This window comes from Phocoena phocoena, chromosome 7, assembly GCF_963924675.1.
Source record: "Phocoena phocoena chromosome 7, mPhoPho1.1, whole genome shotgun sequence".
NCBI lineage: Eukaryota > Metazoa > Chordata > Mammalia > Artiodactyla > Phocoenidae > Phocoena > Phocoena phocoena.
This window is the reverse complement of record NC_089225.1, coordinates 112,095,037-112,352,606: the sequence shown is the minus strand read 5'-3', so window position 1 is coordinate 112,352,606 and position 257,570 is coordinate 112,095,037. Positions and strand designations below refer to the sequence as shown.

At 47.3% G+C, this 257,570-nt stretch overlaps 4 protein-coding genes across 9 annotated transcripts; 1 reads left to right on the top strand and 3 right to left on the bottom strand.

Moving 5' to 3' along the window:
- Positions 1-13,257: 13,257 nt before the first annotated feature.
- RBM44 (RNA binding motif protein 44) lies at positions 13,258-32,724 on the bottom strand. The gene is made up of 14 exons (XM_065880193.1): positions 32,655-32,724; positions 28,007-29,592; positions 27,660-27,718; positions 26,036-26,212; positions 25,215-25,398; positions 25,097-25,119; positions 24,881-24,965; positions 22,217-22,331; positions 21,508-21,636; positions 20,756-20,835; positions 20,579-20,652; positions 18,350-18,641; positions 13,517-13,662; positions 13,258-13,381 (listed from the first exon to the last, which is right to left on the bottom strand). The coding sequence occupies exons 1-14, from the start codon at positions 32,722-32,724 to the stop codon at positions 13,258-13,260; spliced, it is 3,144 nt and encodes a 1,047-aa protein (XP_065736265.1).
- A 20,607-nt stretch (positions 32,725-53,331) lies between these two features.
- Positions 53,332-196,731, bottom strand: LRRFIP1 (LRR binding FLII interacting protein 1). 6 transcript variants are annotated; one of them, XM_065881084.1, is made up of 18 exons: positions 196,548-196,731; positions 120,230-120,316; positions 114,080-114,097; positions 110,466-110,513; positions 108,857-108,901; positions 108,194-108,244; positions 79,877-79,912; positions 79,304-79,429; positions 75,788-75,958; positions 72,896-72,988; positions 71,851-71,943; positions 70,601-70,693; positions 69,152-69,293; positions 59,333-59,382; positions 57,730-57,847; positions 57,024-57,103; positions 55,822-55,926; positions 53,332-54,192 (listed from the first exon to the last, which is right to left on the bottom strand). In XM_065881084.1, the coding sequence occupies exons 1-18, from the start codon at positions 196,635-196,637 to the stop codon at positions 54,082-54,084; spliced, it is 1,557 nt and encodes a 518-aa protein (XP_065737156.1). In that variant the 5' UTR covers positions 196,638-196,731; the 3' UTR covers positions 53,332-54,081. The 6 variants fall into 6 exon arrangements, with proteins under 6 accessions (XP_065737156.1, XP_065737157.1, XP_065737158.1 ...); XM_065881085.1 differs by lacking the exons at positions 70,601-70,693; positions 71,851-71,943; positions 79,877-79,912; ... (1 more) ...; positions 110,466-110,513; positions 114,080-114,097 and having other exon boundaries at positions 54,082-54,192; positions 79,304-79,398; positions 108,853-108,901; positions 120,209-120,316; positions 196,548-196,637; XM_065881086.1 differs by lacking the exons at positions 70,601-70,693; positions 71,851-71,943; positions 108,194-108,244; ... (2 more) ...; positions 114,080-114,097; positions 196,548-196,731 and adding an exon at positions 138,855-138,920 and having other exon boundaries at positions 54,082-54,192.
- Positions 196,732-223,500: 26,769 nt separating this feature from the next.
- On the top strand, positions 223,501-243,756 carry RAB17 (RAB17, member RAS oncogene family). Its single transcript, XM_065880821.1, has 6 exons — positions 223,501-223,671; positions 229,881-230,040; positions 238,966-239,117; positions 240,382-240,507; positions 243,281-243,374; positions 243,644-243,756. Exons 2-6 carry the CDS (start codon positions 229,884-229,886, stop codon positions 243,754-243,756), a joined length of 642 nt encoding a protein of 213 aa, XP_065736893.1. The 5' UTR covers positions 223,501-223,671; positions 229,881-229,883.
- Positions 243,757-249,963: 6,207 nt separating this feature from the next.
- PRLH (prolactin releasing hormone) lies at positions 249,964-250,701 on the bottom strand. Its single transcript, XM_065881163.1, has 2 exons — positions 250,626-250,701; positions 249,964-250,127 (listed from the first exon to the last, which is right to left on the bottom strand). The coding sequence occupies exons 1-2, from the start codon at positions 250,699-250,701 to the stop codon at positions 249,964-249,966; spliced, it is 240 nt and encodes a 79-aa protein (XP_065737235.1).
- Between the last annotated feature and the right edge of the window lie 6,869 nt (positions 250,702-257,570).

Here is a 257,570-nt window from a genome sequence, read left to right as displayed (position 1 = left end):
CTGCCAAGAACTCTGAGCAACTGAGTAAACTTATGCTCACGCTAAGGAATCAGCCACTGCCCTAGGGAGGAGGAAGAATCACTACCCCGAGAGCAACTCACACCTTTGCGGCTGAAGCTTCATACACGTAGCGGAGTGCCTCGTGAAGGATTCGGTGGTCAGGCCATGTGGGCTGACTCCACACTTCCCTCTGCTGAATGAAAGGGAACAGGGCCACCTGCTGTCGGCTCAGAGGACAGGCAGCAGCTGACAGCCAGGTGGTTGGGAGGGCACTCAGGGCCAGCATGCCTACAACCTGGGGGTCCCAAGTGTCCTGATAGGGGTCTGTGTCAGATGGTGGCGGAGGCCACATGCGCTCTTGAGTAGCCCCTCTTCCCAGACCTTAGGAAGATACACCCCAGCGGGTGGCCTGGCCTCTCACTTTATCCATTTAAGAAACAGCTGAGTCCCAACAGTGTGCAAGCCTGTGCTGCATAAACAAGGCAGGTCCCGCGCTTCAGATGGTGGATCTAGTGAGGAACGTCCAGATCTAAGTAACGTGAATGCTGTGACACAAGAGCCACACGCATGGGGCCTGGTGGGCCTGGCTCAGCTGCAGTGTAAGAAGCCTTGAGGGCTGGGTGGAGGAGTGTGTGAGGGGCTGCAGGCCAGAGTAAAGAGCCAGTGACCGGGGACCAGGCCAGGTGGGAAAGGCGTGGTTACAGGAGATGAGCGGGGCCCAGCCCAAGCCTGTGAACCCTATACTGGGGACAGCCAGCCACTGGTTAGGGAGAAGAGCGGGCATCTCTGCTGCTCTCAGACTCGCCCTCCGCTCACCCTTTTGAGTCACCCTTTCCACCCTTGGCCTGCGGGCCTCCCTGCATCATCTTCTGGTCAGCTCCTTCTTCATTACCCCAGGTACCTTCATTAACCTGGGACCCCACTGGGGTCAGCAGGAACCATTCTTTGCAACATGTTCTTTGAGGCTCAACTGCAACAGGAGGCGTGGGCTGAGCAGGGGAAGCCCTCTGCCTTTTCTCCTCCATTTTCTCACACTCACCACCCTAACAGACACATGTACCTAGCAAGACAAAGTGTTATTTCTCAAGTTCATGTACTTAGGAAGTTCACAGTCCTCTTGGGAATGCCAAAGTCAAGAGGTATACACACCATGGCGCTTTCTCCCCTAATGGTTTTCTTTTCTGCACCTTGGGTCTGGGTAAAAGATGTCCCAGTAATTACGATGGGTTTTCCCTTCTGCAGAGGTAGGAAAGTGGGACAAACTCTTTAACACTTGTTCCTGTAGCTGTGACACGTATCTAAGAGTTGACAATTTTGCCCTGGCTAGATTTTATCTGATGTATCTGTATTTCTAGCTGGTAGCATGGAAAATCATTCCTCTCCCTGAGCACCTCCATCTATATGGATGTTAGGTTAAACAATGGAAGAGTTGAGAAAATGGCCAAGTGCTTTACTGTGCGCACAGTAGGGTTAAAGACACAATCTAGATAGTTCAAAAAGACCTGGTCAACTTCACTAAAAATCCAAAATTAAAGAAGGCTTCTGTTTCCAGCCATGATGAAATAAGAGGGACTGGATTTACCCTCCCCACTTCAACTAAACAACTGGGCAAAACAGATCGTCACACTGGACCACAGGAGAGGGATCCCTAAGAGATGGGAAACAGCTCTATTACAAATACATAACACAACCACACTGAAGGCGATCAGGAATAAAAGACAGAACCTAAGTAAGTTTAGAGAATGATATCCTGACTGCACACTCTAAGGATAAAGACAAAAAGAACTTTACACAAATTCTGTACTCCAGGTAGTAAATGTTTCTCCCAGGGTCTGATTTAGCAATGCTGTCATGATTCGGTGTGTATGCTAGGTCTGAATAAACAACTACAGGTGTGGCTGGGTGCACAGATTGACAGAAATGCAGACATTTCCTAGTTCTCTCTGCTGAGAGGGCCTACAACCAACTCCAACAGCAGTGAGCACATCTACTGACCAGATCTTGGTTTCTATACATCATTCTCAAAGAAAAGGAAACACAGCTTGTTGCAGAAGTGGCTGATTCCAGGGCTGGGGCAGGGAACATTTAAGATGAGCCTAAAATATTCTGTGGTGCCAGAAAATAAGCAAGTACTTGGAAAAGGATGGTGCTTTTCAAAGACAAAGAACCCAACCCAAAGAAGCTCCTAATGCCTACAGCTGGAATCATTTGAGCGACAAAATAAGCAATGATAGTGTTGTAACTCACAGAACAAAATGAACATCACTGAGTCCATATTGAAATAAATAACTGAATAAATACATGGGGGAGAAAGGATAGGTTTTCCTTACGGAACAATTCTAAGTAATAAATGTAGAAGGAAAGAAAGACATACAAAATCATCATTAGACAAACACCACAAGAATAACTGTTTCAGGCAAGATTGGCTGATGGATGCTAAACCAGTGAGCAAAAGTTTTAGGAGAAACAGATACTTACATACTATCAAAGATCTCTCTCAATTACGAAGGAAAAATAGTAATACAAATAAAATACAGTGGAGGAACCCAACAGAGGCCGCCATAACCAAGTGATGAAGGATAATATCACCTGCAGGAGATGGATCATGTACCCCAGATATGAAGTACTGAAGACCTCGTCTGTGGTATTCTTTATCAAAAAATGCATAACCTCAATCTCATCAGGAGAAAACAGCTGATAAATCAAAATTGAGAGGCATTTTATAAAAATAGCTAATCAAATACTCATCAGAAGTGTCAAGGTCATGGAAGGCAGGAAAATAACTTAGGAACTGTCCCAGACTGGAGGGGATGGAGAAAACACAGTAACTAAATACAATGTGGGACACTGGAATGGGTCCTGAAGCAGAAAAAGAACATTAGGGGTTAAAATTGGTGAAATCTTAAGATCTGTGGTGAGTAGTATTGCACCAATGTTAATTTCCCAGTTTTGATAATTTTACTGTGGTTATGTAAACTGTTAACATTACAGGAAGCCCAGCCAAGGGCATACATGAACTCTCTGTACTATTTTTGCAACTTTTCTGTAAATCTAAAATTGTTGCTAAGTAAAACGTTAAGAGCGTATAACAAACACTTAATGTGAACACTGCTTGTGTGCCTATTTCCCCGAAGTTCTCAGTGAACACTGTAACCATCCCTACTTAGGAGAGAGAGTGTGTGTGTGTGTGTGTGTATTTGGCGGGGGAGGGAATCAGGGAGGGAGAGGTAGGAAGAGAGAAAAAAAAGAGAGAAAGAGAAAAAGAAGAAAGCAGCAGGCTCTTGATCCAGCTATATCTGAATTAATTTCTGGAAGTGTCACTTATGTGAGTTAAGTTTACTTTTTTTGTGCTTTGGCTAGTCTGATTTGTGTTTCTATCATTTGTAATCAAGTGCCCCCTAACACAGCAACTTACGGCCTGCTTCATTCTAAGAAAATTTCAGGCAGGTTATAGACGTTCATAGAAGAGAAAAAAAAGATAATCAAGAAAGGAGAATGAAAGCAAAACAGCAAGATACTACAACAAAGTCAGGGTAAGTTACAACACAGAAAGATGCATCACTGCACACTGCTTGATGACTGCACTACCGGAAGGAGCAACCCTTGATGCGCTCTTATATTGTAACAAGTACTGTGGCAAACGCTTTACTTTACTCCATGCCTAGGAGGGCAGATACTTCCTGTATCTCCATTTTACACACCAGACAACTGAGGCACAGGGAAATTATATAACTTGTCCAAGGCTAAACACAGCAGACAAACTTGGGGCAGGAATCTGAATCAAGAAAATCTGGCTTCAGAACCTGCCTTCTTAAACAGTAAACTGTTAGAAATGATGCGCAAGTCTGGCCCTCAGCTTCCTCGCAGGAACACCGAAGTTGTTTATAACGATGTCCATAATATACATAATAATGACATTCTCTGGTCTGTCAGGGGACTATCGCTATCAACCCTAAGTATCACGATGTTATTAAGATAAAAGTTCTATATAAATACGAAGAGGTGGTGGTTTATTTAATACTCATAGCTCACACCTACTTTATCCCCAAGAAACAAAATTCAGGCAAAGATACACTGAACCTATAAGCAATCTTATATTGTTCCTAGCAGTTCCCTAGAGGTAACAATTATAGCTTTATTAGTTTTCTATTGCTGATGTAACAGATCACCACAAGCTTGGTGGCTTAAACAATACAGATTTATTATCTCATACTTCTGTAAGTCAGAAGTCAGAGACAGGTTTCACCAGGCTAAAATCAACATGTCGGCAGGGCTGCACTGCTGCTGGTAGCTCTAGGGGACAATGTTCCCTTGCCTTTTCCAGCTGCTAGAGTCCACTTGCAATCCTTGGCTCCTAGCCACCTTCCTCCATCTTCAAAGCCAGTAACAGTGGGTGAAGCCCTTCTCGAAATGCCATTTCTCCGGTTCTCTCTTCTGCCCACCCAGATAATCCAGGATCATCTTCCCAACTCAAGGTCAGCTGATTAGCAACCTTACTTGCTTCTGTACCCTTAACTCCCTTTTGCCATGTGACGCATTCACAGGTTTGGGCATGCAGACTGGTCAGCTTGGAGGGCCATTGCTTTGCTGACCACAGGAGCTAACACTTATTAAACATTTTACTATATGCCACATAGATACTTTGCAATAAGTAACAGTGATCAATAATGAAAAAAAGTTAAGTCAATATATGCAGAACTCTGGCTGAAGAACTATTTTTTCAAAAAGAAACTACCTGTAATATTGAGCTTCTCAGTTACACATATTATCTCTTTGGACTAGAATTAACATTGGCATTAGGCAGAGCCAACTGGGAATTTTTAGTCCCACTTTTTTGGTGATAGTCTCAGGGTATTCTACAACATTCCAGGTCTCTGGTTATCTAAAAACACAATTACCTGTATATTCTATTTGGTACAGCTAAAGTGCTCTTTGGTGTCCCAGTAATACAGTATGAAAGAAAAATGCTTCTGAGCAATAATTAAGTCTGCTAAAATTATCTGAAACTTTGCTGGTTGAAGGTATTTGGAAACCTGGATAATTTGACCAGTCTTTTAAATTCTATAACGATTTAATATAATCAACCAATGTCAAATTAGAGATCTTAGAGAATAAGGTAAATATTGCTTTTTCACTTGCAGTTCCAAAGATTCATGAATTTCTCCAGTTTCTACATTTTACTCGGGGAGCTTAATAACAGTGATCAGTTTACATGGTCATGGCTAAAATCCTTTTGATCTAAAAGTTGCCTGATCTTTACATACCTTTAGGTTTTGAAGAGGACATCTTTATTTCAAAAAACCTCAAAGTTATAATTTCAAATGATCCTTTCTATATTTTCAATTACTAAATTGAATTCAGTAATTTGGTCTCCATGTATTCTAAAAGAGAATTCCATTGAATTAAATCCTTTTAGAAACAAACGACTAGAGGTATACTTCTCATGGCTGCTAGTATGTTAAAAATAATGTCTAATCCATGTTTCAACTTTATTAAAAAAGGTTACTCTGAATGTAGCCTTTTAATATAAATAACCGTATGATTTAACAGATAGGAAGCAATCTCCATAATTCTAGGATTCTACTAACTTGATGTATGGCCAAAACTAGAGAATCATCTACTAATTTGATGATTTTCAAGTTTCATTTAACCGAGTCCTTTAAAAAAAATTTTTTTTAATTAATTAATTTATTTTTGGCTGCCCTGAGTCTTTGTTGCTGCACACGGGCTTTCCCTAGTTGTGGCGAGCGGGGGCTACTCTTCGTTGTGGTGCCCGGGCTTCTCATTGCGGTGGCTTCTCTTGTTGCGGAGCACAGGCTCTAGGCGCGCGTGCTCAGTAGTTGTGGTGCATGGGCTTAGCTGCTCCGCGGCATGTGGGATCTTCCAGGACCAGGGCTTGAACCCATGTTCCCTGCATTGGCAGGTGGATTCTTAACCACTGTGCCACCAGGGAAGTCCTCCCTCAATTTTTTTTTAACATCCTGGAACCCAATTTCTGCTAGACGTTTGGACTGGGTCTGGTAATAACTGGAGACAAATTAATATATGAAATAAGCCTAAAAAGTCCATGAAAGAGGAAAAATTTGAAATGCAATAGTTTGATCTATAGCCTTACTGTCCTTTCGTATTCCATATAAACACTGGTAGGTAATTTACACTTGGAAAATGCCACCAAACCTGCAGAAAGTATTAAATTTTACTATAGATTCTACCTTTATTAAATATAAGTACACCAAATATAAATGTTAAATGGGTAACTTTTAATCAAGCAATGCCAACTAAATATTGAATGCTCTAAACATTGTAAACATCTGAAGAAGAAAATGCACATTTGTTCATCTTACTACTAGTAAAACTCCAACTTTAAACAGTATGTTACTTTTAAAAGTAAAGCAGTTAAAGAAATTTATGTCATCAGATAAAGCATAAAATTAGGTCTTGAAAAGTGTTCCAATTTACGCTCTAACCTAATATAACAGAACCTATTACAAAATGAACATAACATGGTGACCATTTAAATTTAAGTACTTTACCAAAGTTCACTCTTCCTAGTGAAAGCAGGGAAAATACATCTAAATGTTTAATACTAAAGTCATAAAAATGCATTAAATGTATCACAACAGTAATTTAATCATTTTGGAAACTTAAAAATATACATATTCCAAAATGTATATCTATAGACTCAGTTTATTTGCTATCCTATGGTCCAATATGAGAGTCTTAAGACAACTGAAAAGTGGAACTAAGAACTTCAGGTAAATTATATTTTTCATGTATGAAATAATAATAAACCTTTTCTTGGTCAATATTTAGAAAACTGATTTAACACAGCGTTTTAAAAATGACACCATTTCTGTTTCTGATCCAAAACATACTGCTTTAAGTCTCTAAGTAACAAGTTTGAAATATAAAGTTTATGAACATTAAAAATTATCTTTTAATTATATATAGAGAGATCTTTATATTGTAGAAACAACAGTTGCTAGATTTTAAGAGAGGGCTATATAAAGTAGACTATTATAAACAGCTAAACCCATTTACCAAGCCTATTTAATTGCATCATTTTGCTGTTACCACAATTTTTTCCTAAGTGCTGTAGAACATTCTCTGCAGGAGGGAACTCATGCTTTCCAAAGAAATTCTATAGGTGAAGAAAAGAAGGAAGAAATCAACAATTAAATGTGCTATGCTAAATCTAAAATTCCAGAAAAGTATATAGTTATCAGTACATTCTACTACTAAACCAACCATTGTAATTAAACCGATTTATCATATAAACAAACATCATATATACTTATTTACCATTAAGTTCTACCCCTTGACTAAGCATATCACTAAACTCAGTAAATACTCAGAAGTGCAACTGTTGGATCATGTGATAATTCTAGTTTAATATTTTGAGGAAGTGTCATACCACTTTCCACAGTGGCTGCACTATTTTACATTCCCATCAGCAATGCACAAAGTTCCCAATTTCTCCACATCCTCACCAACATTTGTTATTTTCTGGTTTTTTTGTGGGGATACCAGCCATCCTAATGGGTATGAAGTGGGTATCCCATTGGGGTTTTTTTGTTTTTTTTTTAATAAATTTATTTTTGGCTGTGTTGGGTCTTCGTTGTCGTGTGTGGGCTTTCTCTAGTTGCGGTGAGCAGGGGCTACTCTTTGGTGCGGTGCGTGGGCTTCTCATTGCGGTGGCTTCTCTTGTTGCGGGGCACGCAGGCTTTAGTAGTTGTGGCACGTGGGCTCAGTAGTTGTGGCTTGCGGGCTCTAGAGTGCAGACTGAGTAGTTGTGGTGCATAGGCTTAGTTCCTCCACAGCATGTGGGATCTTCCCGGACCTGGGCTCGAACCCGTGTCCCCTGCATTGGCAGGCAGATTTTCAACCACTGCGCCACCAGGAAGTTACCCCCCCCCCACCATTGTGATTGTGATTGCATTTCCTTAGTGACTAGTGATAATGAGCCTATTTTCATGTGTTTATTGTCCATTTGCATTTCTTTGGAGAAATGTCTATTCAAATCCTTTGTCTATTTTTAAATTGGGTTTTTGTTTTTGAATTGCATTTATTTATGTATTTATGGCTGTGTTGGGTCTTTGTTGTTGCGCGTGGGCTGTCTCTAGTTGTGGCGAGCAGGGGCTACTCTTTGTTGCAGTGCATGTGCTTCTCATTGCGGTGGCTTCTCCGGTTGTGAAGCACGGGCTCTAGGCACGTGGGCTTCAGTAGTTGTGGCATGTGGGCTCAGTAGTTGTGGCTTGTAGGCTCTAGAGCACAGGCTCAGTAGTTGTGGTACACAGGCTTAGTTGCTCCGTGGCATGTGGGATCTTCCTGGACCAGGGCTCGAACCCGTGTCCCCTGAATTGGCAGGTGGATTCTTAACCACTGCGCCACCAGGGAAGTCCCCCCCTCCAATGTGGTTCTGATTGCATTTCCTTAATGACTAGTGATAATGAGCCTATTTTCCTGTGCTTATTGGCCATTTGCATATCTTCTTTGGAGAAATGTCTATTCAAATCCTTTGTCCATTTTTAAATTGGGTTTTCGTTGTTGAGTTGTAGGTATTCTTTATATATCTGTATAGATAAGATATATAGATAGGTAGATATAGATATATGATAGATATATAGCTATATTCTTAATATCCTTATCAGATAATATGGTTTACAAATATTTCCTCTTATTCTGTGGGCTGCCTTTTCACTGCTGATAATGTCCTTTAATGCACAAAAGTTTTAAATTTTGATGAAGTTTAATTTATCTATCTTTTCTTTTGTTGTCTGTTTTTGGTGTCATATCCAAGAAATCAATGCCAAATCCAATGTTGTGAAGCTTTTCCTCTGTGTTTTCTTCTAAGAGTTTTACAGTTTTAGGTCTTACGTTTAGGTAATTTGATCCATTTTGAGTTAGTTTTTGTATACAGTGTTAAGGTGGGAGTCCCCAACCTTTCTGGCACCAGGGATCGGTTTCATGGAAGACAGTTTTCCCATGGGGGTGGGGTGGGGGAGGGAGTGGGATGGTTTAGGCGGTAATGTGAGTGATGGTTTAGGGAGTAATGCAAGCAATGGGGAGCAGCAGATGAAGCTCTGCTAAGCTAGCAAGAGGCTCACCTCCTGCTGTGCGGCATGGCTCCTAACAGGCCATGGACCAATACTGGTCCCCAGGGGTTGGGGAACCCTGGTGTAAGATAAGGGTCCAACTCTACCCCAGAGATTACAACTATACTCTATTTATCATAGTCTGATATCAACTGGTATGTGTAGAAAAGAATTAACATAGCAGGCCTGAGATGACAGTCATCTGTAGAAAGCCCTGCTTGCAAGGCTGGCCCCGGTGTCTAGGAACTTAGTTCCCACCAATCCTAGTAGTGACAAGAGTGGCTCACTGTGCCGAAACTGTAGGAACAATGTAGTTTGTGCTGAACAGCTGCTTTCCTTCTGAGAGTCTGGAACCTTTGGTACATGCTAGATGTTGGGTACCTATGTGCCCAGCCTCCAACAAAAATATTAGGCACTCAATCTCTAATGAGGGTAGACAACATTTCTTATGAGTTGTCATAACTCATTACTTGAGGAAACAAGCAGGTCTTATGTGACTCTACTCGGGGGAGGACTCTTCGAAGCTTGTGCCTGATTTCCTCCAGACATCACCCTATGTGCCTCTTCCCTTTGCTGGTTTTGCTCTGTATCCTTTCATTGCCATAAGTCATAATAGCCATGAGTAAAACTATATACTGAGTCATGTGAGTTCTCCTAATGAATCACTAAGCCTAGGGGGTGGTCAATTTATATGCTACTATTGTCATACATGTTAATTATATTAGACCCTATAAAATACCATTATTCTTGTTTTATACAGTATTAGTTGATATAAACATTTTGATCTTCAGTACATCTGCATCTCTGACCTTTCATCTAAAATCACTTTCCTTCTTCCTAGAAAACACTGTTTAGTATTTTCTTTAATACAATGGGTCTTCTAAGTAACAAATTATCTTAGTTTTTAATTGGGTAAAAATATATTTATTTCATTTATTCTTGAAGGCTCTTTTCCTGAGTATAGAATCCTAGTTGGTAGAATTATTTGGTGGCTTCTGTTGAGAATCAGATGTCAGTTTAATTGTTGCACTCTTAACGTAATTTTTTTTCCCTCTAGCTGCTTTATAGATTTTCTTTTTGCTTTGAGTTTTCAAGTTTTTTTTTTTGTGTGTGTGTGTGTGCATGTATTGCCTTTTATTTCTCTTGTGTATCCCTTATTCATAAAGCTTTGGGGCTCAATACATGGTTTTGATTGACTTTCAGCAGCTTTGCATGGTGGTCATAAGGACCATATTCAGGCAGTTTTTCTAATGCACTGAAGCCTTACTTTCTCTGCTTGGGATTTGAAAGGGCTTTAGTACATTTCTGGCTTAATTTTTTTCATCATTAAAAATTTTTTTTCAAATATTGTATCTGACCAATTTTCTCCCTCTTCTTTTTTTGGTTAAAACTCCAGTTGCACAAATAATTAGGCTTTCTTGGTATTTCTTTATGTTTCTTGCATTCTCTTTTGTGTTTTCCATCCTTTTACCTGTGTGTGTCATTCCATAATTTTTCTGACCTTTCTAATTCTCTAATTTGTCTAATATGCTGTAGAACCTATTAACTGAGTTATTCATTTAAGTAATTCTATTTTTTATTAATGGAATTTCCATTTTAAAAATATTTCCAGTTCTATACTAGAATTCTCAATCCTGTCTTTTGTCTCCTTGAGCATAATACATCTGCATTAATTAGCTTTTGCTGTGTAACAAATCACCTTCAAAACTTCGTGGCTTGAAACAATGACCACCTACTATTTAGCCTCTAATTCTGCCAGTTAGCAATGGGCTGGACTCATTTTGGTGATCTGTCTTATCTTGGTTTGGCTCACTCACGCATCTGTGGGCAGCTGCCAGGCTGGGTAGGCTATCTGCTCATCTACGCTAGACTCTGTCACACATTAAGGGCAGCTGGCTGTAGGCTGGAATGTCTTCGCTATCCTCCAGGTACAGTTGGTCCTCCATATCCGTGAGTTCTGCATCTGCAGATTCAACCAACCTTGGATTGAAAATATTTGAAAAAAAAATTCCAAAAGGCAAAACTTGAATTTGCTGTGTTCTGGCAACGGTTTACAGCATTTATATTGCATTTACAACTATTCACATAGTATCTACAATTGCATTAGGTATTACAAATAACCTAGAGATGATGTGAAGTATACAGGAGGATGTGTGTGGGTTATATGCAAATATTAAGCCATACTACGTAAGATATTTGGGCAACCTCAAATTTTGGTACCCGCGGTGGGTGGGTGTGGGGGGAGGTCCTGAAACCAATCCCCCACGGATGCTGAGGGGTGACTGTAGCCTCTTATCCTCTAGCAGGCACCCTGGGTGTCTCTATGAGGCTGTAGCAAATTTCCGAGAGAGCAGAATGATCAAGGGCTCTTGAGGACCAGGCTTGGGAATGGCATAACTTGTCAAAGCAAGTGAAAAGATCAGCCCAGATTCAGGGGGTGGGAAAACAGACTCCACTTCTTGATCAGAGGAGCTTCCAAGTCACACTGCAAAGGGGCATGGTTATAGGGAAAGGAATAATTGTGGCTGTTTTTGCAAACAATCTATCACATACAAGTATGGTTTTTAAAAGTGTGTCTGGGGGATTCCCTGGTGGCACAGTTTAAGAATCCGCCTGCCAATGCAGGGGACACGGGTTCGAGCCCTGGTCCGGGAAGATCCCACGTGCTATGGAGCAACTAAGCCCGTGCACCACAAGAGAAGCCACCGCAATGAGAAGCCCGCACACCGCGACAAAAGAAAGCCCACACGCAGCAACGAAGACCCAACATGGCCAAAACTAAGTAAATAAAATAAATAAACTTATTTAAAAAAAAAAGTTTGATAACTCAATTAGCTGGAGTCCCTGTGGGTAATTTCTATCACCTGGTGTTCATGCTAGTTTTCATTCACGTGGTCTTATTTCATTTGTGATTAGTTATTTTTGATTGTATACTCTTATTTACAAAATTATTAGTATATGCAAAAATTCTGGTAGAAACAATTTGAGGCCTAAAATGATACTACCTTCTTCCAGAGGATTCTTACCTTCATTTCTTCTAGGTGCATGGCAGAACTAGTAACCCCAGATCATCTCAATCTAACTTAGGTTCTGAAGCTGAGTTACAGTCCCTCAGAGGAACTATCTACTTCTGGTTCAAAGTTACTCTTGGAGTGGAGTAACCCATTGGTGTCCCAACTCTACTGCTGAGGCCCCACCCCCCTGGCTTCAGTGCTATCAGAAGGGTCCCTTTAAACTCCTAGCTGCCCCACCTGCAAACAGTATTGGGGGAAAGTGGTCCCAAACAATGGGCATTTTCCCTGAGACTAATCTTCTCTTACACTGGCCAGATAATTTATGGTATCTTGACAGTTCTCCAGTGCCTTCAAGCAGATGTCTTTATATTTATTCAGCTTTTCTAACTGTTCTCCATGGAAAGTTGGCTTTACTCACCTGGACAGCTATAACTGGAAACAAATCCCCGACCATTATTTTATAAACAGGGATTCTATGTTTGTGTGTGGTAATTTAAAAATACATACACACATTCTTTGATACACCCTTCTTCAAAAGCGTGGGCTGCACGTAGTGACTTGCATCTGATAGAATGTGGCAGAAACGACAGGGTGTGACTCCTGAAGTTAGGTCACAGAAAATACTGCAGCTTCCATCTTGCTCTCTCTCTCTCTCTGATGGCTCTTGCTCTGAAGAAGCCAGGTGTCATGTTGTAAAGATACTCAAGCAGCACTATGGCAAGGCCCATGTGGTGAGAAACAGAGGCCTCCTGCCAACAGCCATGGGAATGAGCCGTCTTACAAACAGGTCTTCCAGTCCCGATCAAGCCTCCTGATGACCACAGCCCAGGCCAACATCTTGACTGCAACATCACGAGAATTGCTAAACTAAAACCACCCAGCTACGCCATTCCTGAATCCTGACCTGTGAACTCTGAGATGATAAATGTTGCTTAAGCCAAATAATTTTGGGGTTATTTAACATTACCCCAGATAGTTTTGCATTAATAGTTTACAAATACAGTATGCTTGTTTTTAGCTTTTATGTTACTTTATTATTTTCAATATAATATTTTTATTTGATAAGAAAATGGAATCCATAGCTTAAAATGTTTACTATTTAAATATGAAAGGTATGACTGACTTACCTCTTATTGCTTCTTTTACACCTAACCGGAAGCAGAGTTTTCCAAAACAGAGGAAGTCATTCTCACAATAGCATTAACAGACAGGCCACTGAGAGAGCCTTTATGATGCATTCTAACCTCCTGAAGAGCGTTTCTAATGTGATCCCTGTGCCAAAGGAAGACACGCATGAGCATCTGCCCTCTCCAGAGCAGCACATTCTAGATACGGCTAAGGTACTGAAAGGAACGGGAGTTTACTTACAACTTATAAAACCACTTAAAATGCAATTGTAGTCACTACCTGCCAGCTTTCGGATGTAGTTCAGCCAGTCTCTCCATGATCTTGGTAAAGCTACGCAGGTTCGATGTATTTGGAGGTACAAATTGAAAAGGTGCATCAGGTAGTAATTTAGTGGATCCAATCTGTTTACAATTTTTCTTGACACCCTAAATAAACATTTTTAAAGTTTTATTTAAGTCAGTAACGATTACATAGAAATAATCCAGCTTATTCTAAATTAAAAAATTACAAATAGTAAAATCAAAATTCCTAAGATATTTATGTTGATTTGGGATTAGTTTTTCTACCAAGTAATTTTACTTGAGATGTATTCAGGGCCATTTATTTAAAAAATGCCAAATACATGATGAAGTATAATATATGGGCTACGTCAAAATTAGCTTTTCTCAAACAGGATTCTCATCTGATCCACAGAACACAAAAAATGATGTTAACTATTTTCTCAATTTTCCCTAAGATAGGACATAACTATTCCATTCTAGATGCATAGGAGAGAGAGTCATTTGCTATATACAATGGATATCTTAGGCTTAGGACATGAAGGCTGAATTCTCTTACCCAACCTGACAGAGAAAGGCTGGTCTACATAGTAATTATATGTACATATTTATATCATATATTCTATATCTTATTTACTAAATGTTCAATGTACACAAACTATATGCCCAGAACATGCTGGAGTGGGGGTGGGGAAACTAGTGCTATAAAAAAGAACCTCCATCACTTATGTATCTTATAATTCAACTGAAGAGACAAAATTAAAATGATCAATTAATTACTATTAGCCATGCAAGTAGGATATAAATTATATGAAACCACTGTACATCCCATAAAAGTTCAACAAAGGAGGAGCGGATACTTTCAAACCTAGATGAAACGTCAGGGTAAGATATACAAAATATTAGATCTACATCAGAATAGTACATATTTTACTTATTTGCTTATTGCCTTATCTCCTTCACTAGATTTAAGCTCTGTAACAGCACAGATTTTTGTCTGTTTTGTTCATTGCCACTTTCCCAGTGCCTACAATAGTGTACACAGTTGGTATACTGTTTATTGAATAAATAATTTTGGGATACAGTAAGTTTAAATAGCAGTTGGAACCACAGAGAGGATGGGTTTCCCAAGAAAGAGCCAAACTGCTAGTAAATAACAGTAGCTACTATTTACGGAGTACATTCTCCATGACAGGCACTGTTCCAAAGAATTTTCTGAATTAAACTCATTTAAAGCTCACAACATTTGTGAGGCAGGAACACTTACCCCCATTTTATTTTTTATTCTTTTAAAATGACTTTATTTATTTTATTTATTTATGGCTGCATTGGGTCTTCGTTGCTGCATGTGGGCTTTCTCTAGTTGCGGTGAGTGGGGGCTACTCTTCGTTGCGGAGCATAGGCTTCTCAATGTGGTGGCTTCCCTTGTTGCAGAGCACGGGCTCTAGGAGCACAGGCTTCAGTAGTTGTGGCACTCGGGCTCAGTAGTTGTGGCTCACAGGCTCTAGAGTGCAGGCTCAGTAGTTGTGGTGCACGGGCTTAGTTGCTCCGTGGCACGTGGGATCCTCCTGGATCAAGGCTCGAACCTGTGTCCCCTGCATTGGTAGGTGGGTTCTTAGCCACTGTGCCACCAGGGAAATGCCTATCCCCATTTTAAAATAAGGAAGCTCAGACACAGAGGGCAGTAACTCGCCCAGCCCATGAGTAGGTAGCAAAGCCAGGTTATGAATCTGTTGTTCTTAATCATCACTACCTCTTATTATAGACGATAAATATTTTCTAAATGAATGAACATAATGAAAAAATGTTGAGAATCTGAGAAGAAAGGTGACAATAAACTGCTAGAAAAGTAAGAGTATAGTTTAACAAAGACAGCAGTTAAGAGCTGCCCTGTCCACACACTCTAAGACAACATACTCCTACCCTAGCCCACGGTGCCCTATTTATTTATGACACATAACCTTCCCTCTACCAACTCCATGACCTGCTTCCTCAGCTAACAAGACCAAGAGTGGTGTTACCTGAACTCATGAACACCAAAATCATGGGCTGGATCAGATTTCCTGTCTAAAGAATGTGGAATTGGAACAGAGCAAATGAGTTAGTCAAAATGATGACAGGAGCTTGAGCTGAAAAGTACTGTAGAGTTAGAGTTAAGCAAAATAAAGCCTAATGGAGGAAGAGAGAAGTCACAAGCAGACAGAGAAAGCCAGTGTGCAGAGAGAAACAGGAGGATGGAGCTTACAGGCATGCAGAGGCAAGAAACCAGGGGCACTACCTGAGAGAGGCAGGGAGGAGCCATAGCTCCCAAATTCCCAGCTCAAGCGCCCGTAGCCTGACTGCAGTTTGTTTCCTTCCTTCCTATTGTGGATTGAGGTTATGCACCAAAAAACCCATCCTAAACACAAAGTGTCACTGAGATGAAAGGAAAAGAGATGAAAGGAAAAGAGTTGAAAGAAAGGAATGACCGGCACCAAATAGGCTAAGTGGTCAAAAAGAAGGCAGACAGGCGACAGAGCGATAAAAACGCCATTAGTGACTACAGGAAGAGCACTGTAAATAAAATTCTAGCGACGGGGTCAGGTTATCAGGATGAAGAAGAGAGACCATCACAGAAGCCCAGACATTGGGTATAAACTACTTGGTTGGGAAGTTTGGCAGGAAAAACACAGAACAAATAAGGACGGTAACTTCAAAAGAATGAGAAGTCAAGTGAAAATGTGGTTCGGATTAAGAAGAGTTGTGCATAACTGTGAGTGGAGAAAGGTCTGTGGGTACAGAAATGGCACTAATGGTACAGAAAAATAATGGGATAACTCCAGGAATTAGGAAAGGATGGGGTAAAGGACATAGGGAAAAGAGATCCCTTTATCTTATTCTTATGGAAAAAACCAAAATTCATTTATTCAACAAATATTTATTCTTTCATCCATTTATTAAAAAGGAATTTTCTCGGATCTGTAGAGTCAAACTAATTCCAGTAAAAATCCAAGGACTTTTCTAATAGATAGTGACAAGCAGAATTATGAAATTTATACAGAAAGGCAAAGAGACTAGAATAGCCAAAATAAATTTTGAAAAAGAACGAAGTTGGACTTCCTGTTTCAAGACTTACTATAAAGCTATTATGATCAAGATAGTGTAGTACTGGTGGAAAGTTTAAGAGATAGAAGAGAACAGAGAGTCTAGAAATAGATCCACACAAATATGGTCAACTGATTTTTGACAAAGGCACACAGATAATTCAGTGGAGACAGGATAGGCTTTTCAACAATGATGCTGGAACAATTCCATACACAACACAAAAACACAACCAAAAAACCAAAACCACCTCAATTCATATCCCACACATTATAAAATTAACTCAAAAGCTTTGTGACAATGGGTTATGCAAAGATTTCTTAGATACAACATTAAAAACACAAGTTAAGGGACTTCCCTGCTGGTGTGGTGGTTAAGAATCTGCCTGCCAATGCAGGGGACATGGGTTCGATCCCTGGTCCAGGAAGATCCCACATGCTGCAGAACAACTAAGCCCGTGCGCCACAACTACTGAACATGTGCTCTAGAGCCCGCGAGCCACGACTACTGAGCCCGTGAGCCACAACTACTGAAGCCTGTGCACTGCAATTACCAAGCCCATGTGCTGCAGCTACTGAAGCCCATGTGCTCTAGGGTCCTCATGCTGCAACTACTGAGCCAGCATGCTGCAACTACTGCAGCCCGCGCACCTAGAGCCCGTGCTCCATAACGAGAAGCCACCGCAACGAGAAGCCCACGCACTGCAACAAAGAGTAGCCCCCACTCGCCACAACTAGAGAAAGCCTGTGCGCAGCAACGAAGACCCAACACAGCCAAAAAACCCACAAAAAACAAACAAAAAACCCCCCACAAGTTAAAAAACAAAAGAGCGACAAACTGCAATTGGTTAAAAATTAAAACTCCTGCTCTGAGAATGACACTATTAAAAGAATGAAAAGACAAAGTACAGGCTGGGAAAACGTATTTGCAAAGTACATACCTATCTGATAAATGACTTATATTCAGAATATTAAAAAACTCACAGAACTCAGTAAGAAAATGCATAAAGCTAAGTGAAAGAAGCCAGACTAATAAGGCTATATAATATTCTACTCACAGGAGATTCTGGAAAAAGTAAAATTATAAGAACAGAAAACAGAGCAGAGCACAAGAGAATGTTTTGGGAAGATGGAACTGTTCTATACCTTGATAGTGATGATGGTTACATGCCTGTGGCATATGTCTAAACTCACAGACAGCAAAAAGAGCGAATTTTACTATATGTAAATTTTTAAAAATCTATGGAATGCCTATAGGATGCCAGGCATTTTGCTGTGCAGTGGAGAGACAAGAGTGAATAAGTCAACTTTATCACCTTCCATGTGACGTTTAAAATCTCAATGTGGTAAAGATGAGAGCATGCATAATAAAATGACTATATTTTATGGTTTAAATAATTATGAGATGAGGTTAGCTGTGAAAAAAAGGATGATGAAAGTGTTAAGTAGCTACTTATAGAGTAACACTATCCAAGAATAAAGAGATACAAAGACTGAAAAGCACTGGCAGAGAGCCTAGTTACAGAGAAACGTTGTCTCTGCGGCTAGGCCTATAAAGATCTGTGCTTCCTCCAGGGACAACTGGGGTTGTACAAGAGCAGGTTAGGGCGGATTCAATGTTAGGCACAATTCAGACTAATGTCCTTATTCCCACTTCAAGACTGCTGTCCTGGAGTTATCTGTCCTACAAAGCTACTTATCGCAGTATAGTGTATATATGAAGACCATTTAAGGGCTTGATCAAGAAAACTAACCTTTTGGTCAAAAGCGAAAAACTCACTGTCTTGCTCAGATCCCAGCTGCTGCCTCGGCCTAGTTCTAGGCAATCTAGAAACAGAGGAGGTTGAGTTGACTTCTTTGCTGATGTTTTTCTCCAAATTACTGAAACTAACTTTATTTCCATTTTTGGACGAAAGTGGTGATGTATATTCTCCAGGAGTTTTAACAAGCCGCACATTTACTGATTTCCCATTTATTTCTGTACCATTCATTTCCTTCACAGCCAGCTTTGCATTATGGTTTTTTTTTAAAGCAAGAGATGCATATCTAAAATATAAAAGCAGAAAACCAAAAGGTTCTTTGTTAATGACTTTAAATGACCTCAAACTTCATTGTGTAACTACTGGCTAGCATATACCTTTTATAAGAATAACTGCTCTTAAAAATAAGTTACTATACTTACCTTGGGATCAGGAAGAATATTAAAATAACTAAATACAAAAAATTAAAGATGGGAAATAAAAGGTAGTTAGTATTTCTTCTGAATTATCACCTGTTAATTTTATATTAAAATGTTATGTAGGGCTTCCCTGGTGGCGCAATGGTTGGGAGTCCGCCTGCCAATGCAGGGGACGCGGGTTCGTGGCCCGGTCCGGGCAGATCCCATGTGCCGCGGAGCAGCTGGGCCCGTGAGCCATGGCCGCTGGGCCTGTGCATCCGGAGCCTGTGCTCTGCAACTGGAGAGGCCACAACAGTGAGAGGCCCGCGTACCCAAAAAAAAAAAAAAAAAAAAGTAACATTTGCAAAGCTTATATATGACACAGTTGCACAGATTAGTGTTCTCGGGACAACTGGTTATCCATACCAAAAAATTAAAATTAATCCCTATACACAAACATAACCTCCAGATACAGAGAAGGCATAAAGGTGAAAGGCAAAATTTAAAAACATTTAGCAGAACACAGGAGAGAATGTCCTTATGGCCTTGTAGTGAAAAAATATGCAGTCCAAACAGAGTTGGAAAATCTAACCAGAATTTTAGCCATAAAATTGAGAAAGCTGGGCAAGAGCCATCCTTCTGAAAGTGCCAGCTCCAGATAGTGCCAATGGAAGGCTATACACCAAATCTGAAGAGCAGCTGCCTCCATAGGATGGGACTATGGATCAATTTTTATAACCTCCTTACACTTCTGTATTTAACTGTACTTCCTAAATTTCCACACAGAATGTATAATACTTCAAAGTAATAAAGAACCATAAAGTTTCTTTTTTTCCAAAGGATTCAACAAGACACTAAAAGAATCTTTCACATCAAGTAATACTCCTAGGAGTACAACACTACTTTAATATAACGAAATATATTAACAACATATTAATTAATAGGTCCAAGAAAAGCATATGATCTTAAGTGAATCCATTTAAGACAAAATTAAACACTTATTTTTAATAAATTTCAACCCAACTACAAATAGGATCCTTTTTTAATTTATAAAGATTTTCATATCTGAAATAAAGAGCTATCATTTTTTGTGATAAAATAGTAAAGGCATTTCCATTAAGCTATCACCATTCTTATTTGATACTTTTGAATGTTCTGATGTCACAAAACAGGTTAACAACACACATACTGGAAATGACTATATGTAGATGATATAGCCATCTACCTAAAAAATAAAAAAGCATCAACTAAAAAGTAATTAAAATAAAAAATAATAAAATTAAATATAATTTTCTGAGTACCTACTATATGCCAGCCTTTATTTCTACTGGTTTACTTATTTATCTCATAATAGTTCCACAGTAATGCTATGTAGGTACTATTATTATCCTCACTTTATAGATGAAGAGCCTCAGATACAGAAAGGTTATTAAGTAACTTGCCCAAATGTATTCATCACATTACTGACGAAGCTGAGACATGAACCCAAGACACTTGCTGTAGAGCCCATTCTCTTAACTAATGCACTCGACTGCCCCCATGAAATGGTATGAAACAAGATAACTGCAGAAAAATCAATAACTCTCCTATATCTCATTAGTAACAAGTTAAAAAGTATAATGAAAGAAAGCTCTGATTGAGAACAGCACCAATTAATGACTGTAGCTATTTGTCAACGTGTATCCCTCTACTAGGCTGGGAAACCCCTGCGGGAATGGCACCTGGCTTAATCACCACTGTGGTTCATGTTCAGTACAGAACAGACCTCTGTTAGAACCTAGGGCATACCCAGTAAATGTACATTCACTGAATCTGGGAAACATACCTGTAATTAGGAGAAGAATCATAAATTGAAATGTCAGAAATTTCATATTTCTGGAAATGAGACCTTAAATCAGCCTGAAAGAAGATAAATAAAAGTTTGTGAAAGGTAGAAAAACAATCAAAATATGAACAATTAATAGATTTGAAAGTGAAGCTCAAAAAATAAATCCTGGCATACCTCAGACACTGAAGGGCAGAGCCCACCAACATGTATCAAGTAACCTTTATCTCTTCGTAAGGGTTCAACATTCTTCATTTCTGCTTGAAGATAAACATACAACAGAAGATAATCATTATTTTATCAATATTTTTAAGAGAAAATGTGAAAATTGTTAAGTATTTCATTTTTTATTATCAAAAAGATGATTATAAAGTTATTAGCAAGTACCAGCACTAGGCTGAAGATTAAGAGCTTGGAGTACAGTGCCAAGGTTTCTGGGCTTTAATCATACGTTAAAAACAAAGAGGTTGGACTGAATGATATTTAGTCTCTTGTGACTCAAAGATGGATCAATAAATAGGTAGTCCTGGCTGTCTGATGGAAACTGAGAAGCTTCTTCTGTTCACTATGTACCCCACACCTGCGAAGTGCCTGATGAGGGTTTAGAGGAAAAGAACGCCTGAAGGAATACTGATGTTGGACTAGAGTAGGGAGAGAGAATGGTGGGCCTCTATCTACTAACTAAATCTTGGATTTAAGCTTTTAGCAGACAGTTTTCTGAAAGAGAAATGAACATTTTAAACTGATTTACTCTTAAAAAAAAATGACATCCAAATGGCCGATTTCCTCATTTTTCATATTTATAAAGAAATACAAACAGGAATAAAATATTAAAACAGTGCAATCCCCCAAAATAATACAGAAGAAGATAAGCACTATTTTATAAATGAGCTAGGTTAGGATTTCTTGGTAAATTGTTAAGAACCAACCTAGTGTAAACTTCGGATCCTCTTTGTCTTGTACTATTTGATTTTCTTGTATTCCTGAGAAGTCAGCTCCAGTCACGTTCTCTTTAGCATCAAACCAGTCTTCACTTATTTCTCGGTAATTTGTGGAGTCTGAGAAATTGAACACACTTAGCAAGGAACTATGTACAATGTTTAACCGTGAGAAGTTATCTGAGTGACCTGCTTCCCAGTTTTACTTTAATTAACACTGATTCCTAGCTTATTAAAAGCCTTACTTTTCTAATTTTTAATTATCCTTTACTGAAGAAGAGATTTATCTTTATAGACAGAATAACAATGAACATCTTTAAAAATGGGTTAAGCCGTGCCACAAGTCTTTATTTCACTAAAAAAGGATCCTTCTCTTCTCATTGAGGACAAAACTAAAAAACAAAACAAAAAACCCATACAATTTACAGAGATACAAACTGGACAGAAAAAAGAATTTTCAAAATGGAAAACATGAACCAGAAGAACAAAAGTCTGTATTATTATTTGGAATTATCAGATATATTAAGTAACCTTAAAGATATCAAGTAGATGTAATAAGAACATACTTAACATTCATAATCTGAATGATGCCATTCAATTAAAAATATTTACTTTAACTTAATAGATGGGCACGAGGGGTATTTTAAATCTTATTATCTGCTTTCTGGCAATGACACAAGACAAACATTTTTATACTGACCTTTATCATCAAGTTTTAGTTGACTAAAGTCTATATCTACGTCACCATTTTTTAAACCATCCTCTTTGGGTGATGTATCTTGTTTAGGATGACTATTGTCAGGTAATAGAGACATCTGAGAATTAAAATAATAAAAACAACAATAATAAATAAGGAGTAACAGTTATTGCACTCTATGTGACAAGCATGCTTCACTGGCATTATTTACCCTCACAACAACAAAGGCTATGAGACAAAATCATTATCGACCCAGTTTATGGGTAAGCAAACTGAATCTAAGTAACCTGCTGCTTTATGTCTGTCACACAATGAGAATTATGATTTGAAACTAGTCTATGTATAGTGACTGTATGCGCTACCACCACCATTATTTAGCAAAGTGTGGCATCCACACACTAGAAGTACCTGAGATGATTTCTGGAGCTGCACATGTAAGTATTTTTCACATTAACATCAACAGCTATATATTTAATGTGTGCTTATATGTACCTTTCATTTATGGGGAGTGATATTTCTTTCTCATACATAGTAAGTTACTCTTCACAGATAAATTTTTTAAAAGAGGAGAATCATTTAAAAAGTACAAATCAAATAACATTACAGATAATACCTGGCTATGAAAAATTGTGAAGATGGTACATAAGTAGCTGAAATTTAGAAACACTACACTATACAATGCTGGCTTTCACGCATAACTTAATTTAGTAAGGTGGGTATTAAAATGTAATCCTAACAAAGTAGATATTGTTTTAGAGCCAAAATTAAGATTATAAAAATGTTATATCTGCATCTTTTACTTTTAAAAAGATTTATTATTCTGCCCAAATAGTCAGGTTACACCATTGCTACCTTTACAATGATGAAAAAAATAAAAAAGTAAAAAAACAAAACCCCTCCAGAACATTATATATCATTAAATGGACAAGTTGTTTAAGCAAACTATGTAAGAAATTTGAAGATATAAAAATCTGGTTTTAGACCTGTTAATTCTTTGTGGATAAATGAGATTTTGTTTTTTTAAAGAGCAGAACAATGGAATAAATAATTTGCTAAAATAATTTACTTTTAATCATTTATCTTAATAGAAAGGAATATAAATCAATCAAGTATTTATTTCACTTTTGGCTTTGGGATGCATCTTATTCTTTAAGACTACCCAAATAATAATATAACCTCAGGGTTAAGACTAAAGTCAGAAAGTAGAAACAAACTTCAGGGGACCTCCCTGGTGGTGGCCCAGTGGTTAAGAGTCCGCCTGCCGATGCAGGGGACACGAGTTCGTGCCCCGGTCTGGGAAGATCCCACATGCCATGGAGCGGCTGGGCCCATGAGCCATGGCCACTGAGCCTGCGCGTCCGGAGCCTGTGCTCCGCGGCGGTAGAGGCCACAACAGTGAGAGGCCCGTGTACCGCAAAAAAAAAAAAAGAATCCGCCTACCAATGCAGGGGACATGGGTTCGAGCCTGGTCCGGGAAGATCCCACATGCCGCGGAGCAACTAAGCCTGTGCACCACAACTACCGAGCCTGCATTCTAGAGCCCATGAGCCACAACTACTGAAGCCCGTGCCTAGAGCCCGTGCTCCGCAACAAGAGAAGCCACTGCAATGAGAAGCCCATGCACCGCAACGAAGAGTAGCCCCCACTCGCCACAACCAGAGAAAGCCTGCACACAGCAATGAAAACCCAACGCAGCCATAGATAAAAATTAAAAAAAAAGAAACAACCTTCAGTTTTCCTACCCCATTGATAATGGAATATAACTCGTGTTTCTCTATCACTTCACAGTTTGCAGAGTGCTATTACACAGATTGTCATCTGACAAACATTTCCTTGGGGGAACAAGAGAGATTAAGAAAACCTACGAAAGGCACTTAAAAATTATTTTCATCATTTCAGCAAAGGAGGAATGAAAACTTTGCCCTGTCTAAAATAAATGGGATATTATTATTTTAATTATTTATTTATTTTTGGCTGCATTGGGTCTTCGTTGCTGCGCGTGGGCTTTCTCTAGTTGTGGTGAGCGGGGGCTACTCTTTGTTGCGGCGTGTAGGCTTCTCATTGCGGTGGCTTCTCTTGTTGTGGAGCACGGGCTCTAGGCGTGCGAGCTTCAGTAGTTGTGGCTTGTGGGCTCTAGAGCGTGGGCTTGGTACTTGTGGCACATGGGCTTAGTTGCTCCCCGGCATGTGGGATCTCCCTGGACCAGGGCTAGAACCCGTGTCCCCTGCATTGGCAGGTGGATTCTTAACCACTGTGCCCCCAGGATATTATTTTATACTATCTCATGCGATGAAGGCATAACCACATTAGTTTTTACTACATTGCATTAACACGATGGGGGCCAAAAATTATGATTTGCCAGAGACACTCAAGGTTTATACCAATCGTCATGTTGAACTATTAACATCACTACCTTTTTTCATCCTCAGAAGTCTCCTGATTTGATGATAAATTATGTGGTCATCTTACCCAACATATACTATTGACATCTGTTTGATCAGGACATTACGCTCCTTCTAATCAGTTATATCCCTCAAATGGTAGTACACAAAATAAGCCAGCTGAGTGAAAAGAAGGATGCGAGAGCTTCTAAAAATTATAGTTTACTTTGTGCAAGGCATAAGATTAAAGATTTACACTTGATGAACTACTCTAAAAAAATCTCACATGAGAGAGTGTCTTTTTCAGGCTTGAAGAACCATCAACATCACGTGTACTTTGATTATCTAGTTCAGAATCTGCTCCTGAAAAGCTAAACAGATAAACATTTCATTAAAGCATTTATCAATGTTCTGAATAAGGACCAAAATAGAAAACAAAGTTAACTGAATTAGCAATGTTTAAGATCTAATGAATTCTAAATTAGATGAAAACATAACTTACATATGTGATTCTTCTTTCATTAGCTGGAAAGAAAGAGAAGGGAAGAAAAATCTTTTAGCGTAAAATGTTTTCTGTCTAAATGAAGTAAAAATTTTATTCCTAAAACATAAATACATACCCTGGAAGCAAAAGCAGAGAAGGTAGATAATAATTTTGATTCTACCGATAGTGGAGGCAGCTCTTCCAGTGGTATACCCTTGTTTATCTTTTCTTTCAAATTCACGTATCTAACTTTCAAGTCTTCTAAAACTGTCAGTAGAGCTGATCCTAATTCTTTCTTAGTAGAATTACTTGATAAATTCCTGTTCAAAAGTTACATTCACAAAACTAAATTACTTAGGCCAAGCCACCCATTTAAAACTAATGTCAAATTATACACTTAATTCTAACTCTACTAGATCCCTAAAATGTTTTCTTTTAAACATTTAGTAAAAGAAAATGAATCACAGAAGATGTGTTTTTCCAGGGGCAAGATAAGCAATCCTTGGTATACATATTAGCCGGACAGAATGTGGTCGAATGTCACGAAAAACCCTCCAACTGACTTCATCCGAACTTGGACTTTATAAAGAAAACCTGAATCTGTCTTTTTACTGGATTCATCATTCCAACATGCACTGTTGCCTCTCCAGGAAATTACAATGTACTACTTTTTAAAGTCTATTACCCCTAGGCCAGTTAACAAACCCAGTTATAATCCACCCCTCTCCTGCCCTTTAAAAATGAAAACTAAAGAAATTTTCTAGAATAAACTTAAAGTTAGTGATAAATTTCTAGGAAGATACAGATTTAAAATTAACCATCACCTATAACTATAGATAGAGAATAACCTTTAAAAATTGTGAATCACTATGATGTACACCTGAAACATATAATACTGTAAATCAACTGTAACTCAATAAAAAAGCAGATAATAAACAAACAAACCCTAACAATCACCTATTTAGTCCTTCTCTATTTTCCATTACAAGTTTGTAAATATCACTGCAATGCTGATGACACATTTGATAGTGAACATTTAAAAGGTGCAACTCTGCTTTGATGGCTCTCTGCATTATTTGCTGACAGCACTTTGATGGCAAATTCTTCTCCATCTCTTTAGAAAGTTGAGGTTCCCTTTGAAATAAAAAAATTGGATTAGGTAAGATTCCAAATATTTTTCTGTGTTGATGACATACCTCCAGAAACAGATTTAAGATTTCTTACATTTCTCTGTAAAGTTTAAATCAATTTCTACTAAAGATGGAAAGGCTGAAGAAAACAAGGATGTCAAGAGTCAATGCTAAATATCTTCTTTTTAGGATTTCCCTGGTGGAACAGTGGTTAAGAATCCGCCTGCCAATGCAGGGCACACGGGTTCGAGCCCTGGTCTGGGAAGATCCCGCATGCCATGGAGCAACTAAGCCCGTGCACCACAGCTACTGAGCCTGCGCTCTAGAGCCCACGAGCCACAACTACTGAGCCCGCGTGTTGCAACTACTGAAGCCCGCGTGCCTAGAACCCGTGTTCTGAAACGAGAAGCCACCACAATGAGAAGCCCATGCACCACAACGAAGAGTAGCCCCTGCTCACCGCGACTAGAGAAAGCCCGTGGGCAGCAACGAAGACCCAACGCAGCCAAAAATAAATAAATAAATAAATTTATTAAAAAAATAAATATACTCTTTTTAGAATTCAAGAGAGTAAATAAATCTCAAATTCATACTTCATTTTACCAAGAAAAGAATTCTAAAGTAAAGTACTAATTTATCCAGAATCAACAGATTTTTCAACCTAAATCAAGCACTGGCCAGCATTTTTAAAAGTTATAAACATTCTGGAGGGAAACTTTTTAAATGTTATCTTTTAAACAGAAAATATAATTTACATTTTTCTTAATAATAATAATGCTTATGCTATTAGAAGCAAATATTTTGCTGTTATAACAAAAAGCTCCAAAATCACTACCTCTTTGAATGTTAATAGTTCTTCCCTTGCTAATACCAGCCACTTCTAACTATTCTCGATACATCTGCCTCTGGAAACCAACTCTTCTATTTAATTTTATAGGACTGGATACCAGATCAAACTCATTAGAAGAATAAAGGATGAATGAAGGAAAAAGCAAATGATCTCAGAGCATGAAAACCAATTTGACTTCTCAGAGACTTCTCCTTTTCCTCTCCCCCACCACCTGGTTCTCGATGGATGCAAAGTAAATTACACAACAAATTAAAATATCCCAGTAAAAGTATCTGTTTACTTCTTCAAATATATGATGTTCTCCAAATGTGCTATTTTGTTTTGGACTACAGGGGATCAAATGAAAGAAAACGAAAGTAATAAATCAGTGTGGGTTTGGGTTGGATAAATAAAGATGCCATGAGTTTTTCTGAAGGAATTATTCAGACTGAAATCTCAGTAAGTGGAAAGCTTTAACATTCTACATTGTTCTAATATTTATTTCTTTCAAGACAAATGGCTGAAGCAGACGATCTCTTCAAGTCACTCCTGGCTATTATTCTATATGGTTAAGTACCTACACAAAAAGCAAATTACTATTTTGATCATATGTCTGACTTACCTTTCAGAATGTTTCTTTAAGTCTGTGAAATCAAATGTTTTCCTTAATTCCAGGGAATCCTGAAAACATGATTTAAGATCAAATTAGACATATGCAACAAACAATAATACATGTTGTATCTGGTAAGATGTAAAATCCAACTTCGAATTGACTTTGTGGCAATAGCTGCCAACTGAGAAGAACAGAAGTTGGTAGCAATCTATTCACCTTTTTCCTTCATCCAGCATTTTCTCACAAAAGCCTCAGAAACCCCTGATATAATTCAGTGAAACAAAATATTTACATTAGCCTACAGTGCCTCTTTATAAAGTCAAATAAATTTTTATTATTAATCATATTGGTTTTACCTTATTCAGGAAGTTTCCCTTAGGTTTTAAACTGTCAATGGAGACAGATTTCCCCGAACATCCTTTTGTCACAGCCATCTGTGGATCTTCATTATCTTGACTGTATGCCCAATCTGTGTTACATGCCACACTTCGTTTCTCACTTTGCCACTCATCAGGCCATTTTTTATTTATCATTGTTATCTCTGTGTTGCTTGATGTAGATACTACAGAAGATCTTGTGCTCGTCGCCCTGCTTGTTGTGAAACAAGCCCTAAAATCAGTGCTAACATCCACTGTTTGATTAACTGTGACTGTACAACTTGCTACATCTGTAACTGATTCAGGACATGGTCCTTCCATATGGTGAAAGCAAGTTTTATTTGTGGTACTGCCATTAGCAGCTCTTAGGGAGCTACCTTCTTCTATTGCCTGGTTATCTCTGATGGCAGACCTTGGTAGAGTAACAGAAAAATCTAAGGCTGGGTTAGGGGTGTTTTCTAGGCTTTTATAACATGCAGAAATTACTGAATCATCAAAAATAGAGGTCCAGGAACTTTGACAATCTTTATAGGGCTGGAGTAATGTCTCTAAAACTTTGTCTTGTGGTAATGTGCTTGGATTTTCAAGGTGCTGTAACATTTTTTCCTCAACAACTGAATTTCCACAAAAATCTTTACTTTTAGTTACTTGAGACTTCACTTTGCCAGTATAAATTTTAGTTTTTAATGCTTTTTGAGGGTTCAAGAAACCACTCTTAGATTGAGATTCCTGGTGTTCAAGAGGACTTCCCTTTAGTACAACTGCATCAAACACTGTGTGGTACATTGAACTAGTGTCTTGTTCCGCACACTTGCCATGTTTTGGTTCATGATATTCTCTTACCATAACAGAATTCTGAAATTTGGAGACATGAGGGGAACCTTCTTGTCCATAAACGTCAGCTGAATCTGAAGAGGTGCTAGAATTACTTTCTAATTTAACATGATCATCTTCTAGATTGCTAGCACAATTAACTCCATAACCTGAACTTCTTAGTCCCCAAACTTCCAGATTAGATATGTTTAATGTTTTCGTTTGGTCAAAAGATAAATGGTTATTTATATATTCTTGTTCTTCTGCACTGTGATATTCCTGCTGTGAGTCATCATCTAGATCATGCTTTTGCACGTCTTCAGAATCATCATCTGAAATCTTGTAGATTCTTTCCAAGCCAACAGTCGTATTACCTCGATGATTCAAAATATCAAAAAACACCTCCTTTCTTTTCTGCATTTCATAATTGAATTCTGAATCTAAATGAGTAAGACTTTCATTCTTCAGTTTTGACTCTGAATGATGTATAGAGTAGGTTTCATTCAGGAAAGTGTTGTCAATACCACCTTCAAACTCACTTGACTGAGAGTGAGTACTCTCCATCTTAGCATTTGGACTCACAGTAAAAGATGGCTCCAATAACTCTATTTTGTCGATATTGCTGATTTCTTTGTCATTAGCTCTTTTTTCTAATGCCAAGGAATCCCAGTCATAATCAACAAAAGTCAATTTGGCTTCTTCACAACCATTAGGAGATAACAAATTTTCTTTTTTACGATTAGAAGGCTCATCTGATTAAAAAAAAAAAAGGATAAAATGTTAGCAGAAACATTACAGAATTTAAACACAAGACCTTAGATGTAATCTGGCCTAAGCTCTTCCCAATGTAGGAATATACTTTTTACATTATCCGTAACAAACATCCCTAAATAGTTGCTGCTATGGACTGAACTGTGTCCCCCTCAAAATTCATATGTGTTGAAGCCCTAACTCCCCATGTGGAGACAGGGCCTCTGGGAGGTAATTAAGGCTAGATGAGGTCATGAGGGTGGCACCCTCAAAATGGGATCAGTGCACTTATGAGAGAAGAGACACCACAGAGCTTGCTCTCTGTTTCTCTCCACCATGTGAGGACACTGCAAGAAGGCGGCCATCTACAAGCCAGGAAGAGAGCCCTTACAAGACCTGACCATGCTGGCAGCCCCATTTGGACTTGCAGCTTCCAGAACTGTGGAAAAAACCAAATATCTGTTCTTTAAGCCACCTCCATGGTATTGTGCTATAGTAGCCCCAGCTGACCAAGATAGGAGCTAAGATTCTTCCTGAACTCTTTCAGTGGCAAAGCATTTACTATTTAGAAGGCAGTCACTCCCTTTGTAATCTTTGGGTGCCTCCTAGTGTTCTAATATCAACCTTAGGCACTGCAGAAATAAGACGAAGAAGACATGGGTGCTGTACCATGCTGCTGATTAGCAGGTAAATGCTTAAGAAAGGAGAAGTAGATGTCAGAGAAAACTGTACATTTAAAAAGTGTTTTGAAACAAAATAGTTATTTTAGGCAAATTAAACAGCACTACAAGGTTAGCTGGGTGAAAAAACATGGCATTTTCAGGAAATTATAAGCCAGCTTGTCTGGAATGAAATAGCTCTAAGGGAGTGAAAGGAGCTGTGAACAGAAAGAGGCCTTTTATGAGGTGTTAAGGAGTCTGGTTCTTATCCTAACACGGAGGACCACTGAAAGCTTCTTAAAAGGGTAGTCATGTGAATGCAATTGAGTTTAGACACCTCTGGCAACAGTAGGAATGAAGGCTTGAAGGGGGAGACTGAAGGGAGACAGATCAAGAGTACAGAAATGGGACTGGAAAAGAAGAGACTAGTATAAAAGTTCCACAACTGACAAGACTTGGTGATCAATTAGAAATGGTAGATAAGGGAGAGAGAGATTAGTGGCTTTCAAATACATATTTTTTTTCTTTAAGAACACAATCAGAAACACGTTTTATATCAAGATCTAGCATATATGTGTCTGTATAAGTGAAACAAAAATTTTACAAAACAGTAATTACTCCAATTATGTCCAAAGTATTCTGCTATTTTCTAGTCTATTTCATTTTATTAAAAAAAAAGCTGATCACAATCAGCTAAGCTGACTTCATGACTCATCAATTAGCTACCACCTGCTTAAATATCTTTCTAGGATAATGCTAAGGGTTACAGCTTGGTATTACAGATGAGTGGGAATATCTGGTGCTAAAGAGATAGGGACTTCACGGAAGAGGAGATTTAGAAGATGAAGAGGAAAAGCAAGGGGCTGGGGAGGGAGGTGGAGGGAGAAGATAATGAATTCAGTTCCAGGCAAGTGGAGTTTAAGGTTAGAGATAAAACACCCAGATGTGAATGTCTAATAAGCTGTTATAAATATGGGGTTGGAGCTAAGGACAGTAGGGTCAGATACAATTATAAATTCATGTGCTGATTGTGTTTTTCTTAGAGATTTGTACAGGAGTTCATGATATATTCTGGATACTAGGTGTTTGTTTTTTATATTTATAATATAAGTGACTTTCCCCCAGTTTACTGGCTATCTTTTTTTTTTTTTTTTTTTTTTGCGGTACGTGGGCCTCTCACTATTGTGGCCTCTCCCGTTGCAGAGCACAGGCTCCAGACGTGCAGGCTCAGTGGCCATGGCTCACGGGCCCAGCCGCTCCGCGGCATGTGGGATCCTCCCAGACCGGGGCACGAACCTGCGTCCCCTGCATCGGCAGGCAGACTCTCAACCACTGCGCCACCAGGGAAGCCCTATTGGCTATCTTTTAACTTTTTTTCTTTTTTTTTTTTTTGCGGTACGCAGGCCTCTCACTGTTGTGGCCTCTCCCGTTGCGGAGCACAGGCTCCGGACGCACAGGCTCAGCGGCCATGGCTCACGGGCCTAGCCGCTCCGCGGCATGTGGGATCTTCCCGAACCGGGGCACGAACCCGTGTTCCCTGCATCGGCAGGCGGACGCTCAACCACTGCGCCACCAGGGAAGCCCCTCTTTTAACTTTTTATAATATTTTGTCATGCCACGGGCTTTAAGATTATTTAGTTAAATGAATCAGTCTTTTCTTCTCTGACTTCTGGGTTTGTCTCCCTGGCCTTCCCTACCACATGATTATAAAAGTATTCTTCTATAACTTTCCAATTCTTTGTGTGGGTGTATGTGTGTAACATTTAGCCCTTTCACATTATGTAGAATTAATGCTTCTCTCTAGCATGAGGTAGGACTCTAACTTAATTTTTTTCCAAAAAGGATGGTCAGTTGTCCTAATACCATTTGCTGAAAAATCCAGTTTCCCGTCTGACTTGAAATAGCATTTTTATCACATTCTAAAGTCCTCTTAATAGTTACAACTACATGTATTCATAAGCATATAAAGGTTAGTCAGCTTGCTTTTTATACCCTTGTTGATTATTCTCTCTTCTACCATTATGACAGAAAGAGAAATTTTAGATCCATGTGAAGAAAAAACATACACAACTTCAGTAGCAGAGGTCAACCTGCCCACTTTCTACTTACTACCCTGAAGGCAACTGTACCTGTCAGTAGTTCCTGAAAGCCTGCCTGGACAGAAACCCTCTCTTCTGGCTCACCTTCTCTCTCCTAAATCTTCCATTTACCTGAGAGATCCTATGTAGGCTGCCCATATTTACCAAAAATCACCTGAGTCATCTGTCAAGATAAAAACATGCTGAATCCTACCTTACTGGTAGGAAGGCTTAAGATGTAGTAACACTGGAGAGGGAACTATCAAGTCTAATTACATTTAATACCTCTTTCCACCCAGAATAAAGCCAACTGGACTAGCTTCTCACCTTTCTGGATGTTTCCATTACTGTGGTAGCCTTTACCAGAAGCTGTCTCAACCACTTCAGTGGCCTGCATCACTCAAGGACGTATATCCTAGAAGAAGTATAAATATTGAACTGTTATTATACTCAATATTATATTTTAAAAACTATTAGAAAAACAAGAATCTGACAAAGTAGTAATTATAGTCAAAGATTCTAATATCAAAGGCCTAATAAACAAAACTTGTAAGACATTTGAATAACTTTTTTAAAAATTAATTTTATTTATTTATCTTTGGCTGTGTTGGGTCTTCATTGCAGTGCGCGGGCTTTCTCTAGTTGGGGCAAGCGGGGGCTACTCTTCGTTGTGGTGCACGGGCATCTCATTGCGGTGGCTTCTCTTGTTGCGGAGCATGGGCTCCAGGTGCGCGGGCTTCAGTAGTTGTGGCACATGCGCTCAGTAGTTGTGGCTTGCGGGCTCCAGAGCACAGGCTCAGTAGTTGTGGCGCACGGGCTTAGTTGCTCCGCGGCATGTGGGATCTTCCCAGACCAGGGCTCAAACCGTGTCCCTTGCAGTGGCAGGCAGATTCTTAACCACTGTGCCACCAGGGAAGCCGTGAGTAACTTTTTTAAAGGCGTGGACAGCTACATAAAAGACTGTATTATTTAAACAGACAAGACATATTCTTCTAAAATTTCCAAGGAACATTTAAAAACCGTGTTAGACTACCCAAAAAGTCTTAACCCAAAAAACAGAGTACTAAAGGCTACAATGTGACCCTATTTATGTCAAACCCAGAACAAAAATGTTTCCAAAACGAATTGTAGACTTATTAAAAACTAATGACATGATAAGTCCCTACAATGAAATATCTTTCAGCAACAGAAAGGAACAAACTACTGATATATGTAAACTGGTGGATTAATCTCAAAAACATTATGCTGAATGAAAGAAGGCAGACAAGAGATCACATCTTGTATGATTCCATTTAAGTGAAATGTACAGAAAAAGTAAATTTATAGAGACAGAAAGTAGATTAGTGGCTTTGTGGGACAGGGGATGGGAAGAGGGGTTAATGGTATCATTTCAATTTTAGCATATGTGCTGCTGAAGCGAGCACAGGAAGGGTTAACTGTAAATGGGCATAAGGGATTTTATCAGAGGGATTAAAACATTCTGAAACTGACTTATGGTGTGATGGCTGCACCACTTGATAAAGTGACTAAAATCACTGAACTGTACATCTGAAATCAGTGAGATATATTTCAATAAATCTGTTTTTAAAAAGTTAATGACAATGGTTCTTTGAACCCAGCTGCTACATGAGGAAGCCCAAGCTGGTCACCTGTCAGAAAACCAAGGCACCCTAATGGACACATGAGTGACCCCAGAGAAGACCAGCAGAAGAAATGTCCAGCCAACCCACAAAATCATTTTGAGCCTTCTGGCCTCTAGTTATCATCACTGTCTACACCCCTAAAAAGCTGAAGTACTTGTCAAGGTATTCTGGTGACCAGGTATTACAAAGGTTCCTGATGAGTTTGGGGAAAAAAAAAAAGAACTGATTTTGTTCTAATTCTCAATGAACTATTTCAATCGATGATCCTGAACAAATCCCCAAGTTTACTCTCTCTGTTCTACAATGAGAAGACATTATAAAGCAGAAGAACTCACTCCTTGGAGACAGTCTGTCTAGCTTTGAAACCTGATTTAGACACTTAATATTAACAGTGTGAAAAAAATTAATGACAATGATAACACGGGACTTCCAAAATATATGGGACCTGCCCAAAGTTATAGCCAAAAGAAGTCATAGCTTTAGATTCTTATTATTCAATAAAACTAAAATAAATGATTTAATAAGCAGTCAAGAATCTAGAAAAGAACTAAAGTCTTTATTTCAAAAAGTTGAGAATAGAATTATTTAAGACAAAAGAAAAAGTGACCAATTTAAAAACAGTAAAAATGATAACTAAAACCAAGAGCTATTCTTTGAAAAATGAATTAAATAGATAATATTAGACAAATCTCACTGACAGTACTGAAACAAAAACCAGCAATGAGAAAAGAAGCATTTTAACAAGACATAAAAATGTACTTTTAAAAACTGAAATTGCTATATACACCTTTGATGGCTAGTTTGCAAATTTAACCAAAATAGCCAATTTTGTAAGAAAATAGTTTAAAAAAAAACTTACAGAGGGCTTCCCTGGTGGTGCAGTGGTTAAGAACCAGCCTGCCAATGCAGGGGACACAGGTCTGAGCCCTGGTCTGGAAAGATCCCACATGCTGCAGAACAACTAATCCCATGTGCCACAACTACCGAGACTGCACTCTAGAGCCCGTGCGCCTACAGCCTGTGCTCTGCAACAAGACAAGCCACCGCAATGAGAAGCCTGCGCACCGCAATGAAAGAGTAGCCCCCGCTCACCACAGCGAGAGAAAGCCCGCACACAGCAACAAAGACCCAATGCAGCCAAAAATAAATAAATAAATTTATTAAAAAAAAAAAACTTACAGAAAAAGCTAAACAGAATCAACAATAGAAAAAATTGAACAGGCCATCAAAGATTTATCCTATAACAATTCCTATCAAGCCTACTAAATTCTTAATTCATCTGTATAAGCAAAAAAGTTCTAGGTCAAGTGAACAAAACTCTAACCTGAGTAATAAAAACAGAGTGACGGCCCCTCAATCAATTCCCAGACTTGTGTCAGTGTACAGACTTAGAAGCCCTTGGATGAAGGCGAGGCTGGGTCTCTTCTTCAGGAAGAACCCCAAATACACTACTAAAAATACTCTTCCCTAAATGGTCCCTAAAGCCTTTTACCAGGGTAATTGTACATTGGGGAAAAGAAAATAATCAGGGGACTCCAGGAAGGCTCACGCCAGAGAGTGCTTCCCACAGCTTCTGCTGCCAGTGTCTTATCCCCGTGGTGAGCCACAGCCACCCCCCACCTCTGCGGGAGACCCTCCAACACTAGTAGCTTAACATTTTAGGCAGAAGAGAGATGTGAAAATGCCTCAAGATAGATAAAGTCTTGGCCTGCTGGAGAAATTCAAGAGTACTGTGTGATGGAAAATGGATATGGACATGATGGCTGGACCTGGAGCAGCTATCTTGGGCCAGCAGGTAACCTTGGTAATGGAGCTACATATGAGTGAGCAATCCCACAGAAGGTGCTGGGTCTCTGAGGACTCTGTGGAGCAGACTTACCATATCAGCATTAAACTACTTATCTCTAAAACCTTTCCCTATCCAAGAAATAAATTTTCGTTTTACTTAAAAAAAAAAGAAAATGACCACAACCTTTCAGGAACACTGGCTCTGAACTGACACTGATTTTAGGAGACCCAAAACATCACTGTGGCCTTCCAGTCAGAGTAGGGGCTTATGGAGGTCAGGTGATCAACGGAATTTTAGCTCAGGTTCATCTCACAGTGCGTCCAGTGGGTCCCTAAATGCATATTGTGGCTATTTTCTCAGTTCCAGAACGCGTAATTGGGAAAGACATACTGAGCAGCTGGCAGAATCCCTGCAGTGGTTTTCTGACCTGTTGAGTGAGGGCTATTATGGTAGGAAAGGGCAAGTGGAACCATTAGAATTGCCTCTACCTAGGAAAATAGTAAATAAAAGCAATGCCACATCCCTGGAGGGACTGCAGAGATCATCCAAAGATAACTCTTCTCCTTTTGAGAAACAGCTCTTGGCCTGCTACTGGGCCTTGGTGGAGACTGAACACATGACCCAGGGCCACTGAGTTGTCATGCAACCTGAGCTGCCTGTTACGAACTGTGTGTTATCTGACTCACCCAGTGTGCACAGCAACTTTCCATCATCAAGTGCATCTGGTACATATACATATGTGATCAGGCCCTAGCAGCCCTAAAGGCACAAGTAAGTTACATGAAGAAGTGACCCAAATGCCCATGGCCCCCACTCCTGCTACAGAGCCTTTTCTCTCCCAGGCTGCACCTATGGACTCATGGGGAGTTCCCTATGATCAGCTGACAGAGGAGACGACTTGGGCTTGGTTTACAGATGGTTCTGTGTGATATGCAGGCCCTACCTAAAAGTAAGCAGTTGCAGCATTACCAGCCCCCACCCCTCAAGGGCATCCCTGAAGGACACTGGCGAAGAGAAATTCTCCAGTGGGCAGAACTTTGGGCAGTGCACCTGGCTGTTCACTTTGCTTGGAAGAAGAAATGGCCAGACATGAAATTATATACCAAACCACTGTGGCCAGTTGGTTTGGCTGGATGGTCGGGAGCTTGGAAAGAACATAACTGGAAAACTGGTGACGAAGAAATTTGGGTATGTAGATAGACCTCTCTGAATGGGCAAAAGACGTGAAAATATTTGTGTCCCATGTGAATGTTCACCAGAGAGTGTCCTCAACAGAAGAGGATTTTAATAATCCAATGGATAGGATAATCGATTTTGTCGATGCCAGTCCGTCTCTTTCCCCAGCTACCATGTCAACACCCCGCAGGCTCACGAGCAACAGCACTGTGGTGGCCAGGATGGAGACTCTGCACGCACTCAGCAGCACGGACTTCCACTTGCCAAGGCCAGTCTGGCAAACTGCCAGCAGCAGAGACCAGTACTGAGTCCCCAGTATGGCACCGTTCCCCAGGGTGATCAGCCAGCTACCTGTTGGCAGATTAATTACACTGGACTATTTTCACCATGGAAGAGAACAGTGTTTTGTCCTTACTGGAATTGATGTTTACTCTGGATACAGATGTGCCTTCCCTGCATACAATGCTTCTGCCAAAACCACTATCCATCGACTTTGAGAATGCTTTATCCACTGCCATGGTATTCCACACAGTAACGCTTCTGATGAAGGAACTCACTTCACAGCAAGAAGAAGTGGGGCAGTGAGCCCGTGCTCAAGGAATTCATTGGTCTTACCATGTCCCCCACTATCCTGAAGCAACTGGCTTGACAGCACAGTGGATGGCCCTTTGAAGGCTCAGTTTCAGTGCCAGCTAGGTGACAAAACCTTGTAGTGCTGGGGCAAGGTTCTCCAGAAGGTGGCATATACTCTAAATCAGCATCCAATATACAGTGCTGTTCCTCTGATAGCCCCAGGATTCATAGAACCAGGAATAAAGGGGTTGGAAATGGGAGTGGCACCATTCAATATCACCCCCAGTAATCTACTAGCAAAATTTTTGTTTCCTGTTTCCACAACATTATGCTCTGCTGGCCTCAAGAGGAATGCTTCCACCAGGAGACACGACTCCACTGAATGAGAAGTTCAGACTGCCACCTCACGCCTCTGAATCAACAGGCAAAGAAGGGAGTAACAGTGTTGGCCAGGGTGACTAATCCTGACTACCAAGGGGAAACTGGATGACTACCTCACAATGGAGGTAAGGAAGAACATCTGCGGAATACAGGAGATGGAATACAGTAGGACGGAAATAATAAAAGAGAGGTAAATAAAAAAATAATTATAAAAAACACATCCGAAGAGAGTCTCTTAGTATTACCATGCCCTGTGATTATGGTCAATGGAAAACTAAAACAACCCAATCTAGTCGGGACCACTAAGGCCCGGACCCTTCAGGAATGAAGGTTTGGGTCATCCCCCAGGTAAAAAGAATACACAACAGGTAGTAGAAGAACGCAGTTATAAATACCTGCTACAACTACGTGACAGGCTGCACAAATGAGGACTGTTAATTGTAATGAGTATCTCTTCCTTATTCTGTTATGTATATGTATATATGCATCTATTAAGTAAATACCTTTGTTTCCTTTCCTCTCTTATTCCCTTATTATGTAACATAAAATGTATTGACCTTATCAGTATTTAAGCACTGCCAACTTTACATAACAGCATTTATGGAGAAGAGTAAAATCACTCAAAATTTTACCTCCTCTTCTGAGGCCAAGGGATTAGCACATTTTCAGTTGTATGCATGATAGCTGTATCATATTAGGTGAAATTATGATCTTGTAATTGTCTTTATTTGGAGATTAAGCATGGTTTAAGGAGATGTGTATGGGTGCCAAGTTAACAAGGGGTGAACTTGTGATTGTTAATTTAATGTGTCAACTTGAATGGGCTAAGGGATGCCCAGATAGCTGGTAAAAAAAATTATTTCTGGGTATGCCTGTGAGAGTGTTATTGGAAGAGATTAGCATTTGAATTGGTAAACTGAGTAGAGAAGATCACCCTCACCAGTGCAAGTGGGCATCACCCAATAGGTTGAGGGCCTGAATGGAGCAAAGAGGTGAAATAAAGGTGAATTTGCTTGAACTGGGACATCCACCTTCTCCGGCCCTTGAAAAGGTGACCACTGCTTTGCTTGGAATCTCAAGCTCCTTGTTCCATGGTCTGCAGTGTTCTTCTGGGCAGGAAGTCAGGCTACCCCAGGGCTCATGTTGCAGGTCCTTTCTTTCAGAAATCACAGTCCTGTACTGTCCATTATCCGTCTGAAAACAGTTGTTTCACACACGTGGCCTAGTTTTCAAGTTGTTTTATGGCAACATGGTAAAACCAGTCTATTACTTCATCATGGCCAGAAACCTCATTATGCTTGAGAGTATGTTTTCTGACTACAGTACAATTAAGAATAACAAAAAGGACAATAACTTCCCAAATATTTGAAAATTAAACAACACACTTGTAAATAATTCATGGAGAAATGAATATATCAACAATGGAAGTTAGAAAATAATTTGAACTAAATGATTACGAAAATACATCAAAATTTCTGAGATGCAGCTAAAGTAGTGCTTACAGAGTAATGTACAGCGTTAAGTGCTTATATTAGAAAAAAAGTTTAAAATTAATGATCTACCTTAAGAAACTAGAAAAATTAGACAAAATTAAACCCTAAAAAAGTAGGATGGAAATAATAAAAGAGAGGTAAATAAAAAAATAATTATAAAAAACACATCCGAAGTTTTTTAAAGAGATTAATAAAATGTATAAACCCTTCACAAAACTTATCTAAGAAAATGAGAAAACACAAATTACCAATATCATGCATGATAAAGGGGACATCACTACAGAACCTACAAATTTTAAAATGATAATAGGGGATAAAATGAACAACATGATCTGATAAACTCTACAACCTGAACATACTTCCATGAAAATACAACCTGGATGCAAGAAAAAATAAACAATCTGAATAGTTCCATATCTCTTAAGAAATTAAAACTGTAATTAAAATTTTTTCCTCACAGAAAACTCCAGATGTAGATGGTTTCACTGATGAAGTCTACCAATCAACTGAGGCAGAAATAGAGTCAGAATTCAATCCTAACCAAAGTCCATTAGAGAAATATGGATGAGGGACAACTTCCCAACGTTTTATAGGTCCAGTAATATCTTGATACCAAAATCTGAGGACACTGCAAGTAAAAAATAAAGAGACCAATACTTCTTATGTAGAAAGACTCATATATCCTAAAGTAATTTTTTGCAAAACAAATCCAGCAACACATAAAAAGAATAATGCATTCTAATCAAATGAAGTTTATCCCAGGAATACAAGGTTGGTTTAACATTTGAAAATCAACTTATGTTATTCACCACAGTAAGAGAATAAAGGAGAAAAATCACATGATCATCTCAATAGATACAGAAAAAGAATTTGATAACATTTATTAAAACTTAGAACCAGGGACTTCCCCGGTGGTCCAGTGGTAAAGAATCCGCCTTCCAAAGCAAGGGACACGGGTTTGATCCCTGGTCGGGGAACTAAGAGCCCACATGCTGCAGGGCAAGTAAATCCGCAGGCCACAACTACTGAGCCTGCAGGCCTCAATTAGAGAGCCTGCATGCTGCAAACTACCGAGCCCACACGCTCTGGAGCCCATGTGCCACAACTAGAGAGAAGCCCGCACACCACAACGAAGAGCATGCACACCGTAATGAAAGATCCCTCATGCCGCAACAAAGATCCTGCAACTAAGCCCCAACACAGGCAAAACAAACTAACTAAATAACTAACTAAATAAATATTAAAAAAAAACAAAAAACAAAAAACCAAAACCCTTAGAACTAATTCATGGTAAAAAGCTCTCAGCAAACCAGAAACAGTAAAGATCTTTCTCAATCTAATAACAGGTATCTACATACAAAAAAGCCCCGGGCTTCCCTGGTGGTGCAGTGGTTGAGAGTCCACCTGCCGATGCAGGAGATACGGGTTCGCGCCCTGATCCAGGAAGATCCCACATGCTGCGGAGCGGCTGGGCCCGTGAGCCATGGCTGCTGAGCCTGCACGTCCAGAGCCTGTGCTCCGCAACGGGAGAGGCCACAACAGTGAGAGGCCCGCGTACCGCCCAAAAAAAAAAAAAAAAGCCCCAATTAACCCTAAAGCTAACATCATACCTGATGGTGACAAATTCGGTAACTTCTGTCAAAAACACAGTTATTCTCTCACCACTTATATCTGACGTACTAGAGGTCCTAGCCAGTGCAATAAAGAAATAAGCAGCATACATATTGGAAAAAAAGAGGTAAAACTGTCTTTATTCACAGACCATATGATAACATACAGGGAAAAACCAAAGGGATAGTCAAAGAAACTACTAGAACTAATAGGTAAATTCAGCAAGATTGAAGAATACAAAGTCAATGTACAAAACACAAATGCACTTCTATATTCCAGCAAGAAACAATTGGAAAATGAAAATTTAAAAACAGTACCACTTACAAAAGCCTAAAAAAACATGAAACAGTTGGTGGTTAAATGTAATGAAAGATATACAAGACTTTTATATTGAAAACTACAAAACAATGATGAGAGAAATTAACGAGGAACTAAATAAATGGAGAGATATACCATATTGTCAGATCGAGACTCAGTATTGTTAAGAGCTGTTCTCCACAAATTGAACTATAGATTCAACACAATTTCACTCAAAATCGCAAGATTTTTTGGTAGCAGTTGACAAGTTGATTGCAAACTTACACGGAAATGCAATGAACCTAGAATAGCCAAAACAATCCAGAAGAAGCAATTTGGATGACACATATGTCAAGATTTACAAAGCTACAGTATTGGCAATGTAGTATGTTAAACTAATAGATTAAAGAACATATTATGAGAGGTAAGAAAGAGAGCCACTTGACTTTTAAGAAAGGGATAAATTCAATTCAATGTGGAAAGGATGTTCTAAGGCATATCCTATAAATGGTACTGGCACAATTAGATTTCTGCAAGGGGAAAAAAATACTGGGATCCCTACCTCACATTATACCCAATAACAAAAGTGAGATGGCTCATACTTCTGAAGGTGAAAACCAAACCTATAAAGTTTGTCAAAGAAAACATAAGAGAACATATTCACGACGTTAGGGTAGGCAAAGATTTCTTAGAACACAAAAGGTGTTAATAAAAAAGTTGTTAATTTGAACTTCAGCAAAAATTTTTTTTTTGAATTTTGTTTTATTTATATTTTTATACAGCAGGTTCTTATTAGTTATCTATTTTATATGCACGTATATATGTCAATCCCAATCTCCCAATTCATCCCACCACCACCCCCCCCCCACCACCACCTTCCCCCCTTGGTGTCCATATGCTTGTTCTCTACATCTGTGTCTCTATTTCTGCCAGGCAAACCAGTTCATCTGTACCATTTTTCTAGGTTCCACATATATGCGTTAATATATGATATTTGTTTTTCTCTTTCTGACTTACTTCACTCTGACAGTCTCTAGATCCATCCACGTCTCTACAAATGACCCAGTTTCGTACCTTTTTATGGCTGGAACTTCAGCAAAATTTAAAAACTTCTGCTCACTACTGAAAAGTGAAAAGACAAGCCAAAGACTGGAAGAAACTATTCACAATTTATATATCCAACAGAGAACTCTTACATAGATTAGGTAAAGAACTTGCATAGATAGAACCTTTAAAAAAAAAGACAACCTAATAAAAAAAGTGGACAAAGTAGTTGGACACTTACTTCACATGTGCATAACACAAAGCATATGAATTGCTCTTAAGTGTATAAGCAAGTGCTCAACATCATTAATCAACAGAGAAATGCAAATTCAAACCACCAAGATACCACTTCACACTCACTAGAATGGGGAAAAAAAAACAAAACCTGGTAATACTTAATATTGTGAGGATGTGAACAAACTGACACTCACACATTGCTAAAGTGAATACAAGTTGTTAAGACCACCTATCTTGGAAAACTGGCAGTTTCTAAGGATTGTTAACCACATAACTACCCTATTACCAAGAAATTACATTCTAGTTTCAGGAATAAACACCCTTCTCTACAGAATCATTCTTTAATACACTATTCAATAATGACTGAACCCTTATTTGTTAAGTCATATGCTAAGTGTTGAAGACATGAGTTCTTGCCCTAACAGTTAATGATAAGCACACAATAAATAAGCAATTCCCAAAAGTCATGTGGGAGGATGGGAACGGAGCACATAAATCTTATTGTAGAGTACCTTTTCTCAAAGTTGCCTGACATATGAATCACTTGGGGCACTCTTTAAAAATACAGATTCCACAGCCTAATTTGGAGGCCAGAAATAATAGGAAATTTCTATAACCTGAAGATTTAGGGAAACATAAAAAGACCTAACCTAATCTAAGGCCTTCATGAGAAAGTGTCCTTTAACCTTTAACCTGAGATCAGAAAGAAGAGCAAGGAGGCGTTAGCTGTAATACGGATTATCATATCAATCTAGTATTAGATTTTTATATAAAGGATATAGTGTCACACACAAAATGCATTTGGAGTTTTTAAAACTGAGAGTTGTATTTAAAAAGCAATTAAAAACTAAAATTTTGGATTTCACAGATAATTAAGTAGGAAATAATATAGCATGCTTGCATTGACAAAGGTAAGGGAAAGCCTATAAAGAAAGTGACATCTATCTAAGCTAAATCATGGAGATCACATAGCAGCTGGCTAGACTAAGGAGCAGGGAAGTGAACAGAGCACCTCAACCTAAGGGGACAAATATGGGATGGCCCCAAGGTAAGAGAAGGGTAAGAAGAAGACAGGATAACTAGACTTATGTATAAAAGTGAACTCATTATTGTTGATGGTACACTCATTGAGCTAGGAAACTAGGAGGAAGAATACTTTTCTGTTCTTTATATTATTTTGATTTTGGGTAGGGAACAGTGGTGATGATGAGTTCATTTTTATACATAGTAAGTTCAAGGGCCTATAACAATTTGAAATAGATATACAGATGTAAAGCTTAGGAATTATCTGGACTGGAAATATTCAACTTTCAACTAATGTTTCAGAAATTCTTTTCAGCTGGTAGCTGAAAAGATGTGGCCCAATATCAAGAGCTTAACAGCCTTCTATTTATTTTTTTTACTGTGATAAAACTGGCTAGCAGTTGTTAACGTTTGGGGTTATGGACTTTCTGAAGATTTGATAGAAGTCTGAGAAAATGCACATACATATACACATATAATTTAAAGGATTTATGGACTTCTATACTACATTTAAAAACTGCAAGTTTGGACTTCCCTGATGGCACAGTGGTTAAGAATCTGCCTGCCAATGCAGAGGACACAGGTTCGATCCCTGGTCCAGTAAGATCCCACATGCTGTGGAGCAACTAAGCCCATGTGCTACAACTACTGAGCTTGCGCTCTAGAGCCCACAAGCCACAGCTACTGAGCCCTCGTGCTGTAACTACTGAAGCCCACGCGCCTAGAGCTCGTGCTCTGCAACGAGAGGCCACTGCAATGAGAAGCCCGCGCACCACAATGAAGAGTAGCCCCCACTTGCTGCAACTAGAGAAAGCCCGCGCACAGCAACAAAGACTCAAAAATAAAAATAAATTAATTAATTAAATAAAAATAAATTTAAAAAAAACTGCAAGTTTGTAACTCCTGGCTTAAGAAATTTTATTTAAGTCAGTAAAGATCCTACTATAGGATTGCCAGGTAAATGTTTAAAATAAAGACTGGGTATAAAGAAAGCTAGTTTATCAAAATAACTAACATTAAAATAGATAAGGGGTTTTCTTACTTTTTGGACTCTGGTACTCTTCACATTCTTAAAAAGTACTGAAAACCCCAAGGAGTATCTGTTTACGTTGGTAATATCTATTAATACTTATATTAGAAAGTAAAACAAAAATTTTTAATTTATTCATAAACACATTACTTAATATAAGTAACACTTTCAATTTTAAAAACATGTATTTTCCAAAAAATTAGCAAGAAAAACATACATTTTGCAAATCTCTTTACTATATGCCTTTACAAGCTGCAGCCTCATTCACATCTGATTCTGCATTCAAATCTACCTTCAATGTTTTGCAAGCTTCATTCTTAAATATGAAGACACTCAAGTTCAAGAACTTTGACAAAAGGAAAAATTTTAGTGTAAGAAAAATACTTGCAAATCATATATCTGATAAGGCTCTATCACCCAGCATATCCAAAGAAGTCTTACAAGTCCAACAAAAAGACAAACAACACAATTTTTAAAATGATCAAAGGATCTGAATAAACACTTTTCCAAAGAGAATATACAAATGGCCAATAAACATATGAAAAGATGCTCATCGTATTAGGTAAATGCAAATCAAAACCACAGTGAGATACCACTTTACACCCACTAGGATGACTATTAAAATAGAGAGTAAGTACTGTCAAGGAAATGGAGAAATTGGAACCCTCTTACAGTGCTGGTGGGAATGTAAAACGGCACAGCCATTCTGGAAAACAATCTGGCAGTTCCTCAAAAAAAAAAAAAAAAAATACAGAACGACCATGTGATCCAGCAATTCCGCTCCCAGGCATATACCCCTTTTTATTCTGCTCTCCCAGCTCTCACTCATCAAACTATTCTCTCCTGTGTTTTCAATCCCGGAACCAAACCAGAAGCTGCTCTCCTCCCTCTGACACCTCCCTCATCCCTATCCCGGAACCAAACCAGAAGCTGCTCTCCTCCCTCTGACACCTCCCTCATCCCTACCGGGTCTTGTCAGTTTCAACCCCTGACGCATCTTGGTCAAGAGACCACTTACTGTTAACATGGATCCAGGCAATAACCCCCTACCCGGCCAGAATAATCTTTCCAGAATGCAGATCTGGTCAGTTCATCCCACTGCTTAAAACTAAGCAACAGACTATCACTGTTCTTTGGATAACGATTAAAGCTTTAGTACCGTCTGCAAGACACCCCCCCCACCACCAACCAAGGGCCTGGGCTCTGCAGGAACCTTGGCACTTCGTGGGTTCCAGATGCACCGGCCACTGTGCTTCCTCACACAGGTTGGGCCACGTGCCGCACCTCCGCCTGCCGCACCCCGGCCCCCCAACCACCTACAATTCCTGCTCAACCTTCAGACCTACCCCCAATATCCGTTTTTTAGGGAAACCTTCCTGGCCCTCCACACAACATCAGGAACGTCTGCCAGTTTGGAAAACATCCCACCCTTCTGCCGTCCGTCCCACATAGCAGGGTAATTAACTAATGTCCAGCGTCCGTTTCTCGCTCTGGACCGTGGCTGGTTGCTGCTGTACCCCGCGCCCGCTGCACAGGCCCCATTCGTATTTGTCGCAACGATACACGCGTGAGTGAATTCCCACCTTTCCCTGGAGAGAGAAACGTCAGGTCCCGCAACGCAGCTCGAAAAGAATTAGGCGCGCAAGTCCGCCTCGGCGCCCGCGAAGCGAGGCTGGGGGACCCGCTTGGAACCGAATGCAAAGGTACCACATTGGGGGATTCTGAAACTCCAAGGACCCCCGACGAACGCGCAAACCCTGCGGACCACGGCGGCGCCCCCGGACCCTGCCCGCTTCCCCTTCCAAGACCCGCTGGAGGAGGCCTCGTTGGCCTCCTTAACGCCGCGCGGCCCTCGGCGCCGACGGGCCCTTGGCGGGGACTCGCCGCCACTGGGCTTCGCTGCCCCGTCCCCCACACTCCCGGCCTCCGCCCTAGCCTGACCACAGCCGCCGGCCCCGCCAGCCCGACTCCCCGCTCGTTGTACCTCGGAACCTCGCTGTCGCCGCAGCCGTGCGTGTGGCGTCCCGTTTCGGCCGCAGCCTCAGAGGGAGTGGCGCTCCTCGTGCAGCCGCGGGTCCCGCCGGGTAACGGTCGTCCGCGGCCCGCCCACTAGCCGGCGGGGCGCTTCCATTGGCCGGCGCGCACAGGGTCGGCTCTGTGATTGGCCCGGCATGCGGGCGCGAAGGCGGGAACGGAGTCGCCCGCTGGGATTTTGCATTTCCCGTGGGCGGGGGGCGGGGGAGCGGGGAGAGGTCTGGCCCGCGGGCTCATCTAGCAGCGACGCCCAGAGAGGCCTTAACTGCTCTGCAGCCCGCGACCTGTGACCTTCGACCCGTCTGGACGGCGCGGCTGTGCAAAGACACTGGAGGAAAAAAGTTGGGCGGCGCTCCCCGCCACCGCCGGCAGGGGCCCAACTGGCCCCTGGTTTGGGCCCGGCGCCCGCCAGGTCCCGCGCCCACAGTGTCCGGACAGCCGGCCCTAGGCTACCCTCCTTGGACAGCTGTCCCCACCGACACGTGTCCCTGCTTCGTGTCTAACACAGCGTGTCCTCCCTCGGGCAGTCTTTTACAATATCATTAGCAGGGCCGGGGCTAGGGTGAGAGAATGAGGCATTTACTTGCCTTAGGCGCAGAATTTAAGGGGGCGTCAAAAATCTCGATAATCAAGATAAGTGATATTTTAATGCAGTCGTTGAAGGCAATCAAAAGTAATGAAAAATCCAAGATGGACAAAATAGCCCCCAAAACACTCCTAATTTTTCCTTCTGCCTCAGGCTCTAATATGGTTCCTCATGGGACTGTTATCCTGTCTTTAAAAATGTTCATCATGAATTTTTTGCATGGATTTTGACTTTTGCTTAAATCATGTTTAAAATCGTTTCAGGTTGCATTAAAATCTTAGTTTTTTGATGCCATCTCCAGATACTCCCCACTAGCCCTGGGGCAGTGGGGTCCTTGCTTCTGGTAGTTTCTGGTGTCTGTGTGTGTAGCCTGAAGCACTGCGTTTGCTGCCAGGCAGCTCTTACATAATTGATTTGGGCCTTACATAGTTTGGATGTGAAGTGTGACGTTTTTATGAAATCTGTCCATCTCTTTGTGATTTAATGCAGTGATTTTAACCCCATTTCAGGTTCAGAATAATGGTATTTACACAGTAGTTTTTACTTGTTTTTTTTTTTTAAGTCAGGACAGTGGTTACTTTTATTATTTTTTTGAAGTAGAGTTGATTTACAATATTGTGTTAGTTTCTGCTGTACAGCAAAGTGACTCAACTATGCATATAATATTCTTTTCTTATGGTTTATCATAGGATATTGAATATAGTTCTCTGTGCAATACAATAGGACCTTGTTGTTTATACACTGTATATACAAGAGCTTACATCTGCTAACCCCTTTACGTGCCTTTTATGATTTGATTATTTTAACGTTTCCTTTTTTTATATCTTTTAAATATTTTAACATTATTAAGGTCACATGTATTTAATGTAGAAAATTCAGGAAAATGTAAAGAAGAAAATAGAAATTCCCTATAACCCTACTTCTCACAGAAGCTCACTTTGGAGGCTACAAACTTGACATTATTGTGCTGAATTAGTCTTTTACTGTGTTGTAGAACCTGACTTTTAAATTTTATTTATCATTTTTCATCTGTATTAAGATTGAGCTGTAGCAGGTAGTAGACCATGAAAATTGTCTGTATTCTCTGTTCTGCCCCCATTCTCATAAACGTTCTCAAACTCTCATAATGAGTTTGGTCAAAAACATTATGAAGGCTGTGATCAAAGTTAGTAACATAACAAGAAGCATATTTTCATTAATGAAAGGTTTAGAATCAGTCTTGTTAGTTCCCCAACCAGTGATTTAACCCAGGCCCCCTGCAGTGGAAGTGTGTAGTCTTAACCACTGGACCGCCAGGCAATTCCCAATGTTACTCTCCTTTCGAAAGTTGGGAAAATCATCTGTTTTCGTAAATTTGGATAACTGGCCTCTAGGCCTCTGAAAGAAACAGGAATGGTGGAACAAGGAAATTTTGATGAAGAAAAAAGTGAGGAGTGAGTGGTTCAGTGAATTAAGCTATGGTTTTGCTGATGGGCTTGTAACATGGTGAACACGTTACACCTGAAGAACACATGAAGACCCTCGAGGTCGGTCCTCTCAAGCAGAGATGAGACTTAAACACCCAAATTTGCAACTTCCAGGGCCTTCTGTAGAGGAAGAACGGAATCTTTCTCTCTGGACTGTTAAGTGTCGAGATATTGAAGAGCATCGTGGGATGCTGGGCTGCATCTGGAGGCCGACTTGGGAGCAGGGGACTCAGGCTAGGGACACACACACTTGTGCCTGACCCTGTGGCTACAACAGTGATTCCTAGATTGTGCTCTGCAGAGTCCTGGTCCCAGAAGGCTCTGAAAAAAAACAGGTTCCATGATCAAACAGTTTGGGAAATTGTACCTAGTCCATCTCCCTCTTGAGGAATCCCAGTGACATTCACAAGTAAATGCTCCTCAAGGAGCAAAGCCATTGAATGTTATAACTGTTACCGAAGAATATTTATCTATAGGATTCTCTTTACTAACGTTCCTAGGAATTAGTGGTTAGAGTTGGGAAACGCTGGACTTACAGCAATAGCAGTAGTCAGAATAATGAGGAAGCGACATGTGCTACCATTTCTTGCTTGCTCTGCAGTAGACACTGCTCTAAGCATTGAACCTCTGGTGCTGAACAAGACCTTGGCCTCCCAGCAGAGCAGAATGGTCACAGGGGCGGGCTGGAATCCTATTGCTAGTTCTATCTAGGGCCCTTCGTTTCATAGTTGTGTCCCTTTAAGCAAGTTGCCTGATTTTTCTGTGCCTGTTACCTTATTTATAAAATGAGGTGGGTAAGAGTGCCCACCTCAATGGATTATCGCAAAGATTAAATATGATTGTAGATGTAGGGGAGGTAGTGATTTTTAAAATTTTTAAAAATTTTACTCTAATAGATGGGAGGTGTGAAGAGCACTGGAACAGAGAAGGCCAGGCAAGGGTAGTTTGCCAATGATAATGGCCTGGTCCAGAGGAATAGCTATGGTGATGGGGAAACGGATGGATCTGTGAGGTCTTTAGTAAGTAGAATTGATAGATCTGTGTGCTTGAGATCAGAGTGGAGGTGGGTGAGGGAGAGGAAGGGGTCAAAAATAACACGTGGGCTTCAGACTAGGCTGGTGGCACGACTGATGCTGCCTCTGCAGTGGTAAGAATCTGGGGAAGAGAATCGTGCAGCTGGGGCTGGGGAGTGCGAGAGGGGCGAGGAATTCAGTTTCTATCAGGAGACCTGGCTCTGTAAGCTGAACGGGATTTTGTATTTCTATACTCTGTTTATTGTCTTTTGTAACCTCTCATTAAGTAACCCTTTCCTGATGCTCCTCAACGCCCTTTGCTGGGCCCTCCTCCTTCACCCACCCCCTGTCAGGTTGTTCTTGGCTCTTCCTGTGCCCTCTAATTATTTACACTTTCTCCCTAGGCAAGTCTAGTCCCAAGACTAGAAAATCCCCTCTTTGCCGATGACTCCCAAATCTACATCTCCAACCTGGGTCTCTTCCGCAAGTTCCACACTCAGTTCTCTGCCATCCTGGAGGGATGCGGGATGCCTTCCGGTGGAGGATGAGAGATGGTAAATAAAACAAAATCCCTTGTGTGATAGACCGTGATAATTTGAGAGAAATGAATCAGAAAAGGGAACGGGAACTGTTGAGGGCTGGCAATTTTAAATAGGGTGGTCGGGGAAGCACCTCACCACGCTACGGCACAACTGGTCTTACGTTTCGTTAGCTTCGCAAGCTTGATGTGGCCTAAGTGGAACTCCTAAGCCCTCCTCTTCGACGTACTGTTTCTGTAGGACATTTCACTTTCACTGTTGCATCAGGTAAGATCTTACTGTTACACTGTAGTGTGCATCTCAGGCATGGGGGTCGTTTCTATTATCACCCATGAGCCCATCTGCTTGGCGTCAAGAGACGGATTCTGCGCGAATGATTTTTTCTAGGTGCTCCTATAATATTTCAGTGTGTTTATTTGCCTATTTCATGCAGAAGTTACATTCATACATATTAAGTCATATTTGGTATGTAAATTGAAACGCTTAGGTTTTTAAAATTATTTTTTAATTTTTCGGCCACACCATGTAGCACGTGGGATCTCAGTTCCCTGAAGAGGGATCGAGCCCGCGTGCCCGGCAGTGGAAGGGCAGAGTCTTAACCACTGGACCACCAGGGAAGTCCCTGTTTGTTTTAATTATACTTAAATTATTTTTCTAATTCTAAAATAAGCATGGACAAACTTAGATTTAAAACAAAGACATGCTACTGGTGCAGAATCGAGTGGACATGTAGAAGCTAGTACTATGACTGAAAAAGTAAAGAAAAAAAGAGACTGGGAGGAGGTGTGGTGTGAATTTCATGATGAATATTGATTTCAGTTTTCTGGGAAGAGCAAAATGAAAGCGTGCTTTGTTACATAAAAAATGTTTAAAGGGCTTCCCTGGTGGCGCGGTGGTTGAGAGTCCGTCTGCCGATGCAGGGGACACGGGTTCGTGCCCCTGTCTGGGAGGATCCCACATGCTGGGGAGTGGCTGGGCCCGTAAGCCATGGCCGCTGAGCCTGTGTGTCCGGAGCCTATGCTCCGCAACGGGAGAGGCCACAGCAGTGAGAGGCCCGCGTACCCCACCCCCCCAAAAAAAGAAAAAAGTTTAAAGATAAAGCTGACAATATTAAGAGAAATTTTCAGCAAATACATAGTATGATGGTTTAAAAAATATGTCCACAGATTCTTTGATACTCTTTCCTTTAATATCTAGGGATGCTGCTCTACATCCTACGATGCTCAGGACAGACACCCAGCACCCAGGAGTGATGTGGCCCGGGACGTCAGTGGTGTGAGGCTGAGAAACGCTGGGTTACAGGGACGAAAAAAGCCAGCAACAAATTCCCAATAGCCACAGGAAAAGTTTTATTCTATGAAATGAATTTAAAAATTGTGTTCTAGCTTCCTCTGGATGAGGAAGTTTGTGCAACGTGGATTTGCTGTGTCTGTAAGGATTGGCACAAGAGGTACCAAACTAAAGGTTTGACTTCCTTCAGGGCCACTGATTTGAGAAACACCATCTTCCCGGGGCTGGTGAGACAAGCAAGAGTCGCTTCTTCACCAACTGTGAGATTCCCCAGGCTCTGGTTTCCTTATCGGTGATATGGATTTAATAACAGCATCTACCTCTCTAGGGTTTTCATGAAAATCAAATGAGTGAAAATATGCATCTACCTACCTGCCGGGCATGTCTAAATGATATATAAGTGTTTGCTGTCATTAGTGTTATTTGTGAGCCAGACGGATATTTCACTGGTTAAGCATGTTTGTATTAAGGTGTTGTGGAAGGAACATTAGAGGTAAGACAATGAAGTAAACGTTTCTCTTCTGCTGGCTGGAAGGACACTGAAGGAAGTGTCACTGCAGGAGCTCCTCTTTCTGGTTCCTTCTGTCGTGCTTTCTTCCTCCTTGTTCACGGGGCACCGGTGGTGAGCAATTCAGGTCACCCGGTGGTGCGACCCTCAACCAAAATTTCTCCTAGTCTCGGCCCAAGTTTTCCTGTCTCCTGATGTCAGCCCTCTGTCACCCTGTAACTTGTCTGCCCCTAGTGGGTAGTGGCCCCAACCCCTCCAACGAGGTCTCAGTCCCAGTTCGTCGCATTCTCGGGTTCTTTAGATCCTCTTTCATCCGTAGTAGTTAATCCCCTATTATGAGTTAATCATTCTTTATATTACACTTTCCCTGTTCCAATTACTGGGTGGTTTCTGTTTTGGGAGCGGACCGACACACTGCATTCTTGAAACAACTTGGAACGTTTAATGCTCATTAAGTAGAATTTCAAACGAAGTCTTTTGAAACCAATCATCCTAAAATTTGTTCTAACAAATCTTAGGTAAATATAGAAACCTGTGGGGAGTTGGAGCTGTCCTGGGATTAACGCAGAGCAGGTTTCCACATAAAAACATTGTTTTTTGAATATGCAGCAGCTATAGCACGTCTGTGGCACTGACGTGTGGATTAAAGACTGGATAGTTTTATCTATGGAACACTCAAGAAGAAGATCTGAATATCCTCGGCACAAGGAGACCGAATTTCTCTTACCCAGTGAAATGTAGCTTTGCGTATCCCAGATCCAGACAGTGCTGGGGGACGGAACTTCGTGACCTCTAGCACTCTGCTGGGAATGTTTTCTTAATTATATATAATTAAGAAAGATGGAATAATTATATATTCCAATTCATGTCTAGCAGTCCACAATGGGTATAGTTATGGACGATGTCATCTTGGTTTGCACTTGCTAATATCCTGAAAAGCTGGCCGGCTGAACCAGACTTAAGTGAAACCCAACGTATACAAAAGAGTAACTGAAAATCAGCAGGTAGCCCAACGCCCTTTACTTTTGTCCTTGGAGTTACTGCCTCTACTCTGGTCTGTCGCTTCTTCAGTTTACTTTTTATTCTAAGACTGCTGATTCTTATAAGTGTTCTATTCTTATTCACTGTGAATACACCTTCTTTTTTAAATAGAGAAAGAAAAGTGCATTGATTTGACATGCTAAGAAAAGAAAAAGATGATCCAAAATATAGAGAATTAGTATGACATAAAGAGTTTCTTTCTCAGTGGGAAAAAATAAAAACCGTATTGCTGAAGTCTTTCAACATTTCATTTTTTAATTTTTCCAACAGTACACTCTTTAAAAGAAGTTAACAACTTCGATTCCAAACATAAGGATTCAATAATGCGAATGAAAAGCTGTCATTTTCAGTGAAGCTGTTGCCTAATTACCCTGGAAAAAAGTATTCTTTTGATTGAACTGATGCAAAAATCCCTTAGAAAAGCTTCATGGTTGCCTGTAAAGAGTCTTCTTAAGGTCACTTTTACTTCTAGACCATCCCCCTTGTTTCTAGTGAAAGAGTTTTGCTTGGTAATGGCTTGTGGTTCCACAGTGTTTTGTGTATGAAAAGCGTAGACTAAGAGATACTACTGAAGTCGCTCAAATTGTAGATTCTGCCACAAAAGGAAGTCCCAACACTGAAACATTTCCCCTTAATGTTCAGCAAGACACATGAAAAGAAAACTCAAGTCCCACTTTCATCTTTACTTTGATCACCATTTTAAACGGCGTGAAGAGGCTGCCGCACGGTGGGAAGCAGAGCTCCACGGCCCAGTGTGCTTATTAAATGGCCTGCAGGTTCGGAGCGGCCGCCCCAGCCCCGGTTGCGGTCTGCAGACAGAGGCATCTGGTTGCTGCTGGGGGTCCCGGGGCTGAGCCGGGTGCTCCCCAGGGGTGTTCTCTCGGAAGCAGGGGAAGAAGCAGTGCTCCCAGACAGCAACAGAACAGCGTGCGAAACAATGCTCTCCATCCGCCCGATCATTTCCTGTTCAGAGCTGCCCTTTACTGCTGGGACAAGAGGACACTCCTGTTGGCTTTCATTTTTTCCAGGCGCTTCACTAAGTGGCCGTTGCTCACCTCGAGCTCTTCTGTTTTGTCCAATGCAGAGCGAAGCTGGAAATAAAGGCAAAAGGCAGTGAGCTTGGATTCCAAGCCTACTGAAAAACAAGTTACGACCCAGACCCACCGAGATTCTAAAAATACACATATACCTACCTACACGTGTGTATTCGTGTATTTCTTAATTTAAAAAGGAACACAAGGCACAAGATTCTGGCCTCATGAGTAACTAGGGAACCTTCCTGTTCTGAAATAGCTAGACCCCAGACAGGGCGCAGTCTTGGGGATCGTGACGGTCTCACGGAAGGTGAGGCAAACGAACAAACAAGCGCTGAGCCAGACCAGCTGGAGGAGGTGATCCCCACAGCCCCGGGCAGCTGGCTGCTAGGGCTCTGCAGCCAGAAACCGAAGTGGGAATGCCTGAGGCTAGGATGACCGTGCCCAGGAACCAGGGCCACAGAGCCCGGGGGGGCCACAGAGCCCGGGGGGCACAGCAGGAGCCACATCAGCAGGGAGCTGCACGGACCGGCAGGCAGTTGGGCAGAGTGGAGGTGCCCGAAGGCGGGGGTTCACAGCCCTGTGCCTGTGGAGACATGCATCATTAGAACAGAGTCTGCAGTTTTGCTTCTGATCCAAAACCCTCCAGGAGGGTGGGCGGGGTCCTGAGACAGGTTAAATGGCCCTGCCCTGCCTTTCACCAGCAGAGGCAGAAGCAGAAGCAGAAGCAGAAGCAGAAGCAGAAGCAGAAGCCCTTTTTGTAGAAATTTCCCCAAGTCAGGCCTGGAGTATAAATTCAAGTATATAAATTCAAATCAAGCATAATCTCATAAAACACCAAACACATGGTGGGACAAACCATTTGAGTCAACAGAAGCAATAAACAACAGAAATACACCCCAAAGACGGAACATGTTTCAGTCCTCAGTGTGGAAAGCAGAACACCGTGTATGAAATCGTTAAAGAAATAAGGATACAATCAACAGAGGAACCATAAACAAGAAACAATCAGGAATGAGAATACGAAACAAAAGGAGGTGAAATGGAAGATCTACAAAAACTGTACATTATGCAACGGGAGGTAAGGAGATGGGGAACGGAAAAGACAGATGGTAGAGAAATGCAGAGGGTCCGTGAGAAGATCTGGTATCCTCTGATCAGAGTCCCAGGGGGAAGGTGGAGTCTAGGGAAGAGGAGTTACTGAAGGAGATCGTGGTTGAAAATTTTCCAAAATTTATTTAGTAAAAAGACCTCACAGATCAAAGAAACGCAACATATCCCCAGCAGAACAAATAGCAGTAAACCCACATATTAACACATTAGAGTGAAGTGTAGAAAGTCAAAGGCAAAGAGAATGGCAGAGCAGCTAGAGAGGGGTAAAAAAAAAAAAGATCACCTGAAAAGAGTCAGAATGACAGATTTCTTAGCAGAAGCCGGAAGATGGTGGCATGACAGTTGCAATCACCATAGACAGAAAAACCACTGACAGGCGATTCTGGCCCTGAGCTCCTAATTGGCTGAACTACAATTTCCTTTACGGTGTGAGCACAGCCCTTCAGAGAGGTTTGGGCAGATGTGACAATGAATGATTCGGCCGCAGATTTCCCGGTGGTAAATCCTCCCTCTGGTCTCCCAACTAGAATAGCATTACCCATTCTCTTCCTAGAAATAGCCTAGAAAATTTACCTCTCTTTGAAGTTTCCGTTTTTCAGCCTTAAGTTCATCTTCTATCTTTTCAGCATTTTCGGCAGCCAGTTTATAACGTGATACTTGGCTTTCTAACCTTATGACCTGAGAGGAGAGGAGAAATCATGTGTATAAGTTGATGGGCCTGTTTCCTTTCCCCGATTGCTTTACTACATTTGAGATCAAACGGTCTAACTTGATAAAACGAGAGAAGACACCATGACAATAGTTATGATCTAGCATTTGGGACTATTACATAGGTTCTAGCCACGCAAGCTATTTGTTCATATTTATGAGCAAGCCAGTACTGACACCTATCAGGGACTCATTTCCTCCCTGACCCTTGTCCCAAGTGTGGTTCCTGCCGTGCAGACCCCATGACACCATCTCTCCCCCATGTGGGTCGATCCTGCAGAACCAGGCTGGCGAGGCAACGGCTCCACCAGGACCTCGGCTCCAGTCTAATCTCTCCCGGGGTTGGGGGGTGGGGAATCAGGAAAGGGAGGAGAGAGGCAAGGAACTCAGAGAGCAGGGGTGACGGAAGGCGGCTCTGGGGTGGCATCTGCGGCCAGAGACTCAGCCTGCCCTCAAAGGCGTGCTTCCGAACACGCATTGCTTTCTAGGTGCGCTTCTCATCTTCGTCTCTACAAAAATTCCAAAAAGTTCCAGCCACATATATCCACGATGGAGGGGGCAGGAGTACCTGCTTGTATCTCTCCCTTCGGTTAGGACACAGTCTGTCCCAGGGCCCAGCACGCTGGAGGTATGAGCGCCCCAAATCTAGGGACCAGAGCGAGCCGCTGGGCTGGGGTGGAAAGAGGGAAAATCCAGGCAAAAGGTACATTCCTCCATGAAGCGTTTTGTAATTAACCGATTTTTTTTTTTTTTTTTTTTAAAGAACAAACTGTCAAAAAAAAAAACCCTAACCACATTAGGTACTTTCTGCAACTAACTTTGTCTATAAAGGATGAGTATCGATTATAACAGCCCAGATCCTAGTTATGACCTCTCCCTCCCCACGTCCTCTCCTTGTAGGAAATACACAGAGAGACTTGCTGCCTTGTTTACCCCCCTTAGGACCTTTTTTTGGTTCTAAAATTCTCTGCTTCTTTTTGTCCTCAGCCTTCAAGCCTTTCTAGCAAATAAAACTTCAGTTAATCCTCAGTCGGGCGGCCAGTGATTGCGTACAAGTGTGCACGTACATTTTGTTCTAATGCAGTTATCTCTTGCTCAGATTTTGCAAGTTTAAATTTGAGGTCGCTGATCTGTCTGTTGGCATCCCCTAAAGGTTGAAAGAGAAGGAAAATCTGTTAAGCTCTTGGGCTTTGAAAATGTTAAAACAATGGTTACTGGGAACCAAGCCCTTTACTTTATAATCGTCTTGCCAATCTGTAAGTCCTGGCCTGTGGCCTCACAACTCAGGAGGAGCTCTTTCTCCGCAGCAGGGAGAGCGCCCTTGAGCAAAGAAGGCAAAGAAATGGTAGGGGGAAGGGGGAAGGGGGAAGGGGAGAGAGATTGGGCCTGCTTTTGTCCCCGTAAGCCTCCTTCTAGTCTACTGGCACAGAAAAATACCTTCCGATCTCCCCATACAATCAGCAGATCCAAAGACTGTATTCAGCGTAGTAAACGTGGTTTCTAGCAGCGCGTCAGCGGGTGGTACCTTGGTGTATGTTTTGGGTCACCTGTTCTGTTTCTTAGGCTCAGACGGAAACATCCTTGCTCTGCCCACCTGCCCGTCCTTGTTCTAGCCCACAAGGAAACATCTTTGTGCTTCTGTACTCAGGGCTTTTGGGGGGGCTTTGGGAACACCGGCCGTTCCTTGCCACGACAGTTTATCTCCTCCCGCATTAGTACAATAAAAATCGCGCATGGCAAAGGGATTTCTTCTACACGAGGATTGACATTTACTTTGTAGATCCATCACGTGCACGTCCGTCCCGTTTTGTAAGACCCCATCTTCCGGGTGCAGACTGTCTAATCTGATATTCCTCTGTCTCTCTTCCAGCTGCCCTTTGAGTTTCTTAATCTGCAAACATCCACCAATAAAGCACGTTAATTTCTCGATTCTAAATGAGATGAGAGCCTATGAGAAAGGAAGTTGCATGTCACGTAAAAGCCCACACCCACTAAGCACAATCCGATGTTGCCTTGCAGTTACTCCGTGTGTCTCGAAGGGGCCAGAGAGACAGGGGTTCCGTAATGAAGCGGGAGAGACGTAGTAAGACATTACAATCCACCAGGAAGATGGGGGAGTCTCTCCCGTTTCATAAAGGAACAAACCCAAATAAATAAATGAAAAACCTTGGGCCAGTTAGTACTCTTCTTAGAAAGTAATAGTAGTATACAGGATGAAGATGGAATTCTATTTACTGTAACAGGCATGCATTATTTTGTAACTCTGGGTGAGAAGTTATTTCTAAGGTTGAAGCTCCTCGAATTCAGGAGGAGATTTTCCATAAAACAGTTTTGAAAGGGCCACCTGGAGCCTTCCAGGTACAGCAGTGCTGTCCCCAACAGAACCCAAACGGGTTGTAGGTTTGCCACCTGCAGAGAGCTGGCCTCTACATAGCTTTCTTCCCTCTGAGAGAGACACACGCACACAGAGTAGCTGGAATTGCAGTTAACAGCCGTGACTGTAGAATCTTCTGCCATGTAATGGGGTGTCTCCCAGCCCTTGTTCTGTTAACCTCTGATCTCTGCGGACTTGTTGAAAGTCCCCCCCCACACACACCGACAGGAACAGAGCAGACCCCCGTGACGTACAAACCATCGGTGCGTGCTGCTTTAAGAAAACAAGTACAGAATTACCACGGGCATATGTTTTTAAAAGATCACAGGCACTTCAGGAGAATCCTCCCACCACATTTAGTGCCTTACCCAATTTTGAAAGAAATCTTCCAATCTTGTAAAAAGCGAGGCAAATACCTTTGATGAGGCTTACGCGGGAAAATGAGAAAAATCGAGCTTCCTTAGAAAGTGACTGTGGAATAACTTACTACTACCCTGCGTATGAAAAAGACCAAATAGGACGACTGTGTAGTGTTTCTTGAGGTAGAAGAGGTCAAGGAAGGTAAACTATAGGGAAAACAACTTGGATCAGCTGTAACAAAGAAATACCTGCCGGACAGGTGTGCTGACCACTGAGGGATTACAAAACTGACTTTTACAGGCCAGTGGAAGAGGAAGGGTGTTGGAATGTCTGGGGAACACCCTTGCCTCTCAATGCTTAATCTAGGCCTTCTACATAAGTCTTTATCGTAAGCAGCAATCCATGTAGCATGTACCAAATTCAGACCGTGGCCTTGAATCTTTGGGACAACCTCTCGAAATCTGATATGATTTCTAACGCTTTACTTGGATAAGAACGTTAAGAACACTGGTTGGCTCGGTAATTATCTTCAGCCACGATGCATCAGGGGTTTCCTGATGAAGCAAGAAGCTAGAGTGGGAAGGTTCCCGGTTTCAGGTGCCCCGTTTTCCAGAACTCGGAAAGTAATAAAAAGATCGTTACCTGTTCCAATAAGCATTCCCGTTCATCAACGAGCTTTTTCAACCTAATATCTAAAGAAATCAGAAAGATACAGGTTTAGGTGACTCCATGGACTGCCCCTTTCAGCAGACTGCTAAACTGAAGAAGGAGCACTGGGGTTAGTGGAACTGATGATGAAGGTATTATACACGTACCACGGCGAATGAGGCCACAGACAGGACGGGGGAGGAATTCAGCCAAGGGGGGTGAACTGCGTCCACCTCCCACACATGCTTGTCTCGTCAGGGCAGCATCCGGCTGCATGCAAACAGGCTAATCTTCTACTCTGGGTTAGCATGCAAGAGCTCTAGGGCCAAACCACACTGCAACACAAGATCTCACAAGGCTTCACGGTTTAGCATCATTAGCAAGGTACAAACACACTGAGAGTCGGGGTCAAGTATCACCAGCATTTTCATTAGCCTTGACTTTCCAGGTTTCCATCCCACGAGCGTTGGTCTTCCTCATTTCTCTCCAAGACTCACCAGTGTCAGAGTTCTGACTGTGCTTATGGACCCTAAGTGTCCTGACAGCACATCCGGGAACCCACTTTGTTGCTATTCTTTTGAGGAAGAACGCAGTAATAACTTAGGTTTCTGTCATTCTTCCCACCGCAGATACAGAAGTTTGCATGTACGTAAGCACCTAGAAATCCCCCAAACAAGTCTCTGAAGGGGCACTGAGTAATACATTCTCCAGAGTGCAGAGAGGAAACCAAGACCCAGGGAGGATTTTAGGGGCAAAATCCTGCACCAGTTTCAGGGCAAAATCAGGATGACGTGATGGTGGTGGGTGCTCATGTGTGCTGTGTCCTCACTGTGTGCCAGGCACTGTCCCAGCCACTAACACCATCTCCCGCGAAGCCCTCCAGGTGGGCAGTGCTGCCACGTCCCTCTTCCACAGATGAGGACCCAGGCCCGGCAGCTTTCCTAAGGCCCCAGGGCTGCACCCCTAACCCCTGCACCCACTGTTTTCCTAAACACAGCCCTCTGAGTCGCACCGGACTCCTGGCCTGAGCCTCTTCTTCCCGAGGCGGCAGTGCTCTCACACTGCCCAGGTTTTGATTAGCCGTGTGAAATGGAAATAATTCATACAAAACGCACCTTTATTTTCATTAAAAAAAAAATCATCTATCCACATTCTAATCCGAGTTACGTGTTTCCGCTAATTGTTTTTCCAAACATCCTAAACTGCTATTTTGAAAGGCACAAGGACAACATAAATGAAAACAGAAAATGATACGTGTAAGATACATTTATAATCCTTTTGAGTTCCATTTTAATTTACATACAAACTGCTTCTGACAGATGTTTTATTCTGTCCCTTCCATAAATGCACCCAACACTGAAACAAAAATTAAAATGAAAACCTGCCTCTCTTATTCAATATCACTTTTCATTTTATCTTGTATATTTTATATTCCTACATACAAAAACCACAGGCCTCATAAGAAACACTGAATATATCAGAAAGTGATTTGAGGCTCACATATCTATTTACAATTTCATTATTATTTTTCTATTAGAAGACTTCAAATTTCTTAGACAGCAAGTAAAAAAAAAAGTTAAAATGTAGTAATAGTGCTAACAATAAAAAACAAGAGCAATCTGACCTTTAGTCTTATAGTGAAAATATGAAAAATGGAGAGAGACAAATGGAACTTTTAAGGAAGAGAAATTTTAAAGCAGAAGTGGAGAAGATTAAATAGTTTCAGGAAACTGGAAAAAAGAAAGAAGCAAAATTGTCTGACATAAAGAAAATAAGCACTGAAATAAGAGAAAGACAGACAGTATATATTATCAGTTATATGCAGAATTTGAAAAATAAAACAAACGAATGAATATAACAAAACAGAAACAGACTCACAGATGGTAACTAGTGGTTACCAGTGGGGAGAGGGAAGGAGGGAGGGGCACGATGGAGCAGAGGGTTAAGAGGTACAAACTACTATGTATAAAATAAATAAGCTCCAGGGGTATATTATACAGCACAGGAAATATAGCCACTATATTATAATAACTTTAAATAGAGTGTAATATATAAAAATATTGAAACACTATGTTATACACCTGAAACGAACATAATATTGTAAATCAACTATACTTCAATAAAAAAAATTCAAAAAAGAAATGAAAATGAGTACTGCTTTTCTTACAGTCTTAAAAGTCAACAAGTCTAACCTGTGAAGTGAACAGCGATGCATGACTGGTAATTACTGTGATACCGAGCAAGAGAGCTGCAAACCTATACTCACTAAGCAGCCCTGCTCACCGTTGGTCTCTAACACCCAAACGATAAGCGTTAAAGAAAATTAAGTCACACTGTCTCGAACTCAGAGTTTTCTTTTACACTGGGAAGTTAAAATCAATTGGCAATCAAAGTTATTTTAGTAACATTGTTAAAGGATTACATTTTTAAAAATCTGTTTTTTATATATTAAATCCCACCACACTTTCTGGTGTGAACTTTAGAGACCCGTGAAACAAGAAACAGGCGAAGTGGCGAGGCCATACAGACAGTCACGGGGGCAGCAAGCAAGCACCAGGACCCCCAGCCCCGCTCCAGAGGGGCTTGCGTGTTGTGACCGCGTCTGTCCAGGCTGCGAAGGTCAACCACCAGCAACAACCGTGGTCACTCAGCACTTACTCTCCAGTGCTCTACTGGGTCTGATCCACACCACCACTCTCAAAGGCAGGTTCTAACCCCAATTTCAGAGAGTAAAGTGAGACACGGGAGGGGTAAGTAGCTTACTCATAATAATATATTACCAGGAGGATCATTTTCATTCTGTGGGTTAATTTCACCCAACCCTGGGCCTCAGGCCTCCTCTCCCCATGGCAGAGAAAGTCACCTCCCTCCATATTCGCAAAGATAACGATCAGAAGACTGATGTCTCAAGAAATCCACTGAGTGTGGTCCTTTCTCTGCTCTCTCCTTGCACTGACTTAATTTGATTATAGTCCGTGTGGTCAGTTTTCATCTTCCCCAGGGCTAGCCTCCCACGCCAGGATCGCCCCTGCTTCTGGTAAAAGGCAGAACAGGGACAGGCTGCTCAAGAGGTCTGTACAGATGGCAACTCCCTACGGCAGCTGCTGCTTCAGGTCAGCCAAACAGCTGAAGCCTTTCACGTCTCAAAAAATTCGTTCGTCTTTGATGTAAGAGGGGCAGAGAGGGTGAAAGGGAGAGCGAAAGGGTTTTTCTCCTGAAAGACTGTCCTCCCTGTATGAGGTCAGCACACTGGATAAGCACATATTCTGAATGGAGCACGCTCACACGCCCCTGCCTTTCCTTCTGGAGCCCGGACACTTGGAATGAATCTTACTGTTGTGTTCCCTTGTTTCGATGGCCATGGTGGCATGTCATACAAGACGGTCTCCTAGAAAAGGAATCTTATCAATGGAAAACAGGAACCCTAAACTGTCTAAACAGCCAGAAGCAGCATTCCAGGGTCCTAGTGACAGTGGAAATCCAAATGTTCAGGTCATTAGGTTTTCCATTAATTGGAAATACTCAATGTTATACAAAGTAGTCAGCGCAAGATACCCCATTCTTAAACACTCTTTTCAAAAGTTTTACTGCTTCCCAACCTTTGTATGTTATAAAATAGCCTATAATTCAAAATTCTCAGTTACCTTTCCCTACTTTTTACAGAAACTCATAGTTATACTTACATACTTTGGAAGGAAGATTAACATTTTACATACAGTAGCCACGTTCTGGTTTGGGGTTGAAAAATATGCCAGCTTTTTGATTTCAAGTATCAGTGATCGATGCTTTTCTCTGTTCTGCATTATAGTGAAACCTCAGTGGTCCAGGTTCCTCTGGGGCTGGGGCTGACAGGTCACCTTTTGATTCTTTTCTGAGTCTGAACTGTTTGACACTGCGATCTTTCCAAATGGCCTTATATACTTCCACGCCTTCCTACACTGAATACACCAAAGGTAACCATTTCTTGATAATTCAGGGGCCTTCACGTGCACATTAATTACCGTGTGGGGCCGTAATATCATCTCGCCCTCGGAGCAGGGTAATTGATGTGCATAATGAAGGCTCTTAGATGATCAGGGATGGTTTGGTTCTTCAGAATCCTTATCTTCTTTTTTGCTGACTTTCCAATTCTCTGCTGCTTCCACTAGAGGTTGGGTCCTATGTGCTTGTTCATGGGCAGAGCACCTTCCATATAGGAAGTGATCTTACATGTTTATTGATTAAATGAGGGATGAACACTGGAGACTGCTGGCTGGCTGGCTGGCTGGAGGGATGGGAAGCCTATAATAATGCCCTTAAATGTGCTGTTGAATAACATGGGAAAGAAAGGAAAGAACTTAAAATGGTTTGATGATCTCACCACTGAGTGAGTTTGGCTGTTGAATCACTTCCCCAGAGGCCTTTAAAAGTAGGAAGGAGAGCTGTTCCCAATGTACATTCCAGTATGAACGCAGCTTTGCTAAAGTTATAGATACCAACTTTAAAGTCCTTTGCAGCCCTTGGACTTGATTCTCTAGCAAGCCCCGTAGTTTTCTGTTTATATGGCACAAGTGGAGAGAGCTGAGCAGTCCCATTATCCTCTGCTTCAGGACACTTATGCAGAAATAGTCGATGTTTATTTGAATTTCTCATCGAAACATTCTAATAAGCACTGGCGCCTGTAAGCAACGCAACCTTTCTCAAGTGGGCTCTTCACCACAGCCACAGACCACAGGAGGTTCTATGCGGAAAGATCTTACTCAAGGATGGTCCAACACTAGTCCCAGTCTGGACGCCGGGAGAGAAGCTCTTCACTACTGACAATGGATATCACGCATGAGTCCTCCATAGAACCCCAACTGGGAACTAGCAACCCAGAAGTAGATAAAAGTAGATTAAAGATGATATTATGTAGCCACAGTCAGAATTCAAGTAGCACAAGAGTGATCACAGGCTTGTAAAATTATAAAATGATTTTATTTCAGATTTTGTTGAGGTATCGGTCATTTTTGCACTCAATTATATCTTGTAACAATAATACGAAGTCATATGATCTCATAAAGTGTCAACAGCATTCAAACTGTACATTCCCCTGTCATTTTAATATTCTAGAACGGTTTTTTATTTAACTTTACAATTATTTTTAAAATGTTTCTTTATATAGAAAATATATATCTTGTTCAGGGAGATCAAAACAAGAAATTTCTGTTAAGAATACACCGAAAAACAACAAATGAAAATATTTATACCAGATACCAAGCGATTCAACTATTTAAAATATCCCGTTAGAGTCTAATCAGAAGTTTGCACAAGTATAGCATCCTTTTGTCTTGCTCTACTGAATAATGATGAGACAGATACAAAGAGAAGTAATTTTAAGGTTAAAAAAATAAATTTTAGAAATGACTCTCCCTAGCCAAATACTGCAGTAGGAAATGCAATTACAACATGCATCTCTTCCAGAAAAGAATTAAAAAAAAAAAAAAAAGAAGTCTTTGCATAAAATGACTTTGGTACATAATTGTCATGAAGTCAAAATCTCCTACAAGATAAATTCAGGTATCCTCAAGAATGAGATCTAAAAGTATCGGTCTGGGGTAAAATACTTATATGAGGTAAAAGCAAGTAAGCTATCCCTAGTGCTGTAAGATGTTTATTTGCTATCCCTAACATGATTAATTATTGTCCGAACATGCAAATCTCATCACTCAGTGACCTATGTGCTGTCTGGTCGTTTATGTACTTTTAAAATAAAATACCATACAGGTTACATTATATATATCAAGATCAAATATGAAAGCACACACATTTAAATGAGACACCTTCATTTAAATCATACTCATAATGTGGAAATCTCAGGATACTATTTGGTCGCTTCAATTAGATGTTGATACATTTGGTCAAGAATATGCACATTCATATCAGCTTAAGGCCAAAGCTAAATATTTTGAGGCTGATTTTTAAGCAGAAATACAACAGTGTACATTATCGTTTGATGCTCTCGGAATGCTCTCCATTAGAACTAACTCCGATAACAGAAGTGTCCTTCTCATCTGGGTGATAACCTTAGTGATGAAATAGAAATCTACAGGTAACAGTCTATAGCTTCAAGGATTAGATAACTTGGTGGATTGTCATTCGGTGCGCCTATACCAATCTAGAACATTTTCTGTGTCTCACCGGTGGAGTCTCTCACAGTTGGACTTGCTGTGCGGTCCTGGTCCCCCCCTAAGACCCCGCCTCAACCTACGACAAGGTACAGTCCTCTTTGTTTCTGCCCTTCCCGTGTCCACCTGTCATCTCTTCCTTGCTTTCTGAATTAAAGTCCCCCACCTCGCCTGCTGGTGCCACGTCATCATTTTCTAGACTAACGCTGTCTGAAACCTTCCTGACTGTGTGACCTCGATTTTCTGATGTCACATGCTCTCCTGTGCCTTTTGTTTGACAGGCATCGTTAACGTTCTTCGAGGGACCTTCATCTTGGAGCAGGGCGCTGCCTGGCACTTCCTCACTGTCTGGACCTGGAGGACGGCTGGGAGCGGTGCCGTCTTCCTCAGCATCATCTTTTCTAGCACCTTCCTCTGATCCTTTATTACTGGCACTGGTGCCTGATGACTGAACTGTATTATCTTCAAAATCCAACGTGTCTCCATCAGCTACTGCTTTCCTTGTCTTAGCGTTTACACCAAAATCGTCTTGGTGAAGTCCTCCGTCCAACTCAGTTTTAGGATTTTCTGGACCATCGGCGTTTTTACTGCTTCCTACCGCAGCGTCCTGTTTTGGGTTTTTAGTGACCTCATTTTGCGCTTCTACAACTGGCTTTTTGTCAGTAAGTTCTACCTGCTCTTCTTTCACTTCACTTAAATCTGGGTTTTGAAATGTTAACTCTTTCTGAACATCTTTGGTTTCTACAGGCGCTGGTGATTTTTTCTTCTTGTTTTTCTTTTTCTTGTTCTTCGTTTTCTTGGGCGACGAATCCGGCCCCTCTCCCTGTTGGTCATTCTTTTCCTCATCGGGCTCTTTCATATCTAGGGATTCACTTTCAGCATCTACCTTACTTGGACCTGTCACCTCCTGAGGGCTGCTTCTGGCTTCTGGAGAACAAGGAATGGCTTGGACTTCCAGCTTGATTGGTTTCTCATCCCTTACTTTTCTTCCTTTACCCTCCCCTTCATTGTTCTCCCCACCTACCTCTGTGCTCTGAATCGGGACCTCCTTGGGCTCAGCTACTTCCTGGTTGGTGAGTTCTTTCTCTAAATCATGCCCTGAGCTTGGGTCCAAGCCTTCCGGAGCATCTACCTCACACTTTTCACGGTGACTCACCGTGTCATCGATACCCCTTGGAGGACTTGAGGCTACTGTGCCCACCTGCTCCCCCAACCCAGTGAGCCCTGCCTCCGGCACAGCCTCTGTGGGGTTCCCACTCTGCTCCCCAGTGTCTGCACTGCTCTCCCTTCCAACTTCAGATACTTGCAAAGGAGCACATTCCTGACGTGGTTCTACGCTAATCTCGTCCACGTTGGTTTCAAAATCTTCCTGTTTTTCTTTTTCCCACTCTTCTGCAGATTCTTTACTTTGGCTTTTGGTATCCAAGGCATTACTGCTGCCCTGCCCAATCCCAGGACCTGGGATTCCACCATCTAGTTCACTGTTTATGACCTCACTTGACTCAACCTGCTGTGTGCTTTCAAAGAAGGAAGTGTTCTCCAGAATTTGGCTTTGAACCCGTTCCTCGTTCTCAGAATTTACTAACGTTCCTGGGGAGGGGGCACTGTCTTCAGAGGTTTTCTGGTCCTCGGCATTGTCACCAGGATGTAACACCTCTGTGTCCACACAGTCCTTTCCTGGGTCCTCTTTGTGCCGTCTTTGCTCAGTGTTCCACAAGATTTCTCTTTTCCCCTCATTCTCCACCATTTCATCTTTCACCTCCACTTCATTGGCTCTTCCTAAAAGACCATTGAGAAAATTGAAGGGACCCCATGATGTGGTTGACCACACAACATATATTACAATGTAAACACATGTTCTCTTTCCCAGCCAACCCCGCTCCTAAAGAGAGAGAGCCATCAGAGAAGCACACGGACAGAAGCCTTTGCCAGTTCTGTGCGGCAAAGCAGCCATCGCGTTAGCAAACGTTGGATCAGCGGAGGCCACTGCCACCACGTCAAAGGCAAGAGTGGCTGCTGGTGCCACCTGGGGTGAACTGACTTTCAAAGGTGAAGTTAAGTTTTAACAGATAAGAAAGAGCTCTGGATCAGGCAGCCAAACTCTCCAAGATGAGGGGATTCAGAAGGATGGAAGGTTCGTGGTCCCCATTCTCATTTCTGGATGCACACGGGGACCACTCCTACTTTTCCAGCTGTCAAACTGCACTGAATATCACGCAGCTCTGAGAGCAGCTTTCACATAATTTTTAAAAGAAACACCCAGGGCTTCCCCGGTGGCGCAGTGGTTGAGAGCCCGCCTGCCGATGCAGGGGACGCGGGTTCGTGCCCCGGTCCGGGAAGATCCCACGTGCCGCGGAGCGGCTGGGCCCGTGAGCCATGGCCGCTGAGCCTGCGCGTCCGGAGCCTGTGCTCCGCAACGGGAGAGGCCACAGCGGTGAGAGACCCGCGTACCGCAAAAAGCGAAAACAAAAACAAAACACATGGAGACCACTTCCAAAACTGACGTTTCTCGTTCTTTAAGTGTTCATTACACAACAGTTATCAAGGATTTATAAGATGTATATCTGAACAAGAGCAGCATGGTAAATTCTAGCTGCTCAGGTAGGGAACATAAAGGTAGGATGGACATCCATCAGTTTGTCTTCCCTCAGCAACTCTGACACAATGAAAAGAGCTGTGTTTCTAGAATAGTCATCAGGGTAATGAGGCACCTTCCCGGAAAGCCAGTCCTGGGAAGCTGGGGCCTACAGGTTTCTTCATGTCCATGAAGAACCTTCCAAGTGGAAACTACAGCCATGGTCCCTGACCTTATCCCAGCCTCACTGTGAAAAGCTGGAAATGGTTGCGAGCGAGGCCTTATTTGCTGGCTACAACTTCAGGCGGCCCACCACATGTAGAAGGTTTATCCCAAAGCCAAGTATATTACGACAAATATTAATTGGTGAATCTTTTCAGATATTTGAAAACTGTGTAAAATATTCCTACAATATATTGGGTTTCCCAATTTACATTCTTTCAGAAGCAAAAATGTGACATACAAAGGAACATCACCTCTGACAAAGGGGCAGACGTTTTCAGACTCTTGCTGGTAAGGAAAGCCCTCCGCAATGACCACACTCACCACCCAGGGCTCCCCGTCCATCTCACCTACACCCAGGGCTACTTGTCCTTCTGCTGTCCACAGGCACTTCAGACTCTCAAAACGCTTAATGGTGCACGGGATTTGCAGCACTGGCTTGCAAACACAGTCAACTAACTTACTTTACGGCTCTGCTATTCTGATCTTTTGACAATTCTGTAACAGAATAAGTCACAACGCCGTGTTTGGCACATAACTGAAGAAAAACAAATACAACAGAACCGTCAACACGGTCACTTAATTTTGAGATTATTTTCCTTGTATTCACAGTCTCGCTGGCAGCTTTGAGAAGCAAAAGAAACGTAGTCTTAAGCCATCGGTGGTGAGCACTGAACAGAGGTACATGCCAGACAACACACGTGGGTGATGGCATCGTTTGACAAGGAAGTTCCCATGAAGTGACAGAACGAAGGGCATGCTGGGTGATTGTTAATCGATCAGTGATGATTACGTCAACTCTGCCAATGCATGGAAGGTGAACCAGTGCTGACTGGAAGACACGAGGATCAGAGGAAAACAAGTACTTACCTAGCGTCCCATCCCCTGTTGCCTGGAGGGCATTTAACTCTTCCTTTGTCATCTTTGTAGAACCTTGGTAGCCAACATTATTTAGAGGGTCTGAAGTCTCTCCATTGGTAGCTACTTCTGAATTTAGGATTATTCCATGTTTCTGGGAATAAAAACAGGCTCATCGTAATACTCACTAAGTGATATTAGGTTAAACTTTATTTTATAAACGAGAATTTTAAAAAAGCCTGATTTTTTTCCTAAGCAGAGGAAAACTCTACAGAGACAGAGGAGCGCTAGGCTGCCCCCCTGTAAATATTCTATCAACACACACTGATCTGGGATGTCTTCCTCCAAGGGTCCTTCCTTACATGTTCCCGTCCCCGTCTTAGTGTGCTGGTGACAAAACACCTTCCTCGGGCGCATCCTCTTGCACTGCAGGCTGCCAGAAAGCAGAGCATCAAGCCAGCCACCGCACAGTGGTCTTTACCTCTAAAACCCCGGCTGTGTTCTTTAAAAGGACAGAGGTAAAGAAATATGTACGTGTTCTGAGAGGAATGATCAAACTCGGATGGAAGGTTTGTTAGAGTCGAAAGAAATACAGTTCGTGCTCACTACACAGCAAAACACTTTAAACCCGGCAACGCTCCACAACGCCAGGATGCCCCCCTCACCCGGGATCGCCCCCTCCCTTACCCGCTCCTGCCGCCCATAGCTCTTTCTCTTCTGCTTGGAGGAATTCCCAGCCCTGTACTCACACCCTGGCTAGAAGCAGCACTGCGAATCTGAGCTCTAAGCCTGTTCCCTGCTGGCTTACTGCTCTGGCCTTGACCCTTCATTATAAGTAGCTGACGTGGATGTTTCCATTGGCGATGCACGTGCCAGCCCGTGGCCATACCCCCTAGACTCAACACCACCTTCTATGGTGCCGAGAGTCCACCCAGAGCTCTGACCCCCGCTGCTGCCCGTTGGTTTATTTTACTCAGTTTCCAGCCAGCAGCTGAAGACCCCTTGACATGGCCCAGACAGAACTTTCCTACCATCCACGGGGTCTCCAAGTCTAACTAGCGTCAGCCACGCCACTGTCCAGCTACAGAGGTTCTTATGTTCGAGACTTTAATATAAGAAAGAAATACACTCTCTAACTTGGAGTAATGTCCTGGAGAATTTACTGGTGAGTTTGAGAAAAAATTTAGACAGCCTATCAAAAAAATTCTTGGAAATCAGAGTTGCTTCCAAGATCAGATATGCCTATAAACATCTAAAGACCATCGGCACACCCCACGGAATCTACACTGACTTCACATGTCTCTTTGGGGGTCAGTTAACCCACGATTTGATTTTATTAACAGAACTAAAATCAACGACATAAAATCAATGACCACCACTATCCACACACATTCATCCTTGAGAATCCTGGAATTTGCTGTTGTCGCCTGGATTTTTAAAAACTGTACTTTGGCTTCATACCTTTAATTCCTCTTTCAGCACGACTACTTCTTCTCTAAGATCGTCTCGTTCACTCCTTATGGAATCAAAGAACTCTTTCTGCCTCTCTAATGCCTGAGTGTGTAGCGGAGCAAAGAGAGAGAAGATTCACACAGGTGAGCAGACGACTTCAGAAGCAGGACTAGGAAGGAGGCTTCTACTATGTAAAACGCTAACACCGGCAGGGCATTCGATAGACTATGCTTAAAGATATAAACACAATGCACTTAGCTTACGCCAGCCAAGAAACGTCACTGTGCATGCTGCCTGAAAGACATTAACGTTCTGAAGGATGCTCTCTTTTTTACACCCTCTCCTGGCTTAGTCTGCGGTTTCACGGCATAGTTGGAGAAGCAACAGAAGCCATGCACCCATTTAAATGAGGGATAAATAAAGGAAAAGAAGAAACGTTTACAAACCCCCAGTGACAACTATTTTAGTAATTTAGACTATTTTTGTACGTTGATTCTCGGTGTTTGTTGTCACAGGTGAACGTAAAGTGGTCCTGAGGCAAGCACAACGCACACACAGACATGCACACGAGATCTTAAATGAGCGTTGGTGAGCGTATCAGAGTGAAGGCAAGGTGCAGCTTCACGCTGTAAAGGCGCTGACGTTCGCTTCAACATCTAGAGATTGCTATCAGAGCCGTGGGGAGTGAGTCGCCGTGTTTGGGAAGCCATCTGGCATCGCGGAGCACAGCTGTCACTTTAGTAAGCGTGTTCTTTGCTCCCTACTCGTCACTCCTAAATGCAGACGGGCTGCCTCTTCTTTCCCTGTGGAGCGAGAGGGGCTGACATCTCCCTGGGGAGGCTCAAGGTGGGCATGCGTGAGGCACAGCACCTGCCACCTTGCAGCTTCCTCAAAGCCCTTGGAGAAAAAGCCCAGGCAACACGGGACAGGGAACTCCAGGAGGTCTGAGCCTCCACGCGTGGACCCGCCCGGCGGGTTCCTCACTCCTCTGATCTCTGTGCCGCTGGCTGCTCACAGGCAGGCAGGGAGCCCGGGAATGCTGACCAGAGGAGAATCTCCACACTGGAAGTCCACTTCCAATTTGGAGTTAATGTCAATTTGGGTAAGTTCATGTAGTCTCTCTTTTATTCGCTTTGTGTCCCACGGGGGTCACATGCAAACTCATACAAGCCTTTTTTGCAAGCCAAAGATTCTGAAAGCATTCAATTTCCTAAGCAGACTGCCCACTTGAACCGATTTCAAAGACTTGAGAATCCTACCCCTATCTTTTTGTCTTTCCATTCTATTGTTTCCTGAAGATCAGAAATCTCCCTGATATAACTCGCCTGTTTCTGCTGTAGCTGTCGGATTTCCTGAAGAATAGGAACAGATAGAAAGAAAGCAGATACAGGGTTAAACGGGAAGCAACTCTGCAGTGTAGACAACCCCTGAGCCAGCAAGCGCCCTTGGAGGTCCCGGCACCATTTTTTCTCACTGATCCCGAGTTCGTTCTCAGGATGCAGGGACTTTACCCTTGTCCTTTCCCCCAGCTCCAAGAGTAGGAAGAAAACCAGCTGGAGTGAACTTCTCACTTACAGGCACTAGGGTTCTAACCAAATTAAAAAAGTAAAAAGTCAAGTCTGCATTCGTTTCCTTTTGTCGCTGTAACAAATTACCACAAATTCAGTGGCTTAGAACAACACAAACTTATTTTCTTACAGTTCTGGCGCTCAGAAGTTCAAAATGAGTCTTATGGTGTCCCCAAGGCATGGGCAGGCCTGGGCTCTTTTCTGGAGGCTCGGGGCAGGGGAGAATCTATTTCCGCCACTCTTTAGCTCCTAGATGTGCCCACAGTCCTTGGTCTGTGGCCCCTTCCTCACGTGGCTCTGACCTCTGCCCCCATGGTCACATCTCCTATGCTGCCTTTGACTTTCCTGCCTCCTTCTTGCAAGGACCCTTTGGATCACTCTGGGTCCATGCAGATGATACAGGATAATCTCCCATCACAAGGTCCTTAACTTAATCACATCTGCAAAGTCCCTTTGTCTGAGTAAGGCGACACAGTCACAGTTCCAGGGATTAGGACGTGGGCATCTTGGGGGGCATTATTCGGTCTGCCACACCTCCTCACACAAACACAAAACCACCAAAGAATGAGAATCTTCACTAATAAAAGGAACCGTCTCCTCAAACGAGGCATAGAGAATTCGCCTGAACTCAATTTTCAAGAAAACTGGTAGCTTTAGTAATGACCCAGCAAGATGTTCCTAGGTCACACACAAAGGAAAAAAAGAACAGAAAAGAAAAACAGGAAAAACTACTCACCTCAAGCATTTCTTCTCTTTGCTTCAGGGCCTCTTTCACCTCAGCAAACTGAAACTGGAGGATACTGTGGGCATGCTTTTCCCTTTCAAATTCCTACGAAGGAGGAGAAGAGCGTTCAAGTTCCAGTGGAATCACATTTTTCTGTCGCTCTAGTTCACGTTCTTATGATTTACCTTTACCTGGAACAAATTACCTGTTACCATGTCATCACAATTTTCAAGGCCTTTTTTAAAAATAAATTTATTTATTTTTTTTGTTGTTATTTTTGGCTGCGTTGGGTCTTCGTTGCTGCGCACGGGCTTTCTCTAGTTGTGGCGAGCAGGGGCTACTCTTCGTTGCGGTGCGCGGGCTTCTCATTGCGGTGGCTTCCCTTGTTTCAGAGCACGGGCTCTAGGTGCGCAGGCTCAGTAGTTGTGGCACGGGGGCTCAGTAGTTGTGGCTCGCGGGCTGTAGAGCGCAGGCTCAGTAGTTGTGGCGCACGGGCTTAGTTGCTCTGCTACGTGTGGGATCTTCCCGGCCCAGGGCTCGAACCCGTGTCCCCTGCATTGGCAGGCGGATTCCTAACCACTGTGCCACCAGGGAAGCCCTCAAGGCCTTTTTAACAACATGAACCAGTTTCTCTGGATTTTCTAGAAGACACCCCTACGATCTACTGTAAAATTAACCTGAGGACAAACATATGGACAACAAGGGGGGAAACGGGCGGGGGGGGGGGCGTGTGTGTGGTGTGGGATGAACTGGGAGATTGTGATTGACATATACACTAATATGTATAAAATGGATGACTAATAAGAACCTGCTGTATAAAAAAATAAATAAAATAAAATTCAAAAAGAAAAATTAACCTGAGGAGTTGACACAGCTGACAGTATGACCCGATTTCTTTACAGGTAAGCCGTTTCCTGGGAAGGCCCCCCAGGCTGTCCGCTGAGGGCCTGGAGGAGGCAGCTTTGCAAAGAGTGGTAATAAAATCATCCCTGAGTTTGAAATATGCCGATGAATACTCTTTGGGGCAAAAAGGGATGGTCTACCTTGGCAAGTTTATCTCACTAACAGTAGGCGGCCAGCTCTGTACCTCAGAGACAAAACAGAAACAGGCGGGGGAAGCAAAGCCCTTGTCAGCACAAAGCCGCTCCCCCAGTCCAACCCTTCCCTGCATGAGACTCATCCCCGCAACCGGGCAACACGCTCCTCTGGTCTCCCACTCAGCTCAGCACAGCAGTGCAGTCCCTAACGATGGTGTGATACCCACCTAGCTGCCAACAGTTTAGGGAACAGCAGGGAACACCTCCCCTCGATTCGTTACCGGTTATTTTAGAAGGGATTTGACCTTAGCTCACCCTGGCATCACGTGCTCACCCACTTTCTGAAGTCTGGGGGTGACTGGACCCTCCTAGCTGTGACAAAGACGTGTCTGTCGGGCTTTGCTTCGCCCACTGTCCCCACCTTGGGTCAACATTCCAGGATCACCCCATTTCTCTGGAATTAGATTTGGGGCTTCTTGGTCTACTCCCTGATGCCTAAATGAGGGCATTCTAGGAGTATTTAGAAGGCATTACAGTACTGTTTCACCCAAGTGGGTTCAGAATACGCTCTCTGCTCCTAAATTATGAATTAGTTTCAAAGAAAGCTTTCATGACATCAGGTCTCATGAAAAGTTTCTCCTTTGTTTCAGAGTTCAGTTACCAGCAACTTCATGGACACAATTCTTCTTTGGCTTCTAACTCAACTACAGTAGTGAAAGAAGGAGGCCCTCGAGTCGTTATGGTATTTGGCTTTAACCCTTGGGATTTAGAGGATATAGCTAGTTAGAAAAAAAAAGATAAGGACACTCACAAATTAAATTTTCTATTTATCTCAGCAACTCTGAAAAATTGGGTAATATTCTAGGATCGGACAAACCAGCTAATTCCTTAAAATATGAAAAACAAGTATTCCTCGCTGACTCACAAAGAACAGCTAAGCCCAGCCTTCACCAAATCAGCCTACTGTCATTAATTTCAACATATGCTCATGCTTTTTGTTGATACCATAAGTTAACATATTAATTCCAGTGGTTCTTCATGAAAGCCCAAATAAGATTCTACCCTTTTCTGAGGTTAATGACGGTTTTTAATTCTCAAGTGGAGGAACCATGTCTTTTCCCAATCAGCAGAAAACAAATGAATATAATTTTCTTAAAATCCTTGATACTTGCAACTATTTCTCTCTGGTGTTGAGATAAAATAAGAATGAAGAAATGTATATTAACAGGAAAATCTTGAAGCATCTAACTGTGCTTTGTCCAAGCATGCTGGGTCTTTCGTAGGCAGGTTTTTTCATGGTTATGATTTTACCTTATATGCAAAACACACAAATGTCCTCCTAGTAAAATTGTCTCTAGTTTACATATTGAAATTGTGCATACCAATATTGCAAGTCCCTCAGCAAAGAGCACGGTATTCTTATTCTTATATGTTTGGGCTTCCAGGGCAAGTGGAGAACTATTGTTTTTAAAAAACACACACACACGCAAATATATACATACACATGTACAACACGTAGATACCATATACCAAATACATATACATACACACACACACATATTCTACCATTCTTACCTATACCGTATGTATATGCTCCCATCCTTATACATACCATTTATATATGTAGTCTACTATAATTACATATACCATTCATATACGTATGCCTGTGTATATATATATTCTGTATATTCTCCCATTCTTATATATACCATTTACATGTATATTCTCCCATTCTTACATATATCATTTATATATATATCCTACCATCCTTACATACACCGTTTATATATCTATATATTCTCCCGTCCTTACATACAGCGTTTACATATACATACACTCCACCCTTCTTTCTCGCACTAGCACATACTTTGGTTTTCTCCTCGCACTGCCGCCTGGACTCAGCCAGCTGCTCTTCAAGCTCCAGCATCACGTCCTTTAGCGTATCGACCTGGTACATAAAGTTTGTCTTCTCATTGTCTAGCTGAGCGTTGGAAACCATGGCCTTCTTATATTTTTCTTCCACTTCTGCTAGTGAGTCCTGCAGAAAATAGGTCATGTTTTCGAAATTGTAGTAAGGAAACAAAAACACAGATTAGTTCAGTATTTTTAACAAAACCTCCAAAAACGCAGCCCTAGATTTAGACTTTATTTCTTAGAGCAAATGAATCAGAAGAAGAAACACATGGCAATTTGAAATGCCCCAAAAGTCTCCCTTTTCAATTTGTTCCGATTCTCATGACTCAGGAAATTAGTTATTAACTGTGTGTAGGGGTGAAGATAACTTACAGTCATCAGGACAAGGGGGACGCTGGGTGGAAGGGGCTCTGGTCACAGAGGCAGCAGAGCCCTGGCTGTGGGAATCTGATTCTGTAGCCCCGCTGTACAGGTGTCTGAAGTAACCACTCAAGACACGTGACCAGAACCTGGGACAGAGCCAGTGCCGGGGAGGGGGAGTAGAACACCTGCCGCCAGCAGCCCACTGTCCCCATTGGGGCTTATGACCCAGGAAAGGCTTAAGTGGAAGTTCACATGTTCAACCCATAGGAAAACTCAACGAGGTACACAGGCCTCACTGGGTAGGTCCCGGAGAGACAAAGCTCATTCCTTTGAAAAGACAACCAGGGAAAGAGGCCTGCAAAGTAAACATGCCCCCCTCAACCCCGGGGCTCACACACCGGCAGGGCAGGCCACAGAGGACAGCAGCGTGTGGATCCCGAAGCACAGACCAGCGGGAGACGACTCTGGGAGAACACAGAGCAGAATCCCAGGTGCAAAGGACCCTGAGCTACAGAAAAGCGGGCACTGGCGGGTCGGGCGTGTGTCAGGTGCTACCAGGAGGCTCTGCGGAGACCAGCGCTGCTCTCGCCTGCACTTGCAAACCAGGGCAAGGATTTCAGGTGGGACCAGTGATTCCTGCGCTGCTTCCATGGCTCTCTTTCCAACTCCAGTAGGAGTTGAAAGCCAGAATCTTAATTTCCCCCCTGGTGACAAATAGGAAACGGATTAATTAGTCATGTGATGTGGCGCCCCTGGGATACGGAACTCAGACTGGTTTGGGGGTACTTTCTCAGGAGCTGAAAAGGAAGGAACAGAGTTACCATCTCTTGCTAGACTCATGAGCTGCCCGAGCTGCCCTGTGAAGCCAGAGAATAAAGTCCCTGACGCCCCACCTCACTTCAGGGAGACTGGCAGCTCAGTTTCCTGGTCGGCACAATGCAGTAATTCCACTTGCTACGGGTACCGTGTATTTACTCAAATAAATCCAAGAAGATACACATTCAGACATTGCTTCGGTTAGTAAAATGGCGCAGTATGCAAATAATTTGTGTTTCAAAAGCACAGCAACAGAACTTCCTTATCGGGAGACATCAGGTGTTTTGAGAAGCAAATTAAGTTGAAGCCCTCCTTGTATGTAAGGACCGCGGAAAGTGAAGAAGACCAAAAACCCTTCTTCAAGTGTAGGATATGCTTCTGTGGGAAATGAGAAACTGGTTTTAAGCCAGGTGTGGTGGGGAGGTGAGTCCAAGACATGCACCAGGAAACATGTTAGTAACGTTTGCTAATGAGGAGTTACAATTTTCGAGCCCTGGTTTCAAAGCTGCCTTTGGGAAAACCCGGAGCACACACACCCGTGCTACTAGCATTCCTGCCACTTTGAGGTCTACAGTCTGGGGCCTCTTTAGAGCGAGCATGCAGTCTGCATGTCTTCTGTAGGATTTTTTAAAGTTAAGCTGGGTTAATATCGTGAGTCCACACTTCCGTAAGCCGGTACCTTCATCTCTTTCAATCCCTGCATGTATTTGCCTTCTACATCCTGAATCTGGTCCTTCAACTCATTGAGCTCCTGGGGGAAATGGCAAAAAAAGGCAAATGACGTCAAAGGGAAAAATGGACAGAGACCACAAGGAAGGAGAGGCGATTCTCTGATTCTTTTCTAGTTCTGGGCGGTTTCCTTATTTGAGTAATCTTGGAGCAGCAATCTTCGTTTAACTTTTTTAAGTGTTAAAAGGAAAATAAGATGAATTTCAACACTACAAAGATGAAAATGTAGGTGTATCGCATATGGTATTTTCACACAATTTTATCAAAGGTATGTGGCTTCATACATTTTTATGCAGTTTTATAAAATGAGCTTCTGAAAACGGAACAGGTTAACTTACTCATACTTAACAGTTCATTCAAGCTCTCTGAGCTCTGCTCTGTGCTACATACAGTAAGATGCTGAAGACAGAAATCAGCAAAGCCTTGTCCCTGCCCTTACGGAGCCCAAGGACTCTACTCTCCCGTCTCGTTCACCACCACATTCCCAGGGGCTGGTGTCTGGCGTGAGCTGGAGTTGCAATAAATCCTTACTGAACGACTGATTCATGCTCACAACCCCAAGACCAGACGCAGATTATGACTGCAGCCAACTCCACTTCAAGGCGGCAAAGGATGACCAGAGGGCTGCAGGAGGCCGAGGGACCACACAGGGAGGGACATTTCAGGAACAGAAGTCAAAACATTGTTCTTATAAAGCACAAGAGTTGGAAGGCATCTGCAGGGGGACCTAGTCCCACCGGCCCTGATGCTTAAGCTCTTCTCTGGCCTCCCTGGCAAATGCCATCCATCTGTTCAGGTAGCACCCGTGGAAGCTGGTTCCCTTTCACCAGCCTTCATTACTAGAAAGCTCTTCCGTAAATGAAGCCAAATCTGACCCGGAAGAGCCTCCCTGCCCTTCGTGCTCTCTCCAGAGGACACGAGGTCTGGTGACTCAGCCTTCCCTCTGCACAGTGTCCTTTTCAGATGCAACGTCCCTAGTTACTTTAACAAGCAGAGGCCCATTTCTCTGTCACACACTCAGTGTTGAGGGTGTAACAGAGAACAGTGTCCACAGACCAGTGGGAGAAGGAAAAATCGCTAAAATACCACGAAGGGGTCTACTGAAGGCATATTACGCATATGACAAAGAGAAAGGAAGGGCACGCTGCAGGCAGAGGGCGGGGATGCGCGAAGGGCAGGGTGGTACTGTCGGGGGCAGCGAGTAATGTGTCCAGCACCTTCCAGTGCTGTGGGCGGAATGTCCACTCCTGCCCTGTGTACAGAGGTGGCTGAGCACCTCAGGGCAGCGTGGTGAGGGGTCTCGCCCAGGTGTGCCCGGGGAGCTGAGGGATCCCAGCGCAGGTGTGCTGGCCCTACCGGGGCGGGGAAGTCAGGGGCGGCTCCCTGCGGGAACCAGAACCGGGCCGGTCCCTACTGTTACTTGAACACCAAGCTTAATGGGATGGAGGGGAGACCAGACAGAGAAGAAAGAGCTGAAACTTCACAAATTAAACCCTACTTTACTTTAAGACTGATTTTCACAGAAGGTTTCTCTAGGTCACGCGTAAGTAGAGGGCCTTACCTTGATTTCCCTAATGGAGGCCTCAGTGTCAACGGAGATGGAGGTGTCCCCGCTGCCCCTTCGAGAGGAAGTCCCACCCAGGGAGGCCAGTGTGGCTGCAGACAGGCCAGGCAGCCCACGAGACCCCTGCAAAGCGGCGAGAGCAAATGGGATTTCAGCCCAAACCAAGATTACTTCTCAGTCTACTAGGATGGTACCTTTCCTTGAATTCAGGTTCCAAATTGCAATATCTTTGGTGGGTGTACGGTGAGCAAGAAAACGAGGTTCATCTCGAGGGGCCTCATGGATGCTCAGGGTTTGTCTGGAGTAACCGTAAGCTCCATGGCTGGGCCCATCGTGAACTCCTTCACCGTTCTGTAGGTTTAACAGGCACACTGGAAGTGACCACCCCCGCCCCGGGGACCCCAAAGGTTGTGTGTTGCCTGGTGAGCCACCCACTAGTCCTGTTCACTCCATGGTGGAATTCTTTATCAAAGATCAAGCAATACATTTTCTTGTTAGTTTCATCCATAAATTTCGGGACCCTCGTGGTTTATAGATGACACGACATAAAGCTCTACAGGAATTCCTTACCTTCTCCGTGAAGTCTTTTTCTGGTCTCTCTTCAACCTGGAGAGGAAAATGGATAAATATTAAATACTTAAAAGCATTAAATGGAGAATCTGGATTTAGGGGGTAAGATAATAATAAAATAAAGCATCAGCTTCCTTGGTGATTTTATTTTTTTATTTTTTGCATCACGTGGGCCTCTCACTGCTGTGGCCTCTCCCGTTGCGGAGCACAGGCTCCGGACGCTCAGGCTCAGTGGCCATGGCTCACGGGCCCGCTCCGCGGCACGTGGGATCTTCCCCCCTTTGTGATTTTAAACACTCCTTTACCGTGAGACTCTCGGATACGCCGGTGTCACAGCGGTGGCCCACGGGCAGCTCGGTGAGCCTGGTTGAATTTCACCGTGTGGTTTTTCAACTTTCACAACTTCCACAGGAAGATGATTTGTGAATGCACTGAACAGGAAGACTTGACCAGTTTCTACATGTGTGCAGGACACAGTGTGGGACAGGACAGGCACCAGCCCCGTTCACCCACCACAATTACTATGATCGGAATGTGAGAATATGACCAGCGTTCTGGGGGCCGGAAGATGCAACCACACAGTTTTAATTTTGACTATCACTAAACTTGGCCTCCAAAGCAAGAGAAAGCAGTGGAGCCACAACTGCAGCTTTCCCACTGCTTCTGAGTAACTGAGTCAACGTGAAAATTCTAGTGTAAACATTTTGAGACAGACACCCAGATGTGGGGAGCTGGCTGGGGGTGGGGGACGGTACAGGAGAATGTGCTGGGTGAAAAGGGGGACCCCAAGAATTTGGCTTTTCAAAATCTTTCCTGTTTGGACTGTCTCTGAATCCTCTCTTTTCCCTCCTGCAAACAGGGGTCTCTGCGGGACCCCCAGCAGCCTGTGGAGCCCCAAGACAGCACATCTGCTTCAACCCTATGGGAGACCCCTGCCCTGTGAGCGTCTGTTGGGGTCAACAGTCTGAGGCTGCACTGGTGCTGTTTCTTTCTTTGCTTAGCATCCAACGAAAGGCCAACTTTCTCTTCTTTTTTTTTTTCTTCTTCTTTTTTTTTTTGGCACATTGAGGGCTCCTTTCCGAAAGTCCATGGGAAAGGTCCCAGAGGGCGAGAGAACCCTGCACCAAGTTGCCTCCAGACTCTCCGGATTCTCCCATCATGCCTCCAACCCCACCTCCTGTAGCTCAGAGGTTCTTAAATTTGATGGCCAGGGAGTCAACTGCAGATGCCCGTGACGGGTGGGATCACACCTTTGATCCAGGAGACCTCGTGAGTGAGCTGGGACCCTGCAGTCACCCTTGACTGTTTACGCCACAGACCACCCGGACTGCAGGTGGACAAATCCTAACGGGTCTGGGTCCAAGGCCACCGCAGAGTGGCTCGTGAACAGGTCAACTGCCCACATCGCCGTCACGCACGGGGCATGTGGGTGCAGGCATTAAGCACAGGTCAGGATGCCGTAATGGCGGTGATTTCCTGTAAAGACGAGCACTTCCTGTCCTCTGCCCACCCTGGGCCCGTGCTGGGCTGGATGCCCACATCCTCACCATCCTGTCCCCCACCAAGAAGGCTCACTGACTGCCACCTTCTCTCCTTCACGCTCCTCAAACCTGCTTTCCAAGGGCAGGAAGCCTGAAGTAACCGCTAGAATAACACAGCAAAGCGTGAGAGCTAATCAGCCGACCAAGGGGATCAGATGGAATCGTACAAAATACTTGATTAATTCAAAAGAAGGCAACTTCGGAAACCAGCTCTGAGCTCAGGAGAGTCAAGCTCAAGGGTCTTCTGCTTGACAGATCCAATTTTGCCCCCGGGTCTGGCTCCCAAATCCACTGCATCTGTTCTCACGCACCCAGCTCACATGTGGGTCTTCAGCAAGAGCTTTCTACTCTCAGCTAACCAGTCTCCTTCTTGTCCTGAGGAGAGGGCGTGAAGGAGCTGCAGCCCCCAGGCCAGCGGGATGACCCGCGCTGGCCTCACTCCCAGCTTTTGCTAAATAAGCCCCTGGGCGGGTGGGGCTTTGGATTCTGGCGTTGCCTCCGCCCAGAGGACTCTCCTCTCCACTGGGCCACAGCCGGCTGGCCTCCAAGGACAGGAGATTTCCAGACACTCTTGGCCACGTGCATCCTCTTTCACACTCGATGTGGCAGTCATAGCCTGTTAGATAAAGACAGCTCACTCACTACCATGTCGCACACCGCCTGCCATTTGTTGGCACGTGCGTTTAGCGTGTGTAAACTTATATATTTATATTTTTTCAGATGTGCATGTCACACCCGCCTAACTAGATATTCTGGAACATCTGTAGATGGCCTACAACTGAGATGGTTCTATCTCATCCTCCCTGGCAGAGCTCCAGGGAGCCCCCCCCCCCGACCGATGTGCTGAGTCATGAGGATGATTTTAGCATTTCAAGTCTCCTCTCCACTTGGGAATACAAATATTCCTGAAAATTTCAAACAACGAAGGAAAAGTTACTGTCCAGCACCTGCCCTGCTGCAGAATCCATTCATTAGATCTCCTGGACACAAGGCCTTCATTCCCTAGAATAAGTTAGTTTGCAGAACAAATATTAATGAGATGAAAATAAAGAGGGTATTTTAACTGTTGGTGGAAAGGGGAGATTCAGTTGAACAGACCATCAAGCTACCGTGAGAAGCCTGCTGCTGTTCTGCTCTGCAGTTTAAATAGTGTCTTTCCTGACTGTTCCTCAGCAACAGGTAAATATCGCCTAGAGAAATGAAGCTCCAGAAATCCTATGTTCGCCCGTAAAGTGAGGACCCCACTTTCTTTTTTGTAGTATTTCTTGTGAGAAAGACGAGAACTATACACCAGACCCCAAAGCACTGGTTTCCTGGGGGCCTTTGGCATAGCTTCGTTCTGCATTGTTTCACCATAAACACACACACTGCTTTTGTAATTTGCAAAACACCAAACAAGGGAGAAAAAACCCTAAAACCATAGCTTTCTCTTTAGTTTAAAAGTAGTTTGCAAAAAGCCTTTGTTCTGAAATAGATAACAAACTCAGAATGTGAAAAGTCAGGACGTGTTTTTAAGTAGAGACCACGGAGGGAAAAATTAAGCTCTCAGTGAGAGTTATAGCCAATCTATGCTTGACTGCTGTTTCCAATCTGTATTTTAGTATCAGGGTGACTGACGTTTGTCTGTTTTCTGAATGACAAGGGACACGTGTATCTGCCGGCCTTCCTGCAACCTAAGAAGTGCGCGGAGCCCCATGGAAAGTGGTGCAGTTTTGGTTGGGGGAGGGACGGATTGGGAGTTTGGGATTAGCAGATGCAAACTATTATATATCGAATGGATAAACAACAAGGTCCTACTGTATAGCGCAGGGAACTGAACTATATTTAATATCCTGTGATAAACCATAATGGAAAAGAATATGAAAAAGAATATATGTATGTACAACAATCACTTTTCTGTAGAGCAGAAATTAACACCACATTGTAAATCAACTATATTTCAATAAAACAGAAGGAAGGAAGGAAAGGAAAGAAGGAAGGCAAGGCAAGAGGAAGGGAGGGATGGAGGGAGAAAAGCCGTGCAGCAGCATGGAGCCATTGCAGCCCCACCAGATGCCACTAGATGGCAGCCTGCGTCGAACGGAGTGGGACCGGCCCAGAGAGCCTCGGTCAGGCAGGGCACCCCTCACTGCCCCTAACAAAGGAACAGGTAAGTAACCCTGACGGTGAGTTTAATTTGACATAAAGCATAGTACTTTACCTCTGAAAATAATATACAAAGAAACAGAAGAGATGGAAGGCTTTTCAACACTGTCGTTTCTGCTGCATGATGTGACCCAGGGCATGCCGTGGACCACGCGTGTCCCAACACGCTGCAGCCCACGGCAGCACGGGACCCGGGACGAGCCACAGGACCTCGCGGACATCGCCTTCTTATCCGAGGAAGGGCGGCAGCACCACGGACCTTGCAGCCTGTTAGCCTTCTTACTCTCATTTACCGAGCAATACTAAACGCTTTAGGTCAGTGTGAAAACTTCATAGTAACAGCCTTATGAAACATGCAAACCAGTATTTTATAATGACAATGGAGTGTATAAAAAGGTACCTTTTAAAATCTACGGGAGGTAGTCACTTCCAAAGAAATTCTGTGAACTTTTAAATTATGGCAACTCTTCCTTTCAGAAACAAACGCTTAACGTAGCACGTGAAATATTTTGTTAATTCCAATCTTCTAAAATCGTGTCTAAATGAGCATACTATTTAGGCTCACTTAAACATAATGTCTGCTGAGGTTTCAACCACCTGGCTTGCCCACCTTCCTCGAGACAGAGTATGGAAGGTGGGCGTGGGAAGACCCTAGCAAGGGGGCCAGGGACAAAGGGACTCTTCCTCGTGGTGCCCCAAGCCCCAGATGGGAAATGGGATCATGGAAGCAGTGTCATCACGGGGTCCCTCAAGAAACCAACTGACAGTACTGAACGCTGCTCAGAAAACACCCATTTTAAGGGTAATTTTCCTTCAGATATAAACAGCAGTGGAGGCTACCATTAGAATGGAAATTTCTGGTTTAAATCCGATAATATTGACCTCATCCTGAATGACTGGTCCTTGAACTCTTGTATTTATAATTCAAGACCTGTTTTTCCACCTGGTTCCTGCTTCCACCTCTTCACACGACACAAAACATGAGTCATTACAGTCTTTTGTTTTTCTAACTCAGATGGGGCTGAGATTCCTGTTCACCACCAATGCTTCTCTGAAAACACACTGGCGCGTGAACCTGGGCGCCACGCAGGACACCCCTGACCGGTGCTTCCGTGACCCGGCAGGTTCGCTGGGTTCTGAGGCCTGGGTGACACAGCTGCGTCGGGCCCTCCAGGCGAGGCCCTCTGCCGGGCTGTTCTCCGGGCCTGGATTACCCAGACTCCCGAGTCCAGTTCCCTGGAAGCATCCTGCCTCTTTCCTTCGAGCCTGTGCTCTGAGTTCTACACCGTATTGCGCCCATTTGCTGAGGTCTGTGAGGGGAGCAGGTGTGTTCCTTCACCACTGCAGCCCTGTGTCTAGAACATTCGATAAACACTGGCTGAATGAATGGACCCCAACTTCCTCAACAGGAAGATTCTGGAGAAGAAAATAGGGCTCAGCTACAGAACGTGAAAAATGAGATGAGGTCCCATAGTGTATGCCCTTCTGAGATGGGGCGGGCACCCTCTCTGCTCCCCACGAGGCTGGAGGACCCAGGGGGTGGGGCACACTTCGTGTCTTTGGATGCTGAGGTACCTTTATTTTCTCAAAGTGGGGCAAGCTATCATTTTCCCTCATTCTGGTTACTTTTGTTCTTGGGCAATGCTCCACTTGCCCGTCCCCTGGGGCACCAGCCTACATCCCACACCCAGAGCCTCCCAGGGCTGCCCCTGCCCCAGCTCCTACTTCCTCCCGGAGACGCCCCTGCCCCCTGCCCTCACCCGTACCACCCCCTGGAACCATATTCCTGATGGATCACCAGGCGGGATCATTCTCCCCGAGCCATAGTGGACAACACTCACAGCCCTGGAAAACTTGCCCAGGAGAAGCAGGTTATCAACCCAAATCTTTTCTTGTTTTTGTTTTTCAAGCGTATCATTACTCGTCTTTCCAGGTGGAGTTCAGGAAGTCTACGTGCCTGGCCAGGTGGCCCCAGCCAGGAATGAGAGCTGTGACATCTTAACCTGGGTCTTGGAACTCCCCCTTCCTGCTCTGCGTCCTTCTGAGAAGCCAGGCGGGGAGGATCACTCACCCCACGGGCCTCTCCCTGGGCACCGCCTGTCCCTGCAGGCCTCCCTCCCAGGCAGGAGGACCAGGGGAGTCTGAGCACAAGTTTCCTGGCCTCTTTCCAATCAACAAGGCCAAATGCATCCACTTACACTGTTCGTCTCGCAAGCCCAAAATGCAAACTCCCAGCCCTTTCCAGTGGTGTGACTGTACAGGCTCAGAAAAGAGAAATGCGGCAGATTCCGTGGAAGAGGACTGCGGTTTGGAAGCACAGAGCAGAGGGCTCACTCAGCTCTGTCCTCCAGACTCTCTGCAGAGGCCAGGAATGCTGCCTGTGCTCTATCCTTCAGATGACCAGGAGTCACCATAACTGCGCGGAAGTGCCCTGCGTGGCACACAGGTGTCTCTGCCTCCTGAGGGCCACACCCAGAGGCGTCCTCAGCTCTGACGCCCCACACCCGCGTGAGGTGCCCGGATGCTGACCTCTGCTCACTAACCGTGCCAGCCTGAGCCAGCCGACCTTTGTCAATGAGCAGCTGAGTCAGGGGAGAAAGGAGACGGAACTGATGACCTGTGTGTAATGAACTGAAAAATCAGCCCAGTCAAGCCTCTGGGAGTCTTGCAAACCCAGGGCTCTCCAGGGACTAAGGGACGGTGGCGGAGGTCTTGCCAGGCTCCCCAGTTACCAAGAGACCCCCGTCTCTCGTCCTCAGGCCCCAGGGACACGGGCACGATGAACGCTCACCTCTCTTGTGTCCACTAAGCCCATTTTGTGGGAGTAAACTGTTGTCAGATTTAGGAAGCAGATGACAGGGGAATTCATATCTGGTTTCAGTCTCTTCCGTCCGGGGAACTAGACGTGTTGCTAGGCTGAGACTTCATTCTGACGCCCGAATAAACCCAAAGACGTCAGACCATCACGAGCGCACAGTTCCCTGCTTCGCCTGAGCTGCGCCAGGCAGGGAGCCCAGGAGGGGTCAGGCCTCAGCTTCTTCTGACGACCGTGAACTTTCGTGTTCCCCAAAGTGAGCGCCAGAGAGCGAGCATCATGCCTGAGAACGGGCGGCTCTCCGCGTCGGGTCTATCATGGGAAAACACCGATGACTTCCGTCGGAAACACGCAAGCAAGGGCTTGAAGGCGGAGGCAGGCAGGCAGGCCCGCGCAGACGGGGGCTGCTCACCTCGGCGCAGGGATCCCTCAGCTCACAAACGCTGCGCTTCAGTCCCGTCTGCCACGTGCAGGAGAAGCGACGCGCCAGGTTTTGAACACTGAACGTACGTGATATGGAACAGCTGGATATCTTACCGTCCCCGCTTGACCGGTCCTGGCTGGAGCAGTAAGCAGCGGACTTTGTGGGGTGTCCGCCATCCCACGTTTCCTGCGCCACCCCAGTGCGGTCAGGAAGCGGCTTCTCCTATTACCCTCATTGCTGGGGGGCGAGGGGGGCAGCTTTCAATTCCACAGGGAAACAGGCTCTCCTGCTCTAATACTCGCTTGCCTCATCTATCTTTTGTTTTCTCACCCTCGATGTGTAAACGGCGGAGAGAACATTTCTCTACTAGCAGGAGAGCATCCGGGCAAGCCCAGTGACGAATGGCTCTGGCCTTGGCCTTGGAGTCGGGGAAAGCAGGGCAGGCGTGGGGGGACTGAGGCCCCCGATTCAGCAATACGGGCTCAGTCTGCAAAAGGGATCCATTCCTTTGTTTGCGTCGCCAGGAGAAGCAGACGTCTGCATTTGGTGTGAAGCCTCCTGGCTTTAAAAGGCTGCATCTAATTTTAAAAACAAATCAGCAGCACCCCATGTGTGCACGTGTGCAAGTGGGTGACTCAGCCCCATGGCCTCTTCTCTGATGACCAGGAACACTTCCTGAATTTTAGACATCGATGCGTCTAACTGTGGTGTTGTGTAAGTGAGTTACAAACCACAGTCAAGCTCCAAGTTCAACCTCGCCCATCTTTGCCTTCTTCTGCCCAGGGTCTATGAGGAGGGGTCCTGGCCCTCGGTGTGGCAGCCCCCGTGGTGCAGGGCTGGCATGCACACCGCTCGGCACACGGCCCAGCCCCTGTCCACTGGACGTCCTTCCCTGGTCATTGTGTCAGCCCCCCATCCCAAATGTCCCCCAGGCAGATGTGCCCTGCCAATCCCTTATGGTCAAGAGAACAATACAGTTGCCTCATACAAAGCATCAGATGCGGTGAAACTGTCTAAAATTCCAAGGACCATGGGAAAAACACACAATAATGAGACTTAAATGATGGAGACTAGGTAGCAGGACCCCTTGCTTTCTGAAGCAGAACTTGGGTCATCTCAGGCCGGGTGACAAACAGGAGAGCAGCTCTGTCGTTTGTTTCACAGGCACTGAACAGAGGACCAACGGGACAGTGGGGGATGGAACAGAGCTAGGGATGCCGTGGCACTCGCAGGCCGATACTTTACCCTAGAAAACTGTTGGGCTCCAATAACAGATAATGTCCAAACGAAATGTTTAAAAGTGAACCCTTCAGGGGTTTCCCTGTGGTTGAGAGTCTGCCTGCCGATGCAGGGGACACGGGTTCGTGCCCCGGTCCGGGAAGACCCCACATGCCGCGGAGCGGCTGGGCCCGTGAGCCATGGCCGCTGAGCCTGCGCGTCTGGAGCCTGTGCTCCGCAATGGGAGAGGCCACAACAGTGAGAGGCCTGCGTACCGCAAAAAAACAAACAAACAAAAAAACTATAAAAGATTTCTTAGCGATATTAAAGAAAACCTAAGGGCTTCCCTGGTGGCGCAGTGGTTGAGAGTCCGCCTGCCGATGCAGGGGACATGGGTTCGTGCCCCGGTCCGGGAAGATCCCACATGCCGCGGAGCGGCTGGGCCCGTGAGCCATGGCCGCTGGGCCTGCGCGTCCGGAGCCTGTGCTCCGCAACGGGAGAGGCCACAACAGTGAGAGGCCCGCGTACCGAAAAAAAAAAAAAAAAAAAAAAAAAGTGAACCCTTCAATCTAAAAGAATGGTACAAATGAACTTACAAAACAGAAATTGAGTCACAGATGTAGAAAACAAACTTATGGTTACCAGGGAGGAAGTAGGGGGAGGGGTAGGAGGGGTAAATTGGGAGATTGGGACTGACATACACACACTATTATACATAAAATAGCTAACTAATAAGGACCTACTGTGTAGCACAGGGAACTCTTCTCAATACTCTGTAATGGCCTATATGGAAAAAGAATCTAAAAAAGAGTGGATACATGTATAACTGATTCACCTTGCTGTACATCTAAAACTAACACAACACTGTAAATCAACTATACCCCAATTAAAAAAAAATAAATCAACTGGGACAAATACAAAAAGAGCCTTCAAATTTTTAAATCACAAAAACAACACATCCAGGCACATGGCTCCATTTCTCCCGCACTGCGCAAAGTTCCCGTCTCCCAGTGAGACCCCCATCTCTTCAGCGCTGTCAGCAGCTTCCTAGATGGTCCTTTGCAAACTGAGCAGTGCAATTCTGAGCTCACTGAATAGTCATTTTCTAAATTTGGAAGCATCCTCCCCAATCCTGCTTTTGCTTAGACCTGAAATAAATCATGGAAAGCCTTCCTACTTTCTCCCGGTTCAGGCGTTTGGAGGTGGAGGGGTCTTCTTAACGGGACAGAGGAGTGAAGGGTCCAAGGTGGGGGGGAAGGGAGGAAGTGGACAGCAGCAAGGGCGAGAGGCCCACTCACCACTGGGCTGGCCCGCGCCGAGCTGCCTCTCGAGGAGCTGCGGGAGCTGGACTTGAAGTGGCCGCTGTGCTCCGAGGGCTGCCCACCCAGCTGGCCGCGGGACACGCAGATGGAAACAAAGGAACAGGTCAGCGAAGATGCAAAGAGGACGGAGGCCACGAGACAAAGGCTCCGGTTAGCTGTGAGGCCAGCCAGGCACAGCCCAGAAGGGAAGGAGAGGTTAGTGTGGCCGCTGGCCGGCCCTGGGAAAGGAGGTTGTGTCTTCCCAGCATTCGACACGTGGCCACTCAGAACACAAAACTTAATCACACTATCAAAAAACACAGAATTCTTGGTTAGTAGGAAGAAAGTAACACAGAGCATCTGTTCAGCTGGGGTGTGGAGGACACCTAGTTTCTGCGCAGAAAAGCCTCCACGATGTGGAAGAGACAGGTGTTGAGAACGTGAGCTGCCTGCCGGCGCAGAAACTGAAGACCGGGACAAGCGGGGTCGGCTTTGGCGCAACGCAAAACTTTGCCTCTCTACTATCTTTACAAGTGAATACAAAGTAAGATTTAGGGTTAATACAAAATCAGGCAAGGCTTTTTAAAGTGCCGCAGGACCTCCTATCTGGTGGCCTGTGTGTGCCTACCCATCTACCTAAACTTCCTCTCTTCTAGTGAAGGAGAACACCAGCAACTCGTGTATCTGGGGGCTATGCCCTTAACTTTGATTTGTATTCACATCTGTGATAGGCCTAAATGCATTTTCAGTTTAACAACAATAACAACAGCAAAATCTTACCTTCCTGTATGTGTACATATACCCCATATCCCCTCCCTCTCGCGTCTCCCTCCCACCCTCCCTATCCCACCCCTCTAGGCGGTCACAAAGCACCGAGCTGATCTCCCTGTGCTACGCGGCTGCTTCCCACTAGCTATCTATTTTTCGTTTGGTAGTGTCTATATGTCCATGCCACTCTCTCACTTCGTCCCAGCTTCCCCTTAAGCCTGCCCCGTGTCCTCAAGTCCGTTCTCTACATCTGCGTCTTTATTCCTGTCCTGCCTCTAGGTTCTTCAGAAGCACTTTTTTTACATTCCATACATATGCGTTAGCCTATGGTATTTGTTTTTCTCTTTTGACTTACTTCACTCTGCATGATAGACTCTAAGTCCATCCACCTCACTACAAGTCACTTTGCTATACAGCAGAATCTAACACAACATTGTAAAGCAATTATACTCCAATAAAGATGTTAAGAAAAAAAGTATGTACATATCTGAAAAATATCATAAAAGCGGTTCATGAGACCTTGAAAAGAAAATCTTACCTTCCTCTTGAACGAGGCAGGGTGGGGGGAGGGTGGGAGGGGAGGCGGAACTCGAACACCATTTAGGACCACAGGCACCGGCAGACTGAGAAGCTGGCCTGCGAGGCCCTTGCTGACTGCCCGCTCCCTGCCCCCAGGCCCCCTGGAGGCCCGCAGGCATCATTCCTACTGCAAATTATGGGGCCACAAAACTTCAGGGGCGCTCACGATCCTTATTGTAAATACCATCGTTTAGTTTGCCTGTTTTTCCACCAGAGAGGAATTCCCTAGGGCAGAGTCTGTGTCTATTTTGTTTCCTGCTGAATCCCCAGCAACCAGATGAGGCCTGGCACACAGTAGGTACTTGAGAAATACTTGTTGAATGAACCATTTCAAGTTTAGGCTGTTTAACAGCCTTGGTCAAGATGAGCAAATTCCCCGGACCCATCTTGCCTGGACTCATTCCTATGTTGGATAAATATTTATTGTGTATTTACACTTAGGTACAAGATGCTATTTCTGATGCACAGATAATACAGCTGTACATACACTGTGTGTAAGAATCACTGCCATGTATGGCACATACAAGAAATCTACCAGCATTACTAGCCTCACCTTTTAGCTTTATTGTTCAAAATAAAGGAAAACACCTAACGTCAGCACTTTAAAGCAGAAGTATTTCGCCTTTGGGTTTGCTGATACAAGAGAGAGGAAAACTTCCTCCTGTAGACAAATCCTACTGTATCCTATGTCATTCGAGTCCTGCTTTATGGTGCTGAGATATGACAGATTGTTGTCAATAAGGTTTATCTCTGACCCAAGTTTCCCCAACTCCTGAGTCTCAAATCATCCGATCCAACTTGATCACGTGGAAAAGAATAAGTGTAAAGTCTGTGTCACTGTGGTCCATGTGGCACCTTTGGAGTCGCCCATACTTTGGAGTCGGCGTGGCTAATGTGGGCTGAAGTAAGTTATTCAATAGCAAGATCTGAGTCCAAGGTCCATCTCTTATCGGCCACGAGAGCTTGAGAAAGTTACATATCTTGTCATCTATGTCATGAAGCGGAGACACTGACCACACAGGTTCTGAGGATTATGCAAGAGAATACAAGCTGGGCTTTCCTCAAGCTGTCCCTTTCTGCTAGAAACAACTCTCACGGCTCCTGGACCAGCTGGCATCGGTGGTGATGACCGCTTCCCAGAGGGTCAGAACTAAGAAGGTCACTTCACACGTGGCCAAGAGTCCTTCCTACAACATGCACACAGCTTACTAATGGTAAGGAAGGTACAGAATAGAAAGGTTTTGAAGCAAAACCGTTCTACTTTCAAGAACTAGTCATTTAATCATTTAACCGTAATTGTAATTAGTCCTTTAATTGTAAACACATACCGTGTCTGAGGCTAATTTCTTGGGAGAATGGAGATGGGGACAAGTCTTTGAAAGAGGGCTCAGGACTGTCTTGGGCAGGCCTGGGGTCAGCCTGGACTCAGCTCACAGTACTACAGGTCAGGACAGGAGGGACTCCCAAGGCGCAGTGTCCTCACATTTTTGTATGTGTATTTGTCAGCGGCCACAGCTCCTAGCTGCATAGAGAGCCTGGGGAGACAGCATTCCTGGGCGTGGGGAACTCCACATCCCCTTGCGGGGCTATCCTGAGGGCTGGGGGTGGGGCGGAGATGGGAAAGGATGAGAGGTCAGTGAACCTTCCCTCCCACCAGGCCTGCTGATCTGTGGCTGGCACACAGCTGATGGCCCAGAGAGCTCTTCTGAGGGATTTTATCCCCGGGGTTCAATTTGTCCCATTTAATCCAGCAAACGCATGCTGTGCTCCTTCTGCAAGAGAGTGTGGTGTTTGGTGCAGAAAAAAAATATCTTTTGATTCTCTTTTATTTCTTCAGCCTGGTGTGAGACCGGGGACGTGAGCCCTATTTGAGGCATTCTGCTGTCGGGACAAGAAGACCTTTTACTTCCTAACTCCCTAAAGCCATACCGCCCAGGCAGTTCCTACAGGAGGGTTTAAAGCACCAAATAACTGCTACACAAAAGAGCAATCAGCGATGCCTGTCACAGGGCCTCCGAAGGTCAGGAATCAGCTACTTGAAAAAGTCCATCTACAGAGGCAACATTTAAAGAGAATCTAGGAGACGTACATCCCGCCAGACATCAGAAGTTCTGCTTTGGTGCTTGGGAAGATCCATTCTCTTAAAGAGGTAGGCTGCTGCCTCTTACTGATAAAAGAAAATCATTTAGTTGCACTTTATCCGTCCTATGCGCCTGAGCTATTTCATCCATTAGGTATGGTTTATGAGCTTTTTAAGGGCCTACAAAAATATTTAAGAACTTGGAAAAAGACAAGATAGCGGGTTCCACTGCATTAAAATTTTATGCAATATAAAATTGTTCAATGCAAGTGTTCAATTAGATGTCGACAGAAACTCATGCTACGTGGGACTGACACATACACACCACTACGTATAAAACAGATCACTAACACGGACCTACTGTAGAGCACAGAGAACTCTGCTCAGTACTCTGTAATGGCCTGTATGGGAAAAGAATCTAAAAAAGAGTGGATACACGTATACGTGTAACTGATTCACTTTGCTGTACACCTAAAACTAACCCAACGCTGTAAATCAACTACACCCCAATTAAAATTTTAAAAAGCTCATGTTACATCAATTATTATAATTAATATTTATAAAAACTACATTCTGAAGAAACCTGTAGGCTACCCTGGCTTACTGCCTAAGAATTCCTGAATATTCATGGCTGGAGAAATATAATAAATCATAAAGCTGGATCATTTAACCAATTGATTAAGTAGTCAATGACTTCCGAAAGCAAAATTATAAAAGCACTTCCAAGTATTTCCTCAACCATCGTCGTTCATATGGGGCGTGGATGCATCTTCCTAGGATTTGTGCAGGAGCCTCAGGACGCAGAAGAATCCGCCCCTGGGGAGGGCTGACTGGGTCCAAAGCCCAGTTTCAGCTGATCCTCAGGACAGGTCAACCAGTTTCCGCACTTGATGGGCCCAGCCCATTGTGTTTTCCTTTATCCTTCACTCATCTTTTTCATTCAACAAGTATTTCTTGTACAACTACTACACCCTTATTGAGAAACCCTATCACTTCAAATCCTTCAAAGAGGTGAAAGGACAACAAAATAGGAAAAGGAAATTCCTTATGTGTAATATTCTAGTCCTTAAATTTGTTCATCTTCCTCGATCATCCAGAGGTGAGAATAATTTGTGGCCTGTTGAATTCCCTTTTGACTCTTTGACTCCTTTTATTATTATAAGATCACTTCATCCCTTGTTGCAGGGAAAGAGCAGATGAAACTCAATTAAGATGAATCTTTCTCCCTTTGACCTCAACATAAACTGACGAGTGAGGACATTAAACTAACCACCAAAGGCTATATGACTTACGTTATCCATGACCCTTATTACCATGGAAAACTGGGATGAGACAGTGTTTCCTTCCTATCACTCTGGTTAGTTATCTCCCAGGGCTGAAGCTGTGCTGACAGTCACCCCAGGGTCATGCAGCAGAAAGCTCGGGAAACACAGAAAGTGCCTTACAGCGTGGGAACCGCAGGCACTGCTCCGCCGAGCCCCACCGAGACTGCCCTCATCCGACACAGACGCCTGTGACGAAAACAGACTGTCAGGACAGAGCACCTTTCCTCTCTCCATCGGCACCCAGGAAACACTGAAATGTAAGCTAAGGAAGAGTGACACATGCCGGGAACACGTCCTGAAAAACATCACGATGGAAGACATGCAGGAAAGGCTCAAAACCACCTCCACAGGCAAAGGCTGTGCGGCAAAAAAGCAGGGTCGTGCAGAAGTCCAAGTGAGAGAAGTTTCAGTTGCTATCAACCAACTGGCATGCAGTGGAACCTCCTTTAAATCTATGACTCTGAAAAATATTCCTTGCTAAGTAAAAACTTGTAAATCTAGATTTAAAACGAGCAGAGAGTTCAAATATCCTGGATTTTCTCATGGCATCCTCATAGTTGATGCTTAGAAAGTTACTCCAATATGAAGTGACTTTGTAATAAAAACAGCATGTTGATTATAGCTCAATTATCTTATAATTCTTTAAGAATTGCTAACTAGAGAACAGAACATTTCATTAACTTGAAAATCCTATGTAATTAATCACTGAGGGTAAATGAGGGTAAATAGGAGCTTACAATACCATGAATGGAACTTTAATTTCCCCTATTTCTCCTTGAGGACACAGCGGGTTTGCTGGACCAGTTCTACATCTAATTCTTAAGTGTGCGACCTGATGGAAGTTCGGAAGGTTATTAACAATCAGAGCGTGGCTACTTTGAATACTTAAGTTTCCTGCAGGGCGTAAGTACCTGGTATTTAAAACTGGAAATTTCCAAGATAATATAACATAATGGATTAGTATCTGTTAAGGTTACCAAAGCAATAAAAACCTATCTTTCTTTTTGCCAATAGATTAAGTAAATGTTGCCAATACTTTATTTCTCCCTAACAATCCTATACAAACACGTGTCTTCCCCAGCTACTGTCAACTGTCGGGAGAAATAAACCCCAGATCTGGCCAAAGGGGGCTGCAAGTGTAAGCTCCACATAAAGGGGTAATTCACCCCCAGAAGGGCTGCAAACAGGTTAAGTCCACCGCACTCAGAACAGGTGTTCGGTGGGGGAGAGGCACGCGTGCGTGCTGAGGGGCCGTGGCAGGGGCGGGGGCGGTTAGGCAGAGCGGGGGGGGGGGGGGGGGGGGGGCGGGTGGGAATGGGCGGAATGGGCAGAAGCGGGCAAGGGGTTGTGGGAAGCACACGCACCCGGTAACTCCCAGCCGGCCGGGCAGCGCCGTACATATAGGAGGGCTGGAGGATGAAAGCAAATGGCAGGTTTTTAAACCCTTGAAAAAACAGCAACAAATAATAGTGACAAGGTAATCATAATGCTTTTGGTGATCATGACAAGTTACTGTACAACTGTTATAAGGAAAAGAAGTCCACAAAGGCACCGTGCCTTCAATAACGCTGATAGATGGAAATCCACATTTACAAGGAAAATAAACATGAGATGATTTCTAACTTTAAAAACAGTGAACTTCCCCAGAACCTCTGAAATATGGCTATTTTCTGGGCCTCTCTTTTCAGGCATTCCTAGAAGAAAGGGTCGGGGAGCGAGATAGAATGGTGACAACGTCAACGACACCAGCAAGAGCCCAAACCCATGACTCAAAATCCCAGGTGAAGAAAGCACTGGGGGTGTTAATACACAGGAACAGTGCGGCAGGAAGAGCCTGTTTGCTTCTATCAGAGGATCCCAGCGACAGTCTCCAAGATACAAAGGCGCTGTAGAGGGGCTGCAGCTGCCCAGGGCTGGCACGTCTCTGGCACAGGGGAACCCACACCTGAACGGAGACAGAGCCTGTGCGGGGTGTGCTGGAACACAAGGGCAGCTCGCTCGTGTGACCTGAGCCTCACCTCCGAAGAGCATCGTAACCTGTTTACCGGCAGAGGCCACGGAGAGCCCAGGGCAGGGGGCCCACGAGCTGGTCGGGGAACATGCAGGAACGAGGATGAATCACTCAGCAACGCCAAGGGACACGACAATGCAGGGAGATGGCAGTTCAACCTCCATAACGTGATGTGTTCTTGGAGCTCGGCCTCCGGCCTCCTCCTACAAGAGCAGGACTCCTATACCTGGAGCTAAAAAGGCCAAGCACCTCGGGGACGGCCTTGTATAAACAGGAAACACAGCGGAGAACGCCGTTCTCCCCACTTTCCAAGACGGGGGAGTTAGATTATGCACAAAAGCCTTCCAAATTGCTTCCTGGATACATTTACAGGAGAAAAAATGTGTTTTTAAAAAACAAAGGAAACCCCAAATGGGGAACAATTGCTGGAAAAGGAGGAGAGACCCAAGAGACCAGTTTTTTGGACTTGAGCTTTTGAAAGTATACATTTAATAGAGCCTCCTTTTTCCTAAACTCCTTTTTAAAAAAAATTATAAGGTCTTAAATTATTTTTGATTTGCTTTAAAAGGATGAGGAAAGTCTTAGCCAGTTAGTCAAGCCAATTGAAACATCTACTAAGCTTTGCTCTTTGGACTTCACATGGAAGAGGTTGAAGTATCCACGTCCATTTAATCAGCAATTCAAGTGACAACAGAAGGAAAGAAGAGGGAAGAATGATGTGAAAAGGAGGAGGACAGACCCGGTTTCCATTCTGGGCAGACACGGGTCTGGGAGCAAGGCCACGACTGAGAAGCCCGAAGTCGGAGCAGGAAAGTCCCTGTAATCAGAGAAAACGGGCCGGAGGGGAAAAAGGCTCACAGCTTTATTTCATCTCAAAGGCATCAACAATTCACACGAAATTGACTTCTGCAACAAGATGGGTAAAGGACATGCACTTGCAGGGAAGAGAGAATGAGGGGAAGGAATAAGGCAGTCCAGTTAACTGACAGAACTATTACCTGGGACTAAATTAGGACTTGGGAGTCTACACACAGGCAAAAACAGGTTTCATTAATTTGAATTGATAGCAAGGTCAGTGGGATTTTGACGGTCTTTCTAAAGCAAATTGTAATTTTTACAGTTTGGTGGGAAAAACTCAAAATCAGGAATTTGCAGAGATAGTAACCTCTATTCTACGTAATAAAATATTTCACTGGAGATGATCTTGGGCTTGGTTAGGTATTTACACAATGCGCATGTGTTCAGGATTCATAGAAGACATGATAGATTCAGTGGTACATTTCTGAGACCAACAGTCTATACGAGATTTCTGGGGAATACTACCATATAAATCAGCGGTTTCCCCAAATAAAATGTCCTATCCACATTAAAGGACCCTTGAAGAGGAGGCTAGCTGTTTCAGATTTCCATGTCAGCAGTATTCTACTGATTACACAAACCCAGGGCAGCCCTTGAAGGGGATGATGTAGTTCTGTTCAGGTAACTTGGTGGCACCCTAAGACATTTCCCCATCCTTTCGAGATCCCGTAACTTGTGCCTATCGTTCCTATGCCTCGGATCAGGTGCACCAGAATGACCTGAGGGGCAGGCAAGTGGCATCCTGGGGTGCGCAGGGAGAAAGTTTCTAATATTTTAACACAAACTCTGAAACTTGTTCCAGTGGTTGGGAGAATGCCCTGGGTAGAAGCCATTTTGTCAATTAATTTTGGTGAATAATTCACATCCAAGTATTAGATAACTAACACCATGTTCTATTTTACAGAAAGTATCTAAGCTTGGAAGGAAAGTTTTCTGAATGACGAAGTGCTCTTTTCAACGGCAAAATCTCCCGCTGAATTAAGAAAATGCACACAATACACAAAAAACTCAAGGTGTCAAAACCCAGCAATCCTTTGGTGCTCACAGTTGATCTTATATTGTCAGAGTTCACATACTAGGGGAAGGAAGGGTTGGAGTATTTGTTATTATGGGGGGCAGCGGTGGGGGTTTGGGGCGTGGGCAAGCTGATGGAGAGAGGGAGAAGCTGCGGCAGTGTCTGGAACGCCCCCTTCCGCCCTCCCCACGCAGCAGGAGTAGAAAGTTGGGGGCGGGGCTGAGGCACGACAGGGGTGAGGACGACGGAAGGACTAGGGTTAGACTACTGTGGCTTTACCTGGCTAGTTTCTATTTATTCTTTCTTTTCCCCTACGTATTCTTTAAGATTCAGTTGACATTCTTTGTTATGACACTTCCTGACAAAATCAGTTTCTGCACTAGTGCGAGGGGCAGGGGGCGGGGGCGGGGGGGGGGGGTCTGTCTTCTGTTTTACAAGTAAATGCTTCCGGAGGACCTAACTCACCTGCTTGTCTCTGTGACTTCCCTACCTAAACTAGTTCCCTTATGTTTGCTGAGTGAATACAAATCTCACCTAGGTAGGATAAACAAGCCTTACCTATTAGGGCTCTTAAATAATTGAGAAATATTTGCCTATCAAGATTGGTGTATGTTCTTAAAGTACGGGAAGGAATGTTATTGTGTGGACGTTTGGATTTGATTTGATTTTCATTCCAAGTCTATTCCATCCTTGTGAAATTGCCCCAAGTATGCATGTACCCTGCAAAGTAATTGTTTTCAAGAATTCTCAAGGAAAGAATTTCAGGGCTTTCTTCTTTCCCTTTTGATTAATCCCAACTACTGAACAGCCACGTACTTTCTTTCTTTCACCGTACCTAACTCAACACCACAATTTGTATTCAAACATTTGAATCTGAATTCAAATGCAAGAGAGTGGGCTAAATCCAAATTAAATGTCATGTTAATTACCACCCCAAAATGGACTTTAACAGTTATCCAAATGAAACTTCATAAAATAGACATTCAAAGAGAAAAGAGTGGAATTTACACATATGGGATTGCATGCTACAAAACCTGTAGTTTCTGCAGAGAGGATGAGAAAGATTTAAATGGAAACCAACCAAGGTGTCCTCTCTGGATGATGACAAAGTAGAGAATCTGCTGTCACCGCTGTAGCTGGAATTCTGAGCAGCAAAGAAGACAAGGTAAGTGATGAGCACTTCCTTCCTCTCCCCAAAGCACCACCCGGTCAAAAGGCAAATATGGAATGACACAACCAAACCAGTATTAGTACTCCAGGAATGCAGAGGCAGCTAGAGAACTGATACCCGCTACTACAGCAGAAACTCTTAACCACTAGGGGTTCTAAGCTGTGTTTTACTTTTCAGCGTTTATATCTCAGTGAGGTCGTTGTGATTTAACTATTATCATTATTTAACTATTTATATTGAAATTTAGCTATCATTTTCTGTAATTCCTTACTAAATCTCATGGTGGACCATCTATAACCTTAGTCTAGACTTTCCATATGACATCTCTTCTTAGGTAACTAAAATTCCATGTACTGCACGATTTTCACTCTTTCCTCAGCCCAGCACGTCTGAGGGCTGTAGCTCAGCCCCGAGGCTCCAGGGAGGAAACAAACACCATCAGTCTGGCCATCCTGTTCCTGCCCACAGACTGGTACTTCTGACGTCTATGAAATTTCTCATTCCCATCCCATTTTTCTCCAAGCCCATCCTTACACTGTTCCTGGAGTTTTCCGCTCCTATATACGATGCTACATTAGAAGTACGTTACTTGGTCCTTCAATCATTATATGGGGTTAGCCAAAAAGTTTGTTTGGGTTTTTGTGACCCGAACGAACTTTTTGGCCAAGCCAGTATTTCTCGATTATTTATTAAATCAATTTTATATCCAATTTCACTCTGTGGTGAACAGTTTTATAATCAAGTTCTTTTGTATCTGATTTCTAGAGGCAGTACTTACTCTTAACTAAATCATAAGGCACACTTCTACCGTTTCAACGTAAAAATCAAAGATTAAAATATATGGAGATACGTACGACGTAAAGCTTGATGCCACCTTGTATGGTCACAAACATGCTGGCAACTACATGTTTGGGATGCTCTAGAGAAGGACGTAATATTGGGTAGAAGTTGGACTAAAGAACTTCTAAAGTAACTTCCAACTCTGAACTATGATTCTTTGTGATCAATATAGTGACACTATGCATTTAGGGTGAAAAGTTACTAACTAGTCAATTTAATAACCCCAACAAGCAGTGGGAAGCCATCAGAGCTCCTTCCTATAAAGCCAGCACTAAACAGCCCTCAGGGCTGCGGAGCACAGGAAGCAAAACTGTCAACATCCTGTAAGAACTGAATGGATGTCGCTTGCTTCTGTCCCCAGAGTGCTGTATTACCTTAAAGAGAAACATGACAGAGCTTGAGAAAGTCCAAAAGCTGTCAGTGCAAAAGGCAACATAAATAGGAAGACACAGCCTTTAAACTGGGAGGATTTTTTAGTTTGGAATGAGAAAAGCTTAGCTGAAACAGAAGCGTATACAATCCTTCATAGGAACGAGAAGGTAAAACCTGACTAGCCAGTTTCAGAACGCTAAGAGGGTGTCCCGTTACCTCTCTGCAACCTGAAAATATAATTTAAACGTATATATATTGCTTAATATAATTAAGGCAAATGAAGAGAAATACTGTTTTATACAGCTAGTAAAATGTATTACTACAAGAAAATAAATGAAGCAAATGCAGGAACAGGAAGATTTTAGATAATTGAATGTATAAGAAATCTGCGGCAGGTCAAGAAACTGAATTAAAATGTATCTGGTTTAACCACCTGAAATCCCCAATGACTTCCTTGGTAAACCCTGAGACCGCCCCCACTTCTTCCTGGCTGCCCTGCTATTGGTTCATTTCTTCTTCTCTCCCCCGCCCCCACCCCCCACAGCATCCCTCAGCTCATCTTCTGCTTCCTACCCTGGAGCTATGAGTACTGCGAGCATATCAGTGGTCAGCAAAACACAGGCTCTAGGGTATGTGTCGTTGAAATCACACATGAGAGAGGTGGGCGACAGTGGAAATGTTGAATTTAAGTATGTTTGCGAGTGGAATACACTTCATACGCACATTACACACATACACCCAGGGCAATAAGATAATGAAGGAGCTAGTACTTAATTCGACCTTTTAATACCTAAGAGAGTCCTTTCAATGTCGATCTCTTGCCTTAACACTTAGAATGTTAGAAGACGAACAGTCTAACATTGCTAACCAACTGAAAAACATTAGCTTTCATTCTATCGTGCCCACACACACACACACACACAGAACTACTATAACACAGAAAATAACCAAAGAAGCTAAATTTAGTGATATTTTAAAAAAGCTTCGCAGCAACCTGTTTGAATTTTGTGTCATGCAAATTTACTAACCCTGCCAGATCTTCTGTTCAGGGACTGTGATCCATATAATTCTCCATCGTAACCATTTGTCTGTTGCAGTGAAGAAAAGGAGAAAAACGGACATCAGTATACAAATGCAGACACAGGTACAGATGAGAAGGGAAGAATTAGCCGGGTACAAAGTGAGTTTCTGGAGTGGAGCGGATGGACACGGCCAGGGTAGCACACATCCCGGCAGGCCCCCCGCTGCCTCCACGCTCCTGATCTGCTCGACTACACCTCAGGAGAAACCAGCCCGGTCAGCGGATCACATCACCCTCTTGGTGTCACTGGTGACTACGGGGCACTCGCTCGGGGGCGGGAGGAAATGCCAAGTCGCCATGGAGGGAGGCGCATGGGCCTGGGTGCACTTGATTTCCTCGGCAGCTTTTGGTTCCAGTTTTGTGCTGAGGATACGGGAATCCCAGCCTGTGAGGAGCCTGGATGTCAGGCAACGTGGGCTGATGACTTCCACCTGAGTCAATTCGTCTTGCGTTCTTGGTTCAGCATGAAGTCCTTAAAAACCGCGGCTCGTTATGAAGCTGTATTCAGAAGATTCAGAGAGAGCTTCTACTCAATTTATAATTAAATGCAAACGTTCATCATGGAAAAAATGTCTATCGTGGCAGTATATCCTCTCTATCGGTTTTTCATTCATCCAGTCCTCCTACTTTATTTTTCAAAGTGAAATCTGAGCACATAGTTTATGAGTTCATAATTTGTTCTCCAGAAAAAAAGAGAATGATTAAGTTAAGCATACGCTTGTCTTCCTTCTCTTCCCAATTCCCAGCCAAAGCTCGGGCTCTAGAACTGCTCTCATTCATCTCTAAGGAAATTTCCGCTGATTCAAGATAAGAGCTGCCAAGTGTCAGGGACATAGCCAGCTCCTGAGACAGAAAAAGGAGGAGCAGTCCCCACAACTGCTAAAAATGGAAGGAGATGCCAGGGGATCATGGACCTGAGTCCAGATTCCGAGTAGAAGCTTTGTCATGACTTTAGGCAAGTTAATTTAATCCACTGGAACCTCTCTACCTCCTTGGCTGTGAAAACGTGCACGGTAATAAATACTTTACAAGGCCATTGTGAGGATTAAAGCTGATTAGAATGAGTGCCCAGATCAGTGCTGACTGTATGGGTAAGTGCTTGGTACCGAGGAAGGACAGGATACGTCTCCTTGTTAAAAGTTCGGGGGAGGGGAGACGGTTCAGCACATATTATGCAGCTGTGACGTTGATGAAGAAGAAATATATGGATTTCCGGGCAGATTATAAATCCAGATTCATGAAACCCTGACTATAAAACTGTGTACTTACTTGTGTTACAATTCAAAAGCAAGTCTATTCGAAGTTTCTAAATGAAAAAGAGTATGTGGAAATCCTTCAAAATTAAAATTTAAAACTATGAGTATATTAAAACATTTCTGAAATAAATTTGCTAGTAAAAAAACCTTTGGAGATTGGCAGGAATTTTTATTCAGTCTAATTTCCTTTTTTTCTCTCTCGAGAGAAATAATCTTGCATGTCAAGGACTCGTATATCTCAGACCTCAGTCTTATTCCTTTGATATCTGTTTAGAAGCTAGTTTCTGGAAAAAATTAATATTGAAGGCTAACGTCAATCAATTTTAGATGATTCTTCCCTTGCTAATAAATAAGGAAGAAAAATGTATTACATATATAGAGCCTCTGGCTTTCCACTGTTGCTTATAAAATACATACTGCTGTAGATGGATTTCTGCTTTTTGATCTTCTCATTCTCTCATTTAGCCTGCAGCGTAAAGCAGAGGGTGGGTGAAGGTTGGGAGAGCAAAGGCCCTCCTTCAGTTGTCCCTTTCTCTTCTGGCCTTCCATGAAAATGCAGGAAAAACCCTTCTTTTGAAGGCTTTGTGGAACCACGCTTTTCTGTTGTAATGAAACTCTGTCATAGAGAATGCATCCCTACAACGTACTCCCAAATGTGTAGACCTCACCAACAACATCTCTGCAGTGAGAAGTACTGTGACCTTCTTAAATAACACACCAACTTTCTCCTCTTGGGTAGTTTTTCTGTGTTGAATTCAGACGGGTGGAGCTGTTTTTAGTGGCACAAGAGGGTAATAAGGAGGGTTGAAAATTAACTGTTAACAACATCAGAATGAAAAGTCCACAGAAGGCATATGTCGCCTTCATCTTAAGTCAGGTCTCGGACGTTCCCCCAGCTTTGTTTTACAGAATTGTTTTTCAACACTCCTCAGACCACCTGCATCCTGGTCACGGGGTGTGCTGCCCATCCCAGGACATCGGAATACCCGGAGGCCCGGGAATATGCATTTTCACAAGTTCCCCAGGTGAATCTTACATATAGTAACACTGAGAAGCACTGCTCCAAGACAGAACAAAATAAAGACATTCACCAGTCAGCATTTTCTAAAAGAGGCTAGGTCAGATATAAGAATAAATGTCCCATCAAAACCAATTATTCTAATGGTAACGTGATTAGTCAGAATGCTCACGGCTCCATGCAGTGCTGTCAAAGCATAACCAACTTCACGCGTGACCATGCAAAACGCAACTGTTATTATTTTCATGAACGGTTTTAGGTATTCTTCTACGGAGTCAAAAGACAGAGCACCTTCAAGGGCATTAGAGATGGGAAACAAAATAAGAAAGGCAAAATCACAGCTCTGAAGGGCAATCCTTGACGCACTCAATTTAGTTTGAAAGGGGAGAACAGCAGCCTCACCGGGAGACTCCGGACACAAGTGTGCTGTGCCGATGTACGGTCCTGTTAATTGTCATCTTCAGGGTAAAAATATTTTTTAAAATCCGGAGTTTGCTAGATATTTTTTCAATGCAATGGGATGAATGAAGCACAAAATCCTTCTGGAAAAAGTCCTTCAAGTGAAGAAGTGTATAATCTGCTATAATAATTTCAGGGCTGAGTCACTTTAATACTGAGTGTGATTAATGCTGGTGAGATTACATTTTTCTTCCTTTTAGTGTAATTTAAGTTTATAGGTTTTCAGAAAGCATAAGGCGTACAAACTCTTCTAGATGGATGTAAGGAGGAAAATTCTGAATTTAAATCTAAAGGCTTCGTTTGAGTTACTGGATTTGGGGTCTTTCTCAAAGAGCACTTTCTGGCCAAAGAGCCATCTGGGACAGTTAATTTGAAAGGATACAGATTAGAAAATAATCAATTTTTCATTAGATAAAATGACTTTAAATTCAATCTTTTAAAGGAAATGTAGAGGCTTGGGAATTCTTGATCTGATTTGAGTTCCCTGAAGAAGACACCATCTTTCCCATCTGGTGTCTGCAGCTGCTACCCCAAAGCCTGGCAGACAGCGGTGCTCACAGGCCGCCGGGTGCGGGAGATGGTCAAGCACCCACACCTGGGTTCCAGACGCACCCAAGAGGGTCAGAGCTGTACCCAGGAGGCTCTGGGAAGAAGAGAGCTCACTGTGGTGTGTGCACTGTGGTGTGTGCACTCCGGCTCGCAGGCCCCAGGTAAGAACAGGTGCGTGGCATGTGTGTCTTTTAAAACAAATGCTCATGAGATTAGTGGAAACGCCACAGATTATTATCTCCCACGCAACACTATCAGGATCAGGCCACGTGTTCATCTCACCCAAGCGTAGGGACCCCCGTACTCCAAGTCAGGCTGCGACTGTCAGAGGTGGGATGGAAGAGAAAAACAACACAAAAGAGTTGCCCAAAATCAATTAAAAAGCTACCGAAGGCATAACAGAAACATAAAACAGAAAACACGCAATCTCGGAAATCTTAATGAAATTCAACTATTTTCAGGACTTCTAGGGTCTCGTATGTATTTACAAATGCAATTACATTAGCATTACCATAAAATCCATTAGCATGAAATGACACTTCCATGGCAGCTGTTGCCCCAATTCATGGAATCTGAAGCAATCTGAGCAATCCTTTCTCCTCCTCTACCTGAAGCATTCTATTTATATTAGGCAAAAGGTCAACAGATGTGTCACTCTCAATCTTTAAGTAGAGAAAATTACGTACTTGTGATATCTAAATCTAGGTTTTCTGAGAATGTCCATACAAACGCTAGAAAAAAAAATTTCTTCCATTTTTAAGGGTTTATCATCACTGTCAGTGGAGTGAAGAAGGCCTGTATTTTGAGAAAGTCAAGAGATAAAAGATAGGGTCTTTGGGCTTCCCTGGTGGCGCAGTGGTTGAGAGTCCGCCTGCCGGCGCAGGGGACGCGGGTTCTTCCCCCGGTCCGGGAGGATCCCACATGCCGCGGAGCGGCTGGGGCCGTGAGCCATGGCCGCTGAGCCTGTGCGTCCGGAGCCTGTGGTCCGCAACGGGAGAGGCCACAACGGTGAGAGGCCCGCGTACCGCAAAAAAAAAAAAAAAAAAAGATAGGGTCTTTGAACTTTGCAAACGAAAGAGTTCCAAATATTAAAATACGAAAAACAGCAGAAACTGGCCCTACGCATTGATGGCCTGAGATGAGCCCCCCTGGCGGGGGAGGCGCAGTGGGGAACCCTGCCCGCCCACCAACCAGGAGAGGCCACTTCCGGGCCCCCGAGGGGCTTTGGGATTGATGCTGTCACAGCACCCTGGCCCTGAGCAGGCCCCCTCGCTGCTCTGGGCTTGTTCTGTGTCTGTAAAAATTAGAAGGTTTGACTCTTATCCCCAGGATCCAAGTTCTCAAGGTCTGTGATTTTTAACGAGAGTTGTTTCTTTAGATCAAGTGAGTCAGGGGAAAGAGCAGGGGAGCACGCCACCCGGCTAGCGACGAAAACCCATCCACTGCTGACTTTCCACCTTCCCCCGTCTCTTAGTTAGCACCCTAATTGTGGAGCTCCTCCATAAACTTTTATATCCTAAAACAAATAGGCTTGTATCTTGGCAAAGAATGGTGTCCAGCACAGAAATTTAGCTCATTTCTGGTTAAAATCGTTGAAAATGAAATAAATGCTATAAACACCCAAACAACCACTAAGGATACAATAGTTTTAAGCTCTTTGGGATCAGCTCTGAGAATCTTAAGAAAGTGACAGATTATTTTCCCAGAAAAATGCGAGTACAAACAAAATCTTGAATACAATTTCAAGGAGGATCGCAGATGGAAAATGCTGTTTTGAAAGAGAGTTTGGGGTCTTTCTCCAGTCTCTCTCCTATTCTCTCTTGAGCCCCAAACAGTCAGGTTTTGCCCTCACTATTTCCATCAAAAGTGCCCTTGTCAAGCCCACCAACGTCTTGGCCAATGGTCATGTGAGTCCTGTGCTCACATGATCACGCCCCTTCTCCTTGAAAAGGTATCTTCTTCACTTGGTTTCAAGGACCCGACCTTCTCCTGCGCCTGCTGGACTGCTGTAATTTCTGACCCTTGTCTACAGATTCTGCAAACTGAGTTTTGCATTGATAATGTTTAGGTTACATACATCTTACTTCCTCTTGCGTGAATCATGTCAGAGGGTATGTGAGGAAGTTACAACTACATGGCTAAGGAGAAAGTTTCAAATAGCAAGGAAGCTCTTTAACTGACTTCACCTTTGAACCGTAACTTTCCAGCAAAACCATGATGGATATGCCTTTGGCAGCTTCAGGCCAATGACAGTTGTTAACAGCAAAGCAACAGTGTACAGCCATCCTTCGGTATCTGCGGGGGGGTTGGTTCCAGGACCCCCCCAGATACCAGAATCTGCAGATGCTCAAGTCCCTTATATAAAATGGCGTAGTATTTGCATATAACCTACGCACACCCTCCTGTACACATTCAGTCATCTCTAGATTACCTGTAATACCTAATACAATGTAAATGCTACACGAATAGTTGTAAACACAATGTAAAATGCTATGTAAATAGTTGCCAGTTCAAGTTTTGCTTTATGGAACTTTCTGGAATTTTTCCCTCCGAATATTTTTAATCCGTGATTGGTTGAATCATGCAGAACCTTGGGTATATGGAAGGCTGACTGTATCACCTTTATAGTTTATTGTTATAAACAGCTAAATTAAATGTACATTTGGTGTGCCTATAAGAAGGCTAGGAGTTACATCATGATTTAATCGCCATGGTGATTGAAAACAAGGCTTCTGCCCCATACAGTCCTTCCGTAAAATGGAGTGGCTGCGTTGAGACCGAATTATTACCAGCAGAGAGATGCAGCTTTAATCCAGGGGTAAATTACACTGACAAGCTCAGATTAATTCACTGACTTAAAGGACTAAGCAAAACACGTTTTTCTCTACTTCACTTCCCAAAGCATGCCTTGTTTTCAAGTATAACTATGAAGATTTTTGGAATGTTTAAGGAAAAATGTGTATTTGTGTTTATCGACCGTCAGGCTGTCAGTGATGAAGAGATTTCATTATAGTTGATGAAAGGAAAGGCTCCTGAAGCCCCAGGCTGGACGGATTCAATGTGCCCTGGTGTTCCACCGGCAGCCTACAGCAGCTTTCAAAGAGCTATGGGAAACATCACTGAATAATAGCTCCTTTAACTTGTAGTTACTTTAACTGAGATTCCAATTTGCTGGGGAGCTTGTGCACTTCCTTTAGGACAGAATGAGCCTTCGTGCTCCCCTTCACCATGCTAGCAATGAGGCAACTTACTCTAAATGGGGCAGTTTTGTGATGTGGACCAACATGAAGAAAGGAGGACTTCCACTCTGGGGAGAAAGACACAACAAAACTGCTTACGCTTATCACTAATCTCTCTACATCACAAGGAGACATCCCACCATTGAACAGAGGCTACAGGGATAATGAACAAGAACTTTGAACGCAGGGATGGAAGGGCCAGGAGCGTGGACACAGACTGTACCATGCAAACTCAACCATCTGGTTACTGACCCTCAGACTTCCGCGGCTACCCGCTGACACGCGATCATCTTCATCAGACGCCTAGTAAAAAGAAAGGATGAAAACAACCATGAGGCGATGATGTAACGGACACAGAGAAACCAGTGACCAGCTCTGAGGGAAGCGGCTCACCCGACACATGGCAGGGGGGCAGATCAGGCCCCTCTGAAAATCTCAGTGCACATGAGCCTGGGTTTTCGCCAAAAGGGCTTTGTTTGTGCACCTCTGCTTAACAGAAGACTGTGTCTGGATAACACGACTTTAATTTCACTACAGCGATGCTGTTCACTTCGCTGGTAACCTACAAACATGTAGCTTAATGCCTATGACTCTGCAAATTACTCATGGGTATTCAATAGCGAAAAAAGCACTGAAACTGTCATGAAACTCAGAAAATTTTCAAACCCTCACTCTTGCCTCACCAAAGTCAGGTCACAATGCTAAAGGCTGAGTTCACACTCTTTGTTTAGGTAACAGTATCAGTGTAAGTTAATTTCTTTCATAAGTATCATTAAGATATAGATACAGATCTATAGATAGGTGTATATACATATAGATAGATGGATAGAGAGACAATTTATGTATTTCAGCCATTAAAACTGCAAATCAGACTTGAGTCAAAACGCCGAGGTAATGAACAAACACAGTACTAACCGACGTGTTTCTTCTGGATCTGCGGGAGTAGCGCTCACTGTCTTCCTACCAAAGCAACGGAGGAAACAGCAGAGAGAGGTTAGGGCAGACACAGGCGAAGGCTTAGATACTCCGTAATACAGTATTTCTGATATGTCAAACAAACATTTTCTTTGCTTTTGCTTAAAGGCTTCAATTAAACCACTGGGGGAAAATGTTTTCTTCTAAAAGTGGGTGGGGGGGCTTAAGCACACAAAGAATCGGCATATTTCATTTTGGCTTTTAAAGCAAGTGTGTGTTGGGTGAAAAGCAGGGTCTTAATTTTTTCCGAATCGAATGTGGTCCATTTAAATCAGCCTACTTTTCTTCTCACATTCAAAACCTTACTCACTTCTCTTCAGGAGTCGGAAGAGAAATCATTTTCGTAAGAGATCCAGTACGGATGCCGCCCTATCTACTATATTTTGTGCATTCTAAGGTGCTCCATTTTGCACTTGGACGTCTCTGAAGTTGGCGCATATCTTATCATCAAAGTTGCTCACGATTATAATTAGCAACTTTTTTTTTCTTTCTCAGTGGTATATAAAACACTGACACATCTTTTAACTGTGTCTTACGATTTGATAAACATACAACTGCCTGTGCCATATAAACTTAGAATGATGGTTTACACATAACAGAGGCTGAAGTTAATAATTTTTTAAATAGAGGAATTGTGTGCTCTTTGTTTTTCATCAACTGTTTTCTTTTATATTATACACAGATCTCTAAATGTTAGGTAATTTTATACTCCCTTAGATTATTTTATGTGTAAGGGACATCTAATAGGACAGTTCCATACTGGTCAGGTTCTCAAATGCTATAGGTATGGGATGATGTCCATGAGGCCAGTCAGCAAGGTGACAAGGACAGGAAGAGGTGGGGAGCACTCAGGTGGATGAATTCATGACAGGAGGCATGAAGCTGTGCTCCCTCAGGACCAGTGGACAGCTCTTGGAATCCCCCCTCTTCTAGAACCTCCCGCCAGGGGGCAAGATCTCCCCCGGGAGGGTCGTAAGGACAGGGGTATCGTGAGGGGCGGGCCAGCTTTTAACCGACTAAGGAGGACAGCTAAGTCGTGCCAGGAAACAGGGTGAGAAGGTAAAGGAATTTTCTCACCAGAGGACAGTGGTTTCTCAGGCACAGCAGATGAGGTTGCGGGGGGGGGGGGCGGTACCCAGCAGCGAAGTATAGAGGTCAGAATGGGGTGACCGGCAACTAGAGCTGGCTGGACGGGATGCTCGTGGGAAGGTTCTCGCACCAGGGCCAATGCCCAGCCCGAGTGTCCCCAGTGGGGAGTCCACTGCAGAGGAGATCGGGATCATGGTCGGGGTGGAGACCCTCACAAATGCTGGCCTGGAAGCTCCAGGAGTCAGCTGCTACTGAACAGACCTGACACCAGCCCTGGCCAGGGCACCTTCTAAGCAGGCTTCACGTGGGATGTAAACAACCAGGCCAGATGCAAGCATGCCCAGCAGGAAATCACTCAGTATCAAATTAGGGTGCAACAGGGATCTAGCCATGTCATTAAACTGTGGAAGAATCCAATTACAAACCATTTACGCTTTTAAAAATCAGATTCACGGCCTACCATCCATTGCTCGATGTCGCCCCACTTTGTATCCAGCCCATAATATTTCTACAGACAGAAGGGAAAGAAAATTAGGCGAGAAGTGCAACGGTAATCGCATAGGACACTGTTCTGACATGCATTTCCAAACTGTTGCCAAGCCTCAGGGTCAAGGTAGCATGCCAAGGCAGAGCAGGGAAGCACATGGTCAGGCTCTGACCCCCACGCAGCCTGTGAGCCTGTGAAGACAGAGCCTCCCGACCCGCTCCCTCGGGGAAGACAAGAGAGCCCAGGACGAAGCAGTCCTGGGGCGAGGGGGTGGCCTCCGTATAGACCAGCAATTCAAACTGAGCCCAGCAGCTTTCAAGCCCCTCTGTAAAGCTGTCCATGCCTTCGGAGCAGGTGTACCACAGGAATAAAGCACGATTTAAGAGAAGCCAAAGCCATTCCCGTGTTGCTACAACAGGAATGAGAACACCAGAGGAAAGGGGGAGAAATGGTGTGCTGCCCCTAGATTTCTGGTACACTTGCTCCAGCTATCTGACAGCCAGGCTAAATTTAGGCCCTCGAGAATTTCTGGGCTTTGGACGTCTTTATAACACGCCACTGATGGCAAGATGACCAAGCAGGCTGTTGCAGAAGAGGTCTTGGCCCAGGGAAGAAAAGTCCTGCTTGGTGTTTTCTTTAGCCAACACCTCCATGGTTTCAGCTTGCCTGTCTAGACCGCAATGGCCCAAGTTAGAAACAGAAAAGCAGACTCAGGGTGGCTATTACTGTTACTAAATACAGCAATTCCAAATTCAGGTGGGAACACAGGTAGACTCTCAAGTAATGGGGCTTTCCTGTCCTCCTCACTTTTCCCTCAATTTCTAATAAGAAAAGCAAGAAACAACCATCCAAACCTCCCTATCGTATGACACTGATGGGATTTTCCTCTTACACGTGAAAAGCTTATCATCAGAAGAAAAAAACTGGATGTTAGAGTACACGACAATTTTTGAAATTGTTTTACAATGACCGAAACAGGCTGCTGCTATGTTTGGTTCAGTTTCCATTTATTTTGATGGGCGGCCAGATTTAAAATATATATATGGCTCTTCGATGGCCTTGCCCCTTTCTCCTAGAGGTGGCAGCAAGCAGAAAACTGGAAGAAGAAAATCAGGAGGGAGAAGTTAACAGTGCTTTAAAAAGTCAAACAATACAGAACCTTAATACCCGGAGCACATAAGCCAGATCTTTTTCTGTAAGTTCCTTTCCTTAGACTATAAATCGAGAAAGGAAATAAACGTAAACACTTCCTAAAGTCACGTCTTAACATCAGTTTAAGTGAAATGCAACGGCTTAAAGCTATTCTGCGTTCAATTCATGTTAGCCCCACTCTCACTGTCAAATTCCAGATGTGAAAATTTGATGCCATCAACCCTCCTTTATCTCACGGCTTAACTGCAAAGACAGAAAGAAAATGTGGTTTTTATAAAGGAGGGGGCCTACAGAAATTGACAAAAAGTAAATTCCAATAGAAGTCTGTGTTATCCGATTTTCTATTTCCATATTTCCCTTTTTGGCCAATTCTATACCCATATCAAATACTGCATTCCACCTATTGCTCTTTTTAGGACAAAAATAAGAATCGGTATTTAAAGTCTTTCATCGAGTCCACAGGTGGCCTAATAAACAGCTGCTGTAACTCTACAGCTGCATCTCCACGCCATTCCATGGAGGGAGGACACCCCTGCCAACAGTTAAGTGCGGTTAACGAGTAGTCCTGGTGTTAGCTGGCAGTGACAGCACAGCAAACTCTAGAAAGTGTACGATATTGCACATGTAAACTGCTATGATTAGCCAGCGAGTCATGCAGAAGGAAGCAAAAGCCAGACGAATGCAGAAGTGCTCGACTTTCAGAAACAGCTTTGATTCCGCAGAAGAGAAACCGTGATGGATGCAGCTGATGGGCTGGAACAGAGCCTTACTGCTTCCTTTTCCGTTTCCTGAGTCTCAGTGACAAGGAAAGCCTTCCCTTCCCTCGGACACATCTTTATGATAAAAATGTGTATCTGTTTTCCCATGGAGGGCTTCCTGTGCTCCCTGTAGCTGTACTTTGTGTACCAATGACCATTCTGACGAAGTTCTAAGGGTGTATCCCTGGTGAGTTGGTAAAAGGAAAATAATCTCGATGCAGCACCAGATGGGAATGAATCAAAGTGGAAATGACCACATAGGAGTCCCTTGTCTAGGTTTTAGGCAGTTATGTCCTGCTCTATCAGATAATGTGATGGTTCCCAGCCTTGTCTTTTTGTTTGTTTTTGTTTTTTTTCGCGGTACGCGGGCCTCTCACTGCTGTGGCCTCTCCCGTTGCGGAGCACAGGCTCCGGACGCGCAGGCCCAGCGGCCATCATGGCTCACGGGCCCAGCCGCTCCACGGCATGTGCGATCCTTCCGGACCGGGGCACGAACCCGCGTCCCCTGCACCGGCAGGCGGACTCTCAACCACTGCGCCATCAGGGAAGCCCCCAGCCTTGTCTTTTACCTATGAAATTCTTACCTAGATTCTCTGTGTATGGGTTGGAACTCTAGCTTCAATACACATTTCCAAGCGGACCCTGCAAAAACTAACGAAGTCCAACTAGATTCTGGCACCTACTTAACTGGTTTCTCAACACTCTGGGGGACAGCAGTTATGCAGAGTGACGGGGGGGCAGGAAGGAAAGGCAATTTGGAACTGTAGCTGGTAAAGGAATCCAAAAACAGAATTTTACATTTACTGATATAGGGTGTTTAAAGGGTCGGCATGTTCTACCCTATGAAATTAAGTCACCGTGTTTTGATTTTCTTAGCTGCTCTCAAAGACAAACATAGTCCTTCTTTATCTATGAACTAAATACATTTGTAAACACGAAGCTATTACAGGTGTCGTAAGTAACAACAATTCATTGTGGGGAAAGGCTCACTGTAGACACTTTCTGTAAGTTCTCAGGGAACCACTTATTCCTTCCTTCGTTATTGCCGGACCAGCAGTCACTGACTTGGTTGCCTTCCTCTTTATTTTCTGTGTCTGGCCTGCTCAGTGCATTTATTTCTAAACCTCAGCTGCTTTTACAAAATACTAGGAAACACAGAATATTGGAGACAGAAGGCAGGTGTGTTTTAAGCTGTTGGATTTTACTGTTATATCACCATTTTCTTTTTTTACTCAGATTTTAAATCAGTATGTAATAATCTCCTCATGTATGGTAATATGCCTGGATAGCTTAAACCCTTTCTAATAAAATTATATGAGAGGATAATCTTTCTTTTTAAATACCTGATTTCAAAAGGTTTTCCAAACTCTGAGGTGTGATTTTTATTTTGTCTTAGAGTTAATTTTTCTTCTTCAACGATTTTCTAATTTCTTGAGAAAAGGGAGATGGGAAAAGCTTTCAGTACACAGAAATGTGTGCTGACGGCTGCTTTGCGTGTGGGCTGAAGTGGGGACCTAAGCATTCTTGTTCAAACCGATTCATAAATAAAGCAGTAAAAGAAGCAGTAAGAACTTCGATGAGTTTTCAATCAAAGGTGTTATTTCTGAAAGGTGACCAGGTCCTTGGCAAGGGAAAAAGAGTACATGCAAATTAGAAAATAAAGAAGGAAGAGCCTACCTTTTGAACCTGATAGATCTATAGAGGAGGGCAAAAGAAATTGGGAAAGAAATATAAAATCCAGTTACAGAAGTATAAACATCAGAAAGAAAGGTTCTGTAAGTACCTAGGAATATGAATAAAAGCCATATTGGAAAAAAGGTGAAAACTGGTGAAATATGAATGAAAAAAAACCTCTTGAAGTCTCACTGAAATAATCAGTAATTTCATAACAGATTTTACATTCTATTTCAGATATACTGGTGAAACACAGGCATGTCCACACAAGTCTACAGGAATCCTGCTACTATTCTAATGCAGAAGTTTGTATAACCTGTTACCGTTAATGGGAAAAAGAACTTCATCTTCAATTTAAAATTTCTTTTCACGGTGATCAAAGTTTAACAAAAAAGTACAGAAATTTAATTGGAAAGTCAACTGGTCAAATTCACAAAGAGTGAAGAAAGAGGCTTTCACATTCGGATTCATGCAGAATACGTGGAAAATTCAACAGATACAAACAGAATACCAGGAAAATTCCAGCCAAGTGGAGTGATCACTGGAATATAAGTGAAAAAAATTTGAAAAGCTTATTATCATACCTTGACATATTAGTCTGCTCTAGAGCTTCCTCCTAATTTTGTAGTAATCTCTAGGTAAGACTGAGATGTCTGCTCCACCCATCCGTTCATTCATTCATTCAACAAAACTTTGACTGAGTCAGGCATTGTCCAAGGCACTGCCGCAACTACAAGGCTTGAGACTCGGTGCTTCTAGGCCTACGTGGGTGAGCACAGAGCAATATACTCAACGCTAGGACTACTGAACGTTGTTCCTCCCACAGGAATGCTTACCAGGTCAGTAGCAACAAGAGATGCACTCTGACCATCATGACCACCTGGGCATCATACCACCATTCTTTTTTCCATTAGTGTAGGCTCTCGAACAAAGTAAGAGGTTCACTCAGATTTCCCAAAGAATATCTACATATTCTCCCTAATAAATCCATTAAAAAGGAGCTCATGATCCTTTGAAACAGCCCCCAAGCACAGCTAATGTAGTCGGTTCTCACCATCCGCACGGGTGAAAAGAACCATTCTGGGGGGTGCGGTGGGCGGCTAGGAGGGCTGGGGTGCCTGGGCCATCTGGATAGATCTGCAGCCGGCTCGAGGCCCCCATGTCCTCAGGGTCTGCTGGGGCTTGTTGACAGGTCTACACTCCTCCAGCACTGATGACACTTCCCACCTCTCCTCTGTGCGCACACTCATGCTGGCCTTGGAGGGTCCCAGGCACTAGGGTGGCTTCAACCACGACCCATCTCTGACACCCCCCAGTGGTGCTGCCAGCTTCCTGCTCTCCTGAGCCCCCAGCGACGGTCACTGCTCTCCAGGCATTCACAGCCTACGTCTGCCTGCAGCCGAGCTGACCTCCTTGTTAAGGAAAGCCTTGGTCCTGCTCAGAAGCACCTGTGCAGAGGTAGGGTGGCTCGCCGGCCGGTGCAAACAGGGATTGTGTTTCTCAATTTTTACATCAAAATATCAACCCTACTAGTTAAACGCGGGTCTTCCAAAGCATATTCATTTCCACTTAATCAACAACTTAAAACGCCAGCGCCTGGGCTATCAGATCGTATAACCTCAGATTGTGGTGCTATTTCTAATAATAGGCCCGGAGATGTGATATGCAGAGGGGAGACCGAGGGATGTTGTCTGTACACCATCCTCAGTCATAAAAGCGCGTCCCCAAACCTGCAAGCTTGTCTGTCTCCTCTCTCTAGATGTGCACGCGAACGCCCATGCGCACCCAAGGGCCCACCCGTGCCCACTCCCCCAGCCCGGGACACGGGTCACGTCAAGAATCAGCTAGACGAACAGCTGCTGCTCCCGTGTTCTCAGTAACACTCAGTGGACACAAAGGTCCTTTCTGTGTTTATACGACGAGCCCTGAATCAGCACCAAGGAAAAAACCTGTTTTTCAAGGTGCACGTCTGCTTGCAAAACGCTAGGGACTACGTGGATCTTCCCCCGCCTTGGTGGCGAGTGGCAGCGTGCCCTCTGCCAAGGTTAATCCCAAGGGTAACACACTGACGCCGCCCTTTGTTTTCGCTGTTGGTTATACACTTGATCTGGAGGCAGAGGATGTAATGGGAAGACTCCCAGCTTTGCAGCTTTTCCAGGTCCAGATCTGAATCCTGGCCAGCCACTCGCTCAGCTTCTGGGAAAACCGTCTCATTAAGGTCCGTCTTCCTCGCCCGTCAATAAAACCCGGACAGACCCCTCTCCAGACTGTGGCAGCACCCAGTCCCGGCACCGCCACACGCCAGGGGCTCCAGGAGGTCCCTGCCAGGCCCCCCCCCCGCCCCACCCCAGATGGCTCTCTGACTACGAATAAAACATATGCGTATTTTATTTTAAACCTTTCAAATCCCTTTTTTGAGGAAGCAGACATACGCTTTAAATGGCAATGCGCTCCTGTCCCAAGCACACTGCATTTATGATAGCAAAACTGTCCTTTGTGTGAGTCAGTGCTCCTGGGCTCACACATCGATACAAACCACCGGGCAGAGCCGGGGCCCTCTCTCCATCCTCCAGGCCTCCGCCATCTGACTCTCATCACCCACGAGGCCTTCTTGCCTGTCCTGGCTTTCCCCACCTGCAGCTTCTTCATTCAGCATCTGGACTCACCCACCGTGCTGCCCGGAGTTACCTTCTCTGCTTCCTGCCTGACTGATACGGGCCCCCCACCCAGGGTATCATTCTGCACCCAGATAATTCACAGCGTGGGGCTGAGCCATCAGGCACACGGCCTGATCCTGAGAAAGGTCCCTGGAAACGTGTTCCCACATCTGAAAGCATCTCCGCGGTGGCTGAATGCTGAGGGCACCCAATCAGCTAACTGTTTTTGTGCGAGACCTTCCACGGAACTTGAATCACGACAAAACATTTTCTTCCCTGTGAACCACCCAAGTGTCTTTACCGCAAGAATAAAGAATTTCAATGCAAACTATTATACAGAGAATGGATAAACAACAAGGAACTACATTCAATATCCTGGGATAAACCATAAGGGAAAAGAATATGAAAAAATGTTTGTATATGTGTAACCAAATCACTTTGCTGTACAGCAAAAACTAACACAACACTGTAAGTCAACTATACTTCAATAAAAGAAATTAAAAAAAAAAGAATGTCAAGATTCTAATGCCATCTACTAACCAACGACACTGTGTGTCTGACCGAGTGAGGCAAACTGTGGCCTTTTTAATCGGATTTCCCAGGTTTTAATCAAATTTTCTCCGCAAAGCCCGAGGTCCTTAGCAGGCACCAGACACACCAGGGCACAGGAGCTGGGCTTGAATCTCAGCTCCTGCCAGGCCAGGATACTTCAGTCCCTGTCCTGAGAGCACAGTGGGGCTCCCAGGGCCTGTGGTGAGGCTGCTGTGAGGGGCAGGGCTGTGCCTGGCGTGGCGGGCGGCGGGGGGACCCTCCACACGACCACACCCTCCCCCCACCGACGTCCAATGCCCATTTAATGATACCAAGATTAAATGGCCCTGACTTAGTTTCCCATCTTTGGGTGGCAACTGCAGTTTTGCGACTTGAAATACTGCAACCGAAGTGCAGGAGTTAGCAGATCACTCTGCAGGATTAAATGCAATGGGGGGCACTTTCTTTGACTCCAAGCGGGAAAAGGGTGCTTTGCTTTGCAAGGAGGCCCTTCAAATAAATGGTTTCTTACTTAGCCGAATTCCTCTTAACTTTCATTTTCTAAATCAAGAACTCCTGCCAAAGAACTCTGTAACAGGCTGCTTTTGTTATCAACTATATATTTAATTCAATTCTGCCCACAATTAAGGCTAGAATATATTATAATTTGGAAGATAGATATGTATGTATATACAATGCAATTCATTTTGGACTTGAGTTTGTAGAAATTTTACCTTTGTGAGAGTAACTTTCTCTCACTTGTGAGACAAATGATAAAATGATTATCATTGATAACACCACCAAGAAAACCAAAGGCAGGCCCCCTGACAGGTTCAAGGTCATCTTTCCCGAGTCCAGTGGTCCAGCTCCAACAACAGAGCGGAGGGGACAGCCACAGGCCACCAGAAACACTACCAGGCGGCCACTCAGTCAAATGTGGCAAAACCTGGAGGGGCAACAATGTATTTTGAAAAATTCTTCTTACAGCTCTTTTAAGGCCTTAATATGAAAAAGACTGGGGGGTGGAGGGGAAGCAGGGGAAGCAGATGAACGAATGAGCCTCTGCTGGCGCTGGAGAACACAGCCTCACCTCGCAAACTGTGATGAAGCCACTGCATTAACCCCTGAGCTTCCCTGCCAGTTGGTTTCCAAAGCAGAGGGGAGGGGCTGGCAGTGTCCTACACACGGGGGCTTTGCAAGTAGCTACTGAATGGACAGGAATATTCTAAACACACACTGATGCCAGGCAGTTTGAAAAATCAATTTGCTATTTAAAATCTCTAACTTAGGGAGTTCCCTGGCGGTCCACTGCTGGGGCCCGGGTTTGATCCCTGGTCAGGGAACCGACATCTCGCAAGCCACACGGCTCGGCTCAATCAACCAACCAATCAATCAATCAAATCTCTAACTTAAAAACCAGTCCAGGCTAAGAGAACTATTCCATTAGGTGGCCTCCAACGAGGACTCTTTATGTCAGAGTCTGGTGCCCGGCTGTTGGCTGCTGTCAGGGTGATTCCTAAAGCCCAGGTGACACTGTCTCAGACAGGTTACGTGACAAAGGTCTACAGAACAACAACACCTGTCCGTTTTCTCCACCTTCCAGTCCAAATACTTCTCCCCATAGAAGTATTTCTTCTTCACACCCCCAAGTGATGCCTAAAATACGGTCGAGGTGTGGCTGCCCCTCTGCTCGGGCCACTTCCCAACATCACCGCCGGCGTGTTGTGTGGCCTTTCTCTCAGGGACATGTCCCCTCCATCCCCATCACTCCGGGGCCCCCGCCCTCCTGTCATCAGGACCCAGGTATGACTCTCCTAACTAACCCCCTGGGCTTGAGTTTCTAGTAACCTTCAACAGATTCTGGGAGCCACGTGGGAGAGGTTTCCTCCTCAAGTTCAAGCCTGGCCACGCCCCTCGCCCCGAGTACACACGTCCACGCGGAGTGGCAAACCCCGCAGGGAACAACAGTGAGCACCTCGCCTCTATGGGGACCGTGACCTTGGGGACCTGGCAGAAGCTGCAGTGGTTTTAGGAGAAACTGGAAATCCAGACTTTTATCTGAAACCTCACAAGTTTTAAGACACCGGTTCGACTTTGAAAATTTGGCTACCTGAACCAAACCAGACTCTGAGTACGAAAATCATCCCCGGGGAAAGCAGCTGGCCGCCTCTCCAACACAATACATTCAAATCTTCAAACAAGCAGAGCCGCCGGTGGGCCTGGCACGGCTGCTCCCCAGACCCCGCGAGGCCGAGGCCCACGGGAGAAGGCGGAGACCGTGGAGAGGGACTCGCTCGTGCGCTGCGTGGGCTTCAAGGTCACAGGGAAGCCCACCCCTTGAACTGCGAGTGAAAGAGCCCTCACGCTGCCCACGTGGCTTCTGGCTGCGGCTCAAGGTGGTGAACGAAAGTAGCAAACAGCATTAACAGGTGTGTAAACACATCACTGTCCACCTTCCCAGGAGGGCAGTTTCTATCCTGGTTATTTCATCCAGTGTGTATTCTGTTCTCTGTATCACACGTGGGCTTCAGGCCTCATGAAACCTATGAAAAAGTGTAAAAAACCACAGGGGGAGCATTTTAAACGAGACTGCTTAGCCTAAATAAATAATAACCTGTTCTGCTTTCACATGTTAATTCAGAGGACGGGCATCCTAGCTCAACAGCTAGAACCTCAAGTCCGCAGCCAGCACCGCGTGGCTCCTGGCCAGAAGGCTGGGCCGGGGAGATCCACGTGGGCACGTGCTCTGTGCGCAGGCTCGTCCCAGGATGCGACAGGTTGAGTGTCCAGGATGGGCCATCTGGCATCTGTATGCTATGCCATGCCCTGGCCTGACCTTGAACCAAAGTCACAGGCACAGGTGCCTTCAAACCAAGAGCAACAGCAGAGGGGCAGGTGCCCCCGTGCGGCCGGCTCTGCCTGGAAGGAACCCTCCCGCGAGAACCGATGAGGAGCCCCGCCTTACCTCTTTCTGCTGTCGCTCCAGCTCCTTCATCCGGATCTCCCGGGCCTCTGCCCGTGCCGCGCGCTTTGCCGCCAGCCTGGCCTCCGCCTGCAACAGACCGGAGACGGCATTAGGAGACAGACCAGCGGCTCCTGGCCAGGACACGGTTAACCATGATGCACTTGTTCAGAGGTTAATAAATAGTAACACAGACTTGTAGGCGTTAAAAGGGTCCAGGAATCACAGTCACCATAGTTACAGTAGTCACGACTGCTCCCTTTTATTGACCCCTTACTAAATGCCAATGGGTGCTCTTCTGAGGGCTTCGTGTATATTATGCCATGGACTCCTCGTAACAGCCCTACTGGGGAGATGGTGTTACCACACCCAGTTAATAGATAAGGGAACTAGGGCACAGAGAGGGTAGGGCGCCCACGGTCACACAGCCCATAAGTGGCAGGGCTGGGCGGTCTGCCTTCCTCTGGAGCGATGACAGATGAGTGCACGGAGCAAAGCCCTAGAGCTGGACAAGACCCCAGGTCACTGGTTGAACCCCTCCCTTTACAGACCAGGAAGCAGAGGCCCGGAGACGCCACCAGACCTGTCCAAGGTCACAGGGCTGAGACTCTGCCCCTGCTTCCCAGAACTCCTGTCCAGTCGCCCCTCACTACTCCCCGCTGCCCCCCAGCTGCCCCTTCAGCACCTGAGCCCTGGGAAGCCCATCTTTTCTCAAGCAAGACATCTTCCACCAGAGCAGAGTGGTTCCAGCTGTTACATTAAAACAAAATCTGGCTCCATTTAACTACCTGTCAACTTGCAGCTGATTTGCCCTATTCTACTGAAGAGCATCTAAGACGCCTGACCAGGACCAACCAACGTCGTCGGACCTGGCACCTGAGCCCCGTTTCTCATTCTACAAATCTCGAGCTTATTCATTATCGCAGGTGATACGACGGCCCAGTGAGGTGAACGGTGCAAGGGGACCAGGATCCAGGCTTTCTGGTGTCAAACAGATCCATCCTTTTTCCACTTAATTTTTTATGGGAATACACTTGTGATTCTCCCAACAGTTCTGACAGCTTTCGCTGTTCCCCAGGTCATCTCAAAACGGGGCCTTTGGAGACGGCCACGTGCTTCTGATGTGGTCACTGGGGCCAGCAAGCAGTGAGGTGGTCCAAATGTCCTGTTGTCCAGTTTCTTCCCAAAGGCCAGGCACCCTGTACCGCAGGCTCCCACCAGGACCGTGGCTCCTCATGTCAAGGACGTCCCTCGCCCTCACCCCACAATTATATTACACAGAACTACAAATTCGTCTTCTAAGTTCTAATCTAAGTTGAAAATTGACCACAGCTGATCTGTCAAAGATTCGCTAGCTAACGTCCTCATAAGGAATTTATCCTATAACCCTCTTCGTTCACGCGGTTTCTTTTTTTGTTTTCTTTTTTGCGGTACGCGGGCCTCTCACCACCGCGGCCTCTCCCGCCGTGGAGCACAGGCTCCGGACGCGCAGGCCCAGCGGCCATGGCTCACGGGCCCAGCCGCTCCGCGGCATGCGGGATCCTCCTGGACCGGGGCACGAACCCGCGTTCCCCGCATCGGCAGGCAGACTCCCAACCACTGCGCCACCAGGGAAGCCCCATGTGGTTTCCTTATCAACCCAAGCCCAGGTCCTTCAAATCAAGGATGTCAAAAATCACAACTGCATCAGAACTTCGATACCTCACTGCCATTTTCAATTTTCTAAACCATGTTACACTGTGTGATGAGCCACTCGCTCAGGGTCTATAAAAAGATCCAGCCAAAACGGAGGGGAGAGGAGGGGAGGGGAGGGGAAGGTTTGATAGACTGACATCTGGGTACACTGACTACCTATAGCCTCATCAACGGGCCAGCAAGAGGTCTGCGTCCACGCTGAGCGCAGCTGCCTCTCCAGCCCTTCCTGGGCTCCCTGGCTGTTGGCCCAGGTTCTAAGCCGGTGTGGACCAGGCAGCCACAGCCCATCAGCTTGGGGAGGGGGCGGTGAGGAACAGCGAGGGGATTTAGGAAAAGAGAAGGGAGGGCATGGAGGAAGAAGAGGCGGGTGGAGGAGTGAGAACGTGAGAAAGAGGCTGGAAGCAGGAGGGGCTGCCAGAGGGGGACAGGGGAGAGAGGCATGTGGCAGGCAGGATTCTAGGATGGTCTCCGAGATTCCCGTCACTGCTGTACATGCTCTACATTCGCCTCTCCCCTTGAGTGTGGCCAGAACGGTGAGTATGACAGATGTCACTCCTGTGACTGCGTTACATTATACTGCAAAGAGAAATGCACTAGTAATGAAGGTCCCTCGTCAGCTGACTTTGAGTTCATCAAAACAGAGCTCCAGGGTGGGCCTGACCTCATCAGGTGAGCCCTGGAAAACTGGGCCTGGAGGTCAGACAGACTCCTGCCGGCCTCGCAAAAGCAAGCTGCCACGTGCGAGAGGGCCTGTGAGGGGTCGCACGACAAAGAATGAGAGCGGCCCAGCTGACAGCCAGCAGGAAAATGGGACCTCAGTCCCGCAACAGCAGGACGTGAATGCCACCAACAACCACGTGAGCTGGGAACAGGACTCTGAGCTCCAGAACGGATGCAGCCTGGCCGAGACCTTGACTGCAGCCTCGGGAGACCCTGAGCAGAGGGACCCAGTAGGCTGTGCCCAAACTCCTGACCCACGGGAACTGTGAGATAATCAGCGTGTGTTGCTCTAAGCTGCCACATTTGTGGGTATCTGTCCTGCATCAGCAGACGACTGACATGAGGTGGTGAGGTCTGGGATGATTCCTGCTCACACAGCGTCGGTGCCTCTGTGACTAAGGAGCCCGAGCCCCTGCAAGCCCACCTCCTCCCCAGCCTGTCCGGCCAGCCCCCTCCTCTGCTCGAACTCCTCTTGGGACCGGAGCAAAGATCCTCGAAGAGACCACCTCTCTGAGCAGGTGGTCCCTGCCACCTGAGACGGCCTCCCCACCAGACTGGCAGGCCTCCAAAATCATGTCCTATCAGACCCCAGCTACTCTGGTGGGCCTCTACCCACCAGCAAAGGGCTCCCGTCATGGCCCACCTCCTCTCTGGTCCTCACGTCCACCCAGCATGTCTGTCCTGTCCATGAGAACAACCCCCGACCTGAGGGACCTGGGCTTGGGTTGACAAAGGGACCACATGAATGAATCAAGCTACAGGACAAGCTCCCTGTGAGGACACGAGCTAGCCAACCCTGAAGACAGATCGGTATGGTCAAGCTTCACCTTAGATTAGAATGTGGAAAGGAGATAAATAATTCAGTACAGTTTCAAATGCTTGCAGTCACCGCCATGTGAAGCACCTCCATCTCACAGGATTCTTATATGACTCATATGTGGAGAACAAGGCTCTCATAACACAGGAAGTGGTAACAACCATGCTTGCTTCTGGGACTCTGGCTAAAAGCTAACAGATACACAAGCCAACGTCTGAAGGGGCACAAAACCTATGCACAGCCAACTTCGTTAGCACAAAACCAGTATCAGCAGAATAACTCCAACACAACCTGAGATGCCTAAAAGAAAAACCGCACGGAGCTTTGACAACACAATTCACTCTAAAATGCCGACACTGCCAAGAACACAAAACAGCCAGACACAGAGCATCACCCATGATGCTCATTTAAGACAGCATCAGGGGAAATGTTTGATAAGATCAGTCGTTCAATGAACAGGAAGTACAAAATGGCGATGGTCCACCCTGGTGACCTGCAGGCACGAGTTCATTCCCCCCAAAATTTCCAGGGAGGCCCAGCCCTGCCCTCCAGTTGCCAACCATCAACCGAGCAGTTCCAGGGGTCGATGTGCCCCCGGCCACGGCTTCGGTGATGCAGGACAAATCCGTTGTGGACTGACGCTTTTGTAAAATATAAACTCACACGCTTGAGGTCACAGCCAGGTCACACTGTTTGAGTCTCCAAATGCACACTTTCACTTTCTGTCCCTCGCCTGTAGGGGACTGCAGCTTCCTGGCCACCAGCACTCCAGCCCAGGCCTCGCAGCACTGCCGAGACTGCAGGGGAAGGACTTTCAACGTGCAGTCTGGGGCCCCAGTCTCAGGGGGTGCACACAAAGCTCTCGGGGACCATGTACAAGTGACAAGTGCTACGGTGGGTGAGAAACCGTGCTGGGGCTGCTCTGGAGGAGAACGTAACCCGTCCGGGTGTCGGGAAGGCGTCCTGGAGGACGGGGGCCCGAAGCCAACGCCGAGGGGCAAAGAGGAGAAGGCCAGGCGAGGGGGCGGGCGGCAAGGGGCCAGGACGGGGCGGCGGAGTCCCGAGGGCCCGGCTGCCTGCGCTAGCCTCAGCCCTGCTACCTGGAACCTCGTGTTGAAGGAACGCGGAACCACTGACGGGTCTGAAGAAGGCAGAGCACAGCGGGGTCTGACTTTCACTTTAGAAACGTGGCTCTGGCTGAATGTGGGGACCAGGGTGGGGTGGGGAGGGCGGCATGAGACCCGGGAAGTACGGAGAGGCTGCTTCTGAGCGGGGCGGGGGCGGGGGGGCGGACGAAGCCGGGCGGAGAGGCGAGAGGGCCCTGGAGGGAACGTCAGGTGCCCAGGGTCCCAAGGAGGCCCACGCGGCCCCAGGAGCCAGCCCGCGCCACGTTGGATGCCACTCACCCAAACCCGAAGCCGGGCACACGGTCTGCTGACGCCTCCGGCCTCGGAGGTGGGGCATTTCTCCACCCTGACCCCCTCCCCGCCGCGCTCCCAACCTCAAGGGAGACGACAGTGGCCGAAGGATGGGGCCAAGGAGACGGACCTATGGCATTTAGGGCACAAACGATAAACTGCATAGGCCTGTAAAGCAAGGTTTGGGAAATGAGACTTCCCAGGCTCCCCCTCCCCACGCCCGCGATGGCTGTCAGCCGTCGTCCTTCAGCTCCCACTGGAGGTCAAGGTCAGTGGGTCTTCCGCTGGCTACTAGCCCCCGGCCTGCTCGCTGTGACCGCACGACGCTGGCAGGGCCGCGCTCCCACCCAGAGCTTGGTGGCCGGTCCGGTCCAGCTGCTCGTCCCTCAGCCCACCGTCCTCGAAAGGGGCTCTGGAACAGGTGTAGCTCCGGACACCAAATCCTCCTTTTCTGGCCCAAGAGCATCTTTGCTGAGATACACGCTGAGACATTCAAGGATGACGTGATACGACCTCGTTCAGGTGGGGAAAGTGGCCGTAGGCTGGCAGCTGTGGGGCTGGTGGCAGGAAGGGGGGGCCCTTGTGCCCCAGCGGCAGCCTCTGGGGCTTGTGAAAGATGCAGAGTCTCCAGCCCCACCCAAGACCCGCTGAGTCAGGGCCTCGGGTGCGGCCAGTCTGGGCTTCAACCCGCCCCCAGGGAGCTGGCTGCTCCCCCCAGTGCGACGACCTCTGCTTTCTGTTATCCCATCTCCGCTTCGGTTATGTTTGACGTTTTTCATAATAAATAGCAAACATTTTTTGAAGGAAGGAAGGGGGGGTGGGGGAAGGGAGCAGAGGCTGAAAGGGAGAGAAAGAGAGGGAAGGAAAGAAATGAAGAAGCACCAAGGCCAAGCTCACTGCTGCGAGAAGGTCGCCTGGCGCCATCGCTCAGAACCCTTGCAGTGTTGCCCCCCAGCCCTCACCATCGGGCCCCGCCCCCGTTCCCGCGCACCTCCAGGATTAGGGAGGAGCTGACCCAGCCGGGCCTCCTCTGACGAGATGCAGGCTCCCTGGCTTTCTCAGGACCGCCCAGTGTTGGTGGGGAACGAACGCCGGAGTCCCAGCCCCCTCACAGGGGACACAGTCCCCCAGGATCCTACCGTCCTGACCTGGCACCTCATAAACAGAGCTTTACAGACACGGGGCTTTCAAGCAAGGCACCCTTTGATGGTGGAGATGGTTGGGAAGAGAAGATTCCTTTTATCACCAAAGTTGGCTCCTAATAATCCTAAAAGGCTGAACCCTTGATTCCAAAGTTCCACTTTTACGTTTAATTTTACCAGAGATAAACCAGACAAAGCTCTGACACTAAGGTGATATGTATGGTCTGAGAGATGCTAAAAACACACAAAGAAACACAAGTCCGAGCCCCAGGGCCTCCTAAACAAACGGCTAAAAACAGCCAGGCGCGCCCAGCCAGGGTCTGGGACACCAGCCCTACGGCACCCTGCAGGTCCAGGGGCGGAAGCTTGGAGGCCACCGGCCAAGGGCCCGGCCACAGGGGCGCACAGGCTGGTTGAGGAGGTAGACAACCAAAGTGATGCTTCTCTCTGAAATGCCCCCTCTCGGCGGCCCAGACCCGGGCTGGGCTGGGGAAAGGCTGGAGGGTTATGTGAAAACGTCACTGGCAAAAAACAGGAGTTACTTTGGTGATGGGTCTCTGCACTGGGCCGAGGGCTTGATCAGCTCTAGTTCTAGATCGGACCACAGAGCAGAAGTGGCTTCTGCCAGAGCGGGACACAAAAGTCAGCGGATAAACAGACGCACGCCTCTTCTACCAGTGACCCTGACGGGACTCCTGCTTGGAGCACCAGAAACTCCCAGCTGCAATAAAACTGTCATCCAGAGACAACGGCTGCTCGTTTCTTCAGGGTCAGGGAACCCAGGGGCAGCCCCCTGCTTGGCCTGGGGACTGAACAAAACTAAAAGAGAAGTTATGCACCAGGATGGGAGGAGAAAGCCCTGGGTGAGGCGTGTCCTTCCCTCCGAGCCCGGCCCCTGCACAGCTTCCTTCCTCCCTGACCTCCTGTCTGTGCTGGAGGTTTTGTAAGCAGTCGTGGACACTGCCCGAGGGTGCAGCAACCACACACCGCCCCCAGTACCCTGCACCCCAATTCCAGTGACGTCGGGGGCTCTAAGAGCTCTGATAGTATCTGTATCCCTTTGTGGCTCCTACCCGTTCAACCCCACATCATGGTCTTCGAAAAGCAGAAACGCGATAAACATTGGTGGAACCAAAGTCCTGCCTGTTTGGAGAGGACAGAGGTGCCCAGGACGTAGTCTCAGCAGCTTTCTAAAAAGCCCCACACGACTTCTGGAGTCCCGACTCTGTCTGCATACTTCCTGAGCTTCGAAGCTTTCCTGGGATTCAAGCATGGTGTGGAATTCTATATGCCAAGACCTCTCACCCCGCAGTCCCAGAAAAAGTTCTTATTCTGTTCTTAAATTCTCCTGGGGTTCCAGAATTCTACATGGAAGCTGGACGGGGTTTATGAGCTGTTAACTCTAGGACGACTCTTGAGAAATGGGCCTGAGCTGCTTCGTCATTTCCTCCACCTAGGAGAAAGCCCTGGAGCCTGGAAAGGCACCGAGATGATGCTCTGGGAGCCGCTCCCCGTCGGCCCCGCAGAGCCTGGGGAGACTTACTGCTCATTACTGACGTGCGGATCAGTGACCCTAACGCTCTGTGATGGCAGAATTTTCTTCAGGCCACGTGATATGTTACCACTGTAGTTTATGACCTCTTGGGAAAAGTTAAAGGATGTAGTTAAGGTTCACTCATGTGAATATAATAGGAATATCACGCAGTTGAAGCCTGCAGTGTGACAAAGAACCGGTTCTGTTCAGAAACAAGCAGGGGCCCTCTGTCTCCACGTGTGACTGTTCCTGGGAATGAGGAAGGACTACAGCTCCTGTTGGGCAAGGCTGAAATCTCAGAGTCGCTGGTGAACACACACAGCCCCGTGTTAAAGTGATTTACAACACGCTGCAGACTGCAAAGGAACCATGAGGCTGTGATACAGAATCCCTTTCCTGACTTGCCTTTTTTTTCCCCTTTTTTTCTTGAAGTAGAACTGAGTTACAATGTTGTGTTAGTTTCAGGTATACAGCAAAGTGATTCAGTTATTTTTTTCATATCATATTCTATTATAGGTTATTACAAGATATTAAATATAATGCCCTGTGCTGTAAGATATATCCTTGTTGCTTATCTATCTTATATACAGTAGTTAGTATCTGTTAATCCCAAACTCCTCATTTGTTCTCCCTCCCTCCCTCCCTCCCTCCCTTTCCCTTTTGGTAACCATAAGTTTGCATTTTAAGTCTGTGAGTCTGTTTCTGTTTTGTACATGGATTCATTTGTATTATTATTAGATTCCACATATAAGTGACATCATATGGTATTTGTCTTTCTCTGTCTGACTTCACTAAGTATGACAATATCTAGGTCCCTCCATGTTGCTGCAAATGGCATTATTTCATTCTTTTTTATGGCTGAGTAATATTCCATTGTGTATATACACCACCTCTTCTATCCATTCCTCTGTCCACGGACATTTAGGTTGCTTCATATCTTGGCTACTGTAAATAGCGATGCTATGAACAGTGGGGTGCATGTATCTTTCTGAATTAGAGTTTTTGTCTTTTCTGGATATATGCCCAGGAGTGGGATTGCTGGATCATATGACAACTCTATTTTTGGTTTTTTTTGTTTATTTTCAGTACGCGGGCCTCTCACTGTTGTGGCCTTTCCCTATTTTTGGTTTTTAAAGGAACCTTCATAGTGGCTGCACCAACTTACATCCCCACCGGCAGTGCAGGAGGGCTCCCCTTTCTCCACACCCCCCCCAGCATTTACTATTTGTAGACTTCTTAATGATGGCAGTTCTGGCTGGTGTGAGGTGATACCCCATAGTGCTTTTAATTTGCATTTCTCTAATAATTAGTGATGTTGAGCACCTTTTCACATGCCTGTTGGCCATCTGTATGTCTTCTTTGAAGAAATGTCTATTTAGGTCTTCTGTCCATAGTTTGGTTGGGTTGTTTGTTTTATTGAGTTGTATGAGCTGTGTGTATATTTTGGATATTAAGCCCTTGTCAGTCGCATCCTTTGCATGTATTTTCTCCCAGTCCGTAGGTTGTCTTTTGTTTATGGTTTCCTTTGCTGTGCAAAAGCTTTTAAGTTTAATTAGTTCCCATTTGTTTATTTTTGCTTTTATTTCTTTTGCCTTGGGAGACTGCTTTTGGGAGATCTAAGAAAATTTCGCTATAATTTGTCAGAGAATATTTTGCCTATGTTCTCTTCTAGGAGTTTTATGGTGTCGTGTCTTATATTTAAGTCTTTAAACCATTTTGAGTTTATTTTTGTATATGGTGTGAGGGAGTGTTCTAATTTCACTGATTTACATGCAGCTGTCCAGTTTTCCCAGCACCACTTGTTGAAGAGACTGTCTTTTCTCCACTGTATATTCTTGCCTCCTCTGTTGTAGATTAATTGACCGTAAGTGTGTGGGCTTATTTATGGGCTCTCTATTCTGTTCCATTGGTCTATGTTTGTTTTTGTGCCAGTATCACGCTGTTCTGATTACTGTCGTTTTGTAGTACTGTCTGAAGTCTGGTTAAGGTTATGCCTCCAGCTTTGTTCGTTTTCCTCAGAAGTGCTCTGGCAATTCTGGGCCTTCTTTGATTCCATATAAATTTTAGGATTATTTGTTCTAGTTCTATGGGTGTTGTGTCATGGGTATTTTGATAGGGATTGCATTAAATCTGTAGATTGCTTTGGGTAGTATGACCATTTTAACAATATTAATTCTTCCAGTCCAAGAGCATGGGATATCTTTCCATTTCTTTGAATCATCTTCAGTTTCCTTAATCAACATTTTATAATTTTCAGCAGATAATTTTTTTTTTTTTTTTTGCCGTACGCGGGCCTCTCACTGTTGTAGCCTCTCCCGTCGCGGAGCACAGGCTCCGGACGCGCAGGCTCAGCGGCCATGGCCCACGGGCCCAACCGCTCCGTGGCACGTGGGATCCTCCCAGACCGGGGCACGAACCCGCGTCCCTTGCATCGGCAGGCGGACTCTCAACCACTGCGCCACCAGGGAAGCCCCGGCAGATAACTTTTATTATCACCTTGGTTAAGTTTACTCCTAGGTATTTTTTTTGACGTGATTTTAAACAAGATTTTTTTTTACTTTATCTTCCTGATACTTCCTTATTAGTGTAAAGAAATGCAGCAGATTTCTGTATATTAATCTTGTATCCTGCTGCCTTGCTGAATTCATTTATTAGTTCTAACAGTTTCTGTGTGGAGACTTTAGGGTTCTCTATACAGAGTATCATCTAATCTACAAATAGTGACAATTTTACCTCTTCCCTTCCAATTCGGATACCTTGTATTTCTTTTTCTTGTCTGGTTGCTATGACTAGGACTTCCAATACTATGTTGAATAGAAGTGGTGAGAGTGGGCATCCTTATCTTTTTCCTGAATTTAGCTGGAAGGCTTTCAGCTTTTCACTACTGAGTATTATGTTGGCTGTGGGTCTGTCGTAAATGGCTTTTATTATGTTGAGATATGTCCCCTCTATAAGCACTTTGGTGAGAGCTTCTGTCATGAATGGAATGTTGAGTTTTGTCATATGCTTCTTCTGCATCTACTGAGATGATCACGTGGCTTCCGTCTTTCCTTTAGTCGATGTGGTGCATCACACTGATGGATATGCGAATGTTGAACCATCCTTGCCACCCTGGAATGAATCCGACTTGATGATGTGTATGATCTTTTTTATGTATTGTTGTATTTAGTTTGCTAATATTTTGTTGAGGATTTTTGCATCTATATTCATCAAAGATATTGGCCTGCAATTTTGGTTTTTTTGTAGTGTCTTTGTCTGGTTTTGGTGTCAGGGTGGTGGTGGCTTCATAGAATGAATTTGGGAGTGTTCCCTCTTCCTTTCAATTTTTTTGGAATAGTTTGAGAAGGATACCTATAATAAGTTCCTCCTTGTATATTTGGTAGAATTCCCAAGTGAAGCCATCTAGTCCTGGACTTTTGTTTGCAGGGAGGTTGTTTTTTGTTTTTGTTTTTTTTTTAATTACAGATCCTATTTCACTTCTAGTAATCAGTCTGTTCAAATTAGCTGTTTCTTCCTGACTCAGTTTTGGCAGGCTGTATGTTTCTAGAAACTTGTCCATGTCTTCTAGGTTGTCCAGTTCGTTGGCACATAACTGTTCATAGTATTCTCTTACAATTCTTTGTATTTCAGTGGTCTCAGTTGTTATTTCTTCTCTTTCATTTCTTATTTTGTTTATTTGGGTCCTCCCTCTTTTCTTCTTGGTGAGCCTGCCTAGAGGTTTGTTCATCTTGTTTATCTTTTTAAAAAACCAGCTCTTGGTTTTATTGATCTTTTCTATTTTTTAATCTCTATTTTATTTATTTCCTCTCTGATCTTTATTATTTTCCAGAGCTGACTTTGCTACAGGAAGTGGCAACCGCTACCAACTTTTGTTTTCTATGTAAACCCCCAATTCCTCATATGCAGTAGATTCTAAAAATAGTTTGCTGTTCAAAGCAACCAAGCAGACTGGGCAATGTGTTCTCCTGCACAGGCAGGAACAGGAGAGGGAGCGTATACCAGCTGGCAGCTCAGAAACAGTGGCGATCCTGGCCTCTGTACCACATGTGTCCACGGCCCCCGTGTCCCTCAGCTGCCACATGCATTTTACTCCACTCTCAACATCTCACCTTTCCAAACCCCTCGCTCAGGCAATCACGGTAAGTTCCCCCACGAGGGGGCCTGCTCTTTACAGCCATGACTGCAATTATGATGGCCACGGAGAAGAAGGCACTTTGGGATGACAGTTGTCAATGGGGGAAGTGCCAACGCTTTAGAGGGCATTCTGGAACTGCTGGGGGGGGTGGTGTTGGGAAGTCACAGTGACTGGAGGAGGGGACTAATGGCATTTAGGGGCAGGGCGTGGTATGCCAACCATCCTGTACTCAGACAGGCCCACACAATGAGGAACTTCCCCATTGGCTACTCAGGCAGATAGAAAAACCACATTATAACTTTCAGACCTACAAATTCATTCCAACTCACTTATAAATTCAAAATACATTCTGAGTAGTTTTAACATACACTGAATATTCCAGGAATGCAATCTGCGTGGAAATCAAGGGAAGATCATACATGGCTTTGTTCAGAACCTTCCCAAGAGTTACTCTCAATATTCACATTCTGTCACTGCAATTTACTTTCGTTTTATTTCTTTTTAATGTTACAGCTAAAACATTATATTGACCTGAAATTATGTGTGAAGGAAGATTTTACCACCTAGGAACTTCATTTCAGGTTAGTAATAAGGATGCTAAAAACTTGTTATAAAAAAGGGGCACTGGGTCTGACAGAGCTGCAAACCACAGTTTTAAAACTTCGGGCTGGGATGAGGGGGATGAACCCCTCTACTGCACAGCCATGCTTGTTGAAACAGCCCAGGCACAGGTTCAGGACACAGGTCTGGGGGCCAGTGCTTAAGCCACAAAATAAACAAGACACGTTATCAATTTTACTTGACGATCTGGAGGACATAAAGTTAAGGACTAAAGTTTAACTGGTTATTTAAAACACTATGTTTCCATCAAAATCAAATCAGATGAGTTATGGACTGTAAAATGATCACGGAATTTTATGATAGAACAGCAACCTTCAAAGAAGCCTTTACCTCGCAAGGCCACTTTACATCACTGCTTGTGAGGGGCTGGCTCGTGGGGGACCAGGTGGAAAAGCTACCTCTCGCGGCTGTGACTGTGGTGTTCTCAGCGGGGCCCTGAGTTTCCGAAGACAGAGACTGTCCAGAGAGGGGTCTCGAGACCAAGCTACCAGCGCTGGCTCTGTTGCTGACCCATTATGTGAACTTGGACAAACTGCATCACTTTTGAACACTAGCCCTCAATACCGGGGGCAAGGGGACCAAGTGACGTGATCTCTGGGTGCTCCCTTTGCCTCTGAAATGCTATGTCTCTACACTGGGGTGAATTCTTTGCACCCTGAGACTGTCCATAGAGTTGTCTTTCCCCATTTTGCTACTGGAAATCTCCTGACTTTGCTTCTCAGAGAAACGTACCAGAATAACAAACATTTTAATCAGGAACAAAATTATTCACGTTCCTTTATCGACAGCAGACTGGTAACATTTACCTATTCAAACTTCACAGCACAATCTCTGGCTTAACAACGACCAAGCTGATGACTAAAAACCGTGCACAGTACCTTCCATGCGAATAAATTCTCCTGTTGTTAATACATTTAAAATGTTTTTCTGAGATGAGTGATGTTCACACTTCCTTCAACATATTGGAGTAAAAAGCAAGGGCGTGATGGCCACAAATAACCTTGTGTGTGACCGACAGGACCGACGGGTGACAGGTAAGAGCAGCCTGGCCTCACCTGTGCAGCTCTCCAGGTGACAGGTTCCCTCCAGCCAATGCCTCTGGGCTCCATACCCTTCACTTCACCTGCTCCGCTCAGGGTCTTCCTTGCAAACTCCACACCTTTAAGGTGACACAAGACACTAACGCTGTTCCTTCTGAGAATAAGGCTGGACCCTCCAGCAGCTCCACACTTTCCCGCGTAGGCAGCACACAACAACTGACGGCCTTTCCTATGCTCGAGTGATTCTCCTGGCACCAGCTAGGAAAGAGCCAGAAGGCGTCATTTCCATCCTCAACAAGCTTGTCTGTCTGTATGGTGGTAGGAGCCGTACAGCACGCAGGAATGAGGCTGGCTCCCAGCAGCTCCCGGCGTGGCTTGACACAAGTGACAGCTAGAAAGCTGGTACAGTATGAAAAACAGAAGGATGAAAATTTCTGCAGCTCTGTCATTTCTACTATTCCTCTCCTTACTTAGAAGAAATACAGTTCATTGAGTGTGCTTTTGTCTGAAAAACTACCAGAAATAGAAGGGAAACGTTAATCAAATGAAGACTTCTCAGTATGAACTCCGGAGCAAGGTCTTGTGTCCTAACAGGCTGCCTCGGTAAAAAGAAACCCTTCAGCCTTGATACGGAGGTTGTGAGGCCCCAGGGCTGCAAAGGAGAGCCTGACAAGAGCAATGATGCTCGCTGACTGCCTGCCGGACCCTGCCCGAGCATCGTGTATGGTGGTGACATCACCAGCACCAGCTCTGAACCAGCAGGGCTGGGTCTGAACTGGCCCCCACTGCCTGCTGGCTGTGTGGCCTTGGGAAAGTCCCCTGAACTTTCTGAGCCCGTTTTCTCTTTATGTGTAAGTGGAAATAACCAAACCACCGCTGAGGTTATGCAAGGGGGGAGGGAAGACTTCTACAGAAAACACTTAACAGGGCTGACATGGCAGGGGTTTGGGAGATGCTACCTACTGTTACTACCTACACAGTGTCTTCTATGACGACAGTGTGAATTCAGCTCACAGGAGGTTGAAAGCAGCAGGAGAAGACAAGCATGCTGAAGCACTCACCAGGAGAAAGAGTACTGGGGAAATGCCAGAGGAGGCAGGGGGAGACTCCCCACCCGCAACAAAAGCCCACTCCTATTTCTCTTCCCACAGGAAGATTACACACCCACTGGCCAGAGATAATAAAAACAGATGGCAGGATCAGAAATGATGTTGCTTTAGGGGCTTCCCTGGTGGCGCAGTGGTTGAGTCCGCCTGCCGACGCAGGGGACGCGGGTTCGTGCCCCGGTCTGGGAAGATCCCACATGCCGCGGAGTGGCTGGGCCCGGGAGCCATGGCCGCTGAGCCTGCGCGTCTGGAGCCTGTGCTACGCGACGGGAGAGGCCACAGCAGTGAGAGGCCCGTGTACCACAAAAAAAAAAAAAAAAGAAATGATGTTGCTTTGATAAGCTCTATTACACAAACATATAAATCAAACATTTAGTTAAAACGAAAAGTAAATCTTCCTTATAGTCATTTAAACTACAGCTAGAGTAGTTGTACTTTAGCGTCCAAACAAAACTATTTATATGGCTTTAAAGTTGTCAAGTTACAGTATTAAGGAGAAAACCACTTGAAACTCTGGCCCTCCCCCAAATGAATACATGAGGCACAGAAAGGGGATTTTAGTGGTGGTATGCGATCAAGCACATGGCAATTCTGAACCACTTAATCTTGGATGTAGTCAAAATAGTGCTTTGTTTAACTCAGAAGAAGTTCATTTACTTAATTTTATCTAGACTGTCTGAATAATGAAAGTTCTGGTAAATCCATTCCATGAAAATATGGAAATAAGCTGCTTTAAAACACACATACACACAGAGTAAAATTTGGGTGGCCCAGAGTAAAAGCAGTAAAGTAAATAAAAGTTCCTCTTCTCCCTGACCCACGTCTAACATATAGTGAGATGTCACAGGCTTACTGCCTTAACAGGTTAGCATTTCGAACCTTACGGCCAACGGGGCTCCAAGATTAGAACTTTTAAATATGATAAGATATTTCGGAAACACTGGCATATGAGTAACTAGTCATAAACATTTCCTTTCAATAAAGATGTTTAATAAATAAATAAATAAATAAGTCTGTGGGTTCCGGGAAAAACAACACCACATTTCCCTTGCTAAGTCACACAGCCTGACTTTTCAGGGATAAGAATTTCCTCTTGAACGCTGCCTTTTGAGGGGCAAACACATCGCACCAACTCGTGGCCTCATAATTCTGTAGAAACCAGATAAGAACCTCACTCTAATCAGGTAATACACCAATCAACTTTGCCTGAAAACACTTCAGCTGCTATAAATAACTCGATTTCCTGTGCTCACTGTAGGTGGCAGTTTAGACGGCAGGGTTTACAAAAAGTTTGCTAAGGAGGCTTCCAGTACTTCGATACCAGCTCAGGCTGAACAGAAACTAACCCTTAAAGAAAAAGGGAAGTTGAGTCTCCATCTTTGCCCCAGTGGGACACTCTTACTACTATGAGGAAAGAACTAACTTACTGTTTTTATATCTTAACTGTTTGGGAAAATGATTCGTCTAAAGCAAACCATGATTCCAATGCTCAAAGGTCTCCTGTTCAGCCCAGCAGGGTCGGCCCCCCAGCACTGTGTTCGCCCACCCCCATTCATCCACATGTCCCCTCGCCACCAGGACCTGGGGACCTGCGCACTGGTACCTACAGTAAGATGACACTTGGGGGTTCACGTTCTACCCTGATAGCCTCTCTCAGAATGGGGCTGGTCGTCTGTGAGGACTTAGTGCTAATCAGTATGTGGAAAACTACCAGAGGTGACACAACCCGGCAGGAACATGGGGAAGTTACAAAAGTTAAAGAAACATGGTTTCTACACTGTCCTCTCCTGCAAGGAGCCTGGACTTCCTGCTCGGATCCTGCTTTTTTCTTTGCCCCGTGAGATGGAGCTGGACAAGTCCATCTCCTCCTGCCAACCCCAGCTCTGGCCTCACACCCAGGTGGCCCCGGCCCTCCTCCTCCCCTGGTGACCCCTGTTCCCGGGACACAGGGTCTCTGGGCACAGAACACAAGCCAATCTGAAATGCCCACCGTTCTCCCGCTGGAACACTACCGCCCAGGGTGGCTGCTGGGCGACTCCTTCTGACACATCCCACCCCACCCCACTGGTCCTTCAGCAACGGTTTCCTTTCCTTTTTTTTTTTTGGCGGTACGCGGGCCTCTCACTGCTGTGGCCTCTCCCGTTGCGGAGCCCAGGCTCCGGACGCGCAGGCTCAGCGGCCATGGCTCACGGGCCCAGCCGCTCCGCGGCATGTGGGATCCTCCCGGACCGGGGCACCAACCCGTGTCCCCTGCATCGGCAGGCGGACTCTCAACCACTGCGCCACTAGGGAAGCCCAACGGTTTCCTTCTCAACCAGTAACCTCAAAAAACAGTCCTACTCTAAAAAAGTTTTTGCTGCTATTTACTTGAGCAAGTTCACAAGTGATTACTGAAAACCCCTAGGACCAAATGTGTTTCAGAATTCAACATTTTTGGACTTTAGAAAGGTAACAAGATGCATACACCATATATTCTGTAACAACCCAGAGTAACAGCCCTTAGTCAAGAACCTTAACAGGGCTGCAGAGAAATGTACGAATATTCACACTGAGAAGAATAAAGACTGAAAATAGCCTCCCATCAGCCAGCCAAATGGGACCTGGGGACCTTGGCACAGATACCTACAATAAGACGAGACTTGGGGGCCGCGAACAGCCTCCCATCACTGCCAAATGAATCCTGCTGACAACTTACAAAAAAGAGAAACAACTTCTGATTTTCAGAGCTTACTGGATCCTGGAACTCGGGGTAGGAGGAGGTGGGCTGTGCCCACCGAGCACCTCCTCACTCGGCAGCTGTTCCCGTCTCTCCTGTCACCAACTTCCAGCAGCATCTCTGTGAAGCATGCATCTCAACCAGATCCAGTCCAGGGTTAAGTTAAGGGTTAATGAGAGCGTGCAGCCAGCACCTTCGGGTGACAGGTGTTATTTCTACTCCTGCCTCTGACGGCCTGGCGCTCCCTTCCTCACATCCTGTTCTCCATGGTCACTCTTTTCTTCTCCTTGCCCAGCAGTTCATTCCTCTGAGCTCGAATCTTGCCCAGGATTAACATCAGCCTGTTCTTGCCATCTATGGTTTGCCTAGGCGGCTCCTCGGGAGCTTGGGCATCTCTCAGCGGCATTCCCATCCTTCTTTCCTCCAAGGGCCCTTCCCTGATGGTGATTCAAGGATCTCTCTGTAGGTTCCCAAGTAGGTTAAGGGACAGGAACCAGCTCCAAAGGTCTGGTCCAGGGGTGGAACGTTATGTCAGGTCAGAGGAGCACACTAACGAGGACCTTAAAAATATCCACCCGCCTGTCCTCAGCAAGGAGTGTAACTTTCAAGTGTGTATTCATCAGAATCTATTTCTACACCCCTCTCTGGTGCTGACCGGGAAGCTCAGGGCAGGGCAGTCTTATTCATCTTGAATCCTCCACAAACACTCAGTAGGTGATTAATTCCTACCTGCTGAAGGAGTGATTATTTGGGGTTCACCCTTTTATCAAGGTTCCACACAGGCCGGATAAAGTGGAAATCTAGGGTCTCTCTCTCCCTGTCTGCGGTACTAACTTAATGATGTGCTTCTTTTCCAAACTACGCCCTTTCACCTTTAAATATTCCCATTCATCATCAACCACAAGCCACATGAAAAGGGGTAGTTACTAACCTTCCCCACCTCACCCCCTGCCCGATTTTAACGCCAAACTACTCCCACATCCATGGTTCCAACGCTGGGTGCTGAGCCGGATAACTGCAAAATCCCCCAGAGGGAGGATCCCCTCCGGACCCGGCGACCCCAGGAGACCAGTCAAAGTGGATCTGGGAACTGGGGTCCTTGGGGGAACTAGAGAAACCGGGTGCAACGCATTGGTTCTAAGGTCCAGCGCAGGGTAAGTGCTCCAAGCCACCCAGCCACTGGGGGCGCCAGCCTCAGAGCGAGGGCACCGCCTCTGGGCACCAGTTCCTAGGTACTTTATTTTGTAAAACATCAAACTAGCAGTTCTGAGCGAAACTCTAGACCACGCGCAGGTCTCACACCTCGGCTGGATCTGCGGCCGAGTCACGCAGCTGGGCAGAGCCCGTCAAAAGGCCGTAACTGCGGGCAGAGGGGACCAGACGAAGTTCCTTTCCGTCCTGCTGAGGGGCGTTGCCCAGGGAAATGTACTTTCCAGGGCGCAAGGCGGGGGGGCAGTGCACACCGAGCCGCGAACTGAACCGAGAGCAGGCCCCCCCCCCCGCCCATGCTCGCGTGGGGACGTTCGTTTAAGGGGGTCCCCGGCCAGGCGAGGCAGCCCCACACCTCCCCGGGCACAGATGATTGCGGCGGAAGGTGCCGCCTGCCCCTGGCTCCTAGAACATCAATAAGGACCAAACACTGGCAATCAGAACCAAAAGTTGCGAAAACGTGTTTTCTTCTTACCAGTCTCTGAGCTTCTGGGCTCAGACAGTCAATTTCCTGGTTCTGCGCGGCCGCAGGGTTGGTCATCCTGCCGGCTGCAGGTCCACCTTCTCACACAGCAGGGAAAGGGAGCCAACGCCCGGCTCCCCGGATCCGCGAGCGGGCCGGCTCTCAGCGCAGCCACATGCCGAGAACGGCGGGGCTACTGCCCGGAGACAAATCCGCGCGTCGGGACAGGAACCTCGCCCTTCCCAAGGCGGGGTCGCGCCTCCGCGGTTCCGGGGCCGGAGTGCGGCCGCAGGGGCGGGGCACAGGTGGCGGAGCCCGGGAGCCCGCGGGCCTGGGGTGGCGGCACCCGGGAGAAGAGCAGTTGGGGCCGCCCCCAGCCCTCCACCCACAAGCGTCCCGCCCGCGCTCCACCACGCACCCCGCCCGGCCCGTTCTCAGCGAGCGCTCCTCCCCGCGCCCCAGCGGCGCGGTTATTAATCATCACCCAGCCCTCCTCCGCCCCCCACCCGAAAGGCGGTGGGGAAAAAAGACCGTAGCCGGCCCCGCCCACAGCCCCCGTCGGCCGCCCACCCACCCGCCGAGAGAGGGCGAGCTGAGAGGCCTCGGAAGACCGGGGAGGAGTGGGGAGCCGCCCGCGCGTGGCCTGGGTCGCCCCGGGGAGGAGCCTGCGCGGGGGAAGGTTCTGCGCGAGGGGCGGGGTCCTCTGGTGGAGGAGCCAGAGCGGGGCGGGGCCCCCGGGGCGGGGCCCGCGCGGGGGTGGGGCGGATTGCCCCTCAGACCCCGCCCCCGGCCCCCTCGCCGTCGGTGCTGCGCTCCCGCCCCAAGGTGTTCTCCAAATTCAGGCCGAAGTGAGCTTCTGCGGACGCGATTACCTCGCCCGAGTCCCGCAGCACCTGCTGGTCGGGGTACCCAGCTAACGCGTCACCCGGAGAAAGGGCCGGCTTCCAGGGCGACCACACCGCGCGGCCCGCGGGGGTAAGAGCAAGCATCCGACGGCCGGGTGCGGCCCCGCCTGCCTCCCCCTCCGCAATAGGCGGCAGAAGAACGCGGTTTGGCGCGGATGCGGCGTCTCAGAGCCGGGGGGCTGCACCGGCCAGGGATCCGGCGGGAGGTCGTGCGGGGCAGGGGCCGATCCGAGGTCCCCGCCGGGCGCCGCGCGGGGAAGGCGTGGAGAGGAGCGTCCAGCGGCGGGACGGGGCCCCGGCCGCCCAGCACGTGCCTCCTCCAGCCGCAGAACTCGCGTCGCTCGTTCTTTAGCGGTTCTACATGCAAAGCAACGAAACGTCTCCTGACCTCGCCAGGCCGAAGCAGAAGCGACGGGCAGGAAGCGACGCAGATTTTCATCGGAATGCCAACCTGCCCCGGCCCAGCCCGCTGCCTGTGGCGCCTGGAAGCTTTCCGCGTCCTGCCCGGCCTCCTACCCTGCGTCCAGGCGGCCCCGGGCCCTTCCTGCCCATACCCTGGGGGCACGTTTTCGGAGGCCGTTCTCAGAAAGACCACCTCCCCGCCCCTAATTCTCTGCAAAGGCGGCTCCAGCGAAATCCTCGACAGACCGCAAATATACATTTAAATGTTACAGTCCCCCAGTTCCCCACTCTGCCCCACTCACCTCCTCCTCGGTAACACGTTAGCGCAAGGCCCGTGTGCACTCGCCTTCCCGCTCTGGCTTCAGGGCAGGGGGCTCTGGAAGGAAGGGTGTATGTGTCGGGGGGGCGTAGCGGGGTGGGGAACAGAGAAGGTTCTGAGGGACCGAGGTCCTAACCTAGGAGAGAGTAGGGACAGCAGAAAAGCAAGGCCGAGTGAAGACCCAAAGTGGCCTCTGCGGGAGAAACAGCAGGTTTCCACTTTGGTGAGCGGGAACACAGCGCCAGGCCTTGATGAATAGCAGCGTTAGGTTGGCAAGAATAATTTTCAAAGATTGAAGTGCGTACCTTTAATACCTTGTTTTCTCGCTATAACACTTTTAAAATACGTCAGTGCATTACAGTTCTTGATTCTATAAACTAGTTGGCAAAAATAATTTTAAGCTGTTCGACATAAACAAGTATGGGACTTAGGGAATCTATGGTGGAAAGCAAAGATGATTTTAGTTAAGAGCTCCACAGATGAGAATGATAGCCAGTTAATAAAACCGCCTTCTGGGAGTCTTCAGTTTGAATATTCTGGTCTAGATAAGCAAATTGTAGAGCTTCTTGCCACCTGGAACCTTATGACCACATCTCCCTGAGCAGGGCACAGGGAACAGGCTTCTTTTGTCCTGACTGTCACAGGGCAATGCCTGTAGACACCTGCACCCTCCCCAGCTCCCAGGTGGCCGTCCAATGGCTACTTACCGGTTTTGTGAAAACCACATAGGGAAGGGGTTAGGTGGCTCTGGAATTAAACCGTCTGGCTCAGTTCTTGCCTCGGCCACTTACTGTGGGATCATGACTAAGTTATGGAGCCCCTGTGTCTCGAGTCTCATCTGAAACATGACAGTGATTATGAAAGCGCCCAGGGCGGAGGGGAGGACCCCCACTGAGCACAGTCAGGGGAGCTGCCTTGCTGCCCCTCAGCCTGCTCTCTTCTCCTGGCCTCCAGGCGCCCAGGCCTTCCTGCCCTTCTCTGCAGCAGGAAGGAAGCTGGGCAACAACAGGTTTAAATGGCTGAGAACCGGGAGAGATTGTGGGTAGCCCCGGAGAAGACAACAAACCCACAGCCTCCACGAAAGCTGTGAGAGGGCCTGGCTGGAGGGCACTATCGTGGAGGGGCAAGCAACTGGTTGGCCAGTTTTATTCCCAGGAACAAACTAACAATACCAACAATAAAATAATGATAGTAAAGGCACAAGAGATTTCTGATTCTACTAAGCAGTAGCAAATTAGAGAAAACTGCTTTGCTAACATCCTTCTAGATGAGAGGCCTCTATGTTCTGACATGTGTTCCAGCCCAGCCATACCGTGAAGATGGCTCAGACCCGTCCCAGCTGTAGGGAAATGTCAGTCTGTATTTTAAGTGGTGCTGAATTCACACTTCTTGGTGTTACTTAGACCCCGGGGCCCCAGAACAAAGTGTAGAGGGTCTAGTTGCCTTCTGTTCATTTTGACATAAGTAGCTCTCTAGTGAAAAGGGCCCCTTAGGAAGCCCCTTCCCAGGCAGTCTCCATCACCCTCCCCCCTTTCTTTTTTTTTTTTTTTTATGCAGTACGCGGGCCTCTCACTGTTGTGGCCTCTCCCGTTGCGGAGCACAGGCTCCGGACGCGCAGGCTCAGCGGCCATGGCTCACGGGCCCAGCCGCTCCGCGGCGTGTGGGATCTTCCCGGACCGGGGCACGAACCCGTGTCCCCTGCATCGGCAGGCGGACTCTCAACCACTGTGCCACCAGGGAGGCCCCTTTTATATGCTCTGGGATGCCGTAAAGCTCGTGCGACTCCCTTTATTGTGATAAGCTCTTTACTGCAGTGGACTGGAGCCGAGCCCACAGTGCCCCCGAGGTGTGCCTGTGTAAAATGCTTTGTAAACGGAAAGGTGCCGTGCAAATCTGGGTAATCACTTCATGAACCAGCTTTATAATATGAAGTGGTTTTTATATTAGTCAGAAGGACCCATATAAGGTTATAACATACATGTAAGCTCACCGTTTGTAGAAGCAACATAGAGATGTTTATTCCGCTGTAATCAGTATGGCTGGGGATTCACGTTCATGCAAAACAGCTGTTATGGCTGGGATTTGGAAACTGGTTGTGTGTGGGTTATTAACTAGGGGTGCAGCCAGGAACCACTGTGCCCTCCCCTGCCCGCCCTCTACCTTGTGCTACATCCTGGAAGGGTTTGTCTCCGTCAGCACCGACCACAGCAGGAGGCAAAGCTGGTGAACCCAGAAGCAGCCCAGCACCACGAAGACCAGTAAACCACGTTTGGGTGCGAGCCCAAAGTGGTTAAGTGTTGTGGCATTTGCTGGTTAGCTATGAGTCTGAGGTTCCCAGAGCACAGTTAGATCCTTTTACTTACCTTCTGTTCTCTTCTAGGGGCTCCCTTAAGAAATTAAGTTCCTGCATGTAATCTTATTGCACGTCAGAGAACTGCTTTTGAGATTTTCGACACTACACTTCTGTTGAGAGGGCTCAGAGCACCACAACCATGGTGGCTTTTAGGGATGCCCGAGACAGAAGCTGCCACAAAACCTAAGGTGCCTCTCAGGACAGAGGCCCTGGGTTTAAACGGTGACTAGGTGCTTACAGGTCAGTGGCTGCCCAGCAGCTTGGAAGGGGCTGGAAATAGAGTCCACCTGCTAGAAGTGGGATCTTGACCTAAAGAAGGGAAAACTGAACCTGTCATTGACCTCACAGCTCTTTATATAAAGACCCTGGGCCCACACTGGTGCAGTCTGAGCCTTCAGCAAGCCATAATCTTTTTGCTGGAGGAGGGTCCCGCCTCTGTGCTGGTGGCTGCTGACGGATTGATCAGGGTGGTGGGTGCTGAAAGCTGGGGCGGCTGGGGCGATTTCCCAAAATAAGATAATGAAGTTCGCTGCGTCGAGTGACTCTCGCTCTCACGAACGATTTCTCTGTAGCACGCAATGCTGTTTGATAGCACTTTACCCCCAGTAGCACTTCTTTCAAAATTTGGAGTCCTTCCTCTCAAACCCTGCCACTGCTTTATCGACTCAGTTTATGAAATATTCTAAATCCTTTGTTGACATTTCAACAATCTTCACAGCATCTTCACAGGAGCAGATTCCACCTCAGGAAGCCACTTTCATAGCAAATCCACAAGAAGCAAAATCCCTCAGTCATTAGCTTTATCATGAGATGGTAGCAATTCGGTCCCATCTTCAGGCCCCACTTCTGATTCTAGCTCTCCTGCTGCTCCCACCACATCTGCAGCCCTTCCTGCACTGAAGACTTGAGCCCCTCAAAGTCACCCATGAGGGCTGGGATCAACTTCTCCCCAACTTCTGTTAATGCTGATATCGTGACCTCTTCTGGTGAATCACAAATGTGCTTCATGGTGTGTAGAAGGGTGACTCCTTTCTAGAAGGCTTTTAATTGACTTTGCCCAGACCCACCGGAGGAATCACCGTCTATGGCACCTAGAGCCTTATGAGACATATTTCTTAAATACAAGGTTGCTACAAACATTCTATTTGTAAAAAAACACAGTATCTTTGAAACACAGTAAAGTGAAGTATAATAAAACGAGGTCTAGGCAGGTGTACACACACGGAGGCCCACAGAGGTTGTGTAACTCGTCCACGATGCACACTGGCAGAGTGAAGTCAGGTTTTTAACCCAAGTCCCTGCTAAAAGTCCAAGCCCTTAGCATCCGGCGCACTGCCTGACACAGAGGTGCTCCCTCCCCCCAGCCACCCAGGGATCCTCACTGGGAACAGACAGTCACCAGACAGGCTGTCTCCCTGGGCTGAACCTCGACCAATAACCCCATCTCCTGCTCCAAGGGTGTTGGCAAAGCAGTGCGCGTACCCAGGTCCAGGCCGTAGCTCGCTCTCCTGGTATGACCCAGGGCACTGGTAGGAACATCGAATGAGGGAACCAGTCCCTGCCTGCCATTCACAGAGAAAACTGTACCCCACAGTCAGCTGGCCCAGATCAGGCCCACGGTGAACTTGACACTCGGGCCTGGGTCCTGCCTGCCTCCAGTGGACAGAAATATTGGGGGCAAGAGTGGCTAGAAAGCAAGAGAGCTGGTTTCTAGCATACAGACAGCTCCTGCTTGCTGAGCACCCACCCTGTGCTGGGTGTCCTACAGCCACATACCTCGTACTCACCGCTGCCTGTGACTGAGTCCTCACTCTCCCCAGAGACTCTGAGTGGGCTCTTCCAAAATGGGAGCGGGGGCTTCCCTGGTGGCGCAGTGGTTGAGAGGCCGCCTGCCGACGCAGGGGACGCGGGTTCGTGCCCCGGTCCGGGAAGATCCCACGTGCCGCGGAGCGGCTGGACCCGTGAGCCATGGCCGCTGAGCCTGCGCGTCCGGAGCCTGTGCTCCGCAACGGGAGAGGCCACAACAGTGAGAGGCCCGCGTACCGCAAAAAAAAAAAAAAAAAAAAAAAAAAAGGGAGCAGATGCTCACATCACAGATGGATGGATGATTCTCCCAGGAAAATGGAGGACTTTGATAGTTTATCATTAACTCTCATTGATCTTAAGTATGTTATATTTTTGGTAGCAACTGAGAATAGAAACTCTCTTTTTAAAACGGCATGACTTTTGGATTTTTTTTTTGCATAACTACCTGGCACGCAGCAATTCACCACTTTTTTTTCATGTAGTATATATTTAGTCTATATTTTGAAAATCCCTTTGGATTTTCTAAGGAAGGTGATGAGCTTGAGTTTTGGTTGCACTTGAACTTGAAGTGGGGCAGAAAGCCTTGAGGAAGGTGTCCAGCAGGCACTTTGGCACCAGAAGTATGAACCGGTTTAAGGTGGTGATAAAAATGGTAGCATGCATGTAACAGAAAAGAGGCTGAAGGAAGGAATCTGGGGACTCCTACATTTAACGAATAAGAGAGTGTCGAGAACAAGCCAAGACAGACGACGGGTCGTTAGGGAAACAGAAAATCAGAGGCGCCTTCTGGAAGCCACTATTCAGAAGGCTGGCGTGAATACTGGTGTTAAGGTAGATGGAGTGAAGAGGCCAGGGTCGAGAAAGCCTTTAATTTGCAACTAGAAAAATATCGGCTATTGTATCCTCTTATTGAAAATCTACATTTAAGCATTTTCAATGGTTCACGCACACAAAATAAATGGCACGTTACAGCCTTGGAGGAAGGCAGAATCAAGAAGGCTTTGGGTGGGGAGAGATTTGTTCATGTGTCCGTCTGTTTTTAAGGATGGAAGAGACCTGAGGCAGTTTGGAGGCTGGAAAGTGGGAGTTAACAGAGATTGAGCTAAAACAGGGTGGGCGTGTGGGAGACTGTTGACTAAGGGACAGTGGTGAGGGCACTTCTGGACTTTCAGGATTTGGCCTGATTCTGAGCTAAATGGGGATGAGAAAACCAAAGTGGCCAGGAGAGGACATATAACAAGAAGCACAGTCCTGGTGCAGAGACTGTGGACACAGAACTGAGGGACGACGAAGGTTGGGAGGAGCAGAGACTGAGGGACCCACCAGACAGCCGCCTCTGGTACAGCCAGGGTGATGCTATTTTCAGTACCTGAGCCCAGAGCCCTTCCACGGGGCTCCAGAAGGCCCAATAATGCTGCCGCAGCGTAAAATCTGTCCACATTTAAAATAATTTCTGACTTAATTTACTCTGGAATTAAGTTCATCTCCAAAAGTGTCCAGCAATAAGTCCACAGCAATCTTGGAGGGGGGAGGGATGTAGCCATTTTTTCAATCCATTCCTCAGAACTGTTGACCCTTAAGACCAGACCAGATGATCACAGAAACCTCCCCCCACCACCATATATTGTGTCCAAGGAAATGGCCACAAACACCTCCAATAAAGCACCTCTTAGGAAAACCAGTCCTGTTTTTCATGAACACAACACACTGCAAATACCACCCAATTATTTTCTAAAAATATTGAGAACAAAACAACTCAAATCCATTACATATTTCTCAATCACATGGGAAAAGACTTGGAAAAGTCCCTGTTAAGTCAACACTAATGCAAAGAAAAAATACCTATATATGTACTCAGAATAGTCCATTTAAGAAACTTTTGATCAGAATTGATAGTAAAATAAGGAAAATAGGCTTTACTTTCAACGACTGTATTCACTAGCTAACAGAACACCCCACTGATAAGAAATACACGAAATGCTTCAAAATATATTTAGGAACATAAAACGATGGTTAAAAAAACAGAAGCAAAATTTCTTCTAGATTCTCACCGGTTTCTTTGGCTCCGGTCTCCGTAATCTTGCCCATGAGTTTAACATTCTAGGAGAGATAGAATGTGCCTAAAAATCGGAGCCATGAAACAAAGCTCTACCCTGCTGGCTGAAAACTCCAGAAATCCATCAGGCGACAAAGGTGATGGACAAATGTCAGTCACAGAAAGGAAGTGTGGGGAACACAAGAGTTTATAATCTAAATGTAAACAGTACCCATAGCAAACAGGGGAATTTGAGGGCACACAGGGTGAATTCAAAGGTTTAAAATCCAGGCACTCCCACTAAACAGCTTGACTTGAAGACAACCTGACTTCAGGACAGACAGAAATATCAGAAGTAAGCAACCTTCCAACCTAAGGTACAGAAATTTCTAAAAGAGCATCCCTAAAATAATCCTTCTAAGAAAATGAAGTTTCCTAAAGGAAAATAAAGACTGGAACACACTTTAAGACAGCACTAAAAACACATGCCCACACCCTAAAATAAGGGTTTTCCCCTCTGCATTTTAGCCCCTGAAACAGAGGGCAAAGAAAAGTCATCAACTGTTAGCCTCCAGGAAAGTACCAGATTATGGGCACCTTTTTTATCATCAATCCGTATGAACCAGATATCTCTCCAGCGGACTTAACATAGAACATGAAAGCCTCACCTTTGAAAAATGAAGATTTTAGATGAAGTTTAAGGAAGAGTGAAGAACAGCCACCTGGAGAGGCATGTTTAGTGTGACAGTGGAAATTCTGGAAAAGCAGGAGATCAAATAGCCACTCCTGACCACATCACCTCTGAGTGCCAGCAGAGAGGTCAATTAAAGGCACCTTTATACCTGCCACCTCACTGGGCAGCTTCGACCCGCCTACCTTAATGGAAGGGCGTGGTTCCCTAAGCCCATTGTAGATTTTCCAAACGCCTCTTCTGACCCGTGGGTTTGACTTTAGTTACTCAGATTACACTGAAGCCCCTTTCTCTTATCCCCACTTCTGTTGAGGCGTTTGTATCAAATATGGGGTGAGACTTTATGATGAAACTCTAATATAACTATAGAGCAGGGTTTCTTAATAGCGGCACTATCGACATTTTGGGTGAAATAATTCTTTGCTGGGGTGCTGTCCTGGGCATCAGAGGGTGACTGGCAGCATCCCTGGCCTCCACCCACTAGATGCCAGTAACGCTCTGCACCCTACCTGGATGACCAAAGGTGTCTCCAGACGTGGCCACATGTCCTCTGGGAGGGAAAGAGAACCCTGTTGAGAACCCCTGATCTAGAGGGTTTGAGCCTCCATCCAAGGCGCTCACACTGTAGAAGGACACTGACTTATCAACTTACACAGACAAGTCACCTCAACAAATACACAGCTAAACATGCACAGAAATAATGATCAACACAGATATATTTCAACACGGGCTTCCCTGGTGGCGCAGTGGTTGAGAGTCCGCCTGCCGATGCAGGGGACACGGGTTCGTGCCCCGGTCTGTGAAGATCCCACATGCCGCGGAGCGGCTGGACCCGTGAGCCATGGCCGCTGAGCCTGCGTGTCCGGAGCCTGTGCTCCGCAACGGGGGAGGCCACAACAGTGAGAGGCCCGCGTACCGCAAAAAAAAAAAAAAAAAATTTCAACACGTTCTCTAATGTCCATAGCCCTCTTTTTTTTTCAAGTAAGAACTCAGAAGCAGGGCTGGTGCTGTAGTCAGGAAGGAAGTCAGCATCAGACACTGAAAGGTAGGAAGTGGGAGCCACAGGGTGGGAAGTTTGAGGTTGAGATTTCAGATGTACAGTCATGCCAAGACCAAGGGTGTAATGGTGGAGGTGGGCTGGAAGGAAGAACGTTGTAAGTGAGAAGGTCGAAGAACTGAGTTTTGCCTCCCGACCCTTTGGGAAGAGGCCCAATCAAAAAGGGGCAAATGATGGAGCGCAAAGCCAGAACCGGGGCGTGAGCAGCCAGCACAGTCAGCACAGCACAAGAGTCCTCAAACCTGCAAAGCAGAGGTTTGGGAGAAAAGCTCATTGGAATCCCTGCTCTGTCGCTTACTAGGTTGTAGTTTCCGGCAACTCCTGTGACCTCTTCAGCTTCCCACGTGACACAGGAGAGACGCAGCCACCAGGCAGGTGGCAGATAAACGGTGGGACCCCAGGCTGGCACCTGCCACACACTCTGCCTGTTATTCTAAAGAACACAGATTAGTTTTCCTGCAGATAAGAGGCTCTGGAATTACAATTTACATACAGGTTTAGAAAAGCCATAGGTAGAGTCCCGAGTCACTTAATTGGCTCGGATTAGGTTTAAGGCTTTAGTGTCAGCATTTTTGAGCACGTGGAGCTTTGCCCTCTTTCTGGAACCTCCCCTCCTCCGAGCCCCGAATTTTGGGCTTATTGATCTCCCCAGAGCCAAGCTTTTGGCATCGTTGGTCCTTAGACAAGTGTATTGTGAATACAACTCTGTACAAATGTACGAATGTAGACAAAGACTGGAAGGAAACGCGGTAAACAAAAGAGCTGCTCTATTTAAGTGGCGGATCTGTGGGAATTTTATTGCTTTTCAGAATACCCTTAGATATTGTTTGAATGCTCTTTTTTTATATAATAGTTTAAGGAACTTGAACTTTATTCAGGAGGCAGTAAAGGACCCACTGAAAGTGTTTGAACAGGGAAGTAGGATTTTGTTTGAACAAAGAACCTGTAGGCTACAAAAAAGTTAAAAATCACCCTCATTATTCTTTTGCAAGAATTTCTTGGCTCGTCTCACTATTTATTCTTCCAAGTTAGCTTTTAACTTTAAGCCAACCTTGTCCCCTAAACTGGGATTTTATTTGAATTACGTTATACTTATAAATTATTTGGGATGGATTAACATCTTTTTAATACCGAGTCTTCTAATTCAGAAACAAGGTATCTCTCTCTCCACTTTTTAATCTATGTCCTTCAGTATATTGTTATACTTTCCTTCATATAGGTCCTACATATTTCTTTATTCCTAAATGCTCTTTTGAATGGGATCTTATCTTCTTGCCGTTATTTTAAAAAATTATCGTGGCGTATGGGAATGCTATGGATTTTTTTTTTTTTTTTGGAAGTAGGGAAACTTGTTCCCTGAACATATTCTTTTAATTAATTAATTGTACCTTTTTATTTTATATTGGAGTATAGTTGATTAACAATGTTGTGTTAGTTTCAGGTGTACAGCAAAGTGATTCAGTTATACATATACCTGTATCTATTCGTTTTCAAATTCTTTTCCCATTTAGGTTGCTACATAATATTGAGCAGAGTTCCCTGTGCTATACAGTAGGTCCTTGTTGGTTATCCATTTTAAATATAGCCATGCGTACATGTCAATTCCAAACTCCCTAACTATCCCTTTCCCTCACCCTTCCCCCCTGCTATGGATTTTTGTTTATATCATCACCAATTATTTCACTGAACTCTCAGTTGTAGACTGACTTTTTTGGATTAGCTATGTACAGACCTGCAAGTAGTTACAAAAAGTATAACGACTTTTCAGTAGTTCTATTGCCGATTTCTTTATCCTGTCTGAACATCGGAACTCCCGTCATGATAATGTTACACTGGCCCTGGTCTGCCGTCTCTTCTTGAATCGGATACTCTGCAATGAGGGAAGTAGTAAGGACTCAGCAGCTCTGTGGGTTTGTGCTTTTGCATGATAACAATACAGGACAGGACACCAGCCTCCTTGGCATTTAAACAGCATTAAAGCTGCCTATACAGTAAACAGAGAAGTTGTTGTCAGTCACCTGATAAAGCCCCGAAAGGAGAGAAATTATAAGTCTCAGAACAAGACCCTCTTGCCTAAAGGCCACAATCTAATTTTGACCAATAAAAGATAAACAGGCAAAGCGACGTGAAGAAAGATTAGTGCTGAAGTCAGTGAAAAGTTCATTATTGTGAGTGTTACCATACAATTGTCTTCTGCAGGGAGAGGCCCTGTGGAGGGATGACACTCAGATTCTGGGGCCAACACTGCATGGACGGGAAGCCGCGCCCCTGCCTAGAACTTGCTGTTGGTCTTGGGCCAGTTAACCTCTCTCTATGCCTCGGTTTCCTCATCTGTCAAATAGGAGTAACAATGGCACCTAGTTCATACCATTTATAAGGATTAAATGAGTGATTATAAATAATCAGTATTTAAATAAAATGCTGGCTGTGAGCATAGCGCTTGGTTTACAAAATGCACAATGTTACAAAGTACTCAAGGCGCATTTCACCTAAATCTAATGTAACTGGTCACCATTTACAAAGGGGTGTGGGAATTAACTTTTGTCCCAGACCAAGGGCCCCTCCCTCTTGCCTTCCGGCCCCACCCCACTGTGGCTTCTATCTCAGCCTGCATCTCTGCCGCCCGGAACCCACAGCCTGCAGGGCACACCCTGGTGCAGGGGAAATACATGAGCTTGTTAAGCCCATGGAACTGGAAGACTAACTGGAATTCTAAGTCGTGAGGCTCTAATTACTTTTCTAGAACAAGTGGCCTGAACTTTGGGACAGTTATTGTCTTTCAGGCACCCAGTCACTTCCTAGTTGAACGTTCTGCTCCAGATGGCTGGACTTGACTGTGTCTGCAAAGAATGGTATTAGGCAATAAAAGCCCAAGAACTTCTCTTTTTGGGCAAAGAGACTCTCTTATGGTACAATTTTTGAAAAAGAAGAAATTGTTCCACAGTGAAGCAACTAAGAGTTTTGAATAAAAATATTCAAAGTTTTCACTTCTAATATTCTACGGTTATTTAAAATACATTTAAAATAAAATGTAATAGAACTGTCTCTATCTTTCAGCGTCTTTACCTCTGGAAGGAGGCAAAGGGGAGTAGGCAGTGAAGAACGGGAGAAAGCAGGGAGACACAGACACACCTGGGAGAGGGTCGGACGCCAGCGGCTGCCTCTTGATGGTCACCGGCAAGCATTCCCGAGGGGCCTGCGCTAAAGGTTTCATGTTGGCTTAATAATGTCAGATAACCCGAGGGTCCACTGAATGGATAAATACATGTGGTGTATCCATACAATGGAATATTACTGGGCCTTAAAAAAAGGAAATTCCGATACATGCTTCAACGTGGATGAAGCCTTGAAAACATTATGCAAAGTGAAATACGCCAGATGCAGAAGGACAAATACTGTATGATTTCACTCACAGGAGATACCTAGAATGGTCAAATTTATACAGAAAGTAGAAGGTGGTTGCCAGGGGCTGGAGCGGACATAGGAATGAGACTTAGTGTTCAATGGATACGGCTCCATTTGGGAAGATGAGAAGAGCTCTGGAGATGGATGGCGGTGATGGCGGTGATGGTTGCCCAACAGTGTGAGTGTACTTAATCCTACTGAATTGTACCTTAAAAATAGTTAAGAAGCTGAATTTTATGTTACGTGTATTTTACCACAATAAAAAATAATTTATATTAAAAGTTTTACACTGTAAGAAAGTGGCCAAATCGACCTTGGGATACCTACTTTATGGCATCCCTCTGGCTATAAAAATGGTGTCTATGATGAGTATGTAATAGAATGCAAAATCCTTATGACAATGTTGAGTGCACACACACTCCACACACACACACACACACACACACACACACACCAATAACATCTATGAAAAAATAAACAACAAAGACCTTAAGGAAATAAATCAAAATAGAGCCATGGTTGTCTTTATGTTACAATGCTTTTTGTTTCCTTCTATTTTCCAATGATTATTTTGTTATGCATGTACTACTTTTAAAGGGGGAAAATAACACAGAATTTCATTTTTCTCTGTAACTTTATTTGAAAAGAAAGGAAGAATGAAAAAAAACCTTTTGTTCCTAGAGGCTTTTAAACCTAAAAGGAAACTGAAATTAATTAGGCTGCCCACCACTTTCACTTCTTTCCTATTTTTGTACCATGGATGCCCCTGGCAGGCTGGTGAAGCCTGTGGCCATTCTCAGAATGGTATTTTTCTTAATTAATTAATTTTTGGCTGCGTTGGGTCTTCGTTGCTGCACGTGGGCGTTCTCTAGTTGTGGCAAGTGGGGGCTACTCGTCTTTGTGGTGCGCGGGCTTCTCACTGCGGTGGCTTCTCTTGTTGCGGAGCCTGGGCTCTAAGCAGGCGGGCTCAGTAGTTGTGGCACGCGGGCTCTGTAGTTGTGGTACACAGGCTTAGTTGCTCCGCGGCACTTGGGATCTTCCCGGACCAGGGCTCAAACCCACATCCCCTGCATTGGCAGGCAGATTCCCAAACACTGAGCCACCAGGGAAGTCCCAGAATGGTATTTTTAAGTGCTTAAAACAAAGTGTATAGGGTTACAAAGGAAAGTGATTATTCTGAAATATATTATCAAAATATATTTTTAAATTGTGATATATCGTATCAATCACAGTCCAGAGAGGAAAACAGGAAATTACACCAGTTCTATTAATAGGGGCAATTTAATACAGATGTTGGATGACTGAGACGGCAAAGGGGACTCGGGTAACACAGAGGTGATACTTTGTGGAACAGCTAGGGCTGGGGGAACAAAGGGCTCGGTTAGCGTGCCCCAAAGGCTCGGAAGGCACTGTGCTCCAGAATCTCCTACAGGGCTCCATGACGGTAGTTTCTGAGAGCATGAAAAATACTAGAAATGGAACCGACGGCGGCTGCCTGGGTGGAGGCCGTTGCTGGGGTGATGCTCACAGAAACAGGAGGCAGACAGGGAGGAGTGGGTCCTGTCTCCTTCCTTGGCCTCACAGTTGCCCTCTAGGGCCTGGGCAGAGCCCGGGGAGATGAGGTGTGTAGGGCTCCAGCCCCAGCATCACAGGGCTGGGAAGAAGCTGGGTTTGGAGCAGAGAGGCAACAGCTTAATAACCAGCCCAAATACGAGCTTCTTTCTTCGTGTACTGAGTGACAAGAGCTCATATCCACCATAATATCGACACAGCTGTCTGCAACCACCGAAAACTGACATAAGCATAGTTGGTCTGGGCTTCCCTGGTGGCGCAGTGGTTGAGAGTCCGCCTGCCGATGCAGGGGACACGGGTTCGTGCCCCGGTCCGGGAAGATCCCACGTGCCGTGGAGCGGCTGGGCCCGTGAGCCATGGCCGCTGAGCCTGCGCATCCAGAGCCTGTGCTCCGCAACGGGAGAGGCCACAACAGTGAGGCCCGTGTAACGCAAAAAAAAAGAAAAAAAGTTGGTCCTTGGTGATGAAATCACACACACTTCTAAAGTTTTGGGGCTACATTCATAATTGGAGGTAACGCTGCTGTTTTTTTCTGATCCAATTTCAGGGATCCTTTGAAATCTCAACAAAGACCCTTGGAGGATGATTGGACCCAAAGTCAAGAATCCTTCTGGGTGTTTCAAGATGCCGAATACAGTTCTTTTTCTTCCTTAATTTTTGCTTAAAAGAGTCACATGACTGATCACATGATTGATCACCGATACCAGGTTTCTTTTTATGTTTTGAAAGGGAAAATAATACTACCCCAAATTCATGCCTTGGTGCATCTAACTGATATTATCAACCATCCTGCAAATAGTAAACAGTAATTTTTGCGTTTTATTGATCATATTGCCTATTTCTGAATGCCACAGAAAATAAAGTAGACACACAACCGTGCTTACCTCCTCAACCACTCTCCTGGGGGACATGGATTCCTGGGTGGTCTTCAGAGTTCTTTCCTGTAAGGGCCCCTCTCAGCCCCACCGCTCTGACTGTGACCCAGATGTCCCCCAACACCAGGTCTCTATTTCTTTTCTCTTGACTTATCCAAGTTTCAGCCCACCTGCCAGGTGGACATCTCTACCCGGAGGTCCCAAAGTCACCTCAAGCTCGAGACGTATTCAAAACGGAACTTGTGTCGCCTCCAAGGGTCTTTCCTCCGCATTTCCTCCTCCGAGGGGGCACTACCAGCCAGTGCCTCCCAAGAAGGCTTTCTCTAATGTGTCTGGGCTTCAGTTCCCTCATCAGTGAAGGAGAGGCAGTAACAGTCACAACCTCCTGGGCTGTCGTAAGGACTAAATGTGCTGCCAGGTCTTGACATCGGTAAACGCCCGCCCCTGCGAGGTTGGTGCTCTCCCCCCTCCGCCGGCAGTGCATCACCGAGTCGGCTTCCTCTCCTAATGTCACTTCAACGTGCCCCCAGGGCCACTGCCTTAACCTGGCCTCAGCGTCACTCCTCAGAATGATCAGAATTGTCCCCAGTGCCCACCCCACCCCCCACACTGCTGCAGAGCCTTCTCATCCACTCATTCAGTCAGTCATCACGTGTGGGTGAGGGCTGCCACGGGTCAGGACCACGGACGTAACAGTGAGCAAGGAGCAGCCACACCTCCGGGGGAAAGACTGATGTTAAATAATTGCCAAATAAGTAAGTAATTGTCATGGTGAGTGTCATGACATTCAACGAAAATATCCCCAGACGCAGACAGAAAATACAGCTTTGTGTTACTAAGGAAACAAGAAGTGATTCCCAGCGGGGAGGGGTGGGGAAGGAGAGCCCTCCGGTGAGACCTGTGAGGCTTCCCTCTGAGAGCCGGGCAAAGGGCAAACTCCCAGACATCACCAAGCCTTCTAGATGCCGGCCTGGCGTCCTGCCACCAGCCACTCAACCATCGCCCTTACATCCCACAGACCAGCGACAGAAGACTGCCTCTTGGTGCTGACTTCAAACCTTTGAGACTGAATCTCCATGTTTCTTTTTTTCCACGAAGACAATTTATAAAAACGTAGCGGTAATTGTAATCAAAGAGGACCCAACCCTCATCTGAGGAACTTTGGTAACAAGCTCATTTATGTCAGAGTTTTAGTTAGTATAGAAACAAGATCACTCTTCTGTCCCCCCGATGGAACATACACGCATTGATACGTCTCCTCTTACTCTATAAAGCTTGAACAATCCACCGACTGCAAAAGCATTTCATCATGCTCTGTGAACAAATGAAAGACTGTAACTATTTACTAGAGTCACTGAAAGTCAGTGTATTCTGGCTTAGCTATAGCAGTCCTTGAAAATACAAGGTAAATCACATTGCAAGGTTTCGTTTAGAGTTTCAAGCTAAGGGAAATACTTTAAAATACATATCATCAATTCTAAGATATTTGTAAGGTCTTATTTCAATATGTGATAAAGTAGGTACTCTCTTAGAGTAAGCAGAATAATAAACCAAATATGAAACGAACTTAAATTTGGGTCAATTTTTTTTTTAAGGGCAAGATAAAATCTGTGCTGTGCAGGTGCAGAAAATTTTCTGCTTTCCAGTCTGAACAAGTAATATGATCATAATGGATACCTAAGAATCTTTAAACCTTTGATTTCTATTCAATGTTTTATTTTCCAAATCTTAAGTTTCTCATTGAACACAAAAGTCTAACTCTCTTGCCTAAGAGCCACATTTTCCATTTCTATTTTAAGAAGTTTTATGTTGTCTACCACATATAAAAAGTCACTAACAAGACAAGAAATGGAGGGCACTGACCCTTCCTCTGTAAAGGGTCCATCAGTGACTATATGTCCTGAGACTGAGCTGCTTGTTGTGGGCTTCCGTAGACTTCTAGAAACTGTGAGGACCCAATACAGTACCGTTCATACTGCTGCAGAGATTAGAATGAGGAGAAGAAACTCTCAACCCGGCGCACAGTGAAAAAGCCTTAAGAAAAATGTTGCCACACCGGCCATTCTTGTTACTCTAGCTGTAATTTACTTAGAGAGGTGGTCTAAGATATTTCACAAGTGAAACATGCACACGCATGCCCAGACACATGTAAGACCTGTACTGAGCAGGGGCCCTAGCCCCTGGCCAGCTTCTCCGAGGGGACCATGGAAGTGCGGGGAAGGAGCAAGGAGCTGGCGGGCGGCCCACTGCAGCCCCTGAGCCTTGGCAGGGCCCCCTGAACCGGCCCCTTCCCCTGCCCCCAGCTCTTCCTGCCGCATTTCTCTGTGGTTGTCGTGAGAATACGAAAGACTCAACACAAATGTCATTGCGGTGGTTCACCTCTGATTGGAAAGTGTCTGACTTAAGTATCCAACAGCGAGAGAGAATCTATTCTGTGCCATCCTGGGTTTCTGACGTGTGACAAAAAAATAGCTTTCGTGGGACCATGGGCGGTGCCTGGTTTGTTTTCATAGGTTGAGGCTAAGTGCTTCGGAGCCCGAACTGATGTGGAAAGTCTCCGGCTCTTGGATTTGCACCTCCATGGCAGCTGAGAACCACCCACTACCACCTGCAGGGTATGTGAGCAGTGCATGTGTTACACGGTCCTCGGCTGACACCACGAGCCGACACAAGTTCACTGCTCATCACTTGCAAAGGGGGATACCGGCGTTACAACAATAATTGCCACGCGAACCAGAAGGGGTTCCCTTAGTTCAGGATCCCGGGACCCTTTTTGGATGCAATGGACTGGTTCTCCATATACGACCTGAAGATATTGTGAGTCTCTTCAGATAAAACAAGGGGGTGGACGGGAACCTTGGAAGGGGAAGGTTCGCTGTAAGCACCCCCCTGGCCCCCTTGTGCTATGCTCAGCACCTCCGCTGGACTCTCAAAGGAAACATTTCTCCATGAGGCTGATGATAAAAACAAGTGATAACACTGTGTACCAGATGCTACTGAAATGCCTGACGTGCTTTATTCTGCTATTTCTCACAACAGCCCCATCAAGAGAAAGGATCCCACTCTCCGATCTGGGACCAAGGCAGAGACGGGGTGAGCGGCTCGTCAACGTCCTGTAACCAGGGGGCAGTGCAGCCGGATGTAGCCCAGGACGCAGAACCGGCAGGAACGTGGTCCCCAAACCTTCACCAGATGGTCACTGAACACTGTGTCAGATGCTGCGTTGGCATTTTATGGGTTTATCTCATTTAAGCCTCAACAGCCCTGAAAGGTGGGTATTATTATTCCTGGGCATCTGTGCGGAAACCGTGGCTGGGAGTTGAGTGATGGACTCCAGCTGACAGAGGCTCGAGGCCGCAGGGCCGCACCAAGAGCTCAGCTGTGCTGCCCTCCCCACAGTCCTGGCTCTTTCCTACCCCATCCCTGCCTCCATCGGACAAATGTTTTCTCTCTTTCTTCAAACCACAGCTGGAAGGGGCCTCCAGACATGATCTGGCCTGGTTGCTGCTTCCAGCAGATGTCACCATTCCAGTCTTGACAAGTAACCTGTCCAAGGTCACACGGCCAAGCAGCCACACCTAGAACACAGCAATCTCCGTTTCAACAACACCGCTTTCTGCCCTGCCAGTTGCGTTATAACAACGGCGAATAGCTTTGCTGGGGACATTTCAGACTTTTTCCTCTCGGTGAAAAAACCCAGTTGACAAATCATCCTTAGATGATGCGTTATTTTTTCCCTTTTGGAATTACAACCATCTACCACCATTTGTCAAATGTCCAAGAACACAGGAAACGTACTCCTCCCAGCTGGTTTTTGTTAATGGCTCAGTGTCTAATATTCAGATCTGTCCAGACTCTCGTGATCTCGTGCCAGAAGCTGACTCAAGCCCACTCTCCAGGCAGTGGTGAGCGAGGCTTTGTGTCCAGCAGACACATCTCACACAGGGGTGGAAGCTGAGGAGAACCTGGAGGCTTCTGCTCGTCAGCAACTGTTTCCTAGGGAACAATGTGATGGAACAGCCAGTCGGTGTTTAAAGGGATTGTGTTCCTTTTAAAGAGAGGAGTGTGAGTATGCATTTACCAGAGGTGGAGTCATCTTTGTGGTCCCACTTAAGTCCAACCTTCTGCTCTCATTCACGTGATCAAAGTACTGTGACGGCTTCAACATCTCATAAGATAAGGCCAGTGGAGGACCTATTTTAGGGCTATCAAGCACCTGGGTAGGCATGTTTCTTTCAGGCAATGAGGAAGATGTTCAACTCCTAATCTCAACTGAGAAAACATATATGCAATAGCTGTGAAATGGGTTAATAAGCAACCTACAAATCATCAAAAAACAAAAAAATTAAATAAATACTAACACTCCAAGACGTGTTTTGGCAATTTGAAAAGGAGCTTCCAAGAACGAAGAATCAAAAAGCCACCAGCTTTTAGCTCTCAAATTTACAAAGGCTAAGAATAAGCACAGCACTTAATCTTGTGGTGAGGAAGACACTTTCTTTCAGACAACACAGATGCCAACGTAAACGGGTATAGCCTTTCAAGAAAGCAGCTTGAAACAAATATCAGGGTTCTCACACATGTTTTCACTTTTAAAATCTATATTTGCACTTCTAATATTCTAATTTAAGGAAATCACTTGAAGTACAAAACAATATTTACTCTTAAAGACATTCACTGCAATGTTACTCACAACTGAGAGAAAAAAAAAACCTGTAAAAAAACCTTTCCAAGTCCAACAACAGGAAAACGAAGACATGATGGAACATCCTCAGTGCCATATTCCGTGGCCATTAAAACGTTTTTCAGAGCATTCGATACCAAGGTTGCACTAATTTCTTTCCTTAAGAAAGACAATAAAGAATGCAGAGGGGAGGGGAGGGGGAGGGGAGGGGAGGGGAGGGGAGGGGGAGGGGAGGGGAGGGGAGGGGAGGGGGAGGGGAAGGGAGGGGAGGGGGAGGGGAGGGGAGGGGAGGGGGAGGGGAGGGAGGGGAGGGGAGGGGGAGGGGAGGAGGGGAGGGGAGGGAGGGGGAAGGGAGGGGTAGGGGAGGGAGGGGGAGGGGAGGGGAGAGGTGGAGGGGGAGGTGAGGGGAGAGGGGGAGAGGAGGCTGAGAGGCCCTTGGTGTTATCCTAAGACTTGTAACTTTACCCTGGAAGCTACAGGGAATCATTAAGGGTGGTAAAGAGGGAGACTGTGGCGTGAGGTCTGTGTTTGCTGGGGATCCCTGGGACACCAAGATGAAGACCGGTTTGAGGCGGGGGTCAGTCTGGGAAGCCCACAGGCTAGGAAGCTACCAAGGCAACCACGTGAGGTGAGCAGGCCTCAGCCAGGCCGTGTTCACACCTCCACAGTGGGAGGAACATGGGGGGGCGGTCCTGGCTCAGGTGGCCGTGAGCAGGTAAGGACGCGAGACACCGGAGGGGCAGCGGCTGGTTGGAGATGAAGAGCCTCAGACTTGGGGGTCGGGGATGTCGGGTAGTCAGGCCGAGTTCAAAGCGGGGTCAGGGCGGGACGTGGAGAAATCGTGAGGGGTGTTAACGCCGTAAGTGTGGCCGGAGAGGCACAGAGAACAGCCTGGGACGGGGCAGAGGAGAAGGACCGGGGCGGGGGGGCGGCGGGGGGGGGGGGTGGTGAAACACATGGTCGGAGGGTCAAAGGGCAGGAGGGGAGGCTGGGAGGCCAGTCCGGTGTCACAAACACGGCTCCCCGGCTCCTGGTTAGGTGATTTCTGGTCCGTGTCAATCCCAGGTGGAAACCGTGGGTACCACACATTGGACGGCGACGGGCGCGTGAATGAATCGTGCTCCCATGTATGACGTCAGGAAGACAGCTTCTCCGCCCTCTCTGTGGCCTCCGCAGAGCAGCCGGGCTTGCCTCCAGCCCCCAGGCCTCCTGCCCGTCCTTCCCGCAGCCCGCCCCATCTCCATAAGAGAGCAAATTCCCAGCGCCCGAGGGGCCGGAGGAATAAAGGGCCAGTCAGCAGGGACTGCCCTGTACCTGTACAGCAGTAACGACGGCTGTGCCCTGCTTGCCCTGCTTCCCAGGCGGTGGCGATGTCCTTACACAGCCAGCGAGTGCGCGACGTGGGGGACAGGAGTCCGACTCCAGAGCTTGTCGCGGGCCTGGGTGCTCTTATTTAATTTTTACCACAGCCCCTGAATTACAGCCATTTTCCAAGTAAGGTCGTGGAGGCAAAAACAGGCAAGATAACTTGCCCCAAGTCATGTGCCTGGTCAGTGGTGTGGCCGGACCCTGGGGGCTCCTCCAGCAGGAAGGCCCTGGCGCCTGGGTGTTTTGAACCTTGAACCAGAGACACACGGGGTCAGGGGCCACGGAGCAGCAGGTGAGTTGCCATGGAAACCCTGCGTCAGAGGCAGCCCTGTAAATCAAGCCCCAGGGAGGGGAAGAACGGGCCCCAAGACCCCGAGAGTTGACCGCTGTCCCAGCTCTTCTGGACAGTAAGGATTGCCTGCCCCCCTTGCCGCAGGGAGACGGTGTCACCTACCCAGGCTTGGTGGCAGAATTCTCCCTGCTGCACCAGCCAACTCAGACTGCTGCAGGATGTCGAACAACCCCCCTCTGCAAACACACAAGATCGCTTCTACAGAGTTTTAATACTAAGTTTATAAAGAGCATATATTTGTTGCTGTACACCTGAAACTAAGACAACATTGTGAATCAAGTACAGTCCAATACAAAAGAAAAGTTTTTAAAAAAGAGAATATGTTTGCTTTGCTTTTGTAGTACCTTTTGGCAGTCTCATGGCAGGAAATAAGTTACTCAGAATAAAAACCCTCCTTTAAATGTTGTGCTGACAATCAGTAAGGCAACAGACTAAGATATTTTGAGTTGCAGCTATCTCTGGGAACCAACTCGTTCTTATGAGAAGAGTGGATTCCTATGCTGACTCTGAAATCTGGGAGAAATGTCAGGATCCCTATGTTTTGTAGATTACACATTATTTATATGTTTTATTCAAAATCACAGGCTCTTAAATTAAAATTATCCCAAAATATAAAAACATCAGAACAATTCACTCCAGTAAATAAGAAAATTAGCATTTCTTTCTTTTTAAACTAAATTACTATTGTGTTTTACCTTAATGTTTATTTGAAACACTTAGACTTTAGTTTCGTTAACTTAAAAAAGCATCAGTAAATAGTTTATTCCACAATAAGAAATGCTGCATTAACAGTAAGAAGCTTATTTAAATGTTTCATAAATAATTAAAATTGTATGCGTTCTTTACGATACGTGAGAAACTTAAAAATCTTTCAGCGTCAGCACAGTGCAGTGGGCTGATAATAACCCTCAAGTCGTTTATTAGTTTCCAGAAAAAACCCTACACGCAATTTTTTTTTTTTTTTTTTTTTTTTTTTTTTTTTTTTGCGGTACGCGGGCCTCTCACTGTTGTGGCCTCTCCCGTTGTGGAGCACAGGCTCCGGACGCGCAGGCTCAGCGGCCATGGCTCACGGGCCCAGCCGCTCTGCGGCATGTGGGATCTTCCCGAACTGGGGCACGAACCCGTGTCCACTGCATCGTCAGGCGGACTCTCAACCACTGCGCCACCAGGGAAGCCCCTACACGCAATTTTATGAATGGAAATTCTTGGCTGTCATGAAACTCTGCAAGGTAATGGAAAACTAGATCAAGGGGGCATGAAAATCAGTACGCTCCAAAAAAGGCTCACATCCTTCGAACCCAGTGATTTCACTTCCAGCCACGACCAGAGATGCCGGCAAAGATAATTAAATGTGAATGTTTGTCTCCATATTATTTATAGCAGAGGGATATAGGGGCGGAAGGAAATAAACGGTGGTAAATATAGATAGAACACCATGAAGCCACTGGGTAGAATAAGTGCATTTAGAATGGATTATTTTATAAAATGATATTTTATCAAATTCTAAAATTTATCAATTTAAAAATTCTATAAAATGCTCAAAATTCTAGAATTCAAACAAAAAAGTTCAAAGAAGGCAGCAAAACACACTCCCAGAGACCAGACCTTCATACCTTCAAGGAAGTCCATTCAGTTTTTGAGCAGCATTACTTGCTGGAAAGTTCCTTTTTAAATAGAATGAAGCCCCGCTTCCTCGGAGCTTCTGAACCTTGTACAGAATGCAGCTTGTTTCTCCCAAAGGTGGCACTGATGCCCTTGAACATGCTGTCTCATCACCAGACCCCGGCCCCTGGACATCCGCTCCTACAGGGCTGTCTGTTAGTGGAAGAGGGGTGCCCACCCTCTGGCCGGTGACCTGTCAGTCTCTGTTTTCTTTTCCCCTGACCACACCTATTCACAGCACTGTCAGGAAGGTGAAAGTAAAAGGCCTGGTTTGTAACAAGCACTCGGTAAAGTCCAGTCATGATTTTTACCAAGATTTTCAGCTCCTAGAACAGCTTTTTGCCTTGAAGTGATCCTTGTGGGGACAGTAGGTCTGAGTATCCAACAGGAGATGCAGGGGATGCTGCCCGAAGCAGCAAACTGGTCTGAAAACCAAGGTGCTTTCAGAGCTCGGGGCAGAACCATTGTAGCTGGACCAGGGGATCGGCAGTGGAGTCAGGGACTGAAGGGCAGCCATCGGCAAAGCCTTGGGCGGGTGAACCACGTGGGGACAGAACCACGCAGGATAGGAATCCAGGGTCCCCGCCACAAGCCCGACCCTGATCTCTGCCCCTCCATCTCCACTCCTGGCCCCCTGAGGTTCAGTCCACCGTGGTCCTTCACTGAACCCTCAGGCTCAGATCACCAGGGAACTCCCTACCGCAAGGTCCCAGTGACATCCTTCTACTTGTGCCCCTTTGGGTCTTTCTGCAGCGTGAGACACTGCCAGCTCCCCTCCCGAGTTTGGATGACTCTCCTCTACCCCTGGCTCCTGGTGTGTGCCAGGTCAAACTTCTGCTCCCCTTTGTCCGTCCAAGGCCCCCAGCGCTTCATCCTCAGCACCCCACTCTCCTGATCTCCTTTGGAGACCTCATGGGCACACGTGGCTCTGACCATCCCCGAATGAGATGACTCCCAACTGTAGGCCAATGTGTCTGAACGTTTGCTAGATCTTTCCATTTGGGCAGCCCTCAGCTACCTCAAACACAACACTTTCAGCAGGCAACTGAACTCCTCGCTGTTCCCTAACCTGCCCCACCAACCCACTGGCTCCCCAGTCTGAATAAATGGTACCATGGCAGTGCACCACCCTCCCCCAAGCCCGGAAGTCAAGCTGTTCACCTCTTTTCTCCTTGTCTTACAGAATGGCCACAACCTTTATCAATCATGTTTTAAAGCCAAAAATTCTAGTCATTTTAGTTAAACCAGGTCCAGGTGTTAATGGTAACCAGCGCATTTTAATTCAGAGAAAATAGGTTTCGCTATAAATAGCCAGGTGGAGAAAGGGGGCATAAAACTGTCCTAGTTGTAAGGTATTATTAATGGATTTCACTGCAGAACAAGCAAGTATTTCAGGTCAGCTTATGACCTATGGTTATACATCTTCAAGTCCCAGGAGAAAGGAAAAAAAATACTTTCCGTAGTTGGGCCTGAAAAAAAAATATCTTTCCTTATCTTGTTGAAGGCCTTAAGAGCACAGGACACACACCACACACTTCAACCCCGAAGAACAAAATCATACATGTGACACTTAAGGACACTGTCCCAGGTTGCATACTCTCCTCCAAAAATTCACGTCCACCCAGAACCTGTGACCGTGACCTTATTCGGAAACGGGCTGAGAGGCAATCAAGCTAAGACGAGGTCATCGTGGATGCAGACGGGCCCTCATCCGATGACTGGGGTCCTTATACGAAGAGAGAAGCCTGAACACAGAGACACAGACAGACAGGGAGAAAGCTCTGTGAAGACGGAGGCAGAGGTTGGAGGGATGTGTGTACAAGCCAAGGCACCCCAAGGTTCCGGTGACCCCCAGAAGCTGGAGAGAAGCAATGAACAGACTCTCCCCTCAGAGCTTCCGGAAGAAACTAACCTTACTGACACCTTGATTTCAGGCTTCTGGCCTCCAGAACTGTGAGAGAATAAATTTACGCTGTCTTAAGCCACCCAGTTTGTGGCAGCCTCAGGACACTAATACAAACACACTGTCTTATGTTGCCCTGGGCACACCAGTCTTCAGATAGATTTTATATTTTGCCCAGAGGAATCTTGGTGACTCCTATTCTGGGGACTCACAGGTACCTGGGTCGGGAGAGCCTTTGCCAGGCAGCCTGGCCATATAACTGCAGATGGTGGGCTCAGAAAACAGAGAAACACTGCCATCTTTCTTTCTGCACCTGTCCCTGGGCAGGGCACGCTGGATGTACTCCCCGTGACTGGTATGTCTCTGTCACAGACCTCAGCTTCATTTTAAAATCCCACTGACGGCGACAAGGCCGTCGGTATCCTCATCACTCTTCTGCTTCTGCCCGAGAGGATTAGCAGTAAGGACAGAGACGGCACCATGGGTGAGGACAGAGGCACCCACACAGCAACGTCCCCTGGGCAGGGACTGCAGGTGGACCAGGGGCCCAGAGCAAGACAGAGGGGTAAGGAAGAGTGAGCGGCCAAGTCCCAGACTCAACTAGGATCCAGAAGGAGAGAGGGGGTGCTGGGGAGGGCAGCCCGACAGCTGAAGAGCAACCCTCCTTTATAGCAGGGCGCCAGGGCCATGCCTGGGCTGGGGATGCAACAGAAAGGGTCCAACCCCACATCACGAGCTGGGTGTCTGACTTCCAGAAAGACGGAGACAGGGGTTCTCTCTCTCGGGAGTGGCCCCGATTTCTTGCGCTTATTCTTCTCTTGTATTGTTGGTCTTTACAACTTCTCGGAGTTCTTTTTGTATCAGGAAAACCAGCCTTAGTGATACAAGTTGCAAATATTTTTTTCTATTGTTTGACTTTCTTTTGACCTATTTTTTTTTTTTTTTTTTTTTTTTTGTGGTGTGCGGGCCTCTCACTGCTGTGGCCTCTCCCGTTGCGGAGCACAGGCTCTGGATGCACAGGCCCAGCAGCCATGGCTCACGGGCCCAGCCGCTCTGCGGCATGTGGGATCTTCCCGAACTGGGGCACGAACCCGCGCCCCTGCATCGGCAGGCGGCCTCTCAACCACTGCACCACCAGGGAAGCCCTCTTTTGACCTATTTTTAATGTTGGCTTTCACCATAATGAATACACGTAAACATTCACGTTTACATAAGACAAATGTAAACATCTTTTCTTTTGTAACTCCTATGTTTTGTATCTTACTTTGAAAGGCTTTCCAATATTATTTCAAAATTCTCTCATTATTTCTTCTTGTAATTTTATGGTTTCATTTTTTTATATTTAAATCTTTGATTTTCTTATTTTAAGTTGTGAAGCATCAGCTGACTTAATCTTATTCCACATAATTTGCCATTTGAGCCCAAGCAATTATTTAATAATCTATCTTTCCCCAAAGGTTTGAAATGCTCCTTTTGCCATATATTTCTTTATTTACTTCTGCATTTCCTATTTTGTACCTCACCTACCTGCCTGTTCTGAGATGTATGCCCAGGACCATACAGTTTTATTTATTATAGATTTATAACGTGTTTAATATCTTAAGGCTAATCCCCCTAGGAATTTTACTTTTTTGGAATTTCCTGGTTATTATTGCTTGCTAATTTTTCTGTACATATCTTAGAATCAGGTTGTCTAGTTTCAAAAGAAATCCTATTGCTACTTTGATTGGAACTGGCATTATATAGATTAATGTGGGAGGCTTGATCTTTTTCTGAAGTTAAGTCATCCCATTGAAGAACACAGTATGCCTGTCCTGCTACTGAAATCTCTGGCATCTCTAGGTAATGTTTTAAAGATGACTTCACATAAACCGTGCTGATGTTAGCCTTATTCCTTGGTATTTTAGGTATTTTGCAGCTATTAAATGAGGCTTTTCCTTCCATTATAGCTTCTAACTGGTCATTGCATGATTATATGGAGGCTACTGATTTCAGTGCAGTACTTTACAGCCAACCAACCTACTGGATTCTTGCATGGTTTGTAATCGCTTTTCAGGTGGTCCTGTTGGTCACAGCATTTCCACACTGGTTTTAACCTTAGTCCTATAGCTCAGTGGGTACAATGTTCACTGCCAGTTCTTTTGTGTAGTGTTTTACTTACTTCTTGGTTGCACTGATTCTCAAACTTGGGGTTTCAAAAAATACCAGTAAGTCGGTGACAACAGCAGAGCACCTGAGTTAATTAGTATGGGGTGTGACCTGGGCACAGGGATTTGTAAAGGATCTCCAGCTGATTCCATTGAGCAACATTACATGGAAGACACTGTCTTTAATAGTTTATTCAAGAAGGGCTTATGGGAGTGATATTCCTGAATTCTTGCATTTTCAAAATTGGGATTTTATTTCCGTACACATCCTTTCAGAGAAACTCTATGCATATATAAACAAATACAACATTTTTCCTCCTCAAATTTGAATGACAGTTTGGGGTATACCATTCTTGGTCATCCTTCCTTTTCTTAGCTTTGTGGCCATTACTCCAACTGTCTTTCACTTTGTTTTTTTTTTTTTTTTTTTAAATTCTTTTTGGCTGCATTGGGTCTTTGTTGCTGCGTGCGGGCTTTCTCTAGTTGCAGCGAGTGGGGGCTACTCTTCGTTGTGGTGCGTGGGCTTCTCATTGCGGTGGCTTCTCCTGTTGCAGAGCACGGGCTCTAGGCGTGTGGGCTTCAGTAGTTGTGGCACGTGGGGTCAGTAGTTGTGGCTCGCGGGCTCTAGAGCGCAGGCTCAGTAGTAGTAGCTCACGGGCTTAGTTGTCCCGCGGCATGTAGGATCCTCCCAGACTAGGGGTCGAACGTGTGTCCCCTGCACTGGCAGGTGGATTCTTAACCACTGAGCCACCAGGGAAGTCCCTTGTCTTTTACTTTGATTGTTACCATGGAGAAGTCTGAGGCCAGAGTGACTGTGTTTCCCCTCATGTGTGAGTTGATCTCTTTGCTTAGTTTCCCATGGAAATCTTTATTGTGGCTGTCTAGAAACTTTAGACTATGTCTTGGTATTGATTGTGCTATGACTCTATTTCCTGGGTCACAGTGTAAATTTAAATCTTCTTTTCTTTCTGAGATGTTTTATTAATTTATATTTCGAAATATTTATGCTGTCCTGTTTATTTTCGCTCCTTCCGAGATTCTAATTTTGCATATGTTAAATTTCCTCTGCCTGTCTTACTGATCACAGCAGTGTCTACAAACGCTTAAAAAGTAAAAGTCTGTGCAGGTATAAGGCATGTTTATTTTTGCCCTATAGGCCTACTTCTCCAAAGTGAAATGTATACTCTTCTCATTATATTTTTTCTCATCCTTTTTTAGTTTCTATTTTTATTTGTACTGTACAATGAATTAACTTTCATTGTGGTAGTGCATGTATAATTTATGAATAAGTAACCATACGTGTGTTGGATGGATATTCCATCAGAAATCTGCTGCTGTCCTCCACAATGCTTGGTGTCGATACAGAAGTACTGGGCACTGTGGCTTTGAGGTGTCTGAGAACCACTGCTTTCAAAATCTAGCCAAAGTCTTGTACATATAGTTGCTTAATAAATATCAGTCGTTTTACTGATCTTGGAAGGTAATATTTCAATAATATAATAAACCATGTATCTCAACTTGGTCCCCCAAAAAGGGCATAAATGTTATTTGAGTAAATCTATTCAAAGATTTCAAAATCCATGCCCCCCCCAAAAAAATCCATGCCTCACTCCTGCCCAGTATAATAGCTAGTACCTTTTCTTTAATTATTCTTACTTTAACACTTAACTGCATAAAAAAGAAGGCTGCGATCTCAAACAACCAAAAGGGAAAATTATGTAGGTAGCACTGATTTGCTTAGGCAATTTTTGCTTTATTTGGTTTTTAATATATAATACAATTGCCACCAAAAATTGGTCTTTTTTTTTTTTTAAGGCTACATAGGTAATTCGTACCAGGGATATCTTCCTCCCCATCCTTCCAATCCCTACACACAAATTACAGGTGCAGGGGGTCAAGGTCAAAACCCAAAGGAAATGAGAGAAACAACCTTAATAACAAAACTGACAGAGTCTCCTGCATGAATAAATCTCAGGCTGGGAACCAAGAGCTTACATTTCAGAAAATAAGAAGAGACCAGAAAGAGATGCCTGCCCTGTTGGAATTATGGGGTTTTTTTCAATAATAATCTGAGGAGAAAAAAAGTAGTCTCTCTTGTTTTGTCTTTTATTATTTCAATGTGAGGGTTTGGATATTTTTGGATATAAAAAGATATAAGGGCTTCCCTGGTGGCGCAGTGGTTGATAGTCTGCCTGCCGATGCAGGGGACAAGGGTTCGTGCCCCGGTCCGGGAAGATCCCACATGGCGTGGAACGGCTGGGCCCGTGAGACATGGCCGCTGGGCCTGCGCGTCCGGAGCCCGTGCTCTGCAAGGGGAGAGGCCACGACAGTGAGAGGCCCGCGTACCGCAAAAAAAAAAAAAAAGATATAAAAATATCTTTGGATACTTTTCCTTTTGTTCATATGATTGGGTTTCAATCAACACTGAGCTGCTATGTCTTCTACAGGGAATACACGGAACTGTCTTTGGTTAAATCATATGATGAGGTTAAAAAGATGAACTATATACATCCAATCACAACACAAGCAAGAAGATCAGCTTCCGTGGATTTAGGAGGTTTAGACGACCTGCCCCACGGGCTCTGGTGGCCTGGAGCATCTTCTGAAATCACTGTAACCTTGCTAGGCAATTGTGATTTCAAAAAGTATTTTTGATTGTTGTGCCCTAGAATAGTAGTTCCTAAGTCAGTCTGGGCACAGACATAGTTTTGTCAGTCGTCCGAGATGTCCACGCCCCAGCCTGGGCTCGCCCCCAGCTCTGAGCACCCCTGGCTGGGTGACCCTCCCAGAGGGGCCACGTCTCAAGCCACCATGTGCTGGTTTCTAAGCTACTGACTCACATGGTAAAAGAATAACTAAGAGTTTAAAATGCCTTTCATGTGCCAGACACCCTTAACGTTGAAAAAAAGTCGCTTGTAAACTGAAACCAACTAAATATTATAAATACCGGAATAAACTGAAAACATTAAGATCATGTGGATAACAACTCGATCCACTGTTGGGGCCGATCTAAAGTCTGATCTGAAGTAATTTCATTCCAGATTAAGATTTTACTGCCGCTGCAAGTCACGGCCATTTCTCCATTTCCTAAAATCGTCACGTTGCTCTAATGATGAACGTGTGAGTGATCTCCTCCCTGAACAGACAGGCCTTGTTGGGGCTAAAGGACTGTAAGCACCTCCTCACTGAAGCATTTAAATATAGTAAGAAGGGGACATCAGGCCTGATGGAGTGAGGTCAGCCCTGCCCGGGAGAGCTTCCAGGAAACATGGCAGCACGTCTGGGTCCTGACAGCGAATCGATGTGTATCCTTGGGCGAGTCCTAAGCCCTCTGAGTCTTGTTTTTCAAATGGAGGAGATGGGCTGGAAATAAATAATCCCTAAGACCCCTTCCAGCTCTAAGTTATTATGATGGCTTGATTTAATGCCATGCATGTAGGAGAGCACTCGTCACCTGGCCCTGTTTGATCTGAGTGGAGAGCTCGGTGATGCTTTATGCACCATTTATAGAGCCAGAACTTTGGCGGGAACAGCTGCTCTCCACCAAGTCACCGAGCCCAAGTGCCTCCCCGCTAAGAAGCACCTCCGGGTCGGCCCGCCCTCATGGCATCCGCAGGCCGGGTGACAGAATGGAAAGGAATGAGGTGATGAATGGCTCTCAAACAAAAAGCTGGGCTCAGAGCTATTTGCAGACAGACAGAGACTCAGGAAAGCCTGAGGTCGCCGGCCCGGCTTTCCTATCTGCTGACCCAGCTGCTGCTTCCGGGGCAGACGACAGCAGTGCGCCAGGCCGAGTGACAGGCCAGAGGCGTGGAGGAGCCGGGCGCACCCTCAAGCCTCCCCAGGGGCTGCCCACCCCACGGCCCATGAGCGTGGCTGACACCCGAGAGCTGTCACCTGCTGGCATCGTTCTGATGGTCCCCGACTGCGGGGAAGCCTTGACCGTGGGCGCCCAGAAGTGGAGCAGACTTGCCAGGTCCCCAGGGAGTCGCCTCTGATGAGGTCACACATCTAGATTAGAACGCTTTCCAGTCCTAAGACTGTGAAGGGACCCGGACAGAAGGGGAGGCTCACTGCCCACGACCACCTTCCCTTCCTGGTGAAATGGGGGCGACGGACAGGGTGCCTGTGGATAAGGCACAAGGGCGGGTTACAGGGAAGCATGATCATTTGTGTGTGTGTGTGTGTGTGTGTGTGTGTGTGTGTGTTTTAACAGCTTTACCGGGGTATATTTCACACACCAGTCATCTCCTTTGGGTGTACAATTCAAGGATTTTCGGTACATTTACAGAGCAGTGCAACCATCGCCTCACTAATTTTAGAACATTTCCATCACCCTAGAGATATCTGTTTTATATAATCCGTTTGGCATGATCTGTTTGCAGACACACTCCCTGGAAGCATATTTAGCCTGGCCTGAAAATTATACCAAATCAAGAGTTTACTGGATTTTTTGCTGCCTCCAAGGTCACCATGGAGAAGTGGCCCAAAGTGATCGCTTTCTCTCCTTAACTTTGTACATTTTTAATGTATTGCCCTCGATCTTCTATACAGCTAAACTCCTTCACAGAATGACCCCCATTTTCTTTTTTAATTCCTTTCTCATCCCCACCTCCCATCTGGCACTCCCCACCTCGCCCCTGCAGTCCGACCCTGCCTCAACTTCCCTCTCTCCCTACACCCTTTTCTTTTATGGTAAAATACACATAACATAAAATTTACCATCTTAACCATTTTTAGGTGTACACTTCAGTGGCATTAAGTACATTCACGTTGTTGTACAACCATCACCACCACCCATTTCCAGAACTATTTTCATTTTCCTCAACTGAAAGTCTCTTCCCATTAAAGACCAACTCCCCTTCGTGCTCCCCCAGCCCCTGGCCCCCACCATCTTCTTCCTATCTTTAGATTCCACCTCATACAAGTGGAATCATGCAGTCTTTGTCTTTTTGTGACTGTCTTACATCACTTAGCAGAATGTCTTCAGGGCTCATCCACGATGTAGCATGTGACAGAACTTCCTTCCCTTTTTCCAAACTTAAGACTATATTCCCCACGCTGTACATTTCATCCCCATGACTCATTTACTTTCTGAGAGTTGGTACCTCTTAATTTCCCTCCCCTATTTCACTTGTCCCCCATCCCCCTCCCCTCTGGTGACCACCTGTTTGTTCTCTGTATCTATGACTCTGTTTCTATTTTGTTATGTTTGTTCAGTTGTTTTGGTTTTTAGATTCCACATTTAACTGAAATCACATAGGATTTGTCTTCCTCTGACTTATTTAGCATAATACCCTCTAGATCCATCCATGTCATCACAAATGGCAAGATTTCATTCTTTTTTATGGCTGAGTAGTATTCCATTGTGTGTATATGTATGTGTGTGTGTGTGTATATATATATACACATATACACACACACACACACACACCGTCTCTTCTTTATTCATTTGTCTATCCATGGAAACTTAGGTTTCTTACGTATCTTAGCCATTGTAAATGATGCTGCAAAGAGCACTGGTGTGCATATGTCTTTTTTTTTTTTTTTTTGGCTGTGCCACATGGCATGCGGGATCCCGACCAGGGATCCAACTCCTGTCCCCTGCGTTGGGAGAGCAGAGTCTTAACCACTGGACCTCCAGGGAAGTCCCACATATGTCTTTTTGAATTAGTGTTTTGGTTTTCTTTGGAAAAATACCCAGAAGTTGAATTGCTGGATTGTACGGTAGTTTTATTTTTAATTTTTTGAGGAAATTCCAGATTTCTTTCCATAGTAGCTGCACCAATTTACATTCCCACCAACAGTGCACAAAGCTTCCTTTTTCTCCACATCCTCGCCAACCCTTGTTATTTCTTGTCTTTTTTAATGATGGCCATTCTGACAGGTGTGAGGTGGTATCTCATTGTGGTTTTGACTCTCATTTCCCTGATTAGTGATGTTCCTCATGTGTCTGGAGCTATCGGTATGTATTCTTCGGGAAAATGTCTATTCAGGTCCTCTGTCCATTGTTTAATTGGGTTGTTTGTTTTTTGGATATCAGTTTTATGAGTTCTTTATATATTTTGGATATTAACCACTTACTTATTGGACATACCAGTTGCAAATATTTTCTCCCATTCAGTAGGTGGCTTTTGTTTTGTTGATAGTTTCCTTAGCTATGCAAGAGCTTTTCAGTTTCACTTGGTCCCATTTGTTTATTTTTGGTTTTGGCTTTTGTTTCCCTTGCCTGAGGAGACAGATCCATAAAACTATTGCTAAGTCTGATGTCAAAGAGAGTACTGTCTATGTTTTCGTCTATGAGTTTTATGGTTTCAGGTCTTATATTTAAGCCTTTAGTCCATTTTGAGTTTATTTTTGCATATGGTGTGAGAAAGTAGTCCACTTTAATATTTTTGCATGTCGCTGCTGGTGTTCCTGACACCATTTATTGAAGAAGTTGTTTTTTCCCAACTGTATATTTTTGTCTGCTTTGTTGTAGATGAATTGACCATATAAGTGTGGGTTAATTTCTGGACTCTCTATTCTGTTCCATTGATCTATGTACCTGTTCTTGTGCTAATACCATACTGTTTTGATTACTGTAGCTTTGTGGTATAGTTAGAAACCACAAAGCCTGGTTCAGGGAGCAAGGTTAGGTTGTTTATTTGAGATTTTTCTTGTTTCCTGAAAAAGGTTTGTACTGTTTTAAACTTTCATCTTAGAACTGCTTTGGCTGTGTCCCATAGACTTTGGGTTGTTGTGTTTCCATTTTCATTTGTCTCCAGGTATTTTTAAATTTCCTCTTTGATTTCTTCCAGTGACCCACTGGCTGTTCAGTAGCATATTTTTTAGCCTCCATGTGTTTGTGTTTTTTACAGGTTTCCTTCTTATAGTTGATTTCTAGTCTCATGGCATTATAGTTGGAAAAGATACTTGGTATGATTTCAATCTTCTTAAATTTATTGAGACTTCTTTTGTGGCCTAGCATGTGATCTATCCTGGAGAATGTTCCATGAGCACTTGAAAGGAATGTGTATTCTGCTGCTTTTGGATGGAATATTCTATATAGATCTATTAAGTCCATCGGGTCTAATGTATTGCTTAAGGCCAGTGTTTCTTTATTGATTTTTCTGTCTGGATGATCTGAGAAGAATTTCCTTCTTTTTAAAGGATGGATAATATTCCCTTGTAAATATATATCACACTTTGTTTATCCATTCATACTTTGATGAAAACTTGTGTTGCTTCCCCCTCTTAGCTATTGTGAATAATGCTCCTATGAACAAGGGTGTACAGATATCTGTTCCAGATCCTGATTTCAATGCTTTTGGATATGTACCCAGAAGTGGAATTGCTGGATCATATAGTAATTCTATGTTAAATTTTTTAAGGAACGCTTTTCTCTTGAAACTACTCCAGTCGGGTGTCCACCCCTACTACTCCACCGAACCAGCTCTCATCAAGGTCACTTCCAAATCCAATGGTCACTTCTCAGCCCTAGCCTTCCCCAACCCATGGGTGTTACCTGACACAGGTGATCCCTTCTTTCTATAGATAGTTTCCTCACTTGGCATCTGGGATAGCATTCAGCCTGCCTTGCTGGTTCCTTACCTTAGTGACCTCTCAACACTGGCCCTTGTTCCCTTGGTGCTGTCATCTATACTCACACCATCAATACATTGGTGACTCCCAAGTTTATATCCCCAGCCGAGATCTTGCTCTTGAGTTCCAAGCTCACATCCAACTGCGTCGTTTACTTTCCCATTGTATGTCAAATAGGATTTTCAGATGTTACATGTGCAAAAATCAACTCCTGACTCCCTGATTTCTCAGTTTTCCCCATCTCAGAAAGTGAAAGCCCCATAGCTTTTCGGATGGGCAAGTTTGCAGTGGAAGGACCTGCACCCACAGATCACTAAAAGCGGGACCACCACTGAGGAACTCCCGATGCGACACAACAGGAAGCACACAGCACCACCTATGAGGGAAAGGTTCGCCAGAATCTGGAAGAGCCCCTTGGGTTATGCTGCCCAATGCACCTCGCCACAGGTGGCTCCTGGGCAGGTGAGCTACCAAGCAAGTGTGCCGCCAGTGCAAAATGCACTGGATTTCAAGGCTCAGTGCCTTAGAAAGAATGTAAATCTAGGAATGTAAATGTAGGACAGGCTAATGGTCGAGTGACTTGGCTTCTGAAAGAACATGGTGGGGAGAAGGGAGCTTCCATGGATTAAAAGCTGCTTAGGGGCAGCCCTTGATGTTGGACTACGTGTAGATCCTGATTTGAAGAAACTAATTGTAAAATGATATTTTTGAGATAATAAAAATCATAAGTTTTTACTATGTTTGGGTATTAGACGATACAATGAATTAATGGCAGTTTTGCCATGCGTGAAAGCATTGTGGTCACATAAGAAAATGTTCCTGCTGTTAAGTTATGCATACTGACATGTGTGTAAGAGTGAGGCAACACAGTATCTGGAATTTGCTTATTATGAGCAAATGAAAAAAGAAAAAGAGAGCTGGTTGAAGCAAATATGGTGAAATCTTATTGAATCTAGATGATGGATGGGTGCTCATTGTACTAGTCTCCCTAATTTGGGGTACGTTTGAAATTTTTTACATTAAAATTCATTTTTATAAACCTCCAACTTAAAGAGTGTGATACAACTTGTAGAAATGAACGTCAACGTACCCCTTAGGGACCATGAGTTAACCTCTGGGTTCCCTGCATCAAAAATCCACACCCCAGAGGGACCCGGGGAGCATTTCAGAGGAGCATGTCGGGGAGAGCAGAGTTGTCAAGAGAGGTAACTAGGTCTTTCCCCCTAAAACTGACATGTGCTCAACTCCCAGACTGGCCTCTGTCAGACCTCAGCATCCCTCTTCCGGTCGCTCAGGGCAAAACCCCTGGGGTCTTCTTCTGGTGTCTCTTTTCCTCTCCAATCCCATGGCCAATCTGGGTTGCACAGGCATGTGGAATCTGACCACCTCTCACCACCCCCACTGCTCCTCTCTGGTTCAGCGACCATCACCTCTCACCCTGGGTCACTGCATCCAGCCTGGTCCCTGCTTCTGCCCTCACATCCTCCTTTCTGCTCCTCATGCAGGGCTAGCCCTGCTCAGGCAGGTGATGGCCATGCATACAAGAGTCGGTCTGCAGGGTGTGCTCCGGGGTTCTGCGGTGCACAAACTGCACGGCCATCCACGGTGGTCCTGCACGTGGCGCCATGAAGAATCCTCTTAAGACACAGGCCAGAGCGGGCCGTCTTCCACTGGGGCTGTCCAACAGCCACCCATCTCACGAGGAGAGAAAACTCAAGCCTCACAACGTCCTGGAAGGCCCCACAGGAGGCAGCCCCCAGCTGTCTCTCTCCCTGGGTGCACTGCGCTCAGCGCCACAGCCTCCCCGCTCAGGCCTGCTCTCAACCTGTGGCCTTCGCACCTGCTGTTCCCTCTACCTGGGATAGCGCCTTGTCAGGGAGCCCCCCCACCGATAAGCCATCACAAGGGCAATCCCATTTCCCTCCTTACGCCTCTCCTCCTGCTTTTCTGCAAAGCCCTTTCAACCCCTGACATTGTTGCAGAGCTGCCCGTTCAGAAGTTTATCTTTAGGGTTACAGGGGGTGGGGACTTTGCCTGAGCACTGCTGTGTCTCCAGCACAGTGGACGTGATCGGTAAAATCGGCCCAGTGGCCGGAGGGCCATTTGTAAGTGAGGTTGTTGAGATAAGCACCACATCTTCTCCTTCTGTGGCCCCAGCACACTGTACCTGTAGGGGCTAGTCAAGACTTGTTTGTCAGGTCAGAGAAGGAGTGAATACCTGAGGCAACAGGGACATGAACAAAAAGACAACCCAGGGGTTCATACCAGCCCCGTGGCTGTTCCACGGCGGGAGAAAGGAGACAGTGAACAGAGGAATAAATAAAATGAAAAGTAAAAAAATGTCAAGCTCCTTTGCAGTCCGGTATCAACAGTGGCCTGAAAAATACCATCTTCCTTTTGAAAATAAAATCTAAAAATACATGGAGAATGCCCTCAGGTTGACCTATAATTGCATCTACCATCACCGCGCTCTCAGCTGAGTACAGATAATTAAATAGCGCTCATTCCGTGGGTGGGGAGAGAGGGACCTGGTCCGGGGCCGGGCTGTCTACCACCAGCTCTGAGCTAAGTGGGGGTCCCCAGTGGGGGCCATGGATGCTCCCAGACTGTGGCCCTGCCTCTCCCCTCCAGCTCCTGCAGAAGCCACGGGCCCGGCAGCCACGCCACTGACCACAGAAGTAAGGCAACGGATGACAGCCTCCTCTCTGTTTTCAGCCCTGGCTGTTCTGAGGATCCCTTTGGGGCAGCCAGAGAGGCGGAACGGATGTATCTCACGGCAGTGTGGTACCCAGAAGGGAGAAAGAGAAAAAAATCCTGAAAAGATGTGAGTCTTTCAGGAATTTGAGAAAATGAGGGGAGAGGTAATAAACTGTTTGATTTCAGTGCTTTTCCCTTCCTTTCCATGGCAGCCTGCCATCACTTCCTGCTTGGAGGGGACCATCTCCAGATAATTCCTCCCTGGGTCTACACAGCTGGGGTGGTGATGGGGGCACAGGTGGTCTCTAGGAAAAATGGTTTCAGTTGCTCATCACCAGAAAGCATGAGAGGCGAAGAAAAATTGGAGTCATGTGACTTGTCCAAGTTCACAAAGCAAATATCCTGAGAGGCGAGATTAAACTTCAGGTCTTCTGAACTGAAAGTGTCTTTTTTTTTTTTCGGCTGAGCCTGGTGGCATTGGGATCCTAGCTCCCCGACCAGGGATAGAACCCAGGTCCCCTGCATTGGAAGCACAGAGTCATAACCACTGGACCGCCAGGGAAGTACCTGAAAGGTGTCTTTTATACCAGCCTGTGGTGGGCACTCTGGACACCGTTGGTGAGCTGCCACATGCTTTCAGAAAAGAAAATCCCTAAAGTAGGGAAAGAGGAGAATTATGGCATCAGGAAAGAGCTGGCAGGTGCCAGGAAGATGTGCCGGACAGTCGTGGCCGCTCCCAGGCTCCTGCAATCTTAAAACACAAGTGCCACGTGGGACACGCAGGAAAAGGTCAGGCTCAGGGCTTGCCTCCACCCACATTAAGTCGTTCAAATGTAACTTTAACACGGGAACAAAATGAAGGCGATGTTACAATCTAAACAAAGAAAGCAAAACAAAGCAAAAGGACCAGTGTCCTCAGATACTGCCTCAATTTGAGGTCGGGGTGCTGCTGTAGCCAGGGGCAGCCCTCAGGACTTCAGAATATCAAGGAAAAGAGTAAGTTCTTCCCCCAGGTTCTGGAACATTCAAGAAGCAGAGGTGGCTTCTACATCAAGAAGAGTCTGAAAGGCAGTCTCGGCAGCAGCCCCGACTGCTCCTAACAATTCCTGTGAAGGCTGAGAAGAGGCAAAGGCCCATCCCATCTCAGCTGAGACGCAGTCCAGGGCCGGGCCTGGGGGGCCCGCCCGCTAACTAAACCCTGGCTGAGGTGACTGGAAGCAGCTCCCCGCGTGGTGCTCCCAGGCACCGTCTTAAGGGACAGAACATGCTCAGAACCAGAGCCCCACGCAGCCCCTGCCCCCAACCCAGCCACACACCCTGCCGGCTGCCCCACCTAAGGGGAGGGGCCCTCTCCTGTCCCAGCAGCGCACCTGTGGGGCGGGTCTTCCTTCCTTTTCTGCTTTGCACAGAGGCCGTCCCATCAGCCAGGGGAGCCATTCAGCACGCTCCCTGCCGCCTGTGCCTGAAACGTGTGCCATTTCAGGACAGAGGTGTTAAGAGCCAGTGAACAAGTCGTTGCGCCCCCCGCCCACTGCTGTGATGACAGCAGAAGCCCTTGGGAAGGAAGCCACTATCAGGCAGTGTCCCTGCGAGGCCACAGTGAGCCCCTCAGACCTGTGATGGGCGTCTACTGTGGGCAGGAGGGAAACTTCTGTCGTGTCAGACCTCTCAGGCTTGGGGTGTTTGTTACCACATCGAAACCTAGCCTATCCTAGGTTTCAAATATTAACACTAAAGAGAAGAGAATTCAATGTGAAAAAAGTCAAACATGGAAAATACTAGTATACTGTAAGTGGGTAGGTTTACAGTTAAGCTAATAACTGTTGAGAACCTTTATAAACTGAAGATTTCACCAAATGCATAAAGCAAAATGATGAGAAGTAAAGGAAAATCCACCAGATGGCTAAGGCAAGTCATTTCTCCTTTGTATGACTGTCTCTTCACTTTTGATATGGGAATGATATTACCAACCTTAGTCTACTCAGGCTGCTATAACAAAAAGCCACATAAACGACTTAAACAACAGTTTACACAACAGTTCTGGAGGCTAGAAGTCCAAGATCAAGGTGCCAGCAAGCGTGGCTAATGGTGAGGGCTCTCCTCCTGGCTTGTGGACGGCCGCCCTCTCCTGTGTGCTCACGTGGCCTCTTCTTTGTGTACACGTAGAGAGCGAGCTCTTCATACGAGGACACCAGCCCTACAGGATCAGGGGCTCACCTTTATGGCCTCATTTAATCTTAATTACTTCCTTTGAGGCCTCATCTCCAAATACAGCTATACTGGGGATTAGGGCTTCAACATATGAATTTGGGGCAGGGGTTGGGGTGGGGACAGACATTCAGTCTATACACGGCCTTATAGTGTCACCCTGAAGATCAGGGTGTATTAACCACTCAGTAAATGCTGCTACCACTCCCTCTGTTGTTGTTATTCTCATCTTACTACCAAGGGTACCCTCAATGAGTAATCAATCTCAGGAAAAGAAAAAAAGGACCGTTATCACAGATGAAGAACTAGGCCAGAGCTTAGGGAGAACGGCAATTCCGAACGCTCCCTAGAATCCGATGAACGTGGAGTTGTGTGGATTTCATGTTGACATTTTCTAGGGAAAGGTTTATAATTCTCGGCAATTTAGACATTTCGTCTTTAATAGTCTGGTCTGCATTTTTTTCTCTGATTTTTCTCACATTCTATGGCTCCTCGTTATTTAAGATAATTTCTAAAAGACAGGTACTGTATTTTCCCTTCTTTCCACTAGACTTTTCCCCTCGAGTCTTTGCTCACTTTAACAGTAGAAAAGCAGGGAGCAAAATTAGCAAAAAACATGTCCACTGAACCGCAGGTATTTAGGTTTAACTGCAAAATGAGCTTCAGCTGACTGAAGGTGATCGTTTTCCGCGTGTAGATTTCTTTACGATGTCACGCGTTCAAGAGCACTTCCAAGCCAGACTTGGGCTTTTAAAAACTGAGATCTCGTCTCAAACTACGCAATAAATGACTCGACTATGAAAAGTGACAGTGAGTTAAGATGAAAAAAATCATTATTCTTTCTATTCGTCGTGTAAGACCTCCATTCAATAACGATCCACTCTTTAGTCTCCCCCTACCCGCTCCAAAAAAGAGAAAATTATCTTCCCAAGCGTATCTCATCCCCACTGCGGAGGCAGCAAGGCCTGTCCCGTGAGAAAACTGGAAGATGGAGATGAAAAGTGGAAAACGTCCCTTCTGGTGGAAGGTGGGAGAAGGGGGACCGGGTGTGGGGCAGGGAGGTGTCGGCATATCCAGGCCACAGCAGTGAGTGAGTAGAACACTCAAAGGGGCGGGAGACCCAGAGACCCTCCCCGCCGGCAGCCCCACAGCGAGGAGAAGCAGAAAAGGCCACGGGGGTCTGGCCAGGAAGAGGCCGGGTCAGGTGCCACAACACACAGGGCTTCCCAGCCCGTGCTCTCAAGTTCGCCGGATGCCCCAAATAACTCGCTTTTTGCATTCACACTTAAAGAAGAATGGCGCACCCACCGATGAGCTTTAGGGCGACCCAGGATATCTGCATAGCATCAACGTATCACTCTCCACATTTGCTAATGACTGTGATGGTTTCAACCTGGGACCACACATTCTTTGATACCCCTCCCTCCAGGACGTGGAACAGAAGTCCCCTCCCCTGAGATGGACTGGATTTAGGGACTTGCTTCCTGAGGACAGAGCAGGGAAAGGGAAAACTAACTCTGCAGTGGAGGAACCTGGCAGACCCCACCTTAGGTCAGCAGTCAGGGTTGACGTCGTCAGGGATGTCACGCTGGTATCATGTGCCCCCGATGTGATATGAGCAAAAGGGCACCTCTGAATTCTTCCCCAAATCCACAACCTCAGTCCAATCAGGCAAATCCAAACTGAGGGACATTCTACTGAACGCATAGCTGACACTCTTCAAGAGTGCCTGGAAACCATCACAGACTGGAAGAGACAGAGGCAACACAATGACAAAATGCAGTGTGGGATCCTGGAATGGATCCTGGGACGGAAAGGAGACTTTAGTCAAAAAACTGGGAAATCTGTACAAAGTCTGTAGTTTAGTAGACAAAAAATCGCTTAGAACAGGTTATGCCTTCTCTTAATTGTCAGTCTAGCTAAGCTTTCTGGTTGACAAGGCACATCTCCAACATTTAATCGTTTTAATTTCCATCTGCACGCCCAACCCGCCTCCGACATGTTCCACCAGCGTCCCCCTCCTCCTAATGTTTTCAGTTCCTCCTGGCGTGTGCTAGGCTTTTTAGAACCACAGCACTTAGGAGAGGTTAAGGTCAGGCAAAGACAGCTATTCATTGCACCTGGCAGGGTATATGAATACACCTAAATTCCTCTAGTCCAAACCCTGCTCCCCAACAGGGAAACTGCACAGGAGAATGTTCTACGAACCTGCTCCAAGTTACGTCAGCCCCCGGTAGAGTGCCATCAACCTTAGCAGAGCTAAGGACACGACGGACGTCTTTTTTTTTTTTTGGTGCTACGCGGGTCCCTCACTGCTGTGGCCTCTCCCGTTGCAGAGCACAGGCTCCGGACGCGCAGGCCCAGCTGCCCCGCGGCATGTGGGATCTTCCCGGAGCGGGGCACGAACCCGTGTCCCCTGCGTCGGCAGGCGGACTCTCAACCACTGCGCCACCAGGGAAGACCCCACGATGAACGTCTTTTTAGGGAGTGCAAGCTTGGGGCACTGGCAACGTGCAGTGGAACCTGATGGCCCACGTGCTGTCCAAAGGCCCACCACCAGGATCATTCAAAGATTATTTCCAAGTGCCAACCTCACAAAACAAGTCAATGGAGAAACATGAGGGGGAAAAGTCTAAAAAGGCGGAGCTGGAAGAGGGAACGATTGTAAGCATGATCAGGAAAGGATTGAAAGTTCTGCTTTATTTCTCCTTCCAACTCCTGGTACACGAACGGTGGATAAGGTCACTGACCAAACAGGCCAAGGTGGAGGTGGGGGGAATCAGAATGGACACTGCAGGAGTCAACACCTTGCCAGATTAGATCCTGCTAGCAACAGCCTTCTGGAAAATATTGACACCCGAGCGACCATCAAAGATATTTAATAATCTTGTTCTAGTTTCAAAAGAATCTGTATTTTCAAATGTTACTGTGAAGCAGGGCTAATTCCACCCACCCATCCATCCATCCATCCATCTATCCATCCATCCATCCATCTATCCAACCATTCATCCATCCATCCAACCATCCATCCATCCATCCAACCATCCATCCATCCATCCAACCATCCATCCATCCAACCATCCATCCATCCATCCAACCATCCATCCATCCATCCAACCATCCATCCATCCAACCATCCATCCATCCATCCAACCATCCATCCATCCATCCAACCATCCATCCATCCAACCATCCATCCATCCATCCATCCATCCAACCATCCATCCATCCAACCATCCATCCATCCAACCATCCATCCATTCATCCATCCATCCATCCAACCATCCATCCATCCATCCATCCATCCAACCATCCATCCATCCATCCAACCATCCATCCATCCATCCATCCATCCAACCATCCATCCATCCATCCAACCATCCATCCATCCATCCATCCATCCAACCATCCATCCATCCATCCATTCAATCATTCATTCATTCATCCATCCATTCATTTGTTCACTCACTCACCACCAGGAGAAAATTGCATTTCACTGGTTTCTGTTTCCCACAATGCTCTCCACCACACAGAAAGTATCGCACGTGCCAAGAGGCGCTAACACAGACCCGGCCTTGGTGGCAGAGTTCAGTGTGGTGTCTGGGTGGTGCTGGCCTCTCTCTGATGAATTCTGATGAAGTTACCAATATGAGGATAGAACAACGCTACCTCCTGACCTATTCTGGTAACTGATGAGGTCGTCACGACTTGGAATGAGTTACCAATGAAACCCACTCCATATAATTAAGGTAGTTTAAACTATTGATACTGAGAAGAAAAATACCACATTCAAAGGCTTTCATTTTAATAAGAAGATAGGAGTCACCAGCAAACCGCAGAGAAATTCCCATTTATGCTTTGACTCACATTCATTCACCAGGTGGTCCCTGAGGGCCTCCCGTGTGCCAGGGGCAGGGTTCACTAGCAACTGGACCAGGCGCGGCCCCCAGAGAGCACGCAGTCTGCCGGGGAGGGGAGAGCCGAGTAAAGGACATAGCAACCCAGCCGACACGTGAGACGGGAGGAGCTGGGGACACTGGAAGGATGCACGTCTCAGGCCCGGGGTGGGAGACAGGTGGGCCTGGGTCTTCCCAGAGGAAGTGACCTCTGTGGGGAGGGAGGCCCAGACCTCAGCTGCTGATGGGCATACTCTGGTGAGTTCTCCCAACCACCACTGCCCTCATCCTACAGCTGAGGAACTGAAGCTTCAAGACAGCGAAGGACCCACGTCCCAGATCCAGCTGGCGGCAGAGCTGGGCCTTTATACGTCTCTGGAAGAAATGAATCAACCACCACGGAACGCGGCCAGGGCCCGAGACAGGGAGCACGATGCCCATGAAATCCTCTAACGGGTCAGGTGTATCTTCAGCCGACAGAATTCAAAATTTAAAAAGTTGAATACAGAACAGTATAAACAGAATTCGTTATAACTGGACAATATATGACGCATACTATATGTTGTGCTTTTCACCTGTTACATTGTTCTATATTAAATCGTATTTAAAAAGCAGGCTAGTATAGAGCACAAGGCTAAACAGCAAGGCAACTCCCCACTCTGTCCTGTACTCAGGATAATTTATTGTCTGCCTCATGCTGTTTAGGGAAAGTTGGGAAAGATGTTTAGGAAAGAAAAAGCAGATTAAAACTGTGACACTATTCACAAAACAAAAGTCTAAGTAAAAAAGATGGATTAAACTCAAAGGAATCCTAAAGCTGAATTTTCAAAGAATGAGAGGGATGCTGTATGTGTACATTTCCCTTTGCAAACTGTACATAAAAACAGAAGCAGGAGGCTCCCCTGGTGGCTCAGTGGTTAAGAATATGCCTGCCACTGCAGGGGACACAGGTTCGAGCCCTGGTCCAGGAAGATCCCACATGCCGCGGAGCAACTAAGCCCGTGCGCCGCAACTACTGAGCCTGCGCTCTAGAGCCTGCGAGCCACAACTACTGAGCCCGCGTGCCACAACTACTGAAGCCCGTGCGCCTAGAGCCCGTGCTCCCAACAAGAGAAGCCACCGCAGTGAGAAGCCTGCGGACCACAACGAAGTAGCCCCCGCTCGCCGCAACCAGAGAAAAGCCCGCGTGCAGCAATGAAGACCCAACACGGTCTAAAATAAAATAAATAAAATAATAATAAATAAATAACGAACAGAAGCGGGAGGTCTAAACGTGGGAGGGGAATATGATGGAACACAGAACATCAGCGTGGTTAACAGTCTCTTCCTGTCTCATCCCTGCAGCCTCAGCGGTGACTCACAGGCCTTCGGGCCAAGGGAATCCAGAAGGAACAGAGCTCCGGGATGGGCGAGGGCGTGGGGGGGGGGAGGGGGGAGCCACTGGGACGGCTGATTTTTCCAGTTCTTTCCCTGGGAACAGGAAGAACGGGGCGATGGAGGCTGCACAGAGCTCTCTAAAGAAAGAAAAGAGCTCTCTAAAGCCGCAAGGAAAGGCAGGTGTCCCGCTGCGTGCGGGCAACAAGGACCCTGGCGCGCAGTGGGGTCCTCACAGGGCCCAGGTCTGGTCATCTATTTTAACAAGTTCAGCTATGAATGACAAAAGCAACATGCCTCTTAGGAGACACGGGCACAATTTTAACCCTATGGAATTGTGCTGGTCACTGGTCTTCGTGTTGCTTGACACCCAGCCCCCTTGTGATCTGGGGGGCCTCTCCAGGGGGTCTGGAGTTTTAATGGGCCGCCAGCGCGCCCCCAGCGGTGAGGCTGAAGTGGGGTCCTCCCTGTCGCTCCACCTGCAGCGCACCTGGGATTCTGCATGAGCAGGTGATGCAGGAGGGCGCGCTAGGGTCACGCCCGGCCTCAGAGACCTCCTGGCTCTTAAAGAACAAGGTGGCAGCTTGGACCCCCTCCCTCGGCTGTGGGGGGCTGCCCTGTCCCTGCCCTTTTGGGCACGTCACGTCCACCAGAAGCATCATCCCAGGCCTGGCCACTTACTGGCCTGACGCTCCTTCTCCCAGGCGGTGGGCGTCCCTATGGAAATGCCACCCTCAGGGTTACAGGATGGCGGGGTCACAGGCGGCTGTGCTTAGCTGAGTCCAGGCGGCGCCCGGCAGTGTCTCTCCTTCCTCGGTGGCCTCTTGCTGAGTCCCCAGCATGAAGCTGACAGGCACCAGGCAGAGCCCGTGGGCTGCGGGGACTGGACCCTAGCTGGCTCGGAAGGTCAAGCCTGTGGCCCCCTGACCTCTGGGCAGAGCTGGCTCTTGGAAGTGCTCACGGGAGGGCCACGTGAACGATGCCACCATGGCCCCGTTATCCCTGGAGCACGCCTGAGCCGCCGGCCTGGGGCCTTTCCTGGAGAGAAAGACAACACAGAACTGACACAGCCTGGTGGCCTGCATCGTCGCTCTGTGGTCCCGGCGGAACCGGGCCTGGCGCTGGCCTGGCTGGCCTCGAGCACACCCGTGATCGGGGGGAAACGGGTGTCTGCGACGGGCAGGAGGGAGCCACGAGGGCCCACAGGATGTCACGCAAAGCACCCCCTCTCACCAGCTCCCACCTTCATGTCAACCCATCTTCCGTAGGCCTGCCATTCAGGGTCCATTCCATCCCCCCCTTTTTAGCCTCTCCCCACGCTGCTCCCACGCCACCGTCAGCTCAAGCGCCCTCTGGCACACAGCGAAGTGTAATCAAGTTTGCAGCTGAAGTCCCAGCTTCTGAGTCTGCACGGCTTCTCCTAAAACAGCTCCACCACAGCCTTCCAGAGTACGCAGGCCCTGCCTACTAATTTCCGGGAGGGTTACGTGGGGAAGCTCCAAGGTGAATGTAGTTTGGTCACAGCTGGTGCTTTTTGCCCTCCTGGGGAGCAGCCACTGACAAGAGTGGAGAGCAAAGGATCTAGGTTTCTGGAGATGAGGCATGCAGTTCAGAGCTAAGGTGCAAACCCAGGGGAGATGCGGAACGTACAACAAGGGTTCTCCATCGGGCCATTTTGCCCCCTGGGATGCTCTTAAATACCCCACTATGTACAGACACCTCCCAGCATCCGGCCCAATGTCAGTAATCCCAAGGCTGAGAAACCCCGACTTAAAAGTAAGAGGAAAAACCTAAGAAACTGGAATGAAGATTTGGAAGGCTGCGTGGCCACCACCTTATGCCAGCTCATGTGGCCATTTCAATCTGGAGCTGGCTCCAGGCATGGCTGAAAAATAGTACCTCCTGAGAGGTCAGATAAGCCCAGAGATAAATGGTGCAGGACACGGCCTGGGTGAAGTGGCCCGTTATCTCCAGGAAGGTAACCAGAGGCGCGGCAGCAAGGCTTGGCTGCCTGACAAGGAAGAAGCTCGAAAAATCTGATGGCATCTTACTACTGGTTCTTCAGTTCAAGGCCAAGAAGCACAACTACTGTTGAAAACAGAGGGTCCTTTCCATCTAAAGGCCAAAGAATTGTAATAAGCTCTAAACTATAAGAAAGTCCACAGCGGTGTGACACTAAAGAATGCTTATCTACTGAGCGTATTAAAAGCAGCAGCCGTTAGTGCTTTTACTGAGTTCACGGAACCAGTCCCAAGGGCCGCCTGTATCCTCCTGACACACAGGAGATTGTCTTTCCTGTATTTTTCTCACAACTTTTTACAGACTGCTCTCTTTTCTCTGCCCTTGATCCCCGCCTCTCACTCCAGCCCTCAGCTTATGAGGGAGGGATTCACCCCGTCTCTGCATCAGTAGTTCCTGAGGCACACCCTGGCCAGTCCAGCAGGACTGCTGTCCCTTGGTAGAGATGAAGGGAGAAAATAACTACCGTTGGGTTAGCACCTACCAGGTACCCGGGAGATGCTCTCCATTTCCCAGCACGGCTCATTACTACAACCACCGGATAAAGTTTTTCCTCTGTCACAGACAAAGGAAAGGAGGCTCGGATACGCTAACTTGCCTACAGACACACGACTTCAGAAGGCTCACTGCCCCGAACCTTCTCCCCACGCTGGACTGACTTCCGGCCTGTGGGACGCCAGCCCTGTCCACCTGCATTCCCATTTCACTCCTCTCCTATCATGAGACTCAATACCTTCTGCACTATAGAGCACACCTCTATGACAGCAGATCTCAACAAAGAATAAGTCATTGCCCTAGAGCTGTGCCGTCCAGTATGGCAGCCACCAACCGTAGGTGGCTACTTAACTTTAAAGGAATTAAATTAAGTACAATTTAAAGTGCCCTTTGTCAGCTGCACTAGCCACGTTTCACGTGCTCAATTACTACACAGGGCTAGTGGCTGCCGTGACACACAGCACAGAGACAGAGCATCTCCATCAACACAGAAAGCCCTACTGGCCGTCACTGCTCTGGATGATTTCCAAGTATATCTGGGTGATTTCTAGCAATATCTTAGGGCACCCAGGGTGGAGTCATATTAGTTGTTCAATCAACATGGAAATTCCATCTCTCCGAGTGTCAACTTGGAAAATTCCACAGCTTCCCATGTGCCGAAGGGACATCACAAAAGAAGGTGAAAAGTAAAAAGCAGTCAAGGGTAAGGGTGGAAAAGCTGATAAACTTATGTGGGGGAGGTTAAAAGCATAATGAGCAGCTTTAGATCTCCTGGGTTCTTTATGCTGAAATATCATGACCACTGTGTGATTTTTCATTCACTCCCCCAAGCCAAGAAGTGGGTGGAAACATTGCAATATAATACGCCAGTGGAGGTTCTGGACGGTTCTGGCGCTTCCATACTTGCTGATCCAGGGGTTTACCCATTGCCAAGACCATATCACATTCTGCCTACCTAAACTCTCCAGGTATTTTGTATTTGTTTTATGGAAAGTGTATCTCACATCTTCGAGAATTTTCCGAACAAATAAATGAATGATGCCTGAAGCTATGAAACTCTTATTTTTTTTTTATCACTTTCTTTGTTTGCTCACCTAATTTGACATGGATTCCACTCTCAGTAAAAGCACTGTGATGACTAGTTCTCTTGTTTGGGCTGTATGGACATTACATCTTCCTTGGTATGTCTCAGATTATTTTTCAACTTTCTTCTCAATCCCTTCTACCCCCTTAATCAAAACCAAAACTCCATCTGTAGGTACCAAATGAGAGAGGTGTGGCTTGCTAGCATTAAGCAGCATTTCCTCCCAACACTGACCCTGGCCTTGAAGGCACTGGCCTTGAAGACAAGGGGGCTCGGATTCAAGTCCAGGCTGTGTGCCAGTGTCCTGAGGGACGACTTAACGTCTGGTGCCAAAACTTCAGCCACCCCACTGCACTCCAGGTGGTGTCCTGGTCACATCTTCTGGCATCTCCCCTCCTGGCCTTTGCTCAAATCGTTCTCACAGTTTTTTAGTGCCTCATTCTCACATCTGAATGGATCTAAGGATCACCACCCATCTGGGAAAGGCTCCAAGATGAAAGACAGAGGCCACAGCACACAAAGGGCAAAAAGAAAGAGACCATAATGTAGGGAACAAAAGAAGTTTTCAGGAAAAACCAGAAAACCAAAAATGAATATTCCTCAGAAGGATAAGAAAGGTACTGCATTAGTGAATCAAAAAGGATGCTATAAAAATGGAACAAAGACCCAAAACAAACAAACAAACAAACAAAAATCTTAGAAATGAAACATAGAACAGGTAAGTTTAGTAGAAGGAGTGGAAGATAAAGTTGAGTTGTCACCCATAAAGTACCACCAAAAGCTAGAAAATGAGGGGGAAAGGGAAGTTATTTCCAACAACAGGAGTTCCTTTAAAAGAGAACAGAGAAAATGGTGGGAAGGGGACAATTTTCAGAAAATTTTCCAGAATTTTAGGATACAAATTTTCAGACTGAATGAACCCAGTAAATGCTTAATAAATGGAAAAATAAGATCTAGAATACTGAGGATCAAGAGAAGATCCTAAAAGCTTACAGATATTATACAAGATACTGAAAATATATAAGGCATCAAATTCTCAAAGCAAACCTGAAAGCTAGAATCAAATGGAAAAAAGTCTTCAAAATTGTGGTAGAAAACAGTCTGTTAATTATACTTTTTGATATTTATTATTTTATTTTATCAAATAGGTAACACAGTCGCATGGTTCAAATATCAAAAGAGTATGAAAAGTTACATTTAACAAACCTGCTTCCACTTACATCTCCACGTTTCTTTTACTATACTTTCTGCCAGTGTTTCTTTCTGTAAATGCAGGCAAATTATAGCTTTTCTCACGTAAGGGACAGCATGCTATCTACTTCCCGTACATTGCTATTTTTAGTTAACAGTACATGCTGGAAATCATTTCAGAGAATACATAGAAATCTCTGTCATTTCTCTGGAAAATTATTTTTAACCTAGAACTCTATACTCAGACAAACTATCAAGTACTAAGGTAGAATAAAGACATTTTCAGACATGCAAGCACTTAGAAAAGGCATTCTCTCTCAGAAAGCTACTGAAGGATGTGCTCCAGCAAAATGAGTTAGTATGGATCCAGCAACAACAACAAAGAAGTGGCAAAAGGAGTTCCCAGAATGGCGGCAAAGGGAACGGCAGCTGAAGCAAATCCTAAGAGCACTCAGAGCAGACTGGGTCTAGAGGACAGAGCCCTCCAGGGGGTAGACTTCCAGGAGGGAATAAAATGGAACGGATAGATTTGTTTCATCACATAGAAAATAATATTGTGAGGGGTTCTATTGAAAAGTCTGTGAGGAATTAGGTATGATAGATATGCAGAGAGATGAGCAGTTGGGAAAAAAAAAGAGAAAAAATTAACCCCAGAAAAAGCAGAAGGTTGTACAAGGAAAAATGTTATAGTATACTACTTGGCTCGGCAGTTAACACTATCACGTTACATCATCATCACCACTAGTGTTTACTGAGCATGTGTCAGTCCCCGTTCTGAGGTCTTTTCATGAAATACCTCATATACCCACATAACCACCTTGTGAGAAGTACGCTGTTAAAATTGTCCCATCTTACATGTGAGGGAACGGAAGCGCAGAGTGGCTAAGTAACTTGCTCTAGGTCATGGAAGAAGTGGAAGGACCAGGAACTGAACCCAGGAAACCTGACCCTAGCACCCATACTCTTAACCAGCCTATTGTTCGGCCAGTGACCATTCATCTAACCTAAAAGTACAATGTAATATGGTGTGAAGATAAGGAGAGAGAAAGGTGGGGAGAGGACCTGAGCTAGACCTACAGACCCCAAGTCCTCATCCTCAAACCAGGGGCCCAGCAGATGGTACCTAAAATTGAAAAATCAATAAACAGTGCATGCGCATATTAGTTACAAACATGGAGCTACTCACCAGATCATTTAGGGTCTTGTAAGGCCATTAAGAGCTTGGCTTTTACTGAGGGATATGAAAAGCCATTATGACACGATCTGACATGTTTTAAATGCTGTGTGGAGAACGGCCTGGAGTATGGGACCAGGGTGAAAACATACATTACTTTAATTCAATAAAAATTAAGTTTTAAAGATGAAAGAATGAAAAAAAGAAGAGGAGAGACACAGTAAGGCAGAGAAGAATATGGGACTCTCCCATGAAATGTTATGCCTGATGGCTCAGAGGTCAGCAGGGGATGACGGTCCCCAAGATGGGAAGCAAGTCAGCTCGACTTCAGGGCACCACCTGGAATAGGGCCTTGGCTGGAGCCAAGACACTGATCCCAGGAAACAGCCTGGATGACGAACTGGCACCTCTAGTTAGCAGATGACCTAACTAGAGGACCCTTTTTCTCTATGTCAAATAGAGATACTCTAAACTCTTCTGATGGGATATCATATAATTACGAGGGTGAAGTTTCTGGGAGTACCTGGCACACCTTAGGCCTTAAAAGCAACCTCAGGGACTTCCCTGGTGGTCCAGTGGCTAAGGCTCTGTGCTCCCAATGCAGGGGGCCTGGGTTCGATCCCTGGTCAGGGAACTAGATCCCACACGCTGCAACTAAGACCTGCCACAGCCAAATAAATACATAAATAAAAATATTAAAAAAAAAAAAAAAAAAGCAACCTCAGTCCCCTTTCCCCTTTCCCCTCCTGAACCCTGACAAGGCTCACAGGTTAACTGGCTCAACTGGCTCAACTAGAATCCAGGCCTTCTGATTTCCATTCTACCGAGCAGACCCTTCAGGTCCTCCACATGCATTCACAGTCCTGACTACTGAACCCATGAGTCACTAAAGATTCACCCAGAAAAAGGAGAGGGAGACAGCTGGCCCTATGACAGAAATAGCTGTGGGGTGGGGCCCACAAGCCATCGGGGGCCAGTGGGACTGTCCACTCCTGAGTTTCCAATTCCAGCTCCATCCAGAACCATCTTGTCGGGAATCACGGAAACAGCTCAAGGTCACAGGCATGGTGCTCGCCATTCCCCTGACAGATCAGACTGTGAGAAAAGTCCGCCTGGAACGCTGGTCCTGTCACATTCCTAACGCTTGTTATTGATCCACCAAGATGTGTGTGGCTGTCTTAGGAAGATCAACTATGCAAGGGCCTGGTAGCTGTGTTAGAGTCTGGGGCAGGGCGGTGTGTGCAGTGCTGAATGCCCCTCACACGCTCCCGAGCTGGAAGGTGGGGCCCTGACACCACCCCCAGTCCCAAACCACTGGCCACGCCGGATTTCACCCTCCAGTCAGTGTCTGACAGGTTTGCATCCACCAGCCAGCCTCAGAAAGGCAAATTCACTGGGGAAAAAGGTATGAAGGTGATGGTTCAAATGAAGTGGAACTGGCTGCAGCAACGAGCCTGTGCTGTAAATGCCGGCGTGATCTCAACTGAGGTCAGGGACGGCACCAGGGTACCTGCAGCGGCGTGATCTCAACTGAGGTCAGGGACGGCACCAGGGTACCTGCAGCGTGTGTCACACCAGCTGGGCTCCCTCCGGACTGCGTGACCCCAGAGGGGCCAGACCTGCTGAGAGCCGGACAAAGGTGAAGTGGAGGCCCAAACCGAACCAGATTTCCAGGCCCCTCTGCAAAAGGGCTTGTGCACCCAACCCCCAGACTGGCTTGAGGAGAAAAGGAGTCAGGGTCCCTCAAGACAGGGTGATCTGTGGGCACTATTTGGGAAGGACGGGAGGTGGGGGGACAGCAGGTGAAAGGGGGCTTTAGGATTAGAATGTCCTTTATTCATGGGACCACCCAGAATGAGACATGGAGACTGTCCTAAGTTGGGGTGCCCAGAAGCGGAGCCTGAGGCAGGGATTTGGATGTGAGTGATCTACCAGGGAGCACGGCCAGCAGGGGGGTGTGAGGGAGCCGATGGGGCAGGGAAGGAGGTGGGCTCAGTCTGCCCTGGGGTCCTCCCACGGGGAGCCCTGGAGTGCGAATTGCACCACAGAGTTGGTTCCACTGGGAGGCAAGTGGGCTGGGGGTGGAGCTTTTTGTGTCCTCACATCCCGGGCTCAATCGCTGGGGGCTGCCCCTGGGGTGGGAGGTCTTACCCCCGCCCCTGCAAAGTGACCCCACCCAGTGAAGTGGGGCCATGAGCCCAGAACAGCCACAATCACAGGCCGGGGGTCGACACCCTCCAACGGGGGGGATCTGGGAGGTGCACCAGCACCCCCGGGGGCAATCGTGGGCCCAGAGGGCAGCGTCCCAGTGGGACCACCTAGGAGAGGAGGCCACGGGAAGTGGAGCTTTTTGTGTCCTCACATCCCGGGCTCAATCGCTGGGGGCTGCCCCTGGGGTGGGAGGTCTTACCCCCGCCCCTGCAAAGTGACCCCACCCAGTGAAGTGGGGCCATGAGCCCAGAACAGCCACAATCACAGGCCGGGGGTCGACACCCTCCAACGGGGGGCATCTGGGAGGTGCACCAGCACCCCCGGGGGCAATCGTGGGCCCAGAGGGCAGCGTCCCAGTGGGACCACCTAGGAGAGGAGGCCACGGGAAACAGTCACGGGGGAGGTCTCCGTGCTGTGAGCGAGGAAGGGAAACCGACCGGCGTTCACGGCCGCAGAGAGGATGCCAGGCTCGCTGCGAGGACCGTCTAATGCCGCCTGCACAGCTTGCGCAGCCGACTTCCTCTGTCCTGGAAAGGCCTTCTCCACCGGAGAGGAGTACTTTGACTTGCCTCGGGCACTGTGAGAGCAAAGATCCTTTCACTTAGCAGCAGAGCGCTGAATGAGAGGTTTGGGATGCTACCAAAAACCATTAGCAGAACGTTCAAGGCGGTGGGAGAGAAAAACATATCTGCTTTCAAAACACCTCTCCCGGGGATGTGAGAAACGCTGCTCGCGCTTCTCAGAGTGCTTACTGGACCTTCCTCCTGAAAACATCTTGCCTGAATCCCGCCTCAGACGAGACAGTGAGAAACAAGCTACTTGTGCTAACGTAGCTGCAGTGTTTTAAAGTTACAACTCCATTTACTACAAACTTGCCGGGAGTGAAACCATAAACTAACTGCAGAAATATAAATGCAGCGCTTCCACTGGGTTCCTGTTTCCAGCTCCTGCCCAGAGAGTCCAAAGCTCTCAGCAGGGAAGCCAGCTCTCCAGCAGGGCCCTGCCTCAGCCGCTCCGGGCTCCCCGTCCCAGACTCCATCACCTCTGCCTGGAACGCTCCACTTATCCTCTGAGTGCACATTCCTGGGGGCCTGACCCGAGTCCACCCCACCCCCTGCCAGTTTCTTAAAGCCTCCTGGGTTCGTCCAGGCCCCCCCCCACACCTCCCCAAGTGCTTCGGGGGAAGCCAACTCCCCCCATTTCCAGGATGGGCCTGACTGATCACAGGGTAAACCCCCTCTGCCCCATTGCCACGCCGCTGAGTCCACCGTCCTGGTCACAGAGCTTGGCTCAGGGGCGGCCTGGGAGATGCTTCTAGCCCTCAGGATGGAGCCACCGGAAGAGACGGGGTGTGGGCTCAGGAGCGGCGGCCTGGGAACGCGGCAGCCAGTCTGCCGAAAGCAAAGCGGCCTGGGGATGAGGCCACCCGCAGAGGACGGCCCAGCAGAGCCAGCTGCAGAGGAGCCATGGAGAAAAGGGGCCACCGCGCCGGTGACGCTGCCCGGGAATCTGTCCTCCAGCCAAATCATTTCCCCTTGTGGAGGCCAGTCCAGGTCAGGGTTTCTGTCACTGCAAGACTACCTCAAAATGCCACTTCCCCCGGGGGGCCTCCTCTGATTGCCTGTCTTAGTCCCGTCAATAAATTTTAACTCTCTCATTTCGAAACCTTCAGGGAACGATATCCTTTAAATCTCAGATTCCTGTCTTCTATTTTTGTTACTGATCTATGTCAGGCCCCAACTCCTGGAGGGCGATGCTCTTCAGGTCCATCCCTGAATCCCAGTCTCCCTAGGACAGGGCTCTGGAGAGCACGTATCTGCTGAATCAACGAGCAAACATGAAAGCACGGAACTTAAGACGATTTTGTTAATTTTTATAAGAACTCTCGAGAACTTCATACTGAGTAGATATTTGCCATTAGAATAGTGACTCTAAGTTTCACAGTTGGGAAATAGAATCCAATCTGTAGTAAAACATAAAGTGGGGCTTCCCTGGTGGCGCAGTGGTTGGGAGTCCGCCTGCCGATGCAGGGGACACGGGTTCATGCCCCGGTCCGGGAAGATCCCACATGCCGCGGAGCGGCTGGGCCCGTGAGCCATGGCCGCTGAGCCTGCGCGTCCAGAGCCTGGGCTCCGCAACGGGAGAGGTCACAGCAGCGAGAGGCCCGCGTACCGCAAAAGAAAAAAAAAAAAAAAAAAACCATAAAGTGTTGCACCAGCTCCTTCCAACACCACAGATACGTGCCATTCAGCACTTGGAACAGCCACATCTATGGTTGGTCTTATTGGGAGGATGTGTGTGTGAACAGCCCTTGCATTTAGTTAGTTAGTCACTTTATGTCTGCTACTCACTTCCTTTAATCCTGACAGCCTCGGGGATTTCTTCTTCCCCATTTTTGAGGTGAGAAAATGGAGGCTGGGAGGGGCTGAGTAGGATCGCACAGCTCGCGAGGAGCTCTGCACAGTCTCGAGCCCAGGTCTGAAGCTCACGTCTGAATTTGTCACTGCCAACTGCGTCCCCTGGCTGGGAGGCAGGACCGCGGGCTCCCAGTTACTCAGGACCTCAAGGCCGTCCACCTGGGAGCAGCCCCTGGCCTTCCTTTTCCGTCTGTCTTTATACAATCCAGCAGATACGAGGTGGACTTAGGGAACCCTCATTCTCCTTCCTTTGACCGTAACCACTGCCAGAAAGACAAGGCTCACGGATCGTGTCACCTCAGGCCTCCCAGAGAACACCTGTTTGGTTTTATGTTTAAATACATACTTAAAGGACTGTCTTCACAGGGGATGGGGATTATGTTCAAGCTACTACATTTAGCAAATGTCTATATTTAGCCAAACGCACTGTAAGTGCCTTTTTGTACCTCTTGTTTTTTAGGCAGTGCAACAGAGACTTAGGAGCACCTACTATGTGCCTGGCTCTGTGCTGAGCTCCGGGTATACGAAGGTAAGACACTGCCTGCCTGATGGTCACCTTCCACGGGGGACGGACCAGTGAACAAATAATGCTGAGGCCACGTGACTACCACAGCAGGCGTAGGGAGTGAGAGCTAGTGGAACCCGAGTGGAGGCAGGGAGACTTCTGCCCCGGGGCGATGTAGGAGGTCTCACAGAGGACACAAATCTACCGTGGGCTTTAAGGGTTGAATAGGAGTTTTCCTGGAAAGCCTTTCTCTTCGCATAGGGAGAAAAACAAAAGTGTTCATTCATTCAGTAGTCAACAAATACTGATTGACAGCCATGTGTCCATAAAAGCAAAATCACCTAAGAACTGGTTACAGAGTAGACCTCATAGCTGACTGAGGCGGCCAGACACCTTGGCCTAAATCGCCTGGAAGGTTTTCCAGGTGATAATAATGACATGCAGACAAACTCCATCACACTCCAGCACCTGGAGGAGAGGGTATCAGGAAGGTGGCACTGCCTCTGCATGTACATTCTCTATAGTCAGCACACTAGGTGCAAAGTTCAAAAGGTACAGAAGGGTATACGGTAAAAAAGCAAGCTTGTCCACTGTCGGCCCAAGGAATCACGCCCCTTCCCAGGGAGGCTGCTGCCACCAATCTGCTGGGCATCTTTGCCAACGTCACCGTTTGTTTAACCTGAAGGCTGAATCCTTGGGGGAGAAAAAGGCACTTGTACAGCTACGCGGGCGGTGCACCTTTTGTTCGCCACACTTCAAGTTCATCAGCGACCACTATAATAAACTCTGCCCGGGGAAACTTTGAGGGGAACCTCTCGGCGTGCCTGAACCCGTCTGCACGCGCGGCCCAGAAACAGGATTCACGGGGACCCCGGTTCGCGCCCAAGCTGCGCCTTGTGTGTCAATCGAGACGGCATCTGGTTATCGACAGGAGCGGGTCATTTCGCCAGGGCCATGTGGCCTGCGGGGACTGTCCTCGGGCCTCTAGGGTCGGGCCGACATCACCCTCACCATGCGGCGCAACACAGCGGGGCGCTCGCTCGTACCCCACCCGGCCGGCCCGGGGCCACCTTGCGCGTGGCGGGGCGGGGGGGGGGGGGGCGGCGGCCAAAGGGAGCTGGCGACATGGGGGGAGGGGTCGGTGCCGCCGGCCTGTCCCCGCGGCGCAGGACCGGTGCCCGGCCCACCGAGGTCCCGGCCTGGCCCGCGCCCCGTCCGCGGCGCCGGCGGACCGACGGACAGCGGACGGACGGACGCCTGACAGCTACGGCGGCGCCCCCAGCGCCCGCGCCCCGGCCCGGCCCCGCCGCTCACCTCGCGCGCAATCTGGTTCAGCGCGTCGTCCTCCGCCGTCAGCCGCTCGCGGTTGGGGAGCCGCTTGCGCCCCGAGCCCTGGGTGCCCATGTCCGCCGGCCGCGTCGCCCGCTGCGCTGCGGGACCGTGGCTCCCGCCGCCCACGCCCCTCTCGGTCCGGCCGGGCCCCGCTCCGCCCCTCCCTCCGCCGCGGCGTCATGGCGTCAGCGGGCGCGGGCCGGGGACGCGGGGACGCGGGGACGCGGGGACGCGGGGGACAGGGGCTGGGGGCGCCGGTGGGAGGAGCACGGGAACTCGGGCTCTGGGGACAGCAGGGACGCGGGGACGCGCCGAAGAGGGGACCGGGGAGCCGGGTGCACTGGGACTCCGGGGGCCAGGGACGCGGGCGCGGGGGGCTGGGGGCGCGGGGACGCCGGGGGACCGTGAGCATGCAGATGGCGGGAGGTTTGGGATGGCTGGGGGTCGGGGGCGCGGGGACGCGTGGGGCAAGGACAACTGGGAGTGTCGGTGGAAACTGGGGCTGGGGGCGCGAGGTCACGCCGGAGCGGCGGGACACGGGGACCAGGACGCCGGCGACCCGCGGGGACAACAAGGGCTGGGGATGCGAATGGGGAGCGGGGACGGGGGTGCGGGGATGCTGGGGGACAGTGAGCGTGGAAGCGGCAGCAGACTTGGGATGGCTGGGGGTCGGCGGCGCGTGGGCGCAGGGGACGGGGTGATGAAGGCTTGGGGTGCCGGTGGGGACAGGGGGCAAGGGACCACGGAGGGTTCGGAGGCGCGAGGGCGGGAGCCTGGAGCTCGAGATGGCTGGAGGGGTCTGGGCCGGCGGGGCGGGGGACACTGGAGGGTGGAACCCCCTGGTAATCGTGGGCTGACCTCACCAGGGCAGCGGTCACTTCATCGGGGGCGCTGGAGGGCTCGCAGGGAGGGACTGGGCTGCAGAGAGGGGTTTGCACCCAGGGGTGGGTGCAGGGACGTGGTTCAAACCTGCGCCCCAGGTGAAGTGGGGTCTGGCCTCACAGATGGGTGAAAGCTGGGTTCTAGGGTCAGGCTCAGGGGAGGTCAGGTCCCGCTCTGTGGGATCTCGCCAGCCCCCTGAGCCTTACAGCACGTTCAGAACCCCCGTGTTGGTGTGGGCGTTTCCTTCTTCACCGGCGTGTTTTCTGGGACCTGCCACTTCCCTCCTGTGTCCCCAGCTTCTAGGAAAAGGTCTGAAACGTCAGCTGCTCTCAAGAAGTAGATACTGAAAAGGGAATGACTACTTGAGCTTTACCTTCCACTCTCTAAAGGTGGATTTAAAATTGAATAGGAGGGTCAGATGAGGTTTACAAAGCCATTGCCTTCTTTTCCAGGGTAAGGACCCGAGTAACTGTTAGCTGTCTGTACTGAATTAAGGAAGAAGAAATGCGCTGGCCGAAGCACAGTAACCAAAAGTTCCTGGTCTATTTGGGGTATGGGGAGATCTTTAGTGCGGCTGGGGAAGAATGGAGGGCAGGGCCGTCCTGAAGCCACCTGTCGTTTTCCCCCAGAGGTGAGCACAGTCAGCATTTTGGTATATTTCTAACCAAGTGACATGACCAGGTTGGTTTGGGTTCTTAGAAAGCAAGCTGGGAGCTGGATGGAGGAGGGAACAGAACGGGGACCCGGCAGAGAAGGGTGCTGGAGGTTTACTGCAGGGAAAAGATGGTGGGGGAGCGACAGGAGGGAGCAACCAGGTTCCATTGCTCAGGACGCCTGAGTGGACTTCAGTGGGGTGGGTCGACAGGGCAGATGGTATTAGGGCTGTGACCTTGTTCATTACTGTACTCCTGGAGCTTGCATACACCTGCCACAGCGGAGGGACTGAGGAAATACCTGTTGATTGAGTCTTCTTTGTCACATTACACCACTTAGGACCCCATACTCCTTAGGTGACATGGTCCTGGTTGGAGGACAATCTCTTGCTCTGCCCGCAGCCCTGCTGGAGGCTCGCTGCTCCCTTAGCCCGTGATGCCTGGTGAAGACTCTGCCTTTGCTCAGGCTCGTTTCCACGGCTTCACTCATTCATTCCCCCACACCTGCTGCCTGTTGTGGCTTCTCCCGTTGCGGAGCACAGGCTCCGGACGCGCAGGCTCAGCGGCCACGGCTCACGGGCCCAGCCGCTCCGCGGCATGTGGGATCTTCCCGGACCGGGGCACGAACCCGTGTCCCCCGCATCGGCAGGCGGACTCTCAACCACTGCGCCACCAGGGAAGCCCTCTCCTTTCTTTTTTGATTGACATATATACACTAATATGTGTAAAATAGATAACTAATAAGAACGTGCTGTATAAAAAAATAAAATTAAAAAAAAATTAAAAAAATTTTTTTTTTTGGCTGTGCTGCGTGGCATGCAGGATCTTGGTTCCCTGACCAGGGATCAAAGCCATGCCCCGTGCAGTGGAAGCGCCGAGTCTTAACCACTCTTAACCCATCTCCACTCTGGAGGAAGTCTTCCCAACTCTCCAGGCTGCTCCTTGACTCTCCTCACTGGTCTTCCTCAGAACATCAGGTGACTATTCTAGCCCTTGAATTCTGTGCTGATCTGATGATTTGCTCATCTTTCCGCCCTCACTGGGGACGGAATGTGCCACTGCTTCAATCATAATGAGAGCGTCTGGCTGACTTTGGGGACTGAGTCCAGGTCCCAACCCCCTCCTCACCATCCCACCTGGGTTTTGTACGGAGACAGGGGACTCACTGCCTCAGGGACCGACTGGAGGTATTTCTGAATAGTTCGGTCCCTACACAGTGTTCTCAGACACGAGGGTGAATTCTGTCTCCCATCTCTCCCCCATCAACCACCCACATCTGGGAAAGGCCAACCTTTTGGGAATCATCAGAACCCATGTTGCTGGTCCTCAGGTGGTCCCATGATGTCATGACCTCCTGAACCACCATCCGTATGCTTCCTCCTTCTTTGGTGATGTGCTCTCCAACTGTCTGCTTCTCCCTCTGGAATCAGTTCTTGCCTTTAAATGGAGATATGACCCCTGCATTGTCAGGGTGGGGGCAGTCCATATAAAGATGTATCTCAGGGCTTGACACACGGGCAATCAATAAGTGGTTCTCCAGCTCCTCTCCGCAGAGGCCTGGGTCTGGAACGAATAGGGCAGCGGCTCCTGCTGGGGCGTGGGGAGGTGGGCAAGGACATTAGGCAGCTTTGTGGCTGTCGCCTGTCCTTGGGGTGCCCCTTGAGGGATACAGAAACCTGCAAGACCCCATCCATCAGGCTGAGCCACAGGCTTACCAAGAAGCTGTGGCTTTCTATTTGCTCTGGACTCTCAGCCTCTCCTGCGTGGTAGTCCACGAACTTGCTTCTACCTAGAAGGCCGTATTGTGCCACCAGCACTAGCCCCTCCCATGTGGCCCTTTTCTTATTCCAGGTGATTATACTACCCACAAGGGGTTACTGCCGAGAAGCCGCATCAGAGGTCTGATGTCGCAGGCAAGAGAATCAATATATTCATCTCCAAGCCTGGTACCGAGGCTCTTCACAAAGATACAAGTGCCCTTCAGGAAGCGTCCATGAATACGTGAAGGCAGCCTCGGTGAGGGGCACCACACAGGGGACCCCACGTGGACTTTCCACTCACGTCACAGTGTTCCTTTTGTTTGGGACCTCATTAGGCAAGCCTGTGAGCCGGCTGGGGGAAGAAGTTAATGGGCATCTCTGGGGGAGTCATCCAGGCTGGAGGGTGACTCAGAGCTGCTCTGATAGGGACCTCTGAAGGACAGTCACATGGGCCGTGAGCTGACTCGCTGGGGTCCATTGAGAAAGCCTTCCATGTGGTTCAAACATCATTCACTCGTGTTCCAGCCTTACTCTTCCAATTAACAGAGGATGGAAAAACCTCCCTTGGATTACAGCTGGAGGAAGGCTAGGGAGAATCACAGCCACTCACAAGGATGGCCTGAAAGGCAGCGGACAGATCATGGAGCCAAAATCATGCCCAGAGGGGAGCTGGCTGAGGTCAGGGTCGCCACCACGCCGGGGAGGTTAATGGTTTGTCTCCAGTGGCCGGCTGGCCTTTGTCTCTTTCCGCTCTCAGCATCTCAAAGCAGAAAATTGGACTGATCCTTCTCCCGACCCAATCTTGTCATTCTAAATGCCTCTTCTTTCCCAGGATACCACCACTTCCAGTTATGTTTTCATGTCTCTTGGAGTTAAAACTTTGGAATCACGTTGGATTTTTAAATTTATCTTATCCTTCATCCCTGATTGATTCTATCCCTATCCCCCTTCCGCATCTTTGCTGACTCCATGATGTTCTGTACCTGGTTCACCTTGCCACACCTGTGGGTGACTTGCAGTAAATCATCTCCTGAACTTGAGGTCTCCAGGGTGGGGTGCATGAGACAATACACTGGGGTGCAGGAGAAACATGCTAGAACTTCCATTAATATGTATTTTAAACTAAAAATAAGAATGTTATAGATCAAATGTTAATGTATGATCTATAACCTCACTTTAAGTGGTCACAGGTCATGTCATAATGATGCACAAGGTATTCCCAGGGGCTGCTAATGGCATTCTCTCTCATTAGACCATTTTCAGAATATTTTGATGTATTTGCATGAACGAGAAATGGATTTATGGGTTACATAGTCTAGTTTTAACTAAGACTCAAAGGGTAGATAAATGGCTTCAAAGGATTTAAAAGATTCTCAAGAAAATATTTTCCCCAAATCACAGACAAACAAGAGAATGAGAGACATATTTCTAACTCAGGAGGTCCCAGAAGGTTCCAGAATCTTCACTGGTCTCAGTATCAGGTTATTAGGTATGATGAGAACAATGAATAATCATCCCAAACAATTTGAAACACAAATTTACATTTCCTATTATTAATGATTAACCTCATTTTTAATGGATATTGTGCCCTGATATAACAGAGGAAAATAGATTATGAACATAATTTACACATAAATAAATATATAAAATTTGGGGTGTATTTTAAAATATTTGGTGATTGAGTTCATGATAAAAAAAAAGTCTGGTTTCTAGATCAATAATTCTTAAATTTGGGGGGATTGTGAACTCCTTTGAAAATCTGATGAAGGCTGGATTCCTCTCACCCACCAAAAAAAAAAAAAAAGAAGGAAGAAAGTAAAGGGCACCTAAACAGGAAATTGAGCACAATTTTAAAGGGTGATACTTTGAAGTCCATCCGTGGGCCATCAGAGCTCCCATTCTGTGCTGTCCCTATCTGAGCCTTCCTAACTACCAAAGTCAGAATAACCCTCCGAAGTACACTTCCATCACGTTGCACACCCCAAACTCCAGAATGGCTCCATCGTAGCCTTTGCAGTAATTCTGGAGCTTCCCAATAGGTGTCAAATGTGTTACTGGTGATTCATGACTGGTGATAGTTAAAAAGCTGAAGTTTGTGAAATTATTGGCGATAAGTGTTATTACCGCAATAATTTTACCTCCACTGAGTGCTACCGAGTGGCAGGAATTTTGCACAAATGAGGTGCTTTGGCAGGAGGATGTCACATTCAGGATAATTACATGCCATGCTTGTCTCCAGGGAGAAAAGCTGAGAGTGGCTGTCCTCTTGCACACAGAACCGGCTCCTTAGCCAACCCCTTCAGTCAGCTCTCTGCAGCACTCTTGGGATAGCGTTCCTGAGCCCCAAACCCAGGAATGTCTTTTCATCCCCCAAGAGAGCCTTATTCAGGGTCATGGGTCCATGAGTGTTTAGAAAATGTTCATGGCTTGACCGAATAAAGAGCCCTTTCACATGGTGCTATATAAAATAGGATGTGAAGACCAGCTTTCTTTTTATTTGTGCAAGAGAAATGCTACAAATACTCACTGACTGGCAGTGATACCAATTTTCTCCTCGCATGGGATTTATTAACTATTAATTCAGTTGGTTTTAAAAATAAGGACTTTTCACTTCTAGTGATGGAGAGGAAGCTTACCTCAAACTAATCCTCCTGTCACTAACCATTATAAACCTCAAACAAAATGTAAAAGTACCCACTGAAGAGTAATCAAAGCAGATAGAGACTGGAGCGGCTACAACCTTTGAATTAAGGAAAGTAAAAGGTGATATCCGCTTCCCCAGAGGATATTCTCCAGTCCTCAAGGTGCACTGGGAAAATAATTCAAGAGTTATTGGATTGGGAATAGATGTTAGGGTCTGAGACTACAAGTACGGCTGGCAATTCAGTGAGGAAATCCCAGAAAAAGGGATGCAGAGAGGGCAAAGCCTCAAGATCTGCATACTGACTTATGTAGAAGCCATGGCTGAGTCCTGAACAATGCATGTGTGGAGTGAGACTCCAGGAAATTCACATGGAAGCCGGAAGCCTGGAAGAACGGAGCAGAGATTTCAGCAGCTGTCCCATGCTAGGAAGACAAAGTTAGGAATTCAAGTCCTATCAAGTTGGAGGGCTTGGCAAACACCTTGAGCCTTTCATGGAAACCACAGAAGGACTATACCTTAATAGTAAGATGACATTAGAGGACTAAGGGGTATGACAGGAAAATCAAAATACACATGCTGTAGCAAAGCCTAGAACCAAGTCTCTACAAGATCAAGGTGCTGTGAAGGGTTGAGGTAACTCCCCTCCCTGATAGAACCAAATTCAGCACTCTTCAAAAGAAGGCAATAGAATCCAGAGTCTCTGAAATGTGACGTCCTCTATGTCCAGTATACAATAAAGAATTACTAGACACAAGAAGAATCAAGAAAATGAGGCTCACGGTCAAGAAAAAAATAATCAGTTGGAAAAGATTCACAGATGACCTCGATGTGGAAATTAGCAGAGGAGTACTATAAAATAACTACGAGAAAGATGGATATAATGGAAGAAGACATAGGGAATTTAAGGAAAGATTTGATGACTCTAAAAATGAACCAAATGGAAATTGTAGAACTGAAAAATACAAAGCTTTCCAATTTAAAAAATCTTTGGATAGTATTAGCAATAGATTGGATAATGTAGAAGAAAGGATCAGAGTGAACCTGAGGAATGGTCAGTAAAATTACCCAAACTGAAGGACAGAGAGAAAAAGACATTTAAAAAAAAACAGGTTACAGGGATTCAGGCTACCACGGTGGTCACTTGATTTTAACAAGGCACCAAGGAAATTCAGCAAAGAAAGGAAAATCTTTTTTTGATAAGTGGAGCCCAAACCGCTGGATATCTATAGAGAAAATAAAGTTTGACCCTTAACTAACACATTACACAATAATTAAATCATGAAATATTTTCGACCTAAACTTAAAAGCTAAAGATATAAAATTTCTAGAAGAAAATCTAGGAGAATGTTTTTGAAAACTTGGGGTAGGCAAAGATTTCCTGGACAGTTTTTAAACAGCACTAATCATCAAATCCAAAATTGATAAATTGGATTTTGTCACAATTAAAAATTTCTGCTTATATAAAAACTTCAGTAAGAAAATGAAAACACAAGGCACAGACTGGGAGAAAATATCCTCAGTATGTAAATGTGACAAAGCACTGCTGTGGCCTCTCCCGTTGTGGAGCACAGGATCCGGACGTGCAGGCTCAGTGGCCATGGCTCACGGGCCCAGCCGCTCCGTGGCATGCGGGACCCTCCCGGACCGGGGCACGAACCCATGTCCCCTGCATTGGCAGGCAGCTTCTCAACCGCTGTGCCACCAGGGAAGCCCCCAGCACTTCTATCCAGAATGTAGAAAGACTTCCTACAAATCAATAGGAAAAAGATAAATAAGTTATTTAAATAACAGGCAAGAGATTTGAATACTTAAACGGACACTTTATATAAGAAGGTATACAGAGAGTGTGGAGAAAAGGGAACCCTCTTACACTGTTCATGGGAATGTAAATTCATGCAGCCACTGTGGAGAGCAGTATGGAGCTTCCTTTAAAAAATTAAACATAGAGTTACCATATGATCCAGCAATCTCACTCCTGGGCATATAGTCCAGAAAAGATGAAAACTCTAATTTGAAAAGATACATGAACCCCAGTGTTCATAGCATCACTATTTACAATAGCCAAGACGTGGAAGCAACCCTAAATGTCTATCGACAGATGAATGGATAAAGAAGATGTGGTGTGTATATACCATGGAATATTATTCAGCCATAAAAAGGAATGAAATAATACCATTTGCAGCAACTTGGATGGATCTAGAGATTATCATACAAAGTGAAGTAAGTCAGAGAAATACAAATACCATATGATACCGCTTATATGTGGAATCTTAAAAAATGATATAAATGAACTTACTTATGACACAGAAACAGACTCACAAACATAGAAAACAAATTTATGGTTCCTGAAAGGGAAAGGGAAGTAGAGGGATAAATTAGGAGTTTGGGATTAATAGATACACACTACTATATATAAAATAAATAAACAAGGACCTACTGTATGGCACAGGGAACTATATTCAGTACCTTGTCATAACCTATAATGGAAAAGAATTGGAAGAAGAATATATATATGTATACGTATATGTATAAATGAATTCCTTTGCTCTACGCCTGAAACTAACACAACACTGTAAATTAACTACACTTCAATAAAAACATTTTTGTTTAAAAAAAAAAGAGGATATACAAATGACCAAAAAGTACTGAACATGCCTATCGTGCAAAATGAAACCACAGTGAGAGACCACTTCACATCCGCTGGGATTCTGCCATTGGAAAGACTGACAAGACCACATGTGGGTGAGGATGTCAAGCAGCTGGGACTCTCACTCGTTGCCGGTGGGAGCATGAAATTGTATCGCTGCTCTGGAATGCTGTTTGGAAGTTTCTCAGAAACATAACTTACCCCGTAACCCGGTCATTCAAGTCATTGGTATTTACCCAAGCGACATGAAAGCGTGTCCACAAAAAGACATGCACAAGAATGTTCGTAATAGCCCAAAGCTGAAAACAACCCAATGGCTATCGACAGGCGAACAGATAAGCAAATTATAGTTACAGATGTACTGCTACTCAGCGATATGAACTAACAAACCCCGAATACAGTCAACAATGTGGATGTAGTTCCAAGGCATGATGTTGAGTGAGAGAAGCCAGACACAAAAAAAGTACATATCGAAGGGTTCTCCTTACATGAAATTCTGGAACAGGCAACACTAAGCTATGGCGATAGAAATTAGAATAGTGGTTGCCTTGGCAGGGTGAGTGGATTGACTACAAAGGGGCACAAGGAAACTTTTTGGGGTGATGGAAATATTCTATATCTTCAGTGAGGTGTTCGCCACACAGAGAGACGAACTGTCCGGTTTTATCTGGGGATAAGGGGCTTCCTGAGATGTGGGACTTTCAGATTTCAAACGGGATAGTCCCAGGAAAACTGGAACCAGTTGGTCACCTTACATATGTGCGTGTAAACATTTGTCACAACTCGTAGAATTTTTGCGTGCATGTCCACATGCATGTCCAAGAGCATGCACACTTAAAATGTGTGCATCTTATTATGTGTTGATTATACAATTTAAAAAAAGAGTATTTAAAGAAATGATGATGGGAAAACAACCAAACCAATGAAAACATAAGCAGGCAACAGAAGAGAGCATCTGTCCTTTAGGCATCGTATTAAACTCATGGTTTTAACGTAATGGCTTTTGGAAAGACCATAACCTAACACATCGCTGACTACCCATCACTGACTACACATCACTTCCTCCAGGATGTGGAGATGCTGGATAAAAAGAGGCGCTGTGAAGGGATATTCGGTGTCAGCCTATTTGACACCTGTCTCCTGGGAGGGTTTAAGAGGTTGGGGAGGTTCCATCCATTTCTCCCCTACTACTTGTTGTGGGGTCTCAGATACCCACTGGCGTGCTGTTTTCCAGCAGAAGGCCCACAGGTAACGTCAGGACACGGAAACAAAAAGGTGATTTTCTCACAGTCCAGTTCGTCTCATTGTGGCATGTGTGAACGGAATCACGAAGCTCACTCCTTTTTCTCCTCTCCTGCCAATCCATCCCATTTCCCCTGGTCCTTTCTACCTGTGAGCTTTTCTGTTCTCGTGGTCACTGAGCATCTGTAACCTGGAGGGCAGAGCCATGGAATATTCCAGGCTGTGTTTGATCTGCCCTGTTTTCTGTTCGGTACTGCACAGGTGATCATAGTTGTGGGCTGGTACCTGTGCAGGGTTTGACAGTTTGTATACATCTGTACATTTGATGAGGCCTTTTTTTCTTCTGCTTTGAAGCCAAGCCTACTTATTTTTTAATTGAAGTATAGTTGATTTACAATATTATGTTAGTTTCAGGTGTACAACATAGTGATTCAACATTTTTATAGATTATACTCCATTTAAAGTTATGATAACGTATTGGCTACATACTCCATGCTGTATAATATATCCTTGTAGCTTATTTATCGGTGAGGCGTCTTGAGTAGGAAGTCACCGAGTTTCTCCACTACTTACGTGGACCCGTTAGTGAATGTAGCTTTTCCCCTTGAGGAATCGCTGTATTTATGAGCAAAACGGCAACCTTATCAACTACTCAACTCCAGTCCTCCAAAGCGGAAATTGAGCACAGATGTTTCAGATCTTTTTCATTATTATAGGAAGATGCTCGCCATATTTTTGGCAGTAGCTTTTAAGAGTACACTGTATGCTGGATTTGCCAATTTTTAAATCGGACAAACATTTCACCAAGTTTTGGTTATACTGAATGGCGCTCTGGAGACTTTCTTGTGAGGAATTCACTGGAAATTTCTCTACACGAGGATAACGCCGAACAACTGAAAACACTCCGGAGGGTCCCGAGCTTTACCTTGTTTTACTCTCCGCCATAACAGCGCTCAAGGGTTCTGGGCCAAGATGAAGCTCTCTGTGCCGGCACCCGGGCTATTTTAGGAACAGAAGAGAAAAATAGTTTACCACTTACTCATTTGCAGTCTCTGCTCAAGTTAAGTTCTTTATATCTTTGTAACCCAGACAAAGAACAGTTTATAAAATTTGCTACAAGCAGTCTGTAAAATTTAGCTTTGCTTCAAGCAGAGCAAAGGTTATATGGTTTTCTTCTTAGGAAATTTTTTTTTTTCCTCACAGTACAATCTAATCGCAACGCAAGTTAGCATCTCTGGGATGATTAAAAGAAATCACAGCCCTGCAAAGTGCCTGGCAGAGTCCAGCACGCTGGAAATGTGCACCAGGGCACCTACTGTATGCAGCAGAGGCCTGAGGAACAGGAGGATGAACGAGACCCCGTTCCTGTCTCCAGTGGGTCTCAAGGTGGCAAAAGGAGGGATAAAACCGCTTTGCGCCAACGGAGCACGTCGCTGGGAAAATCAGGAAGGAGCATTTGCTTTGCGGATGGATAGGACTTGTTCCCACAGGAAGAAGCTGTATCCATGGAAAGCCCAGGCAGGGAGGCTGTGAGCTGCATCCTTGCTTTCATACGGGCCTCGCGGGCCATGGTTTCACTGCCTGAAGGGGAAAATTTAGTGTGAAACCTCGAAGGGTAGCAGGATGCACTCTCTCCAAATGGGCCTTTTTGGCTTGAGGCTTCTTCTGACCTGAGAAACAGCAGACCCAGGGAAAGCCCAGCAAACAGGGTAGAAGTTGCCCTTTTGTAGGTGAAATCCACACGTGTAAAGGGTATCTCCATGTATAAGGGGGTCTCCTTCCCTGTACCAGGAAGAGAGGATGACTCTAAATCACAAGAAACGCGTATCAATGGCGAAGACACAGCTGAGAGCTGCGTAACCTCACCCTGTTTACCTGCTCATCTCCCACCTTTCCTCTTGTGTCATTAGCTGAAGATGGTATTTAAGCTGGTGGCTGAGGCCCCCTGAAGAGTTACTCATTTTTTCCCTGGGGATCTCCCACGCATACATGAGGTAAATGCGTTAATTAACTTCTATTTGTTTTTCTCTTGTTACTGTTTTATTTTAGGGACCTCAGCCAAGAACTCAGAAGGGCAAAGGGAGAATTCTTTTTTCTGCCCTGCAGCCATCTCTGTCTCTCTCCAGGGACTGCTGTCTTGTCACTCTGAGAAGGGGACTCAGGATCCTTACTCAGCACCAGACCTTAGCTGCTGACCAAAGTCGCTGGCTGCCCTGATGGGACAGAGATGAGAAGCCAGCTCCCCAGAAGGAAGGCCTCTGGCCATGGGGAGGAGGGGCAGGGCCGGAGGAGGCAGGGACTGGGCTGAGGATTGGGTCGGGGCCAATCGCTGAAGGGGGGAAGGGCTCCAGAACAGGCCCAGATAAGGGCATAAAGATGTGGCCGTGCAAAGCCGAGAGAGAACAAAGAGACCAGCAGGACCACGTGTCCACAGGTCTGCTTGTGTGAGTATGAGTGTGCGTGTGTGTCTATGTGTGTGTGTGTGTGAGTGTGTAAGGTACATCATCAACTTCCCGCTTCCCAGTCTTGAGCGAGGACTTGCTTCTGTCTTTCTGGGTAGACTGGCTGGGGGGGAGACCATCCATTCAAATTATTTCAAATTATCAAAATGTATTCCATATTCAAATTATTTCATTTCCTAAAGGAAATGGGGCATTCATTCATTCATTTATTCATTCATTCACATGGCCCTTTAATTCTGTGCTTGGCCTTGCTTCAGGTGGGAAGCCTGACTTTTGTGTTTTTGTGGTTTTCGCTTACCCACCATTCACTCCATCACTCACCAATTGGATAAGTATTTATCGACTGTCCCCTGGGAACAAGGCAAGCGGGTACCCTCCATCCTTTGGTGGAGCCCAGGGTGAGCAGAGCCTTTTCCGGTGTCCTTGAGAGACCCCCTTCCTCACTCTCCATCACAGCGTTTCCTGTGTTATCAGGGTTTCCACAGCTACCATTCCTGGTGGAAAGACTCGTCCCCTGTGGAGGCTCACCGCAGCCGCTGCTCCCCGTCCTGCCTCCTGGGAAGGTGTCTTCCACACTCTGCCATGTTCTGGGGAAACTAACCGTGTCCTCAGGCCGCAGTATTTAGGGAGAAGCGTCCTTCACAGCAAACCTGGAGAGCAAGAAAGAGAAACGGAGTCAGATCAGACATCTGCCTTCCCCTGCCTGACTTTCCGTGTTGGTATCTGTTCCAATGTATCGGCTTCACTTTTCTTGGGGGGGTGGGGTGGGGGAGGTGGGCACTGCGTGCTTTTGAAGATTCTGATTATCTTTTATACTCTTGGGGGCCTTACCCATCTATTCTTTTTTTTTTAATCTTTATTAGCGTATAATTGCTTTGCAACGGTGTGTTAGTTTCTGCTGTATAACAAAGTGAATCAGCTATACGTATACATATATCCCCATATCTCCTCCCTCTCGCATCTCCCTCCCACCCGCCCTATCCCACCCCTCTAGGTGGTCACAGAGCACCGAGCTGATCTCCCTGCGCTATGTGGCTGCTTCCCACTAGCTATCTATTTTTCATTTGGTAGTGTCTGTATGCCCATGCCACTCTCTCACTTCGTCCCAGCTTACCCTTCCCCCTCCCCATGTCCTCAAGGACCTAGGGGCAGGACGGGAATACCCGTCTATTCTTATTGCAACATGTATTGTACTGCTGACATGAATAATTTACTTTTTATATTGTTGTTGTACTCTGTGAAGTTTTCTTTGGCCTCCTCAGTACACAGGAAGCTCCCCGAGGGTACTTCTCGGTGACCCTATAGGTTTCTGACACAGTTCTGGGGACTCGGGAAGGTTTTTGATAAGCACTGAATGAAGGATAAGTTTTGAGATCTACTGTGTAAGAGAAGAGATGTGTCCACTCCATCCTGTGTTGGTCGGACTGCTCTTGGGAGTTTCGTCTAGTTCAGGAAGTAAACTTGAGTGGGACACAGGCAAAGCATCCGAAAGTCAACTGGGAGAACTTCGTGATGGGAAGAAGCTGAGCAGGGCGGACTGTCCGGGGCGAGGGGGCCGAGGAACAGGCGCGGATGCAGTGGAAGGAAGGAAGGACCTCCTCAGCATCAGGCCCCAGGGGAGGACAGGGACGCCTCGGCCAGCGTGGAGAGCCTCCAAAGGACTCCTCTCCCCACCGAGGAGGGGCTGGTGTCGGGCTGGGCGAGTTTTCCTCCACGTGTTTCCTGGACCACTAATTCCGGGGCATGATAATAGGTGCTCCATGAAAAATGTGTTTGGGCTCCAGTAAATGTGGGAAATACTGGTTTAAACAAAGTTGAACAGCTTGCAATACAGGGGCTTCTCGGGGTCTTCTGTGTACAGATGGGCATCGAGTTTCCGAGAAGGGGTTGCAAGGAATAGTCATTCCAAACCCATCTGACCTCGGATCCTTGCCCTGGAAACACATCACAGGGCTAGAATTCACAGAGCCCACTTTGGGGATAACAGAGTACAGTCTGACAAGACCGAGGCCAAGGGCTCTTCCAGTTGCGACTTTGCAACAGAGAGGTTCATCCACTGAGCTGCTACCTCACCGGAGCTCTCTGTGGCTGTCTCCATCCATTCGGGCTCTAAGAACACGACCGACTGGGTGACTTATAAACAACAGCCATTTGTTTTTCACGTCCTGGAGGCTGGGAAGTCCGTGATCATGGTGCTGGCAGGTTCAGTGGCTGCTGGCGTCCGCTTCCTGGTTCAAAGACCGTCGTCTTCTCACTGTGTCCTCACAGGGTGGAGGGGATGGGAGCTGTCTCTGGGGTCTCTTTTATAAGGACACTAATCCTCCACCCTCATGACCTAATCCCTTCTCAAAGGCCCTACCACCCAATACCGTCACACTGGGGAGTAGGTTTCAACACGTGAATTTTTCACGGGTCCATAGCAGTGGCTTTCTGAACAGGCTCGGGCATATTTCCTCTCTGGAATCAGGATGCATTTTAGGCACACCTGCTCTGAGGAGTTGAAACAATACGAGAGCAGACTGGTCGTTGTGCTCTGGAGTTTGTAGGCCATGTGTGGCAGTTTAACGGTGATTGTTAATGTGACAGCCATCACTCTGCAGGGGACCCGTCCTCCTCATGAGGGCCCCTTCTGCTCAGAGCTTCCTCCTTCCACCGTGTTTGTTCACGGTCCCCCACCCTCAACCACCTCCTCCAGCTTCCTCAACCTTTGATGGGCTCTGGGTGACTGTGTGGGACTTTGGGAAGAAGAGGGGGAGAGACTGACGGTCAGGCAGGGCCGGCCCCTTGTCAATTCCAGAACCGCAGGCTGCTGCGAGCGCAGAGAAGCAGACAAGAGATGCGGGATGCAGAGAGGACCCCCCGGGGGTGACAGCTCTTCACTTACTGGTTCCAGGCCTGGCTTCCCTCTGCTTCCATGAACAACCTCAGTAGATATCTGTAAAAGAAATCCCTTTTACTCCAGCTAGCTTGAATTGGTTTGGTAACTTGGAACCAAAAAAACTGTTTTCAAAATCCCCTTTCGGGACTTCCCTGGTGGCACAGTGGTTAAGAAGCCGCCTGCCAATGCAGGGGACACGGGTTCGAACCCTGGGCCGGGAAGATCCCACGTGTAGCGGAGCAACTAAGCCCGTGTGCCACAACTACTGAGCCTGCGCTCTAGAGCCTGCGAGCCACAGCTACTGAGCCTGTGTGCCACAACTACTGAGCCTGCATGCCTAGAGCCCGTGCTCTGCAACAAGAGAAGCCACCGCAATGAGAGGCCCACGCACCGCAACAAAGAGTAGCCCCCGCTCGCCACAACTAGAGAAAACCCGTACGCAGCAACAAAGACCCAACACAGCCAAAAATAATAAATAAATAAAATAAAATAAATTTATAAAAGAGAAAAGAAATATAAAAAAAAATCCCCTCTTGAGTGCATTTTTTAGGCTCTGTGCTGGATCTTATCCATACCTGATATTTCAGTACTCACAACTTCCTGTGGCTAAGGCCCAACTTTATCCTTTTTTTTTTTTTTTAAAGAATAAGCACTTTCATTCATTCATTCATTCATTTATGGTTGCAGCGCACAGCATGTGGGATCTCAGTTCCCCGACCAGGGTTTGAAATCTTGCCCCCTGCGTTGGAAGCACGGAGTCCTAACCACTGGACCTATTCATCTCTTACAGATGGAGGAGCTGCGGTTCGGAGAGCTCATGTGACTTGCCAAGGTCACACAACCAGCAAAGGTCAGAGCAGTCTCCAGCCCCAGTCTGTCAGACACCAAGGCCATGCCCTGAACCTCTCTCTGTGCTTGCCGAGCTGTACTTTTCTCTCCTCAGTGGGGAGGGCCAGGCGGAGGCCAGGTGGGCCCTAGACTGGCCCCTAGACTGGCCCCTAACGGGGGGAGGTTGCAGCTTCAGGGGTGAGAGGTGGGAGCCCCACTGCTCCGAGGCTTCCCCTGTCCACAGAGCAGGTGGAGGGAGCTGGGCGGCCATGGGGAGCCCCACCCCTGCTGGAGGTTGGGGAGGTGATCTCCATGCGAGGACCCCTGCCTGGTGCCCAGTGCCTGGTGCCCGGTGCCCGGTGCCCGGTGCCTGGTGCCCTGTCACCCACGGGGCTTCGAGGCACCAGCTCAGCCTACACCCCCGCCCGCCACCCCGCGTTCAGCCAGCAGGGCAGGGACTCTGTGTTGCCAATTCTTCAGCTGTTAAGACTGACGAAGATGTCAGTGGCAGGGAATGCTGGCCACACAGCAGATCTCATGGGAGCAGGGCTGAAGTGATTCAGGGCTCTCTGCAGTTCCAGGGACCAAATCATAGTCTGCCACCTCTCTGGAGTGCCACGCTGTCACAGCTCCACTGCCCTCTTCCTTCTCTCCGCCTGCCTTCTTGGTATCTGCTGTTGTGGCCAAATGCTTAACCAGAGACTAAGCTGTCTTAGTCACTTGGAGCTAACAAGTGACATAGTGAGTGTGCATTTGTGTTACCAGCATTACCTCTGCTGGGTAAACTTTGTGCACAGCCTCTGTCACCTGGGGCCCAGGTGGGGGTCTAATGGGGGGCTAGCATCACGGAGTGTGACCTGTGCAGACATGCAGGGCTGTGCTCTGGAACACTCCAGGATTGGCCTGATGTTCTGTGTCGGGCTAGTAACATCCCAAAGGGCACGGGTTGGGCTAAGCTCTGTACTGGTGTCCTGGGGCTGATGTAACAAACCTCCACAGACTGGAGGGCTTAAAACAACAGAAATTTGTGGTCTCACAGTCCTGGAGGCTTGGAAGTCAAGGTGTGGGTAGGGTTGGCTCCTTCTGGAAGATCTGAGGACAGTCTGTTCCATGCCACTCTCCTGGCTTCCGGTGGTTACTGGTGATCCTTGATGTTCCTTGGACACGAATCTGGGGGACACTCTTCAACGCAGTACAGTCTTCTGGAGTCCAAAGGCGTCCTCTTGATTCAGGAACCCCCAAAGGACCAGGCCTGGGGCAAATGCCCGAGTTGCTTTTCACAGAGACAGACCTACACAAAAGCACGTTGGTTGACCTTCTCATGAGTATTTATGACATCCAAGGTGTTATGAGTTGAACTGTGTCCCTCGAGAATTCATATGCTGGAGTCCTAAGCCCCAGCGCCTCAAAATGTGACCTTATTTGGAGACAGGGTCTTTACAGAGGTCATCAGGTTATGGTGAGTTCGTTAGCGTGGGCCATGGGCCCATATGACAGGTGTCCTTATCAAAGGGGAAGTTTGGACACAGACACACAATCACGGGGAGAAGGCCTCCTGAGGACGGAGCCAGAGATGGAGGTGATGCTTCTATAATACAAGCCAAAGAATGGCGAAGGTTGCAGCACGCCCCCCGAGGCAGGGGAGAGGCCTGAAACAGCTTCCTTCTCTCAGCCTCAGAGGGAACCGACCGGCGGACACAACGGTTGGGTGGACAAAGTGCTATTTCTCCACTTTTTATGGGAGATGTGTTTTCCCGATGTCTGGATCTTCCTTTACTCCTGCCTGGGTGCCTCTGGACGTGACCAAGAGCATCCTGGCTGAGGCCCCCTTGCCTCGCCCGCTCACATGCCCTGGCTGAGAATGTGGGCACAGGAACCTGTGGCCTCTGCTGTTGGTCATGCCACCCAAGGCTTCTCAGGAGTAGAATGTGACCCCTCCAAAGAGCCTCTGAGCTTGGGAGGGTTAGGGGTGGGTGGGTGCTGGAGAAGGTCTATTCCAGAGCCTCTTCCTTAGGGAGGTCAGCCAGGGAATCTCAGGGAAAGCTGAGGAACCACCGGAAAAGGAAAGGAAACCCAACAGCCTGGGGCTCAGACAACCCTTAGATACAAGGGGCTCGCGTCTCAGACGTGTATCTAAATCGAGCTGAATTCCTGCCCCTCCTCCACCTTCCTACGCTGTCAGCTTTGCGTTTTCCCAAGGCTGCCTTGTGTGCATCACAGCCGGCTGGCAGGAGGGTGAGTAATTTTACTGTCAGCATGAAGTGTAGCTAAAATCAGCTGATGAACTAAAGAACTGAATCATTTCTTCGATTCTGCCCTCTGGGGTCCTAGGTGCTTTCTGCGTGCGGGGAAGCAGCTGAGTCAAAGGCTGTATTATTGTCCAGCCCATAGGTACATATTCCCAGTTTGCCCTCCAGAAAAACGCACGTTCTCAGTGGCAGTTTCTGGAAGTGTCTCGACTCTCCTTCAGTGAAGGAGTCTGTGTATGGAGCCAGTCCCCCAACAGATAAATAGGTGTTTAACCTACATAAGTCCCAGCACCCCATGGCCCAATCACAGCTTGGTTTCCCCCTTAAACAGATACAATCCAACAACTAAAGACAATTTAAAAAGTGATTCCAGGGGGAATTCCAGTTCTAGTAACTGTGCAGGAGCTCATACCGGACTAATCTCCCCATAAAGAACAATAATAAACTCTGGATAAAATGTAAAACACCGTTTCAGGACACTGGAGAGTGATGTGAGAAGCAAAAGCTGGAGGGGATTTGACCCTTGAAAGAAGGGAACTGATCTGGATGAGATCCATGTGAATGGGATGTTCCTCAGAGGGGGAGGGCCCTTCCTGGTCTGCTCAGGGAGGGGCAGCTAGAACTTACAGGTCTGAGAAGTCAGAGGATGGAGTCTGGCTGCCTGAGTGGCTGGAAAATGAGAGGTGAAATCTTGGTTTACTGAGAGTTTTTGTCATGAATGGGAGTTGGATTTTGTAAATGCTTTTTCTGCATCTACTGATATGATCATGTGATTTTTCTTTTTTAGCGTCTTGATGTGATGGATTGCATTAACTGATTCTTGAATGTTGAACCATCCTTGCACACCTGGGATAAATCCCACTTGGTCGTGGTGTATAATTCTTTTTATCATTATTGGATTTGATTTGAGAATATTTTGTTGAGGATTTTTGCATCTATGTTCAGAAGAGATATTGGTCTGTAGTTTTCTTGTAATATCTTTGGTTTTGGTATTAGGATAATGCTGGCCTCATAGGATGAATTAGGAAGTACTTCCTCTGATTCTATCCTCTGAAAGAAATTGTAGAGAATTGGTATAATTTCTTCCTTAAATGCTTGGTAGAATTTACAAGTGAATTACAGGCATCTGGGCCTGGAGCTTTCTGTTTTGCAAGATTATTAATTATTGATTCAACTTCTTTATAATAACTATAGGCCTATTTAGATTGTTTATTTCTTCTTGTGTGAGTTTTGGCACACTGGGTCTTTCAAGGAACTGGTCCATTTCATCTAGGGTACCAAATTTGTGGGCATAGAGTCGTTCATTGCACTCTTTTATTATCGTTAAATATCCATGGGATCTGAGTGATGTCCCCTCTTTCATTTCCAATATTAGTGACTTATTTGTTCTTTTCATTTTTCTCAGCCTGGCTAGAGGCTTTTGGTTTCTTTGACTTTTTTCTATTGATTTCTTATTTTCAATTTCATTGATTTCTGCTCTCATTCTTATTATTTCTTCTGCTAACCTTGTATTCAATTTGCTCTTCTTTTTCTAGTTTCTAAGGTGGAAACTTAGATTATTGATTTTCAATCTTCTTTTCTAATATATGCATTCAATGCTATAAATTTCCCTCTAAGCACTGCTTTTGCTGCACCCCACAATTTTGATAAGCTGTGTTTTCATTTTCATCTTGTTAAATATCTTTTGAAATTTCTCTTGTGATTTCTTCTTTGACTCATGTGTTATTTAGCAGTGTGTTGTTTAATCTCTATGAATTTGGAGATTTTCCAGTTATCGATTTCTATTTTAATTCCACTGTGGTCTGAGAGCAGACATTGTATGAATTCTATTATTTTAAATTTGTTAAGGTGTGTTTCATGACCCAGAATGTGGTCTATCTCAGTGAACGTTCCATGTGAGCTTGAGAAACATGTGTATTCTGCTGTTGTTGGATGCAGAGGTGAAATCTTAAAAAGAAGAGAGGTCCAAAATGTTGCATATTAATGCTCCTCAAATCCTTAACTGACCCCTCAAGAGCTCATACACAGGTGAGGCTTCAAGAAACCCAGAGGAAAGCAATGCCTGTAAGCTTTAAAGAGCTGAGCAGAGATTTCAGCTGCTGCTCCCTTGCTGCAGGTGAGTGAGTTTGGAGTTTAAGTTCTGCAGAGTAGAGGGGCCTGGTGGACCCCTCAGACTTTCCACCAAAACCCCAGAAGGACCTCAGCTTAGGAACAAAGACTATGTGCCAGGAATAAGATTCACCCTAGGATTAAAGGCAAACCAAGCTCCCCAACAAGGTGTAAAGCAAAGTTTCCACATGTTCAAGATGACCCACAGTAATTTAACTGGCTTCTAGAATCAGCTCAACACTTTTCAAAGGAAAAGAATCCAGAATCTCAGCAACATATCATTCACAATATCTGATACACTATAACATCATTCACAATATCTGATAAACTATAACAATTCCCAGGCATATGGAGAATCAGGAAAACGTGACCCACGGTCAAGAAAAACACAAAACAACCAATCAGTAGGAGAAGACCCGCAAACTAACCATATGTTGGAATTAGTAGATAAGGAGTCTAAAATACTATGGTGAACACGGTAAAGAATCTGTAGGGAAGGATGCATATAGCGAGCGAAGAAGTGGCGAATTTCAGGAGTGATTTAGAGATTCTAGAAAAGAACCAAATGGAAACCATAGGACTGAAAAATACAATCTAATGTACTTAAAAAACCAGTAAAGAAGATAGAATGGAATACTAAAAGTACTTGATTAAATCAAAAGGAGAAGGACAGAGGAAAAAGAACAGAGGGAACAAACAGAAAACAAACAGCAAGATAGCATACTTAAGCAGAACCCTATCAATAATTATATTAAAGTTTGATGGAACAGACGCTAAACTGGAAGGCAGACAGGGTCAAAAAGTTAATACTCAGCTCTGTATACTGTTTCTAAGAGATGTACATTAAGCATGAAGACAGGCTGAAAATCAAAGTATGGAAAAGATATATTGGCTCACTTTGCCCTGCAGGGGGTGGGTCCCTACCTCTTTCCTTCCTCGTGAGTCCCATGCCTCACTATTCACTTTCCCAAGTCAGCCGCGTAAGGCCTGGAGTCTGGCTGGCCTGGAAATATACTCCATGGAAGGCAGGGTGACAGGAGGAAGCAGAGAAGGCAAAGACAGAATTCCCTTTAAGGGAGGGGTCCCCAACCCCCGGACCGCAGACCAGTACTGGTCCATGGCCTCGGGAACCAGGCCGCACAGCAGGAGGTGAGCGGCAGGTGTGCGAGCGAGTGAAGCTTCATCTGTATTTACAGCCGCTCCCCATTGCTCCCCACCGCTCCCCGTGGCTCCGCATCACTTGCATTACTGCCTGAACCATCCCCCCAACACCCCCCCACCATCCATGGAAAAATTGTCTTCCATGAAACCAGTCCCTGGTGCCAAAAAGTTTGGGGACCACTGCTCTAAGGTATACAGTGGGAAAGATGGGATGGGAAATGTGTTCACACTAATAAATGTTCCCCCCATTGACAGCTGCACTCAAAACATTTATTTACAAGTGGTGTACTTGGAAGTTAAAACATAGTGTCCCCCTGAGACAAGAAATGAGGCCTAGGTTCTTAAGCCCCAGGCTATGATGTACAGGTAGATTGTTACATGTTGTATCAAGCATATTCAGGAAATGGTAACTCATTGAACTGAATGAGGTGGGGTTAGGGGCAGTGTCAGCTTCAGGATATCAATGTCTGATCTGGGAGCAGACTGAGTTCTTCAAGTATCAAGTCTTTCTGCATCTCCAACCACTGTGCCCACCGGCCGCTGCCTCCTGGCCTGGGTGCACACACACTGGCGGTGTGGTTTGCTTTCGGAGGGCAGACCCAGCCCCGAGGCCTGCAGGGAAGTGGGCTTAGGTCTACTAGGGAATTCTGCCATCTCAGAATCTAGAAGTCAGGCGCACGGGTTTTAAGTAGTCATGTCCCTTGGTTCCATGGACTCCTCTCCCCTGAGGAAGGCATGGCTGGCAGAAGGCCAGCAGGGGGCCCTCTGGGGGGTGGCCCACAGGCTGGGGTTGCTGTGGGGATGAGGATGAAATCAGAGACTCTGAGTTAAGGACTTAGCACAGCGTTGGTGCATAGTCTGTGCTCAATAAAGAGTGCCTACGTTGGTTCGCTATGTTTCTAGTCTTTATGGAATTGTACAAGGCCTCTCCACCCTCACCCCGGCTACCCACCCAGACTGCACTCGCTGGCGGTCTCCCCTAGCGCCCCCTAGTGTGCGGTTCCAGGGCTCGCGCTGGGCTCACACTGCCTCTGGGGCCGGGAAAACCCTTCCTTCTCTGGGCCAGTGCATAAGTTTCTCATCCGTCTGTCCATCTTTGTGTCAGTATTTCTCCCTGGAAATACCCATCTCTCTTCCCTCCGGCCAAGCGAGGTGTCTCCTCCGCCCGCGCCCTCTGCCCCTTTTGGACCGTGTCTGAACCAGGGCAGCCCCCTTGCTCGGTGTGGTCCTTGTCGCATCCCTGCAGCCCTGGGCACCCCGGGGCAGGGCTTTGCTTTCCTCCCCTCCGCTCTGCCCAGCCTGGCTGGCAGCCATGCACTGCACTGATTGTCGAGCTGAGGAATTTCACTTGGTGTTCAGAAACCCCTGCTGGAATTTTCCATTGAGATAAGTGAGGGTGCAGGTTTCGGGGCAAGGCTGGAGGTCATTCCTGCTTATCTCAAAGGCCTTAGGAGATAAGAACATTCTGGAAGATCTGCACCTCAGATGTCTATCACACTATGAGATTGATCCTTAGCTACAGCCCAGCAAGGAGGCCTCAAGGAGGAAGGGGAGGCTACTCTTCCCCCAGATCCCTAGAGTGGGTCGCTGGGCACATCTACTGGAAAGCTGTGTTGATCACCTGAGCCATGGGGGGTCCTTTTACAAGGAGGTCTGGGCGGGCAGTTGGCAGTGTTGGTTACAAGCCCTGATAACAGCTTCAAAAATCTCAGAAATGTTTATGCCGCCGTGGGTCAGGCGGGTGGCAAGTTACAAAGGCTGATGTTTGAACCGTCTCAAATCCTAGAATCTAGAATCCACCGTGGATATCTGAGCAGGGACTGACTGGGACGTGAGTCAGCAGGGCTGTTGCTGGGTTCTTCAGCCACTGGGTGCTCAGGCCACATAGTCCCCAGGGGCCCCTTCAGCTCCAAAATTCTATAATTTTGCATTTCTTTTGAAGGGGGAATATGCCCATGAGTGTACCTGTCTGAATCTGTGGCCTGATTAATTGGTGCAGTGGAAATTCTTCCTGTTAATGTCAATACAGGAAAGTTGACAAATGCCAAGAGAGAAAGTTAAAAGTTAGTATGGCCATATAAAAATAATATCAATTATGGTCAAGTAAGCAAATTTCTTATGTGCTGTCTTTGATTAGTTTCCACCATAAGCAGTGATAATTCTGGGGTGCAGGTCTCAGTGGGGTTAGAAGGTCTGTGTTCTAAGTCTCCATCCTCCCCACCAGGGACTTTGTCCCCGAGCCTGACTCACACAACCTCACGGGAAAGCCTCCTCTGATTTAAGCATGAGTGCCCCCGGCTTTGCTCTCTGTGCCGTGAGACCAAATCACAGAGGCCAGAGGTGAAGGGAACCCCCTCACCTTAGAGGTGGGGAAAAAGGTGTCGAGAGGGGAGTGACTTGCCAAGGTGTCTGCAGGAGGAACCCACAGGTTTCAGGGAAAAGACCCACCCAAATGACAGCTGTGCAGGGTGACCCTAAGACCACAGAAGCAATCAGCCCCCAGGCCCTCCTGAGTATCTGAGTCCTGGCCTCTCATGGTGCCCCTGGGCCTTTCGAGGTGAGAAGAGGTCGGCTGTTGGGGACTGGCCTGAATCCAGGCCCCGGGGTCGGGGGTGGGGGGTTCTCACCACCTGCCAGTGGTGCGCTTTCCCTCTGCGTCACTGGTCGGGGGAGCAGTGCCCTCCCTCTGTGTGCTCTGGCTCAGGTCCGAGGCAGACAGGATTCTGGATGGCTCTCGAGATTCCCACACTAGGTGTCCACACGCTGGCTAATCCCCTCTTTTGAGGGTGCCCAGGGCCTGGATACAATGATGCCAACTCTTGAGATTAGGTCATAGTACATGCCAAAGGGGAAGAGGTTTTTGCAGATGTAACTAAGGTCCCTCATGAGCTGACTCTGAGTTAAGGAAAGGGAGATTGTGCCCGGTGGGCCTGACCTAATCAGGTGAGGCCTGTGATAGTGGGTCTGGAAGTCAGAGAGAGATCCTGATGGCCTCGAGGATGCAAGCTGCCGTGTGTGAGAGGGCCTGGGGGCTTGTCGCTTTTTTGGGAGCTCTAAGAGCTGAGAGTGCCCTCTGACTGGCAGCCAGTAGCAAAACAGGACTTCAGTCCTACAACAGCAAAGGACTGGGTTCCACCAAGATTACATGAACTTGCAGTGGACCTCGGGCTCCAGAAAGGATGCAGCCCTGCCGACACCTTGACCGCAGCCTGTGAGACCCCGAGCACAGGACCCATTAGGCTGTGCCCAGATTCCTGACCCATGGGAACTGTGAGATAATAAGCGTGTGTTGTAGGCGACCGTGTTGGTGGCTGCTTGTTACAGGCTGACAGACAAGTACCCAGGCCCCGAGCCCCTATCCACCCAGAGGTTGTCAGAGTGCTGGGTTGGCTCTGCTCCAGGCTGTGGTGGGAGCATCACGAACTTGGGGCTCTTTCCTCTGCACCCGGGAGTGACACGTCCTCCCCTGCGGCAGTCACTGAGGGTTCTGGGGCCACAGGTCACAGAATTCTTAATGCAGTTTTATTTCGTAGTGATTAACCAGAACTTCTCTGCGAGCCCTCTTCCTCTGGAAAATTGAGGGAGGGCTTCTCAACCTGTGTCCAGTGCAGGGACCTTGGTCTCCCGCAGTCACAGAAAGGATGTGGGTGAGATGCCCGCTCTCTCAGATGCCTTCCTTCTACTCCCACTCCTCTGCGAGACGGACGCTGGGGACCTCGGAGGGCAGGGTGACCGGAGACCTCATGGCAGCGTCGGGAGGGGAGGGGACAGAGAAGACTGGCACGAGTGGCTCTTCTAGGGGTTTCCAGCCAGCCCCCTGGCGTATCTGGGCTCCCCAGACCTCTCCAGGATCTTTGCAAGCCCCTGCCCTCGAGGGTGGGCAGAAAAGGCGTGTGCGCAGCTGTGAGCAGGGGGCCTCTGCGTCCCCGTTCCCCCCATCTCCCCCTCTGCCCGCCAGTTGGGACCCTCCCTAACATGGTCCATGGCGGCTGGAGAGTCACATGGGAGGACCCCCAAATCTCTTCTTTGGACAGGGTCTGGCTTTCAAACCTACTGTCTGACTGCGGGCGCAAAACTCCCATTTGGGGTGTTAGACGCTGGTTATTAACTGTTTTGTCTCCTGCATTCCTGCCACAAAGCTGATCTCTACAGCCCCCTCCCATCTTGTGCCCCTATCAACCTGCAGGAAGGTGGATGCTTCACGATAACTGGGGAGACGTCCATCCCCGTTAGAGAAAAGCACCTTCACCTGCATCAGAGCTGGACCCGCTGTCACACGGGTTCTCTGGGCAGAGCAGCGCATCAGCACCCAGACCTTTGGTTCCCGGTCTGCAGGTCGGGGATGAGGACATCATTCAAAAGGGGAGAGGGGTTCTCAGTCTCCAAAGTGACAGGACAATTATGAGGTGGTACCCGGGGAGGTGGCTGCACCCCGGACGAAATGATCGTGTGGGGGAAGAACCCCTGTCCCCAGGGTGGTGTGGGTGCGGCCGAGAGAGGCTGACCCTGGAGGGATGGTGGGAGGGAGTTCCCACTGGAACCTACACAGGTGTCCCCTCCAACAGAAGACCCCAGGACCCCGCAGGGCGCGGGGGAACCACGGAGCTGACAGAGCGTGTCTCACTGAGATTAAGGTGAGTCATGAGAACATAAAGAAAGCCAGCTTTCTGCACACTGTGTCTGCAGACAGATTCGTGGTCCACAAATTTCTACCTTTCTCAGCATCTGGCTCCCCCTTCCCCAGTGCTCGGAGACTCTGAAAATCTTATCTCAAAGAGGCTATTCCATCATTGCTGAGGCGGGAAATTCCGCAGCTAGAGTCGTGTGAAGAATTTGGGAGGACGAGGAAAATGTCCCCTTCCCTCGTCTTGTGCCTAGACCCTGCCACCTCCGGGAGATGCAGTCAGGCTGCTGGGAGAAGGCATCAGGGAAATACAGCCCCCCACCCCGAGGCATCCAGACAGGATGGGCCGGTCTGACCCCAGGACCCGCACACCCTGCCTTGCCCCTGGTTCCAGGCTCAGGGCCCCCAGCGCTGGCGCCCAGCTGTTTGTGGCAGGAATCAATTCATTTGACCCAAATACTTCCTTCTCTTCTGGGCTACTAGTTTCAAGTGCAACAAAGAGCCCCACAGCTCGAGGGAGGAGCAGAAGGAAATAAATCAGCATTGAAATGCGACTCGTAACAAAACTGAGAAACTCAGGCGCAGCTGGGTGACCGGATGGGAGCGTGACTTCCAGCAGGTGCCCAGGTGCACCTGCAGCGCCTGCATTAAGGTCCAGCCTCCCGCTGCCGCAGGTGACCACCTGACCACGGCAGACCTTGCCCTGAGAGCCTCTCGGGAAGGGAGGAGGCCTTGGGGGAGGGGGCTGGGCATCGCCTTGGCCCAGGGCTGCTGCCTCTCACCTGTTTTCTGTGAGCCTCTGCCTGGCCCCGGGGCCACGGCCACGCCCCAGCCCGCCTGTTGAGGGAACAAAACTTTCCCCTGGCCAGAATCGGGGAGAAAGGGGACACACGTAGGGGCCCTGTGGGACCCGGTGATGATAGGGTGTCAGGCTCTCTGGAAGTGACCAGGCCTGGGGAACAGGTGAGTCATTGTTTAAACCTCTGCGTGCTTTGTCGACTGTGTGTGTCTTTGTTTAAACTTGTGTGTGCTTTGTCGAGTGTGTGTGTGTGTGTGTGTGTGTGTGTCTGTTTGTATCTGTGTGTCTGTGTGCATGTATGTGGGTGTGAGTGTATCCGTGTGTGTCATGTGTGCCTGCACCTTTGTGTCTGATGTGTGTCTGTGTACGAGCCCCAAAGCACAGAATCAAAAGGGTGAAGTGAAGAGCCAGGAGTGTGTTCTCCTGAGCGCCAGAGGTGTCCTTGTTTGTCCCGATGGCTTGCTAGGTCAGGGTCCTGGAAGGAGATTCCTATTTAAAGAGTGGCCTCTGGGAAAATCCAGTTAAAGGCTTGAACGTAATGAACAGGAGCCCTTACAGGAATCCATTTCAAACGGATCACGGTGCCCAAGTGCTACCTACTGACCTCAGAATAAACAACTGCACAGTAATCCCTGCGTTCCTTACACGCCTGGGCGGGGAGAGCTGGAGGAGGACGTGCTCGCTGGCGACGAACTCGGCAGATCAGACGCTTCCCTGGAGCGACCCTCCCCCAGGAAGACTGGTTTGGACTTGCAATCTCTCCTTTTTCCCTTGGTGCAAGGAGATGAGCTTGTCAGAAATGAAAAGCCCGAAACCGAAATGCTCCGCAGGGTGTCCCTGTTGGCCCCGATCACGAATGTGGCATTCTTGAGATCGTCTCTGCGTTTAGAGACACTTCAGTAACCCTGTCTTCATGAAATTCCAGGGGCCGGGTCAGGAGTCACATTTTTCAATTGGAGTCCTCTCTGAACCGAGGGCTTCAACCTCTAATCAACGTGTAATCACACGAAAACTCATACATGAAAATGCTTACTGCAGTCTTATTTATTACAGAGAAAAAACAATTAAAGCCAAGTAAAAAATCCAGTAACAGAGAAATAGTTCAGGAAATTGGAATCATTGTAGGGGTACTATGTGGTCATTAAACACACATAGGTCAAATGCGTCTACAACATATGCAGTAATGTGGAAAACCGCCCTTCAAATGTCTTACTTTTTTTTTTTTAATGTGGGATGCATAATTTTATGTTAAAATGATGGCTTGTTTTTAAGATTCTTATACAAAAAATTAGAAGAAAGTAGGCAAAATACCATCCCTCGTTGTATTAAGGGTGTGGGATTACGGGTAATTTCATTTTTTTCATATTGATAATTATGTGTTTATATTTATTGAAAAATAATGATTTTAGATAAAGAGATGTGTCACCTGTATGTGGTATCATAGTAATGGCATGTATATTCATACTCCACCGATTTTGGTTAATTCAGACATGTTTGGGGCTAAAGATTTTCTTGACTTAAGGAGAGTTTTATTAATTAGTGCACATAAATAGCAAGGAAAACTTAAAGGGGTATCTTTAAATACTTGAGAATTGCTGTAGGTGTGTTAGAACTTTCTCTTTATGTAAAATTACAGCACAAATCAGTGGAATATCTGCTTCTGAGCAGGTGCCTTAAGTACTTTCGCAAGAAACAAGGTATTAGCCTGGGGTGGCACAGAAACCTGGGGAATTCCATTCTTAAAAGCGTTCCTTTTTTCCAGCTTTATTGAGACAATTGACATATATATAACATGGGGTAAATTTAAGGTGTGTTACGTGTTGATTGGGTACATTTACATATTGCAAAAACACCTCCACCCCGTCACATAATTACCATTTCTTTTTGTGGTGAGAACACTTAAGCTCTACTCTCTTAATACTTTTCAAGTGTATGATACCGTATGAGCTTTAATCATCACGCCGTACATGAGATCCCCAGAACCTGTGAATCTTACAATTGAAGTTTGCACCCTTTTACCAATATCACCCCACTTCCCACACACACCCCGGCCTCTGGTCACCACCACTCTACTCTCTGTTTCTCTACATTAGGCCAAAAAAAAAAAAAAAAAAAAGTGGTTTATAAGTGAGGGCTTGCTACTGAGCTGACCGTCTTTTGGGCAATGAGATCCGGCCAGTGGCTCCCCGGCAGGCTCATTGCACCAGCGGTTCTTGATGTGGGTGGAGCGCAGGTCCTGCTGCCTCTGTAAGTGACTGAAATGAGGCTCGTGCCTGGTGAACCCAGTGTGGACGTGAAGGCAGCCTGTTCTGGCTTAAAAAAAAATTTTTTTTTTAAATTTGCTTTATTGAAGTCTAGTTGATTTACAATGTTGTGTGAGTTTCTGCTGTATAGCAAAGTGATTCAATTATACATATATATACATTCCTTTTCATACTCTTTTCCATTATGGTTTATCCCGGGATAGTGAATATAATTCCCTGTGCTATACAGTAGGACCTTGTTGTTTATCCATCCCTTATATAATAGTTTGCATCTGCTGACCCCAAACTCTCAGTCCATCTCTCCCCCGCCCCCATCCTCCTCCTTGCGCCTGCTCTGGCTTGGACTCCTGCGTCTTTCTCTTAGAAAAGCTGCTGGGCCTCTCTGTAAGGTGGGGTAACGCCAAGACCCCCGGAGGCTTCTTGCTCTGCTTCAGTAGAAACCTGTATGCAGCCAAGCCGTGCAGGGCCCTGAGCACACGGTCACCCTGCGTCTCAGTGGAGATGGCGGGTCCATTAGCCTTGGTCCCCCCCTCCCCCGTAGTGTTGTAGGGCAAGGGCTCCCTGCCCAACAAGCATAGAAGCGACACTATGGCGCTGGCTTTTGAGAAAAGACAGAGGTTTAATTCGAGGTCGACCGGCAAGGCTCTCAAACGTGTCTCTGCACTCCACGTTTGGGGCAAAATTTAAGAGCTTCAGGGAATTTTAAACTTGGAAGCGAACCGTCTAGTCTTGAATCAGTCCCTATAAGCTACGTGCGCGCTCCAGGAAGCCAGATTTTCCTTATTAAAGGACCTGTCCTTCCTAAAGGGCTCTGGTGGCAACATTTCTATTCTTTGAGTTCCCTAGTCTGGAGCTTTTTGGTTGGGGGGTCATCCTGGAGACGTGGGCTCCCGCCTTGCGCATGCGTAGTGCTGTCTCTGTACCGTAACTCCGGGTTTGGTTAGTCAACCCACCTCTTTAAGGAGGCAAAACCACTTTAAGTTGGTAAAGGTTTTACGTGCTTTTACAGCAGCCTCATCTGAATACGTTGTCTGAATCTGAATGCCGGGTTGCCTTTAAACCTGTAACTTTCTGCTTTTCTTGGTCACTCGGGCTGAGCTGCCTGGAGGAAGCTGGTCCCAGCACCTGCTGGATGCCCCTCCTCTGGTCTCTCTTTCTGCAGAGATCCCAGCCCACTTTTTCTTTTCTTTCTTTTTTCTTTTACGGTGTGCGGGCCTCTCACTGTTGTGGCCTCTCCCGTTGCGAAGCACAGGCTCCGGATGCGCAGGCTCAGCGGCCATGGCTCACGGGCCCAGCCGCTCCGCGGCATGTGGGATCCTCCCGGACCGGGGCACGGACCCACGTCCCCTGCATCGGCAGGCGGACTCTCAACCACTGCGCCACCAGGGAAGCCTCCAGCCCACTTTTTGACAAGCTCCCTGGGGTTGGACTGGCCGTGCAAACTATGCGGCGGAAACAGCATGTCTGTCTAGTTATGACTTGCTAAGCCATCCCCACGGATATGCACGAGACATTTATTGAGCACCTACTGTAATCTCAGTGAATACTGTCTTTGCTTTCGTGAGAAGTTATAGCCCGACGAGAGAGAGAACCAAGAAAAAAATAATTCTACGAATTAAGGGAGAGCTGGAAACAGATCATTTCCATCAAGTAGAGGAACAGGGAGCTGTAGGCCCCACGATGCAGAGACTTTTCTCTCTTTTATGAACTGCTATTTATGGGGACTGGACACACGATCGGGGGTGAGGGGGTGGGGTAAGGGTGGCAGCTGTGAGACCAGACAGGAGGCCGTGGTGGGAGAGGGATTTGTATCAAGGTGAACGGAGAGAAGAGAGCAGACGTAGCAGCTTCGCAGTAAGGCAAATTCCCCAGATGATTAGCCGCGGGGCCGACAGAGAAGCAGCTCTACAACCTCTGAACTTTGAGCCAACATCTTTTTGTTATCTTTCCTGCGGCTTCAATCCTCATTCCGGACTCTGATTTGCCCTTTGCCCTGTAGAGCTGAATCATAGGCTGTCATTTTATCGCTGGAGGGCCAGCCACTTTGGGGGGGCGCCCCCATTTGTTCCTGGTGTTTATTTTATTTTGCCTTTGAGTTTAATTTCTACCAGTGGATCAGAAATCTGCAGAAGGGCTGCTTTGAATTCCTGCATGGGTGGTGGGTTCTGGAGAGAGGACTGGCCCCTGCAGAACTCCATTCCCCAACCCCCGGGGGGCAGCTGTGGGTCTGCGGGATGCAGAGGAAGTTGCAGGGTGCCCTGGCGGGATGTCATCCGTTGACACAATTAAGCATCATCCCCGATGGTGAAACTTGAGAGCATCCCGTGGAAGATGGGGTTCCAGACATGCTTTCCAATAACCATTCAGCTCTGCTGTGTCCCTTTCGCCAGGGAGTGGATGGGCCTGTGAACCCTTCTCTGCCAGACCCTGTAACTCCAGTCACCTTCTGTTTAGAAAGTCTTGTTGGTATTTAGGACTCCGTCCTGTTGGCTTTTAAACTTTGATCCCAAACTCGATTCTTTTCCTTTTGTCCCCACAGGGCAGACCAGACCAGTCTGTAGCTGTGGCTGCTTGTTGGGGACAGCGAGGAAACAGGGTCTGCTTCCTACTGCTCTCGCTTTTCTCCCTCCCTCTTCAAAATCCCTTCCCTTCCTCCATTCCCACCCACTGCAATGAGGTGGGAGAGGATCTGCTCACTGGACGGGCTAGCTCTGAGGTGGGTTTGGGTATATTTCACGGGAAGTTTTCTCTAGATGCAATCCAGATAGTAGACGAAGACAAAATGATAACAGTGGAATGCCACCAGTTTGCAGCCCCCGAATGAGACAGTGGACACAGGGACAGTTTTCAATGGCTGTTACCTCCTGAGGAAATGCCCACCACACTCACGACAGTATTCTTGCCAAAAGATAGCCTATATCCAATCAGATTTCTGTTCTGAGCCACCAAGCTACAGAAAATCAGGGTTCAAGAGAACACATTCAATGACAACTTAGGGATGCAATCAGCAAAATCCAGACTGGAAACTACAAGGCAATCTGATTTCTTCAACAAATAAATTACAGAGAAAAAGAGGATGCCTGTACACATACCGGGATTTGCAGGAGAATAAATAGGATGTCTAGGAATTCCCTCAAACTAATCTTCGGAGGAAGGGGGGTTTGGGGATGTGGGTGAAACAAGATTGGCTACAGCTGATTCTTGTGGAGGTGGATGATGGAGATCTGAGGTCCACCAGAACGACCTCCATCCTCTCTGTTCTGGTACATGCCTGAAATTTTCTACAATGAAAACATGTGCAGGGTTTGCCCAGATTAATTTTGATCACAGAGCCGTTTTTCTCCAGGGCATATCACTGTGGGTTCTGAGGCTTTCAATACAGTGGGAAGGAATGCAATGTTTTGAGATCCTTGAAACACCAAGCTTTTTTGTAAATAGATTTTCTTGAAACACCAATTCGAATCCATGAACCACAGCTGAGAGAGTGCTGTACGTTTTAGGTATTTCAGAACCTTTTTGGAATAAGTCATAGGTTTTTCAAAAGTGAGAGGTGATGGAAAGAGGGCAACGAGCCAGTATGATGACTAGCACACAATCACTACTTTGCAGGGTACGAAGCCGTTCATACGCATTGGCCCCTGCCGGGCACCGTGGACACGCTTTGCAAGCACCTCACAACACTTTCACCCTGTCCGGGGGTGAAAACCCCTGCTTCCCACCTAAAATAGGGAAACCCAGTGTGTGCTTTGTGCCAATCCTCTCAGGAGGCAGCCGTCATGGTGGAAGAGACACCTCACTGGGAACGAAAGCTTTGGTTTGAAATTTGGGCTCCGCTATGGATAAGCCTTCCGCTTCTCTGTGTCCACTCATCCATTCATTCAGTCGCTCATCCATTCACTCACTCACAGCAGGCGTATGTTATAGCTATTGCTCGCCCCACTTTCCAGAAGGGGAGATGGGGTGCCGAGCGGCAAGCCAGGTGCCTCTGACTTGGAGCTGCCTTCCATTCAAGGCTGTCTGTATTCATCCAGGGCAGCAGCGTCCCGGGGCCGCACTTGCTGAGATTATTCGGCATCTGACATTCAGCCTCCGTCCATCATTGTCTCTCTGCAGGGCATGGCGCAGGTGGATGGGGCCCCCCGGCCCGGGGCTGCCCTGGGCCAGGCCTGCATCTTCAAGCTGGTTCTCCTGGGCAGTGGTTCTGTGGGCAAGTCCAGCTTGGCTCTCCAGTATGTGAAGAGCGATTTCAGGAGCATCTTGCCGACCGTGGGATGTAAGTGACGGGACAGGGCACCCTTCCTTCGTCTCCTGGCGGGGGAGCCAGGGCTGCTGACCCACACGTGGGGCACCTGGGGATGAGGCCGCCTGGGAATTTCCCAGGCTCTCCTGGAGCCTCGGGCAGTGCCTGGCACGTGCAGGGAGGGCATGAGGTCCACCCCAGGCAGGCATGCACACGGGATCCAGAACCCAGACAGGTTTCAGCTCAGCTGGAGTCTGCGGGGGCCGGGGAGGGGGCGGGTAGTGTATCCGCGACAGAGTTTCTGGCCCCGAAGGGTTGCGTGTGTGAGGGCTTCTGCTGGTGGAGGGAGGAGCCCAGAAGAAGAACCTGCCCCCAGGCTCTGCCACTCAGCCCTCTAAACAAGCCGGCCTCTCACCCTGGCTGGTTGCTCTCCTGCTAACTCTGCTCCCTTTCTGCCTGGACTCGGCTTACCCACCTGGCCTGGGCTGGCGGCGGATAGGGTGGGTGCTGTAAGAAGGGACGGCAGGGAGGGAGGCCCCTCTCACTGCACTGCTTAAAGAGGATTAGCAAGTCATGGCTTTCAGAGGGGAGGGACTTTGGCGCATCTGTGGACAACTGGTCTCCTTCACATCCTGTCTGGGGGTGAAAAGTCCCACTTCCCACCTAAAATAGGGAAACCCAGTGTGTGCTCTGTGCCAGTCCTCTCAGGAGGCAGCCGTCATGGTGGAAGAGACACCTCACTGGGAACGAAAGCTTCGGTTTGAAATTTGGACTCCGCTATGGGATAAGCCTTCCGTTTCTCTGTGTCCACTCATCCATTCATTCACTCACTCAGCAAGTACCTGTTGGGTGTGGCCTCTGTCCCAGGCCCACGTCAGGTGTGGAGGATTCTCTAAGATGCCAAGCAGACACACCGACATAGAAACAGAGCACGAAATTCAGCAAACAGTATTAACTCCTTGGGAGCCCTCAGACTTCTCAGAAGGGTGGGTCCTGAGTCCCTGAGGAATATGCGGCCCAAAGGGATCTGCCAGGGCCAGGCCCCCAGAAATAGTGGTGAGAAGGGCAGAAGCAGGGTGAAGGGCTGGCCCCAGGACGGGAACGCGGGGAGAGCTGGTAGAGACCGTGGATTCAGGCCGGCTGAGGGGCACGCAGGGCCACCTCTTCTCCATCAGCAGGAAAGCTGACACTGCTCACCCGTGATATCAGACTGGGCTTTAAAAAAATACGACAAGGTGCCAAGTCTGGCTTCAAGGTGGGTTTCGCTGAGAGCAGAGACCACAGAAGGGGGCCAGGCCAGGCTGGGATTTCGAGGGCTGTGTGCCTGGGTGTGAACCTGGATTCCAGTTCAGGGGAGGGAGACAGCAGGGACCAGGCCGGGCGGCTCGTCGGGCTGGATCTCACTCTAAGACCGAGGTCTGAGGCCACGGCTCCCAGGGCCCTGCTTGTTTTTGCAAATAAGGTTCTATGGGGACACAGCCCCGCTCATGCCTGTGTATCCTCTGTGGCTGCTTTCCCTCTGGAAGGGCGGCTTTGGGTTGATTGCTGGCAACGGTGACAGTACATCCCTCGAAGCCTAAAATGTTTACTACAGGGAACTTCCCCCCAAAAGTTTAGGACCCCTGCCTGAGAGCCAGTATCCCAGGAGGCAGCGGGTGGCCAGGGGGTGGGCTCCAGCGGGCATAGAGTGGCCTGGGGACTCACGGTGAGCCGAGAACTTAGCTCAGTGGGCCCAGGGAGGCCTGCCACTCTGACCTACCTTGTGGGGCAGAAGAGGCCCCACACACAGAGCCAGGCCGAGGCTGCGGGCGGCGCTGGCATTCTGTATTTCCGGGGAGGGAAAGGGGAGCGCAGACAAGTTCGCTAACTCTCCCAAGCGAGAAACCCGCAGGTCCAGCGCACTGCAGCTCGTGGACGGTGAGTGGGATGCCCTGTCTCCCCAACCCCAGTCACCTCCACCGCTTCCTTTAGCTCCAGCAAGTCGGGGGCCAAGCTGTCACCCTCCCCAGGCTGTCCAAGTCACCGTGCTCTCTTCAGGGGTCCTACGAGGGTCAGGAGGGTGCACAGAGGCTGGGCTCGGGTCAGGGTGGGGGGCCTTTGCTTGGGTGGCAGGCCAGGATGCACCTTCTCCACTCTTGGTCCTCTGCCCAGCCCCGGCTGTCCTCCTCCTGCCCGTGCCCCTCCCCCAGGCCCGGGCTCATCTCCCCAGGACCCCGCCTCTGCCCTGGGGCTGGTGCCCTAGGCCTTGGCTTCCTGGGCTGCCGTGGGAGGGTGTGGATCAGTGTTGTGGCCCGCAGCCCTCTAGGTGGGTTTAGCGGTCCTTTATTCAATCAGCAACCAGCCTATTTATGGAGCACCTACTAGGTGCCAGCCACTGAGCTGGGTGTAAGGGACGTAGAGATGAGTGCGCCCTCCTTTGCTTTGAGGAGCTAAATCCCCTGTGGGAATGACCGTCTCCGCCACGTACATCTCTGGGCCTACTTCACGTGCCTTGTGCCCCTTGTGATGTTCTTACGACCTTTGCAGGTGGATATTATAACGATTATTAAGTTCTTATAAAAATAAATAAATAATATCACTTATTATAATATGATATGTAATCACATATTATATTCTATGTGATTTTATTAATTATTATGCTATGATAATTATTATATTATTATAAAAGCAGACACTCCCCCCTTTTTTGTTTTTTCTGGTTTGGCCACGCCGCACAGCAGGTGGGATCTTAATTCCCTGACCAGGGATCGAACCTGCGCCCCCTGCTTTGGAAATGCAGAGTCTTAACCACTGGACCTTTATTTTATTTATTTTTGGCTGCTTTGGGTCTTCGTTGCCACACACGGGCTTTCTCTAGTGCAGCAAGCGGGGGCTACTCTTCGTTGTGCTTCTCATTGCGGTGGCTTCTCTTGTTGCAGAGCACGTGTTCTAGGCCCACGGGCTTCAGTAGCTGTGGCATGTGGGCTCAGTAGTTGTGACTTGCGGGCTCTAGAGCGCAGGCTCAGTAGTTGTGGCGCATGGGTTTAGTTGCTCCTTGGCATGTGGGACCTTCCCGGACCAGGGCTTGAACCCGTGTCCCCTGCATTGGCAGGTGGGTTCTTAACCACTGTGCCACCAGGGAAGTCCCTCTGTGTATCCCTTGAGGCGGAACCAGGACCCTGGCCCAAGGCTGCTCTATTTGCTTCTTGGCTGCCCCTCCCTTGTCTCTGCATCCCCTCCCTTCCGTGATTAGCAACGGCTGGAATCTGCCCTCTGGAACTCAGGGAAGGTCATGGGGGCTGGAGTCTGTTCCCTACAAACAAAAGTGGGGGGCATGGAAAGGCTTCTGTGCCCAGGAGCCCCACAGGGTCCTGCTTGGTTTCAGTTGTCACCCTTTCCTGCTGCCCCCTTTCCTCAGACGGCCACCCTCACACTCCCGAGAGCAGGGGTGGGACCAGGGCCTGGCATGTCTTTGGTGGTGTTGCCTTCAGAGCAGGCCAGCTGCAAGATACTCCAGCCCTGGGGAAGAGCGGGGGTCCCTGGGCCTCTCCAGAGGGTCTGGATCTGTCGGTGAGTGTGTGGAGTGGCCCCGCAGTGGAGGGTTACACAAACACTGGGCACAGCTGTGCAGAAGAGCGCCCGGGCCGAGACACGGTTCCAGCCACCCTGCGGCAAGACCTGTCCTTCCAGAGGAAGCCAGAGCCGTAAGTGTGGCAGGCGGTGACAGACTCTTGTACCCGAAGCAGAGCCAGAGTGGAATTGAGCACAGCCTCCCGAGGGCGTGGCCTGCTGGGAGGAGACCAGAACCCCCTGAACTCCTGGCTGCCCCAGCACCACAAAGCCCGCCAGGCCCATCTGAGAGAGGGGCTGGCAGGGGAGGTGGGCAGCTGCCAGACGCGCTTATGGTGGCTGGGAGCTTGGAGCACCAAGAGCTCCCGCAGACCCCTCATCCTGGAATCCTGAAAGGCAGCAGCAGGGGAAATTCCGGCCCAGTTCCCTGCCCTGCACGTTTTAGTGACATCTTTGGAGGGGTGGTGACATCTAGTGCTTGTGTTTAGATTTGCTGGCAGAAGCCAGTTTGGACCAGCTGGGCCTTGCCTGGGGCCGCGAAGGTGCGAAAGGTGCTGGATTTCGCCCCACCTCCCTTCCCTGCTGAATGAAACATTGCTGGAGCCCAGGTGACCCTGAGAAGTCACCCATGTCGTGTTCCCTTCCACCAGGAAGCAACTCGTGACTTTTACAGAAAAGAGAGCGCTGCAGAGAGGGCTTCAGTGAGGAGGATACGCCGTTTATTTAAATTAAAAGGTCAAAAAGCAAAACATTTCCTTGTGTTAACATTTAGTTGAGACACCTTTTAATTGGGGGCAGCAGAATGCAAGTTGAAGAACAGCCCCCAGTGAATTCTCTTGTCATTTGTTGCCCACTGGGGGTCCATTCAGCTCAGCAAGTGGAAGGCACGCCCACTTCCAGAGGCTGGGGAGGGGGCTGGAAGCGTTCCCAAGTGTCCCCACCGCTGAGGCTCCTGTGTTGAGGTCTGTGCTGGGGCCAGAGGAGGCTGGAGCCCTGCTTTGGGTCACCATATAAAGCAGTGCCAGGTGGCCCCGGTTCAGAGTATCGTCTGGTAAAAATGTGCTGGTGTGTCATCTCCACCAGCATATTCTAGAAACGTGGACAATTCCGGGTTCTGGGCCTGGTCCTGCTCCCACACCCCAGCTTGTTGCCAACATCATTTCAGGAAAAATCTCCCAGTCTGTTTGAATATCTCGGAAGTTTATTTTTAAATCACTTTTTGGCTTTAGCTGTGAACAGGTAGAAAATGTGGTCAGTGGGTTTCTGAACAAGGAAGGTAATACATGTGGGCTCTTTTGTGGGTTGGAGCCAGGAGTTCAAGGGGCAGGGGGTGGAAGTTTGCTTTGGATACCAGCCCAGGGGCCCACCTGGGGGGTCTGTGTCTCTCTCCAGGGGAGACGAGGTGCTGCGGTCTGTGAATATCCAACAGCCACTCATGCCACATCATTGCTCGGTGTGAAAACCCTGCGCTCCTTGGAAATCGGTTGGGATTTTACATTGATTTAAACTCAACCACCAGCCATCGTTTTCAGAGTAGAAAAGGAAAGTATCAGAAGCTAAGATTGTTAAGCAAAGGAGGCAAACCTGAATTTTATGCCCACCTGTAACCTGGCAGTGATGACTTTTAGGATGAAACCAAAATCGCACGCAGAAGTGTGATTTGACCTGATAGCAAACAGACAAAGGGTGTGGATCAAAGGCTGCTGTTCCCAGACAGTGAGCCGGGAGAGTGGAGAGGGAGGGGAGGAGGAAGGGGCGTCAGGTGCCACACCCTGCACCTCGTCTCTTTTCTCCCGGGTTTGACAACCGCCCTGGGAAGAGGGCACTGTTGACTCTTGATAAAGGAGGAAGCTGGGATCTCTAAGGTTGAAGCAAGCCGACAGAGTTTGTTGCAGCTCATAGACTTCCCTCCAAGGCCCAGGCGTGGCCCTCACCCTCAAGACCTCAACAGTCTTAATGGAGCTTCTGTCCTGCTCAGTCCTGACAGTAGCCCTGTATGAGCTGGGAGCTGTCAGTCCTACTGTTGAGTTGAAGACGGCAGCTTTGTTTGACCTGGTGTGGTGTTCTGCTGGGCTGTCATAATAAACACCACAGACTGGGTGCCTTAAATAACAGAGGTTTATTCTCATAGTTCTGGGGGCTGGAAGTCCAAAAGCGAGGTGTTGGCAAAGTAGTTTTCATCCTGAGCTCTCTTTTCTTGGCTTATGGGTAGCTGCCATCTAGGTAACTGGCTGTGTGCTTCCATGGCCTCTTCTTTGTGTTTGCATGGAAGGGAGGGGAGAGAGAGAGAGAGAGAGCAGACAGACAGACAGAGACAGAGAGACAGAGAGAGGAGACAGAGGGAAGAAGACAGAGAGACAGTGAGAGAGAGGGAGTGCATTCTTACAGAGGCACTAATCCCATCCTGAGGGCCCCACCCTCATGACCTCATGTAACCCTAATCGCCTCCCAAAAGCTCCATCTCCAAATACTATCATGCTGAGGGTTAGGGCTTCTATATGTGAATCTTGGGAGGATACAATCATTCAGTCCGTAACACCTCGGAAGTGTATCTGACTTCAAGTTTGTGGACGAGCAGAAAAATGCAGGCTGTGCAGGCAGAGGGTGGATCAGCGGTTTCCATTTAGGAGTCACCCCAAACTAGATTCTCATGAGAGAGAATCATGATCTTACCCTTTCTATGCTAAAAATCTCAGCCCAGACTTGTCTCTTATTCTCCGTCTGTAGCAGATTGAATTGTGTCCCCCAAAAGATTCGTCCTTCTCCTAATTCCCAGTGCCTATGAATGTGGCTTTATTTGGAAAAAGGGTGTTTACAGATGTAACTAGTTAAGGATATTCCTGGATTTCGGGTGAGCCCTGAATCCCATGACCAGTGTCTCTGTAACAGGAGAACACAAAGATGCAGAGGGGGTGGCCACGTGAAGACAGAGGCAGAGACGGGAGAGATGCATCTACAAGCCAGGGACCACGGACGGTTGCTGGTCCCCACCAGGATCCAGGAGGGGGCGTGGAACAGATTCCCTCTCAGAACTTCTGGAAGGAGCCAACACTGGAAACACCTTGATTTTGGACCTCTGGCCCCCAGAACTGAAAGGATGAATGTCTGCTGTTTTTAGCCACCCTTTTTGTGGTTATTTGTTATGACAACCCCAGGGCACTAACACACTGGCCTTGGAGTGAAAAATTTAACTTCAAGCATGTGGCTATATTTACCAGAATCTCCCAACAAGCTTCCAACCCAGCCCAGGTCTGGGCAGGACAGAAGCTTCGCCTGGAGTCTCATCCCGGCCCCTCCCAGTCCCTGGTCTAGTTCTGTATATGACATACCCCATACGCTATGAGGGCTGGGATAAGGTCAGGGACCATGGCTGTAGTTTCCACTTGGAAGGTTCTTCATGGACATGAAGAAATCTGTAGGCCCCAGCTTCCCAGGCCTGGCTTTCCGGGAAGGTGCCTCATTACCCTGATGACTATTCTAGAAACACAGCTCTTTTCATTGTGTCAGAGTTGCTGAGGGAAGACAAACTGATGGATGTCCATCCTACCTTTATGTTCCCTACCTGAGCAGCTAGAATTTACCATGCTGCTCTTGTTCAGATATACATCTTATAAATCCTTGATAACTGTTGTGTAATGAACACTTAAAGAACGAGAAACGTCAGTTTTGGAAGTGGTCTCCATGTGTTTTGTTTTTTGTTTTTGCTTTTTGCGGTACGCGGGTCTCTCACCGCTGTGGCCTCTCCCGTTGCGGAGCACAGGCTCCGGACGCGCAGGCTCAGGGACCATGGCTCACAGGCCCAGCCGCTCCGCAGCATGTGGGATCTCCCCGGACCGGGGCACGAACCCGCGTCCCCTGCATCGGCAGGCGGACTCTCAACCACTGCGCCACCAGGGAAGCCCAGAACATCTTTTTTTAAATTTATTTTATTGAAGTATAGTTGATTTCTGCTATACAGCAAATGACTCAGTTATACATATGTATATTCTTTTTCATCCTTTTCCATGATGGTTTATCACAGGATATTGATTACAGCTCCCTGTGCTCTACAGCAGGGCCTTGTTTATCCATCCTGTATATATACTAGTTCGCATCCATCCCTCCTCTCCCCCTTGGCGACCACAAGTCTGTTCTCTATGTCTGTGAGTCTGTTTCTGTTTTGTAAATAGTTCACTTGGGTCATGTTTCAGATTCCACATATAAGTGATATCATATGGTATTTGTCTTTCTCTTTCTGGCCTACTTCACTTAGTATGATAATCTGTAGGTCCGTCCATGTTGCTGCAAATGACATTATTTCATTCTTTTCATGACTGAGTGATGTTCCATCGTATGTATGCACCACACCTTTATCCATTCCTCTGTGCATGGACGTTAGGTTGCTTCCGTGCCCTGGCTATCGTGCATAGTGCTGCTGTGAACATTGGGGTGCGTGTATCTTTTTGAATTATAGTTTTGTTCGGATATATGCCTAGGAGTGGGATCGCTGGATCACATGGCAACTCTTATTAGTTCTTTGAGGAGCCTTCATACTGTTTTCCATAGTGGCTGCACCGATTTACATTCTGGGGACAGAACATCCTGGTGTTAGTAAATAACTATTTTAAAGTCACAACACTTTGGAAAGCTATGCTAAGGGGAAAACAGTCTTCAAATGAAAGGTGGATTGCCCAATATGTTGAATGAATGGTTTGGGGATAGACCTTTCGTTGCGTGTACTTATTAAGCAGGGACGATAACGCATAAAAGTCCTTGCTCTCCAGGTGCTCCCTGTCACCAGGGGTGACAGGTGAGAACACAGAAGTCTACCTGTGCAGTGGGTGAGTGAGGAGCACAGGCGGGCTACTGTAGACCACTCCCAGGGAAGGGGGCCCCAGCACTGCCCCAAGGGCTCACACTCAGAGACCCGGTGGACATGTAGGGAGGTGGGGAAAAGGAAGGATTCCAAGCAGAGAGGTCAGTGGAGAAGGGAGGTCAGCAGGGAGAGGTGTGGGTCAGGCCGGGGGGTTAGCAGGAGGCCAGGAAGGTTGCAGGGGAGGAGCTGGTGTGACCGTCAGCATGCCAGCTACCTCGCTGGACACCCACGGGGTGACCCTGGTTGTCAGAGACCCTTCCATGCCTCACATAGTCCAGAGGATTTGAATAGGACCCTGAGAGTCTATCTTCCCACCCAAAGCCTCTGTGGAATCTGCAAAGGTCTGCAGCAAATTCCTTGCAACTCTTTGCTTTTTCTGGAAAATGCCATCTTCTAGAAGAGGTGTTTGCTGAGCCTTCCCCACTGAGGGTGACAGGAAGCACAGGGCTGGCTGTCTCTGGCTGGTTTGCTGAGCCCAGGGTTCACGCTGGTCCAGGCTGAGCCGTGGATAAAGACCTCGTCCTCCATGTAAAACTCCTGGGCTTCTGTTTCAGGTGCGTTCTTCACAAAGGTGGTGGATTTGGGGGCTGCGTCTCTGAAGTTTGAGATCTGGGACACGGCTGGCCAGGAAAAGTACCACAGCGTCTGCCACCTCTACTTCAGGGGTGCCAATGCTGCGCTTTTGGTGTATGATGTCACCAGGAAGGTGAGGCTCACCTGGTGTGTCCCCGCCCTCCCAGGCACATGGACGCAACCTTCTGGCGGCATTATGTGACTGACCTGTGCTGGTGCTTTATGTTAAAATCGTGAGCACCAGTGGAGAATCCTTCAGTGAAAGTCAGTCACCTCCTCCAGGAAGCCCTCCCTGACAACCCCTTTGCCTGCTGCACAGTTAGGTTTGCGCCCCTCCGTGGTCCTCTTGGAGTACCCAGAACAGTGCACCCCCATCCATCACTCACGATTCCTTGGGTGCCCACTGAGCTGGTGAGGGGGATGTTATGAAAACAGGATGCCGCCCCGGCTGCATATCTACTCTACAGAATATCATCGGGCCAAACAGAAGTGAGCAGATGCTTACCGCACCAGCAGGGAAGGGTGGGGTTCTATGGGAGTTGACAGGAGGGGCACCATACTTCCTGCAGGAAGGCTCTAGCTGAGACGTTGGGAGAAACAGGATTAGCCCTGTTGGGCAGGGTCGGGCAGGGGGGTGGCGGTGGGCATGTGAGCAGTGGGGGGGTGGGGGGTCGGGGGTGGGGAAGGGAGTTCTGGTCAGAGGGCAGCGCTGGTGGAATTAAAGAGGTCGAGTGCTGTGCATGGAGCCCCTGCAGTGCTGAGAGCAGGCCTACTGGGTCAGCATGGCTGCTGGGGAGAGGGGCTGCGTGGCACCCAGCGCAGAGGCCCCGTTCCGGTTCTGTGGGGTGCTGCAGTTAGGATCAGGGTTTGGGGTGACAGCCACTTCCCCACAAAGTGGTCCTTGAGGGCATCCGGGAGCAGAGGCCTCTAGAGCTCCAAGTCTGACTCAGAACCTCCTGCAGCCCCCAGCCTCCCGCTGGCCGGGTGAGGACAGAGCTGCCTTCGGCCCAGACCACCCGAGGCCAGAGAAAGACCAGCCACCCCTGCTCAAGGGGCAGAACAGCCCTTGGGGCCCGATATAAGGCCAGTTGGATCATGTGCCGTTTTATGCTAAAATCGTGACAACCAGTAGATTCCTTCAGTGAAAGTTGGTCACCTCCTCCAGGAAGCCCTCCCTGACAGCCCCTCTTCCTGCTGCACGGTTGGGTTTGCGCCCCTCCGTGGTCCTCCTGGAGTACCCAGAACAGAGCACCCCCATCCATCCCTCACGGTTCCTTGGGTGGGTCACTTGGATCCTGTGTTTTACGCAGGGTAGCCACCGACACTTGCCTTGTCTTTCCTGGGACAGCTGAGGAAGACCATCGGGTTTGCCTGACAGTCCTGTTTTCCTTTCTCAGGCTTCCTTCTGCAAGGCGCGGCAGTGGCTGAAGGACCTGGAGGAGGAGTTCCACCCGGGAGAAGTCGTGGTGATGCTGGTCGGCAACAAGACGGACCTCAACCAGGAGCGGGAGGTGACCTTTGAGGTGGGCCTGGAGTCGGTTATTATGTCCCCGGTGCGGGAGTGGGGAGGGACCCCAAACACACACGCCCACCTACCCACACACTCATACACACACACACCCCACACGCGCACACACACACATACCACTTTAGCTTCCCTCCGGGGCAAAGGTTTTTGGTCTCTCCTGGGAAGGTCAGCCCCAGAGGTGGCTGCTCCTGGCTGCAGGGAGAGCTGCGAGCATGACCGCAGCCTCCCGAGGGCTGGCAGGGGCGGGCGCAGTGCAGGGAACGGTTTCCATGAGGAAACCATGACGCTTCCCACCCTCGCTCCTTCTTTGAGTAATGCAGGTCTCAGATCTTTCTCTTTGTGTTCAATAAACTGTTCAAGAAGGGGCAAATCCAAATTTTTTGCTAGGAAATGAGCAAGGGAGAGAGAACCCGAAAGCTGCAGCTCTTCTGTAAAATGACCAACAGCAGAATAAATGCTCTAGGTAGTTGCTTGTAAAGTGGGGAGAGCCTGAAGCAGGGAGCAAGGGGTTTGCGCGCGTGTGTACAGGACGCACGTGTGTGTACAGGACGCGTGTGTGTACAGGACGCGTGTGTGTACCGGACGTGTGTGTGTGTACTGGACGTGTGTGTGTGTACAGGACGCGCGTGTGTACAGGACACACGTGTGTGTACAGGACGCGTGTGTGTACAGGACGTGTGTGTGTACAGGACGTGTGTGTGTACCGGATGTGTGTGTGTGTACAGGACGTGTGTGTACAGTGGTGTCTGTGTGTGTGTATGTGGGGATGGGTTTTAGGAGAGGCTCTGGGAGGAGGGGCAGATGAGGGGAGAGAAGGACGGGGAGGGTGCTGGGCTACAGCACAGGGCAGGAAGGGGAGGGAGTCTGGGGGCAGGGGGCAGCCAGCGGAGGCCGCGCTGAGTAGGCGCTGGGGCTCAGAGGCAGAGATCCCAGCGCTGGTGTTGGGACTGGGGTCTTTATTCCGGGGCAGCCTTGAGTCCCTGGGGTGGGGACCTGATGGGTGATTTAGGAAGAGCGTGTGGGGCCCAGGTCAGGCCGAGTTGGGAGACGGAGCCTGGGTGGGGAGACCCACTGGAGGCCAGGGGCCCAGCTCAGGGGCGGGAGGGGCCTCCTCTCCGCTCTCCCAGGACCCCTGCCCACGGGAGGGGGACCCCGTGGCTTAGACTGCATGGAAGCAGCCACCCTGGGGCCTGGGCTGTAGACCCTGGGCCCCCAGACCCCACCCTGGCTTCTTGTTCCCTCTGAGCTCCCACTGAGCTGGGCCTTGGGGGCGGTGGTGGGGGGGGCGGGGGGCAGACCCTGGAGCCGCAGGTGCCTCGGCTGGGGCAGAGGCCAAGCTGACCTGTGGCCAGTGCAGGGGGCTTTTCATCTTAAAATAATTTCAGAATTACAAAATTTGTTGCAAAAATAGTACAAAAAGTTCCTGTCGGCCCTTCTCCAGCTTTCCCAAATGTTAACATCTTACGTAAGCTCGGAACAACGAGCGAATCAGGAAACGAACATTCAAGCTACTTGACAACTCTTGTTCAGATTTTATCATGTTCCCACTAATGCCCTTCTCTTGGTCGGGGGAGATCTGCTCCTAGATTTGGCCGTTGAGAGCTCTCCCCTCCTGGCCCTGTCACCCGCCCTGTTATTCTTTGAGCGCTTCCTTCCTTCCTGGCTCACCAAGTTGTTCCAGGTTCACCTTTGTCCTTTCTCGGCCCCAGCCCTGGAATCAATCATTTCCCCCAAAAAGCCCTGGTTCCTAGTGCCGGGGAAGGAGTTTAGGAGTCAAGATCTGTGCACTGGATGTGCTCATTCCACGGGGGGTGAGGCAACCGTGGCTCCCATCGTGGGGAGCCTCTAGGACAAACTGGCAGATGGAGGGCTGGGCACCTGCAATTTAGGGGCCAGAGGCTCATTGGACCCGAGGACAAGCCCCTAAAATGACCCCATCTGGAACCCCCCAAGCTAGGTGGGCAAAGGGGGATGTTTGAGTTTCATTCATGTGACCCAGATATGAGCTACCTGAAGTCACAGAGTCTTCAGCTGTACCAGGTCACCTTGTCCTTTAAAATACAAGTAATATGTCCCCATCCCTCTGTGTCTGGGAAAGGGCTGAGAAGCTCGCTGGGGGGTGGTGAAGAGCAAAGCCCTGCGGGCCAGGCTGGGGGTGGGGGGAGTAGACACCGCTGGGTGCCATGCTGTGGGCACGGCTGGCCCAGCCCCCAGGGGCCAGCTCAGCATCAGGCACTGAGCACTGCGCCTCCTGGGGGGGGTCGGGAGTCGAGGGCCCTGCACGGGGAGGCGCCCAGCTCCTCCTTCGCCCCGGCCTCCCATGGACGCGTTTCCCAGACGCCCTTGCTCTGTACACCCTTCACTCCACGTAGGCCGGACCCCTGTGGGACGGTGGTGGGGGACCCAGAGAAGGGCCGGGCTCCCACCAGGCTGTCCCCACTCCCCTTCCACGTTTCCTCTGTTCTCACTTGGTTTCAGAGTCCACCGGTGCCAGAGAGCCGTGGGAGGGGTGGGAACCTCGCCAAGCAAAGCATCCTTGGACCCCGCTGCGGGTGCCGGGCTCCCCTGCCAGCGAGCACCCTCCCTGCCCTGCTCCCTGGTCTGGGCCCCCTTCTCTGGGAGCCCCAGAAACAGAACTTGAGGAATGACGTTCTCTGCTGGTGCAATCGTTTCTCGGTGTTTCTTGGGTCTTCCTGTTAGAAGGCGTCTAAGTGTTCTTGGGAAACTTCTGATGATTAATGTGGGCTTTCCGTGGCCATTTCCATCAGGAAGGGAGGGAGTTTGCAGAGAGCAACGGGTTGCTGTTCATGGAAACCTCGGCCAAACTGAACCACCAGGTGACTGAAGTCTTCAGTGCTGTTGGTGAGTGACCAGCCTCCGACCCCAGAGCAGGGGGTGGGGGCACCATCACTGGGTCTTCAACAGGTCTTCTTCTCTGGCAACCTGGGACCCAGCAGAACGTCCCCAGGGCCTGGAAAGTGGGCAGGAGTCAAGGGCCTGTGTTTCCTGCTTCCTGGAAAACATCAGGGAGGGTGGGACCCTGGGGGGTGCCACGTGTGCAAGGCGAGTGCTGGGCTGGGTTGGGGGATTTTCCTCCCAACCAGGCCACATCCTTCTCCTGTCGTCCACAGCCCGAGAGCTTTTGCAGAGACAAGAGAAGAAGGAGGGCCAGAGGCAGCAGGGAGATGCACGGCTGGCTCTGAATGAGACGCCCCCGGGGCGGGGCAGATGCTGCGCCCACTAGAAGGGGCGACTCCAGGAAAGGCCGTGGGGCGGATGCGCCCAGCCCACAACCCACTGGTCCTCAGGGTGAGCCACCGCCAGCTCCAAGTCGCTTGTGGTACTTATCCTGATTCACTGTGGAGGCTGGCTTGCTCCTGAGTCCTAGAGGCTCTGCAAGAGGGCCTCTCTTAGAATAAGCACCTCCCAAGCTGATGGGAATCATTCCGGAGAGGGTCCCGTGTCCAAGGCTCCCAGAGGGTTTCAGCTCCACCTCTCAGACACCAGATACCGACTGAATCCCGGATGTCCTGGGGGGTGGGCACACGTGACCCTGCCCTTAGCTACCTGGCCACCAGACACTGGAGAATGAAATGGTCAGAGGGGAAATAAAGATCGAAAAATCACCCAGCATGCACTTGGTGTTGGGTAGGGGGCTGCCCGGGGGCTTGGGGTCCCCCTGCTCCTGGGAGGTGGGAGAGGAGACAACAGGCCCAGCTGCAGGGGGCAGTGCCAGGGAGAGATGGCGTGATCAGCATGGGGCTGGGCCCGTCGTCACTGGATCTCTGTGAGGTTCCCCCGAAGGACGGTGCCTGACAGAGGGCAGCTGGGGATGGGGGTGGGGGAGTCAGGCCCCCTACTCTCTGCTCCTCGCTGTGGACGCGAAGTGGTGCTTGTGCAAAGCGTGCCAGGACTCAGACTTCAAGCCGAGGTGCACATTGTATCGCGTATGAGTTTTTCTCCGAAAAGTAAACCGATTTCTATTGTGTGGTCCTTTTTGTTTTTCCGAATGTTTTTTAATTGTGGTGAAAGTCACATAATAGGAAACACACTCTTTTAACCACATTTAACTGTACAGTTCGGGGGCACTAAGTGCATTCACATTGCTGTGCCATCCTCACCATCATCTGTCTCCTGAAGTTTTCACTTAAACTGAAACTCTGTCCCCATTACACCCCGAGTCCCCATTCCCCCTCCCCACCTCCCCTCCGCCGACCCTGGAATCTATCAGTGTACTTTCTGACTCTATGAATTTGGCTATTCTGCGTACCTCGTGTTAGTGCAATCAAACAGTATCTGTCTGCACCTACTGTCTATTGGAATGCATTTTTAGGGTTAACTTTATATCACGTGGTCTTCGGTGAGTTTGTAAGCTGGGGGTCTGTTCTGCACATCCTCTAGGAGGGCTCATGGTGAGTAAATACTGAGGGGCCCCAGGTGCGGGCTGTGGCTGAGGTGGGCACAGGACATCTTTCTGGTGGTGACACATAATGTGCTCACCTCGTTCCTGCCTTTAGAGAGGCCCGATGGCTCTTCTGTATGAAATTTTAAATAAGACGACGTTGTCATCCCCCTGAAAAAGGTGGCTTCACTATATCAACTGTAACTTCTATATCAACAGAAACGTAAAGCATCCTTCCCCGTTGACGCTGAGCTCCTGGATGTCCCAAAAGCACTCACACGGTCTTTTTTCCTAGACAATTTCCAGGTGAAACCTGACAACTTGGTGCTGTGTGCCCTGAAGTTTCTAACTGCAGTGAATTTTTGTATGCGACTGTTCCCTTGTAGGTGAAGTACGTGAGGTGTGAGCCCCTCTGTGTAAGGCGGAGTCCTCATGCTGTCTGTTCCCCCACGCGGGGGTAGCAGGGCTGCCAAGCGCGGGACCCACTTCAGAGGTGGCGGGAGGCTGAGGTGGGCCCTGGCCACTAGATGGCGCGCCAGCATCGCTGAAGGCAAACCCCACCGCCCCTGTCTTTGCGTCCTGAATGCTGCTTTGCTGACAGTAAGGCTTTCAGAGGAGTATCTGACCCATCCACGATGAAATAGGGAGTGGGGAAATAATATTTGTAGGATGCCCACATTTCTGATTTTTTTTCTCCCGTCTTGCCAGGCTAGTAACACTGTGCTAGAATTTATTATTAAAACATATTCTTTGACTCATTGCCACCTGGCATCCGTTCACGCTTCCCTCCCTTCCCCCAAGATGGGATGGGGTGCGTTGTGATCCTGGAGCTGGGTTCCCCATTGCCGGTTGTGATAGCCCCTTTTCCTCCCCTTCTCCCCCACGAGGCAGGTGGGGCTCAGCCCTGCAATGGAATCACCTGGGAGCCTTTGCAGGCAGCATCCCTGTGCCCACCAGAAGCTCTGGTTAAATCCGTCTGCAGTGCGGCTTGAGCCCTGGGAGTTTTGAGCCCTCCTGGTGACCTAATATTCAGATAAGGGGGAGCTCTGCCATGAGGGCAGGGGTTCTGTCTGTCCTTCCTCTCGTGGGGCTCCTGGTGCCTGGTACGATGTCTGGTACATGCCAGGCACTCAACAAATATGTGTCCAAGAGAGGACAGGAGCCGATATTCCCAGTGATGTAAAGAAACGGCATGCTCTTCTACAAACAGCCTCCACCCCAGCCCGTGGGGTTGCAGGTGCTCAGGGGAGGCTGTTGGGTGAGCTCGCCGTCCTGCCCGCATCCAGGGAAGCCGCTCCAGCCCTTCTCATGAGCCGGGCTGTGTGCGCGCGCGTGCGTGCTCGTGATGGAGGCAGGAAGCACAGAGAGGACGAGAAGCAGCGTGTGGGCGCAGCCCAGCTGTCCTGCCTGTAGCCGTGACCCTTCCCATCCCCCTCTGCTTCTAACGCCTCCTCCAACTTCCCTGGAAGAGCCCCCTGTACCCAGAGGGCTGACTCAGGAATCCATTGTTTTTCTTTTTTTTTTTGGTACCTTTTTTTTTTTTTTTTTTTTGCGGTACGCTGGCCTCTCACTGTTGCGGCCTCTCCCGTTGCGGAGCACAGGCTCCGGATGCGCAGGTTCAGCGGCCATGGCTCACGGGCCCAGCCGCTCCGTGGCATGTGGGATCTTCCCGGACCGGGGCACGAACCCGTGTCCCCTGCATCGGCAGGTGGACTCTCAACCACTGCGCCACCAGGGAAGCCCCGTTGGTACCGTCTTTAAAAAATTAATTAATTATTTTTGGCTGCATTGGGTCTTCCTTGCTGCGCGTGGGCTTTCTCTAGTTGCGGCGAGCGGGGGCTACTCTTTGTTGCAGTGCGCGGGCTTATTACGGTGGCTTCTCGTTGCGGAGCACAGGTTCTGGGCGCATGGGCTTCAGTAGTTGCGGCACGCGGGCTCAGTAGTTATGGCTCGCGGGCTCTAGAGCGCAGGCTCAGTAGTTGGGGCGCACGGGCTTAGTTGCTCCGCGGCATGTGGGATCTTCCTGGACCAGGACTCGAACCCGTGTCCCCTGCATCGGCAGGCGGATTCTTAACCGCTGTGCCACCAGGGAAGCCCCAGTCTTTTTCTTTTAAAATGTATTCCCTTTCTGAAGGTCTCACTGGCCAAACTTAGGACAATTTGAGCATCAAGAATGATTTGTAAGTTGCTGAAGAAAAAAGAAAAAAAAAAAGGGAGAAAAGGAGAAAAAAGGAGAAATATCTCCTTTAGAAGAATCCCGCTCATACATGTGGAAGGAATTAGAGAATCACCATTGTACAGCCCATGATGTAACAGTTGATCCCAGAGAAGGTATTCCATAAGGTTTACATCACTGGCTGTGAGCTCTTTGGGAAACAGACTAGTGCCGTGTGTCCCCAGGACCTCTGCGGATCGCATAGTGAGCTGACGGGGAACCTGAGAGATTTTTACAGTTGAGAGATCCTCTCCGTAAAGGGCCAGACTTGGCACCGGTCAGAGTGGGGCCCAGAGCCCACCATCAGGTACGATGCTGTAGGACAGACACAGAGCATTCATGCCCTCAGTGGTAACCGAGTCCAGTTCTGCCCCGAGACCCACTGCTCAGATTACAGGAAATACAGTGTGTGTGGGGGGGGGGGGCGAGGGGGGCAGGCGAACAGGGTAACAGCACTTGGGGGAGCAGTCGACAGGTCACACGTGTGGATCCGTTCTACAAGGTAACACATCCGGGCCTTTGTGAAAGTCAATGTCGTGACAAAATGAGATGATCCGGGAGTGACGAGAAATAACTAAGGGTGACCTTGAAATTAGATTGGAGCCTGGCTTCCAAAAAAAAAAAAAGAAGAAGAAAAGACAACTAAGATTTTCTTGCCTTATTTGGGGATTTTTGAGTATGGACTAAAAACTCGATGACATTAGGGAATTATTACAAAATGTTTTAGGCATGGTGATAATTTTGTGGTTATGTAGGAGATTGTCCTTAGTTTGAGGAGAAAGATACTGAGACTTCTAGGGGAAATAGGATGTCTACAACTTACTTCCAAGTGGTAGAGAGAGAGAGAAGGGGAGAGAAAGTAAATACAGTGATAATTGCAGAATTTAATGCAACGTATTAGATGTCATCATAATATTTTTGTGATTTCTTGTAAGTTTGCAAACTTTCATAATAAGAATTTGTAGAAAACATAACATCTTCCATCTCTCTACTCCTCTGGGCTCAGAAGATGTATTTGTTTCCTGGGGCTGCCCTGACAGGGTATCATACGCTGGGTGGCTGGAATCCGGAGCCCTTCATCACACTTATGTTTCCATGCCTGCGTCCTGTGGGGCTGTGAACTCTTTTGTTTAAAGTGTACGATTGAGTGGCGTTTAGCACACTCACCGCCTCGGGCCAGTTCCCAGACACTTTCATCCCCACAGGGAAAGCCTGTACCCATGGAGCAGACCCCAGCCCCTGGCAACAACCAAGCTACTTCCGTCTCTATGAATTTGCCTCTTCTGGACCTTTTATATAAATGGAATCATCCACTGTGGGACCTTCTGTGTCTGGCTTCTTTCACTTTGCGTCATGCTTTCAAGGTTCATCCATGTGGTAGCATTTGAAAGAACTCCTTCCTTTTCATGGTCGAATAATAATCCATTGTGTGGATGGACCACGTTCTGTTATCCATTCGTCTATCGATGTGTATTGGGTTGTTTCTACCTTTTTGGCTGTTGTGAATTGTGCTGCTATGAACATTCCTGTACAAGTATTTATTCGAACACCGGTTCTCAGCTCTCTGGGGTATGTACCCACGAGTGGGAGGGGCCGTGTGCTAACTCCAGGTTTAACTTTTGAAGAACCGCCAAACTGCTTTCCTGGGCTCTCCACGCTCCCTGCCCTGGCCCAGCACCTGCCTGCCCTGGAAGCAGACCCGGCCGCTCTCCTGTTCCCCCGTGTGCATCCACCCTGGGGAGGTGCCGACGCTGCGGGAGCTCTCCCCTGGGAGAGGACTGGCCTCTGGCCTCCCTCTGCCCTCCCTGTGGCTGGGAAGGGGGGCAGCCCTGGTGCAGCTCCATTTGGGTGGTCTGGGCCAGCTCAGCCTCCTCCAGCTGGCCAGTGAGTGTGACCCGCCTTCCTTGATTTGGAGCAGGGATGGCTGGTGTCTGGGGTTCTGGGGGCTTGCTCTGCATCCCAAGCCCTCTTGAGTGTGGATGGACAGAAGGAGTCCCGTGGTCCTGGCAGGCTCCTGGGACCCTGCAGGCAGAGGCCTGACGGGCCCTGAGCTCTGGGCTCAGAAGCAACTGGTTAAACCTGCCCTGCCCCCCACCCCAGGGCTGGACTAGGGGGTGCACCTTGGAGAAGGGGGTTCACGCTCACAGAGCATCCACATTTGCTGGCTGCACCAGCCTGAGTTCAGGAGTGAGGGGGGTGGTTATTAGCCCCAGGTTCAGGCATGGGAACCAGGGCTCCGAGAAGTTAGCGGCTGGGCTCAGTCGCCCAGTTAGTGGCTGTGTGTTCCCCGATGCCAAAGCGAGTTCCCTCTGAGACAGGACACAGGGACGTCCCCGTGCGATTTGAAAGGGACGCAAGCTGGGGTTGAAATACTTGAACCTAAGAGTACTGGAAACAAGCCACCCGTGCTTCTTTTTCTCCCCCGAGTACCAACAGGGAGGCGAGAAGGCCTGGGGCAGAGAGAGGGCAGGGCAGGCTGGGGGGCGGGGCTGCTCTCCACTGGGGCCTCCTGCGTGGTGGCCTCGTGCAGTGCACAGCCTGAGCAGCCATTCAGGGAGGCTTGGGGAGGGTGGTAGGAGCTGCAGCGACCAAGGACATCCCAGCCTCCCTACTCCATGCTGGGCGCCCTTGGACAAGTCCTAGAGCCTCTGGGCTCTAAGGGTCCTCTAGGCTAACGTCCCACGAGGGGAAGCACCTCCCACTTTGTCCCCACACAGACACTTGCAAACAAGGCCAGCTGCTTTTATTGGGACTGAAGGGGACGTAGCCTGTGGAGGAGGGGGGCGGGGGTCTGGAGACGGGCTCCTGGGGCTATTCCTGGAGGAGCTGAGCTGTCAGCCACCCTGGGAGGGCTCAGCGCCTCCTGCCAGGCGGAAGCAGGCCGGCGGGCGCTGGAGGCCAGGTTTTGGTCCATCCCCCAGGGCTGCTCTCCTCCGGCCAAAGCGGCCCACAGGCCGGATTCCACGGCCCGTGTACCAGGCAGGATTGATGTCGGGGGCTGGAACGAGAGAGAACAGTGTGTGAATGCATGTGCCCTGGTGTGTGCAACCACAGTGGCAGGGCCCAGTGCACGCAGCTCACTGCTGCCCAGTCGCCAGGCCGTGCTGGGACCTGCCTGTGCAGGAGGGGTGCCCAGAGGGCCTGGCCAGGCCGTTTCTGGGGGGTGCGGTGGCTTCGGGAAGTGGGAATTCAAGCTCACACGAGGACGAAGTCCCCCTTCCCTTCCTGTCCCCGCAAGCCCGTTCTCATGGGCAAAGTGGCCTCAGCCCCAGGCTGCCCTGGTGGTGAGGAGTGAAGCCCTCCCCCGAACGTCGGGCAGGGCCCTTGGGAGCAGGTGTCAGGGACACTGTGGGGAGAGGTCTGGTGGGCAGGAGGCCGAGCCCCCAGCCCTGGGGCACTTAGCGAGGATGGTGTCCCAGCTCAGGAGGCGGCCGGGTCCCCATCGTGACCCCGGGGCGGAGGGGTGGGAGGGCAGCCCAGGGGTCCGGGCACTCACTGCGGAGCTCCATGGAGTGCTGGTGGGCCAGGCCCAGCAGCAGCAGGCACAGGAGCCAGGCCGCCGGTGCGTTCATCCCTCTGGCTCCTGGAGAGGCCGGCTCGAGCTGAGGTCCCACACGGGAGGGCGCAGCCTGGGGCAGGGGTAAAGGGGAGAGCGCATGAGGGCGCGTGCGCACAGAGCTGGGACCTTCAGATAACGCGAGTGCTGTGCATGTCAGAGCGGACGTGCCCATGTGCGTGAGCGTGTGTATGTGTGAATGCACGCGTGCATGGGTGTGCACCCGTGTACCACAGGGTGTGCGTGTGTTTTCACACCCCTGTGTACGTGAGGGGGTGTGCATGGGGTTACACGCGTGTGCAGGCAGCTGTGCTCTGCTGTGCGTTTCTCTGCTCTGCTGGGATGGCAGTGAGCACAGAGGTAGCAGGCGACCTGGCTCTCTGCACAGTCCCTTGCTCCCCTGGGGACCCCAGCCTCTCCTCCGTACAGTGAGCACTAAATGAGGTGACCACGTGTGTGGTGGCCTCTGCCGTGCTCAGTCATGTTTGCAAGGACCCTCTGTCCTCAGAAGGAAGCCGGGAGGAATGTGAGCTGTGGATGTAGAGAGAGGGGCTCTCTTGGAACTGCCCCCATCTGTCTGCCTGTCTGTGTCAGGGAGCCAGGAGTGCGGGAGGGCTCCGCACCACTGTGGGTGTGCATACCTGGCCTCAGCAGGGAGGGCAGAGGTGAACGCATTGCGGGGGAGCTGCCCGGAGGAGCCAGGGTTGCTGCAGAGGTGGACGGGGTGCGGCCCAACCTCAGACGTGCCCAGGGAGGGGAGCCGGGGGGCTGCTGAGCCTGGGCCACGCTCAGGGGCCGGGACCCCGGTGCAGGTTTCTTTCCCTCCCTCGGCCCGGTTCCATCCTGCCCTGTGCCACCCGCCGGGCACTGTAGAAGTGTCATCATCTTCCATCCTTCCCAAGAGCACTTACCCTCCCCACGACCCCAGATCCCAGCTGCTGAGTCTCCAAGATCAGCCTGGAGCAGGTGGGACCTGTCCTCGTGCAACAGGACACCCCCAGCACCGGTGCTGGGGGAGAGGGTGCTGAGGGCAACAGAGAAAATTCACTTCTCACCCTGCCGGGGCTGAGGCCCTGAACAGCATCCATCCCGCAGACCTGGCAACTCCTTCCGCAGGTGCCCCCAGCTCATAGGGCTGGCTCCTCCCAACCCACCCGCCCTTGGCACTTCAGGAACCCGCAGAAGATGTCAGAGAGGCTGCCTTTTTCAGGGAGGACCCCTCCGCTGACTTTGGCTTTCCAGCCCCCGGAAGGTGCTCTCCATCCAAGAGATTTAAGATGCCCACCCCTTTCCTTTCTAGAGACATGTTGGGGTGTCTCACAATCAGTGGCAGGGGGACTCCGACTTAGAGGAAATGGAGGTGCCATCATCAAAGCAGAGTAATAAAGGGTGCCCCCTGGCGGTCCAGTGGTTGGACTTGGCACTTTCACTGCTGGGGCCCAGGTTCAATCCCTGATCGGGGAACTAAGATCCCCGCAGCCAAAAAAAAAGCAGAGCAATAAAGAGATACACCCAGAGACACTGGGGTGTTTGCTCCTCCCCCTGGGCTGGGACCCTCGCTGGGTGGAGGGCATCTTAGGAGAACCCTGACAGCACCTGATACCAGAGGAAGGACCTGCCTCCTGAAAGTTGGAGGTTGGCTGTCGCCTGGCCGGCGGGATTCCTGGTCTGCACTCCCAGCAGAGCTGCCTGGACGGCTTCACCTTTTATCTCCACCACGGACAGCCTTGTGCAACGGGGCCCCGGCAGGCCGGCGCGGCCCTCAGATGCACAAGCGACGTGGTGGCTGCCCCTTCCATCCCCTCCAGCGCTGGTCCTGGCTGCCAGGACTGAACCCTGCCCGGATGCGGAGGGAAGGTTGACAGAGGAGGGTGGAGTGTCAGGGACCCCCACCCTCTCCAGCACCCTGGGAGCTACTCACCGAGGCTCCCACGAGGCTGGCAAGTGCTGTGACCAGGAACAGTGACCCAGGTAGCGGCCAGCTCCCCCCTTTTATAGTCCCAGGAGGAAGCAGTCGACCCGATACCCACCCGTCCCTCCCCCCCCGCCTCCTTCACTGGGCGGCATCAGGAGAGAGTTGGTTTTTTTTCTTTTCTTTCTTCTATTTTTTTTTTTAAGCTCTCATCAGCGATGTGATGTGTCCCTTCCTGGGTTATATAATTTCATTTGGGCTGAGTGGTTTTAAAACACATTAGCCTTCCTCCTTCATGCTTTGGGCAATTGCAGTCAGGTGCCACCAGCCTGGGTGCTCGCAGCAGCGTGATGGCTGACACAGAGGGGACCCTGCGGCTGTCTCCCTCCTCCTTTAAGTCCCAGTTTCCAATGCAAAGGTGAAGGGACAAGCCACCCGAGGCCATCACCACTGAATGATATCCTCGTAATCCTTCCCAGGCACCTACGTGGCTTTTCATAGCTGCATTCATTACATTCAAGCCACTTTCGTCCTGTTCCGATCACTGAAAAATGATTTTTTCTAGGCTTTTCCAGAATTGTCATAATTACTCTTTAAAATAAACAAGTTTATTATTATAAAGCAAATACATGTATTTCCATTGTAAAATAAATAATAAACAAGTTTATTTTTATTGTAAAAACTATTTATATACATTTGGAAAGAATTTAGCACATACAGAAAGCTAGAAAAAAAACCATCCATCATATCAGGGAATCCAGCCATTTATCACATGTGATATATTTTCTTCTCGGGGGCTTTTCACATACTTTCTGGGTAGATTCATCGGACTCTTTTCATTCAACAACCATGTCCTCAAGTTGTTAAAAAAGCTGTATACTTATGCTATTTGAAATAACTCAACTTTGTTCTCCATTTCACTTGGCCCTCAGAACTGAACGCATTCGTATACTGAATAATCATAGATTATAGCAAAGGTCATTTAAGTGCCGTTGAGCCTCATCTCAAGGAGCCTGTCCTGGGGAGGACACCTCCCGGGTTTTTCTCCTTGGACGTGCGCAGGGGGCCACACGGCCCTTCCTGAGCCTCCGTCAGACTTCGAGGGAAGTTCCAGAGCAGTACCTGGACCCCAGAGGGCCAGTCACCGGCGCTTCTCCTTCCTGTCATGGCTGCCCGTTCCTGGTGATGGAGGTTATATGGGTGGTGGGTTCCCAGAAAGTCTGGAGTCGGGGGGCGCTGGTGAGGGGGAGTGTATAAGGAGTGTGGTGGGTGGCTTCTACCCCGGGCTGCAGGCTGAGGCCACGGGGATGGGTTCTGTCAGAATGCCCAGGGGACCTCAGGGTCCGCGGTGGTCAGAGTGGCTCTTGTGAAGAGTGGTGATGGTGGAGAAGCAGTCACATGAGGTGTGGTCCTGTCTCGAGGTGGGTCCTCTCCCTGCAGATGTGCGCACAGCACCTGGGCCTCAGGGACAGTGGGCGCTGTGAGACCACAGCAGCCGGAGGCAGCTTCCTGGGCACCATCGTGGGAGCCTGCGTGTGTGCGCGTGTGAGTGTGTCTGTGAGTATTGTGTGTGCACGTCGTGTGCGTGACACGTGTGCAAGTGTGCAGCGAGTGAGTGTGTGCACGCGTGTGAGCGAGTGCCAGTGTGTGACTGAGAGTGCACGCGTGTGTGCGTGAGTGTGCGTGCATGTGGTGTGTGAGTGTGTATGTGTGCATGAGTGTGTGTGGGGAGTAGTGAATCCTTCTCTTTCAGCCAAGCAGCTTCGTCTCAGTGCGCGTTGGTGCTGATAAAAGAAATGTTCACACACTGAGGTCTGGGGGAGTCGTTCTGGCTTATACCTGTGTTAACTTGAATTGTATGCGAACTAGAGCATCCTGTTTGTGGCCCGTCAGACATACATTGTACGTCTGCTCTAATCATTAAAGAAAAGGGCGCACTGACTAGAAGTAAAGAATGTCCACATTAAAAATAAAGATGAAATGCCTCCCTTCCTGGGACGCCAATGCTGGCGCTCCTTTGAGGATAAGACTCCCTTCCCAGGGCCAAGGCCATGCTGGCTCGCTGTGTACCTGCTGGTCTGTTTTTTAAAAATACTTTGGAAGAATGTATCCCTGACTTGTTTAATGTTAATGTGTTTTGCTCTGACGAGGTACACAGATGTTCTGAAAACCATGCTCCTTCAGAGCAGTTCCTGAGTTACCTGGGAGGCTGGCTTCCGGGCTGTAGCCCTCAGTGTGGCTCAGATAAATCTCTTTGCTATTCCTAGTATAGACTGTCGATTGATTATTTTGGTCGGCAGGGTGGCATTGCTCCAGCCCCTGCGCCCACGGCTCTCTGCTCCGCCCTGCTGACAGAGGGGAATGATGTCCCCTGTGGTCTCTGGTGGCAGCCATAAGAGGACCCAGAGTTACTGAGGGGGCACTTTGAGAACTGGAGGTGCTACTCTACTGCTCTTGCCAGGAGCCCCCGAGCCCCAGGGGGCACCTGCAAGACGTTATTTACGAGAACACCTGGAGCCACAGTCCGCTGCTTCCTGGTCTGTGTCTCTAGCTAGAAATGATTTATGACAGGTGTGGGTGAACAGTACCCCACACAGGGAGGCCTCAGATCTTTGGGGAGAGATGACAGTCTGGCTCCTGGGACCCCATGTGGGGTGTCTGTGAGGTGTACATGGGTGGATCCAGTGACCCGCTCCCCGCTGGTCCAGCGGAGGGCTTCTCGGCAGGCTCGGTCCATCCCTGACTGGCCAGCACTCGGGACACACATCACCCTGCTCACTCTTGTGTCTAGAACCATGAGCTGTGGCCGCTGCAGGGCTACAGTCAGAATCTGGGCTGGAGAGGCAGGGGCGGGGGTGGAGACTCACCTCCTGAAATGCGCGACGAACGGCTCATGGTCAAGAGGGACGCTCCGAGAGGTCTCAAGGGCATGGCTGCCCCGAGCCACCCTGGCCCCTGCCCTTTCCTCCGTCCTGAGAGGATGCTCCAGGTGCACCAGGCTGCTGTGAGCGGATGACGCTCCTGCACTGGAAGAGCCACGTGGAGGAGACCCCCGTGTCCTCAGCATGGTTAGGAGAACCCCAGTCTTTGGGGTGGAAGTCACAGTTCTGAGGTCTTTGAGCTCACACACTCACGTGGTAGATTACTGGGTACACAGCGGGCACGCAGTAAGTAGCGTGATGATGGATGGTTTTGTTTTGGCTTTTGGACCTAATGGTGCTTTGTAGGGGGTTGAATGGTGTCCTCCCAAATTCATGTCCACCCGGAACCTCAGATGCGACATTATTTGGAAATAGGGTCGTTGCAGATGAAATTTGTTAAGACGAGATCATTCTGGTGTAAAGCGGGCCCTAAATCCAATCGCTGGGGTCACGATGAGAAGAGGACAGACAGGCAGAGACACACAAGGGAAGAGGCGATGTGGATTCTGAGGCAGAGATGGGAGGGATGCAGCCACAAGACCAGGAACGACGTCAAGGGCTGCCGGAAGCACCTGAAGCTGAACGAGAAGCATGGGGCCATTTCCCCTGGAAGCCTCCGGAAGGAACCAAGCCTGCCGATACCTTGATTTTGGACTTGCTCTCTTGACCTGTGAGACAATGAATTTTTGTTGTTCTCAGCCACCTTGCTTGTCGTCCTTTGTTATGGCAGCCATGGGAAAATATGCAGTGCTCTATAAATGTGTCTGAGTGACTGATGACATGTTTCTTTCTGGCCCTTGTTCCTAGAAGAAACTGGAGTCTTTGTGGCTTTGGCCTGTGTGTTTCTTAAACACAGGACTCCTCTGGACCCCTGGAAAGACACTATCCTATCTGAGGTCTAGCTGCAGAAGAGCCTTGGTGAGTGGAGTATTCAGTTATCGGCAAAGCTGTTTCTGAGGTAGAGGGCTTCTGAAAATCCAAATTCTTGAGAAAATGTTAAAGCACTCATCTATAAATTAGAAAGCTGTTTTTGAAGTCTGAGTCATGTGGAAAGTGAGGTCCCTGAGGCCTGAGTGGGATGAAGTTATATTGAGAGGTGGGTGGGCAGCGGTGGGGGTCCCTTCCTTCTCCAAGAGGCTGTGGCTCTGGGGACCTGACTCTGCACTTGGGAGCTGCAGCAGCGCCTTGCTCATGGCTCCCAGTCAACTGGTTTCCAAGCTTCAAATGCGATGATGATGTGAGAAGCATTATGTACGCAGGAGCTGTGTATTAATCAGGGCTCTGCAGAGAAACAGAATAAGGTGTGTGTGTGTGTGTGTGTGTGTGTGTGCGCGTGTGTGCGTGTGTGCATGTGTGTGCGTGTTTTCAAGGAGAAAGAGAAAAGGAGAGAGTGGAATTTTATGGAATAGCCTCATGTGACTTTGGGCCTGGCAAGTCTGAAATCCTCAGGGCAGCCGGCAGCCTGGAGACGAGGGAAGAGTTGATTGTGCCACCAGAGTCCCAACATAGTCTGCAGAATTCCCTCTTCCTCGGGAACCTCAATCTTTTTCCTCTTAAGGGCTTCAGCTGATTAGACAAGGCCCACCCACATTATGGCATGTCTTCTGTTAATCTCGCCTGAAAATCACCTTCACAGCAACGTCTTGACTGGTGTTTGACTAAACATCTGGACTCCGCAGCCAGGCCAAGATGACGCATAAAATTAACCATCACAGACTGCTGTGTTTGTGGTGATGGAGCAAAGTACTACTTTCTCCAGTGTGACTATTTCCTTGGGATTCTGAGCCCAGGTGCCACTGAGCTGCGAGTGTGGAAGGACTTGAGGGGTTGGCCCGTTTATTTACCCGAAAGGTTGCCTCCGGGCAGACTTTGCTGTAGATGTTTTCAGGGGAATCTGGTAGCATAAGATTCCTCAGGCTGGCCCTTTCCCGAGAAGCCATAGCTGTCAGGCAACTTCCGGAATGGACTTCACCTACTTACCCGTAAATTAACTTGCAGGAGTCTTGGCTAAAAGTTAATATGTGAATGGATATCCGGAGGAATGAACAAGAT

Coding starts and splice junctions, on each gene's coding strand:
- RBM44 (XM_065880193.1), bottom strand. CDS start 32,724: ATGCAGGCCACTGAAGTGGTTGAGACAGCTTCTGGTAAAGGCTACCAC. Junction 26,213..27,659: donor TTAAAGAAACATTCTGAAAG/GTAAGTCAGACA, acceptor TTTATTTCAAAG/GGAACCTCAACTTTCTAAAG. Junction 20,836..21,507: donor GGATCCGAAGTTTACACTAG/GTTGGTTCTTAA, acceptor ATCTTCAAGCAG/AAATGAAGAATGTTGAACCC.
- RAB17 (XM_065880821.1), top strand. CDS start 229,884: ATGGCGCAGGTGGATGGGGCCCCCCGGCCCGGGGCTGCCCTGGGCCAG. Junction 240,508..243,280: donor AGCGGGAGGTGACCTTTGAG/GTGGGCCTGGAG, acceptor CATTTCCATCAG/GAAGGGAGGGAGTTTGCAGA. Junction 243,375..243,643: donor TGAAGTCTTCAGTGCTGTTG/GTGAGTGACCAG, acceptor TGTCGTCCACAG/CCCGAGAGCTTTTGCAGAGA.
- PRLH (XM_065881163.1), bottom strand. CDS start 250,701: ATGAACGCACCGGCGGCCTGGCTCCTGTGCCTGCTGCTGCTGGGCCTG. Junction 250,128..250,625: donor GCACTCCATGGAGCTCCGCA/GTGAGTGCCCGG, acceptor CTCTCGTTCCAG/CCCCCGACATCAATCCTGCC.
- LRRFIP1 (XM_065881080.1), bottom strand. CDS start 138,920: ATGACCAACCCTGCGGCCGCGCAGAACCAGGAAATTGACTGTCTGAGC. Junction 108,245..108,856: donor GATCCAGAAGAAACACGTCG/GTTAGTACTGTG, acceptor TCTTTTTACTAG/GCGTCTGATGAAGATGATCG. Junction 79,913..108,193: donor GTAGCCGCGGAAGTCTGAGG/GTCAGTAACCAG, acceptor TTTCCTCTCCAG/GTTGAAGAGAGACCAGAAAA.